The sequence below is a fragment of the Puma concolor genome, chromosome B3, assembly GCF_028749965.1.
Source record: "Puma concolor isolate L17-30 chromosome B3, mPumCon1.1.hap2, whole genome shotgun sequence".
NCBI lineage: Eukaryota > Metazoa > Chordata > Mammalia > Carnivora > Felidae > Puma > Puma concolor.
Genome location: NC_141672.1, coordinates 87,180,716 through 87,451,759, shown reverse-complemented (window position 1 = coordinate 87,451,759; position 271,044 = coordinate 87,180,716). Strand labels below are relative to the sequence as shown.

Sequence of the window (271,044 nt, the reverse complement as noted above, 5' to 3'; positions counted from 1 at the left end):
CGGTCCGGGAGTTCGAGCCCCGCGTCAGGCTCTGGGCTGATGGCTCAGAGCCTGGAGCCTGTTTCCGATTCTGTGTCTCCCTCTCTCTCTGCCCCTCCCCCGTTCATGCTCTGTCTCTCTCTGTCCCAAAAATAAATAAATGTTGAAAAAAAAAAATTTTTAAAACATATATCTTCAAAAAAAGTGTTGTGTAAGAATTTTTATGCCAACTTTATTCAAAATAACCAAAAAGTAGAAATATCTAATGTCCATCAATAGAAAAATGGATAAACATTGATTAACAGTGAGCTATTACTCAACAATAAAAAAAAATGAACTACTGATATATGTAACAACATGGAGGAATCTCAAAACACACGCTGAACAAAAGCCAGAACTATAATAATACACACTATATGATTCCATTTATGTGACATTCCAGAACCAACAAAACTAATCTATGATATACTGGAAAAAGATGACCCAACTTCTTTGCCACTGTCCTCACTGAAAAGTGGGATTTATTTTTCCACCCCTTTGAATTTGGGCTGGATTTTTGACTGCTTCCACCTATAGAATACAGCAGAAGTGATGCTGTACCAATTTGGGGTTTAAGTCTTTAAAAGGACTAGCAGCTTAGGGGCGCCTAGCTGTCTCACACAACTCTTGATATTGGGGTTGTGAGTTCGAGTCCCATCTTGGTGGAGCATAGTTAAAAAAATTTTTTTTTAAGTTTTTAAAACAGTGGGCACCTGGGTGGCTCAGTTGGTTGAGTGTCTGACTTCAGCTCGGGTCATGATGTCACAGTCTGTGAGTTCGAGCCCCGCGTCGGGCTCTGTGCTGACAGCTCAGAGCCCAGGGCCTGTTTCAGATTCTGTGTCTCCCTCTCTCTCTGACCCTCCCCCGTTCATGCTCTGTCTCTCTCTGTCTCAAAAATAAACAAACGTTAAAAAAAAATTAAAAAAAAAAAAAGCGGGCACCTGGGTGGCTCAGTGTGCTGTGTCCAATTTCGGCTCAGGTCACGATCTCCCAGTTTGTGGGTACGGGCCCCACATAGAGCCCGCTTCAGATCCTCTATCTCCCTCTCTCTCTGCCCCTCCCCTGCTTGCACTCTCTTTCTCCCTCTCTCAAAAATAAACATTAAATAATAATAATGACGACAATAGATAAATAAATAAATAAATAAATAAATAAATAAATAAATAAATAAGGGGTTCCTGGGTGGCTCAGTTGGTTAAGCATCTGACTCTTGATACTCAGCTTAGGTCATGATCTCATGGTTTGTGAGTTCAAACCCTGCATTGGGTTCTGTGCTGATGGCACTTAGGCTGCTTGGGATTCTGTCTCTCCTTCTCTCTGCCCCTCCCCCATTTGTGTGTGCATGGGGGGGGGGGCACAAGTGCACACTCTTTCTCTCGCTCAAAATAAATAAATAAACATTAAAAAATTATTTAAAAAATTAAAAATATTTTTTTTTTTTTTTTTAAGGACTAGCACCTTCTAGTTCCTCCTTCTTGGAACCCATACTATGAGGAAGTTCAAACAGCTGTGTGGAAGAAAAACAAAGTCCCTTATTGGCAGTCTTAGCTGCATTCCCAGCCAAGAGCCAATCCCAACTTGCCAGTCATGTGAGTCATCTTGGAAGTGGATTCTCCAACCTTAGTCAAGGCTCTCTTGGCTGATGTCACAGAAAGCAGAGACACAATGATTCCACTAAACCCTAACTAAGTTACAATATTTTGAGCCAATAAATGATTTTTATTGTTTTAAGTCACTAGGTTTTGGGGTGTTTTCCATATCAATGAATAACCAAAACATATGGTAATATAAAAATCATATCACTAGTTGCCTTGGGAAAGAAGTGGGATCAGTTGCAAAACACAAAAGGGGATTTTCAGGAATGATGGAAATGTTCTATATCTTGATTGGAGTAGCAGTTATAAGGATATATATATATATATATATATATATATATATATATATATATATAAACTGTTGAATCATAGACTTGAAATCTATATATTATAATGTATATAAATTACACCTAATGAAGTTGTTGTAAACAAAAATAATAACTTTGATGATTCTCTATTAACTAGAATATAAAGACTAAGATCCTCACTTGCTGAGGCACTCTTCACAAAGTAGCCCCAGCCTGAATTCCCAGGATATTCCCTTCCCAACCTTTACACTAAAGCTAAACAAAATGATTTGCAGTTCCACACGGGCCCAGGCTTATTGATGTTGTTCTATCCTCCCGGAATGTCATTCCCGATCTCAGGCTCCTCAAGTCCTAGTTATCCTGTGACACCCACCTTTCCCTATCCCTGTGCTGAGACTGTCTTAGTCACCACCTGCTCTTGCTCAAAGAACACTTTGTGAGAACTTTTATTATAATACTTATCACATTATAGTGTAAGTTTTTGTTTACATGTTTCTCTACTAGACTCTGACTTTCTTCAGGAAAGAGAAAACTTTTTTTTTCTTTTTAGTGTTTATTTTTGAGAGAAAGGGAGGGACACAGAGTGTGAGCAGGGGAGGGGCAGAGAGAGAGGGAGACACAGAGTTCAAAGCAGGCTGCAGGCTCTGAGCTGTCAACACAGAGCCCTATGTGGGGCTCCAACCCACAAACCGTGAGATCATGACCTGAGCCAAAGTCAGACGCTCAACTGACTGAGCCACCCAGGCACCCCAGGAAAGAGAAAACTTCTGATTCATTTTTGTGTCACCATAATCTAAGTACTGGGCAGGTAATAGATGCTCAGTAAATGATTAATGAATTACTATACATTAGCCAGGGGCTCCTTTCATTATTTTACTGGTGTTTCCCAGCCTTCTGTGGTGTAGGTGTCTCTTGAGTCTCCATCCACTGCCATCCTCCATTATCTGCTTTTCCCTCCCTCTCTTTCTCTTTCTCACCTTTTGGCAGTCTCTAAAGGCTCACCCAACATCATGGCTGCAACCATTTTCTTCATTACAGATATCCCAAAAATCTGATATTAACAAATGTTTACTGAGCATTAAGAACACTATACCAAAGGCTGGAATACAAGGACTTATAAAAGAATCCAGAGTAAGTGAGGATTTGAAGGGCCCTAAATGTTGGAGACAAGAGAGCAAAAGGAACTGAATATCTGCAAGAAACTGAGTCTGTGTGCCCTAGAGAATAAGGAAACATTAAAAATTTTTTTTTTTATGTTTTTTATTTATTTATTTATTTATTTTTAATTTTTTTTTCAACGTTTTTATTTATTTTTTTTTGGGACAGAGAGAGACAGAGCATGAACGGGGGAGGGGCAGAGAGAGAGGGAGACACAGAATCGGAAGCAGGCTCCAGGCTCTGAGCCATCAGCCCAGAGCCTGACGCGGGGCTCGAACTCACGGACCGCGAGATCGTGACCTGGCTGAAGTCGGACGCTTAACCGACTGCGCCACCCAGGCGCCCCATTTTTTATTTATTTTTTGAGAGAGAGAGAGTGAGCAGGGGAAGGGACAGAGACAGAGGAGGACAGATATCTGAAGCAGGCTCCGTGTTGACAGGCTGACAGCAGCAAGCCCAATGTGGGGTTTAAACCCACAAACTGTGAGATCACAACCTGAGCTGAAGTTGGATGCTTAACCGACTGAGCCACCCAGGTGCTCCAAGGAAGCATTCTTAAATGGGTAAGTATGAAGGAGAAATTGGTTTGGGGAGAAAAATAATGAATTTTGTCTTAGCCACATTGGGTGTCATACTATTACATTAGAGTGAAACAGTGTTATAAACAGAGATACAGAATTGTATTCATTTTTCAATGCCACTCCCCCCCAAAATATATACATATAGTTTTTGCCTTCATGAGACTTATTGAGGTGACAGATACAAATCAAAGGATTCTTTAAATAAATATAAAATTGCAATTTATAATGAATACTGCAAAGAGGAACATACTCCTATGAAATATATATAGCAGGTAGAATTGACCTGCTCAAGGCAGTTGGCAATGATTGTTCAAGGAAGAGAAGAAGTTGACTGTGGGAGGGAGGGAAAGGGTTCTAAGCAAAGGAATAGCATATATAAAAGACTATAGCATAGAAATAGAAAGTAGCCTGGGTGGCTTAATCGGTTAAGCGTCCAACTCTTGGTTTCAGTTCCGGTCATGATCTCACAGTTCATTGAGTTTGAGCCCCCAGTTGGGCTCTGCGCTGACACATGGAGCCTGCTTCCAATTCTCTGTCTACCTCTCTCTCTACCCTTCCCCAACTCTCTCTCAAAAATAAATAAGCATTAAACTAGGAGAGCCCTGAGCCTGTTTGAGAATGAGAAAAGGGAGTGAGGAAAAAGGAATCCATTTAACATGTGAGGGAGAAAAGAATTCATCCAACCAGTTCCCTTGAGGAGATAGGAAACAATGGAATCCAGACACAGGTGGAGAGCACAGACTTAGACAATAAGCTAGTCTTGTCCTCTGAGGTAAGGAGAAGGAGGTGGTGATGGATAGTGACAGTGATTTTTTAGGGGGAGAGGAGTTTGGATGGAGTTCATGGTATTGACCTTTGTCTTCTCAGTAATACTAAGAGCTAACATTTACTAAGCATTCACCATGGCGCTGGCCTAAAAATTTTTATGCATTAACTCATTTAATCCCCACAGCGACCTCATAAGGTGGGTTCTGTTGTTATCTCCATTAACAATTAAAGAAAGAGTCCCTGAGAAGTGAGGTAACTTTAACAATATGAAAAAGGTAATAAATGGCAGAGCTCATTTTTCTCCCCACGAGGTGTGAAGGGAGGAAGGCAATTTGGCAAGATTAAAAGAGGAAGTGGTGAGAAAGGAAGGAAAAAGGGAAACTGGGACTTGAAGAATATAAGAAAGTTTAGAATAGCCAGAGTGAAAAATATGCTACTGAGGAGGGCACTGTTAAATCAGACCTCTCCCAGAGTAGCAGGCGCTTATGTTCTCCTGCGAGAACTCCTCCACTTGAAGAATCCACATCTGAGATTTGGATAATTGCTCACTAAGTTTTAGGTGATTCGGCCTTTCTTTTCAGGTTCCTGGGTTCTGGGTCTACCCATTGGACAGGAGTCTCCTAGTAAAGCTGAAACTGGCAGGGAATTGTCCTATCAGAGCTGGGCCTGAAGCCACCCGCACACCTGGGTAATTTTACTGAACCTCGTAAAGAGCATGTTTTATATTGCCATTAGAATTGGGGTCTCAGGGGGCGCCTGGGTGGCTCAGTCGGCTCAGTCGGCTCAAGAGCATCTGACTCTTGGTTTAGGCTCAGATCATGAGCTCATGGTTTGTGAGATTGAGCCCTGAGTCAGACTCTGTGCTGACAGCGTGGAGCCTGCTTGGGATTCTCTCTCTTCCCCTCCCCTGCTCTTGCTCTCTCTCTTTCTTAAAATAAACATACATTAATAAAAATAATAAAGTGAGTTTAAGAGGAAAAGATAATTTCTTGCTGAGCTCATTCCTGCAGCCCTTATCACAGGTAACAAACCTGCTTTTTCTTTTTTTTTTAATATATTTTATTTATTTTTGATAGAGACAGAGCACAAGTGGGGGAGGGGCAGAGAGAGAAGGAGACAGAATCCGAAGCAGGCTCCAAGCTGTTAGCACAGAGCCCAATGCGGGGCTCGAACTCACAAACTGCCAGATCATGACCTGAGCTGAAGTCAGACGCTCAACCGACTGAGCCACCCAGGCTCCCCGGCACCTGCTTTTTCAAAACCAAATTTGAATTTGCTGAAAACTTTTTATATGTTCCATAATTATTTACATCACCAAGGAAACTGAAAAATTTACAAGAAGCCAAACTGTCTCTATTCTCTTCCTCAAATGTCAGTGGTGTGTTGGCAAAGATTCCTAGAGGAGTGAGAACAGAAAAGCAGCAACACTAAAAAGCCAAAAACCTCCTCATATAGAGACATCAATCAAAAAATGCCAAAACCCAAATTGTACTTCACAGAAAGGCAAATTGGTTTCAGAACAGTTTCCAGGCAAATTTGCATCATTGCTATTACTTCCTCCAGCAATATTTTTTCACACGAAAACATTGTGAAGAATAGCAACTTCTTAATGATAAATAATTCTTTTGAAGTACGGACATACACAATTCAGTATTCCGGTTCACATGGACATACACACAATTCAATATTCCAGTTCACATGCACAGGTAAAGCTAGTTTGATGAGGTTTCATGACTCACAAGCATAAATACTGGCATAAATACATTACAAACCGGGAAGCCTAGAATTCAGCTATACAACCAATTGGGAATCAAACTCAGATACAAAGATGTACAGATCCATTGTTCCTGAGATGCGAACAAGGAGCAAACACAGCACAGAATGGAATTGGGTGTAAGAATGTGTCATGTGAATCCGCCCACGGACAACTCTGGGAGCTGTTCCGGAAATGGGAGGAGGCTGTCATCACCTCTCCCTCAGTAGCACCATGTGCTTCAGAAATCATTTTTGTTCTGGAAGTGCATTTTGATATGCCTGCTCCCTTCCCCCATTTCCTTCCTCCTCACTCTGGAAAACAAACTTGAGGCTCACTAACCTCTGCATTTGCTGTCCGAGAAAGGAACCAGGGGGAAGTTTTGCAAACCCAGGGAAGCAAGGCTGCCCCGGGCATCGCCCAGGCGGGCAGGCTCTCTGACTCCTCCTGGTGGACACGGAGGGAAGGCTAGTTCCTTACAATGAGGTGGAGAGAACGAACTGTGGCCATTTGAGAGACCTCCAGCAGAGGCCAGTTCAAAGGGACTGATGGGTAGGTAAGTTTTGACCTACTTCTTTGTTCCTTGTGGACAGACACAAGAGGAGTGATGAATGGCAACATCTAGTCCTTTACTGGAAAAGGAAGCCTACAGTTTCTCTAACCGTACTTTACAAAGGTTCGGTAAAGATAAGCATTGCCTGACACTAAAGCAGACCAGTTGAGAAGGTCAAAACCATTACATTAACAACTTACCACTGCTATCAAGCCGCAGTCCTTGGGGCTTCTCACGTGTCAGCAAATACTTTTTGAAACAGAAGAAGGCAGTGTTCTAATTACTGTTTCTAATCAGAGACAGCTGTTGTGCATCCACACGAGCAAATAAATCACAGATTGAGGATGACTTGCGATTGTGCCATTTAACCTGAAGCTCTCTTCATGTCTTTTCAGTAATCATCTATGTTGCCCTGAAGACCCACCAAATGTCTGCCTCTCCTAGCAGAAGAAGATACCTACAGACTATGAAAGGCTGTCTTTCCCCTGTTACTTCTGCTCCTGGACAGGCTAAAACCCTCTGCCTGAGTGTTTACGTCGTATTTCATTCCCTCTTAGTCACTGCGTAGCTACATAGATTTTGGTCTTTACAGTTCTACCAGAGATCAGCTCTTCTTTTCTCAGTCATTTGTTCTACTCTCCTGTTGTTACAGTCATCTCACCAGAATCATACAGAAAGCCCTCCTTCCTACTCTATTATTTATTTCTGTACAAATTTCATGTTAATGCCCCTAACACACATATATACTCACTCGGTATTTATATGGGGTCCAGATGTTCTGGGCCAACTAGACTTATTCTAAATGGATTTGCAGAGCCTGAATCCATAGCTCTTGGGGAATTTGGCCCTAGAATACTTGCTTAACTAAATGAAGGGAGAGCAAGGCTATGAGTTGTGAACATGCAAGGTGGACCATTGTCCAGAGAGCCAAAAACAAGACCAACTGAGAGGACAAACTTCATGTCAACCCCAGTGAACAGGTCATTGTTTTCCAAGTTCTTATTAATATTTCCGACTGGCTTAGGAGATCGAGAAATTCTGAAAACATACCAGTAGCACCCTTTCTGACAGTCAGACTGAGGGATTGCCAGCTTGTATGTTGAGGAAGCAATTTTGTCCTAGGTTACAGCCATCACAATGATCACCTTTGTTGTAATTTGCAATATGCAAAGCATTTTATGAGAGTGGATCCAATCTTTGCAGCACTCTAGTGAAAAGGCCCGAGAAAGTGTTCTCGAGTCAAGAGGGTCCACAAAAGAGGACACAAAGCAGAATGAGGGAAAAGTCAAGAAAGAAAGAGACAAAGTGAACTGTTTTCAGAGAGCTGTTGGTATCTCAACCCTTGTGATATGGGACCCTCTGCTTGCATGGGGGTGCAGGAGTGCAGCAAAGCCACTTGGCTTTGCTAGTCTCCCCAGTTCTGAACTGCCAAGGGTGTTGCAGCGGAAACCCGGGAAGTTAGCCCATAGATCTTCCCAGGGATGGGGACCATGGAAACACTAGGCTTTACCATTAATTAAAACTGCAAGCTTCCTTCCTTATTTTCTCACACAGATTTCATGGGTCACTGTAAAATGTTACCCAGGAATTTGGGTTAATATTGTTATGAGCAGAACCCTGCCTTTCTGCCTTTCCCTCCCGCCCTCACATTCCTATTTTTTTTCTGCTCCTGCTGTTGCTGCTGTTGCTGTTTGCCTTTTTCTCCTCCCTCAGCATCACTCACTTCCTCTCCCTCTTCTGCATGAGTCTTTCTCTCCCCACTCCTCCTCCTCACTGTTTTCTTTCTGTGCTCCTGCAGGAACCAAACAGTTCCACTGTAAGGACTCTGAAACACAAGGAACAGGCTGTGGTTGACCTTGTTGGTGAGTGGAAGACACCACAGGATACCACACTGGTGTCCCAGGGCCAGTCAACCTGGGCTGGGCTGGAGTTTCCCTGCTGGCCTATTGGCAGCAACTCAAGGGAGTCCAGATGATCCTAGAAAAATCTCTGGCCCAACGATAGACAGGCAGAATTGATTTTAAGCCCCTAGAAATGTTGAATTGGAATCAGGTTGAATCTGGGACCCCTTATAGCTAACATAGAACATAACCTAAACCTACAAAGAGTCCAATGTGGCCTCCCTCGAGGGCCATTAAACCCTGAGCATAGTCAGGAGCTCCCTGGGACGGTGCTGGTGAGAGGGATGTCGGTGCTGGGATTGCAGACTGGCAGGCACACAGGCTACTTCTTGACGGTAGCAATGGGAAAAGCCCAGAAACTTCCTGCTGGAAAGGAATATGGTTCAAGAGAAGCTACTGTACTCCCAAGGATCTCAGGAAGGGACAGTGCTGGGCTGAACACATCATCTGCAAACTTCTACTCCTGCGTGGTGCCAAAATGCTGTCTTGAGACCACTGCAACAGTGGTGGGTACATGCACATACCTTCTCCTTGTGGAGAAAGATGCCCTTTCTGGTGCTGGGAGCTGATTACATTCTGGTTTAACATTTGTTTTAAAATATTATAGAAGGGGCACCTGGAGGCTCAGTCGGTTAAGCGTCTGACTTCAGCTCAGGTCACAAGCTCACGGTTCGTTCGTGGGCTCGAGCCCCGCGTCAGGCTCTGTGATGACAACTCAGAGCCTGAAGCCTGCTTCAGATTCTGTGTCTCCCTCTCTCTCTGCTCCTCCCCCGCTCGCACTCTACCTCTCGAAAATAAATAAATGTTGGGGCGCCTGGGTGGCTCAATTGGTTAGGCGTCGACTTCAGCTCAGGTCATGATCTCACGATTTGTGGGTTCGAGCCCCACGTCAGGCTCTGTGCTGACAGCTCAGAGCCTGGAGCCTGCTTCTGATTCTGTCTCCCTCTCTCTCTGCGCCTCCCCTACTTGTACTCTCTGTAAAATAAATAAACATTTAAAAAAATTTTTAATAAATAAATATTAAAAACATTTTTTTTAAAGAATGTCTTCAAGAATGTTTCAAAAAATATGCATTATAAAAAGTAACATTGTGGCCTTATGGAGTCCATTTTTCACTTCCTCACTCCAGCTGAGTGGATGTCTGCAGCTAAGAAAAGGAGTTGCACCAGTGAATGGGCAGGACTAAGGACCCTGAGCTAGACCTGAGCTGTGTGAATCACCATCCTTGGGGTTGGAACAAAGGAACTGCCAGAGCAGCTAAGAGAAGATAATCTAAAAGACAAATCTAAAAGGTAAGAAGGTTTTTTGTTTTTTGTTTGTTACCCAATTAATAATGATAGTAGAAGTATTTGGGATCCCTAAAGACAAACTGTATGGTCCAGACATGGGCAAAATGGCAATTATCCTGACAGCAGTAACTTCTAGAGAAAATAAGCTGCAGACTGAGTGAGAATAATGTAGTGGAGAGATATGACTTCTTCATCCAAAAAATTAAGAATTTGACTTGAAAACATGGTAGAGACAGAAGAATCCCAGAATCACAGAGCTAAGAAGGAACCTGAAGATTATCTACAGTCCTTTTTGTTTACAAGACTAGGATGTACTGGGGTAGAAGGACTATAGACAGGGTATTTCAAGTCAGAGAGGTAACAGGGGTCAGTAAAGGAAGTCCTGATCCTGGCAACCCCAGCAAAGGGCCAAGGAAGCTTCTGGTTTTTGCAAGATAAGCCTGAAGCCAAGGCGATCCATTTACTAAAGACCCAGATAAGACATAGCACAATGAAATTCCAGACTCTGGGACACAAAACCCTGCCCGAAGCAAAACAGGAATGACTGGGTACCAAGCAAGACAAGAGGGTTCTCTAGCATTCAGGTGGAAAACTAGCTAACAGATCCTGGTCTTCCCAGGATCTGAGGTGACACAGAAAGGAACAGAAGGTAAGAAACTCACAGCTGGGTTCAGTCTTCCTGGGGCTTTTGTGTGCTCTGGGAAAGATCCGGCCATGGAAAAAGTCAACAGCTTGAACATAGTCATAGGATAAGAGTTAGAACAAGCTCTAAATGAGAATGAGGTCTTTGTTTCTTTTTTTGAGATTTTTTTTAATTCAGAAGAATTCTCTGTGCATATCCCTATGTGTCTACTTCTCCCTTCTGCCCATATAGCATTTGCTTTAAGACAGTGATTCTTGGGGCACCTGGGTGGCTCAGTCAGTTAAGCATCTGACTTCGGCTCAGGTCATGATCTCTCAGCTCTTGGGCTCAAGCCCGCATCGGGCTCTGTGCTGACAGCTCAGAGCCTGGAACCTGCTTCGGATTTTGTGTCTCCTCTCTCTGTTCCTCCCCTGCTTGCGCTCTGTCTCTCTCTCTCTCAAAAATAAATAAAGATTAAAAAATTAAAAAAAAATAAGATGATTCTCATAGGGGTGGAGGGTGAGGAGAACGAAGGGAAGATTCCTTGGGGAGGCAAGAAAGAAGGGGGTAGTAGGTATTTATAGTTTGTAAGATTACCCAGCTGTTGTTCCCTCCACCTCTTTGAGAACCCCTGCCCAAGAAGTCACCCAGAGGGAAGAAGAAAGCAAGCTGCTTTGTGGGGGTCAGCATGCCTTCTGTTGGCCCACCAAGCAAAGGGAATATGGTTTAAATTATTACCATGTTGGGGCACCTGGGTGGCTCAGTCAGTTAAGGATCTGACTCGGTTTTGGCTCAAGTCATGATCTCGCGGTTTTGTGAGTTTAAGTCCAGTGTGAGGCTCTGTGCTGGCAGCCAGGAGCCTGCTTAAGATTCTCTTTCTCCCTCTCTCTCTGCCTCTCCCTCACTCACACTGTCTCTTTCTCAAAATAAATAAACTTAAAAAAAATAAAACAAATCATTACTATATTAATGGTGCATCCAATCGGGAATTACCCCAAACGCCTTTTTAATCCATTCGTGCTGCTATAACAGAGTATCATAGACTGGGTCCATCATAAGAAACAGAAATTGGTTTGTTTGTTTGTTTTTCCATTGGTTATCAAGTGATCTTTTGTTGAAATATTTTCTTTTGTAGCCCTTAACTAGCTGGGCATTCCACTGCACTGCTATTGCTGTCATCTATGATTTCATGAGGGTGGTGGCCATCAACACTGCAGCCCACAGACTGGGCAGTTCCTAGGATCTCTTTGATGGTTCCAGAGAGTTCTCCAGCTAAAGGTCAGTGCCATATCTTTCGGGCAATGTTGACAATCTCATCAAAAGTGATATTTCCACTGTGCTTCTTTTTCTGCCTCTTTCTGTCTCTTGGCAGTTCCTTGAGGGCTTTGACAATCAGGCCAGAGGCAGAAAGCACTATTTCAGTCTGGGCCTGTCTGTGCTACATGGTCAGTTCCACTATAATCCTTAGACCCTTCTAATCACCGGCTGCCTTGGCAATGTCATTACCAACGCTTTCTGAAGACAGTCCCAGCGGGCTGATCTTCAGGGCCAGGGAAGACATGGCACGGACTTCGCCACTGGTGTGCCTCAGGTATAACGACTTTGATTTCATTGGGGTCAATGCTTAGGCATTGGGGTCAATTGGCTTAGGCAGCATGGTGGAGGCGGCTGGTGTCAGATGCACCTGGATTCGGGACAACCAAAGACAGTTTTACCTTTGCCTCCTCCAAGCCAAAAGCCAAAAGAGAAATTTATCTCTCACAGTTCTGGAGGCTGGGGGTCCAAGGTTAAGGCACCAGCAGACTTAGTGTCTGGTGAGGGCTCACTTCCTGGTTCAGAGACAGCCATCTCCTTGCTGTGTCCTTATATGCTGGAAGGATCAAGGTTGCTCTCTGGAATCCCTTTTATAAGTGCACTGATTCCATTCATAAGGGTTCCACCCTCATGACCAAATCACTTCCTAAAGGCCTCACCTCCAAATACTCTGACATTGAGAATGAGGCTTCAACATAGGAATTTTGGGGGAATACGAACACTTACTCTTCAACCAACCTCAAAATCACTTTAGCACCACCCCAAGAAGTCCATGTTATTTAAGATATGGGTAGCTTACAGGGAGAGGGCATGATCCAAACTAAATTTTCTCTCTTCTAAAATTAGGATTATTATAAGAAAAAGGTAGTAGAGTTGTCCTTGATTCATTAATTCAGGTAGTCAACAAGCAGTTATTCAAGACTCTACTTGTTTTCTATTTCTGCTACAACAAATTACTAGGAATATATAGTGTTTTAGGGGCGCCTGGGTGGCACAGTCGGTTAAGCGGCCGACTTCAGCCAGGTCACGATCTCGCGGTCCGTGAGTTCGAGCCCCGCGTCGGGCTCTGGGCTGATGGCTCAGAGCCTGGAGCCTGTTTCTGATTCTGTGTCTCCCTCTCTCTCTGCCCCTCCCCCGTTCATGCTCTGTCTCTCTCTGTCCCAAAAAAATAAATAAACGTTAAAAAAAAAAAATTTTTAAATAACACACTTCTGGGGCACCTGGCTGGCTGAGTGGGTGGAGTGCACAACTCTTGATCTTGGGGTTGTGAGTTTGAGCCCCATGTTGGGTGTAGAGATTACTTCAAAATCAATCAATCAATCAATCAATCAATCTTAAAAAAAAAAATTAATGTTTATTTTCAAGAGAGAGAGACAGAACGTGAGCAAGGGAGGGAAAGCAGAGAAAGAGAGGGAGATACAGAATCCAAAACAGGCTCCAGGCTCTGCACTGTCAGCACAGATGCAGGGCTCAAATTCACGAACCACGAGATCATGACCTGAGCTGAAGTCGGAGGCTTAACCGACTGAGTCACCTAGGCACCCCAATAAATCTTTAAAATAAAACAAAATAGGGGCACCTGGGTGGCTCAGTCGGTTACGCCTCTGACTTCAGCTCAGGCCATGATCTCCCTGTTTGTGAGTTCGAGCCCCGTATCAGGCTCTGTGTTGACAGCTCAGAGCTGGAGCCTGCTCCGGATTCTGTGTCTTCCTCTCTCTGTGCCCCTCCCCTGCTTCTGCTCTGTCTCTCAAAAATGAATAAATGTTAAAAAAATTTTTTTTAATTTGTTATAAAATAAAATAAAACAACACTTATTATCTACAGTTTGGGAGGAAAGAGGAACAGAGTGGGTCTCACTGGGTCAAAGTCAAGGTGTTGGCAGGGCTGCTTTCCTAGAGGCTCCAGGGGGGAATCTGATTCCTGGTTTTTTCCAGTTTCTGGAGACTGCCCACACTCCTTTGCTCATGGCCCCTTCCATCTTCAAAGGCATGTCCAGCAAAGTCATCTCACACAGTCTGATTTTTCCCTCTTCTGCCTCCCTTTTCTATGCACATAGACTCTCTTGATTACATTGGGCCCACTAGACGATCCAGAATAATATGCTCATCTCCAGGGTAGTTGATTAGCAAACTTAATTCCATCTTCAACCTTAATTCCCCTTTGTCATGCCACCTAACATAGTCACAGGTTCCCGAGATTAACAAGTAGACATTTTTGGAGACGTTACAGTCTGGGTAATATTCCAGGGACTGTTCCAGAGAACAGAAGGAGGACTAGTAAATGGCAAAGTGCTCAGTTTGTTATTGTATGTAAATTATACCTTGACAAAGCTTTAAAAAAGTTAATAGCATAATATTCAAGACCCTTCATAATGCTTATAATAGTTATGAGTACTACTTACTAAGAGTTTACTATGTCTTGGGGCACCTGGGTGGCTCAATCAGTTGAGTGTCCAACTCTTGATTTCTGCTCAGGTCACGGTCTCACAATTCATGAGTTCAGGCCCTGCTTGGGATTCTCTCTCCCTCCCTCCCTCTCTCTCTCTCTCAAAATAAATAAGCTTTAAAAAAAAAGAGTTTACTGTGTCTTTATATACATCACCAACAGTTACACTCCTTATAACCCTTTGAGGCAGGGGATATTCTATTCCCTTTCTATAGATGAAACTAAGGTTCAGAAAGATGAAGTGCATCTTCTGAGGTATGTCCAGGCTCATACCTCTAGTTAGTGGCGGAGGCGGGACTGGAACTTAGTCTGTGTGAACTCCACAGTCTGTGCTCAAACCTCCAGCCTCTTCCTTCAATACATCCTCCACACTCCACCAAGGCAGCCTGTGCTCCAGTTTCACAGATGGTGTCCCCAAACTGCCACATCCACTCCCACAACCATATCTCTAAATGAGCTGTTCTGAAGCTACTACCTGTGAGGAGCCCTCCTCGGCCCCCTCACAAGTCTTCCTGGGATCTGCCAGCTCCACTAACCACTTCTCATAGAGAAGTTTTCAGTCTGTTTTATGGTGGCATGTTACGGGTCACCTTCTTTCACTAGATTCTTCCTCTCTCTGAGACTGAGAGCCTTTCTTACTCATTTTTGTATCCCCATAGTGGCTCATCAGTTCATCGTGCACTGTGCATTCAAATGTTTTTTGAGATACTTTGAGTCAAGATGGCTCTGTGAGTTCGCTCTCTTGGCACTCCCTCTGCTGTAAACACATAGCAGGGATAGATAAAACACAAAAAAGAAAACAACAAAATGATAGTGCTGAGCTCAAAAACAAGATTGTAATCTCTGTGGCCCTGAACTAAATAGAAACCTAAAGTCGTGAGTAGGACTGAAGCCTCAGGGCTATGAGGATCCTAGTAGAGATGCAGGGGAGGCAGCCAGGCACTTAGGGGACAAAAAGTACTTCAGTCTAGGTCAGGAACTAGAGTCAGGCTCAGTGCTTAGAGCAGGGGTTGGGGCAGTTTCTCCACCCAAGGGAAAAGACTGACAGACATAGCTGCTAAAAGAGTTCAGAGATGTAGGGACGCCTGGGTGACTCAGTTAAGCTTCGGATTCTTGGTTTCAGCTCAGGTCATGATCTCGAGGTTCATGAGTTCGAGCCTCACTTCAGGCTCTGAGCTGACAGCATGGGACCTGCTTAGAATTCTGTCCCCCCCCCTCCCCTCCCCCACTTGCTCTCTGTCTCTCACAAAAAATAAAAAATTAATAAACTTAAAAAAAAAGAGTTCAGAGGTGTAGTTTATTTGGGTTATAAAGAAAATTTGGGTAAATAATTAAAGATTTAGGGTTGGATGACAATAAGTGTAATATATGGCAAAATTAGTAGTGAGGGAAGACGACCATGGCAGCAAAATGCAACTGGGAGAGCCAACCAAAAATCCACGGATAACATCTCCATAAACAAGGCATTCTTCTGAATCCACAATTCAAGCTGGCAAGAATAAACCCTGTTAGCTACAAGACTTGTGTGGGATCAGAATCCGTGCAGAGGGAGGCAAAGGGAAGGAATTCGGCTTTCGGCAACCCTGAAAGCAGGCAAACCCCCAATCGACAACTCTCAGTGGAAGCAGGGAGGGGATCCTGCAGAGTCCAGCTCGCTGATGAGGACCATGAAGATGCAATAAAGGTCTCATAGTGACGGGGCAGACTGGGTCCTACAAGCTCTCAGAATTACAAACAAAGCTTCCAAGGCAAAGCTCTTTAGGTCCTCAATAAGGAGAAGCTGCTGGGAATGAAATCCCAGGGACAGGGACAAACACGAAGTGGGTCCAAATAAAAGTAAGGGAGGGAAGCAAGAGAGGCAAATCTCATAAAATATAAGGTTATTTATTTACTGATTTGATTTATTTTAAAGCCACTCTATGAATACAACCAGAAAAGGAGCTCTATTCTAGAACTTGGAACTCTATTGAAAGAACATGCCATGTATCTGGGTAAATGGATCCAGAATGACCAATAAAAAGACATGGTCTATTGAAACTATTGTACTTGAAAGGAAAATAAATGGTTATTGGCATCCAGGCAAAAAAAGGCCAAGAGGAAAAAATTACATTATACTTTTTTGCTAGTTAACACTTTATCCGGAAAGTAATACAGTAACATGTTTAAGACAATGACAGAAAATGTGAACCACAGACTCAGTAGCCAGCCAAACTGATCTTCAAGTATCAAGGCTAGAGAGAAACTGTTGAGAGTACTGCCAAAACTCAGAGACTGCTGTTCTCATGAGTTCTTTTTGAGAAATCAACCAAAGGAAGACCAGAGCGACATAAAGACTGGCAACTAGATTGCAGTTCCAGGAGTAACCCAGCTCTGACCACACATAAGAGGTCAACACCTCACACCTTAGGAATATGTGGAGGAACAAGATGGAAGGGACCTGGGTCCCTGAATAAGCATCTGGAACAAAGCTGCCTATAAGCCTTAGACTACTATTCACCTCCAGATGGCTGGGTGAGAGTGAAAGAAATTCCTATTTTGTTTGAGCCATTGTATTCTGTAGTCTCTTTGTTATATCAATGTACCATATAATTTAATAATGTAGAAACTGGTACATGGAAATGAGGTTGCCGCCATAACAATAATCTAAAACGTAGGGTTTTGACTTATTGGAAAGGTAGCTTGTGACAAAGAACCAGATTTTGAAAGCTGGATATTTGGTGACATATCAGATTTTGGAAAAAATCTTCCCTGTAAAAATGTGGAAGACAGAGACCTATGGAGCTTTTAGCTCTAGGGAAAATGGGTGGAAAAAGCCATGTGAGTCAATACTGCCCTTAGACCTGCCAAGCAGGCTCCCTGCCACAGACATTAGCCTGCCTCAGGGAGTCCACACTTTGATGTGCCTTCCCTTGGGTAGTTGGGAATGGCTGGAGCCAGAAATGCCAATTGGGTGGGAAATCCCAATTTGGAACCAGGTCCCACAGCAGTCTAGGTGATCAGAAATGCCTTCCTCAGAATTTTCTAAGCCCATCTCTGATGCCAGGACACAACAACATCACCTAGGTAGAGACCCTGAGCCCAGACTGGACCTGGGTGGGCCCTAGGAACCATTTCTTCCCTTCAGAGCTCTCTTCAAATCTCTACACCCACCCATCCGTACCCAGGCTATAGTTTGTCTTTTTTTTCTGAATTGAATTGTTCTTGTCTAGTCAGTACATGGTGCTGGGATTAAACATGCATAAGAAAAACAATTAAATTACCTTATACCATACACAAATATAAAGACTTTGATTTGAAAAGAAAATCTTTAAAACTTTTAAAACAATATATAGGAGACAAGCTATATGACCTTGGGGGTAGGAAATAATTTATTTTATTATTTATTTCTTTATAAATAAAAATTTTACTTATTTATTTAATAAATGGAGGGGGGGGAGAGAGAGAATCCCAAGCTTCTGACAGTGCAGAGCCGAATGCAGGGCTCGAACTCACAAACCATGAGATCATGACCTCAGCCAAAGTCAGATGCTTAACCAACTGAACCACCTAGATGCCCATATTTTTTTATTTTTTAATTTATTTTTTAAAAATATTAATGTTTATTTTTGTGAGAGAGACACAGAGCACCAGTGGAGGAGGGGCAGAGAGAGAGAGGGAGACACACAGTCTGAAACAGGCACCAGGCTCTGAGCTGTCAGCACACAGTGTGACCCGGGGCTCGAATTCATGACCTGAGCCAAAGTCAGATGTTTAACCGACTGAGTCACTCAGGCACCCCTCCTATTTTTTACTTTTTATTATGTATTTATTTATTTATTTTAATTTTTTTTTTTTACATTTATTTTTGATAGAGAGAAACAGAGCCCAAGTGGGGAAGGGGCAGAGAGAGACAGAGACACAGAATCTGAAGCAGGCGCCAGGCTCCGAGCTGTCACCACAGAGCCCGATGCGGGGCTTGAACTCACAAACTGCGAGATCATGACCTGAGCCAAAGTTGAACGCTCAACCGACTGAGCCACCCAGGTGCCCCGACTTTTTAAATATTTTATTTTTTAGTAATTTCTACACCCAATGTGGAGCTTGAACTCACAACCATGAGATCAAGAGTTGCATGCTCCAAGGGCTCCGGGGTGGCTCAGCTGGTTAAGCACCAACTTCGGCTCAGGTCACAGTCTCATGGTTCATGGAGTATGAGCCCCGAGCTGGGCTCTGTGCTGACAGCTCAGAGCCTGGAGCCTGCTCTGTCTCTCTTACTCTGCCCTCTTCAGCTTGTACTGTTTCTATCTCTCTTAAAAATAAAAATAAACATAAAAAAAAAAAAAAAAAAAAAGAGTTGCATGCTCCACTGACTGAGCCAGCCAGGTGCCCTGGAAATAATTGCTTAAGTCACAAAAAGCTATTAAGTAAAATATGCAATACATTTGACTACATTAACGTTTACATTTCTGTACAAAAAGAAAAAAAAAAGTGAAAAGTTGCAACCAAGAGAAGGTTTTTGCCTCATATATAGCTGATATGCGATTGGTCCAGAATACATAAAGGATTTCTATCATTAGTAAGTAAATAAAAATGAGCAAAGACAAATCAAAGAAAGAAAAATCCAGTGTCCCATAAACATTCGAAAAGATGCTCAGACTCGCTAGTAATTCAGGAAATAGAAATTAAGACAGAAATGGATTATCATTTCACATCCATTAGGTTGTTAAAAATTAAAATATCTGACAATACTAAGTACTACTGAGATTGTGGACCAAAAGGAACTCTCAGTTACTGCTGGTGAAAATGTTACTTTTATAGCCACTGTGAGAGCCTGGCAATATCTAGCAGAATTGGAGATGTGAATTCCTAAAAACCAGCCTGAAACTCTCTTGTGTATATAAGACCTAAGCAAAAATATGCAATGCAGCATTGTTCAAATTACAAAAAGTAGAAACCAAATGTCCATCAATAGGAGAATGAAATGATTGTGTTGTGATCATACAATGGAGAAGTAACAGTTTAAGTGAATGAACTAGACCTACATATCAAAGTGGATAAGTCTTAAAAATAAATTGATGTATCTTTATTTCATATATGGGTATATGAATGTAGTGAAAAGAATAAAACATGCAGGGGAAGATAGATACCAATTTCAAATAATGCATGTCTGGGGAGAGAAAGGAGAAATGGGAATGAAATAAGGGAGTAGTTCCTGGGAGGCTTCCACCGTATCTACAATGTTTTATTTCTTTCCAAAATATCAAAATCAAATATGGAAAAAGACTGAGATTTGTATTTGTCTCAAAACTTTTCCGAGCATTCAAAATATTTTATTTAATGTTTATTCATTTTTTGAGAGACAGAGAGACAGAGTGCAAGTGGGGGAGGGGCAGAGAGACACAGAGACACAGAATCTGAAGCAGGCGCCAGCTGTCAGCACAGATCCCATGGCGGGGCTCGAACCCACGAACCGCAAGATCATGACCTGAGCCGAAGTCAGTCACTTAACCAACTAAGCCACACAGGCGGCCCCAAAATATTTTCTAATTGAAAAAATATTGAGGGTTTGGGAGCTCCTGGCTGGCTCAGTTGGTAGAGGATGTGCCTCTTGATCTCTGGGTTGTAAATCTGAGCCCCACGGTGGGTGTAGAGATTACTTAAAAAAAAAAATCTTGGGGCCTCTGGGTGGCTCAGCCAGTTAAGCATCTGACTTTGGCTCAGGTCATGATCTCATGGTTTGTGGGTACAAGCACTGCATCACGCTCTACACCCACAGTGTAGAGCCTGCTTGGGATTCTCTCTGCCCCTCCCTCACTCAAGTTCGCTCTCTCTCAAAATAAATGGATAAACTTAAAAAAAAAAAACTTTAAAAAAAGGATTAGTGTCCACCCTATATAATTGTTAAGATTAAATATGTTAATATTATAAGGTTATTTTGAAAAACCCCACAAAATGGAGGCACCTGAGTGGTGCAGTCGGTTAAGTGACTCTTGAGCTCAGCTCAGGTCATGATCTCACGGTTTGTGAGTTGGAGTCCCATATCAGGATCTGCGCTGAGAGCCCGAAGCCTGCTTGGGATTCTGTCTCTTCCTCTCTCTGCCCCTCCCCAACTTGTGCTCCCTCTCAAAATAAATAAACAACAACAACAAAAAACACAAAGTAAAGTTATGTTCACTACCTAAGCTAAAACATACTATGGTTGAGAATTAAAAATAATGAGGTTTACAAAGGTACAGGAAGAGTAGCTGGTAGGCAGTATGTGCTTGAACAGAGACTGTTAGGAACAATGATTATAGTGTCAAATAGTTTCTAGGTATCAAAAAAGGGGCATGACCTGATTAAAAGAAAAATAGTAGGTTTGGAAGAAAGCTGCCCAGTTCCAACAATATTCACTGTATTTCTAGAAGACCGCTACTGGTGCACTGTGAAAGTCTATTTCCACGAGGTTTGACACTTTTCTCATCCCAAGTTTGCAACTCAGGGTAATGTGAGATAGTGCTGGTAGAAATACATGCTCCATGTTAGGATGGAAGTTTCAGCAACTAAGAAATGATTCTGGCTATCCTTTTTTTTTTTTTTTTTCATTCGTTTTTTTCTCGGTAGCCCCACGAAGGTCCCTCAAGGTCACAAAAAAGAAAGCATTTCCTAACAAACAATGAAGACTTACATGTTTTGAGGACCAATATATTTTCAACCATTTTATATATTGATGTTATACATATTTCATTTTAATAAAAGATTTCTGCTACCAAACTTAAAAAATATGAAGAATTGTTTGTTGAAGTGGATTATGGGTTTGTTTGCTTGCTTGCTTCAGCAATTTCCTCGGACTCTTCACCTACAGTTTGGTCAGTAAGCATCTGCAGACCCTGTTTCCGTGTGGCATCCCCACGGCTCCAGCCACCGGGCTAGGTTTTCCGGCCTCCGCTCTGCCCAGATGGCTCCAGCCACCCCCCGCCAGCTCTCTCCTCCTCTTCCCTCCCAGGGCGCCTACTGTCCACATGCTCCTTAGCTCTTTCAGGATAAACTCAGGGACGCTTTCCTCGTTTCCCAAAACCTAAGCTCCTAGGGCGGAAAAACTGGAGCTCACAGTTCCTTTATATTCCTCGCGGCCAAGTCAATCCTTCAATGAAATTTTACTCCCAGAAGAGAAAAACCTTGGACCGCTTTTAACAAAGAAGCGCCGGCATCAGCGCTGGTGCCCTGTTCTGAGTGGCGGGAGGCCCCACCCAGCTGACCTGGAACTGCCTGGCTCCCCCCCCCTCTGAGTCTCTGGGCGCCCCCTCTGGGGAAGCGCTCCCTAGGCCGCCGCAGCCCGGTGCCCGCCGGCCAACCGCGCTCCGCCGCGGACCTGCAGCTGGGTCCCCTCCACGCCGCGGACAAAGGGGCCTGTGTCCCGCCGCTCCCCCCCCCCCCCCCGCAGCCCCCCGGCCGAGCCTTTCCCAGCCGGCCGCCGAGCGGCCTCCGCAAAGGCCGGAGCAGAGCGAGCCCGCGCGTGATCCTTCGCGTGGCCCCGCGTGTGGTCCGGTCCCCAGTGGGCCCGCCAAGCCGTTGGGTAGGCCGCGCTAGGCCCCGGCCCCAGTCTCCGCCCCAGGCTTCCCTTGTCAGAAACTCGGGTAGAAGAGCCCCCACCCGACATATCTGGAGCCCTTGAGCAAAGTTCAGGCAAGGCCATCTGACTTGGGCCTTTTGGGTTCTCAAGGGTCAAGACGTAAAATTCCTTTCTCCCTTTTAATGATTCAGGGTCTTTCTCCACTTGTCTGTGTCTTGGGGAGGGGGTGGTGGGGGAAGGGATAGCTTCTCCTTTATGCTTTACCCCAGGGAAAAACAGTAATTTGAGGGAAAGGTGAGAAATTGTGCCTATTTACTGAACCACGGGTACGTGCCAGGCCCTCCTCTAGGCACAGATCCTTTGTCTTAATCATCAAAAGGATTTGTAAAATAAATATTATTTTCCCATTCTACCTTTCCATTTTTAGAAAACTGAGGTTAGGATTTGGGGCTAAGATGCTGGGGATACTGCAATGAATAAAACAAGATGCTGTGCTCACTCAACTTACATGGGGAGAGGGTGGATAATCACAACTAATTAATTACAAAAGGGGAATGAGAGCCCCGAAGACAAATTCCCCAGGTGCTGAGGGATGGGACTTTATAACAGGCAGAGTCACTGGTCTGGGTTGAGAGAGGTCAGGAAGCTTCCAGAACTGTTGCAGCAGTCTGGGGAACAGGGGAGAGAGATCTGAGGATGCTGATGGCAGGAAGAACCCATTCAAAAGAAATTGGGAGAATGGACTCAATAGGACTTAGAAAACTGTTAGTTGTGGAGGGTGACTAAAAAGTCAATCCAGTCTTTCTACCACCTCTACCCTCTAAGTCTGGGGCATTGGAAAGAGGAACTAGGTAAATCCCTGGGTTCTTATCCTGACTGTCCCTTCTTGCTGGATGACATCATAGACAAATCACTCTGTAAAGCCTTGGGAGACCTGCAGTCCTTCAGTAGACTGCAGGCATGCTATCCCCTATGAGCTATCCCCATATGCTAACACCTATGATGCTGTTCCTTAAACCTTGAGGAACATTGCAAAAAAATATAAGAGGAGCACATAGGAAAACTACACAATACATCTACAGTAGTCGTGCTGGCACATGGAAATAGAATATAGAGTCTAGAAATTAACCCAAATACATATGTGAACATAGTATATAACAAAAGAAGTATATAAATACATAGAGATGGATTATTAAAGAAGTGTGCAGAAAATATAGATCATTCAGTATACAGTGTTGGGACAATGGATAGCCATCTGGAAAAAAATAAATTTGGATCCATATCTCACTTCTTATTCCAAAATACATTTTAGATGACTCAAAATGAAACAGTGAAAAATAAACTTTAGAAGCACTAGAAGAAAATGCAGGTTTTTAAAAATAATCTTCTTGCATGGGGCACCTGGCTGGCTTAGTTGGTAAAGCATCCGACTATTGATATCAGGGTTGTGAGTTCAAGCCCCATGCTGGGCGTGAAGCCTACTTGAAAAAAATAATAATAATCTTGCAGTGGGAAGTCCTTTCTAAGTATGACACAAAACCCAGAACCTATACACATACACACTCAAATAACCACAGCAAAAACATCATCTACACCATGTACCACAAAAGAATAATTTCCTTTATATAAAATGAACACTTACAAATTAGTAACAAGGGACCAACAACTTAGTAAAAAAGTCTATGACAAACGGTTCACAGTAAAGATCAAAATGGCTAAGAGCATACGAAAAGGTGCATCGCTTATAATAAGAGAAGTGCAAACTGAAATTACAATGAAATACTGCTCTCACTTACCAGATGGACAGAACTCACCTTGGATTCTTGGGTTCTTGGCAGTATCAACCACAATTTAAAATGCAAATTCCTTCAGCAATTTTTCTTTTAGGAATTCTTCTATAGATACATCCCTACAAGTATGCAATGATATGCCTAAAAAGTTCATTGCAGCACTATTTATAATAGCAAAATATTGGAAACAACCTAAATGTTCAATGTTAAGGAGCAGAGATGCATACGTACAGCTAGGGAAAAGCTTCATAATAGAGGCTCTGGAGGGTATACTAGATTTGAATTACATCCATAAAATGGAAACAGTAATTGTTATCTACTGCACAAGGTTGTTGTGAAGATTACAGTTAAAATACCGAAAGCACTTAGAACAATATCCAGAGTATATACCATTAGCTATTTACTTACACATATTGTTAATAAAAAGAGTAAAGGGGCAAAACAACATGTACAATAACCCACCACTTGTGCAAAACAAAAATATAAGTGTATAGCTTATTGAAAATTTCACAAAAAATCAGTAACAGTGGTTGCCTCTGGGAATAGAAACTTAAGAGCTAAGCACAAGGCAACTTATTTTCATTGTCTGCCTTTCTACATGTATTTTTTTAGTATTTATTTTTGAAAGAGCAAGTGAGCAGGAGAGCGGCAGAGAGAGGGGGACAGAGGACCTGAAGTGGGCTCCAAGTGGGCACCTGGGTGGTTCTGTTGGGCATCCCACTTCGGCTCAGGTCATGATCTCTTGGTTCATGGGTTTGAGCCCAGTATTGGGCTCTGTGCTGACAGTTCAGAGCCTGGAGCCTGTGTCAGATTCTCTGTCTCCCTCTCTCTCTTTGCCCCTCCCCTGTTCACACTCTGTCTGTCTCTCTCAAAAATAAATAAACATTACAAAAAAAAAAGTTATTGAAGTGGGTTCCACGCTGACAGCAGAGCCCGATGCAAGGCTGGAACTCACAAACTGTGAGATTATGACCTCAGCCGGAGTCAGTCAGACACTTAACCAACTGAGCCACCCAGCTGCCCCTACCGTTCTATACTTTAAAAATTGTTTACCATGGGTATTTGACATCTATTTGAAAAAATAATATTTTAAAGTAGAAAGATATCAATCAGAAACACATAAAAAGTAATTAAATTTTATAAGATGTAGAAATTAAATTATGCTCCGATCTTTTCCATTAGTGTTATTCTGTTAGAATGATTCTATGTTGCAGTCACTGAATGAGTTTGCAAATACTTGCTGCACCCTTTCAAATTATTGATGGAGAATAGTGCTTGCACATCAAAGTGTGGATCAGAAGCATCAGCATCACCTTAGAGCTAGTTAGAAATGCAGAATCTCAGGCCCCACCCCAGACCTACTGAATCAGAGTCTACATTTTAATAAGAGTCCCAGGTGATCTGTCTGGGGATCTTGTTTGAAGTATGAGAGGCACTGAGCTAGGTACATTGATAAAAAACAAAAATATAAAACAGAACAAAACGACTGTTCTACTCTTGTCTCTTCTTTTTGACCACCACTTCTCAAAATTGCTGTGGTTAGATGATTCTGGAAAACACACTGCAGAGTACAAGAAAGCGCACACAAAATAATCCAACCTGTATGACTCTACATGAACTTTAAAAAGGAGTACTTTAATCCATGATGTTAAAAATCTGGATAGAGGTTACCTTTGGGGAGGGGGGAGGAGGCAGAGGCTGGTGCAGGGCCTAAAAAGTTGCTTCTGGAGTGCTGGTAATGTTGTCTCTTGATCTGGTTGCTGGTTATTTGGATCTGTTTGTGAAAAATTCTTAAGGATTGTGCACTTCTGATTGGCATATTTTGGGGGGATAAATCCTATACTTCAAAAAAAAGGTTTTTATTTATTCTTTCAATGTTTATTTATTTAGAGAGAGCAAGAGAGAGCAGGAGGAGGGGTGGGAGAGGGATAGAGAACCCCAATCAGGGCCCACACTCATTGTGGAGCCCAACACAGGGCTTGATCCCATGACAATGAGATCATGATCTGAGCCAAAGTCAAGAGTCAGACGCTTAACCAACTGAGCTACCCACATGCCCCCCGAAAAAGGTTTTTAAAAACTCCACTATCATGGGGTGTCTGGGTGGCTCAGCTGGTTAAGCTTCTGACTTTGGCTCAGGTCATGATCTTGTGGTTCGTGGGTTCGAGCCCCGCATCGGTCTCTGTGCTGACAGCTCAGAGCCTGGAGCTTGTTTCATTTTCTGTGTCTCCCGCTCTCTCTACCCCTCCCCATTCTCTCTCTTCTCTCAGAAGTAATTATTAACATTTTAAAAATTTTAAATAAAAAAGCCTTGTTGGTTAAGCAACCGGCTCTTGATTTTGGCTCAGGTCATGATCTCATGGTTTGTGAAAAGGAGCCCTATGTCAGCCATTGACAGTGTGGAGCCTGCCTGGGATTTTTTCTCTCTCTCTCTCTCTCTCTCTCTCTCTCTCTCTCTCTCTTTCACTTTACCCCTCACCACCCCCCCGCCTCAGTCAAAATAAATAAACATTAAAAAAAAAATGCCATTATTATCACCTACCTCCAACCCCTTGATCATGGGGGGCCAAGACACTTGGGGAAGAGAGACTGAGCTGAGAAAATTATTTACACAGATTTAATTACTGGTAGATGACTCTCACTTTGTCACACACACACATACTCTTATCATAACCCTTGTACACTTTATTTTTTATTTAAAAAAAATTTTTTTTTTTCAACGTTTATTTATTTTTGGGACAGAGAGAGACAGAGCATGAACGGGGGAGGGGCAGAGAGAGAGGGAGACACAGAATCAGAAACAGGCTCCAGGCTCTGAGCCATCAGCCCAGAGCCCGACGCGGGGCTCGAACTCACGGACCGCGAGATCGTGACCTGGCTGAAGTCGGACGCTTAACCGACTGCGCCACCCAGGCGCCCCAACCCTTGTATACTTTAAAAGGTACCTAGTACTGACCTGCATTCACCCAAAAGATTATGACAGAACTGTTTAAGGTGCTCTCTGGAATGGTAGGGAGGGAAAAAGCAGTCTTTAGGGGACTCTGATTTAGTGGGTTTCAAGCCTGAATTGATTGACCATTCATTAACTACATAACCTTGGACAAGTTACTTATCCTGCATTTCTATCCTATTGGAGGATGATAATTCCCATCTTACAGGAATGCTCTCTGTATTAAATGAGATAATACAGACGAAGTGCTTGGCACAGTGCCTAGCACATAACAGGAGCCCATTAATGGTAAATAATGATTTGAGAGTAAAGGTCTCCTCAATCAAGAATTCTCAAACATTACCACACAGATAATCATTACAGGCAGTTAAAGCCAATCACAGCAGGAAACATTCTGAAAGCCATTTCCCTGGAAGTGAATTCAGGTCTTATGATCCACGTGGGAACCAGAATCTGGGATGCCAGCAACAGGTTTTTCAGGATATTTGCTTTCAGAAGCACCCGCCTCATTCCACTGCTCTCAGCCAGCAGGGCAATACCTGTGTCCCTCCCTGTCTTCCCACACCCCTCCACACAGAGAGGGGCCCAGTTCTCACGCCTCCTGCTACATATTCTCATGAGTTTGCTCTGAAAGCTTCTAACCTAAAATTTTCCAGTGGAAATACTTGGAAGCAAACTTTATGCTCTTATTTCTAATGCTTAAGAGGCATGCCATTCTCTTAGCCCATTTCTTCCCCTGAGTTTCCCCTGGCTCCCAGCAACAATGTAAAGGTGAGAACAAAGGCTCCACACCCAATGATAGAAGGAAAGTCTGACAGAGGGGTAGGAGACAGCCAAAGTAGTCTTTGTCCTTGTTCCAAGAAAAAGAACCTTTCCATAACATTTACATTTTAAAAGATCAAGGGTGGTTATCTCTAGGTGGTAGGATGATTTTCTACATTTTCCTAATTTTCTACAATGACTATGTATTATCTTTACTTATTCTTCAGAAAGAGGGTGTGAGCAGGGGAGGGGCACAGGGAGAGGGAGACAGAGAATCCGAAGCAGGCTCCAAGCTCTCAGCAGAGCCCAACGCGGGGCTTGAACTCACAAACCGCAAGATCATGACCTATGCTAAAGTCGGACGCTCAACCAACTGAGCCACCCAGGCACCCTATGTATTATCTTTAACGTGATAATATTCTTTGGCTCTTCTCTAATTACAAAAGCTTTTTTTTAAAGTTTATTTTTGAGAGGAGAGTGACAGAGAAAGAGAAAGAGCACAAGTGGGGTAGGGGCAAAGAGAGAGTGGAGAGAGAATCCCGAGCAGGCTGTGCACTGTCAGCACGGAGCCCAATGTGGGGCTCAAACTCACAAACTACCTACATCATGACTTGCATCAAAACCAAGAGTCGGACATTTAACCAACTGAGCCACCCATGCGCCCCTAATTACAAGAGCATTTTGTGCTCAATGCAAAAAACTTGGAAGGCACAAAGGAAAACAAGTCCCCTTAACTCACATCATGTAAAGATAACAGCTGTTAACATTTTGGCATATGTCTTTCCAGACTTTTCTCTATGTAGAGATGCTTCATTTTTGTGATCTGGAAAAAAGTAAACAGTTAAGAGACAAAGCCTTGAGTCTTTAGTTCTCAATTTTATTTCTGTTTTTAAACAGCTTCTAACGGCTTGGAAATATCCCTAACAGCAAGGGCCTTGCCCCATGCAATCCAGGGGGCTCCCCTAGCAAGGCTGGGGTCCAGGCTCCAGTAACTCCCCCTCACCCACGTCAGCCATCAGGCCTATTTTCTCTCTTTCTCTGGAGACTTGGGACAGAAGAGGGTCTCCAGAGAGGGAAAATTGGGACTAAGGGATGGATGCTGCGTGGAAGGACTGAGCTCAGACACAGCTGCTTCTGTTAGTCTTAGGATATTTTGGGATTTGGTAGCATGCTCAGACAGACTGTGGGAGGGCGTAAAGAGGGGCTCCTGGACTCCTCTCTGGCCCCACGCATTTCTGGGCAGGGCCTACAGCACCCCTTCCTCTTGCCAGGCTTAGTGCACTGCCCTTATGGGCTGGACAAATGGTAGCCTGCAGTAATCCAGCATGCCTTGCTGTGACCTGGTCAGTAAAGCTGCACTTTACTCCTGGCCTAGGCAGGGTAGGTGGGTCATCAGGAAGGGGATAACGATTCAGACCTGAGAATGCCCCACTGTCTCCTACCATAGGGCTTGGGACCCGCCTGTATCAACCCCTTACCAACTCTCACCTAAAGGGAATAATACAAGGGCATCTCTTTGTGAGGAGGAGCAAACCTGGGCATTTAAACCCCAAGCATGTGCAGAGCTGGCCCCTGGTCAGAGACACCTCAATGCATGCACTAAAGCAGCAGGGGCAGCTCAGCCAGAGAGTAGGGGCCCACAGGGCTAGATCTACCCTGCCCCAAATCCTCTCCACACCCATGGTAACCATGGAAACATAACCTCCCCCCTCCTGCCAGCTGCCTGGGTTTAGACAACCAGGCCTGGCCCACCTCCACCCAGCCAAGGCCTGAACTGACACCAGGCAGGCCAGAGTGGCCGCAGGAAGAACTGGGATTGGGCGATTTGGTGAGTCCAGGCTTCCAGCGCAGCTTGGGAGGACTACCACAGGAGCCTCCATGCCTTGCTGCCTGGGCTGGGGTCAGAAAGGGCTTCCTCAGCCAGCGGCGGGCCAGCAGAGCCAGCAGCATGGCTCGGGACGCCCTCTTCCTGTGGGCTAACAGCTACTGTGGGGCAGTAGCCCTTGCTGCAGAAGCAGCAGCCTCTGGCCCTCACTGACGGGGCTTTCTGGCTGCTGCTCCTCCTGCGCAGGCTGCTCAGCTAGCCCCCCAGGGCTGAGGATGTACCGATAGTCACTGGGGGTGCCCCCCATCGCCCCCACACCACTGCCATCCCCAGCCCCGCCGCTGGCCTGGTCCCTGCCAGGCAGCTCCAGGCGGCCTCCCTCCTCAGGCTCCTCGGCTCTCTCAAGGTTGATGTACAAGGGGTCCTGGCTGGTGGACAGCACTGACAGGTGGCCCAGGATGCTCTCCAGCTCCATTCGTAAGCATGTGAAGCTCGGGCGCTGCTTGGGGTCAGCGCTCCAGCACTGGTACATGAGCTCATACCTAGGCAGACAGAAGGGTATGGGGAGACAGTGAGGAGCCCAAAGGGGAAGCTGAGGCCCCTTAAACATACAGAACCAGGAGTTTGAAAACTTTTCTTTAACACACCCATATAAAGCACTTACTATGTATCAGGCACTCTTCTAAGTATTTTACATGTATTATTTAATTCGCACAAATAAATGTGCGAAATAAATGATCCCGATTTCACCAATGTGGAAACTGAGGCCGAGAGAGGTTAAAAACCTTGACTAAGGTCACACATGTAGAAGCAGGCAGAAAGTGAGGCTCCAAGAGTCCCTCCTATGTTATATTGGGAGGGGGCACTAGGAGTGTTTTGTCTTGCAGAACACAGCTTGGAGTCACTGTTATTTTAACGGGAAGGATTTGAATAGCCGCCCTTTGTCCTGAATCCTCACCCACTCAGGCAGACTTAAATCTTCATTGTTCACGGACACCTTTGAACCTAGAAAAGCTTCCAGCCCTCTCCCCCCGGGCAGGAACACTTTTTACATACACATTCAGGAGCCTTACAGATTCCCTGAGGTCTTATCCCTGTTCCTGGGGAATGCCTCAGGCTTAAGGAAGAGAAAAAAAAAAAAAGAACTAACTGAAAGAGGCTGAGACCAGATCCAGGCAGCGCAAATGCCTGACTCCCTTGTGCCCACAACAGAAGCCCTAAATGCTCCCCACACACTAGCCTTCCTGACAAGGGCCCCCAATGATGGGAGGAATGGTGCCAGACATCGAGGAGGCCATGGAAATGGTCGGGGCCATGAGTACGTGGCCAGGCTGGGATACATTGTCAAGGCTGTGCTAGGAGCCAACTGGCGCCTGTCCACCAGGCTGCCTGGTAGGAAGCCAGCGCCCGCCCTATTGACAACAGTAGCTCCAGCCTGGGAGGCAACTAAGTCGGGCCTGGTCCCCACTGCTCAGCAAAGCCTCTACAGCTCCAGATCTTCCTTGTGGCTACAGCCACAAGGAGACCTCGGAACCTGCCATGTCCTGAGCTGTGCTGAATAAGTAGGTGTAAGGCCTGGCTAGTGCGCTCAGATTTCCCTCTGACACACAGTCCAGGCTCAGGGCACTTCAAGCTCACTGCCCTAGAGAAACAGGACTCCACCATTCGGGCTATGACTTCTTCTACCTGTCCATGTTTCTTGGACCTCTGGTGGTCCAACCCCACAGCAAGAAATAGGGAGCAGATTTCTTTACTGGATCAATGTGGATGCCCTCCCCCGGGTACTAGTGAAAAGGTCCTCCAGGGCGCCAGGGAAACTCTGGCTTGCACAGTGTGGGAAATAACACTAGAACAAATTCCATTTGGTGCCATGGTTAAAAGGCACATATTCCAAAATCACAGGGATCTAGGTTCATATCCCAACTCATCTACTTAATAGCTGTATGACCTTGGCCATGTTACTTAACCACTTTAATCTCAGTTCCTCATCTACAAAACGGTGATAATGACAGACTTTTCCTAACAGGGTTAGAGGGGGATTACCTGAAAGAATGCCTGTAAAGTACCCAGCTAATGCTGGTAACACTGTCTTCCAGTCACGAGGGGCTCACAACACTCCCCTATTCAGTGGGTGTATCCCTATCCTGCCCTACTCCCAAAGGCTCCAGGCTCCCAAAAAGGAAAGAAGGCAGTTCCCTTCTCCCCAGGATCTTAGGTCTCTCCACTCCCTCAAGAGGAGGCCAACCTCCCGCCCCCAGCACCCCCTCCTTGTCTAGCAAGAATGTGATAGAGCAGCAGTTTTTTCTTGCCCTGATGCAGCCCTCTCTGAGGGGGAGGGAGGGCTCAGCCTAGGAGGTTTTCTTAGACTAGCTGGGGACTGAGAAGTAGCGGGGGTGGGAAGAAGGTGACAGAAACTTGCACTGTTGCTCAACCCTGTACCTTCTGCCCTCAGGGTTCCTGGTTCCTTCTGAAAACTGGAGAAAACATGTAAGAAAAGGTAGAACAAGAAACACAGGATGGGAAAGGGAGAGAGAAAGAAAACAGGAGGTGGCAGATAAAGAGGCAGTTTGGGGTCCCTCTAATGACAAGGACCAAAAAACAAAAGGTCCAACTGAGGTTCTGAGCTCCCAATGGACCAGCAGCTGTGCTGGCAGCCAGCACCTGAACCCCCAAATTCCTATTTCCTCCCAGAATCCCCTTCCCAGGGCACTCACACATCCTCTATACACTCTGGAGGCTGTTTCAGGCGGTTCCCGCCGATGAGGTAGTTGTAAATCTCAGCGTTCTCAATGCCAGCATACGGCGTCTGCCCACGCGTCATGATCTCCCACATGGTCACCCCGAAGGCCCACTGGGAAAGAAGCGAGGTTGGAGGGGAGGTGTCGTTAGGCTCCCTGAGCTGGGCAGAACCCTAAGACAAGCACATCTTAGAGCATAGAGGTGTTATAAGGGGGCAGCCAAAGCCCAGAGACCTGGCTAGGTCCCTGAGGATTCTAAAGGTCCACCCACGGTCCCTGAGGATTCCAAAGGTCCACCCACACACTGGGCCACACTGCTTATGTTACCACCAGGCCTCACTGTGCTCCCCGGCTCACCACGTCACTGTGCACAGTATATAGGTTGTCAGCCAGGCTCTCCAGGGCCAGCCACTTGACGGGTAATTTGGAGGCACAGCCCTGGCGATAGTAGTCCCCGCTATAGATCTTCCGGGAGAGCCCAAAGTCAGCCACACACACCGTCATGTCTTCTGCCAGCCTGTGAGGGGTGTTGGAGGGTGGAGTCAGCCTTCCCCCATGCTGGCAGCCGTACTAAAATCAGAGTATCTTTGCTCCCCAGCTGTCCCCACGCATAGCAGATACAGTCCCAGGTGAGAAGTGACCATTAGTCTTCCTGTCATTAGCTGCTCGTTCCCACCCAAGCCCTCCGGAATTCACATACATGCAATTCCGAGCAGCCAGGTCTCGGTGGATAAAGTTCCGGGAGCTCAGGTACTCCATGCCACAGGCAATGTCCACCATGAACCGGACCAGGGTCTGCAGGGGCAGGTTCTGGTGGGGCAGACAGAGCAAACTCAGGCTGGATCTGCCCACCCAGCCAGGGCAAGATGAATGGGGTTCCCTGGCCAGAAAGCCTAATGACTGTCCTTGGAATTAATGAAAGGAGGGGGATGGAGGGACTTCCCAAGACAAAGAAGCTTTGGCAGACCTGAGAGAGAGACAGCACCCAAGAGTCAAGGCACTCCTCGTGTGGGATTCCACAGATCTCTTCTCTCAGAAAGGGCCCTTGCCCGTACTAAAATGCCCAGCAGGGCTCTGAGGGAGAAGGAAGCCTTCTAGCATAAAAAGGGTAAAACCCAGCCTGCCTCTTTCCAGCCAGCTTGATCAGCCCTGCTCACCAAGCCAAATTCTCTCCCAGGGTCTTTGTCCCTTTCCAACTCCTGGCCATTCCACCCCAGGCACTCACAAAGGGATTCTCCCCAATCCGGGAGGCGAGCAGGAAGGCGTGCAGGTCCCCATGCTTCATGAAGGGCAAGATGACCATGGGGATAGGGAGACGGCCTTTGGCTCTGCTTCGGAGGCTCACCCCTGGGGACAAGGGAGAGTCAGAAGCAGGGCACATAAACGTCAAGAGACAGCTTAGGGGTCTGCGTGAGCCTCCCAACTGCTAGGTCCTACCTCTAGCCCTGGCTCTGTTCCTTCTCCATAAGTCCACAGTGGCCTGGTGACTACTCAAGATTTGTCTGCCCCTAGATCTCTGGAGCATCTTCTTGTCCCCTCCTCCTCTGCCTCTGTTCAAATGGTCAGTCTTCATGTGCAGACCTTTGGTACAGGGCCTGCACACTAAATTCCTTACCTGAGTCTGATCAGATTTCAGCCAGGACTCTCCTTGCTATTTTGCTATCTGCTTATTCACCACGTAAGTCCAAACTTCTCTCCCACAGGCTGCCCTCCCACCTTGGCGGAACACAGTTTTAGCTCTATTGTATTTCTGCCTCCCCTAAGAAGGAGCTCACCAACAAGCTTGGCCACATGTGGGTGGTCAAATTCCTTCATGCAAGCCGCTTCCCTGAGGAATTCTTCAATGTCGCTGGAAGCAATGATGTCAGCTGGAAAAAAAGATAGGAGAGAGGGAATGAGGGAGATGTGCCCACAATTCTGATCCAAGACTCCTAGGCCTTGTCCTTCCTGGGCTTCCCAGGGAGTTCAGGAAACAGACTGGCATGAGCAGGAGAAACCCCCATGGAGTGGGGCTATCCAACAACCTCTCTGCTTGCTAATGGTCTTCCCTTTGGTTTAGATAGTCCAGAAGCTCAAGCAACCACAGCTTTAATCACCCTGAATGAGCTCAGAGGAGTCACTGCTGATGGCAGAGAGCAAAGGCTAGGGCACAAACTTGTGTGGGTTTATGCCTTTGAATTATTCACAGGGCACAGGCAGCATCCTACTTAGTGATGAGTAACTCTTCTTGGAAAGTCTAAGGACCCAGCAGAGCCTGCTTCTGTATCAGTCACCCCTTCCACTCCTCACTCCATGTCTACTACTCTTCACTCACCTTTCAGCATCTTGACAGCCACTTTCACAAAGGAGCCATCCTCTTGCTTCAGCTGGGCCTCCCGCACTGAACCAAACTCTCCTAGGAACCGACCCAAATGACGGTGAGGCCACCTTGCCCTACTGCCTCCCACCCCCTTTCCTCCCAGGTGACCCTCCACAGGGACACAAATCACTAGACCCTGGGGACATTGCAGGAGGCTCCTCTGTCTGCAGCCAAAGGGAGTATGCTGGGAGTGCTCCTCAGTCCTCCTCATCCCCAGCCACCATTCCTCCAAACATCCCAAACTCAGGCATTTACAAATAGATCCTGTTTATAGGAGCTGCCCTAAATCTACACCCCCAAAGTGACAGGAGCAACCAAACACACCCAGATATGGCAAACTCCACTCCTGCCAATCACTGTGCAGCCCCACACACCTTTGCCCAACATCCGGCCTAGGGTGAACTGCTGCTCTGGGATGAGCACATCCTCCAGTTTGTCCTTGAGTTCATCACTGATGCCCAAGCTGTCCACTGTGGGGAGAGGGGTGGTAAGAAAGGAGAGGGGCCTCTCCTGCTCCTGACTCGTACCCCAGGCTCCACCCTCAGTGCAGACATGAGCTTAGTTTAGCTCTCCCATAGCTGGGGTAGAGACATCCATGAGGGTAGATCTCTGTGTCTTTTCTACTACCGTGTGCTCAGGACTCATCAATGTTCAGGCACACTGGTCAAATAAATGAGCTAGCAAAAAGAATGTAGTTAGGGGCTCTCTCCCTCTCTCTCTCAAAAATAAACAAATAAACATCAAAAAACAGGGTGGCTCAGTCGGTTAAGCCTGTGACTCTTGATTACAGCTCAGGTCATGATCTTACGGTGGGGGGATCAAGCCCCTCATAGATAGAACCCTTTGTCAGGCTCAGGGCTGGGTGTGGAGACTGCCTGGGATTCTTTCTGTTCCTCCTCAGCTCAGGTGAACTCTCTCCCTCTCTCTCAAAAATAAATAAATAAACATTAAAAAAGAAAGAAAGGAAGAAAAAAAGACAGTCCATTTTTCCTCCTATGATTCCCCACACTCACGTGTGGCTTCGATGCGCTCAGGCCTTTCCCGATTGAAGGACCGGGCTGCCCGGAAGTGAACGGCTGGCTCCCCCCGGGCCATGACACTGTCAAAGGCTTGCCTAAGAAGAAACCCAGGACTTGGAATCAGCTCCAAGATCTACAGTCACCACTTGCCTCTCCCTCCACATCCTTACCCCCTTACCCGAACCGTGTCTCCTTCCGCCTCTTTCGAAGCAGGATGAGGGCCAAGGCAGCAGCCGTCACTAGGGCTGTCAGCACACCCAGGACTACAGGCACCCAGGATGTACGGCTATGGGGAGGGCCCTGCTGGCCTGTGGGAGACAGGGGGAGTGGCATGAGCTAGGCTGACATAAAAGAGTCCCTTTAGAATTTTCCAATGATGGCCATCTGGTCTGGTCAAGAGGTTCTCTTAAGTCAATAAAAGTCCCAAGTGGAAAGCAGCTCCGAAGGAAGACCCAAGAGTTCCTACCTGTCAGTGATTGGCCCTGGCTATTGGGACTTACAACTCGACCAGAGATTCCTATGCTAGTCCTGTGGCAGGGGGAGGAGAATGACTTTTAGTTTAAATACCAACCCTGGCCTCAACTGCTGAGTCTTTGGGTCTATTAGCAGGAAAGGTACTGCCAGCCTCCTTCCACCAGTCTAGGTTGCCCTTGAAAGCCTTGCTCCCCTGTGCCCTTCCCCTGCAGGCCTTACCTGCATGGTCATGAGAAGAGACCACCAGTGGCTGACTCCAAGGCCCACAGCCAACTGCATTGGAGACGCACACACGCACAGTCAGGTCCTTCTGGGGATCCCAGCCTGTCAAGTTGGCCCTGGTCCCCTCCACTGTCAGCTCACCCTGCAGCCAGGAAAATCCCCCATCCCATACTTGAGTCTGAGGAAAAGGCCTCCAGCTGGGGCCTGAAAGTCAGAAAAAGGTCTAGCTAGGAACTCAGGAGGCAAGGGACACTGTGGGTTCAGGGGCTTCAGGAACACAACATGCTGGGAGTCATCACATTCCTGCTACAGGCTGCAGAGGCCTCTCCTGAACACAAACAAGGCTCAGTCCTGGCTGGCAGAGGTGGGGGATGGGAGGGAACTAGGCTTGGGATAAGATGGTCTTATCTGCAACCTCCCCTCCCCAATTGGTGCAGGAATGTGCTTCCTGCTTTACAAACAAAGCAGCCACCCACCGGATGCAATCCTAACTGGAGACACCATCCAATAAGGAGGGAAGAAGCCTGCAGGGGGAGGTGGGGAAAAGTGGACTCCCTCTCCCTCGGGTGGTGGGAGGCTGAGCCCACCAAAGTCCCCAGGCCCACCAAGGACGGCCATTCAGAAGCTCTAAAGGCCTTAGAGCCCTGAGAGCTGACTCTGGTACACCTGAAGAATGGAAGCTTGTCTCCCCTTACCTGGGTGCCCCTTACCTGGGTTCCGTTGTCTTGAACCCAGGACAGTTTATAGGGTCCCAGGGGGCCTTCCAAAGGGCCCTCAGGGATCACTTCTTCCCACTCCAGGATGAGGCCTGAGTCTGTGCGGATGGCATGGAGGTTCTGAGGAGTGCTGGCTGGGGCTGTACCCGAAGAGAGAAGGCTACTAAGAGCCCTGCCCTTCCCACTATCACTATCCCATGCTGGCCTTTGGAACCAACTCCCAAGAACTACACAGCTCAGAGAGCTACAGGTGGGGTTTAAAGCTTGCCTCCCAGTCCTGACTGCTCTCACTTTTAATCCTGTGGAGGACCAGTGAGTAAAGGCAGGACCCACAGCACCCTGCTAGGTACAGTGCTGCTCTTGGTTACTGCCTCAGGAGCATCCTTTACCACTTCTCCCTCAAAGCCCCACCAGCCTCTTTGCAATTGCTAAGAGAAATACAGGCAAGTTCCTATCGTAGGATCTTTGCACTTGCTAAGCCCTCTTCTGCATTGATTTTCCCCCAGTGTGGCTCCTTCCTTATCACTCAAACCTCAGTCTCTTTACAGGGGGTATGCCTGGACCACCCTGGGGCACTCTTCATCAATCTTTTCTGGTATTATCTGATCTTTTCTAATCTGCTTGTCTGTTCCACCCCCCTAGAACTAAAGCTGCATGGGAAGGGAGCTGGGTTTATCTAGTTCATAGGTATGCAGCAGACACTCAGTGTTTGCTGGATGAGGCAGGAACCTCTTTTTCGGGTAGCTTCTCTCTCAAGCAACCTCATTCAGAACTGGAGCCAACATCACCTCTTCCCCACTGGAGCCCTGCCCAGCCACTTTGCTAAGTCCCTTACCTAGACCCTTTGTCCGGAAGGGCACCCAGTCAGCATATGGAGAAGGCCCCAAGGCGTTGGCACAGCGCACCCTGAGACTGTAGTTGGTGGCAGGTGCCAGGTCCCGGAGCAGGCAGGTAAAAGGTGGCACAGGGACCACAACAGCCAGGACTTCCCAGTCTCCTGGTGCCTGTGTCACCTACAGAAAAGCAGCAAAGTAATGAGGGAGAGAGCGGAGATAGAAAATGGGATTGTGGCATAGGCACGGGGGGTGGGGGATCTTGAGTTAATGACTCCTCTAAGCCTATCAGCAAACACTTGCAACCCACCCCCTCCCACCGCCCACCACTCCAATAACACACCAGGTTCCACATCTCCATGCATTTGCAAATGCTGTTCCTTTGCTTGAAATGATCTTGCTTGCTCTTCATAGGAAAGTCCAACTCATCTTTTAAGATTGAGTGCAAATACCACTTTTTCTGTCAAAGACTTTCTCATCTACTCCAGAAAACTCATGCCCTTTTATGCTCGGTTCATAATTGGGTTATAGAGTTACCATGCATTGTAACCAGTGCAAAGTCTCAGTTTCTCAAGGGCAGAGTAACTGAGAGCCTAGGGGCACCATGAACCAAGACTTCACCTTACATTTTGGGGGCCCAGGGCAAGAGTACAAATGGAGACCCATGTACCATGGGGCTAAATATTTAAATGTTATAAATCAGCTAACAAATTATTAAATAAAATATTCCCTGTCTTCGTATATTGACAAATAAAGCTTCCAAACAACCTGGAAGGTCAGGTTTGCATTTATAAACCTCTGATTCCTTGAATTCCCAAGCCAGAATGTGGTAGCACAAGAAGACGAAGCCTCCGAGCCAAGGGTCTGTACCGAGAGGAACATCAGATGCCCGGGTGTGGACAATGTTGCCTGCATACCCATCCCCCACAATGGCTGCCCTTTGGACTTAGAGGTGCACAAACCAAAGATGGGCCAGGCCCTGGAAGCAGACTGGGGACCATAAGGCAAGACATCCCTAGTATCTAGAATATGGTGTAGTGTGGCAGTTGGGGAAAGGGAAGAGGGTGTCCTCATGATCTAGATAGGCATATCCCCTTGGCTCTACAGACTCCTTGCCCAGGGGCAAGGGGTGCAGCCAAAGAAGGGCCACAGTGGCATCCTCTAAATGGTATAGACCAGAGTAGCAGGGACCTCTCCTGCCAGGGGCAGGGGACTGCCTAGAACAGTTTCAAAGTGTTCATTAAATACCTTTGAGTAAACAGATGAAAATAAGGCTTCATGCATTGCTTCTTGTTTTTGTTATTACCTTACCCAGATTTTCCACTCTCTGGTGTTTAGAACCCCTCGGATCCCCTTGTTCTCTTTGGCATGAGTCAGGGGGTGGGGCATAAGGGTACAGGTATCAGCTAAATCAAAGGTTTGGGTTTTTGCCGACATTAAGAAAAATCCTTCCAGGCATCCCAAATCTGCTCTAGTGATCTGCTTTCCAGCCTGAAGAATGTACGGGTTAGAGCCAACTTGCCAAGTCACTTGGTTGCCAGAGTACCCTATAATAAGGGACAGTGGGTTGAGTTCTTCCTGGTAAGACAGCAACACCTGAACAGGGCTAGAAACCAAGTCCTATGGGCAAATGTAGGTAAAAGTGATACCACCGTGAACAAAGTGCCAACAAGGCAGCCACAGAACGAACATGGCCAGGAGAGTCTGTCCTCGCTCTCAGCCTACCTGGACTGTACATGATTGGAGCAGGGCCAGGCCATCAGCACCTGGTGTCCAGGCCACACTAGCATTGCTGCTGGAGAGCTTTGTCACTGTGATGTTGAAGGGGGCTGCGGGCAGTGCTGTGGACAGGGAGTGAGAGTCAGTGCCCTGGAGTTCAGTGCCCAGCAAGGATATGAGGAAGCAGAAGGCATGGGAGTCCTTTGCTTTGAGTCCCTCCCTAAGGTCTGGAGTTTCCCCCAACCTAACGATGGCTACTCAGCACTCCCAGGACCACAGTAATATACAAGCCAAGCAACCAGTAAGGGACAGCTGCTCATACCCAGGAGGGTGCGTTGGCTGGGGACAGAGGTCGCCTCTCTATGAATCAGGGGACCTGTCTGACCAAGGAATAGGGTAAGACAGTGGGTGCATGTGGGGACAGCACCTTGGCCTTGAGAGATACAAATGAGAAGCTGTCCCTGCAACCATAAGCCATTCCTCCACACACTGGCTCTCTCCCTCCCTTTTCCCTCCCTTTGTGCATACCAGCCCTTTGGATCTCCTCTATCAACCTGCTAGGCTGTTTTCCCCAGCCCCATTCCCTCCACAGGGGCTGCCAGAAGCAAGGTTGGGCATGAGCCTTGACCATCTCCTGCTCGCTCCCTCTCTCCCTCCCTCGCAAGGACTCTGCTTCGTGATGGGAAATCTGCTGTGACGTCAGGTTTCTATTCTCATCTCAGCCACGGCAGGGTCTCAGGTGCCCTCACTAGGGATGGAGCTCTGCCAATTAACCCCTCATCCCTCAAATCCCAGCAGGGCTGCGGGAAGCTAGAACACCAAATGACTGCAACTTCATCAGCTGGCTGAGAACGCCCCTGACTCGCCCACTCTCCTTCCCTCCCTCCCTCCCCCCCACCAGTCCTCCTGCCAGTCTTCCTACCTTGAAGGCGAACAGTGGCTGGGCGAGAAGAGGCCAGGCCTTTAAGGTTGTGAGCTTCACAGGAGAACACTGTGCTCTGGGTCACCCCTGAGGCCAGAAAACCTCAGTCAGCGCCCCCCAAGCAGCAACTTGCATTTATTCTGGGACCACCAGGGAAGGGGGATATGTAGGCTCTGGATCTGAGTATCCTAGAAGTCCCTCAAGCCGGAAGGAAGGGCTAAACAATGGGATATGTTGGAAACAACAGGGACTTTGGAGTCTAATGCGCCTGGATATAAACCCCAAGGCTGGGGCTCTGTCTTCTCATCTCCCAAATGGGAGAATTGTGAGAACCAAATGACGTAACACACATAAATTGCATGGCACAGTGAACACTTGAGGAATGTTCTACTACTTCCCCCCTACCTCAATCCACCTCCTGAAGATAGCACAAAGCTCCCTCCCTTTTCTGTTCACTCCTTTATTGCACATTCCAGAGCCCTTCTTTATTTGCTCTATGCCGTATCATTGTTACATTTGCAGATTCTTTGCCTTGCAATAGTTCTCAGTTCTTTATGCATGTGTCTTGTCTCCCCAATTATACTAATTCCTTGGGGGCTGGACTGATGGCTTCTATTTCTTTTGTATTCCCTAGATCCCCCGTGGTGCCTAGCACAGTGTGATGTGTGGAGTAGGAGTTCAGTGAGTGCTTATTATCAGGCTGGCTGTCTGAGGTCCCAACCACGTACATCTGGAAAAAACTGAACCCAAACTTCCCTCTAATCTGCTCTAGCCCAGCACCTCCTGATCAGGTCCCACAGCCCACCTCTTCTCAAGATTCATATTGCTAGGGCACTTGGCACAACAGAACCTGTCCCTCCCACCTTCCAGTATGTGAGACCAAGCTCAGATTCCCAACTTTTTTGGTCAGTTCAAGTCTCGACCAGGAACTTTAGCTTTATTTCACAGATAAGTGAACCTCATGAGCCTCAGTATGTGTGTGAGGATCTTGGGGTCCAGGTGGGTGTGCATTACTGCTTTGGGTGTATCTGCGTGGAGGTATGGATAAATATAGTTATTTGAGAAAATGTCTAGAAATTTCTGGAAAGGGCCATTAGGAGAGGCGGCTCCTGTATCTTTGTGCTGCCACCCCCCACCTTTCCTTCTCCCTGCCATTCCCCACTCTGCAGCCCTAGACTCTTGTCTTCTAGGCAAGTCTGCCAGACACTCCTCCTAGTTCTGCGTGGGCTGGTTCCTGGCTCCTTCCCTTGGGAGGGGTGGGGGGAATGGGTGCCCCTGGTTCCACACGATTCCATCTCCCAGGGCCAGCTGTGCATGGCCTGGACTACTGTGAAGGACAGGGAGAGGCTCCAGCACCCTCCAAACACACCCAGCAGGATCACCACTAATCGGCCTATCTGCCAGCCTAGCACACCTGACTCAATGAGCTTAGTAATGGTGCAGGTCAGGTACCCAGGCACTGGGGTGTTTTCTGGACACTCACAATACCATACCTGGTGATTTACACAGATTTGAACTCTGCCAGCCTCACCACCCCTGCTCAAAGCCCCTCCTGATGCTGCTCACCTGTTACATTTAAAACAGAAGGAGAGGGAGCAGGTCCCCCAACCTTTGTGCCTCCTCTCCACCAGACAATGGTAACAGGTTCAGGGGGACCCACGGCCTCACAAGACAGCTGGAAAGGGGCATTGGGTGGCACTGCCAGATCTTTTGGCTCCACAGTGAAAAATGGCACACCTAAGGAGAAAGGGGGGGGGTGGGGAATGAGCCTTGCCACCTCTCAGTTTTCAACCACCCCAAACCACAAGTTTGCTACCATTTGTAGCCCTCTATGCAGAAGGTCCCACAGGCCCTCATGATTGGGTCAACTGCAGAACAGGCCATCTAGCTGGAGAGGGAGCTTCTCTTCTTTGGGCACCTTAGGAATATACTTTATGCTCTCCTCTTGGGCATGGGAGCTTCTCTCTTCCCAGACCTGCTCTGACAGCCCTTCTCAGAGCAAGGGAGGAGGCAGAGGGTGGGGAGTGGGGGAGGGCCAGAAAGGGAGGGGGAGTGGGCGGAAGCTTTAGCAGAGTTCTGCTGGCAGGCCCCAGATCCCGTTCAGGGCCCTTTGTTACTTTCTTAGTCACTTTGTTTTCCTGGGCTGAACAGCTCTGAGCTCCCGCAGCTGCAGATCCTTCCTCCCCTCCCCCATCCCTCCTGGCCTGGCCACTTGGCAAAACAGGGTCCAGGCCCAAATGGGTGGTTGAGGCTTGTTGCTCAGACAACTGAAACTGACTGCACCCCATAGGTTGTAAGTCCTAGTTGCCCCCTTGGCTCTGAAATACCCAGATTCCAATGGGTATGGTGTTCCAATGTCTGGGGAAGGCCTGGAGCCTGGTCAGTCAGGCCCCAGAGGGAGTTGGGCAGCTCAGCTTCCACCAAGCTTTCTTCTGCAGAGGTGTGGTCACTAGCAGACAGCACCTGCTCCAGGCCAACATGCCCACCTGTGTCCCTGCCTCCTCACCTTCTACCGTGAGCCACACTGGCTGGGAGGTCTCGGTTTCTCCCCCATCCTCCACCTGGCACCAGTACCGGCCTGCATCAGAGCGCTCCACTGACTTCAGGCTGTGGAAACAGGACACCAGGCTCGCCTCCCAGGGTCAAGAGGGGAAGCTGTGCTGAGCAGACTCAGTGGTTCAGCCTGCCCCCACTTCTGGATGTTTCCAAACAATGCCGAGAAAAACAAAAACAAAAACAACCCAGACCTCTGGACAGCAGCAATGCCCCAGTTCCCAAGCCCCCCCATAAAGCATAACCTGCCCCCAGGCTGGCATGCCACACCTTCCCCCACAGTCCTGCACCTGAGGAAGCCAATCCAGTGCTGCTCACTGACTGGGATGTACACCTGATCCACACTCTGGACCACAGCCCCGTCCTTCACCCACTGTATCTCAGGCTCCTCCATTCCCTCCACACTGCAGTTGAGCTTCACCGGCTGCCCCTGAGATACTGTCAGCTTCACCGGGGCTCCCATGAGCTTCAGGCCTGAGAGGTGGGAAGGAGAAGGTGTCAGTATGCTTGAGAGGGCCCCTGTCTCTGGAAATATCACCTATTCTCTTCCAGAACGTAATTTCTGGGTCGGAGGGCTCATTCTCAGCTAATGGTCAAGAAAGATGTTGGACAGGGTGGGAAGGAAGGTGGCCTGGGCCTTGTCTGGGGAGAGGAACATGACAAGCTCTCCAGAAACCATTTCTGCCACTGCCAAGTTCCCCCCAGCTCTAAGATAGTTACCTCTTCCGCATACTTCGCTACTGGGCAATGTTAAGTTCAAGCCCAACCACCAGAAGGAAGACAAGGCAGGCTGAAAAGGTGGGGCATTCTTATACACCTGGGGCAGGGTACTGCCCTGAGAATGACTGCTGCACCCATCTAGTGCAACAGGCGGCCAGCTCTCTGCCCAAGGTCTCAGGCCAGAACTCACACTGCTGCTGGCACCCCCCTACCTCACCCCGCATCCCACCTTGGCAAATGAAAGGAGGCTGAGGAAGAGAAGGAGGGGGTGCTCCCCTGAAGTGGAGAACATATGGCTACAGAACCACGTCAGATCAAACACATGGCAGCCTTCCTGGCAGCCACCCGCTCTATTAATACCTGAATGTGTGCAGGGGCGGGTGCTAGGGAGGTAGGAGGTAGAAGGGAGGGGAGGGGCCCTGAACAGGGAGTCCAAGACCCCTGAGCTACTGTCACACCAACAGGAGCCACCCTGTGGAGCACTACCTTCTGCAGGCATCCACACACACAAGCGCGTGCACGCGAAAACACACACACACACACACACACACACACACACACACACACACACACACACACACCCCTTCTGGTCTTCTGGTATGTTTTTAAGCAGAGAGGGGCAGGTGAACTATCCACATAGCTGAATCCGGTCCTGCTTCTTCCTACCCTTTGCTGCGCAACTCCAGGCAAATTCCTGGGCTCCCTAATTCTGAGATCTACCCTTTCAGCTTGTAAATACTTGTCACTCTTCCCCTTCCCTTCTCAGAGAATCTGATATACCAGGGAGTGCTGTCTCAAAACAAGGTGCCAGCTCCATGGCTGCTACTTTAGCCTGTGTCACAGGGCCAGTCACAGGGCAAGGAGGGATAACCTCACACCCCATACACACCCAACAGTCCCAGAGGGGTGTAGTGTGAACTTGGAGATGCAGAGTGCTGTGAGGAGCACTCCCACAACCGGCAAATGCCTCAGTGGCCATGTGGGAACAGGAGGCTAACCCCCACAAAGACCAGCAACCTTCCTCCAACCTATCCTCTCCAACAATCCCCGCTTCAGGAAGCTTTGAGTGGGTACAGGACCTAGAGTATGTACAGATGTTTTCTGTGACCGGGCACCCTCACAGCCCCTGCACCCTCAATGGTGCAGGTGTGCCTCCTGGCTGTTCAGTCCAGCTCCAGTGGTTTCAGAGTGGGACCTTCGTGTGTAGGGTGGACAGAATTGGGGTCTCCAGGACTGGGAGCGGAGAGTAAACATCTAGGTACGTCGAGGCGGGAAAATCCAGTCCCGAACACCCCCCTCTGACCACTCAGCCCACAGCCCCACTCCTTTCCCTTCCACCCGAAGAGCCCCGGACGCCAGAAAGTTGGGGGTGGGGCCCCGGCCAGAGAGCCGGCAGCGGACCCCGCGCAGAGCCGACCCCCCCACCCCGCGTTGGCCCCAATCTCGGCCTTCCAGCTCCGGTCCCCCCATCCAACTCTCCGGCCCGCCCAGGCCCGGGGCTCGCTCGGCTGCGGTTCCTCGGCGCCCACCCGGCCGCGCCCCTCCGCAGCCCCCAGCGTTCCGCCGCTCCCGACCAACCCCTACCTGCGGCCGCGGGCTCAGCGAGCAGCAGAGCGGCCAGACTCGCCAGCAGCAGCAGCGGCGGCGGCGGCGGCGGCGGCAGCGGCGGGAGCCCGAGCCGCCCCATGCTCCGCCTCAGCGCCATCGGCGGCGACGCCGCACCATGCCGGGCCCGGCCCGCGAGCGACAAGGGAGGAGAGAGGAGGGAGGAGGCACGGAGGAGGAGGGACGAGAGAGGAGGGCCGCGGGAGGGGCGGGGGCCGGTCCGGGGGCGGCGCTGGGGCCCGCGCCTCCGAGACCCGCGCGCGCAGCGAGTCTCGGCGGCCGCCGTCAGCAGCGCGGGGTCCCCGGGGCCGCTGATGGGCCACCGCGCTCCTTCCACAGCCGTCGCCGCCGTCGCCGCCGCCGCTGATTCATGTTCTCCGAGCCGCCGCCTCCTCCCCAACCAGCCCGCCCGCAAGCCTGAGCTCGTACCGCCCCCCCGCGGAGCCTCGGGCGGCTCGCTCCGAGCGCCCACCCTGCTGCCGCCTTCCCGGCCCGCGGCCCGCCCGCGGGCCTCCCCTACCGCGGCGGCACCCCGGGCCAGCTTGCCCAGTGCCGACCCGAGGATCTGCTGGTGCCCGGGTGGCGCAGCCAGCCACGCCCCTCCTTTCCCTAAACACACTCCAGCATCGTTTCAAACCTAGCACTCCTGATCCTGCCGTCAAACCTCGCTCGAGCCTCTACCGCACCCCAATTTTTTGTCCAGGCTCTGATGCCAGAACCTCGTCCCCCCTCTCAGGACATAAAGCATCTCAGTCCCCTAGATTCCCAACCATCAGAGCCCCGAAATCGTGACTCAAGGCTTCCCCCACTGGACTAACACCCCTTCGTGCTTCTTTCTTGAGGCTTTCACCCAAATTTCCCTTTTCCGTGCGCCATTTCCCACCCCTTTATCTCCAAGATCTTGAGCCTTGGGTCTCGAGTTTTCCAAGATCTTTTTGGTAATCCTCAGGTTTCATCTGACATCCCCATTGCTACTCTACATAGGCCAAAGCCCAATGGCCCATATCTTTTAGGGCTGTCATTCTTCCTAGTTGCTTCCTCTGCTTCTATCCCCCATTCCCTAGGACATGGTGTGGAAGTTGGCTACGTCCTCACAGAATCCAATAAAACATTAGCTATTATTAGTAGACCACCTTGCACACAATAGGCATTCCATAAAGAAACAGACAGATGTCTGTTAAATTAATTCATAATTGCCTCAGAGCTTGGCCTGCCCCACAACCAGTTATCACGGGGGGATGGCTGTGCTCAAAGACATCCTGTCAGGAAGATACACAGCTGATTCCAAATGCAGCCTACCAAGAGTTTCCCTCCCCTTGCCCTTGCCTCTACCTGTCCCCTGGAGATTACTCCAGAGGGCCCTTCCAGAAGTGCTGGGTAAAGAGGAAGGACAAACCACTTAGCCTCCTGTTTCCCATAGCCACACTGGATCTTATCAGGGATTCTCCTGAGCAGCAGGGGCCTGCCTCTTCCTCCACTTGGCCCCATCAGTGCTTGCTTATTAATTATACTAATGACAACAACAACAGCAGTGCGGGTGGCAGCCTCAGACCCAGCTGGGGGCGCCCCCAGGTGGCAACACAGGGAGAGATTCCAGAAGGGCTGTCAGACTTGGTAGGGGCCTCAAGTCTGGTTTAGCTGAGCACTCTGCCAAATTTCTTGCGTACTGTGGGTGGGCTTCAGGACCTTTCTTAAAGGAAAAGACTTGCTCCATTCCAGAATCCACAGCTTCTGAGTTTGGGCTGAGTTGGATCAGGGTAGGCAGACAACAGTCTGGAGCTGAAGCCAGGTTCGCCAGGGCCATGCGACTGTGGCAAAGTGGCTGCAAGACTGCAGTACAGTGGCTGCTGCAGCTCTACGCTTAAGCACTTGTCACTGCTTGAGGCCATCTCCCCCACCTCTCCTCTCTCCAGGGGATTTCAAGTTTCCCGTGAAAGGCAGCCTCCTCCTATTGACTCTGTTTGACATTGGAAATACCTCTCCTAGAGGATGTTGAACCTAGAGCCCAAACCCAAACTTCCACTTTCTTTTCTCCCCTCATTTCCTCCCCATCATTTCCTGAACTCTGACAGGGAATCCCAGCCTAAGGACCATCCTTTCCCATCAGTCAAAATAGGCTTCCTGGATATGTCATGGATGCCACTGCATTCTGTACTCACAGCCTTCACAAACTTCCTAACTCAGCTGTAGGCCTCAGGCACATCTCTGTCACCCTGGGGCAGCATACTTTCCATGTGGGGCCAGGAGCCCTGAGTCCCTGCTTCCTCTATACCCGCTTTTGAATCCTTATCAATTCTTAGTATTTCTATTTACAAGGTAGGGGGTACTGTGGGGTCTTGGTCTTCTGACTTGCCAGCTCCCACATAGAGTGCTTGCTTTCATGAGCCCTCGAAACCCATTCTTCTTACCTATCTACCCCATCTCTCTCTCTCTATGTATCTCTGTCTCTCTCTCTTTCTGGCATGGAACATGCTTAAAGGGTATGTGAGCAGGTGTGATTTTGTGGAAGAAGTGTGTAGGTGGGTAAGAGGGTGTGCATTGTGATGTACGAGGGAGGGTGTACATTTGTGCAAACTCTAAATGTGACTGACACTTTGTGGGTGGATGGGGAGAAAATGTGTGTGTGTGTGTGTGTGTGTGTGTGTGTGTGTGTGTGTGTGTGTGTCTGAAGGAGGTTGGCTGCCTGTGCAAATTCATGCCTGCAAAATCTCCCTTCCTTTCATAAATGCATTGCTTCGAATGAAACTAATCAAATCAACAGGAAATGTATTTGACATAATGCAGGAGCAGCTGTCCCAAGAGTTCCTGTCCTCAGAACAGTACCAAAGCCAGCTCTGATCTATCCCAGGGGAGTAAGAAGGGGATATAGGGAGAGGAAAGGCCAGCAGCAACCCATTATTATGGATGGAGCTAGGTTGGGCCATGGCATCTCCCTACTTGGGTGAAGTAAGTATCTGCCCACTCTGCCTTTTATGATCCAGGACTGCTCAAGGAGGCCAGGGATAGATAGAGAGGACACAGACAAACCTGGAAATAAAAATAAAAACCATCTGCCCATAGTAGCAGAACTCCCTGATGGCAATTTCCAGCAGTTTCAGGAAGCACCTGCTTCAGCTTCTTTTTCAGAGTTAGGACCTTCCTGTCCTCCCTACTCAGGCAAGAGTGGGTGGACCAAGAAGTAACCAAGGTGAGCGATGGGGTCAAGGTAGTCTCACTGCCCTGTGACCAAGAGCCCATTATTTCCCAGCTACTAAGAAAGAATGGATCCTTGGGACCCATTGAGAGTTGGGAAATTCCACTTAGGGAATGGGAAGGTCGAAGACTGTGCTCTCCATCACCTTAGAGAAGGCAGGAAAGGAATCCACTCCAGGGCTTGGAGGAAAACTGCCTGCAGGTGTGAAGCCAGTTGCGCCTGCAAAACACCCCTTGCCTGAAGCTCCTGAGTCAGAAACAGTGCCCATTCCTTGCCCAGCTGAAGATGAAACAGAAAGGTAAATCCCTAGGAGAGACCGAACTTGGATGTAGAGTCACAGAGGGACTTTCAAATGGTCAGAGTTTTTCCCCAAAAGCAAACTTAGGAGGTAGGAGAGAGCAATAAGTTTGAGGTTTCTGAAACAGCAGGTGGGTCTAAACGTGTGGAAGAAAAAATTTGTCCTCTTCAAAATTTCATCTAGGGAATGGGGTGCCTGGGTGGCTCAGTTGGTTAAGCGTCTGACTTCGGCTCCGGTCATGATCTCAGGGTCCGTGAGTTCGAGCCCCACATCGGGCTCTGTGCTGACAGCTCAGAGCCTGGAGCCTGCTTCAGATGCTGTGTCTCCCTCTCTCTCTGACCCTCCCCCATTCATGCTCTGTCTCTCTCTGTCTCAAAAATAAATAAACATTAAAAAAAAATTTCATCTAGGGAATGGCCCTGAAAGGAAGAGTTCCATGTGTAAGGGCCTTTGTCAACTGACAAAGGAAATATATGTGTGAGCGTGAGTATATTTGTTTGAATGCCCTATATCTAGCTGTCTGTATTTCTCTTTTTGATCCTCTTTAACTACAGCCTGGACAGTGACTTTTTTTTTTTACTTTTTATTATGAAATATTTTAAATATATATATATGAGTAGAGACCAAAGTACAGTATAATCCCCAATGTAATTATCACTCCACTTCACTGATTATCTTAGATAATCAGTGTTCTGTTTTCCCATTTTTTGTTGTTTTCCTGGAGTTCTTAAAAGCAAATCTTAGCCATATTATTATTTCAGCTATAAATATTACACTGTAGCAGACTTAACAAATAAAAACCTCATCCATATATAAATTCAGTTGCTTATGTATAGAAACATTTATAGATATGCGCATATAACAATATATAGATATATTTCCTTTGTCAGTTGAGAAGGGCCTAAAAGTAAGACACCCCAGTAGCAATCAACATACCTAGCACCCAAATTTTGATTTCTAATCCCACTTCCCAATAAAAGGAACTAAGGACTTTTGGAGAAATGGCTGATTCCAGGATTGGGCACAAAATATACAAAATGATCTTGGAGCATCTTACAGGGCCAAAAAGAACTGCTCAAAAACCCAAACCCAAACCTTCCCCTATCCTCCCCACACACAATGATGGGGTCTATCAAAGGGTCAAATATTTTGAATAAATAAGTTAATGGGGAGCATAGACAAATCTCTCATGCAGAGGAATTACAAATAACTTAGGTAGACACTCCACCCTTAAGGAGAGGAAGCAAGCCTCCACATTCAAGTGTGGGCCACGCAGAGTGATTTCCTTCCAAAGAGGATGGGATTGGAAGCAGGGGTGGTACAGTACAAAGATCTGAAATTTCCTCAGCCAGGCAATTAGGTGATTAAGGTTAACATCAACAGTCGTAGGTCATATTGATAGTAGGTGCCTTGACACAATGTGATAAAAATAGCATTTCATCCCTGTGTTGTTCTTCCCCAAAACCTATAACCCCAGTATTATCATGAGAAAAACATCAGACAAAACCCAACTGAAAGACATTCTATACATTCTACCAGTACTATTCTGTCCAACTCATCAAAAACAAACAAACAAAAAGTCTACAAAACTGTCAACACCAGGAGGAGCCTAAGGAGACATGACAACTAAATGTTCTTATGGAACAGAGAAAAGACATTAGGGTAAAGCTGAGGAAATATGAATAAAATATGGACTTTAGTTGGTAATAATGTATCAGTATTGGTTCATTGGTTCTAACAAATGTACCATTGAATGTTAGGTGTTAAAAACGGGAAACTGGAGCACCTGACTGGCTCAGTGAGTAGAACACGTGACTCTTGATCCTGGGGTCCTGAGTTCAAGCCCCAAATTGGGAGTAGACTTTACTTTAAAAAACTGGGTGGCTCACTTGGTTGAGCAACTGACTCTTGACTTCGTCTCAGAGTGGAAGGATCCTAGAATTGTGGGATGGAGCCCAGCATTAGGCTCTGTGATAAGTGTGGAGCCTGCTGAAGATTCTCTCTCTCTCTCTCTCTCTCTCTCTCTCTTCCTTTGCCCCTCTCCCTATCCTTCTCTCTCTAGAATAAATAATGAAGTAAAAAATAAAAAATGGGGGGCATGCCTGGCTGGCTCAATTGGAAGAGCATGTGACTCTTGATCTCAGGGTTGTGGGTTTGAGCCCCATGCTGGTTGTAGAGATTACTTAAAAAAAAAAAAAAATCTTAAAAAAATGGAGAAACTATGTTTTAGGTAAATGGAAACTCTTTGCAATTTTTCTGTAAATCTAAAACTAGTCTAAAATAAAGTTTATTTTTCAAAAAAACACATCCATACCCAATAATTTTTTTAAAAATCCTTAATATCATATAAAACCCAGTTTGTGTTTAATTTTCCCCAACAATCTCAAAAAATGTCTTTTTATATTAGGTTTGTTTGAATCAGGATCCAAAGAAGGAACATATATTTCATTGATAATCTCTTATGTATTTGTAAATATATAAGAGAAGAATCTATTATAGAAGAAACTGGGTCATTTGTAGAATTTTCCACAATTTGGGTTTTGTTAATCGTATCCTCATGTTATCATTTAACATGTTCCTCTAACACCCATATTTCCTGTAGATTAGTAGTTAGATCTAGATGCTTCACTAGATTTGGTTCCAATTTTTTGGCATGAAACTTTCTTGGGAAATGTTTTTTACTTCTAATTGTATCACATTGGGGACACGTTATGTCCAGTGGTCTCACTTTTAGTGATGTTAAGGTTTGTTGTTCATAAATTGGCAACCTGATCCATCATACATAAAATCCTAATCAACCTTTCACTTAACAGTTTTGCTTTTTTAATTTATTTATTTATTTTGAGAGACAGAGAGTGCAAGCAGGGGAGAAGGGCAGAGAGAGAGGGAGAGAGAATCCCATGCAGGCTTTGCACTGTCAGTACAGAGTTCGATGTGGGGCTTAATCCCATGACCCTGGGATCATGACCTGAGCTGGAGTCAAGAATCAGACGCTCAGGGGCGCCTGGGTGGCGCAGTCGTTAAGCCTCCGACTTTAGCCAGGTCACGATCTCGCGGTCCGTGAGTTCGAGCCCCGCGTCGGGCTCTGGGCTGATGGCTCAGAGCCTGGAGCCTGCTTCCCATTCTGTGTCTCCCTCTCTCTCTGCCCCTTCCCCGTTCATGCTCTGTCTCTCTCTGTCCCCAAAATAAATAAACGTTGAAAAAAAAAATTTAAAAAAAAAAAAAAAAAAAAGAATCAGACGCTCAACCAACTGAACCACCCAGGCACACACACCCCCCCCCAATAGTTTAGCAGTCATTAATGATAGTTGCCTGGAGCGATTATTTCATTAGTGGTTGCAAACAATGATTTTCTACTATCAGTCTTCCAGCATTTCTGGTTCCAGTTCTCCTCCCTCACTCCCCATAACTTCTGACCAGGCCCAGGACTATTTTGGACCCCAAAGATGGCTAAATACTAGTAGCTGAAATTTACTGCTGCAGTTGAGACCGAGAGAACTAAAGAATGATTCTATAGAATACTTAGAAATTTGTTAAAAATGCAAATTTGTTTGGGTCCTATCCAAGACCTACTGATTCAGAAACTCTTGAGGGTGAGGCCCAGTAATCTGTTTTAACAAGCCCTCAAAGTGATTTTGATGCCTGCTAAAGTTTAAGAATGAATGGACTAACACTGGCTTCCCTAACATAGTCTTCAATCAAGCAGTGGTTTACTAAGGTCCTATTTTCATGGCAATATGCTGGGTGCTGAGCACTATGGATGCAACAAAGAGGGCCTGGTGCCCCCAAGGAACTCAGTCTATTCAAGAGAATAGCATACATGCTTGTGAAAAGGTGGCCAGTAATAGTTGATAATTGGCAGTGCATTCCCAACAAGCCACACAAGTGGTGCAGGTGTAAGATTTCAAGGAAAGTTCAGTGAATAGACCTGGTTGGCAGGGGTTTTAGAGTTCACTTCAGCTTGGCCTTAAAGGGAGAGAAAGACTTTGGGGGTAGGGTGTGGGAGAGAAGAAAGAGACGATTTCCAAGAAGAGACACTGCAGTGAACAGAGGCAGGATGCTCAGGAAGGGGATCAGGAGACTGTTTTCTTCTCTCTCCTCACCACCATCACTCCTACAGTGTTTCTTTCCTTAAGCCTTGCCTTTCCTTTTACATGCTTACCTTCTTGGTCACCCATAAATGCACTGGGGAGGTCACCTTGGTGTTTGTAGGTTGCTGGGTGTTGCCCACAAACTTGGGTGCTGGGTTTACGATGTGATTATCCAGGCTGGTGAGTGCAGAAGGATCGTCTGAAGTACACTTTGCCTTCTGTCACGGGTGTCGTGTGTGTAGAAGGGCCTGTGTCTGCTGCACATCCGAAGGATGAGTGTTCTCAGTGTTGGCATAGAGTTTACCTGGTGGGGTAGTGCAGGGCAGGGCAAGCCGTGCATCTTCCCCCTCATGGGTCCCGAGCGCAGGGGCGTCTTGGCTTGGCTCAGCCGGAAAAGCATGCGACTCTTGACCTCTGGGTTGTGAGCCCAGGCTCCAAGTTGGGTGGAGAGATTACTTAAATAAACTTAAAAAAAAAGGGGGGGTGTCTTGGGCGCCCCGAATGCAATCCCAGAAAGGGTGGAGCCAGGCCCTGGAAAGGCGGGGCTGGGCTGCGGGGCGGATGTTCAAACCTGGTGGCGGCGGAAGCGTGGCACTTGCGGGGCAAGATGGCGGCGCCCAGGCGATCCTAGAGGAAGTAAGGGGCTGCGCTAGAGGGACGGATTTCAGGGTTCCCCGGGGGAGGACTCTGGGGTAGGGTATCCAGCTTCCTTGTTGGAGCCTCCCTGAATGTATCTGCTCTGCACTGGAGTGGCCGCGGCCTCTTCGGTGTGGAGATCCCGGCCGCGGCCCACCATCAGCGGGCTGCATAGGCTGGGATCCGGTGATTTCTTTGCTGACTCGAGTGGTCCGGGAGTGTCAGCGACCGCAGAGCCGTAGGGGCAGTTGTGAGGCCTGACAGTGTACAAGTCTTGTACTTCTTTGGTGAAATTTATTCCTAAGAGTTTTTGTTCTTTCTGATGCGATTGTCAGTGACATTGTTTTCTTAATTTCGTTTCCTGATTGTTCTTTTTGCTGGTATATAAAAATACAGATGATTTTTATATGTTGTTTTTTATAGCCCAAGGTTTTGTTGTTGTTGTTGTTGTTTTTGCTTAATAATTTGAACACCTTTAGGCCAGACATGTTCTCGCCAGTTTGATACAGAATCATTACTCCTTGGTATGACATTTATCTGCCTGTCTCCTGATGGCATTTTTCTTAGGTTCCCTACAGCTGTTCCTGAAAATGATTATCATCCACAGATTGTAAACAACCTTAAGTCGGCAATAAACTTTGTTGTTAGGCTGGTGACATCAGGGAGGGCTATATAGGGAGGGAATGGCAGTAAGGTATGAATGAGAAGAAATGAGTTGATGTGAACCCAAGAAAAGAGTTGTCTCTGATACACAATAAAGAAAATCAGGATTCGCTTGCAGAGGGCTATCAACTTTATTGCTTGTAGGTGTGAATGAGAGAGAATCACCACACCAAAGCAGTGCTGGAAACAGTTGCTCTAGAGAGGCAGCTGGAGTGTCAACATGCTGTCCAGACCAAAGCCAGGGGAGTCAGAGGTGGACCTGCTGCGTTTCCAGAGTCAGTTTCTTGCAGCTGGTGCGGCTCCAGCAGTACAACTGGTGAAGAAAGGAAGTAGGAGAGGTGGCGACACTAACCTGGACCATCCTGTGCTACAAGATCATCGGGATGTGGTGACGCTGGACAGTGAGTGGTTGTGGGTGTCAGGCTGAGGAACGAGAGAGGATATGACCTGAACGTCCTCTCCCTCTTCCTGATGTGGTTGGATTTTTCCCCATCATTATTTCAGACACTGCATAATCTCTGTTGCTGCAGCCCCATTTTACACATGCAGAAACTAAGGTTCACAGAGCTTAAATACCTTGCCCAAGGTGACACAGCTTGAGCCGGCCCCACAGCAACTGCCTTTCTTTCTTTGGCTTCCTCCTGCCCTCAGTCTCTCCCCTGAAAGGTGTGGGTATCCTCACATCTGAGGTTTTTTTTCTTTCCCAGATCTCCCAGATTTGCCCCCAGCTTTGGTTCCTGCTCCCCCAAAGAGAGCCAGACCCAGCCCTGGCCGTCCCCCACCTGAACATGAGGATCCTGAAGAGAGGCTGAACAGGCACGATCAGCACATCACTGCTGTCTTGACTAAGATCGTTGTGCGTCTCACCCTTGTTTAGTAGGACAAGTTTTCCTAGGACAGCAAGGATATTTGGGTAGGGGTGGTGAGCCTTAGGAGTAGAGGGTGATTCAGAAAGGTGGGACTTTATTCCCCCTGCAGTCAGTTTGGGGTCTGCTTTAGAAACACTGTCCCCTAAGAAGAAAAGTGGGTCCATTTCTCCCTAGAGAGAGACTCTAGTCATACAGAATTGGGGCTAGGGGGATAGTGTCCAGTCTGGGGAAAGTTTGGTATCTTCACTACTTTGTGTTTTGTTGCTGCAGGAACGAGATACAAGTTCAGTGGCTGTGAATCTGCCTGTGCCCAGTGGTGTTGCTTTCCCTCCTGTGTTCCATCGCTCACAGGAGAGACAGGTAGGCACGGTGCTTAGATGGTGCTTAGGGGACATTCAGATGAGCCTCTTCGTTTTTTTTTTGTTTTTTTAATGTTTATTTTTTTGAGATAGAGACAGAGAATGTGAGCCAAGGAGGGGCAGAGAGAAAGGGAGAGAGAGAATCTTAAGCAGACTCCGTGCTATCAACACAGAGCCTGATAGGGGCTTGTGGGGCTGAGACTCACAAAATGTGAGTGAGATCATGACCTGAGCTGAAAGCAAGAGTCCGGCACTTAACCAACTGAGCTACCCAGATGCCCCATAGTGCACCTTCCTCAGGCAGAGAATCTGAATAATGATAAGCAACCCTCTTGTTAAAGCAGCACCATGCTAAGCACTTTACACGCGTTACTTAGTCCTCATAACAGCCATGTAAGGTAGGTATCATTATCCCCATTTCCAGGTGAGGAAACTGAGACCCTGAAAAGATAAATAACTTGTCCAACACCACACATCTAATAGATACAGGAGCCAGAAATCCAACCCAGATTTGTCAGACTTCAAGACCTGTCCTATAGAGCACTGCTTTTTCTGAGAACTAGGGTTGTGACCCTTGGAGATTAAGCAAGACCCTTTTATCCCTTTGTTCCAGTGGCCTTAGTGTAAAGAGTTTGAGAAGAGGACGGGGTAAGGAGCATCAGTCACCTGGGTTTTCTTTTTGCCCATAGGGGAAGTCAGCAACATCTGGTAAGAGAAGCATCTTTGCCCAAGAAGTTGCAGCAAAGAGAGTGTCTGAAGCTAGGGTCCCACCAGTTAGAGAAGTTGTGTCTACCCTGGATCCACTAGAGGGTAAGCTGAGGTTGAGGAGGCTTGGGCTCGGCCTTTTTCTAATACACAATCACAGAGTCACCTTTGGGTATGTGCCTTCTCCCCCTCAAATATGAAGGCATATTTATTTATTTTGTGGGGGGAGGGAGAGGGAGAGAGAGAGAATCTTAAGTAGTCTCCACCCAGTGCAGAGCCCAACATGGGGCTCAATCTCAGGACCGTGAGATCATGATCTGAGCTGAAATCAAGAGTCAGACACTTAACCAACTGAGCCACCCAGGCGACCCAGGAAGGCACATTTAAGTGGCATTTGAGCCATCTGAAGAGGAAGCTGTCCCTTATCCCTACATACAATATTGGGTATGGATGGCTTGGGTCCACATCTGAGTCTTAGGTGCAGGGAGAGTGCAGGCCATTATTCGGCTCTAGGAAAAAGGAAGGAGTCAGAGATATCTGGCAGGGACTATAAAACAAAGGTAAAGGCCAAGATTCCTTTAATGATGCACATTATTAACAGAAGAGCCGGAGGCAGGCTTCTGGAGGCAGATGACTGGACATCTAAGAGAAGAGTCATAACGTAGGATATTTCTTAGGGAAACATCCCTCAGAAAGGGGAAAAATGAGTGGAGAGGTCACCACCCAGCCCAGCCTATGTTTGTGTTGTGGGGGTGTGGGCTGTGGGGAGGGCCCTCCACTCTTTGCCTGGGAAATCTCTGGGGCCTCCCTCTGTCTCCAGGACTAACGGGATTAGGCTTGGGTGAGGCAGTGAAACTAATCATACACTTCTTCCAGGTGCTGCATCCTGTGAGGCACTCACACCTAGGGAGCAGGGCTACCAGCTTCCATGGGGCAGCCACAGCTTCCAGGGACCCAATCTAGTCACAGGGAAGGGGCTCAGGAGCCAGGATGCTGAGCAGGAAGCCCAGACCATCCATGAAGAGAACATAGCAAAACTACAAGCCATGGCTCCTGAAGAGATCCTGCAGGAACAGCAGCGGCTGCTAGCTCAGCTCGGTATGGCATATCAGTCTTTGCAGCCGAGGCCAGGCTAGGAAGGGACTGCCACTTATTAATGAAGGCTTACTGTGTATGCCAGGCTTTTTGCTGAGTACTTGAATGCATTATTTCATTCTGTCCTCGAATGGTTCCTGTAAGTACTAATTTCATTTACTTATGAAAAGAAACTGAGTCTCATAACTTGAAGAAATTCTCCCCCAGGTCATATGGCTGGTAAAGAACATGGATGAGATGTAAACCTAGGTCTGTGAGGTCTGACAGTCCCTGCTCTTAACCACTATACTGTGTATCCTGTACTACTCTAGTGTAACGTACTCTAATGTACCGTAGTTATGCTCTATCTAGTACAGCTATGACATGTTCTATTATATGACACTCAACTCTGCTATACCTCCCTCCTAGTTTCTATTTACCAAAACAGTAGCACCAAGTCAGTCCTGTTCCAAAGTGTGTATCTAGCACCTTAATAGAGCATACATAGATTAGGTTTCAGTAAATATTTGTGTGTAAATAAATTAGCTAAAAGAGAGAAGAACTGTTCCCCTAAATGCCTTCTCTTTGGCCCTAGTCAACATTCATTCATTTATTCCACAGCCACTTACTTTGGGCCTCTGATCTGGAGCCAAGCACTGGGATAGGTGGAAACCTGGACCAGGGGACTGTGAAAGATGGAGAGAAGGGTGGGTGGGCAGGTCCTAGGGACAGGTGTGGGTCATTGAAGCCCCAAGAGAGCCCAGGGGGTTCAGGCCAGGAGGAGGAAATGGCTTGTCCTGGCCTTGGCACTCATAGGCAGGCAACATTCAGCAGGTGTCAGGTCTGTACAAGGCTGGGGAGGATCCACCAACACCCACTGTCCCTTCCATCCTCTTCCCTAGATCCCAACTTGGTTGCCTTCTTGAGGTCCCACAGCCATGTCCATGAGCAAGCAGGAGAGAAAGCCACAGAGGAGCAGAGACCAGGAGGACCCTCTGTTGAGTTCACTGGAGAGGAACCCATTGTGCCAACTTCTCCAAGTGAGCCCAGGCAGGAAGATGAGCTGAAGCCAGAAGCCCCAGGTTTGGAAAAAGGGGTACATCTTTTGGGGAATAAAAGTAGAGGGAAGTATCCCTTCTAGGCTTGGCAGATGGGAAAAGAAGAGAATCTTCTCTGTCCTTGACATCTAACATTAATCTTCCATTATCATCTGGAAATCAGTCTTCATTTGCTGATGCATATATTCTTCCTGCATATGCTTCCTGTTTTCTTGCTTTGTTGCCACTCCTTCTCGCTCTTCCCTGGTAAGCAGCAGCAGGGCATGATGGCTGAATGGCCCCTCCCCCTGCAGATCATCTCCAGCCTGCCTTTGCAAGAGTTGCCCCAGCTCTGGCTCTAGCCACCCTACAGTTTTCTGCCTCTGCTGTCAGTGTTACGAGCAAGATGGCAGGGCCAGGGTGATGATGGGAGAAGAGTCTGACACAGGCCTTACGAACATGCCAGACCCAAAGCAGAGAGGCCAGTGGGAGCACTCATTTCCCAGGACCTGGATTATTTTATTAGTGATTAACAAATGAAGAAATCGAATTATGGAAGCCAGGAGCCTCCTGCCCCTCCATGAGCTCCAGGCCAGCTGAGCAGGTCGGGTGGGGGGGAGGGTGGAAGCAGGGGGGTGTCCTGGGTGTGTGTTTCTGTATCTTGCCCTGCAGAAGCAGGATAGCTGTCCCTCATTGCCCCACTCCCCTGCTGCTTGAGAAGGTCGGTACTAGACAGTTGAGAGCTATGTTGTCCCTGATGTATGTGGTCTTCCCTTCTTCCTCTGCTCCCTCTCTTTCCTCTTCCTTACCTCCTCCACTTTCTCTTGCCCCTCCCAGCAAATCCTTGGGATGAGCAAGGGGCTAGAGCCCTGGACTAGGTGTGTTCTGCCATATCTGAGACATTTGTCCAGTTCCCAGGGGTTCTAGCTGCTGGGCCATGCTACTTAACTATAGCTGAAGGCAGAGGCTGCCAGACCCTTGGGCAGAGATGCATGTGGCAACCGCTGGGTGATGGCCAGGACCCCAGTAGACCACCGAGCTGAGCCCCTTAGGGTTTACTACTCTGCTTCCATCTTCCTAGCTCTGGCACCACCTGTGACGCCCCACAAAGAATGGCTGCACATGGACACTGTGGAGCTGGAGAAGCTCCAGTGGACCCAGGACTTGCCCCCACTCCGGCGGCAGCAGACGCAGGAGGTGAGGAGGGCCAGCTGACCTACAGGGGGTGGAGTGGGCCGGAAATGGGGCTGGGGCTCTTGCACCCAGGACTCAGGCCATTTTCTTCCCCGGAGCTGGAGAAGCATTTCTCCTTTGCGCTCCTCCTCCTCTCCCACCACCCTGCCTGGCCCCTGGGGCCAAAGAAGTTCCATTTCCACTCAGGCATAGAGTCAGGACAGAGGCCCGGGAGATGGGTGAGGAGTGGGTATGGGTAAGTTGCTGCATCCCCAGCCTATAGTCTTCTTTCTCTTCCCATTAGAGGATGCAGGCCCGATTTAGTCTTCAGGGAGAGCTTCTGGCCCCTGATGTGGACCTGCCCACCCATCTGGGCCTGCACCACCATGGAGAAGAGGCAGAGGTGAGGCATGGGGCCCAGGGAGGACTGGGCAGCTCTTGGCAAGTGGAAAAGGACCTCTGGTCAGTTGCCTTGGACCTTCTGTGTACTCTATTCCAGTTCTCAGCCTTGGTGTCCATAGGTTATTGGGCTCAAAATGTTTCTCCTCATTCCTTCACATTCCAGTCAGTTGCCTGAACTTGCCAGTTCTATGTCGCCTCGTCTGAGGCTTTCTAAAGGAGAGCCTTGCTCCCTCTTACCTGCTCAGTCATCATGTCTTCCACTCTCTCAGCCATGCCATCCGTCCCTCATGGGACTGCCATACTGATTCCCTCTGGCCCCGCTCAGGCTGTGCCGTGCCTCGGAAAGTTTCCTGGCTCTCTTCTGCTCACAGAATAGTCTTGGCTCTTTAGCCTGGCAAGACAGTCCTCCGACCCTGTATCCCCGCTGCCCCTGTAGCTCTGCCTTCCTCACTCCTGCGCCATTCTGGAGCCCACTTGCCATGTACGCCGTGTGCTCAAGGACCTCCAGGGCTTTTTCTTCAGGCCATCAAAGCTCTACCCACCCACTGAGACCTCATCACTTTTCCAGGTCCCCCTTCTCTCTCTCTCTCTCTCTCTCTCTCTCTCTCTCTCTCTCCCTCCCTCCCTCTCTCCTCTTCTCTTGTAAATTAAACACTGATTACTGAATTCTTCCCTATCTGCCTTATGGCATGGTTACTCGTGTGCAAGTCCCATCTTCTTTATCAGTTTGAGGATCCATGGAGAGCAGAGGCAAGAGATATCACTTACTTATCTTAGCCTTCCCCTGGACAACTAAGTCAGTGCCTGGAATGGAGGCATTTCTATGTATTGGTTGGGGTGCTGCCCTGTGTCCTGGCTGCTGATTTCTTGTCCCTGCCCCAGAGAGCGGGATACTCCCTGCAGGAGCTGTTCCACCTCACGCGCAGCCAGGTGTCCCAGCAGAGAGCACTAGCGCTGCATGTGTTGGCCCAGGTCATCAGCAGGGTGAGTGGACTGCTGGCCGGTCCTGCCTGTCCCCACGCCTCCTCCCCCAACCATAGACTTCCCCCACCTCCTGCCCTTTTCATTCTGGCCCCATAGCCCATACACCAACTCTCTCTGGGGCAGACTGGGAATGGGATAAACCCAGGGTCGTAGGTGGGCAAGTGAAGGGTTTAGGACAAAGACTCTAACTTCTACATCTTCAGCAAAGTTTTATCCTATCCCCAAGGCCCAGGCTGGTGAGTTTAGGGACCGGCTAGTGGGCAGTGTCTTGCGCCTCCTCTTGGATGCTGGTTTCCTCTTCTTGCTGCGCTTCTCCCTGGATGACAGAGTGGACGCAGTCATTGCAGCTGCCGTCCGGGCTCTTCGGGCTCTGCTGGTGGCTCCTGGAGATGAGGTACAACACAGATAGGAGTAGGGCTTTGAGGCATCAGCGTTCCTACTCCTGTTGCTGGACATGCCCTCACTGCCAAGGCTTTGCCAGGCGGAGCAGAGAATGGGATGGCAGCACCACTGCCTTCTTCTACGGGCCCCAAAGCCCAGCAGCCTTGCCTTTCTGTTCTGGGTGGGTGGCTGCTGCTGCTGCTTTTTCTGGGCCTGACTCCTTCCTCTTCTTCCCACACCCTTCTCTCTCCTATGTCAGGAGCTCCTCGATAGCTCCTTCTCCTGGTACCATGGAGCTTTGACGTTTCCTCTGATGCCCAGCCAGGAGGACAGGGAGGACGATGAGGATGAAGATGAAGAGGCCCCAGCAGAAAAAGCAAAAAGAAAGAGCCCTGAGGAAGGAAACCGGCCTCCATCTGACCTGGCCCGACATGACATCATCAAGGTAAAATGCTGGGGCAGCTGCACCTGTCGCATGACCTTGAAGTGAGCACATCTTAGGCAAGAGGGGTCATTAAGGCCTGGGGCTCAGTTGCTTTTGGCACTGGGTTTATCTCTCTGATCACCAGGGGCTTCTGGCTACCAACCTGCTGCCACGGCTGCGCTACGTGCTAGAGGTGACCTGCCCAGCCCCTTCTGTGGTCCTTGATATCCTGGCTGTGCTCATCCGTCTGGCCCGGCATTCCCTGGAGTCAGCCACAAGGGTAAGAATGAGAAGGAGACAAGGAATGCACAAAGAGCCTAGCTGACCCCATTGCTGACCCTCAGCCTCCCTACTTCCCTACTTCCCTTTTCTTCCTGACCCCCACAGGTCGTGGAGTGCCCTCGACTAATAGAGACCGTGGTTCGAGAGTTCCTGCCCACCAGCTGGTCCCCCATGGGGGTGGGGCCTGTCCTCAGTCTACACAAAGTGCCCTGTGCCACTGCCATGAAACTACTTCGTGTCCTGGCCTCGGCTGGTAGGAATATTGCTGCCCGGCTGGTGAGCAGGACAAAGGTCGAGGGATGAGGGGCTTAAGACAGGGCTGGGTTGGGGGCTAAGCATGGCCTCTGGACTCTGGGTAACTCGCTCATGCCATCTTCCTTTTCTGATCTCTGATCCAGTTGCTTAGAAATGCATTAGGAACCACCAGCCAGAAACCTAGTCATCTAGATTATAGTGTATCCTATAGGCCTACTTGTGCTTTCGTTAACTGATGGGCCCAGACCAGAAGAGCCACTTACATATGGGCGGCCATCACCCATAGCCAAGTAGCCCTAGAAAAGGGGCCCAGCAGGTGCTTGCTAAAATGAAGGGGGGGAGGGGCAGAGAGGGAAGGAAGGTGGAGTGGGAGGGAGGGATGGATGAGATAGTTTCATCCTGGTCCAGAGTTAAGACCCTGTAGCACAAGAGTGGCCTGGAACAGGGTTGAGTTGAGCCAGTCTCCATATAAGAGAACCTGAGGCTAGTTGGGCTCCCTGCTGATTGTGATGTTCAGACTCTCTGCCCTCTCACCCTCAGCTGAGCAGCTTTGATCTCCGGAGCCGCCTGTGCCGCTTTATAGCAGAGGCTCCCCAGGAAATGGCCTTGCCTCCAGAGGAAGCTGAGATGCTGAGCACTGAGGCCTTCCGTTTGTGGGCTGTGGCTGCCTCCTATGGCCAAGGCAGTGACCTTTACAGGTGAGGAGAGACAAGAGTAGGCTCTCTTACAGACCTCTCCGGTTCTGCACTCTGGCCTAATCTGATGACTCAGCCTTGCTCAGGGTTTCAAGCTCAGAGGGAGGCTGAGGATGAGGAAGAGGGGATTCTGGGAGGAATGAAGAAGGCTTGGGGGCCAGGACTAGCCAGAGGACAGTAGAAAAAAGCCGAGTTAACCACATTCTGTGCACAACAGCCTTAGTAGCTTGGTGAAATCAGATTTAAATCCCTTGTTGGAAGGAAGCCTGGAAGGTCTACCCTCGTTCCCTTCAGCCTCCAGCCTTCCTTCCCTCTGAAGCCTTCCAAGAGTGCCCAGCCCTGGGGCCTCTTTCTCCCGAGCCTCTTTAACCAAACTGCAGGTCCTTGGGGCAGTGCCTTGCTTTGTGTCATGTGTCTCCACGTCCGGTGTCTTTGGACACTGAAAGGCAATAATCATTCTCCCCCAGGGAGCTATACCCAGTGCTGATGCGGGCCCTGCAGGCTGTGCCAGAGGAGCTCAGCACCCAGCCCCCTCAGCCCCTGTCTGTGCAGCGGATAGCCTCCTTGCTCACTCTGCTCACCCAGCTGACCCTGGCAGCCAGTAGCACTGTCCCTGAGTCCAGCAGGTACGTTATAGCTCTGAGCTTCAGGACAGGTGGGAGCACTCCTCCAGAGTGAGAGGGTGGGTAGACCTTATGGAGGAGTCAAGGCAGCCAGACCTTGACTGTGACCCCTTTGGCACTCCTGTAGTGACTCTGCTGAGGCCAGTCTGTCGGCCACCCCTTCCTTGATCACTTGGACACAGGTGTCCGGGCTCCAACCCCTTGTGGAGCCCTTTCTAAGACAGACCTTGAAGTTGCTGCCCAGATCTGAGAATTGGCATGCTCTAGGCCCGGTGCCCACTGCCTGCCTACTCTTCCTGGATGCATACTACCAGGCCTGGAGCCAGCAGGTGAGTGTTGCCTGCCTACTTCCTCCATATCCTGGGCGCCTGTGCCCATCTTAACACACCACCCTGTGTCTCCCTCTGTCTCGACCTCTCCACTCCTACCTCCCCATTCCACTTTTTCCTATTCTCCGCCTTTTCCCTCCCACCTTCCTCTTTCTGCTTCCATATCCATTGGAGCTGTCAGGGAGCTGTGTTGGTGGGGACCAGAGAACCCCAAGCAGCAGCTCTGTCTCCCTGGAGACTTCATGCTCTGAGGACAGAGGGTGTTGGGGCAACCTCAGGGTCTTTTCCCTCTCCAGAAGGGTCAGAAGGCAGAAGCCTACAAACACTGACTCTTGGGCTCTTGGAAGTTATGGGCTTGGCCTGGGTACACAGGGTCTAGGAGAATGCATCTTCTTTTGCTGTCAGCTCATTGAGCCCCTTGGTCTTCTAGCCAAGCCTGTGCCCAGGGGATTGGCTTCAGGATATGGAGCGCCTGTCAGAGGGGCTGCTGCTACCCTTACTGCACCCACCCACTCTGGGCAGCCTGTGGGATTCTCTTGGGTATGTAGTGTGTGTGTGTGTGGTTGGGAGGTGGGGGCAGTAGGGAGGAGGCCGTTTGACTCCCTGTGGGACTCCTAGATCTAGCTCCCTGGTCCATCCTAAGTAGAACTTCTCAGCCTGAAGGAAACCTGAGTCCCTAGCAAGCAGCACTTGAGGGCTCTGAGGAATGTGGGTACTGGTCCATATAGCCAGGTTCCTGTGGGCCTTGGTCGCAGACCAAGCAGCTCTTTTCTAGCCTGGTGTACATCAGGCCAGAGCCCCCCTCAGCTTCTTCATTCTGCCTCCAGGTGCTGCTCCCCTCTCTGCAACCCGCAGTTCTGTGTTCCGGCCCCTGAAGCTCTCCCCAGCCTGGTGTCACTGGGCTGCACAGGAGGACGCCCCTCTCTCAGTCTGGCTGGCTCAGCCTCACCCTTCCCGTTCCTCACTGCCCTCCTGTCTCTCTTCAACACCTTGGCCCGGATCCACAAGGGGCTTTGTGGCCAGGTGAGACATAGGCACCTGGTTAGGGGTTGGAGGCTGGGGTGGAGGGGCAAGATAGGAGTCAGAACAAAAGGGTGAGGGTATCACTTGAGGCAGAAAGGTCTCTCTTGCCAGCACCCATTTCTCTGAGTTTGGCTGGGGAGGGGGCAGCCACCTGGGGAACTTCAGGAGAGAGATCAAAGTCACTTTAGATCTGAATAAGTTTGCTTTCCTCCAGCTGGCTGCCATATTGGCTGCCCCAGGACTCCAGAACTACTTCCTCCAGTGTGTGGCTCCTATGGCTGCCCCACAACTCACTCCCTTCTCTGCGTGGGCCTTGCGCCATGAGTACCACCTACAGTACCTGGCACTCACCCTGGCCCAGAGAGCGGTGGGTATGCCCCAGCCCCCTCTCCACCTCTGTCCACAACCCTCCCATAATCCCCACCCCTGCAGTTCGTCCCATCTAGATGTGCCCAGGATCTGTACCCTTCAGTATATATCCTCTTTGCATGGACTCTCACTTCCCCTTGCTCTGTCCCCTCTCACATCCCACCCACCCTCCTACCCCTTGCTCTTCTGTTCATAGGCAACAGTCCAGCCAGTTCTGGCCGTCAATGCCGCTCTCCATCATAGTATGGTGTTGGCCCTGCTGAGCCGACTGCTACCTGGAAGTGAGTACCTCGCCCATGAGCTACTGCTGAGCTGTGTATTCCGTCTGGAGTTCCTCCCGTAAGTCCAGGGTTGGTGACATCAACTCAGCCCTTTGAGAGGCTGTTGTGGCTATTGACAGAGCAGCCCTGAGTTTGGAGCTAGAACACCTGGGTTTAATCCTCTTTCTTGCATGGATTGTACTTCACCTATTGGAGCTTCCATTTTCTCATCAGTAAAGTGAGGATGAAGATATCCACGTTAGAGAATTATAATGTGATTTCAGTGTGACTGTATGGCTAAAAACAGGTGCATAAACTAGCTATACTTGAGTAATAGCTAACAGTTACTGAGTGCTAACTTTGCGTCTGGCATCTCCTTAAGTATCTGTATTTTAAGTGTTTCACTTGTACTATGAGATAAGTATTGTTATCATCCCCATTTTCCTATGAGGAAACTGAGGCACAGAGAAGTTCCGTAAACCTGCCCCTAAGCAGCTGACTTTAGTATCCATTCTCTTAATCTACACACACAACATAGAAAGTGATTAGGGGAACAGGGAGGAGCAGGATTGGACCTAGGAACCTCTGGGAAGCCCTGGAGAGCTGGCATGGTGTTCAGAGTGCCGTGGTTCAAACCCTCATTTTTGGCTTTTGGGTTCTATTGCAGGGAAAGAGCATCAGGTGGTCCAGAGGCAGCTGACTTCTCCGATCGGCTGTCCTTAGGGAGTGGCAGGGACTCTGCGTGTGGGCGAGGGGCTCTGCTGGTTCAGGCCTGCCAGGACCTCCCCAGCATCCGCAGCTGCTACCTGACCCACTGCTCACTGGCCCGAGCCAGCCTACTAGCGTCTCAGGCCTTGTACCGAGGGGAGCTACGGCAAATCCCAGCCCTGCTGCTCCCTGTGCCTAAGGAGCCACTTCTGCCCACCGACTGGCCTTTCCTGCCATTGATCCACCTCTACCACCAGGCCTCAGACACGCCCTCAGGACTTCCTCCTGCTGACACAGTAGGCACAGCTATGCGGGCTCTGCAGTGGGTGCTCGTCTTGGAAACCTGGCGCCCCCAGGCCCTCTGGGCTGTGCCACCTGCTGCCCGCCTGGCACGGCTCATGTGTATGTTCCTGGTAGACAGTGAGCTGTTCCGGGAAACCCCAATACAACGTCTGGTGGCAGCTCTCCTTGCCCGGCTCTGCCAGCCTAAAGTCCTGCCAGACCTCAAGCTGGATTGTCCGCTTCCTGGCCTGACATCTTTCCCTGACCTCTATGCCAACTTCCTGGAGCATTTTGAGGCTGTCTCTTTTGGGGACCATCTCTTTGGAGCTCTGGTTCTCCTTCCCCTGCAGCGTCGGTTCAGTGTCACTTTGCGCCTCACCCTCTTTGGGGAGCATGTGGGAGCCTTGCGAGCTCTGGGCCTGCCACTGACCCAGGTACTTTCTCAGCCCAGCACAGCCTGTACTGTACTGGCCTTCCTGTACTGGGCCTTGGGGGTGGTCCTGAGCAGTGGGGAGCTTTGGTGGCCCTCAGGTTCCTTATCAAACTTCTTGGGGATTCTGAGGAGATTAAAAGACTCCACGAAAGGGGTTTAACAGAGTATCTGGCATACAGTACATATTGGATATTATTAACAAGCTACAGCTCGTTGTACATGTTGCTACAACCTAGATAAGAGACGTGCTACAAACTAACGTAGTTCAAAGTTATTCAGATTTTAGATGTTAGGATTCAGAAAAGGGAAATATCAAAGTGGGCTTCCCATAAGCAGAAGGCTTTGGGGAAGAGTGAAGACTGACCTGGGCACTGAAGGTTGGATAGAATTTGGATTGTTGAGGATGAAGGACAGAATGTACCTAGTGGAGGGGCGCCTGGGTGACTCATTCGGTTAAGTGCCTCTTGATTTCAGCTCAGGTCATGATCTCACAGTTGTGAGATCTAGCCCTCTGTTGAGTGTGGAGTCTGCTTGGGGTTTTCTCTCTCTCTCTCTCTCTCTTTCTCTCCCAACTCACAAGGTCTCTCTCAAAAAGTAAAAGAATGTACGTAGTGGAATAGCATCAGCAAAAGCTAAGAGGCAGGAAGGAGTAGAATAGGGTAGGAAGAGGGAGGAGTCTAGAACAGATTTTAGTTTAAAATCTTGGAAACAAGGCTAATAAAATCTTAGAGGGCCTCAAAAATCAGGCTAAGGGTTAAACTTATAAGCTGTAGAGAGTTACTATTTTTTTAAGGTTTGAGTTTTTATTTTCATTATATCTTATTCTGGTAAACTTTTTGTTTAATTTTTTCTTTTTTTTTTTTTTATTTTTAAAAAATTTTTTTTTCAATGTTTTATTTATTTTTGAGACAGAGAGAGACAGAGCATGAATGGGGGAGGGGCAGAGAGAGAGGGAGACACAGAATCGGAAACAGGCTCCAGGCTCCGAGCCATCAGCCCAGAGCCTGACGCGGGGCTCGAACTCACGGACCGCGAGATCGTGACCCGGCTGAAGTCGGACGCTTAACCGACTGCGCCACCCAGGCGCCCCATGTTTAATTTTTTCTAATGTTTGTTTATTCTTGAGAGAGAGAGAGACAGAGCACAGGTGGGGGAGGGGCAGAGAGAGAGGGAGACACAGAAAATGAAGCAGGCTCCAGGCTCTGAGCTGTCAACACAGAGCCTGATTCGGGGCTCGAATTCACAGACTGCGATATCATGACCTGAGCTGAAGTTGGATGCTTAACTAACTGGGCCATCCAGGCACCCCTAAACTTTTTTTTTAAAGTTTATTTATTTTGAGAGAGAGTGAGAGAGTGAGCAGGCAAAGGTCAGAGAGAGATGGAAAGAGAGGGAATCCCAAGCAGGCTCCACACCATCAGCAGAGACCCCGATGTGGGGCTCGAACTCATGAACCAAGAGATCATAACCTGAGCCAAAATCAAGATTTGGGCAGTTAACCGACTGAACTAACCAGGTGCCCTATTCTGGTAAACTTTAAATATTTTAATAAATACATTTACCATGTATATATAATATAAGTATTTTATATAAAAAAACAAAAAAATTACATTTTTAAGGATTAGTCTTTTTATGTACATATATATTTTTATAAAATTGGGATCCCTGCATAATGTTTTCTTCATTTAATTTTCTTCATTTAAGTTAATATTACATAGTAAGCATTTCCCAATCATTAAATATTCTAAGAAATCAACATTTTTTACTATGTAATAATTCATTGTGTAGGTACATCTGTTTATTTTATCAACCCCTTGGTGGGCATGAAAATTGTTTCTAATTTTCTGCTATTTGAAGTAACACTATGACAAATACCACTGGAGGTAAACCTTATCTCTTTCTTTCATAATCATTTTTTTACGTTTATTAATTTTTTTAATTTAATTTTTTTATTTTTTAAAATTTACATCCAAATTAGTTAGCATATAGTGCAACAATGATTTCAGGAGTAGATTCTTTAGTACCCCTTACCCATTTAGCCCATCCCCCCTCCCTCAACCCCTCCAGCAACCCTCAGTTTGTTCTCCATATTTATGAGTCTCTTCTGTATCATCCCCCTCCCTGTTTTTATATTATTTTTATTTCCCTTCCCTTATGTTCATCTGTTTTGTCTTTTAAAGTCCTCATGAGTGAAGTCATGATTTTTGTCTTTCTCTGACTGACTGATTTCACTTAGCATAATACCCTCCAGTTCCATCCACATAGTTGCAAATGGCAAGATTTCATTCTTTTTGATTGCCAAGTAATACTCCATTGTATACATATACCACATTTTATCCACTCATCCATTGATGCACATTTGGGCTCTTTCCATACTTTGGCTATTATTGATAGTGCTACTGTCAACATGGGGGTGCATGTGTCCCTTCGAAACAGCACACCTGGGGCGCCTGGGTGGCGCAGTCGGTTGGGCGGCCGACTTCAGCCAGGTCACGATCTCGCGGTCCATGAGTTCGAGCCCCGCGTCAGGCTCTGTGCTGATGGCTCGGAGCCTGTTTCCGATTCTGTGTCTCCCTCTCTCTTTGCGCCTCCCCCGTTCATGCTCTGTCTCTCTCTGTCCAAAAAATAAATAAACGTTGAAAAAAAAAATTAAAAAAAAAAAAAAAAAGAAACAGCACACCTATATCCCGTGGGTAAATGCCTAGTAGTGCAATTGCTGGGTCGTAGGGTAGTTCTATTTTTAGTTTTTTGAGGAACCTCCATACTGTTTTCCAGAGTGGCTACACCAGCTTGCATTCCCATATGTTTGTTTATTTTTGAGAGAGAGTGCAAGCAGGGGGAGGGGCAGAAAGAGAGGGAGACACAGAATCCAAAGCAGGCTCCAGGCTCTGAGCTGTTAGTACAAAGCCTGACATGGCACTTGAATTCAAGAACCGCGAGATCATAAACTGAACCAAAGTCGGATGCTTAACCGACTGGGCCACCCAGGTGCCCTAATCATTTCTTTTTTTTTATGTTTTTATTTTTTTAAGTAATCTCTACACCCAATGTTGGGCCCAAACTCACAATCCCAAGGTCAAGAGTCGTATGTTCCACTGACTGAGCCAGCCAGGTGCCCCTCTCATAATCCTTTCTGCATGGAAGTAAGAGTGATTTTTTAGAGAGTTACTGGTCCTAAGAAAAGGAACTTTTGAGAGGTTTCATAATATAATCAAGCAGGTGAATGTGACATTTTGAAAGTTTTAGGTACATTAAAGTAGTGGTAGGCAGTAGAAATTCAGTACTGCTTCTTAGTTTCCCAGTTTTCCCTGCTTCTCAGCTCTTTAGTCTTTAACCTTGATCCTTGTGATAGACAGGAATGGATGTCTGTCCAGGACCTGATCTCTGCCCTCATGATTTGGTCCATGTGACCACCAGCCATCCACCCTGTTGTGCAGTGATAGACATTCCACCCTCACCCTCAGCATGTCTCATTCCCCCTGTCACAGTTGCCTGTGTCCTTGGAGTACTATACAGAGCCTCCTGAAGACAACCTGGCCCTCCTTCAGCTCTACTTCCGTGTCCTGGTTACTGGTGCACTCTGTGCACGCTGGTGCCCTGTACTCTATGCTGTGGCTGTGGCTCATGTCAACAGCTTCATCTTCTCCCAGGACCCAAAGAGTTCAGTAAGTTATACTGAAGGGAGGAAGGGAGACTGTGATTGAGCTGCCTTTGGGTCATCTGGGGAGGAGATGAGGGCCAGACAAGGCCAGTGATGGGTACAGCCCTTGGCCCAGTGTCCCCTGTCCCTGTTCTGCCTCTAGGACGAGGTAAAGGCTGCCCGCAGGAGCATGTTGCAGAAGACTTGGATGCTGACGAATGAGGTAGGATGGGGCACATCCTGGAGGGTGGGAAGAGAAGAGGTCTTGGGGCACAGAAATCTCAATAGGATCTCACTACCTACTTCATAAAGTTTCTGCCCCTTTTGCAGGGTCTCCGGCAGCACCTTCTCCACTATAAGCTCCCTAATCCTGCCCTCCCAGAAGGCTTTGAGCTGTATCTCCAGCTGCCCTCTCTGCGTCAGCAGTACCTCCAGAGACTGACCTCAGGGATGCTCCAAAATGGGGAATCAGAGACCTAGTATGGCTGCTACAGATGAAGAGATGGATACGTTCTGGAGTTCACCAACACGGGCCTGGCCAGACAGAGGGTTTTGTGGCTTAAGCGTGGGCAGGAGACAAGGGAGAAGGCTTGCTTTCCTGGGAGCAGGCTGTGTGAGCTTTTTTGGAGCAGAGTGAGCCCTCCCATTATATCCTGATGTCTGAAACTCAGGATCTGGTCTGTATGGAAGTGAAGGGTAACTTGCCCCTCTCTTGGAGACCAGACAAACTATGTACATGTCTCCTCCTTCCCCTGCCCCAGACCAGATACATAAATCCTGTAGATGTGTACTGAAATAAAAATTTTTTGTATCTCCTGGGAATCTGATTTGGACTGATTTCAGATGTTAGTTCAGGATTGGTATGGAGGGATGGGCTATCCTAGGGGAGAAGCTGGGCTCCTGTGAGAGATGGGAGAGCTGAAAACAGAGCCTACGTCTGGGAAAACAAAAATGTGGGTCCTGGTTCTGCAGTAGAGCTGGGCCAGAGTAATGCTCTTGGGAAGGGGTACTTCTGGAAGGACTCTGGGCAGTCCACTTGATGTATAAGTATCCTTAATGAGGTCGGCATCTTGTCTCCTTATGGTCTGTTACCTGCTATCTGAGATATGAAGAAACCCGAAATCAGACTGTGCACTAGCTGTCTCTTCATCTATTTGGGCTGCTGTAACAATACCAAAGACTGAGTGCCTTATACACAACAGAAATTCATTTCTGTTCTTGGGGTTGGGAAGTTGGTCAAGATGCTGGCACAGTTGGTCTCTAGTGAGAGCCCACTTCCTGGTTTGTAGACAGCCTTCACATGGTGGAAGGGAAATGAGGGTGGAACCCTCATGACCTAATCACTTTCCAGAGGCCTTGCCTCCAAATACCCTCACATTGGGTATTAGGGTTCAACCTAGGAATGAGGCAGGGATGGAGGGCACAAATATTCAGTCTATTAGCGTTGTCACACAACACCCCTTCCATTGTGGACTTGAGTGGTAGTAGGTAAGGGCTGGGAAGGAGTGGATCAAACCATGAATTCTGATTCATTGGTTCATCTCTTGATAGAGTTTTTAGGTTCTTTCATCTGAATTCTAGCACTCAAGCTTTCTTAGAGTGTCATTTTCTGTGTGGAATTGCCTATAGTGTGTTTACAGGTCATCAGAGTGAGTGCAGTGTGCCCTATCAGCAGGCAGAGAGAACCCATTTCCCATAAATGGAGCTGCTGCACACAGAATTCTCCAGTAGGTTTATTAAGCAACTACTGCATCTGCAAACAGCAATAGTTCCAAACTGTCTTCAGGTGTGTTAAATCAATTGCTAGGCAGTACACCAGTGTTCCTGATTGAGTAGACCTAGGGTGAAACCCAAGAATTTGCATCTCTAACAAGTTCCCAGGTGGTGCTGACGCTGCTATCCAAACCCAAACACACACTTGGAGAACCACTGGCTTACCGGAACCTTACCAAAGAAATTTTGTGACCTCATAATAGGATAACAGAGCTAAATAGGGTCTGAGGACTAGAGTGTTTAGAAAATCACTGTAGGGGCGCCTGGGTGGCGCAGTCGGTTAAGCGTCCGACTTCAGCCAGGTCACGATCTCGCGGTCCGTGAGTTCGAGCCCCGCGTCAGGCTCTGGGCTGATGGCTCAGAGCCTGGAGCCTGTTTCCGATTCTGTGTCTCCCTCTCTCTCTGCCCCTCCCCCGTTCATGCTCTGTCTCTCTCTGTCCCAAAAATAAATAAACGTTGAAAAAAAAAAAATTAAAAAAAAAAAACAAAATCACTGTCGTGTCTTTATCTAGCACTATATACTCAGAGGCTTCACCAACTAGCTAACTACTGTCACTTCTTTTTTTTCCCCAGTGCTTTACATTACACACAGGCCTCAGCCTTTAAAATTAGTATTTTGGGGGGCACCTGGGCAGCTCAGTTAAGCGTCAGACTCTTGATTTCAGCTCAGGTCATGATCTCATGGTCCAGGAGTTCGAGCCCCACATTGGGCTCTGTGCTGACAGTGCAGAGCCTGCTTGAGATTCTCTCTCTCTCTCTCTCTCTCTCTCAAAAATAAATAAAGAAAACTTTTTAAAAAATTAATATTTTGGAAAAAGAATAAAGAAGACACAAAACCACCTGACAGCTAAGTAACCTTCACAGTTACACGGTTTCTTGTGGTTTACAGAGCAATCCCCCCTCATATGATTTTATAGGTGGTGGGGAAACCGCCTCAGAACAGTGTGACTGGAACAGCGTCACCCATTGACTAGAAATGCTAGTACTAGCACTTAGATCGTTGACATCAGGATTCAGGCTTTCACCCCATCACAGTAAGAAATTGTACAGAGTTAACACAGGCAATCAATTGTATGAGGTGAACCCAGAGGCACATGTTTCTGAGAGTATCTGGAGAGTCGGCCTTTCAGTCACAAAGGCACTGAAAAGACACAAGTAATGACAAGTAATGCTGCCTAACTTGGGGCTGTTTAAAGAGCACTTCCTATGTGTTTTACACACACACACACACCCCCCACCACCAATGAAGCAGTCACCGCACTGCTCCCGATGTGAGAGTTAGAAAGACCTAGAAGCTTGGGCAAGGTATCTAGGGTGTGGCTTGCCATTTTTTTCAGGCTCCAGCCTCAAAAGGGTGGGGGGCACTTTCTCCCCTACCTTGCACTCACCCCATTCTCTGAGACAGCCAGCAGCCAACCCAGTGGATCCAGACACAGAGCCCTTGGATGTGTGCTCCCAAACCTCTTCCTGAAAGCGTGGGGACCTCCCTGCCCACCTGCCCCACCCTCCCCTCCTTCAGCATGGGAGTGGCCAGGGTCTTAGGTGGGAGTGGCCAGGCAGGCTTTAGGACCATCAGTGTCTAGCAAGTAGCTGGAGGCTCCTATAAGGGGAAGACAGGCAAAGTGGCAAGGTCTGAGCCTACAACCCTCAGTGCAGCAGGCTGAACAAGCCATGGGCTGCTTGAGCTGGCTGCTGCTATGGATTGGAGCCATGCGTAAGTACCTTCTGTCTGTCAAGGAATCACCTGGCTAGAGGCATCTTCCTAGGCTTTGCAAAAGCAGTGAAGGCAGACAGGTCCTGTGGCTCCCACAGAGGCCTGGAACCCTCAAGGCCAACACTTCTGAGTCAGTTGCTCCAGGAGTGGGCCCAGAAGCAAGGTGCATACCTCAATCCAAGGTTCCCCATCTCTCAGCTTGGGAAGGAGGGACAGGCCCTGGGGTCTCAGCACCGCCTGGGGGTGAGACTACCTAGCTAAGTCAAGGAAAGGGTGGGGGGCCTGCAGGAACAATCTCAGGGCAGCCCCCAAGTCATTCACAAGGACTCCCCAGGGGAGAAACTTGCAGAGGTATCAGCCAGCACCCCATGGAGCTTCAGCAACTGCAGTTGGTGGGGGCCTGCTTCCAGTGGTGATAGGAGCATGGCTGCGAGAGGCAAGTGTCTGCATTTGTCTATCTTTATCTTCTGTCTCCCATTTAACATCCTGCCCCCTCTCCCAACCCCGCTATCTCACTGTCACCTTTCAGGAGCCAGTCTCTGCTCCAGTCACGGTCCCAGGCACCTTTTCCATCATCCTTGCCCCTGTGGCTGCCAGCTCCAAGCCCCCAAGACGGAATATCACCACCCCACCTAGTGGCTTGGAGCCAGCTTCTCCCCTAATTCCCCCAGGTAAGCTCCAAGCTCCTTCCTCCCTTCTCCTCTGCTCATCTTACCAGTCTAGGGCAGGTGCTTATATGACCTTTTCCTCCTTCCCTGCTTCCAGGCACTGAAGGGCCTTGGTTATTCTTCTGCGGGACAGCGGCTGTGGAGGACCCACACAAACTGTGACAAGTGGTACACAGGCAGCAGCCTGGTGGCGACAGTGAGGGTCCGAAAGACTCTGAAAGGCGTACATTTGTGGTGGGACAGGGCACTGACAGGTACCTGTAAGTGCAGAGCAGGGAGAGGTGGGTGGTGACCTTCCAGTCTGAGGTTCTAAAGTCAGGGGACCAACGGCCTCATGCACACCACGTTGTCTTAGAGTATTCTACAACCATGTGCGCCCTGGAGACTTTGTCCCTTCTTCCAGCAGAACCGGGGGAGGGTGGCAATAGTCTCCACGGAGTGAGCCAGTATCTAGGAGCCTGTTCCCACCAAATGGATTGCCCCTAACCACCCGCGGCGCCAACGGGTGCCTTGAGCCTCCCCTCATTTCCATTACGCCTGCTAAAGTAAGTGTAAAATCTAATTTTCTGGTGTGTAACCCTGGGTCTCCCCAACCCTTCAAAATCGACTACAGCCTAAGTCCCTGAGATAAATTCTGGAGCCGCTTCTGTTTCCGACCTCTGCCCCAGACGGGTAGCCCGACGATCAAAGATGCAGGGGCTGGGGACTGAGCGCCTGCTCTCCGCAGGACCTCAGCTTACGGAGCCGCGGGGAGCAAAGGCGCCAAGAACCACCCGTGGCGGGCGCAGGGCGTCTTCGTCTCCTCCCTCTTCTCCCTTGGTCGCAGGGAGCCGCTTTACATCCTAGTGGGGCAGCGGGGAGAGGATGCCTGTTCCCGAGTAAGCGGGGCCCGTGGGAAACGGCGGCTCAAGCTCCGCAGGAGTAGGGCTAGGGCCGGGCACTCCGCGGTGTTGAGACAGCCGCACCGCGAAAGGAGCATGGGGCCCCGCTGCATCCGGCGCCCCATGTCCCCAGGGGAGCCGGCAGAGCCAGCGCGTCTGTCTCGGAGAGACTCGGACCGCTGAGGAGCACGCGGCGACGGAGGGGGCCGAAGGGGTCCCGGGGTCGCGGCGCTGGGCGGGAGGCGGCGGGGCGCCACCTACATCTTTCGGGTACGTGTTTGCCTCGGCGCGCTCAGCACCCGCCCTCAGCGCTCCGCGTTGGGGTCCCAAATCTCCTCCTGCGAACGCGCGCACACACGCTCTGCGTCCCGGACTTGGGGTCCCCAGTCCCTGAGCCCTTACTCGGGTGCCAGGTGCACGGGTCCTCCCTCGACGGCTGGAGGGCGCGCCCCTCAACGCGCCGCCGTCCCCATAGCTGCGTGTCGGCGAGCTGGAGCCACTGCTGGTGGCGGCCGGAGGAGGTGGGCGGGCCTACCTGAGGCGCCAGGACCGAGGCTGCCCCTGAGAAACTGGAGAGCCGCTCAGCGACGCCCGGAAGCAGCGGGGGAAGCTGGGCCGTGGGGAGAGGCGGGCGTGCCCCCCATCTTCGCTGCCAGTCATCTTGCTGTCGCCCCGCAGGTGGAGGGGGCGGCTGGACGTCGCGGGCAGGGCCCCCTCTTCGCAGGCCGGCCGTCCACTGCTGGAGGGGGCGGGGGGCGGCCAGGGCTGCGCAGAGGCCTGGGCTACACTTGGCCCGAGGCTTCGGGGGCGGCGGCGGGGCCTGTACTGCGGGGTGGAGGCGGCGGCGGCGGCTACCCCGGCAGGTGCACTCTTAGGGAAGGCAGCTGGGCAGCTCCCAGGGTTAAGTGAAGTGAGAACCTTAGAGTAAGCCCTCTAAAGGACAGGTGGGAAAGGGCTTGAGCCCTGTCCTGGGCCAGAGCAATAAAAGTAATAGCTCTTAGAAAAAAGAGATCAAATAAGTTGCAAGCAGACAGAACTCATACAAGCAGACAGGACTCCCTAGATTTTCATTTAAATCCAGGACTTTTTTCATCACAACAGGTCTCCTGGTTCTACAGCAGCCGCAAGAGCTTAGAGCTGGCTGAGTTAGCAAGCCGAGCAGAGAGGCAGGAAGTCAGGGATAATTTAAATCAGCAGTTCTCAAAGTGTGGTTTCCGAACTAGTAGCATTAGCACCACCTAGGAAGTTACAAATGCGAATTCTCAGCCCCTCTCCAACCTACTGAATCAGATACTCTAGGGAAGACTCCTAGCCATCTGTGTTTTAATCAATCCTCTGGGTGATTTTAATACACTCCAGAGTTTGGAAATCACTGGTGTAAAGAGACAGAGCTTTGGGGTCTGAGCCATACTGTTCATGAGTACTTTATACACATCTCCATTATCACAAAAATGGAACATGTGGTTTGGGCCTCTTCCATTTTATATCTGAGGACATAAAATCAGAGGGTTTTAGGTGGACCAGGAGGTTGCCCCTGCTCAGGTTGTCCCTGAGCAAGGCCTTCAGGTTCCAGCTGATTATGCCCATCCCACCTCCCTGGCTCCTGGCTCCTGGCTCCCACTTCTGAGCCGGCAGCACCAGTATTGTAATGCTAGTGTAGAGAGGGCCACAGGGGATTCTCGCTAGGGAGACAACAGCTTCCCTACTGTTCCCAAGCCAGTTTCCCATCTGTATGCCCCTGCCCCCCTCCCTCCCTCATTTTGTAGCCAAACACTCTTAACACTTTCAGTTTCCAGGCCTCGGAGACTGACATCCTCTGGGTTGATGGAGAAGATGGGGTATCCTTCATACACCCCTGCAGCGAACGCTTTCTGCAGCCTCTGGCAGGTATTGGCCCCTACCTCCACCCCCCAGCTTTCAGCTGGGTCTAGCCTTCTTCCTCAATCTCTGAGCCCACTCCCATCTGAGCCACCAACTCTGCTCTGAACCACCTGTTTCTTGGACAGCACGGGAGTTGTCAAGAACTGGGTGGTCAATTGTGATGCCAGTATGAGGCCTTCTGGGGTGCTTGTCAAATATCTCCTACTATGAATTCTTTTTTTTTTTTTTTTAATGTTTATTTATTTATTTTGAGAGAGAGTGTGAGCAGGGAAAGAGCAGAGAGAGAGAATCCCAAGCAGGCTCCATATTGTCAGCACAGAGCCTGGTGTGCCCCTCCTGCTATGAATTCTTAAACTCAATCCTCAATCCTCCAAGCTCCAGGATCCCAGAAGAGGGAGTATATGGACTTGACAGAGTCCTGCAAGCCCTTCCCCTACCCCTTCAATGCCTCTGGTGTTGCTCATTGTTCAAAGTCCAGGGCTAGAGTTAACCACATAGCTGGAAAAAGTATGTCTGTCCCCCACCTTCACCTTGCAGTATCCGTTGTTTTACTCATAGTCATGGAGAGCCACAGAGAGGTAGAGATCTGACTGCTCCTCAACTGTAGTCATTGCCATTGCCAGTGGCAGGCAGAGCTCTGGTTAGCCAAATGCATGTGCCCAGGGGGTATGGAGCTAGCTGCAGGTAACATTACATGCATGGTACAGGTAAGTCCTGCCTTTGTCCAAGGTCTGGACTCCTGGGGCCACGGGCTGGGAGGAGCAGTAGGCTGCTGGGAAAGATGACTGGTATGTGCCAGGCACCATTCTAGGTGCTGGGCAGGAGGCTGGATATGCATCAGTGCATGCTCTGCCCTCAAGGAGCATGTAGTCTAGTGGTCTAGTTTGGGAGGGGTGATATCTACCTATCCACCTATGTACCTACCTATTTCTCTATCTAGATCTAGATTTAGATATCTATTAAAGTGACGATTGCCATGGGAGGTTTAAAATGTTTTAGGAGTTCTCAGAAAGGAAAGATTGCTTTTGTCTAGGATAAATAGGGAAAGCATCATGGAGAAGTTAACAGTTTGGCTGAGTCTTGAGGTCTGGGTAAAATTTGGGTAGGGGGACAGAGAAAAGCTTCCCACTGAAGGCATCTCTCTTTCTCCCTAGACCTGCCCACCTCACCAGGCCCTCTGGTTCTGTTGGTGACTGTTGTGACCTCTACATTGAGCCTCCTTATGGTGTGTGGGGTTCTTATTCTGGGTAAGCAACATCCAACAGGTATGGCTACCCACCATGTCACTGAGCTGCGCGGGGTCCCAGGGACAGACGAGGCTGATTTCAAAACCCTTGCTTCTGGGGCACCTGGGTGGCTCAGTTAGTTAAATGTCTGACTTTGGCTCAGGTCGCGATCTCACTGTTTATGAGTTCAAGCCCTGCGTTGGGCTCTCTGCTGTCAGCGTGGAACCCCGCTTCAGATCCTCTATGCTCCCTCTCTTTCTGCCCCTCCTCCACTAGCACTCATGTGCCCACTCTCTCAAAACAAAACAAAACAAAACAAAAACCCTGCTTCCAGCAGAGCAGTGGTGGACTCCTCTAGGGTTCTAAGAGTAGAAGTAGCTGTGGAGGCCCAGGGAAAACATTTGCCTTAATGGACATCTGGAGAGATGTCCTGGGCAGAAGGGTAGCAAATAGTGTGGGTATCTTCTTGCCATCTTCTTCAGTGAACCATAAGAAGTGGCAGGGCCTGTGGTAGATGAGGCTGCACGACCCTGAGCTCAAGCTGAGCTACCTTCAAACCTCCACCACCAGGACACCTCAACCTCTACTACTGCCAGGTGGGGTTTGGCCCCGCCCAGCCCTGGCCTCTGCCCCCAGGACTTACAGAGGTTTCCCCAGCCAATGTCACTCTGCTCAGGTGAGTTCTCCCCCTCCTTCTGAGAACCTATGCACTCTGAATCCCTCCCTCCTCCACCCCATTCCCTGCTGTGCTGAATTATGGTTCCCAGAGAGAATCTGGCCTCAACCCCTCTGTGGAGGAGACAGAGGCCAGAGAATTTCTAAAAGGCACAGTGACCTGTATAGGTCAGTTGTCATCCCCAGTCCTGGGATAGTAGGGACCCCATGATTTCTTTGGAGCAAGTATCTGCAAGGACATAAGGAAAACCTCATCACAGACTCCCACCCTCACCCTAAGCCCATACCTGCTCTCTCTTCTCCCCTAACTCTGTGCCAGTCAGCATTGCCTCTGCAGGGCTTGTACTTGGGGAGATGCCATGATGCAGAAAAGCCTCAGAGTCCTCAGATAGGGCCACCTGGGTGTATAGGGAGTGGCAAGAGAGGTAAAGGAGGCACTAGACCCTCCAGGACCCTTCCCCAGGCCCAGTCACCCTCTCCCTTCCAACCTGTCTTCCTGCAGAGCACTGGGCCATGGCGCCTTGGGAGAAGTCTATTGAAGGACTGGTAATTGGCCTTCCTGGGGACCCCAACCCCCCGCAGGTGGCTGTCAAGGTGAGAGGGGTGGAACTCCTGGCTCAGGGTAGAGCAGGGCTCCATGGGGGGAGGAACAGTTGCTAAAGCTAGGATCAACTGGCCTCCTGAAATGTCTCAGGAGCCCTTTTCCTCCCCAGACCCTGCCAGAACTCTGCTCTAGTCAGGATGAGCTGGATTTCTCACCGCATCAGGTGCACCTGGGCCCAGGGGCAGGGGTGGAAGGTGGGCACTGAACTGCCTGCTGAGACAGCTTCTCTTCACCCTGGAGCTGAGAGGTAGCAGTTCTAGGGATACAGAGCCTGTCTCCACTTTTGTGGAGCCTAGAGCCTGGTTTCCTTCCCTGTCAGTGACTGGGGTATGTGCACCTCCCACACAGCACATTCAGCCATCAGAACATTGTGCACTGCGTGGGGCTCAGACTCTGGACTGCCCCTCGCCTAATTCTGCTGGAGTTGAGGTCTGGAGGGGACATGAACAGTTTCCTGAGGAACAACCGGCCACACTTGGTAAGACCCTTCTCCCAGCCCTCTTGGCCCATCTAAAGACCCTGTCCATGTGTCCCAAAACAAGCATGGACTAACACACCCTCTGCCCTACCCAGGGCCAGCCATCACCTCTGGCCATGTGGGACCTGCTCCAGCTGGCTCAGGACATAACCCAGGGCTGCCACTACCTGAAGGAAAATCCACAGGTTGGGAGTGATCCTGGCTCAGAGCGGGTAGGGGAGCAGCCCAATCTCTAATCCCCAAGGAATAGCTTTTCCACATAACTTTTATAGAAATAGTTCAGGGTCAGAGCTTCTGAGTTCTGGCAGTGATTTTTTTTTTTTTTTTTTTTTTTTTTTTTTTTTGCCTGCAGGGACATTGCTGCCAGGAACTGCCTGCTGGGCTGCACTGGACTCAGCCCAGTGGTTGGTACTGGGGACTTCAGGATGGCAAAATATGATATTACAGGTGTGGGGTCTGGGGACTCGGGGAAGGCTGCTGCTGCTTCAAGAGATTTACCAGCACTCTGGTGGCATTTGAGCAGTGTCTCACTCCCCTCCTCCCTCCTGTAGAACCAGTTATTAGGGGTGGGGGTGGGGGGGTAGGCTCTGCTGCCAGTCAAGTAGATGCCTGAAGAGGCCTTTCTGGAGGGCATTCATTTTCATATCCAAGACAGACTCCTGGTGATAACATGCCTGCCCCCTTCCCTGGCCTTGGGCCACCTTACATGAGGGAAAGGGAAGGCTGTGTCTGATGGGCTTCATTGAGCTTCCCCCACTCATGCTGCAGGTCTTTCGGGGTCCTGTTCTGGGAAATCTTCTTATTAGGCTACATGCCGTACCCTGGGTGCACCAACCAGGACATACTGTACTTTGTCACTGGAGGGGGACAGATGGGCCCTCCCAGGGGCTGCCCAGGCCTGTGTGAGTATGGAGTGTTGTCCAGGGACGGAGGTCCTTCATAGCCATGGGTGGGCACAAAATCCTATCTTTCTCCCAGGTACTGTACCATGACACGGTGTTGGCGGCACCAACCTCAGCTGTGCCCCTGTTTTGCCAGCATCTTGGAGCATCTTCAGTACTGCATTCAGGTGTGCCCCCTCACCTGCCTTGACCATCTTGATCTCGAGAGTCAGGAAGGAAGCCATAAAACAAAGCTGCTCCCCTGCCCTTCTATTACAGGACCCGGATGTGCTGAATTTATTCCTGCCAATGGAGCTACTGCCCACTCTGGATGAGGAAAAGGCCTCTGGGCTGGGGAGCAGGTCTTTGGAGGGCCTAAGATTCCCCACGGGCCCAGGAACTGAATCTGGAGAGCTTAAAGAGCTGGATAGGGGGCCTCCTTGGCCCCTGACTGCCCTCTAGTCCCAAGACCCCAAATCCAGGACCTCCAACCTCGGAAACTTTGGAATCCCCCCTATGACTCTTGGGCCCCAAGGGGCCCTGAAGGTGAGGACTCAGGCAGTGCAATGGTTCCTCCCTGCACTCTTCCTCAGGCTTCTAGGTAGCTTGTTATTCCAGTAGCCTCTGTCCCCTGCAGTCTGTACTGCGTGTCTGGGCCTGTCTCAGAGCTGGCCAGGCACCAGTGGACTCCCCATCCTGGAAACCAGCCCAGGCTTCCTGGAGAAGAGCTTGGACACTCCCAGCCTTTGATCTTTGGGACGAGAGGTTGAAATCGCCTCCCTCAGGAAGCCTTCTCTGGATTACCCTTCCCTCCCCCACCCATAAGTGTCTTTCGTCTGGGCAGCCCTCAACCCTACAAATGCCTCTAATAAAGAGTTCTTCTCATACCCTCCAGTGATCTGCCTAGACATGAAGGATGCTAGGGAAGTAAGAAAGGGACCAGAGGAGGGAGGGGATGAGGCCTGAGTCACCAAAGCTGGTGTCTTTGAGTTTTATTGGCAAAGGCTGTCCATTGTAGTGTGGGAGGTTAGACCAATAGATCTAGTGTCTGCAAAATAAAATTCATTATCTGGCCTCTCTAGAGAGATGCAGCCCCCTCAAGAGAGCTGGGCTGAGGAAGGAGGCCATTGTCCCAGCCAGCCTCCCTACCCCCCTCCCTGGGTTAATTAGTGCCATCAGTTGGAGACAGCCCCCTGCTCGTGCAGTGCGTCCCATGGTGGTTGGCGCTTGGCCTTCAGAACCGTGTGAACCTCCCGGCACCGCAGGGTTTCAGTCTCTGGCTGCATGCATGGTGTGGACACGGCCGCGGGTCCATCTGTCAGAACCAGGGCCCAGCCTCATCTCTCAGCCAGGCTGGCCAGGATGCTAATGAGATTGTCCAGCCCCAGCAAATAGCCGTCCTCGCGGTTGCCCTCCTCCCAGGGCCGCCGGTGGTCCAGGGTCTGGCCGTCGGGGAGGGGCGTGGTCTTGCCGAAGTCAATGAGCCACACACCGGCGCGATGGCAGTGATCGTGCACGAAGAGCAGCGAACTGCCGATCACCTGTCGAGCCCCACATGGTCAGGCCACGGCCCTTTCCTGGAGAAGCCCCCCATCCTAATCCTGCTGTAGCCCTCACAGACCACAGTTCCCGCACCTGAGCCTACCCCTCTTACCTCGTGCCTCCTAAAGAACTCAGAGACCTCCAGGGTGTCCCGGATCTGCTGCAGGCGGTTCAGATACCTCCTCTGGAGAGAACAGGGTAGGAGAGGAAGGCAAATTAATTAAACACTAATTGAGCCTCTGCTAAAATTAGGGGCCACGAAGCATACTTGGCTTGGCAAATACCGTGGTGAGGAAGACACAGGCCCCCAGGTGGGATAAATGCTACGATGTGGGGGGGGGGGGGGGAACGGGTCACGGCAAGGGAGCTAAACCGGATGACCTAGGGGCACCCCTCGTTTTCAGGTTTCCCCAACACCCCAGGGTTCTAGGATCCGGCGCTCACCAACACTTCCGCATCCCCTTGCACAAACTCCTCGAAGACACGAATCACCTGCTCCCGGCTTCGCGTCGTCTTGAAGTCGGTGCTGCAGGAGCCATCAGCTTTCTGAAGGAGATGGGACAGGAAGGGTCAGGGTCCCCGTGTCTCTCCTCAGCTCAAGGGGAGAGGATCAGACTAGAGCAGCAATACCTCCCAGGACGTTAGTTGCAGGGACGGCAGAAAGGCCGCCAGAGGGTGCCTCGTGGTGGGGGTCAACAACAGGGCAGATACCGCACGGCGGGGTTAGGGCTGAGGGAGGGACAGGGCTCTGCAAAGCGAAGCGGGACTGGCCCACCTTGATGCCTTCGATGCGGAAGCCCAGTGTGGTGCTGGAACTGATGCCTTCTCGCCACTGCATGTAGCGTGGCTTGGTGACCGCGCGCTGCGCGTGCTCCTCCTCGGTAGGAGCCGCCGGGTCTACCGCCAGCATCTTCTTGTACATGTCCTTCCGCAGCTTAGGCCGCTCGCGGGCTTTGGTCAGCTCCTCTTCCAGGTAAGTCCTGCGGAGGCGCGGGCAGCGGCGGGGCGTAAGACGGCGCACACCTGGAACCGGTCCAGCGCGGCTTTGGGCACCCGGTAGAGCGCTCATCCCCTCCCTGTGTGCGCGCCCAGCCAGGCATGACACGTGTACCTGACGCCCATCTTGCAGTCAAGTACGCAGGGCCCATCGAAGCCGTCGAGCAGGTCCTGTAACTGCAAGTAGCTCTCGCCGTCGCGCTCCACCACGCCGTGGAAGGCGGGCACGCAGCCGCGCAGCGCGTCCGCCATGAGCCGCGCCAGGCAGTAGCGCTCCGGCTCTGAGCTGCGCTTCAGGATCAGCCCGCTGGTGCCAGCCGCCTTGAAACTCCCTGCAGACTGGCACCAGTTAGCGCTGCCTGGTCCCTTCCTACTCCAGACACCCACCCACCTCACCGGCGCCTGCCCTGTGCTCACCCGTGTGCCCAGCCAGCTGCACCCAGGCATAGCGCCTCTTGAAAGGGCTCATGACGGGCAGATTCACCATGGTCCGAATCTTCTGCCAGTGGCTTTTCTGAAAGCGACACGGTCCAGTGTGCACGTTGGCGTCTCAGCAGTGCTTAAGCCCGCCCTCCTTTGGAATAGGGTCTCCTGCCCCAACCCACCGCAAGTAGCTAGGGCCCCACGGTTCACTCACTCACTCACTCACTCACTCACTCAAGGAAAGTTTATTGTGAGCCTATGTGGAGGACACTGAGATGGGCACAGGGTGATGGCAGATATCCAGCTTATGGACTGTGCTGAAAACAGCCTTGAATTTAATGCCAAAGGGCTCAGGTTTGCACCCCACTCCTGCTGCTCTGAGCTGAGTGGGCAGGTTACTAAAGTGCTCTGTCAAGGATTTAGAACTTTCCTGAGCTTGAACATCACCTGATGGTCACCCCGGTTAAAAAATGCAGCCGCTCAGGTCTGCCCCAGGGGGAAATTCTAAGTAGGTCTGGGTGGAGCCAAAAATTTGCATTTCTAACATTGCCTCAGGAGATTCTGGGGCCTGAGAAACAGGCCTCTGAGTGTCAGTTTCTTCATCTGTAAAATGGGGAAATAATCACTCTCCCTGGGTTGTTATGAGTAGTAAATGAGGCTTGAGTGTGACAGGCTCCATCCTCCCCAAACCCCATTCCTTGGCATGAAGCAGAAACTGGACAAATTTGGATTCTTGTTTCGTTCACTTTGGACCATTGGCTACTCTCATTTAGGGAGACAAACATGGAAACAAACTTTTGCAAAGGCCCAGGACAGAGAGGCTAGCCTGGCAGGGCCTGGGAAAAGAATGGCTTAGGGCTCCCTGAGACCCTCTTGCTATTCCTGATGCCTTTTCACTCCTCACCAGTTGGCAAGGCTCGGGGCATCCTTGGTCTTGATCTAGACCCAGAAACCTGAGCCTTGAAAATGGGATGCAGAGCTGAGAGCCTATCATTTTAGATGAAACCGGGAAGGAAATGTAGATTTTGGTGTGCTTCTTGCCTCATGACCATGGCTTCTGGCCTCCACCCAATTCAGAGAGCAGCTCATACTCTGGACCTTTCCTTTTCCCACCCAAAACTCATCAGCCCTGTGTTCACCCTCTAAAGTACACAGGTTTGCTCATCCAAACTGTGTGTCTGCTGCCTCCTCGTAGGGGTACTTGCCTCAGAGGAGTTGCATATGTGTTGCAGGAGTTATAGGGCTGGAACACAGAAATACAGCCTCCCTGATCAGAGAGAGTTCCAAGAGGGAGAGGGAGAACTTGGCCTAAACAGGGGAAGTCTGCTGCTTTCCCATGGGGAGGAGATAGGGGTTAGTGACAGGGCACTGGAATCATGTGTTCTGTCACTTTTTAGCTGAGTGAACCAAAGTGAGGATTTCATCTGTGTGAGCCTGTTTCCTCTGGGAGGATAGAGCTGCTGCCATAACATGAGCCACCATTTACTGACCGCCTACTGCCTGCCAGGCGCTTCTCATCTTCCATCAGAAAGCACTGCTCCTACTTTCCTACTGAAGTCCCTACATGGCACACTAGGGTGTGATCACGTGTCCAACCCCCAGGGATCTGGGGGTGTAGCCAGAAGCAGCCCACTAGAAACATGACATCTCTTTCAAAACTCCTTTTTTTACTCTTTAAATACATGCAAGGTTTGCATTCTGCTGCATAATAAATCCAAGTTTTATTATAAAACTCTCCCACCTCCAAATCTTCAAGTAAAATTCCAGGAAGATGTATGCGCCATGTGTATTCAGTGGCACCGTCCTATACCCCCTTCTCCCACTCATGATTTTCAAATCATTCACATGCAAAGCAAGAGCATGGGGTGGTAGCATTATTGCCATTTTACAGAAGGAAATCAAGGCTCAGAGGAGTTAACATCCCCTCACTCCCTGCCTCCAGCCTCCTGGCTTCTGGCTGAAGTTCTCTACCAGCCCAACCTCCTCCCCCACGTCCCAATTACCCCATCAGTTTCCAAAATCCATTCTACCACCCCAATTCCCTTTGGGGGTCAAATGGGACCCTGCATGAGAAAGAGCTTTGTGTAAGATGAAGCAATCTGCAGCCACAAGGTGGGCTGTCTGCTCTCTGGGGAAACACTGAGATCTGCCTGCAAACTCCTCTCTGTTGGCTGGACATCTCTGTCTTCATCCAAAGGAATGGGTTTAATGGTATGGTTTCAGGCAGCTTTAGGAGCCTACTGACAGAAGCTTGGGGACAGTGGGGCCAGAATGGACTTGGAGGGTATATCTAGTTCTGTAGCCACCCCAGGGGAAGAGGGAGCCAGCCCTGGGTTAAGTGAGATGGGAGAACCACACCATCCCTTCTTCTGGGATTTTGTGGGAGCAGTGAGTGGGGATGGAAGGTGGGAGGTGGGCCCAGTAGAAGAAGATTTAGTGCCTGCAGTCCTGGGCTACTGTCACTTGATTGATGCATGATAACACAGCACTGATTTGCTTCCAAGCTGAGGTAAAATGGGGTCATCACCTCTTCTCCTCCAATTTTGTGAGGATCATATCAGCCAAGAGTAGCAGCAACTAAGGCTGGTTCCAGCCATGCAGGTTACAAGGGGGTTGCATCTGAACCCTCCCAGCCACTTCCTGGGGTTGGTAGGACAGAATTTAGCTCCCCTGCCAGTGAGGGATATGGTCAAACACGGAACGAGTCTATGCAAGTATCAATGAACTCACCACCATCCATCTTAGGGAGCTGCCTCCTCCAGGGAACATAACGCAGATAAAAATGCATGTATTCAAAAAGGCTCCTGAAGAGTCATTCTTTAGTGGGTGGGCGGGAATTTTGGCACATGAACAACAGCAAGGAAGATATTTTTGAGCAGGTAAGGCTTTTATTATATGGATATCAAAAAGCAGATTTGTTATTTCTAGCTGGAAACAGGGCCAAAGCCCCAACCTTGGGCCCAGCCTACCCTCCATAGAAGTCTGGGAAACCAACTCACACCCATAGGCTGCCTGGGCATCTTGGGGCAAAAAAACCCAGGAGAGCTGATTATGTGAAAGAGTCTTTGAGGAAGTCACAGGGGCACCTTCTGATCCTCACCCCTGGGGCTAGACAGGGACCGTCTCTCTCTGGGAAGGGTTTGGCTGGACATTAGCCTCAGACCTTCCTTTGTCCAAGCTCCATTTGGAAGCCCTGAGGACTCCTGCTTCTTACAGCACACCAGATACTCATCCCCATTCTTCCTGACTCTGGCTCTGGCTCCCTACCTCCAGCCATTCAGTCTTGGGCTGAAGCACTCTGCCAGCCCAACCCCCTCCTCATGTTCCCATTGCCCTATCAAACCAGCACTCCCTGTGGTGGTGGTGGTGGTGGTGGTGGTGGTGGTGGTGGTGGTGGTGGTGGTAGCAATCAGTTTAAATTTATAAAATGATTTGCACTAAGGTATAAGTGACCCACGACTTCACCCTCCCAGGGGCATTTGCTTTTTAAAAAGGAAGTCTGTTAACCTAAATTCTGCTCTATAATTAGTGAAAAGTGAAGTGTGGGAGTTCTGGGTCCAGGACAGGATGGCATCAAGGTCTCTTTACCATCCTAGAGCACTGAAAGAGGAGAACCAAATGAACAGGAGCCAGATACCCTCCCTACAGCAACACCCCAAAACTGTTTTAAGAGGCAGGCAAGGCCTAAGAGGACAGTCATGCTGGCTGCTCTTGGGGATAGGCCCCCAACTCCTCTCCTGATCTGTCTGGGTTTCTCTGCCTGTGACTTTTCCCTCTTCCAGAAGAAAGGCCCCAGGAAGGAGGCAGGCTGCCCAGTCCCAGGATAGTACCCTGCTGGGAGCCCAGCTCCAGGCTCTGGGCAGGCTGTGTGGTGCTCCTAGGAGCTGGGGAAAGATGTGTCAGGCAGAGGCAAAGTGGAGACTTTCAGGGCCGCCTCTTGCTTCCAGCTATACCATTATCTACCCATGCCCTAGTGTCAGGGCCTGGCAAGCTGGGAGCTCCCGAGCTCTGCTGCAGGACCCTTCTCCCGGCGCATCCTTCACCGTCAGCCAACCGATGGCCTCAGCTTCCTGACCGGGGAAGCCCTGAAGGCAGCCTAGGCGGGCACTCTGTGCCGCTCCCCGACCGGCCGTGAGGCAAAGTCCGCGCCTGGCCCTTCCACGCGGGCGCAGGCAGCCTCTGTCAACACCTACTGGCTTATCTGCCGCCGCCGTGGCTGTTTGCCTTCGGGGAGGCCCCGGCGGGCTGGGGGTTGGGAAGGCCTGGGAGACGCAGCCTTGGAGCTGTAAGGGCCCGCAGCGGCCATCTGCTCCAGCTCCTGGCTGCGCCGATAGAAGGCGAAGCTTGGCGAGGGAGAGGCCGGCCGAAGACGCCTAGGGCACAGCTGCAGCTGGTCTTCGGAGTCTTGACCCCAGGCGGCGTGCCTATGTTGCAGGCAGGATTGGGCCCCGGGCCCTCCTCCGACTGTAGGCGGAAGAGGGAAACGGGGGCGGAGGGCGGGGGGGGGGGGGGGGGGCTTCCCTCCTGGCGTCCTTTCTCCTGATCCCGCCTCTCAGCTGTCAGAGATCTGACCCGGGGAACGGTGCACCCAGAACTACTGCTCCGGATTTCGGAGGAGGTGGGAAAGGAGTCCTCTCACTGCCCCACATTCCACGGCTTTGGAGATTCCTCGATGGCACCCGCATCCCTCTGTGAGCCAGGGTTGTACTAGGAATGATCACGGATCAGGGAGGGGTATCCTTTTCATCCGCGGAGGAGAGAGGGACTCCCCGCACCCTACACCTGACTGCGGCGGGGTGTGTGCGTGTGTGTGCGCGTTTGTGTGTTCCTGCTCTATGAGACTTTTCCCTCTTGTACCTTACAAACCACGCTGCCTTCTGGAGAATGTACGTCTCAGCGGGTAACTGATTCACAGATCCACTGCAAGTCGTTACAGGGTCTCCTCCGCCTCATCCAGTCCGAACGAGCGGCGAAGCCCGGGTTCAGCAGGCAGAGGCCGCGCCTCAGGGCTCTCCCCACCGCGCCCAGTGTCCGCCGCTCTCACCGCCCTTCTGGGCAGGCTCGGAACCACCAGAGCCTGCGGGACGCCCTTCGCCTCTCCCTCCACTCCAGGGACACTTGCATAACGGGGATCTAGAGCAACTCCTTCGCGTTGACCGCGGGTAGTTATTTAAAGTATTTGGCCTTGGTTAAAACGAGGGGGTCAAGATGGCTATCCCGGGCGCCGCACACCCCTGAGGGGCAGGCATGGGAATGACTTCGCTGCACCCTGGCCGGGGTTATCTGAGGGTCAAACCTGGCACCGGAACAGCCAGGTTACCGGAGTAGGGACTAGCAGGCGGATCCCGCTTTTCAGCCTCAGTTTACCTCCTCCCGGCTTTCCTTAGGAGCAGGAAACCCGGGGAGGGCTGCGTCCCACTCCCTACCGGAGCCCCCAGCCCCAAGCCCCTCCCTTTTCTGCGTCCACATCTTGTGCGGGCGCCGGGAGCAGACGGCGGCGGTTCCCGAGCAGAGCCTGGAGCGCCTCTCCACTCCCACTCAGGAGAGGGAAACCGTGGCAACGGCGGCGGGTGGGGCCGCCGCGCGGGAGAGGGGGTGGGGAGAGAGGGAGACTCCTTCACCCCTCTCTCTTCGAGAGTTCGCGGGGCAAGACCAAGCCCCTCCGATCCCTCAGCCCCACTTCGCAGCCAGCAAGTCACGATCTCCACCTCCGCCCTACCCGGTGCTCGCGACCGGTCGCAGACTCCTCCTCCCTCTCTTTCTTAGACGCCCCAGGGCCCGGGCAGCGACCCGCAGGTGGAAGCCGGGTGAAAACTGCCAAGGAGGGAGGTCAGCCCAGCGCGTCCTTGAGAACCCCATGCTCCTGCTAAGCAGGACCCCAGGCGGAGGGAGCTTAGCGCAGAAGTCGGCGCTCAGCCAGCTCAGAGCTGGGTCCGCCGCACGCAGCCCCCGCGCCCCGCGCTGGCCCCGCCCCCGCGGCCCATACCTGACCCACGTCCTCGCTGGCTTCCAGCTGCACGTTGCCGCGGCTCCGGCTTTCGCTGTCGCTCAGCAGATCGTCCTCTGAGTCCTCGGGCAGCGACGAGGAGCCAGTAGAGGAGAGCGACGAGGTGGAGAGGCGGCGCGGCTGCTGCAGGTGTGAGGAGCCCACGGCCGGGAGCCAGCCACCCTCCGGCTCCGGTGGCCCCGGGCTGGTCGGGGGTACGTCCGGCTCCTCAGCTGTCACAGTCAGCTGCGGGATCACCGGGGCAGGGGGAGCCCGCGGAAGCCCGTTCGGGACCTGTCCCCCACGCCTTTTGGCCCCGCGGGCCCGGGGCTCCCCTGCGGCGGCGGCGGCAGCGACCGCCGCGCAGCGCGCCTCGAAGAGCAGGCACAGCTCCCCGACACTCCGGCGCGGGGCCCGCTCCAACCCCGGGCTGCAGGGCCCCGCGCCCCCCGGCCGCGCCATGCTCGTCGGGCCCCCGGGCAGGGTCATTTCCCCGCACGCGAGCCTCAGCGAAGCCCACCAGCCCGCGGCGCAGCGAGGACTGGAGACGCTCAGCGCCCCCGGCGCGAGACTGCCCCGAGGCGGAGCCTGCGCGGCTGCCCGCCTGGGCCCCGCCTCGGCCGCGCCCCCCGCCCACTCCTTTCACTTTCAGAGAAAGCGCGGGCCTCCAAGGGCTCCCTGTTGCTCCTCCAGGTGACCGGGAAGCTCAGACCTCGTGGACACAAAGTCAGGGCCTGGCCTTCGCAACCTCTCTGTCCCCGTTCTCGAAGAGACCGGAGGGGTCGCTCCGCCCCCGGGCCCTACTGCCTTGGAGCTGGTCCTGCTCTCGCTCTCCTACCCAGTCCCTCCGGCTCCTTTCCACGATCCATCCTGGGCCAAGGATTCCTGGTCTCCGGGCTTTCCTTCAGCATGGAATGCAAGGCCATCAGCTTCCTGGGGAAGCCTCACCCCAGGGCGTGCGCCCAAGTGGGGACTCTGTCCTGGGCAAGACCTGAGGCTTCTTCCCCCCAAGCTCCCCACTTCTCAGCTGGCAGAGAACAAGGTCAGGGGGGCGGGGCCTGAATCTCGCGGCGAGTCCTGGCGCAGTCCTGGGCAGCATCCCTTGGCTACTGGCTGGCAGGGGCTGTGCCCTTCTGACTCCTTTTTCTGTGGAATTCGGAGCGTGGAGTCTGCTGTGTGATCCTAAGCAAGTCATTTCACCTCCTTGAACTGTTGATTCTTTTTTTTTTTTTTAATTTTTTTTTTCAACGTTTATTTATTTTTGGGACAGAGAGAGACAGAGCATGAACGGGGGAGGGGCAGAGAGAGAGGGAGACACAGAATCGGAAACAGGCTCCAGGCTCTGAGCCATCAGCCCAGAGCCCGATGCGGGGCTCGAACTCACGGACCGCGAGATCGTGACCTGGCTGAAGTCGGACGCTTAACCGACTGCGCCACCCAGGCGCCCCTGAACTGTTGATTCTTTTCCGCAGGGTTGTCGTCTACCTCACAGAATTGCTAGGAGAATAAAATAATATGAAAGATGTAAAATCTATACAATATGAGAATAGTTTTAGTGTGGGTGGTAGGAAGAGCCAGTCTCAGGTTCATCACACTCTAGATGTGATCTTTGACGTCTCTTCCCTTTGTAAATTTAGGGAAACCTCACCTGACCCAGAGTTGTGGCTGTGACAGGGTAAGAGAGCCACGACGCTGGCTCATCCGTGGCATCGTGGTGCAGTATTTGGCCACTTCACAAGTTAGTGGTCGGCTGAACTGCAGGGCTGCTGTAAGTAGAGTTTGTATTTCACAGCATTTCTTGTCTTCCCCCAAAATGCCACTGGGGAGGATCCCTCCTCAGGTGCCTCGTGCCTCAGGATTGTTGGGGACCCTGTGGGGCAGGATGCCCCAGAAGGATTGCCTCTGATGCTGACGAAGGCCAAAAGAAGCTCTCCTTCCCCTCATCTCTCTTCAGCTAGATTCAAGGATGGCCCAGGAGGAGACAAAAGGAGGGTTCAGAGAGAGAAAATGGGAAGCTTCAGCAGAGCAAAAAGGAGAAGGTCCTGGGGGAATTGATGAAGAAAGTAAAAGTGTGGAAGGATGAGTGGAGGGGAAGGAGAGAAAGAAGGAAATACAGGAGTTTGACTATTCAGAGAACCTGGGAAATCACATGGCTACTTTCTGTGGGCACAGAGATCTAGAGGAGCCTGGGTGTGTGTGAAGGGTGTACTCTAGAGCTTGATGGCTCAAAAGCCATGTCTCCTGCACTCACTTCCCTCTTTTGGGGCTACCCTGGTCTCTGGTGGGACTGGTACTGCCCTCAGGGTAGGGGCAGGCTGGGGGCAAACCCGGGATGGGGAGAGTCAACAAGGACTCGCCAGAACTGAAAAGGTGGGAGGGAAATGAGAGGAGGGAACATGCACTGTGCACCTGTTAATGTTTGTGAGATATATATATATATATATATATATATATATATATATATATATATATATATATATATATATAAACGACAATGTTGGAAGCACAAGCAAGCCGGGAGCTGGCTGCCAAGAGAAAACTCAAGGGCAATTCTTTTTCTTCTTCTATTAGGCACTTGTCCTAAGCCCAGAAAGCAAAGAAGAGCTCTTTGCCATATTTTCCAAGTATCCCTCAGTGGAAAGGTAAGGACAAACTTGGGAATGGGTATTGAAATGAGAGCTAATTTGGGGCGCCTGGGTGGCGCAGTCGGTTAAGCGTCCGACTTCAACCAGGTCACGATCTCGCGGTCCGTGAGTTCGAGCCCTGCGTCAGGCTCTGGGCTGATGGCTCAGAGCCTGGAGCCTGTTTCCGATTCTGTGTCTCCCTCTCTCTCTGCCCCTCCCCCGTTCATGCTCTGTCTCTCTCTGTCCCAAAAATAAATAAACGTTGAAATGAGAGCTAATTTCATAGACTTTTTAGAAAATGTTTATTTATTTAGAGAGAGGAGGGAGCAGAGAGAGAGGAAGAGAGAGAATCCCAAGCAGGCTTCCTGCTGTTAGCACGAAGCCCAATGCAGGGCTTGACCTCACAAACAATGAGATCATGACCGAGAGTCAGCAGCTGCTTAACCAACTGAGCCACTCAGGGGCCCCAATTTCATAGACTTTTAGAGTGGGAAGGACCTTTAGGTGCATCCTGTTCTCCTCAAAACACAGGAGAAGTAACAAAGGAGTTAAATGGCTCAACCCAGGAGGTTACAGTCTTTGCACAAGGCCACACAGCTAGTTGGTGGAAAAGCCAGAGAGTCTTGGCTAGATCCACTGACTTCTATTCCTGTGCCGTGCATACTTTCTTTTATTAGCATCTTATAGTTCAGTCTCTAGTTCCTTATCCGAGGAAGGCAGAGTCTGCCTCCACCTACTACAGGCAGAAGGCATAGGGGCACATACTGGGGCAGAGCCGGGGGTCCCGATATAGCAGTGGGACAAGGTCAGGGGGCTCTCATGTTGTCTTAGTTGAGCCAGGAATGACCTTTCACATCCTGGAATCATGTTGTTTGTGCCTCAGTTTCCACAGTTCTTGAAGCTGTGAGTAGATGGCTACCCGTAGAGTGCTGTGGAGAAAATCAGACTACTATATAGATGGAGGAAAGGCCTCTTGTGTGTTGGAAAAATGGGAAACGGGGGCATAGAGGAATGTTGCAAGGTTTTGATGGACATGAGGTGGCTAATCTGAGATAGGCCATGTGCGTCTCTCTGCCTTATTCACAAGGCCAGCTATGTGTCTGATGAGAAAACTGATCTCTCTTCTTCTGTGGCATCTCAGTTCAGGGATCCTCCTGTACCCTTGAGGCCTTCTCTCTAGAGTGTCTGAGTCTTCACTCCTCTCCATGGCTTTCGGGATTTATCAGGCCTGGGAGCTACATCCCTCCTAGGCAGTAAAGACAGTGGGCACAAAGCTGGGAAAGGGGGAGGCCTGGAAAATAGGGTGTGTGAGGTGAGGGTTTTCTGGAGGCTTGGTTTCATTCCCCAACCTGCCTTATTTAGCTCTGCCCCTCTCTCCCCACCCTGAGGGGCAGGAGTAAAGTCACTGCTCGCCATTCCCTGCCAGGCACAGGACTAATTTCTTCTTCCCAAGAGCCACAGGCAGGCCCTTTCACCTGAGGGAGAAAGGACAGAGCACTGCCTTTGCTTTGAGGGACCTTGAAAGCTTCCCCGGAGAAAGCAGAGCCTCTATAGTGTGTGCATGTGTGTGTCTGTGTGTTGGGCGCAGGGTGGTGGCAAATCTTCCTCTGCACCAAGTGATACAGGTTCTTATTCTGGTCAACAACTCCTAGATGTGCTCTGTGAGACCTGGTGTCCTCCAAGGGACTTCCTGACCCCAAGATTCCAATATTTTGTGACAATACCTGTGATCCATTCATTGATTCACAGAGAAAACAAACTTCCCTTGAGCAGTTTCCTCAAACCAGGCACTGTGCTAGGTGAAAAGGATACAAGGAGTGGTTCCTATAATGACCTCCCTTCATTATATGGAATGGTGGTGTATCATTTTACATTGTCTTCTGGAGAAAGGAAACCAGAAAGGACCCATCAGAAAACAGGCCCCAGGGTGCTACATGGCTCTTTTTCCAAGGGGCTGTCACTAAGGCCTTGCCCTTTCAGGGGCTCCATGCATCCCAACCATTCCCCATCCTGGTCAGTCTGGGGCCCATCTCTGCCCAGAACAAACTAGAGAGGGCGCTGGAGGGCTGGCCAAAGCCAGGGCCAATGGCAACTTGAGGGTGGGGTTAGAATTGGAGGTCTCCTTCCTCCTGGGAAGAGGAGTGAATGGCTGTTTTCACCTGACAGCCCCAGACCCTTTTCTTTGAGAAGGTTTCTCTTCCTTCCCCATGCAATCTCTGACCTCATTATGGATAGACCTGATGGGAATATTCTGGGATTTCGAGCTAGGCTAGTTTAGCAGGGCTGGGGATCCAGCAGCCTTTGCTGACCCTTCACCATCTGAATCACTCTGGTTTAAAACAAACAAAATGTGTCACCGCGCCTGTGTATGCGCAATAAGAACATTTTCTCTCCTGACACACTTCAGAAACAAGGTTTCCCATCCCTCCCAGGAGCCTGTGTTCCTGTGGTTCTCCCTCCTCCCTCTCTTCATAACTCAGAACCCGCAGGATCTCTCCCGCGGCCTAGCGGAGGCAGAGGGGACCGAGAGCATATGAGGTCAGGGATGCGGCTGCCGGTCGGTCCAAGGAACTGCTCTGAGAATGCTGTGGGTGCCTGTCGGTAGGCCTCTGTCCCTGAGGTCCCCCCCAGGACACCTCCCTGAATCTTCTGCCCGAGGGCGTGGGTGCCTCCCCTAATTCCATTGGTGACCTCTCTGCAGCCTGACTTCCACCCCTGGTGCTAGGCGGTCGACTCCATAAGGCATCCGGTGGCCGGACAAAAAGAGCCACCGGGAAGTCGCGCGCAGGCCCCAAGACGCGGGTGTTGAAAGCCGAGGCCCCGCTCCCAAATCCGGGATGTCGCCGGGAAGCGCATCCTGCTGGCGTCCACGGCTGGAGGTGCGCGCGCACGTGCGGGCAGCCGGCCCCAGTGGGCGAGCCCAAGTCAAGGGTGTTGGCTCGTCCGGGCTGGGCGGCACACTAGCCCTGGGGTGAACGGGCCTACCTGCCGCAGCCGCGTTTCTCGCTGCCTTTGGTCGACCCCAAAGGACTGGGCGCTGCGGTCCGGGGACAGGATGGGAGGGACAGGTGGGACCGAATGCCCCAGAACGCGTCGGCTCCGCTGTACATCCGCTTGCCCCCCTTCCCTCCACCACATTTACTGGGCGTTACCTCAGTGCCAGGTGGCGCTGGGTGCTGCGGATATGCGGCAGACCCAAGTAGCTAACAGGCTCAGGGTGGGGACTCATAAATTATTACCTGGTGAGTGCTGCTCTAGGGAGAGCCAGTAGAAGGTGCTCCCAAACCAGATTGGGAGGGGAGATCAAGGAAGGCTTCCAGGAGGAGGTGACCTTTCGGCTGAGCTCTGTAGGGTGAGGAGGTGTTCTCCAAGGAAAATCAGTGGAGATAGACCAGTGCATTCCAGGTGAGAGGTGAATGTGTCTGCGGCTGAGCAAGACCTGGTCTCCGCCTACACTTTTTTTTTTTCTTTTTTAATGGTTTATTGTCAAGTTAACTAACATACAGTGTATACAGTGTAGTCTTGACTTCGGGAATAGATTCCTGTGATTCATCGCTTACATACAACACCCAGTGCTCATCCCAACAAGTGCCCTCCTCAATGCCCATCACCCATTTTCCTAGCCTCCCCCCAACCTCTTCCACCCATCAACCCTCAGTTTATTCTCTGTATTTAAGAGCATCTTATGGTTTGCCTCCCTCTCTGTTAACTTATTTTTCCTTCCCTTCCCCTATGGTCTTCAGTTAAGTTTCTCAAATTCCACATATGAGTGGAAACATGTATCTGTCTTTCTCTGACTTACTTCACTTAACAAAATACACTTCAGTTCTATCCACATTGTTGCAAATGGCAAGATCTCATTCTTTTTCATCAGGGGTAGTATTCCATTGTGTGTATGTATGTATATATACATACCACATCTTCTTTATCCATTCATCAGTTGATGGACATTTGGGCTCTTTCCATAATGTGGCTATTGTTGATAGCGCTGCTATAAACTTTGGGATACTTGTGCCCATATGAATCAGCACTCTTGTATCCTTTGGATAAATTTCTAGTAGTGCTATTGCTGGGCCGTAGCGTAGTTCTATTTTTAATTTTTTTTTTTTTTTTTTTTTTTTTGAGGAACCTCTACACTGTTTTCCAGAGGGGCTGCACCAGTTTGCATTCCCACCAAAGTGCAAGAGGGTTCCCCTTTCTCCACACCCTTGCCAACATCTGTTGCTTCCTGAGTTGTTAATTTTAGCCACTAGGACCAGTGTGAGGTATCTCAATGTGACTTTGATTTGTATTTCTCTGATGATGCGATGAGCAATGTTGAGCATCTTTTCATGTGTCTGTTCTGCATGCACTTTTCAAACCAGGGTCACTGACAGCTGAAAAAGAAAAAAAATTCCTTTGATATTTTAAAGAAGGTATCGAGATAGTCCTTGTGGGAAAGATCAGAACATTTTCTTAGTCATCTTTACACATATTTTCCAGTTTGGTACTGCTTGTATGTTTTAATTACTCTTGGTGGTGGTGAGTAGGTCAAGCCTCACAATCTTTGAGATTGCTGGGGTGGTGGTGAGGTGGGAGTCTTCTGAGCCACTTTCAGACTGTCCATTCTGGAGAGAACATAAGCAGCAAGGGCAGGCCAAAAAGCAGCTCTGCTTCCCTGGACTTTCCCCAGACCAGCTCCAGTGCCCACGCTCGTAATCTCAACCTGAAAACAGAATTTCTTGACCCTGGAGGTGGTTGCTGCCAGGAGTTCCTGAACTAAGTGCTTCAGCTTCTGGAGGCTCCGCTGCCTGGTTTCCTACAGCTTCCACCTTGTCCCTCAACTCACTGCCCACTCTATCCCAACCCCCCACCCCCGCCACTCTGCCCCTGAAGTCTCTCCTCCCAAGAACAGTGGCCTCTGCTCTAACAACAGCATTATTGAACCCCTTCTGGGGAAAGGTACACTTAATCTTTAAGACCACTCTGACAGATCTTACGTTGTAAAGATGGGAGATTTGTGGCTCAGAGGAGTTAACTAGCTCAGGCCTAGGTAGTAAGTGGCAGAGCAGAGATATGAACCCTGTACTGAGCCTGCAGTGTCCTGTGGCTCCTGGCTCTCCTTTGGGTCCAGAGCACCATCTGGAATCCCTAGATGTGCCTATGCTGTGGTAGCTGAGCCCCCACGCAGAGTCAAGAAACTCCAGCTACAGGTTCTGCTCAGCCAGGACTGGGGCTGGCCTGGGGAACCCTGCAGAGAAGGCAGGCTACCCCTTGGCCCTCTTTTAGTGCTGTTCCCTCCAGCTCCCCAACACTTTCCTCCTCAAGGGAGCTCAGAGGACCTCAGTGGTCAGTGAAGTCAAGCAAAAACTCCATGCTGGGGGTTGATGGTTTCCTAGTTCCCAAGAGGTGCTGGACACTGCCACCCAGGATTACCCAAGGAAAGCTGCCCACACCAAGGCCAGAAGATGAAGTTGACTGACCCTGCACCTCTTTCCCTTCCACATCTCTCTGCCTTTGGCAGCTTCCTTTCTGCCCTCAGGTATGCGTGCCCCAAGGCACTGCATCCTGGGAGACGCAGATAGGGCTGTTTTCTGCTCAGAATCCCTGCTCTCTAGGGCCTAGCCAGCCCACTGCTGCCAGCACACAGGTGGTGGGAGTGTTGATGAGTTGGGAGAAAACCTCATTGGGCACAGCTGCTGGGCAAGCCCTAGGGACCAACCTCTCCGAGTACCAGAGGCAGGCTTGGACTGGGATCCTACCATTGTCACCTCACACCTTCCCATCTATAAAGGGAAATAGATGATCCAGGATTTTGCTTCCTAAAGCATGGCCAGAAAGTTTTGAGGCACATCCTCAGCGAATGAGGGAGTGCAGGCGTTCCAGATCTCCCTAGCTTGGGGGATCGATGAAAGGCTATCAGTATTTTCTCCATGGTCACCAGTCCCTGGGTTCCCTCTGCACACTCATGATAGGCAGGAGACAGCGTAGCAAAGGCCAACTGAAAGCTTGGAAGCACCAGCCTCTCACTAGGGCTAGGCAGTGTTATCAGGGCCCTACCTAGTTCTGTTAAAGGTTGCTGGTATCTTCCAAGATAGGAAGTAAACCAGGCCAAGTGGAGGGCTCCCTGGCTGTAGACAACTACCATACTAGAGAAGCTTCTGGGTAACCAGGTTGCTAAAGAGTTGAAAGCAGTCACTTTCACTTTTGGGGGGTGTTAGGCTAAGAGAAGTGGAAGGAGGGAAACCAAGCAAAAGAGAGGCTTTCTTGGACTTTGAAAACATGACTTTGAGAGTTGCCACTGAGGATGCAATCCTTGGATTAATTCCGATCCCCTTGTTAAAACAGGGTGTAAAGTTTATTTACAATTATCTGTACAGTTTGAGTGACAGCTCGGGACTTCACAGAAACAGAACAAAAGCATTCTTTCTGAAGGGAAGTTGCAGGCAGACTTTCCCTGCACCTGTCAGAAGCAAGACAGACAAACAGACCTATACATCATGAGCCAGGCATATGGACATTGGCCTTTTTGCCTCTTGGAAGGAAGTGAAAAATGTGTTAAACAGCCTTAGGTGCCGCACCCTTCAACACTGAAACCACATGGAGTGGGGGAGGTGTGGAGTAGGGAGCCATGGCAGCAACTCCCCAGCGTAAGAAATACCTCAAGTGAACAGCCAAGAAGCCCAGCTGGGGGTGGGGGTGTGGGGGCTGTGGAAGAGGGGTGTGTGATAAAGCCAACATTTTCTGCCTGGTCAAGATCTTGGTTCAGAGGCCCTGCCTCAGTGGAGATTGGAGACAAATTCTCAGTCCTGATTCCAATCACCAAGGAGACGACTCAGGTGATAAATTGGTTGGCTTCTCTCCTCGCTGTGTTTTGGCATCTCAGAACGAAACTTTTGGCAGCTGTGTGTGGGGAGGTAGTGGCAAAGTGGCTACAGTGTGATGCAGTTTTAATAAAAATTTTATTACACAGCCATAATGTAATCGACACTTCTCCAAATCCAAATGATACTAAATACAGATCTACATGGTGGATCAGAATGACTCCAGCAAATTATACGGATTCTATAATTTCATGTCTTTTAAAACCAGAAAAAAAAAAAACAGTCCAGGTTTGTCATGATAGGAGAGGTCCCAGCAGCTTCCAGGGCTCTGCCGGAGTCTGGGCAATGTTTAGCAGTCTGTGATTCCACATTTACACAACAGTCTATAAAGGGTTTCGGTCAATGGACTATTCAAGTATATATGATTTTAATGAGTCCATTGCCCACCTTAGCCCAACCGAACTGCGTCACAGCTACCACAGAGCTATGTTACAGTCACAGTTTACCAATTTTACAGTCACAATACTTTTAAAAAACCATCCATTGCTGTTTTTTTAAAATAAAAAAAGTGTAAACTAAGTTAAAGCAACACCGAGGCTCTACTAAACCCAGAAGAGTCACCAAGTTCATTTTGTATGTTTAAATACAACGTAAGTCCATGATTTCCCATCATCCCACTTCCTTACAGAAAAGTAGGGTGATGAAGTACAAAGCAGAGCTTCTAAATTCCTCTCCCTCTTGTGGGACTCAGCAGCTCTCAGCTGTTTCTTTAGCTTAGTTCTTGGTATATATAGTCAGCTGTACTTTGTTCTGAAAAGATTTGTTAAATGCCACTTTTATTTACACTTGGAGCTTTACACCTGAGAATGATTATCAAGCAGTCAGCTTATCTCTTTTCAAACATTTCATAAAGACATACACACTTCTTTGCTGGCCTCACCCTAGCTGCACAACAATATATATGCTTACCATATATATATGTATACACACACACAAAACTGCACATGCTTGTAACATTTGCAACCTAAATCTTTTTGTGTTCGTTCTCTCCACATTCACGTTGAATACTTTCTCTTAAAAAACAAAACATTATTCTTTCCGAAAGAGCAAAACAGAATCACTAGGAAGAGACAAGAACATGGGGTGGGAAAAAGACACTCTATGTTCAGCCGAGAAGCTGTAGGCTGTACCCATGGGTTGAGCAAGACACCTGCACTGCCTTCTCTGCTACCTGGCCGTGGGCTTCCCTCCCACCTGCCAGGACACAGCCTACAGGGCAGGGGGCAAACTGGGGTGTTTTCTCTGAGGTGGGGGAGGGAGGATGGGGGGGAGAGGATGTGGGGGAGGGTATGTTACACAGCTACAGCAGTCAGGCCTGTTTAGTAAGAAGAATCACATTTAATGAGTTTCTTTCTTGCAGTTTCAGATGCTCATGTACAGCTGAAAAAAATCTGAAACAGCTATAGACCCATGACAGACCGATACAAAGAGTACTGCATTTTAAAAAAATGATAAAAAAATCCACGCACTTACAGACACACACAAACACACACGTACGTACGTACACACACACACACACACACACTCTCTCTCTCTCTCTCAAACATCCCCCCCTCCCTCCCCACAAATGTACACTTTTTGGAAACTAAATTGGATTTGAAAACCTCTCTTCTGCAGAGATGGGAAGAAGAGAAAGATGAGGAGAGAGGGAGGAGGGCTGCAGGTGCCCAGTCCCCACTCCCTCCACAAGTGTCCGGTGCCAAATGTTCAATGGTTGGGTCCAAGGCAGCCCGCGGAGGAGGCCGCCCAGTGCTGCTGCTGTCGCCCCCAGGGGCTACAGCAAGAATCCCAGCTCCACGCTAATACTGAATGTGTGCAGAGTGGCCAATGAACTGTGCTGGTTTTTTTTTTAAAAAAAAAAAAAAAAAAAAAAAAAAGGCAAACACAAATCTAAAGACATGGATAAAACCCAAGAGAGCCCAGGCCCACACTGGGTGAGAGGCCTGGGGGGTTGGTGGGAGATGGTGCAGACAAGGGAGGTCTATACAGCAAATGGTTTATATTACAGATGACTGGCAGTTTAGAGTCTCTTCCCAGTTCTACTGCTGCTCCAGCCCAAAGAGGGCAAATCAAAGGAAAAGAGGAAAGGTGGGACACTGTGATGGGGCATGCAGGGTCAGAAGCAGCAGGCTGGGTGCGCTCAAATAAGCCCTCGCCGTTTTTTGTAGTCTTCCAAGTTTAGAGATCTCCTTGGAGCCCCATCTTTGGCTGGTGGAGCCTTGGAGGTGATGGCCAAAGCCTTTGACTCTGTGGGAAAGAAGAGCAAATTGGCATCTGAGGCGCCTACGAAGTCTTTTGAGTCTCCTGCTTCACTCCTTCCAGTCGGGTTGACTGTCCCTGCTCCCTCTCAAAACATGCCCACAGCCCCGCTTACTCTGGCCTCTATAAATAATGATGAGCAGACACCTGCACTTCTTCCCTAAAATCAGGCCTCCCCACTGACGGAGAGAGCCATGTTGCCATCTGGTCCTCAGCCATCACCACTCCCCCCACCTGTACCTACCTGAGCTGGGAACTTGTAAATCAATCTTCACATCGAAATCATGTACTTTGAACAAATCTTCTGAGAGGTCACTGGCTGACTTAGAATTCAAATCTTTATCCTTTCCCTGACCCTGCAATGTGAAGAGAAAAACTAACTATAAAAGCATAAATACAAGAGACTTCAAGAAGCAGCGGTCACTAATAGTAAAAAAAAAAAAAAAAAAGCTAAGGCCCTTTTCTGATTCCTTCCCTCAGAGGGAGGACAGGAGAGGCCATTAAGGTGGTTTCTTTTCTGAAGCCTGAAAGAGGAGAGGGAAGGCTCATATCTGTGGTGTGGGGCAGAAAGGGTGGGCTTAAGACAATAAGTTACTTTCTGACCCAAGGTTTCAGGAATTCCTGGGACAGTGTGGACTCCATAGGAAAAGACCTAACTTAGGCAAAAATCTGCTTCTAAATTGGCAGTTTCTCTACTTAACATTCTAGTTTTCTTTTTTTAAAAATTTCTTTAAAGTTTATTTATTTTGAGAGAGCGAGCCAGTGTGAGAGGGGCAGAGAGAGAGAGGGAGAGAAAGAATCCCAAGCAGGCTCCACACTATGAGCCTGGAGCCCAACTCAGGGCTTGAACTCATGAACCATTACATTATGATCTGAGCCGAAACCAAGACTTGGACGCTTAACCAACTGAGCCATCCAGGTGCCCCTGACATTCAGTTTTCAAAGAGCTTTCACCTTTACAACGGTCTGATGCTTATGTGTCATCAGTTCCTCCTAGTACCCTGCGGAGCAGCAGGATATAGAGTATTATCCCCATTTTACATAGGAGAAAATGTGGCTCAGAGGGCTAGATGTCAGTTGCCTAAAGCTGTAATCAAGGCTTTAGTTAAGTAGTGGTGTTGGGTTTAGCACTTAGGTTGTCTGGCTAAAATTCAGTAGCTGTTTATTACATTTGTAAACAATCAGGACGGGGAAAGGGCTGCAAGTGAAAGGCTATGTTCCTCCAGGTGGGAGAGATCAGGCCCCAAAGAAGCCAAGCATCTAGGCCACAGGACAGTGCTGCACTTGCCTTGCTCATTTCCTTTGGAGCATCTGGTAACACTCCAGAACCGTATTTTGCATTCAGCTGGGCCAATATGGCAGCTTGAACAGCCGGGTCTCTGGACTGAGAGAGAAAATCAAGTTATTTTAGAGATTTAACGCTCACACAGTCCTACCCACCGACCACCACTAACATCACAAGCACCACAGTGGACCCATCAGCAGCTCAGTGGGGTTTTCCTCAAGGCAGCAAAAAAGAGGCAATTAAAAGCTTTGAAGCCCAGCCCAGGCCAGCCTGGCCCTAGGTGGCCCAGCCCACACATTCCTAACGTCTGCCACATTGGTAAACCCACCCTGCCAAAGGAGGGGTTAGTCCAGACGTTTCTACAAATCCATGCCAGGTTTTCACTACCTATATGTCCTATAGCAAGATAAAAAAAAAAAAAAAAAAAAGAGAGATAGCCAGACCTAAGAGTTTGAGGCAAGCAAATCCCACTAAGACAACATTATTTTTAACTTCCTTATTAATCTCCTAATGGAATTCATTTTATGTCCTAGAATCTAGGTCCTGACTAAAAACGTCCTCTTTAGGCACTCACATTAGAAACGATGGTAGGTTTGCACTGCCGCCTGGTAAAGGGATCCATCTGTTGGTTTTTCATGTTGTGACTTTCAGCCTGAAACAGAGAGCATGCGTTACAGAACTGCGTCTCTTTCCCCGCCTTCACTTATCCTAGCTTACACATACGTAACAGTCTTTGCAAGAGCTTAAAAGAGTCAAAGTCATGTATCATCCTCTTCTCTTCAAGAACACCAGACCAGATATGCGAGCAACAACAAAAGAACAAAACTGGAAACCGAGAAAGACGAACACCTGTGGAGCAGAATCTATGGGATGGGGAGGGATAAGAAGGGCAGAAGACTGCTGCTTTTCACTATAAATCAATACGTCTTATGGGTCTATGTGTGCACACAAACACGTGGATGTGAAGAGTACATGCTACTTCAATAATTAAAAAAATTAACTGGAGCAAGATGTATAGAAGATTTCTTATCATTTTATTAATTAAAATGGTCTTCAGTGATCCAAATAAAGTTGTTTACTCACCACAAGGGCCTTCTCAGACTCTACGATGTTCCACTCCCGGTTCCGCTGGTTGATGTAACTGTGGGTGAGTAAAAGGGTGAGTCAGTCGGTTGGGGAAGGAGGGAGGGAACCACTGAGCCCTGACCCCTGACCCCGGAGCCTCATCCAGCCAGTGCAAGCACAGCATGTGCAAGGCCACGGGCTCACCTGATAACTGTGGCAAGGTCTGTGGGTCCGGGATAGGAGCCCAACCAAAACAGATCTGTAACACACCTGATGGCAGATATGTTCTTGGTCCGCTGGCGGTCCAGGGCCTCTGCCCGTTCCTCTAGCTCATTCAGCTGGTCTTGGATTTGTTTGGCCTTGTCCTGATCCCCCAGGTCCTCAGCCATGGCCTGCACAAGAGAGAAGTGTGAGTTTTTGGCTATGACTGGCTCTGTAACAAGTATCCCCTTACTTTCAGCACAGGCAAGACATCTCACGCAGTGAACAAATGACAGGAGATATGAAAGAACGCTGAAAACAAACTTTACAAATGCAAGGTATAATTCTTATTACAGTAGTAACACCTTGTCATATAGCTATCTGGCTCTGGGCCCCCGGTTGCAGCAATATCTAACATTAACCTTGGAACCCAGGCCCCATGGGGCTGACTCACCCTAACAAGGCTCACCCCATCGTGATGTGAAGAATGGAAAGCCACCCACCTCAGCTGGGTTTGGCAGTATCATTTGTTCAGACCCAGTGCTGATATTACCCTGGGTTCTGTCTTATTACACACGAAACTAAAGGGACTTTCTAGAAAGTAAGGGGAACAGAACAGACACAATCAATTTCAATTTATAGAAAGGAAAATGGCCAAGGGATGCTGCCTCACTGCCTGGAAAGCCCTGTGTTGCTTATGCTGGAGCCCAGCATTTCCCCCCAATCCTGCCACCACTAACTTAGCAGAGGATGAACAAGTCTGATTTCTACACCTTTCAGGATAAGGAAAGAGGTTCAAATGCAAGTCCTCACCTTTTCCTTTAGCAGCTGAGTCTTCTTCATAGCATAGTTGGGTGGAGCTTTCCTGAACCTTTCTTTCTCTTTTACAATCTGTACCAGAGAGGAGATACCAGCAGTGAGGTATTCCTAAACTAGTTTTGTAGACAGGCTAAATGAGCCCATTTTGGAGGCAAGCAGCTAGTTAAGAGGGGGCTGCTCTTCCTACAGCAGTGTCATGCCCCAGAGAGAGAAAGCGAGTTCATTCCAAGGGATACTATGCTGCTTCCAGGGTCACGGAGATTCTTCTGGGACAGTCTGAAGGAACATGCACCAATAAACAGCAGCAGCCCAGGGACCTGGTACTGTAAGGCTAGCCACTGTCCAAGAGAACAGAGATCAAAGAATTTTACCAAAATGTTTTGGAGAAAGGAAACTCATGAAGGACCAAGCCTAGCAGAATACAGATCCTTGAACTCTAAATACACGTCTTTACTCTAGGATTTCAAATGAGAGCGTATAGAGAAAATCTTAATGAATTATAAATAAAGTAGTAATATCAATATTCTCTCATCCTTATGCAATCCTTATGCAGAGTTAAACATATCAAGATATAGGGAAAGAAAAGAAAGTCATGATCTTCTCTAACACTGGTTCTTACTGAACCTCCAATCTCTGGGGTACCAGGTTTCTTACCTCTTCAATGTCCTGATCATTGAATTTATAATTAAGAGCTTCTTTAATAGACAATTCCTTCTTATTGATTTCATCTAGAGTGGGCAACTGCATGCCAGCAGAGAACATCTAGACCAAAACACGATAAAAGCTTATTAAGGGATTTTAGAGACTTTCTCAGGGTCTTCATGAACAATTGGTAGGTGCTATCTATCCACTTACCGCCTCTTTCCACTTCATGAATTCACTTTCAGTGAATTCCTGGTTTGAGACAAACTCTAGGCGGAACACTCGTTGGTCATTGCCATGCCTACATAAAAAAGAGAAAGCATCTCCAAGAATGGGTATGTTAACTGCAGTACCAGCAAAACAACCCTACCAGACTGTGAACCACCTATCTCTGTGGTTCTCAATCCTATCTGCCCTTTAGAATCATCTAGGAAGATCTAGAAATTCCAATCATCTAATCATCTAGGAAGACCTAAAAACTCTAATGCCAAAGCATCACTCTAGCTCAACTGAATCAGAATCTCTGGGAGTAGGAACCAGGCAATGAAATTAAACAAACAATACCTCCCAGGCTGTTTAATGGGCAGCCAGGATAAAGAATCACAGCTACCACTGGAAAAAAAAAACAACAACAAAACGACTTGTTTTTTTTAAAATGTTACAATCAACTGGCAGCGAGAATATGAAATACTATGTAGATATTTGAATGACAAGGAAATTCCATTCCTTAGAAAGAAACTGCTTTAAAAAAATTTTTTTTTTAATGTTTACTTATTTTTTTTTTGAGAGAGAGAGAGACAGAGTGAGAGTGGGGGAGTGGCAGAGAGAGAGGGAGACACAGAATCTGAAGTAGGCTCCAGGCTCTGAGCTGACAGCACAGAGACCGACACGGGGCTCGAACTCACAAACTCTAAGATCATGACCTCAGCTGAAGTCCGATACTTAACCGACTGAGCTGCTCAGGTGCCCCCCAACTGGCCCTTTTCAAGAAGACCAAGAAAGATGACAGTGCCAGGAGAAGAGAATGGAGACCACAGAGACCAAATTAGGCCATGCTACAGCTGGGTCTATTATCTGTTATTTTCAGTGATCCTGGCAAACTACTTCTATTCCTTTTCATATAGGAAATATTAGAGCCTAGAATTTTCAGGCTCTAAGAGGGCAGGGATTTTCATGTTTCTACTTTGTTTCTGCCTCTATCCTGATGCCCAGAACAGTGGCGGATAGCAAGCACTCAGTAAATATGTTACTGAAGAGAAACGAAGTCCTGAAAGGTGGCTTGACCTGTCAGATGATGAGGTTAGTGACAGCCAGAAATAGAAGCAAGCCTCCTGACCACGGTCACCAAGGAAATGCCTGCAGGGCTCTGGGATGAGGGGAGCTTGACATTTTCCTTCTCTATGTCCCACCACGTCTTGTCCCGGATCTCCCCTGTGAGAGGGAGACACCCTACCTTTCCCTACGGGCAAAGGCAGAATATAAGTTTCCCCTCTAAGTCCCCACTGGGCACAACAGAAATTTACTGTAACAAGAAACGTCACACTGGGAGAGAACAACAGCTCCAACAGGCAGTGCCTGTGCTGAGGCTGCCGCCGCCGCACCTCCCCTACCGTAGCTGTAGCCCTTTGTTTGTTCTGGTGCCACCAAGCTGGTAGACCTTGGCGGTTTCCACAACACCCGTGATCTCAGCCACCTAAGTGAAAGGACAGAGACACCAGTTAAAAACAGACTCTTTCAGAGCTCTCCACATCACTCTCTCTGGCTCTCCTGACCTAACTACAAAGAGTGACCCTGCACTAAGAGGAGCCCACAGCTGCCAGGCGTTCTGGGCACCATCCTCAGGTTTACAACCCAGATGGCCAAGCACCAGGCGCCCCACGCACAGAGTGAGTGAGCGCCAGGAGAGGAGGTGGTTAGCCTGGCAGGGCCCATTAGGAGCTTCCCCTCTGACCCAGTCCTCCCTTACTAAGGGGATACACTTGGGATTTCAGAGGTCAGTGTTATCAATCAAACATGAAGACCATGGAGGTCAGTTTCTGTTTGTCAAGCTTTCCGGGATGTGGCATGGCTGCTGGTCCTCACAGAAGGAGGTAAACACATATTAAAACCATACAACCCAGGATAAAACAAACAAAAACAAAAAGAAAAAACATCAAACAGCTATGTTCCAGCCATCCAGATCACAGAAGCAGTGCCAGAACTCACAAAACCACCTCTATTAGGTCAGAGGGTGGTTTTTTTGTGTTTTTGTTTTTAAACCTCAATATAATTCTGTTTCAGAAGTCTCTTGGTATGTAACATGGAAATTTTTCATTTATTTATTTTTCAAATGAACAAAGCTTCCAGATTATGTAACAACCAATGAATACTCCCTTCTTGCTGTTTCCCTTCTTGCTTTTATATGGAAGGGAAATAAAATTATTCTAAATCCAAACCCCCCCACCTTTGGGCTCCAAAGACCGTCTATAGTTCATGCAGGATCTCTGGTCACCTCAGACTGTCATTATTCTATGGGCGTCTCAATTAGAGTCTATTTTCCCATTAAATGGTGGCAGAAAAGTGACAGATCTGTGTCATTCAGCAGCTCCTATTCCAGTTGAGAATCATTATATTTAAAACACGGACAATTGTCCAGGAAAGAAACACCAACCCGGTAAACTGGTTTGCTGTTGTGGTTTCCAATGCCAATCCGTACAAAACATCCTGTGACAGTTTTAGCAAAGAAGGGCATGTGACACCAACGTTCCAGCTTATGCCGTGATAATCGAACCCGATTCAATTCCTCGGGTAAGGAGACGGGTTGTGATTTGGGAGGGATCTCTTCTTTCCTGTGAGGAATAAAGGACACTGAGAAAAGTGTTCCTCATAAAAACAGATCAAGATACATAAATACTACCGTTTCTTAAGACTTGACTTGACCAAAGTACATGTGATTAACCACCGAAGCAACAGGAAAGAGTGGTAATAGAATCCTGTTCCTAATGGTACTGTGAACTGTCTTCAATGACGTGGTCATCCCAGATAACCTATCAGAGTAAGAAAACAAATGGAAGCTCCAAGACGGTCTGAGGATGACATGAAGTCAGTTCCTACCTGCCAGGCCCAGACAAAATGTCCAGGGGTGCAGTTAGCTAAGAGCCAAAGGCAGGAGCATATTTTTTGGGGAACTCAGCTCTGCAATTGAAGGTGCTAAACCAAATCAAAGTTCACCATCCAAACAAGACGATTTTGGAAACTACACTAAGCTTCTTCCCAAAGAACCCACCTAATCCTGACTACTAGACCAAAATATACACAGCTTACTCCTCTTCTTCATCAGATGACGATGTTCTGGATGAGCGGTCTGACTTTTCACTGGACTTGTCATCCTCTTCCTCTTCCTCATCATCAGAGTACACCTCACTGGTTTTTAATGGCTGTTTTTTAGCGAGGAGCTCGGCTAAAATCAAAGGGGAAATGTTTACCCATGTTCTCTCAATAAGAAACTGAAACATCTTTCATACCTGAAAAAGAACTGGGACATGGAGCCCTGTCCTCTGTGGATTGCACTGTGATTACTTGGGTTATATACAGAGGCGAGTTAAACGAGAGTTAAATCATTCAGGCACAAGCCTCAACAGACAAAAAAAGGGGCTGGATGCTTGTTGCTAAGTGGGCAGAAAGCGTCACCAACTCTATGCACAGGTGTCTGTTATTACACTCAAGACACCTAAAGATGGGCAAGAAAGATGGGGAAAAATTTTATGATGTCTTTAGAGGGTCTTGGAGAAAAACTTTACTTTCAATTTAAAGTGGTCTTTTGTAACAACCCAAATGTCTGCACAGGGGAATGGCTGAATCACCTCTAGTACAGCCACCCAAATGGACCACTATGCAGCTATAAAAAAGGAACAAGCCATCACACTAAATCCTGAGTCAGAAAATATTTTTTGGAGGGGCAGACAGTAGATACTTTAGGTTTGTGCTTCATGTGGTCACTATTTCAACTACTCAACTTTGCAGCTGTAGATAAAAACCAGCTATAGACGGAGTGCCTGGGTGGTTCAGTCAGTTGAGCACCAACTTCAGCTCAGGTTGTGATCTCATGGTTTGAGTTACAGCCCTGCAATGGGCTCACTGTTGTCAGCCCAGAGCCTGCTTCAAGTCTTCTTTCTATCTCCTTCTCTCTCTGCCCCTCCCTCGTTTGCACACTCTCTCTCAAAAATAAACGAACATTAAAAAAAAAAAAAAAAAAAAGCAGCTACAAACAATTATGAAACAAATGGGCACTGCTGCTTTCCAATAAAATTCTATTTATAAAAATAGGTAGTCTAGGGGTGCCTGGCTGGCTCAGTCAGAGGAGCGTGAGACTCTTGTTCTCAGGGTCATTAGTTTGAGCCCCATGTTGGGTGCAGAGATTACTGAAATAAAACTTGAAAAAAGCAAAACAGGGCACCCGGGTGGCTCAGTTGGTTGAGTATCTGACTTCAGTTCAGGTCACGATCTCACATTTTGTGAGTTCGAGCCCCAAGTTGGGCTCTGGGCCTGCTGAGGATGCTCTGTCCTCCTCTCTCGCCCTCTCTCTGCCCCTCCCCCGCTTGTACTCACTCTCTCAAAAAATCATTAAAACATGAAAAAAAGAAAAGTGACCTGAAACAGAAGGAAAAGAACTTTCAAAAACAAAACAAAACAAAACAGGTAGTCTACCAAACACACGTGTGACATAAAAACTAAGGAATAGTTAGGAATGTATGGTGAGCTACCATTAACTTAAGATGGAAGGTGAATCTGTGTTCTTTTATTTAAAAATAAAAAAGGAAGAATATAAAAAAAAATTTTTAAGTGGTTGCCTGTTACAGAAGGGAGGCCAAGGGTGAAACAGAAAGGTATAGATATTAAACTTCTTTGAATAATACCTTGTTTAGTAGCTTTGAGGCTTTGATTTGGAACCCTGTATTTCTTTCCTTCTTTCAAAATTTTTTTAGAGAGATAGCATGCACGTGAATGGGAAGTGGGACAGAGGGAGAGAGAGAGAATCTTAAGCAGGCTCCATACTTAGTGTGGAGTCCGAAGTGGGACTCAATCCCATGACCCTGGGATCATGACCTGAGGAGAAATCAAGAGAAGGACGCTCAACCAACTGAGCCACCCAGGCACCTCCCACTTTTTTTTTTTTTTTTAAAGTAAGCTCTACACCCAACATGGAGCATGAACTCACAACCCTGAGATCAAGAGCCATGCTCTACTGACTGAGCCAGATAGATGCCCCTAGAACCTTGTATTTCATGTAATCATGGAACAAAATAATAATAAAAAGTTACCTCTACATATCACGAGCAAAATGAAATACAGTATTCAACTGAGAGCACAATCACACAAATATGGAACTGTAACAGGTAACTTTAAAATGCATTCAAAAGACAGACATATAGATCAATGAAATAGCCCAGAAAGAAAACCTTGCATATATGGTCAAGTGATTTACGACAAGGGTGTCAAAACCACTGAATGGGGTTGATACTTTTTGAAAAGTGGTGCTGGGAAAATTGGATATACCGTGTGCAAAAAAACCAAAAAACCAAAAAAACAAAACAAAAAAAACAAAACAGAAAGAAAAGAAAATGAAGTTAGATCCTTACTTTACACCATATGTGAATCAAAGGTAAATGTAAGAACTAAAACTATAAAACTTAGAAGAAAGCATAGGGGAAAGCTTCATGACTTTGGATTTGGCAATGATTTCTTAGATATGACACCAAAAACACAAGCAACAAAAGAAAAAAATTTAAGATAAATTATACTTCATCAAAATTAAAAACTGTATCCACTTAAGGATACCATCAAGAATAAAAAGAAACCGGGGCGCCTGGGTGGCTCAGTCGGTTAAGTGTCCAACTTTGGCTCAGGTCATGATCTCATGGTCCTTGAGTTCGAGCCCCGTGTCGGGCTCTGTGCTGACAGCTCAGAGCCTGGAGCCTGCTTCGGATTCTGTGTCTCCCTCTCTCTCTGACCCTCCCCCATTCATGCTCTGTCTCTGTCTCAAAAATAAATAAACATTAAAAAAATTTTTTTTAAAAAAAGAGTGAAAAGAAACCTAAAGAATGGAAGAAAATATTTGCAAATCATACATCTGATAAGGGATTAATATTCAAAACATTTGAAAAACTTACAACAAAAAACTAAGAACTTGATTAAAAAACTTTGCCCATTAAAAAATGGGCAAAAAGGGTGCCTGGGTGGCTCAGTGGGTTAAGCATCTAACTCTTGTTTTTGGCTCAGGTCATGATCTCACAGGTTGTGAGATGGAGCCCTGGGCAGGGACCCTGCTTGGGATTCTCTTTGCCTCTCCCCCATGACCATGCTCTAAACAAATTGAAACAAAAAATGGATAAAGGACTTGAACAGACACTTTATCAAAAAAAGATACCCTGGGGCGCCTGGGTGGCGCAGTCGGTTGAGCGTCCGACTTCAGCCAGGTCACGATCTCGCGGTCCGTGAGTTCGAGCCCCGCGTCGGGCTCTGGGCTGATGGCTCAGAGCCTGGAGCCTGTTTCCGATTCTGTGTCTCCCTCTCTCTCTGCCCCTCCCCGTTCATGCCCTGTCTCTCTCTGTCCCAAAAAATAAACGTTGAAAAAAAAAAAAAAAAAAAAAAAAGATACCCTAATGGTCAATAAGTGCATGAAAAGATGCTCAAAAGCACTAATCATTACGAAAATGCAAATCAAAACCACATGAAACACCACTTTGTTTTTTATTTTTATTAAAAAAATTAAAAAAAAATTTTGTTTTATTTATTTTTGAGAGACAGAGAGACTAAATGCGAGTGGGGAAGGGGCAGAGAGAGAGGGAGACACAGAATCCGAAGCAGGCTCCATGCCTGACACGGGGCTTGAACTCACAAGTTGTGAGATCATGACCTGAGCCAAAGTCAGATGCTCAACCAACTGAGCCACACAGGCACCCCCAAGAAATTTTTTTTTTTAAAAATTTTTTTTTTTTTTTTCAACGTTTATTTATTTTAGGGACAGAGAGAGACAGAGCATGAACGGGGGAGGGGCAGAGAGAGAGGGAGACACAGAATCGGAAACAGGCTCCAGGCTCTGAGCCATCAGCCCAGAGCCCGACGCGGGGCTCGAACTCACGGACCGCGAGATCGTGACCTGGCTGAAGTCGGACGCTTAACCGACTGCGCCACCCAGGCGCCCCAAGAAATTTTTTTAATGTTTATTTATTTTTGAGTGGAAGAGAGAGAGAGCGAGCTGGGACGGGGCAGTGAGAGAGGGAGACACAGAATTCAAAGCAGGCTCCAGGCTATGAGCTGTCAGCACAGAGCCTGACGTGGAGCTCGAACTCACAAACATCGACATTATGACCGGAGCTGAAATCAGACGCTTAGCTGACTGAACCACCCAGGTGCCCCTGAAGTACCACTTTATACCCACTAAGATGGCTTATATTCAGAAAGACAATCAAGTCCTGGTAAAGATGTGGAAAAAGTAGAACCTTTATACATTGCTGGTGGGAATGCAAAATGGTGAAGCCTCTTTGGAAAAGAGTCTGGCAGTTTCTCAAACACAGAGCTACCATATGCTTCAACAATTCTACTCGTAAGTAAATACCCAAGAGAAATGAAAACATATGTCTACCCAATGACTTATACTCAAGTGCTTACAGAAGCATTATCCTTAATAGTCAAAAAGTGGAAAGAACCCAAATGTTCATCAACAGGTGAATGGATAAACAAAACGCATATATTCATTAATGAATCAATGTATATTACCACATGAATAAATCTGGAAAAAATTATGCCAAGTGAAAAAAGCCAGACACAAAAGACTGTATGTCATAGGATTCTAATTATATGAAATGTCCACAATAGGCAACTCTACAGAGACAGAAAGCCAATTAGAGGTTGACTAAGACTGGGGAGTGATAGGTCTGGGGGGTGGTGATGGCTAAAGGATAGGAGGTCTCTTTTTGGGGTAATGAAACATTGTAAAGTTTATGGAGTTTTATTGCACAGCTCTGTGAATATACTAAAAGCCACTGCCTGGTACACTTTAAATGAGTAAACAGTATACCACCTTTGTTATATCTCAATAACACAGTTATAAACAAAACAAAACAAAACAAAACAAAACAAAACAAACTTCTGCTTTCTGATTCTGAAATGGACTTATCAGTATGAAGCTCACAAGGATAAAATTTATCTTTGAAAAAAGATCCAACCTCTGTGTACTGAAAAGGCTTAGAAATCACCACCAATCCAGTAGCATGAGCACTCAAGAGGAGCATGAGTGGGGGAGAGGAGGGAGAGGAGGAGGGAGAGGGAGGGAGAGAGAGACAGAGAGAGAATCTTATGCTGAGCATGGAGCCCGACGGGGGGCTTGATTCCACAACCCTGGGATCATGATCTTAGCTGAAATCAAGAGTCGGACGCTCAGCCTACTGAGCCACCCAGATGCCCCTAAGATGGGACAATTTGAGAATACATAATAATTGCAATGGATTAAAATACACAAAAGTATGTTTAAATCCATTAGTTCACAAGGATATTCAAAATAAGCAAACAAACCTCGTTGGTCACCTCTGGAAGTTGCTGAGGTACTATCTCAATCTGTTGAAAACTAGTAAATAAAGGGGGAGAAAAATCAACCATTTATTCTGCCTTTCCTACACAAAATGTTCCTGATGATAACTAAAGAGCTGATGAGAAGTTTACAGAGGTAAGTGAAGAAAGAAGACAATAAATGAAGAAAGAATAACAGATTAGAATATCATCATTTTGTAACTCATAATGTATTAAAACAGCTAGGTAATGATTATCAGTGGCTGTGGGGAAAGAATGTACGACTATTTCCAATTCTTCACCCTTCTCTGTACCCATGCCCTTTGCCATATGTCTTGATAGTCCTCCCAGCCATTAATGATGGGCCTGGTCATGTGACATGCTTTGGCCAATAAAACATGCACACACCTGACACTGTGCCTGCCAATTCCAAGTCTAAGGTCTTAAGTAGCATCTCATGTTTCTGCCTGCCCCTATTACACTTCTGCCATCACCATGAGAAGAATGTGCCCTAGGTATCATCATCATGAGAAAAATGTGCCCGAGGTCAGAGGAAAAACAGATAGGTATAACAGACCTGGTCCCAACCTGCAGCCTGGAGACAATCCAGGCTAACTTGTACATCAGGCAACCCTCTGATGAACTGCAGATGCATGAGCAGGAGCAAATGAGTACTTACGAGTTTGGAATAGTCTTTCATTTCACATTATTGTGGTAAAAGGTAAGTGATAGAGCTGGTAATATCATAAAATGAGAGACAATCAGATATTATGTGTCTCCTGATGGAAGAATGTAGCACCACCTAAAACTTAGCCTTCCCCCAAAAAACAAAAACAGAAACAGAACAAGTCTGAATTTGTCCAGTTTTCTAACTAGAAATTACAGGAAATTCAAGAGATTAGAGCAATGCATTTAATACCACCGATGGGATGCACCCAGCATCTGAGAAACTATAGAACAAATGACCTAGTTTCTTCAAAATAGGCTGCAAGGGGGAAAAAAAGAGATGTATAGGAAAATCTATACAGATTAAGTGACTTCAGGGACATATTCACAAATCACAATGTGTGGATTTTGTTTAAGATCCTGATTCAAACAACCAAATTCGTATTAATGATACAACAACTGAGAAATTTGAACACTGACTAGATAATTGAGAATACTGAGAGTCACTGTTACTATTTTTTACATGTGATAAGGATATTGTAGTATGCTTAAAACAAGAGTCTTTATCTTTTAAAGCCACATATGGAAATATTTATGGGTGAAATACAATGATGCTGTGATTTACTTCAAAATAACCCAATAAAAGAGGGGAGTATAGATTTAACAAGATTGGTGATGAGTTGATTGTTGAAGCTGGATGATGGGTTCATGGAGGTTCATTATACTATTCTCTGTATGTGTTCAGCATTTTCCATAATAAAAAGCTAAAATGGGGGGCGCCTGGGTGGCTCAGTCGGTTAAGTGTCTGACTCCCGCTCAGGTCCTGACTTCATGGTTTGTGAATTCGAGCCCAGCATTGAGCTCTCTGTTGTCAGTGGGATTCTGCTTGGGATCTTCTGTCCTCCTCTATCCCTCCCCCCCTGGTTCTCTCTTTCTTTCTCTCTCTCTCAAATTAAAAAAAAAAAAAAAAAAAAAAAGCTAAAAAGGGGGGGTGTCCTAAAAGGGGGAGACATAAAAATGGGCACCAAAAAGTCAAATCATACAATGAGAGACACAGAGTAGCCATTACAACATTTTCCCCACTGACCTGTTCTGTTCTTTCGTTTTTCTCGCTCTGCTTTTAGCTCTTCCATGGCTTGAGATTTCTTATCTAGTTTCTCATCCCGTTTGGAACGCCGTTCCTTGTTGTGGGATGTTACCTGGGAAGGGAAAAATATGTAGGATGGCTCTTTTTATTAAGAGCTAATGACAACATTCTCTATACCTAACGATTAATCATTCCATTTTCCAATGTGAATCTATACTGGCTCTAGAAACTGAAGCTTGTTTAAGGGGAGAGAGCATCCCCTAGTGGAAAAAGAGAATAGAGCAGTAAAATCAGCCCCCGTCTTACCTGCCCGACAATCAGAAAACCTAAGAATTATAGGAATAAACACTTTCTGGAAGGACGCCCTAGATCACAGCTAATATTTTTTTTTGACACTGTCAACAAAGCTTTTTGTGATGAATGTAGAGACGACTAATTTTCACAGCTACATTTATTACCAAGTCCAGGATGACATATACCTGAGTGAACATCATAACCAATCTGGCTACCTGGGACAGGACGTTTATCAACTTTCCCTTAAGGGATGCCCACCCAGCAGTGAGTTCCTTTTTTAAACGCAGACTTGAGTAAACAATTCCTGAGGAATTGAACAGCACAGCTAATGGTGAAATGGTATGTCCAGAGATTAATGAACCTATAAGATGAAGACAAGTCTTGCACTAATTGAACTAGGCTGATTTATATAAAACCATTAAAAAAAATAAAACCATCTTTTACATACACACACACTCAAAGCAGAGGTTTATTTTTTTGGGTAAGCAAGAACCACTGAATTTCCTACCTGAGATTCTTGAATCTGTGTCAGCTTTTTCTTTTCCTGCTCCTCTTCTTGTTTTTTCTTTTTTTCTTTCTTTTCTTTCTTTTTGGCTGTTTTTAGTTTTTTCCTGATTTCAAATCTGGTTAAAAGGTATTTGGTTTTTAGATGGCAATGAAATATTTACAAAAACTGATTTCTATTAGATACGAGAAAGGAACTACCTAGGGGGAAGGAGTTAAACTTTTGGTTTCCTGCAAGAAAACTCCAATGTTCCTCATAAGTACATTAAAAATATTGAACCTAAGTACACCAAACATAGTTGAAAGCATTAAGTTGGAATAGACTTAAAATCAGAGAAAATATTTAGGATACTGTTGTATCCTGTTGGTAACACATAGCTCTTCTTCAACCTTCACATAACAGTTGATTTCTGGATAAGTGTAATGATGTCCTATTGGAAACAGAATGAAACCACAGAGAGCCACTGTCAAATTTTAAAGGTGTTCAGGAAAAGGCTGTATCTTAAAAACACCATTCTTGGGATGCCTGGCTGGCCCAGTCAGTAGAGTGTGAGACTCTTGATCTCCGGGTTGTAAGTTCAAGCCCTATGTTGAGTATGGAGATTACTTAAAAATAAAATCTTTAAACAAAAACAAAAGCAAGGGGTGCTTAGGTGGCTCATTTGGTTGAGTGTCCGCCCCCTTATTTTGGCTCAGGTCTGGTTGTCACAGTTCGTGAGTTCGAGGCTCCACATTGCGTTCTGTGCTGACAGTGCAGAACGCTGCTTGGGATTGTCTCTGTCTGTCTCTCTCTCTCAAAAATAAATAAACCTTAAAAAAGGGGGGCGCAAAAAAACCCCACCACTCTCCATCTTTCATTAGGAAAAATGCCACACCGCCACCTCCACACCAGCAAACATAATGAATAAACATACTATTGTCTTTAACAAATGGTAATCTAGGCTCCTTTCCTATAACAAAAATCAGGCTTTTATAAAACAAAACTATTTTTTTGTACGTAAATATAAGGAACATTATGGAAGGAATAAAGGAATATAAGAAACACTAAACTCTTTCCATACCCTTTAAAATAACCCCGTCAATTTTTTAACTTAATTTTTAACACAGTACACAAATTTCTTTTGTTATGTCCTTTTCATTCATAATTAAGGCTGTTAATGTACTTTTATAAGGCAATATAAAAGAGATCTGTTAATGAATTTACTGCTTAAGATTCTCTTTCTCTCTCCCTCTGCCCCTCCTCCACTCATACACTCTCAGGTGTGTGTACGCATGCTCTCTCTCAAAAAAATAAATAAAAAATAAAAATAATAATAAAAAAAAATAAGATGGTGGCCGGCTGGCTCAATTGGTAGAGCACATGACTCCTGACCTCAGGGTTGTGAGTCCAAGCCCCATGTTGGGTATAGAGCTTACTTGAAGAGGAAGAAGAGGAGGAGGAGAAAGAGGAGGAGGAGGAGGAGGAGGAGGAGGAGGAGGAGAACGAGGAGGAGGAGAACGAGGAGGAGGAGGAGGAGGAGAACGAGGAGGAGGAGGAGGAGGAGGAGGAGAACGAGGAGGAGGAGAACGAGGAGGAGGAGAACGAGGAGGAGGAGGAGGAGGAGGAGGAGGAGGAGGAGGAGGAGGAGAAAGATTTCAAATCAGTAACTTAACCTGTACCTTAACAGAGTGGAAAAAGAAGAGCAAACTAAATGTAAACCAGGCAGAAAAAAAGAATTAATAAAGATTATGGCAGGAATTAATGAAACATGGAATTGGAGTACAATAGAGATAATCAATGAAACCAGAAGTTGGCTATTTGAAAAGATCAACAAAACTGATAAACTTTTATCTAAATTGGCTCAGATAAAACGACAGAAGATTCAAATTACTAAAATCAGGTACGAAACAAGAGACAACACCATCAACCATACAGAAATAAAAAAGATACCATAAGGGAACACTATGAACAACTGTATGGCAACAGTAGGTAATTTGGATGGAATAGGAAAAATCTCTAGAAAGCCAAAAACCATCAAAACTGATTCAAGAAAAAAACAGAAAAATCTAGACTGATCTGTAAGAAGAGATTGAAATAGTAATTTTAAAACTTCCCACAAAGAAAAGCTTATGCCCACATGGTTTCCCTGAAGAATCCTCCTAAACATTTAAAAAAGAATTAACACCAATTCTTCACAAACTCTTTCAAAAAAAAAAAAGAAGAGGAAACACTTCTCAAATCATTCTGTGAGGCCAGTATTACCCTGACACCAAAACGAGACAATGACATTAAAAGAAAAGTATAGCTTAATATCTCTTATGAATACTGACATAAAACTCAACAAAACAGCAGAAAATGAAACCCAGCAACTTATAAAAAGGATGATATACCATGACCAAGTGGGATTTATCCCAGATATGCAAGGTTGATTCAACATAAGAAAATCAATCATTGTAATATATCGATTATTAATAAAGCACAAAAATCTCGCAACTATCTCAACAGACCCAGAAAAAATTTTTGACAAAATCCAACAACCTGTCTTGATAAAAACTCTCAGCAAACTAGGAATAGAAGGGAATTTCTTCAAATGGACAAAAGCCATCTATGAGAAACCCACAGGTAATATAACACTTAATGATGAAACACTGAACGCTTTCCACCATAGATCAGGAATAAGACAAGGATGCTCTCACTCTTCCTCCTCAACATGATACAGGAGGACAAGAAAAATAAAAGGAATTCATATTAGAAAGGAAGAAATAAAATTTATTTTTAAAAATTAATTTTAATGTCTTAATATTTATTTTTGAGAGAGAGAGAGGTAGAGAGGGAGAGAGAGGGAGAAAGTGTGAGCAGGGGAGGGGCAGAGAGACAGAGAAACAGAGAATCCAAAGCAGGTTCCAGGCTCGCAGCTGTCAGCACAGAGCCTGACTCAGGGCTGAAACTCACAAACTGTGAGATCATGACCTAAGCTGAAATTGGACCGTTAACCAACTGAGCCACCCAGAAGCCCCCAAATTTATCTTTTTTTGCAGATTACATGATCTTATGTATAGAAAACCTAAAGGAATCTACTAAAAACTAATAAATGATCTCAGCAAGTTTGGAAGGGAAAGATCAATATACAATAATTAACTGTATTTCTATATATTACAAGGAGCAATCTGAAAATGAAACAAAGAAAACAATTCAATTTATAATAGCATCCAAAAGAATACAACATTTAGGAATAAACTTAACAAGTGCTAGCCTTCTACACCAAAAACTGTAAAACAGTGTTTAAAGAAATTAAAGAATACCTAAATAAGTAGAAAGATACCAGGTTCATGGAAAGAGTTAATATTGTTAGGATGGCAACATTTCCAAATTTGATATATATACAGATTCAACACAATTTCCCAACTGTAAAAAATCCCAACTGCTTTTTTCACTTTTGCAGAAATGGACAAGCTGATATTACATATTTCATATGGAAATGCAAAGGGCCCCACAGAGCCAAAACAATTTTGAAAAAGAAAAGCAAAGTTGTAGGACTCACACTTCCCAAGTTAAAAATGGACCACACGGCTATGGCTACAGTAAACAAAACCATATAAGACAGACATACAGATAAAAAGAATAGAACTGAGAGGTAACAAATAAACCTATATATGTAAGGACTGATTTTTGAAAAGTGTGTCAAGACTGTGGAAAGGAAGAGTCTCTTCAAGTGGCATTGAGACTAACTGGATGCCTAGAGGCCAAAGAATAAAACTGGATGCCTACCTCACAACACATAAAAAAATGATCTAAAAACGGATCAATGATCTAAAACTCTAAGACTCTTGGGGCGCCTGGGTGGCTCAGTCTGTTGAGCGTCCGAGTTTGGCTTGGGTCATTGTCTCACAGTTTATGAGTTCAAGCCCCACACTCGGGCTCCCTGCTGTCAGCACAGAGCCTTTTATGCTACCTACACACCCTTAAACAAAAAAAATTTTTTTTTTTCAACGTTTATTTTTGGGACAGAGAGAGACAGAGCATGAACGGGGGAGGGGCAGAGAGAGAGGGAGACACAGAATCGGAAACAGGCTCCAGGCTCTGAGCCATCAGCCCAGAGCCCGACGCGGGGCTCGAACTCACGGACCGCGAGATCGTGACCTGGCTGAAGTCGGACGCTTAACCGACTGCGCCACCCCCAAAAAAATTTTTAAAAGAGGCAGCCCTACAATAGTTGAAGAACCTAACAAGGATCTCATTACTGAACATAGGATCTCACTACTGGTGCTGTTGGTTATAAAATGGGATGCTAATGGTGTTTACATATAAAGATCGTTATTAAGATTAAATGAGATCCACATAAAGCCTTATTAAGTGAAAAGGAGAAAGTTACTGAGTTACACCACTGCACTGTCATATAGCTGAACAAATGAACTACAAAAAAAAAAATCTCAATTTTCTGTGTATGGCTCTGAGCTTCCATCTTATTTATCATTTCTGTAAACATTTCCTCTAGTCACTAAAAAAAGGCACTGACTCAGTCAATTGCCTCATTCATATAAGGTGAAAAATATAAAAACCAAGTGGAGATAAGCCACCCCTTACTCTCGAGTTACTTTGTGATTTTAATATAGGGCTTTGATGGCCTTATAGAAGACCCTCTGCTCTCTACAGTAAAGAAATACAAACTTTAAGTCATCCCTAACCATCTGGGCAATTCCAGCAGTTTCTTCTGTCCTGTTTGTTCCCAAACAGGTAACCTCAGAAGCATTTAAACTCAAAACAAATGTCTATTACTTGCAGCTGACTGAAAGCCAAACATTCTTGCTTAGGATAACTTACTATACTTAATATGGTCTCCACAAGGGAACCCAGGCTCCCAGATGAAATGGAACTAACTGCTATCAGAACAAATTCTGTTTTTCTTTCATGACATTAAGTAGGCAGAAAAGGTTCCTACTTCTGAGGACAATTTTATCTCTAGAGACAAAAAGCACGTTTATTTATTTATTTAAAAAAATTTTTTTAAGTAATCTCTACACCCAACATGGGGCTTGAACTCACAACCCCGAGATCAAGAGTCACATGCTCCACTGACTGAGACAGCCAGGCGCCCCAAAGCATGTTTATTTTTACCGTGAGATTCTGTTATGAGATAAGGAAGAACTTTTACCATTTAAATAAGGCAAAAGTAATTCAGAAAACAACGAAGCAGCTTTTGACTATCAAAAAGCAATTTAATGTTTGAGACTTTAAAAAAAAATACATAAACCATGCTGAAAAGATGGTCAGATATGTAACTCAGAAATCATAAGAAGTTCTAAGTCTTGAATCCTGGGATGATGGGCTGCAAATGTGAATTTTGGAGAATTATTTTATCATTAAGAAGTCACAACCTTACCTTTTTTTCAACACCTCCCTCTTCTCTATGCGGTTGAACAGTTCTTGCTCTCGCTCCTTCTCTGTCATCTGCTCCAGACGGGCCCTGTCTTCCTCATCACCCATGAGGTCTTCTCCATAGCCATCATGGAACTCTTCATCTTCTGAAGAAGAGTCTGAATCTGAACTGGAGGAGGAGCTGTTGCTATCAGAGTCTGACACTTCACCTACAAGGCCGAAACGCAAGATTAAGTTATGCTACAGAAGACTAGGGCCACACAGAGGACCTGCCCCACCCCGCAACCCAGTGTTGATAATCACTATCACCCCGCTTTCTTTTTTTTTTTAATAAAATTTTTTTTAACGTTTATTTTTATTTTTGAGACAGAGAGAGACAGAGCATGAACAGGGGAGGGTCAGAGAGAGAGGGAGACACAGAATCTGAAACAGGCTCCAGGCTCTGAGCTGTCAGCACAGAGCCCGACGCGGGGCTCGAACTCACGGACCGCGAGATCATGACCCGAGCTGAAGTCGGACGTTTAACCAACTGAGCCACCCAGGCGCCCCATCACCCCCCCCCCCCCTTTCAATAAAGTGAGCTCTACACTCAATGTGGAGCTTGAACTCATGACCCCAAGATCAAGACTCACATGCTCTACCAACTGAGCCAGACAGGTGCCTCATATGCCATTGCATTTTTGAAGAGTATAAGCCTGAACTATCTAAGAAAATTTTGTGAGGTAATAACGAAAATACTGTCTATCTGAACAGAAGCCACGTGTGGCTACTGAGCAACTGAAATATGGCTAGTACAACTAATTGAAAAACTCAATTTTAAATTTTATTTAATTTTTAACTAATTCAAATTTAAATGGATTCTGTTGTCAAATGTTCTCCAACTTGGGCTGGCTGGTTTCAACAACAAACTATTCAGGTTACAAATTTTTGGCAATAATCCATAAGTGATTTTTAAAGTATCTTTTTAAAATATTTCATCAGGAAGCACCTGACATATGTTTGTTCTATTAGTAGTGGTAGTAATTTGGATTACTTGGTTAGGTAGTATCCCCCAGATTTTTTCCTTTGTAAAGGCACCCTTTTCTCCTTTGAAGTTAAGAAGATACCTTGAGACTGTGTAAACAGCTTGTTCTCCAACAAACTTTCATCCAGTGGTTTTAATACTCACAATTCTTAAGTAAAGCAATTGTTACCATGATAGTTGAAACACAGTGATCTTCTATCATTTCTTCTACATCTATTAGTTAGCATTAAAAAAATTCAGTGTTTTAATGAGTCATGACACTGACTGGTGAATTCCCAATGAAACTGGATCTTGACAGGATAAGCGGCGATGGAAAAAGGCAGTATACGTTACAAATGAGTATAAAGTTAAACCAGCAATTTAATAAGAACTCTGCTTGACTCAATTTGAGCAAACCTTCACAGGCATGTGCTTAAAGCCAGGTTGGACTAATTCTATACAAGCCAGTTTGTACATACATGTTATTTCTTAAAAGAAATGTAAAGTTTATCATTCTAGTCTTGGAACAAGTTCACTTTCATTCTAGTATTAGCAAAAATTCTGGACTTGATTTCAAAATAAGAACATTAAAAAAATTTTTTTTTAATCTTTATTTATTTTTTAGAGAAAAAGAGAGAGAAAGCAGGGGAGGGGCAGAGAGAGAGGGAGACAGAATCTGAAGCAGGCTCCAGGCTCTAAGCTATCAGCACAGAACCCGACACAGGGCTTGAACTCATGGACTGTGAGATCATGACCTGAGCTGAAGTAGGACGCTCAACCAACTGAGCCACCCAGGTGCCTCAAGAACATTTTTTTTTTTTCAAACGGAGTTTGTATCTGGTTCAGGGATTTTCCTCCCTGGCCAGACTATGCATGTGTAAAGGAAAAGAAATGAAAGGGGCGCCTGGGAGGCTCAGTCGGTTGTGTCTGACTTCAGCTCAGGCCATGATCTCGCTGTCTGTGGATTCAAGCCCCGCATTGGGCTCTGTGCAGACAGCTCAGAGCCTGGAGCCTGCTTCAGATTCTGTGTCTCCCATTCCTTCTGCCCTCTCCCGCTCTGCTCTGTCTCTGTCTCTCAAAAATAAAAAAACATTAGAAAGGGGAATACACTCAGGGTAAAGTGGGTTGAGACTCTAATGCAGGAAGTCCTCATAGGTTTCCTGGATGGGCTTCAGAGGTCTCACTAACCCTTTGGAATTGTATCTGTTTTCCTTGCTTCATTCAGATTCTCAAAGGATCCATGACCACTGAAAAGGTTATGGACCACTGCAATAAAGACAGGGGCGATGAGGGGCGCCTGGGTGGCTCAGTCGGTTAAGCATCTGACTTTGGCTCAGGTCATGATCTTGCGGTCTGGGAGTTTGAGCCCTGCGTCGGGCTCTGTGCTGACAGCTCAGAGCCTGGAGCCTGCTTCGGATTCTGTGTCTCCCTCTCTCTCTGACCCTTCCCCATTCATGCTCTGTCTCTGTCTCAAAAATAAATAAACGTTTAAAAAAAAAAAAAAAAAGGCAGGGGCGATGCTGTAATGCAGGCCCCTTTCCCCCATTTCTGACTCTGTAGCTTCAACCTGGCAAGAGTGGGGGTTCACCCCTAGGTCTGGGCTGCTTGGCTCACCTTCCTCAGGGGCTGAGCTCTCAGCAGAACTGTCTTTATCCGAACTGCCTGAGGAAGCAGTTTTGTTGGCTTGTTTCTTCATGGTTCCTTTCTTCTCTATTTTTCTGGCCTTTCCTTTCTTCTTATTTTTATTGCTCCCAAATGTCCACTACAAGCAGAAAAGAAAAAGGAAAACTGAAACAGGCACTTTATTGGGAAAAGCTAGAAAAGTCAAGAGTTGAGTCTCTGATATTCATCAAAATGATTACAAGAGTCTCTACTATTTTTGACCCAAAACAAATATACTTTACATGAAGAACGGTATGGATTTTTGAAACCCTGGTTTTAAAACTTCAGAACTCCCAATTTGTAATTTCTGAGAGATAGTAGATAATGGATATAATCAACATAAAATTTAAGTAATGTTATTTTTTTAAAATCACAACAGAAATACGAAGATGTGAAACTTATGGCAAATCAACTGAACTAACTAAGTTGGTACAAAATACAGCTTCTAATGCTTCCTGTGGCAGAGAGGCAAGTAATTGCTAGGGGTTGGTATGTGCAGGTTTTATACACAGGATGGTTTAATTCTGGAATGGGTCAATTAAAAAAATTAAAAAAAAATTAATTCTGGAATGGGTCCCAGGAAGGCAGGGAATAAAGCTTGTTAGCAGGAGAAAACTGTACAAAGCACAGAAAGGATAAGGGCCGATCCCTAGCATGGATGGGAGCACAGGTACCAACTGCAAGGAGGCAGAGAGGAGACTGTTAAATATATATACATGTGTTTATTTTTCTTTTTTCAACCTCAATATATAACACTACAACATGATGTTTAAATTGTATCATCAACAGGAGATGTTACGTCTAAATAGAAGGATCTTGAAATTTGTGTTATCAAGTAACAGGCAGGTAATACACAACTACCTCAAGGCCAATAAAATTGCCTTCATCAAGCACTTTAATTATAAAAAGACTATGTGATTACTTTAAAAATTCACAAATACTATTTGGTTAGATTAAACCATACCTCTTTACTTTATGTACTACAAAAAATAATCCTTGTCTTTCCAGCATCACATTGAATAGATCTGGCATTAATATAAAATGTCTACATTTACTATTTAACAAAGTCTTTGCTTCTTCTATAATGTAATCATAAATGAATTTCCTACCTCACAACAGTTAAGATCAGAAGTAAATTTATTTTGGAGGTGTATTTTGGGGGCAGGGGGAGGGGTAGTTCTGATGGTGTTTCCATCTTAGAAATATTGCTGTGGGTGCCTGGGTGGCTCAGCTGGTTAAGCACTGGACTCCTGATTTCAGCTCAGGACATGATCTCATGGTTTGTGAGACAGAAACCAGCACTGGGCTTTGAGCTGAAAGCGCATGTGCTTGCTCTCGCTCTCAAGAAAGGAAGGAAGGAAGGAAGGAAGGAAGGAAGGAAGGAAGGAAGGAAGGAAGAAAGAAAGACGTTCCTTCTGAGCTATTCTTTTTTTTTTTTTAATATTTATTTATTTTTGGGAGAGTGCAAGTGGGGGAGGGGCAGAGAGAAAGGGATAGAGGATCAGAAGCGAGCTCTGTACTGACAGGGTGACAGCAGTGAGCCGGGTGTGAGCCTCGAACTCATGAACTGTGAATCATGACCTGAGCTGAAGTCGGATGCTCAAATGACTAAGCCACCCAGGTGCCCCCTTTATGAGCTATCCTTAAGAACCCACACACTGCCAGATTAAAATATTGCGAAGGGGATTTTAATCTTTTGATTTTTTATTTTAATTTAGTCTTAGTTATTTTAATTGCTACTTATTTTTGTACTTAAGAGTTAGGAAGAAGGGAAAAGTGGGGGAAAAAACCCAGCCACATGTTCTAGAATGATATATTAAATGAATGGACAGCAACTCTCCTTTAGAAGTGAATTTATCTCTCAAGCTTTAACATCTCAACACCTACATCACTATTTAGAAAGAAATCCCAATGCTTCTCTTCTGAAGCCTACTTTTCAACCATTTCACATTGTAATCACTCAAGGAAGATAATTTTTAGGTCAGTGTGAAAGAATCCAAAAGAGGCCAAAGGGTTCAATTTCTTAGTTAACTGAGTTAAAATGTATCAACTTCCTATGCTGACAATATGTATCTTTCTACAGGCAATAATGCATAAAACACCTTTTGTACTGTCTTTGGTAATAAGAAATAGCACAACAACAAACGTAACAGGTAGTCAATATTTATTGGTTGGTTATGAAACCTCTTCCAGTGTCTTGGCCCTTTGTACTTCTACCACTGAGAATAGGATGAGGCTGAGAGGGTAAAGGTTAGCTACCAACATCACACATGTGTTAAGGGTGGCTAGGTCTTGGGGCACCTGGGTGGCTCAATCAGTTAAGTAACCAACTCTTGATTTCAGCTCAGGTCATGATGTCGTGGTTCATGAGAGCAAACCCCCTATTGGGCTCTGCACTGACACCGTGTAGCCTTCTTGGGATTCTCTCTCCCCCCTCCTCACTCTACCCCTCCCTGGCTTGAGCACACGTGCACATTCTCTCAAAAATAAAACAGTAAATATTACAAAAAAAAAAAAAAAAATAGAAGAAAATAAAATGTTTTCACTTAAAAAGGGCTTTCCTGACCTGGCTAAACCTGAGCAAGCAAAGGGAACCTCGTTTTTTTCCTTCCTACAATTTTTTTTTTTTTTTTAAATTTATTTTTGGGACAGAGAGAGACAGAGCATGAACGGGGGAGGGGCAGAGAGAGGGAGACACAGAATTGGAAACAGGCTCCAGGCTCTGAGCCATCAGCCCAGAGCCCGACGCGGGCTCGAACTCACGGACCGCGAGATCGTGACCTGGCTGAAGTCGGACGCTCAACCGACTGCGCCACCCAGGCGCCCCTTTCCTACAATTTCAAAAGAAGTGAGACAATAAAGCGACCTCATCTCCCATGACGCTGACTCAACAGGGTCTGTCATGCCACTGGTGAACAACCAAGTTCATTTATATGTGACAGGGTTTTAGGGGAATTGTAATACCGTAGGTGACTTTACTTTAAAAGATACAAATTCTAGGGGCGCCTGAGTGGCTCAGCTGGTTAAGATCTGACTCTTGATTTCAGCTCAGGTCATGATCTCACAGTCAGGAGATTAAGCCTGTCAGGCTCCGTGCTGATAGCATGAAGCCTGCTTAAGATTCTCTCTCTCCCTTTCCCTATGCTCCTCCCCTGCCGGTGTGTGTGCAAGCTCTCTCTCAAAAAAAAAAAAGAGAGAATTTTTTTTTTTTCAAAGAACACAAATTCTTACAAATGTGCCTTTCAGGACTGAGAGGCTGGACTAAGGTGTTTGTATATTTACTTTCTAAAAAAGTATCCAATTTTCGGTAAATCTTTAAAATCGAATTTTAGGGGCGCCTGGGTGGCTTAGTCGGTTAAGCATCCGACTTCAGCTCAGGTCATGATCTCACGGTTCATGGGTTCGAGCCCCGCGTCGGGCTCTGTGCTGACAGCTCAGAGTCTGGAGCCTGTTTCAGATTCTGTGTTTCCCTCTCTCTCTGCCCCTCCCCCGCTTGCACTCTGTCTCTCTCTGTCTCAAAAATAAATAAACATTTAAAAAAAAGAATTTAAATTAAAAAAAAAAAAAAAATCGAATTTTATTTTGGGGCACCTGGGTGGCTCAGTCAGTTGTGTCTGACTTCAGCTCAGGTCATGATGTCACGGTTTGTGAGTTTGAGCCCTGCATCAGGTTCTGTGCTGACAGCTCAGAGCCTGAAGCCTACTTCGGATTCTGTGTCTCCCTCTCTCTCTGCCCCTGCCCTGTTCATGCTCTGTCTCTCAAAAATAAATAAAGATTAATAAGAAAAAAAATTTTAAACCTATTTATTTTATTTGAGAGAGAGAGACAGTGCGAGTGGGGAAAAGGCGGAGGTGGGGGGGAGGAGAGAGAGGGAGAATCCTAAGCAGGCTCCATGCCACCTGGTCAGCACAGAGCCTGACTGGGGCTCAAACCCAAAAAACCACAAGATCATGACCTGAGCTGAAACCAAGAGTCCAACCCTCAACTGACTGAGCCACTTAGGAACCCCAAAATCTAATTTTAAAAACAATATATGTTCATTACATGAACCTTTGAATACATAGGAAAGCATTTTTAAAGTTAAAAAAAAAAAAAACAACAACAACAAAAAACACTTGTAGTTCACCACCCAAACATAAACAATCACTTAAAATCTGGGGGCCAGTCTCATTATTACTCATGTATTATTATTTCATAGAGAAAGACTTCAAATGAGTTCCAATAATCTTCCAAAGATTTTTTTTTTCTGGAGAACAGATCACATTTATTTTTGTTATTTTATTTTGATTCCAGTATAGTTAACATACAGTGGTATATTAGTTTCAGATCACATTTGTCACATTTTACATTTACTCTCATAAACCACAGGTTCCTGAATGTTTCTGGTCTAAGCACCTATTTAAAATATTTACTCAGCATCTCTTCTCCCAAGATCACAGTCTCTGATAAACCATAAAGGACAGTGTCAAGGCTTATGGCAAGCGACATCAATACAGAAATATCTTAATCCAGTTATATTGCCCAGAGGTTGCTCCCCGTCCCTGCAAAAGCCTTACTCTGTTGACTCTAAGACAGAAGGAATATTCTTTTACTGTCAGAGTGTGGTAGGTAGTAAATGGAAGTTTAAAGAGTAAAGGACAGGATTAAAAGGGATACTCTTAGGCTTTCCCCATCCAGCAGAGAGTACAGGAAATGATGAGGCATTTTAAAATTTGTTTTGGGAACTGTGACTCTACTGAAAGGCAGGCTCTGCTCTGACCCTGAAAATGCCCTAAAATGCACCACACAGAAGGCAAGAATGAGAAGATGAATTCCTGCTGATGGGCATCTGAGTACAAAGGCCAGGGCACCCCCCAGTGATAGGTGCTCAGAAACAATCTGGGAAAGGGCAAGGATATGTTACCAGTCAGGACTGTCATACACATGATTTCCTGTTCTCTCAGGCATTCTACATGGAGGTGGGCTGACACACACCACCAAGAAAGCATCATGTATGCAGGCAGTCAAGAAAACCTAAAACAGAGACTGGAATGAAGGTGTTTTCTTAACTACTAAAAGAGATTAGCACTTTGACTCTCACTGATGTAATAACTACTATAATGGCAGCATTATCTAATGATATAAGGGAGATTAGTACTACAACCCTGTGCCAGCCTGAGTATGTGAGGGTGGTATAAGCAGGTCCTACTCTGAGAAGCAGCTGACCTCACTGGCACCCAGCTGACAGACAGGAAAGAACATGGGATGGCAAGTGGTTGCTTTGGACTTGGATAGATGGAGATGCTGAGGACTTTGAACATCCTGAGGCAGAAAAGCAAAGAAACTTCAAGATTTCAGAGAGGCTGGGTACCTGGATGGCTCAGTTGGTTAAGCATTTGACTCTTGATTTTGGCTCAGGTCATGATCTCGTGGTTCGTGAGCTCGAGCCCTGCATCAGGCTCTGCACTGACGGTGCAGAGCCTGCTTGGGATTTTCTCTCTCCCTCTCTCTGCCCCTCCCCTGCTCCCGTTCTCTCAAATTAAATAAATTAACTAAATAAACTTAAAAAATAAATATATTTCAGAGAGGTTATCTCTAACGGGCAAGGAAGATCATATTCTAGGTCTCAGAATCCAGAGTAGAAACCACTGCAGGCCAGTTACTCTGAAATGAATTTACAAGTAAAATGAAATACACTGAGGTGAGTAGTATTCAAGAACAGTTGGGCTAGTGATAAACCACACTGGAATTGGGGGTAAATGGAATTCAGCCCTAACCCTCAACCTGAGACTACTTATCTCTAAAGTAGAAATAATAATACTGCCTTGACCACCTATCAGGGTGGTTTGAGACTCAAAGGAGACAGAATAAGAGAAGTACACAGCACACTCCAGAATCCAGGAAGTTCTATATTAAGGTAGGATACTACTATTTTATGATGGGAAAAGGAAATCAGAACTTCTGTTAGCCTGTTTTCACAAGTGAAATAGGGGAATCCAGATGATCTCTATGACTGCGTGGGTTTTTAAAGGTGTAGGATTCTTCATAAACTGAGCATTATACTAAGTCAAAGCAACTATCTAAAGGATTCTGTAATCATTATTCTAGACCTTGACAGTGGCCAGCAAAGAGGTATATGGGGAGGACATGGTTCCTGATTTATGTTTTTTTTTCCCCCTGAAGGTAGATAAGGGTCAGAAGAGTTGAAAAGTAAATGCAATGTAATAGAATATTAAAGAGTATGAAAGATATAAAGAATATGAAGGATAGCTCGGCTTTCTTTTTCCTTCTACTGTGTAATTAATCTGACAAAGTACAAAAGATACTACTGTATTCTGTAATCAGGCATCACATGTATTTAACTGGAAAACAGAGAATCCCTAAACGCAGTCACAAAAACTTACAGTCTGGTATAGAGACAAAAACAAAAGTGAAACAGAAGTCATTAAAAAAAAATGTGAAAGATAATCAGTACCTCCATTCTACTGTTTGGTGGAAGTGTCAGAATGTAAACAAGTCTGAGCAAGTGGTCCATGAAAAGCACTTCATTTTTCCAAATTCTAATGATGAGATTTTATGGTGTGTAGATAAAAGAGGTGCTATTGCCTGGTTATCTACATAGCCAAGAACCAAGAAGTACGTTTAAGGGAGAGAAAAAAAAAAAAAAAAGAAGGCTGTAAGCAATCCAAATAGCTGTTGCTAAATTCAAACACTAAAGCAGAGTTTTCCAACCTAAACTCTAGAGGGTCACCTGGTCTCCTGACCCCAGAGCAGATCAGATGCAGGAAGATGGGAGCAGAGAGATTACCAAGAGGGGAGAACGATGGCCACTTCTTACCTACGTTAACAGAGGAGAAAGAAAAGGCATAAAATGCATAAACTACACAGCTCAGTTATTTTCGAAGTCCATATTTCACAATACAACTGCCATTCATAATAGTTGACTAAATCAGCAAGAAAAACTATATATACTAATACCTATCAAAAATTTCTTCCTGATCATGGTATCTCCCCTGCCAGGTAAGTATTCAAAAATTTCTTCAAGTATAGTGATTTTATATTTTAAATTTTCAAAGATTTAGTTTCAGTACTGGGGTAATTCGTCTATGTGGAGCATCTTGTTCCAGAGATATGCTGTGTACAAAAACTTCAATAAACCAGTATACACACAGGGAAATATCAGCTTAGCAGTGAAGGCCTTTCTTGAGAGCATGTGCTAATTAGGTATTACCTGTATGGTAAAGCGATCACAAAATGCTCTTGGATAGCTAAGTCAACTTCCTAGAGAAGCTGTTACTAAATTTATTTAAAAGTAAATAGTTCATCATATAGGTAAAAGAACATCATGGGATGCTTGGGTGGCTCAGCTGGTTAAGCATGTGACTCTTGGTTTCGGCTCAAGCCATGATCTTGTAGTTTTGTGAGTTTGAGCCCCGAGTCAGGATCTGTGCTGGCGGCGTGGAGCCTGCATGGGATTCTCTCTCCCCTACTCACATGGTCTCTGTCTCCCTCAAAATAAATAAATAACAATTAAAAAAAAAAGTAAAAGAACATCAAACTGTTATAATATACAAATACTGGAGGGGCACCTGGGTAGCTCAGTCAGTTAAGCGTCCAACTCTTGATTTAGGGTCAGGTCGGAGCTTGCGGGTCATGGGATCGAGCCCCATATCAGGATCTAGGCTGAGAACACTCTCCCTCGCTCTCTGCCCCATCCTGTGCACATGCTTTCTCTCTCTCAAAATACATAAACTTAAAAAAAAAAAAAAAATACTGGAGGAGCACCTGGGTGGCTAAGGAGGTTGAATGTCCGACTCTCAATTGTGGCTCAGGTCATGATTTCATGGTTTGTGGGATCAAGCCCCACATCAGGCTCTGGGCTGACAGCTCAGAGCCTGCTTGGGATTCTCTCTCTTCCCCTCTCTCATGCGTGTGTGCGCTCATGTGTGCTCTCTCAAAATAAACAAGCATTAAAAAAAAAAAAAAATACTGGAACCAGCCAAGAGATAACAGAGTGGGGAAAAAGAGCAAAACTAAATCCAAAGGAAAGAACCTGAAAGATCAGATAAGAAAAAAAGAGAAGGAAGAAGCTTCAGAAAGAAATACAGTAGAGCAAAATGAAATGGGAGAAAAGCAAGAAGAGCAAAGTCTTCGAAAAGGCAAGTGGGGGCATAACCACCAGCAGGAAGATGGACAGAAGTTCTGGGGAATAAAAAACAGGTGTGACAAGTACTGAACTACAGGGCTGAGCCAAATGCTTTTATTTCTCAAAAATGTTGAAAACAAGACTATACATGAAACTTTTAAAAATAATTCTTGCTTAGGCAGAGGGTATTAGAAGATAATTCAGCTATCTCCTTACTTTGACTAATGTAGTTTTATTCAACTCTGAATAAAAAAGGATTTTCTTGGTTTTTGATGTGATTTTTACAAGCAAGAAAATTGAAGCTTCCTTATCTAGTTTCAGCTGTTTCTAGGAGATCCAGTGTGCTTTTTTAAGATTTTTAAGTAATCTCTACATCCAATATGGGGCTTGAACTTACAACCTCAAGATGAAGAATCACATGCTCCACCAACTGAGCCAGCCAGGCGCCCCAAGATCCACTATGTTTTTAAAAAGGATTCTGAACTACTTGATTTAGGACTCAGTTCCTCCTAACAAATGGACTTTTTTGTTTGGGCCTTTTTTTTTTTTTTAAACCTCATCTTGTCAATGAGCAATTGCTAGCTCTCTCCTCCTGACCTTGTTATTTTTCCTCTCTGCCACTCCTGTTTGCACCCTTACTGGCTCTTTCCCTATCAAATGCTTTCAGGGACAGGAAATGACAGCACCCAAACATCACACTATAGCACTGTGACCTACCTACCACTGAGCTGTGCGTTCCAATTTCCCAGCTTGGTCAATATAAACCTTACAGAAAGAGTCCTGCTTCTTATTTTTACATGTGCCCCCAAGATATCACTGAGAATAATCTCTTCACCAAAAAATAATACACAAGCATATTCTCTTTCATTAAATTTAGGTTTTCCTCCCTGCAAAGATACTATATGCGAAACATCTACTACGCCCTCCCTACTTGCACCTTACACTTAATGTGTAACGTGCCCACTATTTTCTGCATAGGAAATGTCCATAACTTCTCTTTATCCCCCCTGCCCCCACACCTTCCCCTGCCCCAGGTCAATTAGCTAGGTACTTTCAGGCTCTAAAGTCAGGGCATGTCTCTTCTTATAACAAACCACCCATTAACCTTCTAACTCAGTTGTTCTTGACCGGTTTTCTGTCCTAGCAAATCTGAGGAGACCGACATACTTCTATCTGTATTCATGGCTTACTAATGACAATAAATAATAAAAGAGATGGAAGGGGAGAAACGATGGGAGATGTATTTAAAAAAAAAAACTCCAGAGTAGCCTCTGGTACAGAGTTCAGATCATAGGCTCCCCACCTGAGAAATGCCACTCTAACAATCAAATTTCAAAAAGGCTAGGTCATAAGGATGTAAGTGCCATAGCAGAAATCAGAAGACATAGTAAATTAGTTTAGTATGTGAAGTAATACAAAGATGTATAAATATTTATTGTGAGAGAGGGAAAAATAAGAGGCTCCATCTCAAACTTCACATTCTAAGGATCTCTCAGAAGTCCCCTACCAACCTTAGAATATCTTTAAGGCAGCCATAAATCTGAGTTCACAGTAATACCACTGAGTTTTCCAGTAGTTGTCAGGATTTTTAAAATATATATTTTAATCTTTTTGGACAGTCTGCTTAACTGTCCAAAATAACGAAATACTCACCCTAACTTTGAGGTGATCTGTGCTAAGCTATTAGCTTGGGTGAAAGACTGATGATAATGCAAAGCAAAGTGGCACCTTTCAGAATGACTATGTTATAGAGGCTGCTATTCCCAGTGGGGTGGGGGAGAAAGTGAATGGAGTAGAGTTGCCAGCAGCAGGTGGGCCTGGGACCCGGAGGCAACAGCAAGAATTAAGAACTTTGTGAGGGAAAGTCACTCAAAGTTTCATTCCCCACTGAGCAGGGGGCAGCTTGTGTCTCGGCTTTTTCTCTAATAAGTGCATAAATTGTTGGGTAGCATTCTAAGGTGAGGACATTCAGACTTGGTTAAGGAGCTGTGAATGACAAAGGGAACCATAAGCTGTAAAGGTTTTTATAGACGCTGGATGACTCTAGTAAACGTTTTGGACTCCTCTAATGCAGTGGGGTTGACACAGACTCTACCCTCCCGGTAGAAGCAGTTAAAAAGGATAAGGGGACTCCCTACAATAAGTGCATACCTGGGACTCTGATCTAAGACAGGAATATGGAGAACCAAATACCTCAAAGGATAGTTATTGCTTGTATCTTAAGAAAATGCAAAGACCAAAAACATATTACAGGGTATTCCAGACTCAACACGAATTCAAACTTCACAGGATATTGTCAGGGGGGTGGGGAGTGGAGGTGGGGGACAGACTCACAGAAGCTGACTTTTGAAACAGGAAAAATAAAACTAGTTGATGTAGGAAGAGTGGGAAAAGGAATTATTTCAGGATTTTCCTGTACTGTCTAAATATTTTTTAAGAAAAATGAAAAAGCAAAAACTTATTTCAAAGAGCCCACTGCTTTTCTAACAGATTTATTTTACCAATTTGAGAGGAATTATAGTTCCACCATTAAAAATAAACAGAAAAAACTCACACTCACTACCTCTTGCTGTGGAAAACAATTTTAGGTCTATTAAATTATTTAAGATTAAGAGAACTTAACTACAGTTGACCAGAATGCAATCATTCCTAATTTAACATAGTTATGGCACTGGTAAACACTGTTCTGTTAATTAAACTTCATTATAATAAAAACATGTTTTACTTTAGTGGAACTTTAAAACAAAGTAAGTACTCCATTAAAAATATTTCCTAGCAGAAAGCAGGAAAAAACCTCTCTGACCTCAGCCGCAGCAATTTCTTACTTGACACATCTCCAAAGGCAATGGAATTAAAAGCAAAAATGAACTATGGGGACCTCATGAAGATAAAAAAGCTTCTGCACTGCAAAGGAAACAATAAAAACTAAAAGGCAACCGACAGAATGGGAAAAGATATGTGCAAATGACATATCAGACACAGGGCTAGTATCCAAAATCTATAAAGAGCTCACCAAACTCCACACCCGAAAAACAAATAATCCAGTGAAGAAATGGGCAGAAAACATGAATAGACACTTCTCTAAAGAAGACAACCAGATGGCCAACAGGCACATGAAGAGATGCTCAATGTCGCTCCTCATCAGGGAAATACAAATCAAAACCACACTGAGATATCACCTCACGCCAGTCAGAGTGGCTAAAATGAACAAATCAGGAGACTACAGATGCTGGAGAGGATGTGGACAAATGGGAACCCTCTTGCACTGTTGGTGGGAATGCAAACTAGTGCAGCCGCTCTGGAACACAGTGTGGAGGTTCCTCAAAAAATGAAAAATAGAACTACCCTATGACCCAGCAATAGCAGTGCTAGGAATTTACCCAAGGGATAAGGGATACAGGAGTACTGATGCATAGGGGCACTTGTACCCCAATGTTTATAGCAGCACTCTCAACAATAGCCAAATTATGGAAAGAGCCTAAATGTCCATCAACTGATGAATGGATAAAGAAATTGTGGTTTATATATACAATGGAATACTACTTGGCAATGAGAAAGAATGAAATCTGGCCTTTTGTAGCAACGTGGATGGAACTGGACAGTGTTAGGCTAAGTGAAATAAGTCATACAGAGAAAGACAGATACCATATGTTTTCACTCCTATGTGGATCCTGAGAAACTTAACAGAAGACCATGGGGAAGGGGAAAAAGAAAAGTTAGAGAAGGGGGGAGCCAAATCATAAGAGACTCTTTTTTTTTTTTTAATTTTTTTTTTAACGTTTATTTACTTTTGAGACAGAGAGAGACAGAGCATGAATGGGGGGAGGGTCAGAGAGAGAGGGAAACACAGAATCAGAAGCAGGCTCCAGGCTCCGAGCTGTCAGCACAGAGCCCGACATGGGGCTTGAACTAGTGAACCACGAGATCATGACCTGAGCCGAAGTCGGACACTTAACCGACTGAGCCACCCAGGCGCCCCCATAAGAGACTCTTAAAAACTGAGAATAAACTGAGGGCTGATGGTGGGTGGGAGGGAGGGTAAAGTGGGTGATGGGCATTGAGGAGGACACCTGTTGGGATGAGCACTGGGTGTTGCATGGAAACCAATGTGACAATAAATTTCATATTAAAAAAAAAATATTTCCTGGGGTGCCTGGTGGTTCAGTCCGTTAAGCGTCTGACTCTTGATTTCAGCTTAGGTTATGATCTCATGGTTCAGCAGATTAAGCCCTGAGTCTGCCTCTGCGCTGAAAGTATGCAGCCTGCTTGGGATTCTCTCCCTCCCTCTCTCTCTGCCCCTCCCTTGTGCTCTCTCTAGTTCTCGCTCTCTCCCAAAATAAATAAGTAAACTTAAAAAATATATACATTTTCCTAGACTGCAGGGTTTGAGATTCAACAGAAAGGGGGTATCTGGCCTCTCTCCAGGAAATTACTAAAAGGAACAAAGTACTTACTTACTTTATTTATTTATTATGATAGAGACAGAGCGTGCACATGCGAGTAGGGGAGAGGAGCAGAGGGACAGAGAATCTTAAGCAGGCTCCACACTCATCATGGAACCAGATGCAGGGCTCAATCCCACGACTCTGGGATCATGACCTGAGTCACACTCAAGAGATGGGACACTCAACCAAATGACATACCCAAGGACGCCTGAAAAAAAATATTTTAAATCAAAAGAGGAACATGTAGGAGGGCTTCAAAGAACTTTCCCCTTGTCTCTCTCTTCCATTAAAGTTCTAGATCTTTAGGGGCGCCTGGGTGGCGCAGTTGGTTAAGTGTCCGACTTCAGCCAGGTCACGATCTCGCGGTCTGTGAGTTCGAGCCCCGCGTCGGGCTCTGGGCTGATGGCTCAGAGCCTGGAGCCTGTTTCCGATTCTGTGTCTCCCTCTCTCTCTGCTCCTCCCCCGTTCATGCTCTGTCTCTCTCTGTCCCAAAAATAAATAAACGTTGAAAAAAAAAATTTTTTTTAATAAAAAAAAAAAGTTCTAGATCTTTTAGGGCTTTTTTTGGTGGTAGACAGTTTGGGAAAGTCACCTTGGTTTAAACAATGAACAGCTGGATTTTCTTCCTTAAAAGTTACAACCACTACTCTGAGGGCATCAATTCAATCCATCCAAAGAAAACTTATCTTGCTAAAGTATTTCCCACTAACATATGGCATTCTTTTTTTTCTTTTTTTTAGTAGGCTCCACACCCAACGTGAGGCTCAAACTCACAACCCTAGGATTAAGAGTTGCATGCTCTGCCAACTGAGCAAGCCAGGTGCTCCTAACATATGGCATTCTTGACAGAATTTCTCTTCCAGGGGGGCTCAGTCAGTTAAACGTCCAACTCTCGATTTTGGTTCAGGTCATGATCCCACAGTTAGTGAGAGTGAGCCTTACACTGGGTTCTGAGAGCACAGAGCCTGCTTGGGATTCTCCATCTCTCTCTGCCCCTCCCCTGCCTGCAAGCAGGCGCATGTGTGCATTCTCTCTCTCTCAAAATAAATGAATATCTAAAAAAAAAAATAATGTCTTTTCTAACACGAACATGGAAAGAAAAAGTTGAAATAAATAAATATAAATAATAAAATAATAAATAAAATAAAATAAAATAAAATAAAATAAAATAAAATAAAATAAAACAAAACAAAGAGATGAACACTAACAGGCTGTGCCTCTTCTTTTGCAACAGGGCTAGAAATAAGCAAGTAAACAATGGCCACATGTGCTCTGTAGAGGGGCCCACTAGGTAAATGACAGTACAAATCAGGACCCTCAAATACCACTCAGTCTCTGGGGCCAAGCCCCTGCACACCCACCTCATCATCGCTGTTGGACGTCTCAGAGTCTGAGGAGGCTGCAGGCTGACTCACAGGTGGCTCTTTCTCCTCGGAATCACTGCGCTTCCGCTTTGCCAGGGACAAAAGCTCCTAACAGGGCAGAAGTAGACACATGAATTTTGTTCAACAGAGAAAAACATTCAAGGACAAGAAATGCCCACCTTCCCTAGATCTCTTCTACCTCTTTGTGCTTTCCATCGAAAAATGTCACCATGGGAACTTTTACCACACAAACAGACTAAGTGCCAGTATTCCTAAGCATTAAAGAAATGTTTTCAAAAATCTGCCCCTTTCTTCTCAATGGGAAATGTATGTCTGAAATGGAAAAGTGACTAGAAAACTGAACTGGAGGGTACCCCCAAATTGCAACCTGCTACATAAGCACCAATTCTGAGGAACTGATAGAAGAACCATGTTTTCAAAGGTAATCTGCTCATTGATCTTACTGGTATAGCTAACTAATACTCAAAGCATCCTCTTACTGTAATTCATGGGAAAATTAGCATTTGTGGGCTGTTCTGAATAAGCTGACAAACTCCAAGGTTCTAAGATCATTTCTTATTTTGAATGCTTGAATCAGAAAAAACGAGGTATATTTTTGGTGTTTAATCCCAAGTCTGATAACAAGCAGTAAGTGTGCTGGCTTCTACATGAGAATCCTAATTTGATAACCCAAATGTTTCCATTCACCACCTCTGCCTTGTCCTGGTCATTGTGACAGATTAGAAGGGGAAGGATGTGCCAATAAGTGTGATGGCTACAACCAGAATTTGCTCTCTTACATGGTTCCTTTCTCCAGTTACTTCTTGCCAACTCAGACCAGTCACCCAAAAATGCCACAAAAGGAAATTTCTGTTTCTTGATCTCTGTAATATCAGTACCAGTCCAATGTTATACTGTACTTACTTGGCGTCAGGTGCTTTTCTAAGTATCTAACATTTAATACGACAACCTTGAGGTAAGTTCTTTTATCATTCCCATTTGAAGATAAAGAAACCAAGCAACAGCAAGGGTTAAGTAACTTACCCAGGTAACACAGCTAGTACATGAGAGAGCCAGGATTCAAACTAGTGGAAGATAGAATCCTAGCTCCTAATTCAGTCAAGGTCTACCAGTCTAAAACATTTTTTCCCTTCTGCCAAAAAAAGAGAAAAATACAACTAATAAATATTAGCAGTATTATTTCCTGATGATGATGGTGCTATACAATTATACGTCAAGTGCAAAGATGGATATTAAAATAATAGACTGCTACAAAGTATCTATTTTCTTCTTCCAGTCTCTTTCTATTTTAGGAGTATACTCTCCTTGGCCAGAATGAGAAAATGACCTTCTCAGATTAACAGCTGACCCGCTCTCTTCTTCATATGCAGTCATGAAATGTTACTCTTCTCATTTCATTAACGAGAGCTAGCATACCAACTTTATGAAAAGACTGAAGATCGTAAGAACATTCTACTTATTCACTCCAAAATAGTAACTTCTATTTACCAAATGCAAATTACAGAAATATGTGTATGTGTTTATGGTCTTTTAAAAAACTTGAGGGGGTGCCTGGCTGGCTCAGTCAGTGGAGCAAGTGACTCTTGATCTCGGGGTTGTGAGTTCGAGCTCCACACTGGGTGGAGAGATTACTTAAAAATAAAATCTTTAAAAAAATTAAAAACTTGAGATATAATTTACATAAAGTACACTTTATCCTTTCTTAGGTATACTATGAATTTTGACAAATACTTACAGTTTAACCACTCCCACAATCAAGATATAGGGCAGTTCCATCATTCTCACAAATATGGCTGTGATTTGCATTTGGTCAATTGGAGTTACAGTTTTGGTGTTAAAAAAAAAAAAAGACTGGGGCGCCTGGGTGGCGCAGTCGGTTAAGCGTCCGACTTCAGCCAGGTCATGATCTCGCGGTCCGTGAGTTCGAGCCCCGCGTCAGGCTCTGGGCTGATGGCTCAGAGCCTGGAGCCTGTTTCCGATTCTGTGTCTCCCTCTCTCTCTGCCCCTCCCCCGTTCATGCTCTGTTTCTCTCTGTCCCAAAAATAAATAAACGTTGAAAAAAAAATTAAAAAAAAAAAAAGACTGTTCTTTCAGGAAATTAATGCTCTTTTCAGGAAATTACTGCTCTTTATATCCTTTCCTCCATCCCACAACAACCACAGACCTGTTTTCTGACCCTACAGACAGATCTACCCATTGTAGAATATCATATAAATAGAATCATATAGTATATAGCCTTTTGAGTCTGGCTTCTTTACTTAGCAAAATACATTTGATATTCACCCGCGTGGCGGTATATATCAATAGTTTATTTCTTTTTATTGTTAAGGAGTATTCCATCATTGTGGGTGTACCACAGTTTATTTACCAGCTGAAAAACATTTGGGTTGTTTCCATTTTGGTGTAATTCATGTTCATATACAGGTTTTTGTGTAAATGTAAGTTTTTATTTTACTTGGGTATATACCTAGAAGGGGGATTTCTGAGTTACATGGTAATTGGCAGATGGCCTCTACTATTATCTCCCTTGCCACATTACCTTAATGCAAATTTATAAAATTCAGAAAGATTTCTGATAAGTTATCTCTTTCCTGAGGTTCACAAATGCACTAGAAATCTGTTTTAACACCAACTCACTATAACAGGGATTTGGATACCTAGCAATCAAATCCTACCTTGAAACATTAACTATTACAAGCGGCAGGCATCCATTAAAAGTTACTGTAACTAAAGTGTTAAAATGTTAATACTGCCTTCCTGTTAAAGAAGTTCCACTCTAGAGGCGCCTGGGTGGCTCAGTAGGTTGGGCGGCTGACTCTTGGTTTTGACTTGGGTCATGATCTCATGGTTCGTGAGTTCAAGCCTGGCATCAGGCTCTGTGCTGTCAGTGTGGAGCCTGCTTGGGATTTCTCTCTCTCCCTCACTCTCTGCCACTCCCATGGTAGAGTTTATGCTCTTTCATCAACAAACAATTGCATCTGATAGACACAGTCCCTCTTCTCCTAAGACATTCAATACCATATTAACAATAGTATGGGGACAGCAAAGACCTTCCTGACAGTGTGAAAGACACCCTTTCCACAAGTTAAGAACTGCACAAGAAGTTAATGGGGGAGCACATGTCAAGGCTACTCTACAATTAAGTCCCTTAGTCTACTGAGGGCTTGTCAAGTACAGCTCAACAGACCAAGGTGCAACAGAAAGTCTTTCCAACGTGCATACGTGAAGAGACCATCATCAGATTTACTACTTGTAGGGGATGATGGATCCAACACATGGACTTGAAAAAGCCAATCTAAAACTGATTCATGCACATGCATGGGTCCAGCTGCAGCTCTCTCTTGCCAGCCCGATTCAACTGTACCACGCTGGTTGAGATGTTTCTGTGTGTCCAGTGGTTCTTTTTCACCACTGCCCCTGTGTTTCATCTCATCCAGTGAAAACCTTCCGACTTATCACAGTATTTGTCTAAGGGGATGGCAGTCAGGGGTGCTAGCATGTAATATCAAGTTTAAGATGAACTAAAGATCTGCTTAAATTAAGGCCAATGCCCAACATAGTATACGTATGGCTGTGCAGGATACCACATCTGGCCTCCAGAGCAGTTTCCTCAACTTGCTTAAAAGCGATATTTAACATTAAATCAGATTGCCAAAACCAAGACACTAAAATAAAGTAAGTCTAACTGCACTAACGTAATGTTTATTAAAATAGCACCATTCCGGTTAAGATTAGAATTCTAATCCATCAATACATGAAGGCTCGTAAACCTTAAGATTTCATTCCCCAACTCCATCACTCACACTGCACTTTTTGTGATGTTATGCTGGGATCGATCAGTAATAAAGCAACTTAGCTCTCTCTTACTTACTTAAAGGAAATTAAATCTCCTCTCTTTAATCAAATCTCCCATGATCACATGAAAGTGGGATACATAGTCTGCACCCCACAAGTGAGAATAAAAGCCTACAGGGATAAGCCTCAGAGGTTTTTATGGCTAATTAGCATGCTGAACTCTTTCTCACTTATTCATTCCACAAATATAACTACTGTAAATAATTACTACCGGCTAGTGTGACCAAACATCTTGGTTTGCTCAGGACTGTCGTGGTTTTAGCACTGCAAATCCTGAAAACTCTAGGAAATTCCTCAGTTCCAGGCAAACAGGGACAAATGATCACCCTATTACGAGTACCTATTATGTACCACCAAGCCCTGTAGACAGTCATCAAAAAAGACGGGGCACCTGGATGGCTCAGTCGGTTAAGCGTCCAACTCTGGCTCAAGTCATGATCTCATGGTTCCTGAGTCCGAGTCCTACATCGGGCTCTCTGTTGTCAGCACAGAGCCTATTTCAGATCTTCTGTCCCCTTCTCTGCACCTCCCCTGCTCTCTCTCTCGCTCTTGCTCTCTCTCAAAAATAAGTAAACATGAGGGGCGCCTGGGTGGCGCAGTCGGTTAAGCGGCCGACTTCAGCCAGGTCACGATCTCGCGGTCCGTGAGTTTGAGCCCCGCATCGGGCTCTGGGCTGATGGCTCAGAGCCTGGAGCCTGTTTCCGATTCTGTGTCTCCCTCTCTCTCTGCCCCTCCCCCGTTCATGCTCTGTCTCTCTCTGTCCCAAAAATAAATAAATGTTGAAAAAAAAAATTTAAAAAAAAAAAAAAAAAAATAAGTAAACATGAAAAAAAATTTTTTTTTTAAGATATATAGTCCTTGACCTCGTGGAATTTAAAATTGAGTGAGGGAGACAGACAATAAACAAGAAACAATTCACTATATCTTATGATAAGTGCTAAGAAGAAAGTGAATCAAGTGAATGGGGAATGTATCAAGATACGGTGATCTGTGGAGGCTTCTCTGAGGCAATGGCATTTAGGCTGAGACTAGAAACTCTGAAAGAGGAAAGAGAGGGGCAGTTTTCTGGACAGAGATCTCCAGATGGAATAGCTAAGGCCCTGAAGCTGGCAACAGCTTGGTGTATTTGAAGAACTGAAAGAGAACCAGTGTGACTGGAGCTTAGCAGGCAACGGGGAGAATGGAGTAGGGCTGGTGAGAGGTAAAAAGAAACCAGATCATTTCAAGGTTTATAAAGCAGTATCAGGAGCATGCATCTTATCTGAAGGCAATGGGGAGCCATCAAATTGTTTCAGGGGGAGTAACCATCTTCAGACGGTTTTTAAAAGAGCACTCTAAATGACAGAGGAACAGACCAGAGGGGCCAGGGTGGAAGTGCAGGAAGGAGTCAGAAGGAATCCAGAGCAGTGTCATCAGAGTGGATGGTGACCTGGATAAGGACAGGGAGAAGAGGGAGGACTAGAAAGATACTGAGGGAAGAGTGGTAATTCACACAGGTTTAAATTTGCAATGCTAATTCTTATTCTTTCTTTCCTATCAAAACTGTAGGTAGAATAAGATTCCAATGGTGGACACTGGTTTACTTTTCAGGAGTAAGAAATGGAGCCATTGTGTGTATGTATGTTTTTGAGACAGGGAGGTATTTCTGGTTTGTTGGAAGTGTTTCAACAAGCATCTACCATTTTTTTTTTTAAGGATCTACTATTTTTATTGAAAGAAAACAAATCAAAACAACGAACATATACACCAAAACCCTTCTGAAGTAATTCCAAAGTGGTAGTATAACAATCCTTTATGTTTCTCATGATTGGCACTAAATGTGGCAACGTATCCTTCATATTTCCAGCCAAGTAATTATAACTGTAGATAAAATACTGAGTTCCATATATGTCCACAATGTTATAAAACTGACAAAATCACTTTTCAGCCTGTTCAAAATGTACATTAAAAAAATTCTATTGTCACTTGTTCTTATCTAGTTCCCTCTTCTAATATACTTTCTAAGTAATGCACATTTCTTCTACCCCTTAAAGGGATATTAGTATTAAATCAGAGGGGTTGGAGCAAGAACTCCCAAACTGACACTATCTCCGGTCTCTAACTCTTCTGTAACCAGAAAAGTCAAAAAACTTTCCGCCATGGATATGCCAAGAAGCATTTGCATATTTAACAAAGGTTTATTAAGTGCCTACTCTGTGTCAGGCAGGCATTAATATTATTATTTTTAAAAATCTTCTCTTTAGTGGCACCTGGGTGGCACAGTTGGTTGAGCGTCTGACTCTTGATTTCAGCTCAGGTCATGATATCTCAGTTTGTGGGTTCGAGCTCCACATCAGGCTCTGTGCTGACAGTGCAGAGTCTGCTTGGGATTCTCTCTCTCCCCCTCCCTGCCAGCCCGTGTACATGCTCTCTCTCTCAAAACAAATAAACTAAAAAAACAAAAACAAAAACAAAAACAAAACAAAAACCCAAAAACCTGGAGAGACAGGAATATAGAGAAGATTTTTTAAAATGTTTATTTATTTATTATGAGAGTGGGGGAGGGGCAGAAAGAGAGGGAGAGACAATCCCAAGCAGGCCCCACGCTGTCAGCACAGAGCCCAACGCAGAGCTGGAACCCATGAACCTCAAGATCATGACCTGAGCTGAAGTTGGATGCTTAACTGACTGAGCCACCCAGGGGCCCCTCCAGCTTTTTTTTTTTAACGTAGGCTCCATGTCCAACATGGGGTGCAAACTCATCACCCCAAGATCAAGAGTCATCACCCCAAGATCAAGAGTCGCGTGCTCTACCGACTGAGCCAGTCAGGCCCCAAGCACACATTATTTTCAACTACCCACTTGACATTTCCACTTAAATATCTCACAGACAACTTTAATCTCTACATCCAAGAATGAATCCATTTCTTCACCTTTTTTTTTTTTTAACGTTTATTTATTTTGAGAGAAATAGAGAGAGAAAGAGTGTGCCCACGCAAGTTGGGGGAGGGGCAGAGAAGGGGAGAGGATCCAAAGTGGGCTCTGCACTGACAGCAGAGCGTCCCATGCGGGGCTCGAACTCACAAACTGTGAGATCATGACCTGAGCCAAAGATGGACGCTTAACCAACTGAGCCACCCAGGCACCCCCCATGCTCGCTATCTTTAAACCTGCTCTTTCCCAAGGTTCCCCATCTCAGGCCAGAACCTCCTCTTCCTCACCTTCAACATTCAATCATCAAGTCCTCTCATTTTATCCTTAATATTACGTCCAATCAAATCTCCTTTCTGCTGTCTCTGTAAGTACCATACCAGTACAAGTCAAGCATTCATTTAACAAACATCGACAGGGTATCTGCTGCATACCAGGCACTGTCTTAGGTGCAGGAATACTACAGTGAACAAATCACCTTGCCTACCTGGAACTTCCATTCTAATTGAACTTCTGCTCTACACCGTCTCTCACCTGAACTCCTCTCTCTACCACCTAACTGGTGTCCCTTCTCTAGGTTACTCTCCACATAACAGCCTGGGGAAACTTTTTAAAAGACGAATCTGAACACCTCTTCTGGCTTAAAATCCTTCAGTGATTTCTCATTACCCTCAGAAGCAAGTCCAAAGTCCTTAAAGTTGCCAACATGGCCCTACCAACAACTTTAAAACTTTTTAACCTCAGCCCACTGTAAGATCAATGATACCTCATGAGCCAGTATATACAAGAAACATAGGTTTCAGAAAACAATACTCCTTTTTACTAAGTCTGACACATGGTGCTTTCTTTTTTAAAAAATTTTAGTTTTTAAAAGTTAGTATCTATACCCAACATAGGGCTCAAACTCACAACCCAAGATCAAGAGTCATGTGCTCTACTGACTGAGACAGCTAGGTAACCCTGATGTTTTCTATTTGATTCAATTTCATTTTCATTTTTAATGCTGGTTGTGATTCATTAAACTGACTTTTCCATCTTCAAAGGGTCCAAATAGAGACTACTGCGGCTTCATTTGTACCTTCTCTCTCCAACTTGTTATATTCCAGTCACTGTGTGTTTCTTTCAGTTTCATTAGGGTGCTAGGTCCTTCCTGCCCCAGTGCTTCTGTGCATGCTGGTCCCTCAACCATGAACACTCAACATGTCTCTGTGCTCTTTGGTCTCCTAATCTTTTCCTTAACACATATTCCAGGTCTCAATTTAACTGTTACTCCCTCCAGGGTCACACTCTCACAATATCCTTGCTCTTCCCTCATAGCCTCTAGCAAAACTGAGGAAGTGACTCTCTGAGTGAGCAGTGTTTGCCCTGCCACAGGCTCAGCCCTGCCCTCCCCTCTCCTCTCCTCTCCTCTCCACTCCTCCCATACCCCCACCCCTCCCACCCCCCACCTTTCTCTAAACTCCCTGAAGGTGGAAACTGTTTCCGTTTTGTTCACCCAGTAATTGCTCTGGTGCCTAGCACTGTCTAGCACATTTATTGAAAGATAAACAATCTCTGCCCTTGAGGAACTTACAGTCTAGGAAGGGAGCAATATGTAGTACGCCAACAGATTTGGGGGTGAAAGATCTGTTTTGAATTTTTCTTAAAAGCCTCTCTGTTAAAGCTCCCATGGGACTCTACCTTCTCTGCACACAAAAGGTGAGTGAAATTAGCAAAGGAGTTACATCAAGCTGAATGCAACACTATGACACAAATTAAAAAACTTCAGTAGTCAACAGTGACACTTCTCACAAGTTCTTCATCCTAGACTTCTACCAAATTCTGCTCTAATATAAAGAAGACTATATGAGAGGCACAACTTTTAAAGTTCCCAACTTTTATGGGGAAGGTTTACGGAAGGATACTTTATAACAATGGTATTTTTTTACATATGTCTAAAGATAACTCCTTAGAAAATACTTAGGGGCCTATTCTTTCAAAGACAAACTTAATTATTGCTACTTCAAGTATCATGAGCAGAGAAAAAGAGGACATGACAACATAATCACCATTTGAAACAAGAAAGGAAATTATGAAATAAAGCGTTCTAGTATGCATGTAGCTCAATTTTTTTTTTTCTTGAGAAAGGCAGAGTAAAGTTTTTATAAATACTGAGTTGTATTGATCTGAATAAAGAACTCTTATTACTTTATTACCTTTGGATACTTTCCATTTTCTAAGACCCACTGCATAAATATTATTCCATTTAGAGTGACACACATTATTTCCATGGAAGTACATGATGGGGTAAACAAACAAACTAGGTTTGTCTCAAACTCTTTTCCAAGAGGTGCCAAAACCAAGTATCTTCAGGATTTGCAATTCTAAAATGCTGAAGAAAGGGTGTGCCCAACATAAAAAAATAAGGTCACTAACAGGTCATATGTTAAAAGAAATCCTTCAAATTCTCAAAGGTCTGAGTTTTTAAAATCTTTTAAAGTTAAAACAATTTTAAACTACTTCGATTCAGTTACTACACACCTTCCTTCCCATCTGAAGAAAGGAAAAAGAAACAGGCCTCAACAAAAAGTATCCCAACAATTCAAATAGCTTCAGAGATTTAGAAAAGCCAACAGCTTTGCCATCTCAAACATCACTGTTGAGTTTCTTCGGTTCTGCACACAGTATGGCCGGGACAGGAAGCTATTTTTCTCCCAAACAAACTACTTAGAGTGTCTTATTAAAAAGATTTACTTGCACGCAGACAGCGGTCTCAATCATTCACAAAAATAAGTACCTGGGCTGTTCCTAGTAAAAATGCAGAGTCAAGGGCTCTATCCAAAGAGGGTCTGATGGGAGCCCCTGCAAAGTACATTTTAAATAAGTAACTCCGGCAGCTTCTGACACAGGTGGTCCTCCTCCCAGAACCAGAAAGAACCTGTATAGAAGGCTCATCTGCCTCACTTGCAGCAAGGACTAAGACGGATGGAATATTTCTAACATAATGGCTTAGGTTCCCACCGGGAAAACCCAGGGACAAAGGACCTCCTTTCTAACTGTGCTTCACTCACACTAGACCTCAGATTTGTAACAGTATGGTCTTTTCCACAAGAACCTTACACTAGACAGCAAACATGATGTTACACCTCCAATGAAGACTCAGAACCAGATGGAGCACCCCAAGGTTATCTTGGTTATAAAGGCCCAGGATGCATTTTGTTCTGAGGATTCCAAAGACCCCCAAACCAGCCTGACTTGGAACTTCTGCTAAAGGTCTCTGGTGATAACTTATAGAAGGCAGAGATCTTTGTTTTTGATTCCTCTGACAGTCTGACACAGCACTGAATAGATAGATACAAGGCACTGGTGCCTCTGTTAGGATGTGCAGGGAAAGGGAATTTTGATCTGGTTCCCATCTGATAAAAGAATGCCAATGAGAGTGGTTGCAGAGGAAAAAGTTGAAATTGCTGTTAAATTGTATTAGGTATTACTTAGAAATTTTATGCTAATTTCTTTTTATAAATAGATAAAGCTGGATTTAAAGTTGCAATCCCTTCCAGTGTCCACTACGGTAGGCTCTTTGTGGATCAGGTAGAACCTCTCTATCAGAAAAGGAAACTCTCAATTCATTTCATTTGTTAGAATTCTGTGGAAAATCACTACGGACAGAGTAATTTGCAGCTTAGTTCATTCATCATCAGTCTCAGAGTGCTTTACTAAGGAAGCGCCCAAATAATCTTTTTTTTTTTAATTTTTTTTTTTAACGTTTATTTATTTTTGAGACAGAGAGAGACAGAGCATGAATGGGGGAGGGTCAGAGAGAGGGAGACACAGAATCCGAAACAGGCTCCAGGCTCTGAGCTGTCAGCACAGAGCCCGACGCGGGGCTCGAACTCACGGATGGTGAGATCATGACCTGAGCCGAAGTCAGCCACTTAACCGACTGAGCCACCCAGGCGCCCCCCAAATAATCTTTTTAAGTGATGTAACAATATCCTCCAAACTATTCAATGGACTTTGCAAACATGGATTCTAGCAACATGGAAAATGACCATGAAACATCATTCTCATTTTGCACTATAAAAAATGAAAAGACTAACAGATTAAGTTGGTATAGTGAAGAGTATGGGCTTTGCAGTCGTGCAGATATGGAGTTCAAATTTCAACTACACCACTGGCAAGTTGTGTGAATCTAGGTAAGTTACTTCTTCAATCTCCATTTTCCTCATATGTAAAATTGAAAACATGGTACCAACTTCACCATCATTTGAAAACGTGACAATGTAAATAAACTACTCAATTGAGGTTGACTAGTTCACCCCAAACACTATGTAAATGGTAGCTGATGTTATTATTAGAAATACCTACATTTCTAGATCAGAAAAAAAAAGTTCTAATCCTAAGTGCCAGTCTAAAATTATCAACCAAACTTTTCCAAACCAAGAATATATTTTTTTCCAAGAATATATTTTTTATATTTTTGTAAATTTCAGGAGCCTTTCAGTTCCTACCCCCAAACAGGTTTTCCTCCTTTGATAAAGCCCCACTACTTTCCCACCTCCTTACCACCATTTTCAAAACAGTCCTCTTTTCAATACATTTTCAGTCCCCCCCCAAAAGTCCACCCCTTTCATGCCTTAATACTTCAGTCCTGAGACCTGTGGCCTAATACAAACCCCCCAACAAGCCATTTATACAAAAGCCTTAGTTTGCAAGTGCTTGTACCAATATTAATTCTTACAAATACTTGATCCTTGTAATAGCCCAATTAGATACTCAAGGTTAATGTTGTATCTAGATTTTACAGTTACAGCCAAAAGATACATAGCTAAAAAATAGCATGGCCAGCCTGGAACTCAAAATTTCAGATTCTAAATTCACTACTCTCTCTACTCAACTTATAAAGCTACTACTTCTTGAATATTCTTTCTTCATACCATTTGTTCACAAAACATGGCAAGAATCCTCTTTGAATCTTCTAGTATCACTAGAGCACTGCTATAAAGGACAGCTCCTCCCTACAGTATTTTCTAGGATATAAAAACAATTCAACCTTAAGACAGTGAGACCAAAAGTTACTTTCAATGGTCCTGCACAATCTTCAAATAAGAAAGAATTCTGGGATGTTGCATGAAAAGAGCCCAGAGGCCTCAGCCATAGTCCTTCCATATCCTTCTATATATTTGTCCACTTATGCCCACTTTCCTCCTCCCAAGAGTTTTCTTCGGTCTGACATCTCAACAAGGACCCTTCTTAACCACAAACGACCCTAGTTGCCAAACAGATTTGTGCCTACAGCTAAGTCTTTCTCGTCAAGCACGGCAGAGGTTCCCCGGAAGGTTTAAGAGTGTCTCCACTCTCGGTCTACACCCCTTGTCTGAAAAACTTCATCTTCCAGAGCCCACACCTTCTCGCCCTCCACCCCCACCACCCCACACTCACCCTTGCACCTCCTCCCAAATCTCCCAGGCTCCTGGGTTGGCGGGCAATACTTCCTATCTCTCCGGGCTCGGATCGCCCGGCCTGCAGCCCGCCGCCCGCCGCTCCGATCTGGCCCCAGCAGATCACGGACCGGTCTGGTTCCCCAAGCCAGAGGCCCACCAGCCTGGTCCCTGCCCCGCCTCCCGGCCCAAGGCGCCAAGTCCTCGGGGCTCCTTCTCCAGGCCCCGGCCGGACTCCGAGGGCCCCGGGCGCTGCGGGGAACACAAGAAGGAGGTGGCAGCGGAGGTCAGGGCACGGGGCGGGCCAGGAGCTCGGGCCGGGAGGCCCCAGGCCCGGCCAGCTCCCGGCTCCCGTGGCCCGGACTCAGCCCTCCCGCTCCGCCGGCCCGCGCCTCCGCGGCCTGCCCTCACCTGATCGAGGTTCTCATCGCTGCCGCTGTCCTCCGTGTCCGAGTCGATCACAACGCGGCCTTTCCGCTTCTTTACCATGGTGGTCCCCCGGCTCCCACGCCGGACGCCGCCCGGACTCCCCTCTTGCCCGCCTGCCAGTGGGACCGCCACTGCCGCCGCCGCCGCCGCCGCTCGACCCACACAAAGGCGACCGCGCATGCGCGCTCCGCTCCGCCCCTGGCCCCGCCCCCCGCTCGTCGCACGCCGTTCGCCGGCGCCCGGCACCCCGCCCTACCCCACCCCCGACGCAGCGTGGGAGGCGGAGCCCCGTACAGGGCTGGGTTCCGGGCAGTGGACAGTTGTCCCATACCCTGCGTGGGCGCCGGGAAACCTTGGGTGTGTCTCTTCTACTGGCCCGAAGATTGGTGTGCTACGTATCTATCGTGGACGGGGCCTGCGAGCATCTGGGTCCTCTCTGACAAGTCTTTCAACTGGCCCACACTGATTGAACGTCAGGGCGATGTCAGGGACCTCCCGCCTGGAATACACACGTTGGCTGGACCATCTTGAAGGCATCCGTCGGGGATTAAGCCTGCCTACCTGGGTTGTGCAAGTGACACCTGTGCTGGAACCTGGAGGATGCATCCGAGTTACCCAAAAGAAGACTAGAAGGAAAGATGTTCCAAGCAGAGAACCGCGTGGACAAAGGCCCGTAGATAATTGAAAAAAAATTGGGTTCAGGGACAAAGTTCATTATGGAACACAGAATATGATGTATGTGGAGGAACGCAGCGGCCACATTATTCAGTGCCTAATAAGCTATAATCAGAATCCTGAACTTCAGTATTGAAAATTTTTAAACTGAAGGATGACGTTATTAGATTTGTGTTTTAAAAAGATTACTCTGAACGCAGTTTGATGAATGAATTAGAAGAGAGGGAGCCTAAGGGCTAGGAGACCACTTAGGCTGTTGGAGTCATTATGGCAAGAGATGATGGTGCCCCAAAGTAAGGAAGAGGCAGTGGAAATGGAGAGAAGTGGATGGATTCTGGATAATTTGGAAGACAGAATTCCCAGGAATTGAATATTAGTTGGAAGAGGGGTAAGACGAAGTCCAAAACACAAATAATGCTTAGAATTTGGCTTAGGAATCTAATCTTCGTGATGGTGAGTGGGTGCTTCATCAAGATAAGGAACTTAAGTGTAAAGGAGGTTTGGGAGACTGGTGTATGCAGGAAATAAGTTCAGTTTTTTACCTGTTGAGGTTAGCTGATTAAAAGGACAACTTCAGAGACACCTGGCTAGGTCAGTAGATAGAGCATGCGACTCTTGATCTTGGGGTTATAAGTTTGAGCCCCATGTTGGGCAGAGAGATCACTTAACAGAAAAGGGCAATTTCAGAAGTGATTTCTTTGTGGGATTTTGAATATAGGGTAGAGAGCATAAGCAATAAGAATTTGAAAATGTTCTCAAAACTTTTTGGGAGACCATTAATTCTTTATTCTGGTAGTGAATTTAGGAGGTAGACCCCAGTCTTCTCTAGGCATTACTGGGCACAGGCAAGTTGATGAATCCTTGCTCTCTGGCTCCCTTTTTCTTTTCCCTTATACTGTATAAATTTTATTTTCTCCCATAAGTTACAATACATGTCACAAACATGCATGCTGTAAAGTGATAGTAAAAGAAAATATACCAGACTTAGAGGAATCCCTGGAAGTAAACACATACCTAGATGTCCAATTTGCTTCCAGTTAGCTTGAAAATGTGCTCAGGATTAAGGTAGAGAAAACAACCTAAGGCCCAATTACCTCTTTACTCCAAAAGATTTTTAATAAGATATAACCCCTAGACCACTCTCCTCCAACATATCCTTGGAACTGAGCCCATGACCAGAATGACTCGAAATGACCAGGCTAGTTTCTAGCCACCCTGAATTTCGGCGGCTTTCTGTGAGGACCCTCTTTAAATGTGTTAATAGAAGAAGACCAGGAGCGCCTGGGTGGCTCAGTTGGTTAAGTATCCAGACTTCTGCTCAAGTCATGATCTCACGGTTCATGACTTTGAGCCCCACACATAGGGCTCCATACTGACAGTGGGGACCCTGCTTGGGATTCTTTCTCTGCCCCCCTCTCTTTCTCTCTCTCAAAAAAATAAACTTAAAAAAAAAAGTCAACGTCCCTTGACTGCAATTAACAAACATATGTTCTAGGGCACCTGGCTGGCTTAGTTGGGATAACCTGTGGCTCCAATCTTGAGTTCATGAGTTCAGGCCCCATGTTGAGTGTAGAGATTACTTAAAAACTCAAGAAAAAAGGGTATGTTCTTTCTTTGAGTGAAATCTGTTGATTTGAATCTTTCTGTGAGGGATCTTCTTTTTTTTCTTTTAATTTTTTTAATGCTTATTTATTTTAGAGAGGGAGGAGAGGGGCAGAGAAAGAGGGAGGCAGAGAATCCGAAGCAGGCTCGGTGCTGACAGCAGAGGCTCAGCGGGACTCAAACTCAGGAACTGTGAGATCACAACCTGAGCTAAAGTTGGATGCTTAACCAACTAAACCACCCAGGTAGCCCTTCTAATAATTCATGGGCTGGAGTTGGTCCATATTGAGCCTAGACGGTGTCTAAATTGAATGAATAAATATGCTGTGCTCTAAACTTCCTCTTCATTTGGTTCCTGGAGAACCCAACCTGTGAAAGTTTTCCCTCAGTAAATGAGAATAATGATAATACCTGCCTCTTTGGGTTGTAATAAGGTTTAGATTAGTTAACATATGTAAAAAAGTGCTGAGAATACTTCTTTGCATCAAGTAGGCCCTGGCATAGAGTAAGCCCTCAATAAATGTCAGCTAGAATATTTTTTCCTGATTGTAAAAATTATTCCTACTGGGACACCTGGCTGGCTCAGTCCATAGAGCATGCAGATCTTGATCTCGGGGTCATGATTTCAAGCCCCACGTTGCGTGTAGAGATTACTTTTTAAAAAAGTATTCCTACTGGGGTGCCTCGGTGGCTCAGTTAAGCATCCTGAACTCCGCTCAGGTTATAATCGTACAGTTGGTGAGGTCAAACTCCACATCAGGCTCTCTGCTGTCAGAGCAGCACATCAGCTTGCTTTGAATCTTGTGCTCCCCGTGCTTGCTGCCCCTTCCCACTCATTCCTTCTCTCTCTGCCTCCCTCAGATAAATAGATTAAAAAAAAAAAAAAAAACTTAGGGGCACCTGGGTGGCTCAGTCGGTTAAGCAACCAACTTTGGCTCAGGTCATGGTCTCGTGGTTTGTGTATTCAAGCCTCACACTGGGCTCTGTGCTGACAGCTTGGAGCCTCAGGCCTGCTTCAGACTCTGTGTCTCCCTCTCTCTCTGCTCCTAATCTGCTTGTGCTCTCTCTCTCTCTGTCTCTCTCTCTCTCTCTCAAAAATAAGTAAACATTAAGAAAAAATTTTAATAAAATAAAAAAAATTTTAACTTAAAATATTCCTATTTATTGTAAATAAATTGAAGGACAGAAAAGTATAAAGGAGGGGTGCCTGGATGGTTCAGTCAGTTAAGAGTCCGACTTGGGCTCAGGTCATGATCTCATGGTTCATGAGTTCGAGTCCTGCATCTGTGCTGACAGCTCAGAGCCTGGAGCCTACTTTGAATTTGAATTCTGTCTCTGTCTCTCTGCCCCTCCACTGTTTGTGCCCTCTCTCTCTCTCTCTCTCTCTCTCTCTCTCTCTCTCTCTCTCTCCCTCCCTCCCTATATATATATATATATATATATATACACACACATATGTATATAAATCTCAAAAATAAACATTTAAAGAAAAATTTTAAATAAAAGTTAAAGAAAAGTATAAAGGAAAAAGAACTATGTAAAATTCTACCATCCCAAGATATCCGCCCACTCTACCAAAACAACTGTTTGCATGTGCATATATTTATTCAACACATACTTACCAATTACCTACTATATGCCTGACCTCAGGCACTGAGCTAGATACTGAACAAGATGAATAAGTGATCAAGACAAGATCCTTGCTCTCAAGAGCTTACCTTTATACACACGCACACACATTACAAAAGGCATGCACTTAAAAAAATATTTTTTTAATGTTTAGTTATTTTTGAGAGACAGAGACAGAGCATGAGCGAGGAAGGGGCAGAGAGAGAGAGAGACAGAATCCGAAGTAGGCTCCAGGCTCTGAGCTCTCAGCACAGAGCCTGACACAGGGCTCAAACTCAAAAACCATGAGATCATGACCTGAGCTGAAGCTGGACACTTAGGGGCGCCTGGGTGGCTCAGTCGGTTAAGTGTTCAACGTTGGCTCAGGTCATGATCTTGCAGTCCTGTGAGTTCGAGCCCCGTGTCGGGCTCTGTGCTGACAGCTCAGAGCCTGGAGCCTGCTTCGGATTCTGTGTCTCCCTCTCTCTCTCTGCCCCTCCCCAGCTCACGCTGTCTCTTTCTCAAAAATAAACATTAGAAAACAAACAAAAAAGAATACTGAAGTTGGGCACTTAACTGACAGAGCAACCCAGGCGTCCCAGGCATGCACTTTTAAAATGCTCTGAGGGGGCGCCTGGGTGGCTCAGTCGGTTAAGCGTCCGGCTTCAGCCAGGTCACGATCTCGCGGTCCGTGAGTTTGAGCCCCGCGTCGGGCTCTGGGCTGATGGCTCGGAGCCTGGAGCCTGTTTCCGATTCTGTGTCTCCCTCTCTCTCTGCCCCTCCCCCGTTCATGCTCTGTCTCTCTCTGTCCCAAAAATAAATAAAAACGTTGAAAAAAAAAATTTAAAAAAAATAAAATGCTCTGAGAACCTCCCTTTTTATGGAGACCACATCAGAGCACAAAAGACATTTTTAACATCTGTTGTTTAAGAAAATGCACAATGACAAAAACTATGGATTCAGTAACAGTTTTAAATGAACTTGTATTCTGTTCCTTACAACCATATCTAAAAATATACTTGAAAATGGTGATACATAGGGTGCTTGGTTGGCAAAGTCAGTGTGACCCTTGATCTTAGGGTTGTGGGTTCGAATCCCACATTGGTTGTAGAGATTACTTAAAAATAAAATCTTTAAGGGGTACCTGGGTGGCTCAGTCGGTTAAGCGTCCGACTTGGGCTAAGGTCATGATCTCACAGTTCATGGACTCAAACCCCGTGTCAGACTCTATGCTGACAGCTTAAAGCCTGCTAGAGATTCTCTTCTTCTCTCTCTCTCCCTATTCCCTGCTCTCTCTCTCTCTCTGTCTCTCTCTCAAAATAAATAAATAAATAATAAATAAAATCTTTTTAAAGAAAAGAAAGAAAGAAAATGGCCATGTATGTATGTGAACGTTGAGAGAAGGATGGGGGAAACCATTACTGGATGTGTTTGCTATGGTGTTGCAAGGTCCTCCTTTTGGTTACCTGACCATTATGTTCAGGGTCTGAAAACTGGCTCAGATCCAAAGATGGGCAGGAGTGTCACTTTTCATTGGAGCAACTGCCCTCAGCCTCTGATCACCCAATCTTGATTTCTTCTGATTGAAAATTGAGGAGTACCCCTGATAGTCCTTGCAGATGCTGTATTCTGTTAACCATCTCCATGGTTCTTTGAGGCTCAGGACTCCCTGGCTGCACTGCACCCTTTCTGCTTATTATAACAATTGCATCTGCCTGGTTTCTGGTAGTTAAGTGCTGCCATATGCCCTCTTGTTTCAAGTTCCTATCACCCCATTGCTGTTAGTGAGCTTAGTTTTCTAACAGTCTCTTCTACTGTCAGTCCTGGCCTGCATTTTTAGTATGCGCTGAACTTTCAGTGATGCCCGTCCACCTTTTTACCATCCATTCCCTATGGCCTTGGTAAGTGGAGTATCCTCTTAATCTTCCCATGGAACGTCATCATTCAGTGGGATTTCCAATCTTCTCCAGTACATCTACTTCACTGTTGTTCTCTGAGTTCTTAAATCCCTTTCTACACTATCTTGTTTTGGCAATTTTTTTTTTTTTTTTTACTTCGTGTGGACTGTAGTTTTCCATGTTTCTATAGAGTCATTCTCGTAGCACATTTGCACCATTTCCTGGGTCCTTGGCAGAGTGATAAATGCTGTAACTCAGGAGAATGCTCCCTAATCAATAAACTCTCCCTAATCCAATTTTATGATCTGGTCCTCATGATCAAGCACCTGCAGAATCCAGTCCCTTGCTACCCTCCTAGCTCCTGCCATTACATGCTTGGCTAGTTCTTGCAACTTCTTTGGGGGATAGTGCCTTAATGTGTTCCTCCCTTATGAGGTCCAATATGTCCCCCACTGGGTTATATAGTGTTTAACCCTGGTTATCTACCTAGTATCCCTGAGGGAGGTGAGAGCAGATTTTTGAGAAGGGTACATGCAGTCTTACAGGGTATAGTCTTCTGCATTGTCTACAAACAAGAGGGGAGTGCTGGGTGATGGACTATTTTTGCATGTTCAGAGGGTTCAGGAGAATCTAGGAATTCAAGATCTTCAGGGGCACCAATCAGATATCTCCATCCCATATATCATGTCCCATTATTTCCCATCGTGGGTCTTTAGCCAAATTACCTTACTTGGGAGTTTAACATTATTGGATCTTAGACTATTTTGATGATTATTCTGGGCCTCAGCTTTCCCTGCCCTCCCACTATAGGTGTTGAAGCCCTCTTCATACGCCATTAAAGAGGCCCTCTGGCTTTCACACTTGGCTTTCCATAACAGTGACCCAATCTCACTATTCTTATAGTTAGTATGGCCCCCATATTTTATCTGATACATCAAACCAGCTAGCACATTCCCTTCTGCAAGCATAGTATCCCTATTCAACAATGATAAAATATTTAACAATTGGACCACCAGATGTTCACTTCCAGCTGTGTGGTAAGTGACCCTGTTTCTAAACATTTTATTGCCTGCTTTCTCACATCACTCCTACCAATCATTGTAAGTTGGGTTCTCCAAAAAGCAGACTCTGAGATGGAGTTTAGTGTGCGGAATATTTATGAGGGAGTGTACCTAGGACTGACAACCATAGAAGGAGGGAAAAGTGGGAGAAGTATAGCTGCAGTGTGTACCTGACAAGTGTCAACCAATCACATGGGCAATCCGAAGCCAAAACAGATGGTCACTTGTCCCACACTGGGTTGAAATGGCCAGAACTTTATAGCCCTGCCTTAGTCATTCATTAGATGTAGGCCATGTGGAAAGGCTGTGACCTTGAATACAGGGTCTTTCTGCAGCATAGCCAAATGCTGAAGTATCTGAAAGCTACAGGCCATTTTTGGGCCAGCAAGTCCCTCCTTACTGGATATCAAATCTCTGTGTCCTTCCAGAAACTGAGGCATGGAGAGAAACCCAAAGCCACACAGTTAGTAATGGAACAAGTCTGACTCTAGGATGGTGCTCTTAAAATTTTTTTTAACATTTTTATTCATTTTTGAGATACACTAAGCGCCAGCTGGGGAGGGGCAGAGAGAGAGGGAGACATAGAATCTGGCTCTAGGTTCCAGGCTCTGAGCTGTTAGCACAGAGCCGGACGTGGGGCTCGAACCCACAAATCATGAGATCATGACCTGAGCCAAAGTCAGACGCTTAACCAACTGAGCCACCCAGGCACCGCACTAGGATGGTGCTCTTAATGACCGTCAGCAGTTCTGTGCCTCTCCCTGGTCGGGTAGACAAGCAACTACAGCCTGCTTACCTAAGGCAATCAGAACCAGCACAGTGGAAATAACTTTAGTGTAAAACAGGTGGAGGAGCGAGATCATACATGTGGTCAAGACGGGATAGGGAGGTATAAACATAGTAGCCAAAAGTGGGTCTAGGGATGGGAGAGTTTTCTAATGCCTTTCCAGGGCTGCAGGAGAGGGGCCCTGAGCCCCTAGTCACATTCTCCTGCAAGCCCACGAGTGACATTCTAGACTTTCATAGTTTGGAGAAAATGCCACTTCACAGCCTCCAAATCCATCTGCATCGAAGCCCCTGTTCTCTAAGCAGCCCCCTAATCCAAGAAGGCTTTCCCTCATGGGGATTGACTGTATTGCTTGGCAGACAGACATACTGCTCATGGTAAATTGTTAGTCAATATTATAAATCATTCTGTCTTTGGTTAGTAGGACTGGTTTACCAGAGCCTGATCACTTTTCAGTGATAAAATGAGCAGGCAGACTTTGAGGAGAGGTGGCCATCTGGGGAGACTCTGAGCTCAGTGTTCCCTTCAGCATAATGCCATGCTTTTCTCTCATGGCTCCTTCCTCTTTCTCCCCTCTTACTTCTCTGCCTTGGACTGGATGACTGTCTTTTTCAACCTGAAATCATCCTCCAATACCCCATTGTGTGAATTAAATCATATTTTCCTACCCACTCCTCATGTACTTCTGTGTTTCTGTATTACTCCAGGAATGTGGCATGGTAAAACTCCTTTGCTGCACTGTGGATTGATTGATTGATTTAGAAGAAGAAGAAGAAGAAGAAGAAGAAGAAGAAGAAGAAGAAGAAGAAGAAGAAGGGCCTAAAAGAGGAGAGAGAAAAGAGGAAAAGATGAAATCAAAAGGGAAGGAAGAAGGTAAATTCCTGCTGTATTGAGGGCAGAGCTTAAGGCCAAGGTTTCTTTCAGTGTCTCCTCTAAGCTCCTTCTTTATTCATTCAACAAGTGTGTTTTATGGATGCCAGGAAGTGCTACATCTGTTTCTAGGTTTTGTTCCCTTGAGTAAAATATAATTTGGAGAGTTGCGGGAGAATGTGAGCCTGTTTCAACCACTCCCAGGCTGTTTTAAATTTTTTTTTTATTAAAAATTTTTTTAATGTTTACTTTTGAGAGAGAGAAACAGAGAGACAGAGCATGACCAAGGGAGGGGAGGGCAGAGAGAGAGAGACAGACAGACAGACAGACAGAATCTGAAACAGGCTCCAGACTCTGCACTGTCAACACAGAGCCCAATGCAGGGCTTGAACTCAACAAACCGTGATATCATGACGTGAGCCGGAGTCGGATGCTCAACCAACTGAGCCACCCCAGCACCCCTAAATTTATTTTTTGAAATAAAAAATTAATGTATATCGATTATAAATAAGAAATATAAACACAGAAGTTTATAAAGTAAAAAAGAAGCTCTCATCCTCATTCCCCTTCTCTTCCAATCTCATTCCCCAAGAATAACTCCTAGGACCAGTTTGGTATATATTGTTCCAGGCCTTTTAGGACACATGTGTAAGCACATCCAAAAACAGGATCATGCAACATGTACTATCCTATAATGTAACCTCTCCCAGCAGTGTTAGTCTGGCCTGACAGCCAGGCCAAGGGGGCATAAAGGAGTCAGAAAACACTATGTGAGACTACAAGTTAACGTCTACCTCCATCAGCCTGAGCACATGACTAAGTTGTACATATCCAATGAACCTGGGGCTTCCTTGCATGTAAGTGTTCCCTCTGGTGAGTGAGAACTGATTTTAAGATGTTATGAGTTCAGCCCTCTCTCTGGCCTCTCTCAGTATAGCTGCATGATTAATAACCTTTGGTTCCTACCTTAGCACACATAACAGATGTGTATATTTGATATGTACATACCCTGATGGGTCCTTTGTACTCAAAACCCCCCCACAAAACCCTCTAGAAGGCATGTCAGAATGCCAGGAAGTGAACAGTATGTTTCCATAAGGATAACCTTATATCTTTAAATTTTTTTAAATGTTTATTTATTTTTGAGAGAGAGAGAAAGAGACAGCACGAGTGGGGGAGGGGCAGAGACAGAGAGATACAGAATCTGAAACAGGCTCCAGGCCTGTCAGCTGTCAGCACAGAGCCTGACATGAGGCTCGAACTTGGGAAGAGTGAGATCATGACCTGAGCCGAAGGGGGATGCTCAACTGACTGAGCCACCTGGGTGCCCAAACCTTGTATCTTTAAAATTATTTTTATAGGGGTACCTGGATAGCTCAGTTGGTTGAGCATCTGACTCTTGATTTCAGCTCAGGTCATGATCCCAGGGTCGTGGGATCAATCCCTGCATCAGGCTCATGCTGAACATGGAGCTTGCTTAAGATATTCTCTCTCTCTCTGCAGCTGGGTGGCTCAGTCAGTTAAGCATCAAACTCTTGATTTCAGCTCAGGTCATGATTTTGTGGTTCCTGACATGGAGCCCCATGTCAGGCTCTGTGTGACAGCATGGAGTCTGCTTGGGATTCTCACTATCCCTCTTTCTCTGTCCCTCCCCTCCATGCACATGTACTCTCTCTCTCTCTCTCTCTCTCAAAATAAATAAATAAACTTTAAAAAAAAAAAGATTCTGTCTCTCCCTCTGCCCCTCTCCCCCATTTGTGCTCTCTCTAAAAAATTTAAAAAATAAAATTATTTTTGTAATTATTTGCCAACTTTTTTAGTATGATTATTCTTGAGACCTATATCATAAGTGTAATTCAGAAACACTAATACAAATGAATTCCATACTTTAAATTCTTTATCAAAAGCCAAACTTGTGGCTTATTTAGCAACAACCAGGATTCCCTGACTTATTACATTCTGGTGTCAAACATTCAATTGAGCACCTGCTCTGTGCCAAGCACTGAACTGGGTGCCAAGGAAACAAAGACGAACAACACATCATCCCCATTTACGATCTAATAGAGTGGTTACTGAACTTTACTGAGAAGCACAGCCAAGCTTACTTTCACTCGTGGAAAGTCTGCTGTGGATCTCAGAGACGCTCTGGGGCAACTGTCCTCTTCTTGTTGGATTAGTGATGTGGGTTGTTTCAATGCTATGGTGCATCCATCTCAGTATACACTTTCACAGTAACTGCAGCAGGGGAAGAGAACGTTGGATGGTCTTAAAACTGAAATGAAACACTGGCCTGAAATTGATAAATGTCATGTCTGTTCACAATCCACTGGCTAGAACTACTTGTATAGTATGGCTGCCTAATTGTAAGGAGGCTGACAGGTATAATCCTCCAATATGCCTGGAGGGGTGGAAAACTTGGATGGAAAACCCTGGAAAATTCTACCTTATTAATATATGTGTATACACTTGCTCATAACAAATTTCATTTCTTTTTTTTTTTTAAGTTTTAAAATTTATTTATTTATTTTGAGAGAGACAGAGACAACACTAGTGGGGAGGGGCCAAGAGAGAGGGATACAGAGAATCTCAAGCAAGCTCTGTGCTACCGGCACAGAACCTGATGTTGGGCTTGAACTCATGAAACCGCGAGATCATGACCTGAGCCGAAACCCAGTGTTGGACACTTAACTGACAGAGCCACCCAGGCGCCCCGACAAATTTCATTTCTTACTGTGGGTCACAGTAAAAAAAATCTTTGAGAAACTACTTTACTGCTTCCTTCCCTCTGCAGGGTCCTCACCACACCCTGCAATCCAAAGAAGTGCATAGAGTTGCCAAACCTGCATTCAGAGGCCAGTTCTACCACCTCTCTGCTTCCGTGGACTTAGTCGGGTCACCTAACTTCTCTGAGCTTCATTCCCCTCAGAGGTAAAAAAGTATCTGCCTTACAATATTGTGGTAAGGCCTAAAAGACATGATATAGTAAATATCTGGGTCTAGGCTTGACTGTGGGTGTTAATTTAGTCAATAGAAATTGTCACCGTTCTGCCAAGCAGAATTCTTATATTTCTCCAGATATAATGTCTGTTGCATAATGCCATGCCTTTGCGCATGTGTGCTTCCTTCTCTGGGTTGATTTTCCTCCTCTCTGCCTGTTATATGCTTTATCATTCAACACTCATCATGTCCTTCCCCTCAGAACTGTCCCTTAAGGTGAGCAAATAAGCAGATGTGATACAAAGTAGTGGATAATGAGCATGTACCCTGGAGATAACTGGCAGTCATGGTGTGAATCCCAGCTCCACCATTTCTTTTAAAAAAATTTTTTTTTTTCAACGTTTATTTATTTTTGGGACAGAGAGAGACAGAGCATGAACGGGCGAGGGGCAGAGAGAGAGGGAGACACAGAATCGGAAACAGGCTCCAGGCTCCGAGCCATCAGCCCAGAGCCCGACGCGGGGCTCGAACTCCCGGACCGCGAGATCGTGACCTGGCTGAAGTCGGACGCTTAACCGACTGCGCCACCCAGGCGCCCCCCAGCTCCACCATTTCACCAGCTATGACAGGCCTGCGACCAGCAAGTTACTTAACATCTTTAAGACTCAGTTTACTCACCTGTGAAGCAGGTTTAATATTAGTACCTACTTCGCAGGACCACCGTGAGGATTAAGAGGGAAAATGCCCCCAAAATGTTAAGTTCAATGTCTGGCCCTTAAGTGTTCATTACACTCTTCATGACCCCGTCCCTGTATCTGGTACCTGCCTCTGCTAAAATTCCTCTCAAACTGTGCTGCTATTATTCATTTGGTGCCATGCCCTATACTAGACTATGTCTTGCTGAGACTGTCCCAGAGTTCAACAATAATAGCTAGGGTTTTTTTTTTTTTTGAACACTAATAAAAAATCCTAAGAAATATGCTAAACACTTTACATATATTATGTCAATTCATGTTAATTGGAAAGTATATCAAGGTCCTCCTACCTACTAAGGTTGGCCAGGACCGGACAACACTTTTGCCTCTTTTCTCTCTGCAACATAGGTAACTGCAGGGCTTTACTCATTCATGTCCTGATGCACAGCAGCTACAATGTCCTCTGGTTCCACGTCTCCAGATGATACTTTTAAGGTCCATCTCACTTTGAGTGAGAAGGTCTCTCTTTGCAATGGCTGTTCTTGGTCTGCTTCGCTGTGTTTCTTTTGTCATGTTATCATTTCAAGGCATTTGGCTACCTTATGTCTATAAAAAGACCGTCCTCTGTTGGCTCCATTTCTAATTTGGATGGGTTTTAGTTTTGTTATGAACAAAGCTACAGTTAAGTTCTGGCAAAGCCCACTCCCTGGGAGCTCCTGGGAGGCTAAGAAAGAAGGCAGCGCAGACCTGGCTGGATTAACCAAAATAATAATTTCTCTCAACCCTTTGTCTTTATTCTCTCCCATAATGCCTCCACCCTCTCTTTTGCCTGCCATTCTCACATCCTTCCTTCTTGATTTGATCAATTTCCCTCCCTTCAGCCTCCCTTTCCCCACTGCTAAGGAATACCCATGGGGTTTCATACACTTAAACAGTTAATGAATAGGGAAATGCAAATCAGAACCACCATGAGATATCACTGCACTTACTTTAGGATGGCTCTTCTAAAAAAAGAAACACAAACAGAAAATAACAAGTGTTGCTGAAGAGGTAGAGAAAATGATTCTTGTGCATTGCTGGTGGAAATGTAAGATGGTGATTTCTCAAAAAATTTTTAAGTAGGCACCATGCCCAGTGTGTGGCTTGAACTCATGACCCTGAGATCAAGAGCCTCATGCTCTACTCACTTAGCCAGCCAGATGCCCCGATTCCTCACATCTTAAACATTAGAATTACCATATGGGTTTAATAACCAAAAGAGTGAAAGCAGAGGCTTGAACAGATATTTGTACACGTATGTTCACAGTAACATTGTTCACAATGCGCAAAAGGTGGAAATAAGCCAAGTTGCCATCAATAATGAATGGAAAAACAAAATGTGGTAAGTACATGCAATGGAGTATTATTCACCCTTAAAAAGGAAGAGAATTCTGGCACATGCTACAGTACGATTGAACCTTGAATATATTATACCAAATGAAGTAAGTCAGACACAGAAGAGCAAATATTGTATGACAAGGCACCCTGTCATATACTTTAAAATATAGATCTTTGGGGCCCTTGGATGGCTCAGTCTGTTATGTATCCAACTCTTGATTTTGGCTCAGGTCATGATCTAATAGTTCATGAGATTGAGCCCTGTGTCTGGCTCTGCGTGGACAGCACAGAGCCTGCTTGGGATACTCTCTGCTCCTCTTTCTCTCCCTCTCCCTCTCCCTCTCTCTCAAATAAATTTTATAAAAATATAAATAAAAAATAAAAAAGCTCTTAACAAAAAGAGGTTGGAAATGTATTCTGGGATTTAGGGAAGATGAAATTGTACATAACTCATATCTGAAACTAAAAAGAGTCAGTGGTGGAGGCAGCTGTGGAAGGTTCAAGGCGGTAGGATAACCAGGCAAGTGTCAGTCTAGAAAAGTCAAAAGCAGAATTTCAAGAAGTAAGAGGTGGTGGAATGGAAACAAGTGGTGGGGGAAACTTGGAAAAGCCAATTAATTGTATTCGGTGAGGCCTTTTGGAAACTTGGAAAAGACTGGAATTAATTGCCGGGGGTTACAATTCATTCGAATACTTGCTAAGAGCTTAATTCCTGCTAGCACAGTGCTAATTGCTGAGGACAGAAGAACAGCATAGTTCTGGACCCAAGAAGCTCACAGAGTGGCAGAGGAAGTGAGAAGTGAATACTTAAGACACAATGTTGAAAGTGCTTAAACAGCGGTGTGCAATGGATACAGAAGTTCTGGAGAGTGGGCGGCCCCATTGGGGAGGATTTGGGTAGGACTGGTAGGACGGTTTGCTGTCCAGGTGCGTGGTGGGTCTCCAAAGATTCCGGGGGAGGGGCGATTCCAAGGAGATCCAGTCCTCTGAGGCCATGGGCAGCTTTTAGGTGCTTGCGGGGAGAGGCGGCAAGAGGGGACTCTGGCGCCCGGGGACGAAAGGACGTTAGCAGTATTTGGGTCCTGTTTGAAAGATGAGAGGTGGAATTTGCAGCCTGAAGCAGGGATGCAGAAAGGGAAGGAGAAAAGCGTCTCTAAACTCTCCGCCACTTTCTCACACAAGGCAGAAGAGATCAGGAGGGGGTAAACGGAGCCCTTTGGGAGGCTGTTCGACCAAAAGCCTGAATTCGCCGGGCTCCGGAAATCTTGTTTCTCTTCTTCGGACTGCGCCTCGGCCGGAACTCTAGTGCCCTAAGGTCTGGTTTGGCGCCGGACTGGAAAAGCAGACGGACGCACACGAAGAAAGTGGAGTACCCGGTCGCGAAAAGCGGAGATCCGGGTGGAAGTCACTCGCGCGCTCCGGCGGGGAGGCCAGCAAGCACCGGCAGGCTGTTAGCACGTCCGGGACGTGGGAGGGCCACACAGCCCCAGCAGGTGAGGCCTGACAGGGCTGCCTCTCCGTGGCACGGTCCCGACCGTTCCCCCGAATCAGATCCGGAGTTAAAACACAGGGGTCGAGGGTTAGTTTTGCCACTTACTAGCTGTATGACCTCGGTTAATTTATTCTTGGAACCTCCGTTTCCTCGTCTTTGTAATGGGAACAGTTATAGCACTTCTCTCAGGGTTGTTGTGAGGAGTCAATGAAATATACTTAGAACAGTTTCTGGCACATGGTAAGCCCTGGGTATATAATCTTTACTAAGACTACTCTCTTTTAGCTCAGTGGGTTCCGTTGCCGTCAAAATTCATCAACTTCGGCACCGGATCATCCATTTGATGGGTTTTACTTTATGTTTATTGGTAAAAATACAAAGCAAAATTTTATAATTAAATTTATGTTATTAGAGAAGTAACAGCACTATTAAGAATGTGGAAAATAGGGTGAATAATGTTACTCATAATCCCATCCTATATACAGCTTTAAGCCTTTTTTCACCACCCAAAACTTTTTTGTCTCTGCATTTTTATGCTTGCAATATTTGTATATATGCAGTTTGGATTCCTCCTTATTTGCTACTTAGTAGTGTAGCCTATGGTTGGGGTTCTCGAGAATCTTTTATGATTGTACAAATTCCATTTTGTAGGATTATCATTTGTTTCCCAAATTCCTTAATATATAGAGATAAAATTATTTAAGCACAATCAGTGAGGGAAATTGAAATATTACCTTTGATTCCAGGACCTCAGATCAACTGTTTTTAATTTCCTGGTTCCCTTCTTTTTTTAGTCCATGTGAAAATATACTGTTTGCATGGTTTTCATTTATTCAGCAAACATCATTGGGCATCAGTTATGTTTAAGCCATGGTCCTTATGATTAAGGAGGTCACACTAGTGAGGTAGACAGATAAAAGTGATATTCTAACATTATGTAAGGGCGAAAGAGGGGTATGCACGGATTGTCAGGAGAGTATGGAGGAAGAGTAATGTCATTGCCCCCTGGTGGAAGGCAACCAGGAACATGACTATAGTTGAACATGAGCTTATTACTTCTTACAGTGAGAAAAAACACATACCATAGGAAACCATGTAACATCTAAGTAAGAGAGTGTTAAAAGGGATTTATTATTGGATTTAGGTTTGTGTTAAGTGATTTGGGGGAAAGTAGTCTGGAAGTGGAGGTAATTCTATGACTGGGAATGTGAAGTCTTATCTATCTAGTGTTAGGCTAATGCCATGATTGGTCAACATATACCAGTCATTCAGGGCACCTGGGTGGCTCTCGGTTAAGTGTCCAGACTCTTTGGCTCAGGTCATGATCTGTTTGTGGGATCGAACCCTGCATCAGGCTCTGCACTGACAGGAGCCTGCTTGGGATTGTCTCATTTCTTGCTCTCTGCCCTGCCCCCCTCACTCACAGACTCTCTCTCAAAATAAATAAACTTAAAAAAGATATGTTAGTCATTCATATTAGCGAAGATAGTAGAATATTTGGTCATTTTTGTGGTTTCAACAGTGGGTTTTTTTTTTTTTTTTGGTATGTGTTCAGACAGGATTACAGTTGGTCTTTTTTAAAAATTATTATTATTTTTTTAATTTTAGAGAGACCGTGCACAAGCGGGGGAGAGGGGCACAGGGAGGGAAACTGAGAATCTTAAGCAGACCCCACACTCAACACAGAACCTCACAAGGGGCTTGATCCCATGACCTGAGCCGAAATCAAGAGCTGGACGCTCAGCTGACTGAGCCACCTAGGTGCCCCTACAGTTGGTCTTGATGGAGCTGAGGTTATTGCCCATGGATATGAGGCAATAGATCGGGACTTGGGCACATTTTGGAGGGCCTTGTGTTTGAATTTCTGGGGAGGAATTGCTGACTTATTATAAGGGGAGTGCAGTCAGATTTAGACAAATCCCTTTTGTTGCCTGTCAAAGGATAGATCGGGAGAAGTAGAGGAGATCAGAGTCAAGGAGATGTGTTCGAATTTTGCTACTTAAAGAGTATCCTATGGACCAATGACAAGGGCATCGTTTGGGGGCTTGTTAGAAATACAGAATCTCAGGCCTTATCCTATACCTACTAAATCAGAATCTGCATTTTAAAGTGATTTAAGAAAAAATTTTTAATGCTTATTTTTGAGAGAGAGAGAGACAGAGCACAAGTGGGGGAGAGGCAGAGAGAGAGAGAGAGACAGACAGACAGACAGACAGACAGAATCCGAAGCAGGCTCCAGGCTTTTAGCTGTCAGCACAGATTCTGATGCGGGGCTCAAACTAATGAATCGCAAGATCGTGACCTGAGCCAAAGTCAAAAGCTGGATGCTTAACCCACTGAGCTACAGAGATGCCCCAATTCATAGGCACTTAAAGTTTGAGAAGCCCTTTGTTGGGAAGTTACAGTAGTCCTGGTAAGAAGCAATAAGACCCTGAACCAAGACACTGGTTGAGGAAGTGGGGAATTGTGGAGGTATTATTTAACATATATTACAAGTCTCCTGCATGCCTGGCACCATCCTGGGAGCTGGAAGTACCACAGTGAGGATGGTCTCCCTCGCCAGACTGGAGTGTCTTGATGGAAGAGACTAATGAAGAAATTGCAGTAAACTAGTAGGGAAAGTGTAAGCCCAGGATGCAGTAAGATTACATTAGAGGGATGCAGGTGCTGGTGAAGTTGAATCGTCAAGGAAGGGTTCTTGGAGGGGTAAGGGATGTTGAAGCTGAGTTCCAAAGGATAAGGTAGCTAGGCAAAATCTGTGGAGGGCATTCCTGGCCTAGGAACAGCAATCAGCCAAAGACTGAAGCCCAGAGAAGGGAGTACTGGTTGGCACTTGGTGGACCACAGGTGTTTAGCCAGGATTGGAGTAGAGAGTGGGATGTGACTAGAGGTGAGGTTGGGGAGATGAATGGAGGCCAGATGTGGAGTCTTTAGACCCTGTGGAGAAAGTTGGCCTTTATTCTGAAGACCATGAGGGAGTCCCACATGTGTTTTAATCAGAGAAGATAAGTGATCAGTTTTATGTTTTAGGCCCTTCTAGATGCTGAGAGGTGGGATGAGGTAGAGGTGGTGGCAGCAAGCCTGGAGGCAGGGAGCAGAGTGCAGTGTTCTAGAAGAAAGAAAGTGGTGATTCCCCTGATGTGAGGAGTGAGGGAGGAGGGGCACTCTAGAAGATTGACCACTCCTTGGTTGTAGTTAGGGTGGTCTGGGCACCATTTAGTTGTAGACTACTAGGCAGTTGAAGCAGGTGAGCCAGATTGTTGGATTTTGGCATTTTTGAGGCTTTTTTTTTTCTTTTAAGTTTTTAGTGTTCTGTTTATTTCCTCATTCAGCATCATGTTCTGACTAGTGGATGAATTTTTGTTTTTGTTTTTCCTTTCTCCTGGTCTTTGGGCCAAGATAGGAGAAAGACAAAGAAATTGGCATTGCATCTTTTATTTCCTCTTAGGGGTAGCTGGAGTAAGTAGGAGAGAGAACTGTTTAGCCAAAGTTGTTATTTTACTAGAGCAATAGAACTTGTGTTGCTGATGTTTTTACTAGAAGCAGCAGCATTTAGTGGAAGGACTCAAGGCTAGGGTTCTAATTCTAGCTTCCATGCTGATTAGAAGTGTGAGCTTAGGCAAATCATTTCACCTGTTGGTGTCTATTTCCTAGAGAAAGGAAATATCTTCCTGGCTTGTCTTACAGGAGCCTTGTGTGCCTTAAATGAGATAATATATGCCAGGTGGTTTGAAAACCTTACTGGATCAGAGAATGCTCTTGTAGCCTTCTTTCCATCTGATCTTCAGAAGAATACCTTATGGTAAGTAGAGGAGGTGTTAACACAGCCTTACCCCTGAGGAAATGGAGGCTTCAAAAGATTAATAGCTTTACCAGAGGATAAAGAGCTTTATTAGGTTTAGCCATATGAAATTGCCAATAGTCACAATGTTCATAACCTAATAAGTGGGCATGTTTTCTGACTCCACATACAATGTACCCTGTAGTCCCTGTTTGTATAGATGAAGTGCTAAAATGTTGTCAGTTATCCTAGGTCTTGGAGTGAATTAGTTGAGTATTTTATTTTAGGTATCAATGATTTCTTTAAAAATCCAGCATAAGAGCACCTGGGTGGTTCAGTCGGTTAAGCGTCCGACGTGGGCTCAGGTTGTGATCTCAGGTTTGTGAGTTTGAGCCCCACGTCGGGCTTTGTGGTGACAGCTCAGAGCCTGGAGCCTGCTTTGGATTCTGTATCTCCCTGTCTTTCTGCCCCTCCCCCACTCATGCTCTGTCTCTCAAAAAGTAAATAATCTTTAAAAAATTAAAAAAATAAAAAAATAAGAATCAGCATAAAAATTTGGTTTAAGGTCAATACAGCCTTTTGAAGTACATACTTGAATTATTTTGAGGTAATAATTAACTCCATGAAGGGGGCCTGTGTTTCTCTTCCTCTTCTCATTTTTTCACGAGGCAGGGGGATACTTTCTTTATATACTGCGTAAACAGGCTTATGTTCATAGTAGGCCCTGGGGAAGTGTTTATAGAATTAGAAAATAAGCTCATGAATTTCACAACACATGTCTTTGTTGAATTTGAAATTGTGATGCAGTCATTGCTACCCTGGTAACTCTTCAATGTCTTTTCCTTTCTAGGTGGAATTGAGCTATTTGCTGAAGCTTCTTTCCTTTGTAGCCCAGGGAGAAATTTACATTTTATCTTACTATGGCTTTGGTTCACAAGTTTCTGAGTAGCGCTTATATTTTCAGAAAATGCCTGAAGCCAAGTGTTTCCTCATGTCCATTTTTGGGTAATCGCTTTGCAGACTATTGTTCTAGTAGTCTTCAGAAACCTGTGGCTGCTCCTGGCAAAACCTCCTCTCAAAGGAATACTGAAGGGGATTTGCAAGGACATCACCAGAGAGAAGTTGCTTTGGATATAACCTCTCCAGAGGAAAAGCCGGAAGTTAGTTTTGATAAGGCAATTAAAGATGAAATAAAGAACCACTGTAGGCGTTTGAAGGATGATATTGTGAATTATTGGATCGGCCCTGAAGGCCGCCCTCTGCATGAGGTCTTGCTGGAACAAGCCAAGGTTGTTTGGCAATTCCGTGGAAAAGAGGACTTAGATAAGTGGATGGTGACTTCTGATAAGACAATTGGAGGCAGAAGTGAAGTGTTCCTGAAAATGGGCAAGAATAATCAGAGTGCACTGCTGTATGGAACTCTGAGCTCTGAGGCGCCTAAAGATGGGGAAAGTGGCCGCAGTGGGTACTGTGCAATGGTATCCAGGATTCCAAGGGTAAGTGAAGTCCCAGAGCCTCAGTTTTCCAGTGAACGGGGGTGAATTTCATTGTAGTATGAACTGTAGCAGATAGCTTTTTTTGTTTTTTATTTATTTATTTTTTCTTTTTAATTTTTTTTTTCAACGTTTATTTATTTTTGGGACAGAGAGAGACAGAGCATGAACGAGGGAGGGGCAGAGAGAGAGGGAGACACAGAATCGGAAACAGGCTCCAGGCTCCGAGCCATCAGCCCAGAGCCTGACGCGGGGCTCGAACTCACAGACTGTGAGATCGTGACCTGGCTGAAGTCGGACGCTTAACCGACTGCGCCACCCAGGCGCCCCTTTTTTTGTTTTTTAAACAAAATACTTTTTTTTGAGGTTTATTTATTTTGAGAGACTGAGAATTCGAGTGGGGAAGGGACAGAAAGAAAGGGAGGGAAAGAGAATCCTATTGCGCCACTCGAACTCAGGAGCTGTGAGACCATGAACTGAGCCGAAATCAAGAGTTGGATGCTTAACTGAGTCACTCAGTTGCCCCTACAGATAGCTTTTGTTTCTATGAGTGAAAACACCTGGTAGGTCATCTGTGTCAGTGGGGTTAAGTAACTACGGGGCACAGGTGTAAAGCAAAAGCATAAGGGGGAAGCGGTTCCTGAGGAGGGGGCACTTGTTTCTGGGCATCACTTTGGGTCAGGGTGGGACATTCTTATGTTTGAGGAGCTCTGAGAAGTCAGACATTTGAACAATGATCTCGGGAGATATGCGTCTTCTCTAATAGACCACAGTCCCTGTGATGGCCAGAGATTCATTAGGGTGGATGTAGGGTCAGCATGTAGTTTTTATTTGTTTTTTTAAGTAAACTTTTTTATTTTAGAAAAGTTTTAGTTTTACTGAAAAATTGTGCAGATAGTACAGAAGGCTCCATATGCCCCTCACCCACCTTCTCCAATTGTTGCTATCTTACATTGCTTTCGTACATTTGTCACAATTAGGAAACCAACATTGGTACATTACTATTAACTAATTCCAGACACTATTTGTATTCCAGTAGTTTTTCCACTTGTACTTTTTCTGTCCCGGGATCCCAGCCGGGACACCACATTATATCTAGTTGTCATGTCTCCTTAGGCTCCTCTACCATGTAATAGTTTCTTAGTCTTTCCTTATTTTTCCTGAGGATTTGAGAAATCCTGGTCAGGTAGTTTGTGGAATAATCCTCAATTTGGGATTTTCAGATGTTTTTTTCTCCTTGTAAGACTGGGTTTTTGGTTTTTTAGGAAGAATACCACAGAGCTGAAGTACTGTTTTCATCACATCATATCAGGAGTACATGCTAGCAATGTGACTTATCATTGATGTGTTAACCTTGATCCCCTGGTCAGGATAGGGTTTGCCAGATTACTCTGTTGTTACTATTTGTTTTTCTTCTTTCCATACTCTTCTTTGGAAGCAAGTCACTAAGAGCATCCTACATTCAAGGCATGGGAGCAGGGCATGGGGTTAAGTTCTGTCTCCTTAAAGGGATGGTATTTTCATATATTATTGGGTATTCTTCAGAGAAGAAGTTTTGTTTTTCTCCGACTTTATTTAGTCAGCCAGTCATTTTGTATGGACTCGTACTTCGGGTTATAATCCAGTGCTATGTTATTTATTTTGTTGCTCAAATTGTTCCAGCTTTGGCCATTGGAAGCTCTTTCAAGTTGGTTTTTATCCTTTTGACATGCCTCCATTTTTTTGTTTTTTAGAACTTTCTGGCACTATAAGATGTCCTAAGCACATTTTGTATTTTCTCTGTCCCAGACCTAGAACTGGCCATTTCCCAAAAGAGCCCTGATGCCTTTTTTTGGAGAACGGTATTAGAAACCCAGATCTGGGTGCTGAGTATGCTTGTTGCTACTGGGTTGACAGTACTTCCAGGACCTCTCAATGGACACAGCAGGAAATACAGGGATGTATACCAATCGTGGAAACACGTCTGTAACTATTTCTGTACAAGCCAAATAGGAGTTCATACCGTGCTGACTCTAATATAGTACCATGTGGTTCATTTTCAGCTTCTCCCTCTTACCTATAACTTCGTACTGTAATAATGTGAGAAACCTGTCTCCCATTAGTTACCATCAACTTAACCTGTTAATTCAACCCCAGTGTACATGCAAAACAGTTTCAGAACTTTTAAGTTTTTTTAATTAAAAAAATTTTTTTAACTTATTTATTTTTAATATTTGTTTATTTTTGACAGAGAAAGAGAGTGTGAACAGGGGAGGGGCAGAGAGGGAAGGAGACAACAGAATCTGAAGCAGGCTCCAGGCTCTGAGCTGTCAGCACAGAGTCTGATGCAGGGCTCAGAATCACAAACTATGGGATCATGACCTGAGTCAAAATTGGATGCTTAACCAACTGAGCCACCCAGGCGCCCCAGCAGTTTCAGAACTTTTAACCCATAACCCTGTGAGAAACAACTTTACCGACTAGAGTACACTGGGTATACATAGTTTCCTTTGTCTTTAGTTTTACAGTTTCCCATCAGAGCATTATTTTCTAGAGTTACTTAGGTTAGCTCCTTTGTCTCACAACCAGTCTATGGCTTTTTGCAAATTTGCTGACTGGGTGTTGTTTCAGGGCTACCTGGACAGGCTCTCATGCCTGGCCTTGGCCATAGCCTCTGGATGTTTGCTTGGCTATTGTACTCTAAGGAGAAAGGCAAATGTTAGTTACCAGGGTCCCTCTCTCCAGATAATGATGAGAAAGAAAGGTATGTGTTCTTTCAGAGACAAGTATGCATATAAAGATTTTTTTTCTTTCCAGTGCCTGAAATCCACAGAATGGATTTGGTCATTCCACAGTAGAAAATAATTCTATGGCTGGATAAACACTGGGGAGTAATGAAAATAGGCGATACAATTTATTAAGTGTGCCTTGCCAGTCCTCTTGCTACTTTGTGTGTGTGTGTGTGTATATATATATGTATATATATATATATACACACACACGTACATATACATATATACACATATATACATATATATGTATGTACACATATATATATGTACATACACATATATACATATATCCCTTTAATTCCTCACAACAATCCTGTAAAGTGTGGTCATCCTAATTATATAGATGAGGAAACTGAGGCTTTGGGAGAGTTAACAACTTGTCTAAAGTTACACAGCTAGTAAGTAAGATAGTTCATATCTGAGCACTGCTATTCTCGAAATCAGATTACCTTTGAGAATGCTGTAAATAAACACCTTTTTAAATTAACACTAAATTCCATTTTCCATGAGAGACAGTATAGGTAGTTGTTAAGAATACAGATTTTGGAGGGGCACCTGAGTGGCTCAGTTGGTTGAGTGACTGCAGCCCGGGTCATGATCTTACAATTCGTGAATTCGAGCCCTGCATTGGGCTGTTTGCTGCCTGCTTCAGATTCTGTGTCTTCCTCTCTCTCTCTCAAAAATAAATAAACATTAAAAATTTTTTTTTCTTTTTAAATATAGATTTTGGAATTAAATGGCACTGGATCTACCATTTCCTAGTTGAGTGCTCAGTTTCTTCATTTGTAAGCTGGAACACAATGATAGTACCTATCTCAGAGGGCTGTGAGGATGAAATTATGCATTCACAGTGTTTATGTAGGTTTTCAGTGGGTGGTAGCTATTGTTATAAAAGAGCGATTTTAAAACTCGAGCTCTTTCATAGTTTTCTGATTTATAGGAAGGCAGCTGTCACTGCCCACTCAGAATCCATTACTTGATAGGACCAGGGGAAAAAAAGGTACATACAGCAATTCATTTCCATTCATTGATACATATGAGTGCCTACCACATATCAACACTGTCCTGGGCCAATCATGTCCTGAACATTACCTTTGAAGCATAAATACGGGGCACCTGGGGGGTGCATTTGGTTAAGCGTCTGACTCTTGATCTCGGCTCAGGTTAAGAGTTTGAGCCCTGCGTTGGGCTTTGTGCTGTGTGGAACCTACTTGGGATTCTCTCTCTTTCTGCCTGTCCCCCAATTGTGCACGCATACATGCTTTCTATCTCAAAATAAGTGACCATTAAAAAAAAGAGAAACATAAATACTATGTCAGTATTTTATGCTAAAAAAATAATCCCCAGATTTATCTGCCTCCTTATGGTAGAAGGGCAAACTAGGTAGAAAAATGCCAGTGGATCCTTTCGATACTTCAAAAGATGACTAATTTTGCTAGTGGTGGAAAATGAGATGAACTTAATTTTCCTTTCTGCACCTTAGGGCCCTTTCGAGAGAAAGAGGTCTTATGATTGGTCCCAGTTCAACACTCTGTATCTCCGTGTACGTGGAGATGGTCGGCCTTGGATGGTGAATATTAGACAGGACACGGATATAATCCAGAGGAAGAATCAAATGTACAGTTACTTCATGTTCACCCGTGGGGGGCCCTACTGGCAGGAGGTCAAGGTAACAGCATAAGTCTTTATTGTGTATGAAAATGAAGTCTTTTGAAATCATGGCTATCCTGTAGTTTTTTGTGTGTTTTTTTTTTCCTTATTAATCCCTTTTGGAAGGTGTGGAAAGAGAAAGAAGGAAGATGTTCTAGGGGTGAGATTTATATAAGTGATTTTTTCTTTAATTAATATAAATGTTAGTTTCCTAACCAGTAAATATTTCTCATAAGGATATGGCCAGGTCCAGGGTAAATCATGGGTACATCTCTGCTCTGTGCCCAAGTAGATGTTTCTTCTTAAGTTTCCACCACATCCCCTCTAACAGGCAACTCTATTAAGCTAGTATCCCTAGCTTAGGAGAAAGTCTTCTTAGGAGCAATACATACTTCATATTTTACAATCAAAATTTTTATTCATTTTTTGGTAATATAAGGCACTGTTACTTTGTGAGAGTAAGCTTTAAGAAGGTAAAAATGTTCACCTAGAGGAAAAGAGGTAGAAATTAAGGGAATGAATTTCAATTTCACATTCTTTTCTTCTGTCTACTGAAGGTTTTTAATACATAAACTCCAAAGAAAGTCCCTGTTTTGCTTATACTTAAACCTAAGGGTCATTCTAGATTGCTTTCTCCCTTACCCCACATATAGTCTGTTTAGCACATTCTGTCACCTGTACTGTACCTAGAGTCTGACCATTCTAGCCATCTCTCCCACTCACCCTAGTCCAGGCCTTTGGATTTACTACAGCATCCTCTTCATGGTTTTGCCCCCTAAAATTCACTTTCCACTCAGCTGCCAGAGTGATCTAACACATAGTGCAGACTACATCAGTCACATGCTTAAAACCCTCCAGTGGCTTCTCATTGCAATTAGAATAAAGCCCAAACTCCTTAACATGGTCTACTGGGCCTACAGTATCAGACCCGTCTTTATCCTCAGTCTCCCTGCCTACCTTCTTCCTCCATACTGGCCCCTTTTCTGTGTATCACACCCAACAAGCTCACCTCCATCTCAGAGCCTGTGTACTTCATGTTGTATCTGCTTGGTAGGCTTTTCACCTTCTTGTTCTTCCTTGTCATTCACCTCTCAGCTCAAAAGGCCTCAGAGATGCCTGACCCCTGTAGCTAGAGTTGTATCCTCTAACCCAGTCACTAACACTACCCTGTTTACTTTTTTCATAGAACTTATCACTAAGTAAAATTATTTTGTTCATTCACTTGTCTCTTTATTATCACTTTCTACCCTGCACCCCTGGAACATAAATTCTGTAAATTCTGTGAGCAGGAACCTTGTCTGTATTGTCTCCCTTGCTGTCTCCCCTGCACCTGAGCAGTGCCTAGCATATAACAGACACTTGATGCATATTTCTGCATTAATATAGTTACATAAGCAAAAAATTACTACATATGTAACACTTGTATACAAATAGTATATATAACAAATTATTATTACTTTAAAATGTTTAGTTTTGAGAGAGAGAAAGAACACGTGAGCAGGAAAGAGACAGAGAGAGAGGGTGACAGGATCTGAAGCAGGCTCTGAGCTGTTAGCCCAGAGCCCAAATAAGGGGTCAAATCCACGAACCATAAGATCATGACCTGAGCCAAAGTTGGATGCTTAACTGACTGAGCCACACAGGCGCTCCAGTATAATGAATTATTAAACTAGGATTTCATACAGAAAATTTGGAAAATCCCGAAAAGGAAAAAAAATTAACCACCACCCAAAGGTAAAATACTTTTGGTGTGTACCTTCCAGATCTTTCTTTCTTTCTTTCTTTCTTTCTTTCTTTCTTTCTTTCTTTCTTTCTTTCTTTCTCTCTCTCTCTCTCTCTCTCTCTTTCTTTCATTCATTCATTCATATCCAAGTTAGTTAGCATATAGTGCAACAATAATTTCAGGAGTAGATTCCTTAATTCCCCTTACCCTTTTAGCCCATCCCCCCCCTCCCATAACCCCTCCAGCAACCCTCTGTTTGTTCTCTATATTCAAGAGTCTCTTATGTTTTGACCCCCTCCCTGTTTTTATGTGATTTTTTTTTTAACGTTTATTTATTTTTGAGAAGAGAGAGAGCATGAGTGGGGGAGGAGAGAGAAAGAGGGAGACACAGAATCTGAAACAGGCTCCAGGCTCTGAGCTGGAGCCCCCCGACACAGAGCTCCAACTCATGGACTGTGAGATCATGACCTGAGCCGAAGTCTGACGCTTAACCGACTGAGCCACCCAGGCGCCCCTGTTTTTATATGATTTTTGTTTCCCTTTCCTTGTGTTCATCTGTTAAATTCCTCATATGAGTGAAGTCATATGATATTTGTCTTTCTCTGACTAATTTCGCATAATACCCTCTAGTTCCATCCATTTAGTTACAGATGGCAAGATTTCATTCATTTTGATTGCCAAGTAATACTCCATTTTGTGTGTGTGTGTGTTTGTGTGTGTGTATGTAGACACATACACACACACGCATGCGCATACACATATATTACCGCTTCTTCTTTATCCATTCACTCATTGATGGATATTTGAGCTCTTTCCATGCTTTGGCTATTGTCAATAGCCAGTGTTTACTGCTGTAAACATTGGGGCGAATGTGCCCCTTCAAATCAGCATATCTGTATCCCTTGGGTAAATACCTAGTAGTGTAATTGCTGGGTCATAGGGTAGTTCTATTTTAATTTTTGAGGAACCTCCATACTGTTTTCCAGAGTGGCTGGACCAGTTTGCATTCCCACGAGCAGTGCAAAAGAGATCCTCTTTCTCTACATCCTCGCCAACATCTGTTGTTGCCTGAGTTGTTAATGTTAGCCATTCTGACAGGTGTGAGGTGGTATCTCATTGTGGTTTTGAGTTGTATTTCCCTGATGATGAGTGATGTTGAGCATTTTTTCATGTGTCAGTTGGCCATCTAGATGTCTTCTGTAGAGAAGTTTGTCTTTTGCCCATGTCTTCACTGGATGATTTGGTTTTTGGTTGTTGAGTTTGATAAGTGCTTTATAGATTTTGGATACTAACCCTTTATTTGATATGTCATTTGCAAATATCTTCTCCCATTGCATTGGTTGCCTTTTAGTTTTGCTGATTGTTTCCTTCCCTGTGTGGAAGCTTTTTATCTTGATGAGATCCCAATAGTTCATTTTTGCTTTTGTTTCCCTTGCCTCTGGAGACATACTGAGTATGAAGTTGCTGTGGCCGAGATCCAAGAGGTTTTTCCTTGCTTTCCCCTCTATGATTTTGATGGTTTCCTGTCTTACATTTAGGTCTTTCATCCATTTTGAGTTTGTTTTTGTGTATGGTGTATGACAGTGGTCCAGGTTCATTTTTCTGTATGTCACTGTCCAGTTTCCCAGCACCATTTGCTAAAGAGACTATTCCATTGGATATTCTTTCCTGCTTTGTCAAAGATTAGTTGACCATACTTTTGTGGGTCCATTTCTGGGTTCTCTATTCTATTGCATTGATCTGTTTTTGTGCTAGTATCATACTGTCTTGATGATTACAGCTTTGTAATATGTCTTGAAGTCTGGAATTATGATGCCTCCAGCTTCAGTTTTATTTTTCAAGATTGCTTTGGCTATTCGGGGTCTTTTCTGGTTCCATACAAATTTTAGGATCATTTGTTCTAGCTCTGTGAAAAATGCTGGTATTATTTTGATAGGTATTGCATTGAATATGTAGATTGCTTTGGGTAGTATTGACATTTTAACAATGTTTGTTCTTCCAATCCAGGAGCATGGAATGTTTTTCCATTTTTTTGTGTGTTCCTCAATTTCTTTCATAGGCTTTCTATAGTTTTCAGTGTATAGATTTTTCACCTCTTTGGTTAGATTTATTCCTAGGTATTTTATGATTTTTGGTGCAATTGTAAATGGGATTGATTCCATGATTTCTCTTTCTGTTGCTTCATTATTGGTGTATAGGAATGCAAGTGATTTCTGTGCATTGATTTTATATCCTGCGACTTTGCTGAATTCATGGATCAGTTCCAGCAGTTTTTTGGTGGAATCTTTTGGGTTTTCCAAATAGAGTATCATGTCATCTGTGAAGAGTGAAAGTTTGACCTTCTCCTGGCTGATTTGGATGCATTTTATTTCTTTGTGCTGTCTGATTGCTGAGGCTAAGACTTCCAATACTATGTTGAATAACAGTGGTGAGAGTGAACATCCCTGTCTTGTTGCTGACCTTAGGGGAAAAGCTCCCAGTTTTTCCCATTGGAGGATGATATTAGCATTGGGTCTTTCATATACGGCTTTTATGATCTCAAGGTATGCTTCTATCCCTACTTTCTTGAGGGTTTTTATCAAGAAAGGATGCTGTATTTTGTCAAATGCTTTCTCTGCATCTATTGAGAGGATCATGTGGTTCTTGTCCTTTCTTTTATTGATGTGATGTATCACATTGATTATTTTACAGATCTTGAACCAGCTCTGCATCCCAGGTATAAATCCCACTTGGTTGTGGTGAATAATTCTTTACTGTATTGTTGGATCCAGTTGGCTAGTGTCTTGTTGAGAATTTTTGATCCATGTTCATCAGGGAAATTTGTCTATAGTTCTCCTTTTTAGTGAAGTCTTTGTCTGGTTTTGGAATCAAGGTAATGCTGGCTTCATAGAACGAGTTTGGAAGTTTTCCTTCCATTTCTATTTTTTGGAACAGCTTCAAGAGAATAGGTGTTAACTCTTTAAATGTTTGGTAGAATTCCCCTGGAAAGCCATCTGGCCCTGGACTGTTGTTTTTTGGGAGATTTTTGATTACTAATTCTATTTCTTTGGTGGTTATGGGTTGGTTCAGATTTTCTATTTCTGCCTGTTTCAGTTTTGGTAGTTTATATGTTTCTAGGAATTTGTCCATTTCTTCCAGATTGCCCATCTTATTGGCATATAATTGCTCATAATATTCTCGTATTAATGTTTGCATTTCTGCAGTGTTGGTTGTGAACTCTCCCCTTTCATTCTTGATTTTATTTATTTGGGTCCTTTCCTTTTTCTTTTTGATCAAACTGGCTAGGGGTTTATCAATTTTGTTAATTCTTTCAAAGAACCAGCTACTGGCTACATTGATCTGTTCTACTGTTTTTTGGGGGAGTTCGATAGCATTTCCTGTCTTGTGTTGGGTTTGGGTTTTATTTGCTGTTCTTTTTCCAGCTCTTTGAGGTGTAAGGTTAGGTTGTGTATCTGAGACCTTTCTTCCTTCCTTAGGAAGGCGTGGATGCTATATTCTTCCCTCTTATGACTATCTTTGCTGCATCCCACAGGTTTTGGGCTGTGGTGTTATCATTTTCATTGGCTTCCATGTCCTTTTTAATTTCTATTTTAACTTCTTGCTTAGCCCATTCATTCTTTAGTAGGATGTTCTTTAGTCTCCAAGTATTTGTTATCTTTCCAAATTTTTTCTTGTGGTTGATTTCAAATTTCATAGCATTGTGGTGTGAAAATATGCATGGTATGATCTCAGCTCTTTTTGTACTTGTTGAGGATGATCTATTCTGTGAGGGTGATCTATTCTGGAGAATGTTCCATGTGCACTTCAGAAAAATGTGTATTCTGCTTTAGGGTGAAATATTCTGAATATATCTGTTAAGTCCATCCAGTCTAGTGTGTCATTCAAAGCCATTGTTTCCTTGTTGATTTTCTGTTTAAATTATCTGTCCATTGCTGTAAGTGGGGTGTTGAAGTCCCCTGCTATTATGGCAATGACTTTGTGATTAATTGATTTATATATTTGGGTGCTCACACGTTTGGAACATAAATGTTTACAATTGTTAGGTCTTCTTGGTGGATAGACCCCTTAATTATGATATAATGATTTTCTTCATTTCTTATTACAGTCTTTATTTTAAAATCTAGATTGTCTGTTATAATTATGGCTACTCTACCTTTCTTTTGGTGACCATTAGCATGATAGATGGTTCTCCATCCCCTTATTTTCAATCTGTCTAAAATGGGTCTCTTGTAAACAGCACATAGATGGATCTTGTCTTCTTATCCATTCTGTTGCCCTGTGTCTTTTGATTGGAGCATTTAGACCATTGATGTTTAGAGTGAGTAGTGAAAGATATGAATTTATTGCCATTATGTTGCCTGTAGAGTTGGAGTTTCTGGTGGTATTCTCTGGTCCTTTCTAGTCTTTGTTGCTTTTGGTCGTTTTTTGTTTTGTTCTGTTTTGTTTTGTTTCATCTTTCCTCCCATCAGAGAGTCCCCCTTAAAATTTCTTGCTGGGCTGGTTTAGTAGTTGAACTCCTTTAATTTTTGTTTGCCTGGGAAACTTTTTATCTCTCCTTCTATTTTGAATGACAGCCTTGCTGGATAAAGAATTCTTGGCTGCCACTCTTTTCTGGCCTGCCAAGTTTCTGTGGATAGGCCTGCTGTGAACCTGATCTGTCTTCCCTTGTAGGTTAAGGACTTCTTTTTCCCTTGCTGCTTTCATGATTGTTTCCTTGCCTGAGTATTTTGTGAATTTGATAGGCCTTGTTGGTGGTCAGTTTTTGTTGAATCTAATGGGAGTTCTTTGTGCTTCCTGGATTTTGATGTCTGTGTCTTTCCCCCAGGTTAGGAAAGTTTTCCGCTATGATTTGCTCACATAAATTTCCCTTTTTCTCTCTGTTTGTCTTTTAGGACCCCTAGGATTCTGATGTTACTCCTTTTTTTTTTTTTTTTTTTAATGTTTATTTTTGAGAGAGAGAGACAGAGAGAGCGTGAGAGCATGAGCGGGGGAGGGGCAGAGAGAGAGGGAGACACAGAATCCAAAGCAGCCTCTAGATTCTGAGCTGTCAGCACAAAGCCTGATGTGGGGCTTGAACTCATGAATTGTGAGGTCATGACCTGAGTGGAAGTCAGATGCTTAACCTTAACACTGAGGTACCCAGGTGCTCCTGATGTTATACCTTTTTAATGAGTCACTGAATTCTGTAATTCTTATTTTGTCCTCTTTTGCCTTAGCTGCCTCCTTTTTTTCTACGTCATTATTCTCCATAAGTTTGTTCTCTTTATCACTGATTCGCTGCTCTGCCTCATGCGTCCTTGCCACCATGCCATCCATTCACGATTGCAGCTCAGTTATAGCATTTTTTTATTAGATCCTGACTAGCTTTTACTTCTTTTATCTCCGCAGAAAAGGATTATAATCTATTTTCAACTCCAGCTAGTATTCTTATTTTTGTGATTCTAAATTCTGGTTCAAACATCTTGCTTGTATCTGTGTTGATTAAGTCCCTGGCTCTCATTTCTTCCTGTTCTTTCTTTTGGAGTTTTGTCATTTTGAAGGAAGAAAAGGAATTAATAAAGTAAAAAAAAGAAAAAAATTTAAAAACAACACAAAGAAATCAAATAAAGGATAGTAGATCTTAGGTGTGTTTTTGTTTGGTTGTTGAAAGAGCTTGATAGAGAAAAAAGGGAAGGATAAGAAAAAAATGGGAAAGAAAAAAGGAAAACGTTTGAAAATTTGAAAAAATGAATACAATAAAATAGAATAAAATGAAATAATTTTAAAAATTTACAAAAAAGAAAAAAATACCATAGAAAAAATTAAAAATATTTTTTAATAAGTGCTTTTTTTTTTTTTTTTCCAACGTTTATTTATTTTTGGGACAGAGAGAGACAGAGCATGAACGGGGGAGGGGCAGAGAGAGAGGGAGACACAGAATCAGAAACAGGCTCCAGGCTCCGAGCCATCAGCCCAGAGCCCGACGCGGGGCTCGAACTCACGGACCGCGAGATCGTGACCTGGCTGAAGTCGGACGCTTAACCGACTGCGCCACCCAGGCGCCCCTAAAATTAAAAATATTTTTAATAAAAATGGAAAATAAGTTCTTTCTCTTGTATTCAAGAAAAGAAAAAAAATTGAATAAAAGGGCCAGCGAACAGAATAAAATACTGTTGAAATTACATCTGGTTTCCTGTAGAAATCAAACGATGAAGCACTTTATAATCTGTAAACTAAGCTGGTGGAGAGACTTGTGTTCCTGAAGAGCACGGTTGGCCTAGTTAGGTGAGGCTTAGTGAATGACTCTGTTCTCCACTAGATGGCGCTGCTTGCCTTACTGGGGTGGATTGTTGTGGTGTGTGCAGGCGTGTGGGGTGAAAATGGCATCACCCATTTCTCCCCAACTAGCAATCAAGCATCCCTCCTTTGACTAGGGATTCTGTCCACTCCCCACTTCTACACTGTCCATGACCAAGCCGTCAGGCTGCTAGGTGGCACCTCCCTCCTGAGTTTTATCTCAGATGGGGCTGTGTTTCCCAACACCTCACTTCTAAGGGACTGCAGCTTTGACCTGCTCAGACCCTCTGGGGGAGGGTCTCGCTGAGCAATGCCTGGGTTCCAGCCTGCTCCTAGGAATGTTCTACAGACTGTGCTGCTGTCGATGCCCAGAGACTGCAGCTGGGTGCCAGCCCATCCCAGAAGGTTTGCGTGATTGTGTAGCAGCAGTGTTTTAGGGATTATGGTAAATAACAACACACATCTGGCACCAGGCTTCATCCTTAATGACCTTGTTCCAGCACCAGGGAATGTGGTTATTCTCTGGGGTCCTTTGGGACCTTTGCCTGTGGGGAGGCTGCACAGCCTCTACCAAATGTCCTCCCAGAAGGGGAACCACCTCTCCTCGTGTGGCCTGAGGACCCCTTGGACCTCACTCTGCTCCTGGGGATTCACTCTTCCCACCAGAGCTCCACCAGGTATCCAGCTATGAAGTTTCAGACTCTGCACTCCTGCTGTTTAGAGTCTTAATGGAATTTAAGCCCTCTCCTTTCTCCCTTTTTTGTTTAGACCCTTGTGGCTGTTTCCACTCTTCCTTTTTCTCTGCAGCTGCTTTTGGAAGGGGGTGCTTTTCCTATACTCTCCCCCTGTCTTTGTGCTCTCTCTGCCAGCAAAAACAGCTCCCTGCCCTTGGTGGTTTCTCTCTCCTCCATTTTACCTGTCCGCACTGCATACCTTGCAGTTCTGTGGTTCAGGTTGTGCAGATTGTTGTGTTAATCCTCAAATCAGTTTTCTAGGTGTGCAAGATGGTTAATGGTTGATTTGGCTGCATTTCAGGGATGAGAGATGCAAAAAAACTCCCATGCTTTTCTGCCATCTTGGCCCCTCCCCCCAGATTTTTGTGATTCTGCCTCAAAAAAATTTTTTTAACAAAAATGTTATTGTGTCAGTGCTGTTTTATAACATATATTGTTCACTGAATTTCATATACAACTTCCTGCTGAGATACATTTTTATATCATTTTAAATTTCTTTATGATATTTTACTATATAAATAGAAGACAGTTTAGTTAGTTGTTCCTCTATTACTGGACATTTCGATTGTTTTCAGAGATTTTCACTGTTGTGCCAAACTCTGAAGTAAATATCCTTAATTATTTTCTTGGGATATATTCTCAGAAATAACATACCTAGAATAAATGGTATGTACATTTTTTAGGGCTTGCACACTGACAAATTATTCTCTGGTATCATTGCTATTTAATTGTTAACAATTACTTTCTTCCCTGAAAATACATGTAGTCCTAACTTTGGCCAGAAAGAATAGTTGTTTGCAACAGCTCTCTTTAAATTATTAAGGGAAAGTGTTGGGGAAGAGATTTTTTTTTAATCGAAGTGTTATTGACCTACAATGTTAAATTAGTTTCAGGTATACAACATAGTGATTCACCATTTATATACATTACTCAGTGCTCATTACAATAGGTGTAGTCACAAGAGGTTTTTAATTAAATGTTACTAATTGCTGTTAACTTCTGCATTAATAATTCTCCTTTAGTAAACAGAAGTGAGATGCTTAAGTATTTACTCTGATTACAGGGAGAAAACAGAGGAAAATGATGGAAAAACTATAAAATTTAGCTTACTGTCCCTTGGAAAGAGAGAACAACTGTTCATCCTTTTCTTTTTATGCAAGCTTTTAATGCAAGATTTAATGTTTCTTCTTAGCTTTTTTATCCAGCTAAAAAAAATCCAGTTCCTTTGATGTAGACAGTGTTCTTAGAGAATTGTTGTCAAAAAGATAGATTAGTTTGAGGGGACAGTAGGGTGGATGACACATGTTCCTTGAATGGCAACCAGGTAGCCTTGATTCCATTTCCAAAATATATTTTGAATAATGAGGTAGATGAAGTGTGAAACTAGGGTGCAAAATGAAAAATTGATGGGGGGGTCCCCCCCAGGTTTGTCTGACAGGAATGAAGAGAGCAGGTGAAATAGGGTGTGACTGCATTTAAATCTGCTATGTGAGCAGTGTGATCTACTGCAGTGGTGGGTTGGAATCTGAGCTTTGAATTGAGACTTTTATGTCCACAAGTGTTTTTGGTGATAAGTAATCTGAACAGCACATTAATTTTTTGGTTCACAAGTCAAAAATCTAAAATGATGTACAGTGAGAAGCCTCACTCCCACTCATGTCCCTGTTGACTCTTCCTGCTCACCCGCTCTAGGAAGCCGCTCTGTAGTTTCTTGTGTAGTTGGCAGTTTTGTTATGCAAATATAAGCAAATGTGAATACATGTTCTTATTTTGTCTAATTATACTCAAAAGTATAAATAACAAACTTTGTACATCTTTAGTGGTTTGTTTGTTTTTTTTTTTTAATTTAAATCCTAGAGAGCTTCCCTGTCGCTTTGTGGAGTTATTTTTCATTATTGTTATTTTGTTTGGCATTAAAAAAATTTATTTTTTAACGTTTATTTATTTTTGAAAGAGAGAGAGAGTTGGAGGGAGCATGAGCAGGGGAGGGGCAGAGAGAGAGGGAGACAGAATCTGAAGGAGGCTCCAGGCTCTGAGCTGTTAGCACAGAGCCCAGTGCAGGGCTCGAACCCACAAACTGTGGGATCATGACCTGAACCAAATTTGGACTCTTAACCGACTGAACCACCCAGGCACCCCTGGCATTTTCTGTTAAATGGAATTCCCATAGTTGATTCCTGTATTAATAGACACTGGGTTGTTCCCAGTTGCTGTGGTAAATTGTTTTGTTTTAAGTTTATTTTGAAAGGGAGACAAACATGAGTGGGCAAGGGGCAGAAAGAGAGGGGGAGAGAGAGAATCCCAAGAGGGCTCCACACTCTCCACACAGAGCCTGATGTGGGGCTTGAATCCGTAAGCCATGAGATCATTACTTGAGCTGAAATCAAGAGTCGGTTGCTCAACCTACTGAGCCATCCAGGAACTCTCCAATTGCTCTAGCAAATTTTTTATTATTATGTTTTTGAGGCTTTTAAAAAATTTATTTTTATACTGTGTATTCTGTCTAGATTTTTCTTAATTAAAAACATTTTTTTAAACATTTATTATTGAGAGACAGAGACAGAGCATGAGCATGGGAGGGGCAGAGAGAGCGGGAGACACAGAATCTGAACTAGGCTCCAGGCCCTGAGCTATCAGCACAGAGCCTGATGTGGGGCAAAGTCACACACCGCGAGATCATGACCTGAGCCTAATTTGGATGCTTAACCGACTGAGTCAGCCATGCGCCCCTTAATTTTTTTTTAATGTTTTTATTTTTGAGAGAGAGAGAGAGAGACAGACAGAGACAGAGCACAAGTGGGGGAGGGGCAAAGGGAGAGGGAGAGACAGACTCTGAAGCAGGCTCCAGGCTCTGAACTGTCGCACAGAGACCGACGTGGGGCTTGAACTCACAAACTATGAGATAATGACCTGAGCCGAAGTCAGACCCCCAACCGACTGAGCCACCCAGGCGCCCTAGATTTTTTTTCCTAATACATTGTAGAGGTCTGCCATTGCATCCTGTGTAGAACTACATGAAAAGAAGCAGCTGTACAGTATTGAATTGTGTGGATGCAATGTAATCTTTTAACCATTCCCCTATTTTTCCTTTTTTTTTAATTAGAAAAAGCTGTACCATTACATATTTGTCAGAGTCTATCTGTAACATAAATTCCTAAGAGTGAAGTTGGTAGGTCAAAGTTACAGCATTTCAAATTTCGCTAAATATTGCTGTTTTCTATTGCTGTGAGCGATTACCGTAAACTTAGCAGCTTCAAAAGACCCACATTAGCTTACTTGGTATGGCTGAGTTCAATGCTCAGGGCCTTAGAAGGCTAAAATTAAGGTGTCTCCTGGGCTATATTCCTTTCTGGAGGCTCTGGGGAAAAATCCACTTACAAGCTCATTAAGGTTATTGGCCAAATTCAGTTCCTGTGATTGTAGGACTAATGTCCTGGTTTCTTGACTGGTTGTCAGCTGAGGACCACTCTCAGCTCCAAGGAGCTGCCTGCATTCCTTGCCATTTCGTTTCCTCCACCTTTAGAAGAAAAAGTGGAGGATCTCCCCCACTGAATCGCTGATGCTTTTAGCTCTTTCACCAGTCCCTCCTATAGGCTCAAGTGATTAAATCGGGCCTACAGTGGATAATCTTCCCTACATTAAGGTCTGCTGCTTTAGGACCTTACTTGTGCACACTCCCTTCTCAGCAACAGAGGTTAGCATGAATACCTGGAAGAGGGTGTGTGTATACAGAAGGGGGCTTCTCGGAATCCTCCTAGACTCTTGCCTCCCAGTTGCCGGCCACTCTAAGAGTTGTACCAATCTGCACACCTACCCGCTGTATACAAGTGGGCCCATTTTCCCTCTTCCCCGTGTTTCTATTGGTTATTAAACTTTAGTTATTTGTGAAAGTTTTGTGTTTAAGATATTAGAATTTTGTTCATAAACGTTACACATATTTATCCTTTGTCTTTGCTGTCAGAAGGTTAAATTGTACTCTACTGTATCATTTTTCCTTTGGGATTTCTGGCTTAGAAAGGTTTTTATCTGTTTTCTTCTAATACTTCATTTTTTAAAAAAATGTTGGTTTATTCTTAAGAGAGAGACAGAGACACAGAGCCTGAGAGGGGGAGGGGCAGAGAGAGGAGGAGATATAGAATCTGAAGGAGGTTCCAGGCTCTGAGCTGTCAGCACAGAGCCCAATCCGGGGCTCGAACCCCCACCAACTGTGAGATCATGACCTGAGATGAACCGATGGAACCATCCAGGAGCCATCTAAAGTTTTTAAAAAATTTTTTAAAGATTTATTTTTGAGACAGAGACAGAGTGCAAGTGGGGGAGGGGCAAAGAGAGGGAGACAATTCAAAGCAGGCTCCCAGGCTGTGAGCTGTCAGCACAGAGCCTGATGTGGGGCTCAAATTCACGAACCGTGAGATCATGACCTGAGCCCAAAGTCAGATACTTAACTGACTGAGCCACCCAGGCGCCTAACTAATACTTCATTTTTAAAAAATGTATATCGATGATCAAAATGACTAGCCACTTGTCATAACTGCATGTATTAGAATTATAACGTTAGAATTAAATAACATTAGCATTAAACTATTATCGTTGCAATTCCATACAACTGCCTCACTTGCTGACATTTGAGATGTTAAGTATGTGGTTTCTTTTTCAGATTCCTTTCTCCAAATTTTTCTTCTCTAATCAAGGAAGAATCCGGGATGCCCAGTACCAGCTTCTGCTTGATAAGGTAACATTTTCCTGTACTTTCACTCAGAACTGTTCCCTTTAGTGAAACAGAACTCCTGTGAGGATCATTTCAGTTCATTTTTGAGGGCTGGCAAATGAAAGCTAAAAATTCTTGAGGCCATCCCTGTTACTCCCATATGGAGGTTGACTCAGACATATCTTGTGAGCCAAACCTCCATCCTGCAGGAATTTCCTATGGTCGTCATCATTTCAGCCTGCTCACATTTTATTTTAGCTCCAAAATAGTGAAAAGTATTGAAGTTTAGGAGGGCTACAAGGAACCTCCATTAGACATACATGCTGACCTTACCAGTCTGAAGTGGACACTTTGGAGAGGGAAGAGAAAGTAGAAGGTAGAAAATCAGCCCTGCACTTAGGATTTGCTACAGCATTTGAGAACTCTGGTGTACTTGCTAAGGGCTGATAGTGTCAAGACCCAGCTATGTTAAATTCTTTTTTTTTAAACGTTTTTGAGAGTGGAGAGTGAGCCCTGCGCATCCATGTTAGCAGAGAGAGAGGGAGCCGTAGAATCTAAAGCAGGCTACAGGCTCTGGGCTGTTAGCACAGGGCCCCATGTGGGGCTTGAACCCCTGAACTGAGAGATCATGACCTGAGCCAAAATCGGACGCTTAACTGACTGAGCCACCCAGGTGCCCCAAGACCTAGTTATATTAATCACCTCAGGAACTTCAAAACTCCAGGAATGGTATCAGTATATGAGATTTTGATCAATTTCTGTATTTCAATGTAGATCTCTTCTGTTGGATTCACCCTGGCTGATAAAGTAGATGGTCCATTCTTCCTGGAAATAGATTTTATTGGAGTTTTTGCTGATCCAGCCCATACAGAAGAATTTGCTTATGAAAATTCTCCAGAGCTTAACCCAAGACTTTTTAAGTAGTAGAGATGGTATGGTAATTTTGTACTACCAAACTGCATAGTATCATCCATGATGACAGAGACAAAATATTTAACAGCTTCCCATTAACGGCTGGTATGTATTCCCTGAGACAAAGCTAAATGCTGTTGCCAAGAAAGGCCCCATAGTGGGAGACACAGCATGAAACCAGGTTCTAAGCTGCACTTCAGCTTAAAGAATGCAAGTCCTGATGTGGAGATAATAGGTAAAGAACTTAACTGTTTTGGATTAGAATGATTCCTGTTAGGAACTATTCCTGCCCAAGTTGGTATTGTCAAAGCAGGGTGTCTCTAAGATGATTGTTGATGTCTTTGTCTCTCTCTGTTCCTCATAGGTTTCTTTTGTTTTCTAATCCATCATTTGAGGAAAGGAGACTGTTAAAGATTGCTATACAATTCAGTGATTTTTTAGTATATTCACAGAATTGTCAATCCTTACCATAAGCTAATTTTAGAAAATTCTATCAAGCCTAAAAAGAAACTGTAATTGAGTGCCCTTTGCAGGCACTCATTCTCCCAGCCCCAGTATCTATGGATCTACTTTCTTCATGGGTTTATCTTCTCTGGATATGTCTCCTACAAATAGAATCCAATAATATGTGATCTTTTATGTCTGGTGGTTTTTCATTTAGCATAAATGTCTTTGAGATTTATCCATGTTATATCATGTTATGGTGTACTAAAAAAGAATGAGGTACTAATAATTTTTAATCCATTCATCCATTAATGGACAGCTGCATTTTCTCTACTTTTTGGCTACAATGAATAATACTGGTGTAAATAGTGCATACAAGTTCTTGTCTGGACATGTGATTCTGCTTCTCCTGGGTATATATATAAACCTAGGAAAATTGCTGGCTCATATGGTAGACACATATTTAACATCATACCAGTCTGTTTTCCAATGATCTCTACCTTACTAGCAGTATCTGAATATATTCAGCACCCAGGAATATATCAGTGTTCTCTGGGCTCACATATCTAACGGTAAGTATAACAGAATTGGTATGTGCTGTGAAAAAATACAGAAGGAAGACATGATCATTTCTTAGGGTGGTAAGAGGTGGTCAGGAAAGAATGCACAAGGAGTACAAGTAGACACCTGTTAACATCTTAGCTGGTCAACTCAATCTTGGAAGCCAATTTATTTACAAACAATCCATCTACCACCATGAGAAAACTATGAAAATCTTAATTAGTACAAAGCTCAGAAGCTCCACTTAGGTTCAACAAGCATGGCTATGGTGCTAAGCAAGTCGTCTTTTTCCATAAAGTGAGTAAAAGGTCAGTTTCACAGAGCATAATGATCCTTGAAGCAGCAATCCTCAGATTTCAGTATGGCCCTGTATGTTTTTAAATAAGCAAGGCTAGAATGAGCAATAGTTTTTAAGAGTACGTTGAGTGACAGATGCCAATTATGTTGATCTGAACTAATGTGCATAGGTAACCAGATACTTCACATAGGTAGAATATTAATGCCATAACAAACCCAAACGGCCCCCAGTTTGATCAAGACTACTAGATTCTCTAGAGGAGCAAGAAGTGAACTTTCTCAACTTACCCTATTCATAACTTTTTATTGGTGCAATTTCTACTAAAGCTTGTGGTAGAACTACCTACCATCAGGGTAAATGCTGTTGCCTAGAACAGGATTACAATTAATATTAGAATCAGCACACGGAACTTGACATGAAAAATCTAGGTCAAGAATCTATAGGATGAGTCTCAGTTCAAAAGTGAATTGTACAGAGACTTAAGTAAAAACCACGTCAAAGAATATGTGAGCCTTAAAGTTAATAACGTCTTCGGAGATGTAGCATGTTAAGAATGCACCGACACTACATAAATAGTGAACAAAGAACAGAAAAAGGTTTTTTGACTAAAGCGGGGAAGACAGTAGAAAAATATTTACAGAAAGTGTTCACAATAAGGTAATATTTACAAGACATCAAAAAATTAATCTTCAGCCATAATGAGGCCTCTTCGAGCTCCCAAAACCTTTGCTTTCTTCTCCTTTCGTTTTTGCTCATGTTGCTTCCGTTGTTCTTCCCTAAAGAGGGACAGGTACACATTAGGCTCTAGTGAAGCTCAAGAATCCACCTGTTGTCACACTCCTGTCCAAGCTTACACTGACCTCCTGCACACTTGCACAGAACACACTCTCATCGGACACTGTCCTCTATCTAGTGGCTTGTCTGATAGAAGCCATATCTGTAAGTCATTTGTGTTAAAGGGCTACAAACTGGTATTTTTCCTTTTATGTTAATGCGGCACCCTACAATTAAGCATGAAACTGGGACAGAAGGCACCTTGGTGCCTTAATTTGTTTTAAATGAGAAATCTCTACTTTTGGAAGTTAGAGGTCAGGCTCAAAATCATATAGTGTGGTGAAAAATACTTGAACTAGAACCATAGTCTACTGAATTAAGCCACTGTACTTTTCTGTAAGGAACTGGGGATTCAGACAGGGGGAGTCAGGATTAATGATTTTTTTTTTTTTTAAGTTTTATTAAAGTAATCTGTACACCCAATGTGGGGCTTGAACTCACAACCTGGACATCAAGAGTTGCATGCTCTTCTGACTGAGCCAGCCAGGTGTTCCTATGTTAACAATCTTAACAGCAAAGTTAGTAAAGGTCTTGGTGGCAGCTGGCTATAGGCAACTCAGATGATGGGCAACCCTGAATCAGTAGAGTTTTATTTGGGGAAATGACTCCACCAGCACCTGCCGCAGCCCACTGCAAGCTCTGGCTTTAACTTGGTTTTCAAGCAGAAGGAAGCCGCTTACGATCATCCTGGGATCTCCCCTAGTGTAGCCTAGTAACCCAGGTTTCCCTGGGAGTGAAGAATTACATCTATCTGTATACTTAGGTGCTCTGGGCACTTGGATTAGGGGCTGGAGGGTTGTCCAGGTGTCCTGTTGGGGCCAATAGGTCATGTGAGAGAACAGTGTCCCCTTCTGTATCACCTACAGAGCTTTGTAAACAGTGCAGTTACTTGGGCCCCACCTCCCACTTACTAAATTAGAAACCATGGTGGTGGGGCTTAGGCACCCATACTGTTAGGCAGTTCTGTATGTGATTCTACTCCTACTCTTCCTAAATACCACTATTATCAAAACTTTCCCTCAGAGGCTTTCTTTTTATCTATAGTCTTCCAACATTAAAAACTATAGACCTGCATAATTATGTACTCACCTAGTCTGGAGAGGAGGTTGTTTGTAAGTTTTCTTGTGGAAGCTAACTCTGTTTACATGCTCCTTCAGAGAATTCTTTTCTTTAGATTGTCCCCATGGTTTCAGTTTTCCTAGTTTAGGAAAGACAAAGAGGAAGATTCTTGTATTTATAGTCCCAATTTTATTCTCTATCTGGGACTACTCCTTTTCAGTATTTACACTTTGTTTTTATAGATATTTGCCAGCATAGTTCTATTAGCTTTAATTTCATATTCCACAGATCCAATTTGCATTTTTTTCTCCTAAAAATAAAAGTATGTCCTACTTTTTAATCCTTGGAAAGTCACAGATAGTCCTCATACTACAAAAAAAAAAAAATCTTAATACTAAATCCAATTACATAGCACATTAAAAAAAGCCATCACAGGGGCGCCTGGGTGGCGCAGTCGGTTAAGCGTCCGACTTCAGCCAGGTCACCATCTCGCGGTCCGTGAGTTCGAGCCCCGCATCAGGCTCTGGGCTGATGGCTCAGAGCCTGGAGCCTGCTTCCGATTCTGTGTCTCCCTCTCTCTCTGCCCCTCCCCCGTTCATGCTCTGTCTCTCTCTGTCCCAAAAATAAATAAACGTTGGAAAAAAAATTAAAAAAAAAAAAAAAAAGCCATCACAACCAAGTAGTTTATCCCAAGGTTAAACATATTTAATATTATAAAGTATTTCATCTAGGAAATACAAATCAAAACCACACTGAGATACCACCTCATAATGGTCAGAGTGGCTAAAATTAACACATCAGGAGACTATAGATGCTGAAGAGGATGTGGAGAAACGGGAACCCTCTTGCACTGTTGGTGGGAATGCAAACTGGTGCAGCCACTGTGGCAAACAGTGTGGAGGTTCCTCAAAAAATTAAAAGTAGAACTACCCTATGACCCAGCAATAGCATTGCTAGGAATTTATCCAAGGGATACAGGAGTACTGAGGCATGGGGGCTCTTGTACCCCAATGTTTATAGCAGCACTTTCAACAATAGCCAAATTATGGAAAGAGCCTAAATGTCCATCAGCTGACGAATGGATAAAGAAGATGTGGTTTTTATATACAGTGGAATACTACTTGGCAATGAGAAAGAATGAAATCTGGCTATTTGCAGCAACATGGATGGAACTGGAGGGTATTACACTAAGTGAAAGAAGTCAGTCAGAGAAAGATACCTTATGTTTTCACTCATATGTGGATCCTGAGAAACTTAACAGAAGACCATGGGGGAAGGGAAGAGGAAAAAAAAAGTTACAGAGAGGGAGGGAAGCAAACCATAAGAGACTCTTGGATACTGAGAACAAACTGAGGGCTGATGGGAGTTGGGGGAGAAGGGAAAGTGGGTGATGGGCACTGAGGAGGCCACTTGTTGGGATGAGCACTGGGTGTTGTATGGAAACCAATTTGACAATAAATTTTAAATAATCCTTGTTCTTTCGGGCTTACTTTTCAGTGGTAGAGGTGGATTATAGTCAGGTAACATGTATCAGGTGAAAGTAACATGCTATGAAGAAACAGAAAACAGCAGTGTGTGAGGCAGGGAAGGGAGGAAAGCCCTCTGAGTTGGGGACAGTTGAGTGAATGCTGCATTAAAACAAGGGAGGGAGCTGTGCAAAGGGGTGTGGGACTAGTATTCTAGGTGGACCAGAGGGATAACAAGTTCAAAGACCTGGAGGTGGGAATGAGCTCAGTCTGTTTGAGGGGGTGAAACACCAGTGTTATCGGCACAACGTCAAGGGAGGAGGTGATGAAATCAACTTGGGGGAGAGATGAGAACTCTTAGGAGGTTCTGAGCAAATCAGTGACGTGCTCTGATCTGTTTTTCAGGTTGGAGTGGGGCCTAGAGGCTATTCCAAAAGTCTAGGAGAGATGATGATGACCTGGATGAAAGGGAGTTGCAGTGGAGGGTGAAAATAGTTGGGGTCAAAGATCTATATCAAAGGTAGAGCTCAAAGGACCAGCTGATGCACTAGGTATGGGGTCTAAGAGAGCAAGGAGCCAGAGGACTCCTAGGTTTCTCCCTGACAACTCAGTGAATAGAGGTGCCAGGGCCACATATGGGAAAAAGAGGGGAGGGCTGCGGGGTGAGAGGAAAGTAGTTGTTTTGCTTTTGGACTACAAATGACTTACCTCTAAATAAGATTTGTTTACTAATTTAAAGATAAACACTATTGGACATGATTTGTGGGAAGTCTTCATGTTTAAAGTAATTTTAGAATCACTGCAAGATACAGATACTTTAACATATGCCCAATTTATATGGGCATTTATTTGGCCAATAAAGGTCCCAGGTTGTTGGACTGGCAGATTCCAGCCTGGAATCACTTGAAAGTTGTAAAAAAAAACATTCATTTACCCAAAGGCCAATTTCCAAGTTTCTTGATTTTGCCTGAAATTTTCTTTGCCTTAACACTGATTAGAAGTTATGTCTTTGGATTAACAAAAATGTAGGTGAATCAATTATTTAGTATTTGCTTAGTGGACAGTCTTTTAATCATGGGTCATGTGGGCCCAAGGGGAAGGAATTCTAGGGGGTCAAGTGTGAGAATCTTTCACATCCTCAGATCTGCAGAACTATTTAATCTTAAGTCTATTGCATGTCTTCTATCTCAGAACATTCCCACATACCTTTGTGTGGCTCGTAGTTGAGGGGACGAGACAGACTTGCTTTGAGATCAAATATTGGTTTCTTGTTGGAGACTGGAGTCTGTGCTGCTTCAGTTGTCAACTTGAATGGGGTAACAACTACAAAACCAAAGAACAACCCCCCAGGGCTTAATTAGAAAAAAGATCTATAAAGTTCTTTATTGAAGTACCACTTCTCAATATTAGGAATATCATCTATAGATCATCAGTTTGGTTAAAAAGGAAAAGGGGGAAAAAAGAATAACCAAGGAAAGCTAACCACTGAGATTTGCTTGTGACCAGCTCCCCAAATAGTCTCAATATTATGGTATTTCCTAGGGTCAGCTGGGTGTTGAAAATCCTGTTTAAAGAAGTGGGTAAATTTTCAACCTGTGTCCCTGATATTATTTATCCTTTAAAAATATTATACATTAGGGGTGCCTGGGTGGCTCAGTCGATTGAGCGTCCGACTTCGGTCGTGAGCTCGAGGTCTGTGAGTTTGAGCCCTGTGTCGGGCTCTGTGCTGATAGCTCAGAGCCTGGAGCCTGCTTTGGATTCTGTGTCTCGCTCTCTCTCTCTGCCCCTCCCCTGCTCATGCTCTGTCTCTGTCTCAAAAATAAAACATGAAAAAAAAAATTAAAAATATTATACATTAGTAGTAACATTTTCTTTCACACAAATAGATATAAAGCCTGCAAGGAACCTTATCACATATAGATGAAAAGATCCGTGGCTCGGGTTGTTATTTAATAAAACTTATTAAAAGAAGTGAATTCTTTAAAAAAAAATTTTTTTTCTTTAACATTTATTTTTGAGATAGACAGAACGTGAGTGGGGGAGGGGCAGAGAGAGAGGGAGACACCGAATCCGAAGCAGGCTCCAGGCTCTGAGCTGTCAGCACAGAGCTGGACGCGGGGCTTGAACTCAGGAACTCTGAGATCATGACCTGAGTCAAAGTCAGACGCTCAACTGACTGAGCCACCCAGGCGCCTCAAAAATGTGAATTCTTGTACCATAAAGTTAATACACAAAGATGGTAGGACTCAGCCCAATTTGTACTAGAGTTGGGCACATTTTATAATTCTTTTCCATCACAGGCTGCACTTGGCTATTGTCCTATGTTAGCACTTGCGTGTATACATGAATAAGCCACCAGTGTCTAGGACCACTCAGTGAAATCCAAAAATCACAAAACCCCTGTGCTTAAGAGATCTCATTGTGTCACTATCAGGTGCCAGTGGTGGTGGGAAACACTGGGGCTGCCCACAATGCTGACGAGAGTTTAAATGGGTACAATTCAACCTGTACAGTGGCCATCTGCAACCCTGCTAACCAGCAGTCCATCCTAGGTCTACAGAAGCTCTTATATGTGTATGGGAGACACGGTTAATAAGAATGGTCCTAACGCTATACATAATAACAAAAGTTGGAAATATCCACATGTCCATGAGGAGTAAAACAGATACATTGAAATACATCCGTACCAGTGACGATGAATAAACTTTAGCTCATTTATCAATACGGATGGTTCTTGAACATTATGCTGAGTGAAAGAAGCAAATCACAGGGAAAAGAAATCATACAATTTTATTTCCTTTACATAAAACTCCTATCTGTTAGGGAAAAACTATCCCATCCTAACTGGGCACACCCCTGAATTACCATGAGGAGAAAGTTCTGAATATAGTAAACATTTAGTTTCTGCCTCATGTCCTTATCTGTGACCATTTCTGAGTCCTTTCTCATTACGAGGTAAGGGCTGCTACTCTGTGACCCCAGCTCTCTGTAAAATAACACAGTCGTATCTTAGCCAAGTCCACTCCATTTTTAGTACTGCCCTCTGCCCAGTCCCCTTTCTCCCATACTGTAAGATTTAGAATGTTATATGGACTGGTGCCTAGATGGCTCAGTCAGTTGAGCATCTGACTTCGGCTCAGGTCATGATTTTGTGGTTCGTGAGCTCGAGCCCCACATCCGGCTTGCTGCTGGCAGCACAAAACTTGCTTTGGATCCTCTGTCCCCCTTTCTCTGCCCCTCCCCCTATTGTGTGCTACCAAAAATAAACATTTAACAACAACAACAAAATATAATGTTATATGGAATGTCTACTTGCTGTAAATTAAAGGTTAGAATGGGAATTAGCTCATTTAAGGAGGAATCATAAACTTACTGTTCCCACCATTTTGGACCCTTTTATTTTAAATTTTTTTTTTTTTTTTTCAACGTTTATTTATTTTTGGGACAGAGAGAGACAGAGCATGAACGGGGGAGGGGCAGAGAGAGAGGGAGACACAGAATCGGAAACAAGCTCCAGGCTCTGAGCCATCAGCCCAGAGCCCGACGCGGGGCTCGAACCCACGGACCGCGAGATCGTGACCTGGCTGAAGTCGGACGCTCAACCGACTGCGCCACCCAGGCGCCCCTTGGACCCTTTTAAAATATAGTCGTCAGTCTCATTATTCTATCTTTAAGGTATGACGAAATTCTCAACAGTCTCCACAATGATTATTATCGACACTGTACTCTCCTTTGGTCTGAAGCTCCAGCTGGATTGCTCTAGTCTTGGGCAAGCTGGCAACCCTTTCTATGTGATCAAGACTCTCCTGACACATTCAGTAGGACTCTCCGGAGAATCTTGACATACTTAATTCTAATACAAGCCTCAATCTGCTGGTGGGACTTTTTTAAACTTCATACCACTATTGCAGTATTCTTTTGAAAACCAACTGGTCAATGTAGGTACTAATTAAGTAGACTTTGTGTAGAAGAGTATCCATATGGCTTATTCTGGCTTACACAATCTACTGGTCCATAGTGCGGCATTTATTCCATGAACTCTGGAATCCTATTTCAGAGTCCCAGAGGACCAAAAGAGGCTGTAATGCATACTCTGATCCTCCTTCTCATCCCTGAGTTCGAGAAGGAGCTGAATGCTCTTCAGGGAGGGTTACCATCTTAGGACTCCTCCCAGACAGGATGGAGTCCTCAGGCAGTAATCACTTTTTTTGTTTGTTTATGTGTCTGGCATTTTCCTCACCAATATAAAATGAAGAATATGCTATGGTCAAATTTTTGCTTTTGATTTTATGGATATGGAGTAGCTTTAAGTAAACAGATATAATACTTAATTTCAGGAAGTTACATGCTTAAAGATGAACCAGAGTTTTTGTTCTGTTTTACCAGAAGCAGAATTCCCCTTTGTGGTCTTCAGCTTGCATGTCTGAAGCACAGCCTGGCCTTTTGGGGTACTCCCAGACATAGTCACATGCGGAGACTTCCTGGCTGGAGTCTTGGTCAGTGACCGTTTATGCTCATTATCTTTGGTAGCAGCTGAAAACCTAAACAGGACAGTGGGGTACAAGACATTAGTGCTTATGTCAAGAGTAACTTGTATCAAACACACACCTGTCACCAAGTAGCAAAAGGACTCAATAAATATTTATGTGAATGAACCTCTTTTGCAGAGTAAACATTTTAAAACACTGATACTAAAGCAAATCATTTATCAACTTTTCTGGTAAAATATGGTTTTGTATTCTCTGCTCTCCTTGCCTTGACCAATACAGGACAAGGCAAAGCTCAAAGGAGCTGCCGGGGAGTTCAAGTTACAGTTTAGGAAGTACTTTCTCCTCCTGATGATGTCAAGTCAGAGGGAACAGGAGACTGCTATGCCAAATAAGTAACGGGAACAGATCTTACATCTTCCTAGAAGAATGCCATTTATTTGAAATGTACATAAGCCCATTGTCTACTCTTGGCAAATTGCCATAAAGACATTTCACTGTTTCTATGATGCAGTTTTTCTACATTTTAATGTCTGAACTTGGGATGTGTTTAATAATTTGTAACACATCATAGCTGGCAGTGATTTTTTCTTTTTTTTAACGTTTGAGAGGAAGAGAGCACAAGATGGGGAGAGGAAGAGAGAGAGGGTGATAGAGAATATCAAGCAAGCTCCGCACCATCAGCACCGAGACCATTGTGGGGCTTGAACTCACAACCGTGAGATCACAACCTGAGCTAAGAACAAGAGTTGGACACTCAACCAACTGAGCCACCCAGGTGCCCTGGCAGTGATTTTTTTTAGTGGTCCCTATGATAATGGTGAATCTCTGGTTGATGGGGTCCTTAGATTCAGTGAAATTCAGAAAGGACAGATATTAATATACATGGTGGTGATGGTAGAATTAACAGATGAGAACTTCTGGACTTCTACTAAAGATGTAGCGGTAATCCTGAATCAACCCTCAAAATTATTACAAAACATTTTACAACACAGTTAAGAAAACTTAATGTTAGGAGAAGTGCCGTGAAATCCAGGCTGCTCTGTATACTGCAGTGTAGCAACAATTTACCCCTGACCATGGTGTCCTTAAGTAGTATTAAATACAATCCAAACTGCCAACTATAGCTACCTCATATTCCAAGCTAACTCAATAAATAGAATTCTAAATATCAGGGCATTTTTAAACTCTAAAAACTACGCCAGGGGTGCCTGGGTGGCTCAGTCAGTTAAGCGTCCGACTTCGGCTTGGGTCATGATCTCACTGTTCATGGGTTCAAGCCCCGCGTCGGGCTCTGTGCTGACAGCTCAGAGCCTAGAACCTGCTTTGGATTCTGTGTCTCCCTCTCTCTCTGTTCCCCCCCTGCTCTCACTCTGTCTCTCTCTCTCAAAAATAAATATTTTTAAAAAATTAAAAACTATGTCAAATAATTGCATGTGTTGGGGGAAGTGTTACCAGGCACCACCTCTATTAGATGCTGCAAATGCCCTTGAAAAAGGAGAGAACCAGGGATACGTGGCTGACTCAGTTGGTAGAGCGTGCAACTCTCAATCTCAGGGTGTGGGTTTGAGGTCCACATTGGGTGCGGAGATTAAGAATTAAAAAAAAAAAAAAAAAAAAAGAAAAACAACAACCTAGGAATAAATTTAACCAAAGAGGTGAAATATCTATACAATGAAAACTATAGAAAGCTTATGAAAGAAACTGAAGAAGACACAAAAAAACGGAAAAAGATTCAATGCTCCTGGGTAAGACGAACAAATATTGTTAAAATGTCAATACTACCCAAAGCAATCTACATATTCAATGCAATACCTATCAAAATGACACCAGCATTCTTCACAGAGCTAGAACAAACAACCCTAAAAATTTGTATCGAACCAGGTAAGACCCCAAATAGCCAAAGCAATCTTGAAAAAGAAAACCGAAGCTGGAGGCATCATAATCCCGCACCTAAGATGTACTACAAAACTGTAATCATTAAGACAGTATGGTACTGGCACAAAAACAGACATTCAGATCAATGGAATAGAATAGAGAACCCAGAAATGGACCCACAAATGTATGGCCAACTATCTTTGTCAAAGCAGGAAAGAATATCCAATGGAATAAAGAGAGTACCTTCAGCAAGTGGTGCTGGAAAAACTGGACAGCAACTAGCAGAAAAATGAACCTGGACCACTTTCCTATACTATATGCAAAAATAAACTCAAAATGGATGAAAGACCTAAATGCAAGGCAGGAAGCCATCAAAATCCTCGAGGAGAAAGCAGGCAAAAAACTCTTTGACCTTGGCCACAGCAACTTCTTACTCAACACGCCTCCAGAGGCAAGAGAAACAAGAGCAAAAATGAACTATTGGTACCTCATCAAAATAAAAAGCTTCTGCACCACGAAGGAAACAATCAGCAAAACTAAAAGGCAACCGATGGAATGGGAGAAGATATTTGCAAACGACATACCAGGTAAAGGGTTATTATCCAAAATCCATAAAGAACTTGTCAAACTCAACACCCAAAAACCAAATTATCCAGTGAAGAAACAGGCAAAAGACATGAATAGACACTTCTCCACAGAAGACATCCAGATGGCCAACCGACACATGAAAAAATGCTCAACATCACTCATCATCAGGGAAACACAACTCAAAACCACAACGAGATACCACCTCAAACCTGTCAGAATGACTAACATTAACAACTCAGGCAACAACAGATGTTGGCGAGGATGAGAAGAGGATCTCTTTTGCACTGCTGGTGGGAATGCAAACTGGTGCAGCCACTCTGGAAAACAGTATGGAGGTTCCTCAAAAAATTAAAAATACAACTACCCTATGATCCAGCAATTGCAGTACTAGTTATTTACCCAAGGGATACAGATATGCTGTTTTGAAGGGGCATAAGCACCCCGATGTTTATAGCAGCACTACTGACAGTAGCCAAAATATGGAAAGAGCCCAAATGTCCATTGATGGATGGATAAAGAAGACGTGGTATATATATACATATATATGTATATAATGGAGTATTACTAGGCAACCAAAGAGAATGAAATCTTGCCATTTCCAACTATGTGGATGGAACTAGAGGGTAGTATGCTAAGCGAAATTAAAGAAAGACAAATATCATATGACTTCACTCATATGAGGACTTTAAGACATAGAACAGATGAACACAGGGGAAGGGAAGCAAAAATAATATAAAAACAGGGAGGGCGACAAACATAAGAGACTCTTAAATATGGAGAACAAACTGAGGGTTGCTGGAGGGGTTGTGGGAGGGGGGATGGGCTAAATGGGGAAGGGGCGTTAAGAAATCTACTCCTGAAATCATTGTTGCACCATGTGCTAACTAACTTGGATGTAAATTAAAGAAAAAAAAAAGTTTCAGTATTAAAGAAAAGGGGCCTGAACATCTTCATCTCTGTGATGCTTATACTTGATGGCTATCTTGCTATCAGGAAAGGCACAAGAAACAAGAGGGATCAATGAGGCATGATGGCCATGACACTAGTACCCAATGGGTTATAATATTTCTACTTTAGGACAAGTCAATTTAGTTCACTGCATTGAGAGATTTTCTGTAGGAATTTAGCTTCAACTTTACTTTTAAGTCAATGGAAAAATTTTATGTATCTTTGCAGGCATGCATTAAACTAATAAAATGAATATCCATATATATTTTCTATCTTATGAACCAAATATGAGCTTAGAGAAATTTGATAAAATAAGAAAACAGAACACAAATTTAAAGAAAGATTAGAACTGATAAAAACCATCTGTTGATCTTTCTGTTCTGATCCTCTTTGCCTTCTTTCTCACCAACATTGAAACACATTTGATGTCATCTACCTGAAATGTACAGGAAGCAGTAAAGCTTTGAGATCTCGTCCTCTGCTTACCTGACGTTCATTTTAGTTGCTGACAGAACAGGACGCTTGGTGGACCCCTTCCCGCACAAGGTGCTGCGGCCTGCGGCCCCCTGCGAGCGTTGCTGGCTGGTGGGAGTACAAGCCACAGGGAGTCTTCCCCTGAGAGGAACTGGGGTCGCCACTTTTCCCTTAGTGACAGGAGGCTTCTGAAGAAAGACACCCACAACCTTGTTCAAGTTTGGCTTCTTAGAGGATACTGTCTCCAGAGCACCCCCATTCATCCCCTTGTTCTATCCCAATTTTAACCCCACTTGTTATCTTTCCTTCTCACCACCTCATCCTATTCCTACCTGCCAGGTGGGCAGTGCCTTGCAACTTGCCTTAGTATGGTAAATGAGTTAGGAGTAACTTCTGGTTGTGCTGAGTCATGTGTGACAGAAAGCCTTTCCAAGCTGCCATGAACCCAGGTATTTTCTGACTAGAAGATGTGGCTAAACAATCCCCTGTGTCCAGAAAGGAGGATAAGTAGCTTCCCTTGGACATATGGTATCTTTGAGAAGGTGATACGCAGTTTATTAAATATAAACTTGAAGAACCACCTATTACATAATTAGCATGAGTAATCTACAAGTAACTCCACCCCTACCCCAATTATCCTCCAGTGGTTTCTTAAAAAGTTCTTTAAAGAACAAACAAAGAAACAAAAAAACTAAAACCAAATGAGGGAAGAGGGAAATGCTCCCTTTGAAATGACTGGGAAGAGTCCTCCTACCTTATCTTTTTTTGATACTGTCAAGGCACAAAGAATAACAATGTCTTCCTATCACTAGTTTAAACTCTGTTGCAAGCAGAAGAAATGCAACTTTGTTAAGGACAACAGTGGTGGGACTACTGAAATTTTAAGATAGAAAAATACTGATTATATATCCTAGGAAATAAAGCAGTAAGAGAATTATGTTAACTTCTCATCTCAACATACAAGCAGAAGAGATTCTTAAGTGAGACAAAGTTAAAACCAAAATATTTACTAAGTACACATCTGTACCATAAGCCAAGAGCCCAGTTTAGACGTAACAAGCATGCTCTTCTATTTAACCACACTTTTTATGTCTATCTTTCCCCGAAGATTCCCAGTTTCCATGCTGTGTCTCCTCACAGTTCACCTGGTGTCAGGACCATCAACTCTACACCTTTGTTTGAGCAACTTAAATTGTAGAAATGATCCTACTAGCCCTTATCAATCCTTCTGACTTTTTCTTCAGGTAGAATATTATACCATTGATTGTAGTAGTACTTTGGTAACAATGCATGTAATCAATTCCTCCCTTTCTTTTACCAATAAAAATCCTCTTCAGTCTTAACAAAGCAAAGAGCTCAATCATACGTCTACACAAAGATGTGGGTTAAGGATTAAATATAGGGGAAAATAATAAAAGCAGTAAAAATAAATAAGAGCTCTTTTTTATGATTTTTGGAATAGGAGGGACATAGCAAAAAAACTCAGACCCTTAAAAGGAAAAGGTGGGTAAATTTTAAAAAAAGCCTTTCACAAGATAAAAGACACCATTAATATAGTTTAAATATAAACCGTAGGAAAGTATTTGCAATATATTATAGCATTAATATAAATGGGTAATAAATGCATTAAAAATTGAGAAAAAAATTCACCAAAAAACCCTCAGCCAATTATAACATATAAACATATAATGATGAAAGAAATGCTAATTCAACTGGGATTTTTTTCACATCATATTAATAAAGATTTTAAGATTTCATCATTTCCACTGTTGGTAAAATAAACATGCATCTCGGGGCACAATGTTTCTGATGGTTGTAGAAAAAGCCTTTGGTGACTAAGTTAAATAGGTTTCCCTGCTCTAATTATCCAAGTCAAGATCCTGTCTAGGATCTCTTATTTATGATTATCTAACACTATCCAATGACCAATCCCAAAACATGTCAACTGTTAATAACAACTTCCTACCAGCTATAGTGAAGTCACTGTAATTATTTTTTATTTTCCAGTTTCCAAACAGATCATACCAAATAACCCATGATAGATCTATTCCTTGTACAGTGGGGAGTGGGCATGAGATTTTAGAAATAAACTCATTCAGATGGGGTATCAGTAAAAAATAATTTACTCATGTATTCAACACATCTTCAGGCCTACACACAAGTTTCTGATTGAGGTAGTTGTTCTGCCCTTAATTTTCACCTGGAAATTAATTCACCCCTATTACGTAGTATAGACAACTTGACTTTCAATCAAGTATTTAAGTAGACCTAGCTTCATGGTAAGGGAAACGACTAGCCCTGCTGCAGGCATATTTGCAGCTAGCTCATGCATATACAAAAAAAGGAACTACATGTCTACTTTCTGTAAAGCATCAGTATGGCCCTCCTGTCCAGGTATTCAACCCTTGCTAAAGTTTAAGAAAATGTGACTATGGGACACTGAGTATCTCTTGTCTGATTCTCCACCCAGGGTGTTAGACGGAAGCATTCAAATGCCATGGCTTGGCTTTGCCATTGTTAACTGGTTGATAAATGGTGTCTTCAACTATGTAACAGTGGTTTTATAAATAGTTTAAATGAATGTTTGTTACTGTAGATTCAGCTTCTCACTAAGAAGCTTATGGTTTATGTTTCTTTTTTTTTTTTTTTTTTTTTTTTTTTTTTTTTTTTTTTTTTTACTTTTTTAATGTTTATTTTTGAGAGAGAGACACAGAGTGTGAGCAGGGCAGGGGCAGGGAGAAAGGAGACCCAGAAATCAAAGTGGGCTCCAGGCTCTACAATGTTAGCACAGAGCCCGACATGGGCTTGAACTCACAAAATGAGATCATGACCTGAGCCATAGTCGGATGCTTAACCAACTGAGCCACCCAGGTGCCCCCTTAAAAAAATTTTTAAATTCACCCAGTGTGTTTCTCCATTGGCCTATGTATCAGAAAATACAAAACTCAACAGAGTGACTGATACAGCAGACACTGTCCCTGCTAACTGTTCATGTTCTGCCCCTTTTATTATTTTTTAAAAGATATTATCAGAGTTTGAATCTTTTAAGTTTATTTATTTATTTTGAGAGAGAGAGAGAGAGACAGAGACAGCATGAGTGGGGGAGGGGCAGAAAGAGAGAGAGAAAATCTCAGTGCAGAGCCCAATGTGGGGCTTGAACTCATGACCCATGCAATCATGACCTAATCCGAAATCAAGAGTCAGATGCCACTGAAGCACCCATCTTGTTCTGCCCCTTTTAAATCAATTTTATACTGTTTTGTGTTGTAACACCACAGACTGCCTCCAATTATTTTTAATAAGCAGGTTGTATGTATTATTAAATTCGAAAATAAATGTCTCCCAGCCCTCTGAGTGGCACCTCTTTAATACCAGATACCATGTAAGGCCATAACAGGATGTCATCAACTCACTGCTCTACTAACTCAGCCTTGAGGTTGAGTTCACCTTTTCTTACTTGAAGGGACCTTGAGTCCAGCAGGACCTGTAGAGGGGCCCCCAGGGAGCTCAGTTATCAGGAAGCCTCTAAGTTAGCCAGTAAAAGTGATTCACTTCCTTTTTTTTTTTTTTTTTTTTTTTAACATTTGTTTATTTTTGAGAGAGACAGAGCATGAGCCCAAGAGGGGCAGAGAGAGAGAGGGAGACACAGAATCCAAAGCAGGCTCCAGGCTCTGAGCTGTCAGCACAGAGCCCGATACACAACTCGGACTCACAAACTCGAGATCATGACCTGAGCCAAAGTCGGATGCTTAACCAACTGAGCCACCCAGGCACCCCTGGAATTCATTCTTTATAGTGAGGACTCCCTGTTTTATTTGGAGAGTTTTGAAAATTCTTATGGTGGGGGAAATCAATTTCAGATGATAAATATACATTAAACTCAAATCCATTCCAATGGTAGAGTAATAAAAAGCTGGCTGTATTAGCTAAGGTACCAAGATTAAAATCAAATGGTTCAGTACCATTAAGAACATAATTTTAGGGACACCAGGATGACTCAACTGGTAAAGCATACAACTCTTGATCTCGGGGTTGTGAGTTTGAGCCCCATGTTGGATAGAGATTAAAAATAACAACAAAAAGTAAAAAAGTATACGATTTTATCGGCATACCTTCAGTTCATTAAATGAATTGTGTTCTTCAAAATGTTTCTTTTTTCTCTCAATATATTGATCAATGGACTCCATTTCCTTAAAACGAGCCTCATGAAGCTTCTTAAAGTCTAGAATGTTCCCCAAAATATGAAAGTTAGTAACAAGACAATTCCATTTATTCATCTTCCCTTTGTCTTTCTGTTAATACTTATTCTCTTCTCTGCATCCCTGTCAACTTCAACATCATCTTTGCTAAAACTTTAATTTCAAATCTTTTAGTTCTTGGAAAGTCAGGAACAAATTAGATTCATCTCATAACCTATCAAACACTTACCATTTTTCTACTGTCCATTTTACTCCTGATATTTGGTTTAATCCAGAGAATAAGAGTAATAGGTTTGCCTCCCCCCTCACCAATTAATCAAATGGCTGCCTTTCCTTAGTCATAAATTTGACATTTTTATAATGCTTAGAAAGCTTGCTATCAAGGATTGACAAACCTTTTCTATAAAAGGTCAGACGGTAAATATTTTTGTCTTTGTATACATATGTATACGTGTGTGTGTGTGTGTGTGTGTGTGTATGTGTATGTGTGTGTATATATGGTAGAGATCATACCATATGTGGCCCCAAAGACAAAAATATTAACCGTCTGACCTTTTATAGAAAAGGTTTGCCAGGGGCGCCTGGGTGGCGCAGTCGGTTAAGCGTCCGACTTCAGCCAGGTCACAATCTCGCAGTCCGTGAGTTCGAGCCCCGCGTCGGGCTCTGGGCTGATGGCTCAGAGCCTGGAACCTGTTTCCGATTCTGTGTCTCCCTCTCTCTCTGCCCCTCCCCCGTTCATGCTCTGTCTCTCTCTGTCCCAAAAATAAATAAACGTTGAAAAAAAAATTAAAAAAAAAAAAAAAAAAAAAAAAAGAAAAGGTTTGCCAATCCTTGATCTCAAGCTTTCTAAGCATTATAAAATGTCAAATTTATGTGTATGTATGTATATATATATATATATATTTTTTTTTTTTATAACCCTTTAAACCCTTTATAATCCTTTAAAACCATAAAAACCATTCTCAGTTTAAGGGTTTTAAGGCAGGCCATAGTGGGCAGTACTTGGCTGATCCCTGCTTTGTGCTATTCTGATTAAGAATATCCTAGGGGCGCTGGTCAGTCTGAAATCTTGAGGTCATGTGTTCAAGCCCCAGGTTGGGTGTAGAGGTTACTAAAAAATAAACAGTAAAAATAATACACATAAAAATATCAACATTAAAAAAAACAAAACATAAACTTTCATTCTACCTAGATTTGCTGAAGGTCAAATAAGCTCATGTTATCTCTGTTCCAATTTGTTAACAAAAGGATTACTTAAAGTGATGGTTAATTTTGTCTGTCTCAAAGTTTCCATGGGTAATTGTTCAGATAGCTTTCAAAGTCTTTGGTAACCTAAAATGTTAAGGTTTTGCTTGCATGATAAATTCAGATTGAATTCATTGGATATCTAACCAGATAGAGGCTAAAACATGAATTACTAGATATAGGTTTGTACTTGACTTGTTGCAAAAAAACTAAGGATATTTGGAACTGTTGAAAAACATGCTTTGTGCTTAATGGATTCATAAGTTTGCCATCTAAAAAAAATTCTGATGTAACAGAGTTCACGATTGGTTACTACTTAGGTTTCACTGGAGACTAAGGTTTCTAAGAGTTAAAATTCTGCTAAATGTAGTTAAAGCTGATAAAAATAAGAAAAGCAACTCTGTGTGTAGATAAGTAGGAGATATGAAAGAAAAATATAAGAAATGTAAATGTATTTTTGTTGAAGGTAAAAGTAAGTAACTTTGTCCTATATGAGACTGGTTATTTGGAGCGAAAGGGCTTGGGACAAAATCTAAATGCAAAGAAAAGTTGTAGAAGGTTCGTGAAGGAAAATCTTTAAAAAGAAATTTTATGTGTGGTCAGGACAGAGTAAGGTTAAAATAAATGGATTTTAAAAGTACACAGGGCTAAGATTAAAATTCCTTCTTTGATCCAAAGGCTGGGAAAATAATGGCAATACTCTTGATGCCGGCCTCCAAATCCTCCACATTTGTGTTGTTCTTGTTTAGCAGAGGAACGGATGCCTCTGCCATATGAGGGATGGGTGATATATGAAGGGCTTTTACTAAGATACTAAACTTAACCCACTGTATGCCAAAAATGGATATCCACACGGCCGAAACATATTCATGTGGGCATTGTTGAAAAAGGCAGGGAATAGACCTTGACTTGGGCCTTTAACCCTTTCCCTCAATTCTCAATGATTAATATATGTTACTGTTGAGCCAAAATAAAATTAGTATATTCTATGATGACCAGGAAAGTCTTGCTTGGTCACAGTCAGACTTCGGCTCAGGTCATGATCTCATAGTTCCTGAACTCAAGCCCCGCGTCAAGCTCTGTGCTGACAGCTCAGAGCCTGGAGCCTGCTTTGGATTCTGTTTTGTTTTTACTAATTGGGTAAAGGCCTTCCCCTACAAGACAGAAAAGTCACAAAAGTAAGAAAAATTCTGCTTTATAAAATAATACCCAGGTTTGGCTTATCTAAAAATTTGCAAATTAATTATGGTAAATGGCTGCCTTCACTCTTTCTCTAGAACTCCTGGCTCTTAAAAAAGTTTTACACATTAAAATAAAGTAGACTGTCTGCTTATACTCAGCCAAAACTCTAAATTAAACACCTCACAGGCATCAGATGCTTTAAAAAAAAATTTTTTTTAATTAAGTTAGGGCCAAACTCTTGGAAATAGAGCCACCATTGATTACTTACTGCTCCTGCTTCTCTATCATTTGGGTTATGAGAGATTCCCTGACATACGTTGTTTACAAAGTCAGGGTCTCTCCTAGATTATTTGACAGGTTTGGAAACTGTAGACCTTATCTTAAGATGCCATCTTGCTGGTCAGTATCATCTTTACTTTGTGTTTTTCTCTTTGTGTCTGCTAATGTTTATGCTGCCTTCCTGTACAACTGTACTGTGGGCCACTCAACCAACCTTTGGGTAGACTCTAACTGCTGTACCCCAGTTAGAAGCCAGAATGTTCATTGTTCCTGTTACCTAACAGTAGTTACAGGCCCTACTCCAGGGGAGAAATAAATAGGAAAAGAGTTAATATTAGGCAGGGAGAGATAAGGGGTCTTCAGGGAAAAAGACTGTAGCTGCAAATCGGAGGCGTCCCCCCACCGCCCCATTATCAAGGGCATAAAGAGGGGATCTAAATGAGATAGACAATCTAATCCTAAGACAACAGATGCGGGCCCTTGGGTCTACCCTAACCACCTTACACCAGTGGGTCAGGGAACGAGTACCTATGAATCTGACCCCAGATGCTCACCCCTTTAAACCAGGAGATGCAATATGGATAAAGGAATGAACTGTTCAACCCCTAAAACCTCTCTGGAGGGGACCGTTCACTGTCATTTTGTCCACCCCTATTGCGGTAACGGTAGTAGAAGTGGGTCCCTGGATTCACTATAGCAGAGTGAAGCCAGCATCTCAAAACTGGGAGTGTATTCCTGATCCATCAATGCCATGCAAGCTGACCATATGGAAAAAGCAATCTGCAACTCTGGAGCCTCCAGGAGTTGACGGTCCAATGAAACAAAAGACTATCCTTACCTTCTCTATGTTTCCTTACTGTGATGCACTGTCACGCCTTGTTTCTCACTATTATTGTGATTTTTGTTCTACTGAGGCTGCCACAGCCAGCTAGAAATGTGGTGAGAAGTTTCTGTTAACACTCACCTTCCTTTTGTGGACAGGATACTTCGTTGGTACCAACATGGGGAAATGATGGCCGTAAGAGACTAAAAAAATTAGATCCCCACAAACCTTATAGTAAAACAAAATACCCCAGTCCTACTACCAGGGTTTGGCTTCTCAAAAGCCCAATTATTGGGAAAAACTGTCTTGCCTAGTGGAGAAAAAGTTCGTCATCTCTGTTAAAAACTTAACATGCCTAGGCCAAAGATTTTATAACTCAACTGCCAGAAAAACCCAATGGTGGGGGACCCCAGATCACCTTGAGCCAGATCCCCACCCCTTGTCTAACTTCTCTCATCTCCGACAGGCCTGGGACAATGTCATCACAGCTATCAAACGGCAGGCCCCAGGTGGACCATACTAGATATGTGGAAGGACAGCCTATATAAACCTCTAAACCAAGATGATGCTCTTTGACCCTAAATAGAGGGGTCCAAACATCGAAGTGGGGAATGTAGTAGGGTCCCCTCCCTAAGCAAAGAAAAAAAACCTCAAGGCAATCTGGCTATATGCCTACCTGACAATAGCCCTCACAACCTTGTAACGGGCAACCACTTAATAAGACTGCATGTTTGTGTGTTACCATATATGGGAAGCAAAGAAGTAAAAAATATATAAAAAACTATGCCACATGGCGTTCGGGGCTCAGTTCTTTGGGTATGAACCCAACTGAGAGGTGCCGGTAGGAATAAAGTTGCTTCCTGGAAAGAAAAGCCTCGGTATCACTACTCTGTGCAAGAATTCTGCTACAGTTACACTAATCAACAGATTTTCAATGTACACAAGACAGCCTTCTATTGGAAAATGTCATCTAGGACTTTCACAGCTAGACAGAAGTCAATGCTTGGCTTTAAAGCTTCAAAGGACAGGGGCACCTGGGTGGCTCAGTCAATTGAGTGTCCGACTTCGGCTCAGGTCATGATCTCATGGTCCGTGAGTTCAAGCCCTGCGTCAAGCTCTGTGCTGACAGCTCAGAGCCTGGAGCCTGTTTCACATTCCTTGTCTCCCTCTCTCTTTGCCCCTCCCCCACTCATGCTCTGTTTCTCTCTCTGACAAAAATAAACATTAAATAAATAAATAAAAATAAAGCTTCAAAGGACAGGTGGACTCTCTCATTAGAAGTTACTGCAGGACAATTGGGTGGCTCAGTCAGTTAAGCATCTGACTTTGACTCAGGTCATGATTTCATGGTTGGTGAATTTAAGCCCTACCATCGGGCTCTGTGCTAACGGCTCAGAGCCTGCTTCAGATCCTCTGTCTCCCCCCCACACTCTCTCTCTACCCCTACCCTACATACGCTCTGTCTCTTGGTGTCTCAAAAATAAAAATACATTAAAAAAAAAAGTTACTGTCTGGGGTGCCTGGGTGCTCAGTTGGTTAAGGGTCTGACTCTTAATTTCGGCTTAGGTCATGATCTCAGTTTTTGAGTTCGAGGCCCACATTGGACTCCATATTGACAGCACAGAGCATACTTGGGATTCTCTCTCTCCCTTTCTCTGCCCCTCCCCCACTTGTGCTTTCCCGCTTTCAAAATTAAAAAAAAAAAAAAAAAAAGTTACTCCAGCCGGTGACTTTAAGTTGAAGCCAATGCTTATTTCCCATGTGAAAATCCTAGGGCCGTTAAGAATTATATGGCACTTACTCTGCCTATGGTCTATAAATGGAACATAGCCTTGATGATAGCACATCTGTTTACAACATGATTTACTGAGTATTTTAAGCCTAGTATTGAGACCTACTGCTCAGAAAAAAAGATTTTTTTAAAAGAGTGACTGTTTATTGGCAATGTACCTGGTCACCCAAGATCTCTGTGGGAGATGTACAAGATTAATGGTAGCTTCTTTTTCTTTCTTTCTTTCCTTCTTTCTTTTCTTTCTTTCTTTCTCTTTTTAACATTTATTTTTGAGAGAGAGGCAGAGCGTGAGTGGGGGAGGGACAGACAGAGAGGGAGACACAGAATGTGAAGCAGGCTCCAGGTTCTGAGCTGTCAGCACAGGGCTCGAACTCACCAGCTGTGAGATTGTGACCTGAGCCCAAGCTGGCCACTTAACTGAGTCACCCAAGAGCTCCAGATTAATGGTATTTTAATGCCTGCTAACATAACATCCATTCTGTAGCCCATGGATCAAGGAGTCATTTAGACTTTCAAGTCCTATTTGAGAAATACATTGTGTAAGGTATAGCTGCCATAGACAGTAATTCCTCTGATGGACCTGGGCAAAACTGAAATCCTTCTGGAAAAGATGCACCATTCTAGATGCCATTAAGAACATCTGTCATTCGTCGCAAGTAATCAAAATATCAACACAACCAAGTTTGCAAGAAGCTGATTTCAACCCTCAAGGATGACTTTGAGGAAACTTCAGTGGAGGAAGTAACTGCAGATGTGGAAACAACAAGAGAACTAGAATAAGTGGAGGCTATATACATATAACTGAATGGCTGCAATCTCATGATAAAACTGTAATGGGTGAGGAGTTGCTTCTTATGGATAAGAAAGTGGCTTCTTGAGATGGAATCTACTCCCGGTGAAGATGCTGTGAAGATTGTTGAAATGACAACAAAGGACTTAGAATATTCCATAAACTTAGTTGATAAAGCAGCAACAGGGTTTGAGAAGATAGACTCCTCTGTTTTGAAAGAAGTCTATTGTGGGTAAAATGCTATCAAACAGCATTCATTGCTACTGAGAAATCATTCGTGAAAGGAAGTCAACTGATGAGGCAAACTTCACTGTTGTCTTATTTTTAGAAACTCCATAGCCACTCCAACTGCCATACCAAGCATTCAACAGTCATCAATACCGAGGCCAGACCCTCCACCAGGAAAGAGATTACTACTCGCTGAAAGCTCAGATGATAGTTAGCGCTTTTTAAGCAATAAAGTATTTTTAAATTAAAGATATGTGTATGTTTTTTTGAGACATAATGCTATCACACACCTGACAGACTACAGTACAGTGTCAACATAACCTTTACATGCACGGGGGAAACAAACTCATTTGATTCACTTTACTGCAATAATTGCTTTACTGCAGTGGTCTGGAACTGAAGCCACAGTATCAGATATGTCTGTATCAACCTGATGAAAAAGGTGGTATAACCCACTCCCACTGTAAGCTGAGGAAGTGAGTTTACTGAGGATAAGCTGCCCGTGGTCTCACAGTGAGAAAACTAGAGAATGAGAATGCAAGCCCCAGTTCCAGCATTCAAGGTTTCAGCTGTTCTGGTGCACCACCTATTTGGAATTAGCCTGAAGGGGTCAACTATTACTTTGTTTCTTTGTGTGCAAAACTTACTTGGAGTGGTGCTTACAGTTCTTTTATTTTTTCCAGGTTTGGAAAATCCATCTGTGTAGAGAGGCCTCTTTTTTTCCGAAGGAACCTTTGAATCTTCATTACCTGAATCCAAAGATACACAAATGATGAAAGATTCCAAAACAAGTTCTTCCAATTAAGAAATATCTAGAAGTTAACATGGGGCATTTTCATTTGACAGGGTCTGCCAAAGTGGTGGAAAAAATGAGCACAAAGAATGAGTTACAGCATCACTACAATTTTAGCTCATATGCTTCAAGTAGCCAAAAATTTTATGCTTACTGTACAGAGGTTATATAAATATATCAGAAATTTAAGAACACTTTTTCAAAATTTTGCTATGAACAGATTATTGTTATAACAAGAACGATACAATCACAAAATCCTGGGGCACCTGGCTGGCTCAGTTGGTGGAGTGTGCGACTCTTGATGTTGGGGTTACGTTCAAGCCCCACATTGGGGTGTAGAGATTACATAAAAACAAAATCTTGGGGTGCCTGGGTGGCTCAGTCGGTTAAGTGGCCGACTTCGGCTCAGGTCATGATTTCGCGGTCCGTGAGTTCAAGCCCCGTGTCGGGCTCTGTGCTGACAGCTCAGAGCCTGGAGCCTGTTTCAGATTCTGTGTCTCCCTCTCTCTGACCCTCCCCCGTTCATGCTCTGTCTCTCTCTGTCTCAAAAATAAATAAACGTTAAAAAAAACAAAAAACAAAATCTTAAAAAAAAAATTACACAGGGGCGCCTGGGTGGCTCAGTGGGTTAAGCGTCTGACTTCGGCTCAGGTCATGATCTTGCAGTGAGTTCGAGCCCCATGTCGGGCTCTGTGCTGACAGCTCAGAGCCTGGAGCCTGTTTCAGATTCTGTGTCTCCCTCTCTCTCTGACCCTCTCCCATTCATGCTCCGTCTCTGTCTCAAAAATAAATAAACGTTAAAAAAAAAAAAAATTACACAATCCCACCAACCGAATAAACACCATTAGCATTTTGACATATTTCCTCAGGTCCTCTGCTTCTATACTTGTTTTGTTTTTGTTCTTTAAATCCAGCTGAAATCATGGTGTATACATTTGTGACTTTCCCTCACTGACTTTCCCTCCTTCACCACTTTCCACATTCTGCCATCTTTTCAATTTGAGGCAATCTATTAAAAAATATCCAGGGGTGCCTATGTGGCTCAGTCAGTTAAGCGTCCACCTCTTGGTTTCAGATCAAGTCATGATTTCATGGTTAAGGAGTTCAAGTCCCAAATCTGGCTCAGGGCTGACAGCAGGGAAGCTGCTTGGGATTCTCTCTCTCCCTCTGCCCCTCCCTTGCTCTCTCTCAAAATAAATAAACATAAATAAATATCTCTATCTCTATCTCTATCTATCTATCCATCCATCCATCCAAGTGGATTTTCAATAAATGGTACTTATTTATAAATATGTCACTCATCCTGAAGGTGACCCAATACATCCATAAAATATACAAGAATGACTGGATAGAGCATGAAGGACTGCAGGGGCTTCTGCTTGGACCTTGGCTCTAAAACCAGAAAGGAAAAGTTCCATGAAATAGAGGATAGAGTCAGAATCACTCCTCACCAGATTATTATAAATAATAAAATATTATAAATAGAAAAATAGCAACTTCACAAGGAGCAACTTACCAGTGTGATAACCTGCTAACAAGCCACCACCTGTGCCTTCTACGGGTGCTGATGGGAGGACCACCCTGCGGGATTCCTACCCTAAGTGCATGATCCAAATCTAAACCTCAGCACACATTAGACAAACCAAGGCAGAGGACTTCCAAAACTGGCCTATGTTAAAAAATATACTCTTAAAAAACTATTAAAAAATTTAACTGTTTGGTTGACTAGGCAAAAGGTCTTTGTACCTGTGTCTGGAGTAGGCCAGAAGGAGTTGATGGACAAAATATGGACTCTCCTCATCAAGAAGCAATCAACTACCCTAAGCTTTCCAGCTACCACTCTTACTCTGGTTTTTCCACAATACGGAAGAGGTCTCAAAGGCTTAAACTTTTGTCTTCATTGTAGACACTTAGGAGTTTACAGTATGGTGTTATGGGTTGAACTGTGTTCCTCAAAAAGTTATGTTGAAGCCTTAACTTGTAGTAAACATGATGTGACCTCAAGAAAAAGGGTCTATTTTGTGGTACTTTGTTATGGCAGTCCTAGGAAATGAGCGCACATGGCTACCCCCCAGGAATTTCAGGGATTTTTTTGTTTGTTTTTTTTGGTTTTTTACTTATTTGACATACCATCTGTTCTACCTTTTCCTGAGGAAACTGCATTCTCCTCTCCTTGGCTCTCGTCTGGTGGTGAAGCAACTTCTCCAACCGTTCTGAGTTTCTGGTTTTCCTGCTTCTCTTGATTCTGGAATTCAATGGGATCACTTATCTTTATCTCTGAATGATCCTGGTACAATTTTAAAAGGGAATGAATTATTTAAATAAGAAGTCACCACTGCCTTCCAAAAATAGGCACCCAAATTGCAAAGAAGGAAGACAAGTAGGAGAATTAGGTTTCTGAGTGACAGATTGGCTCTTGAGAATGTGAATTTGGGAATAGGACATATGAGGGACCACTGAAAAGCATAAATGGCAAGATTAGATCTCTTAGGGATGAGAAATTAACAAATAATCTAAATGGATAGTCTAATGACTGAGGGAGTATACAGAGCTAGAAAATAAAAATTAGGACTGTGTCTTGTAAAGTTATATTTGCATAAGAAGATAAAAAAGAAGAATAAAATCAGAGTCCTCTCAAGGCAAGTGAAGCAAGTGAAGGAAGCCCCTGGCTAATCATATGACTATTCTGCTGAAAGATCAACCCAAGAGTGATCACTAGGTCTGAGGCCAGTTGAAAAGAAAAAAAAAACCCACCTTATTTGATGCTGGTTTTTCTTTCCTTCTTACTTACTACTCATCATTAAGTGAATACTTTCATATTTATTCAACAAATACTTAATTTGTGCTTAGTAAGTGCTTCCCAAGAGCCAGTACTCAGAGTGTGATGAGGACCAGCTGAGACTTGGGTCTGAGCTTTCAGGGACCTCACAGCATGCAGAATTTACAACCATCTGGTACCATAAAGGAATTCAGAGAAAGCTTCGTAAGAATACACCAATTTTGACACAGGCAGTGCCCAAAATGTTCACACTTCTATTCACCTGGGAGTCAGGGTTTCTGTGGACTGTCCTGCGCCTTCTCCTCATTTTGGTGACATGGTCAACTGGCAACCTCTCAGCTTGTTCCTGGCTGCTGATCTGCATCTCAGCCTCATCACAAGAGGATGCAGAAATTTGACTTCCATCCTGAAGAGAAAGACATTAATCTGCCATATCCTATTTTTAGAGTTATGATGTTCACGAAGAATCAGAATTTAAACTGAATAAAAAAACTATTTTACAAAAGGTAATTTTAATACTCTCTTGTACTGAATTATAGTCCAGGACAAGAATTTTAGAGTATTCCAAAAGAAATAATCACATTTAACAACCCCAGCTTGAAAAAAATAGTGTAAGAAAGCATTCAATGTTTTTTTAGTGTGAGTAATTAAGCCAATTAGCATTAATTTTTTGAGTATATGCTATTTGACAAGCAGTATGCTCTAACTAATAATTACAGCTAATATCACATCTTTACTGGGCTTAGTGTTTATACACGTTATCTCATTCATTCCTCAAAGCCTAGGACATAGGTAGTAACATTATCCCCAGTTTATAGATGGAAAAATTGAGGCTCGGATTCCAAAGTAACTTGTCAAGGCCAAAATAAGGGAGTAAGGTAAGAACATCACCTGTACAACCATAAACTAAAAGTACAGAGCTAAATTATCACAACAGTGTGATAAAGGTACCAAAAGATAACATACAAACTTGCTTATTTTATAAGAACTCATTGAGGGCCTGGGTGGCTCAGTCGATTAAGCATCTGACTCTTGATTTTGGCTCAGGCCATGATCTTGCTGTTTGGGAGTTCAAGCCCCATGTTGGGCTCTGCACTAACAGTGCAGGGCTTGCTTGAAATTCTCTGTCTCCCTCTCTCTCTGTGCCTGCCTCTCTCTCTGTCTCTCAATAAATAAACATTTAGGAAAAAAAAAAAGGCACAGTATAATATTTGCACTTATTAGTATTAATGGCGGAAGACTGGATTCATTATTCAACACATGATACAGAGACAACGATGCTTTTTATCTTTGTAGGAAGGGCAAGGAATCTTAGTTCTTTCACACCAAAAGGAAACGTGGATGGGTACAAGATTTAAATGTAGAAAGGAAACTATAAAAGCACTAGGAAATTGGGGTACGTGGGTGGCTCGGTTGGTTGAGCGTCTGATTTCAGCTCAGGTCAAGATCTCACAGCCCATGAGTTCGAGCCCCACATCTGGCTCTGTGCTGACACTTCAGAGCCTGGAGCCCTGCTTTGGATTCTGTGTCTCCCTCTCTCTCTGCCCCTCCCCTGCTCACTCTCTCTCTCTCTAAAATAAAATAAACGTTAAAAAAAATAATTAAAAAAAAAAAAAGCCCTAGGAAACAAAATAGGTGAATATATTATCATGAGTATGAGGAAGGCCTTCTTAAACATGTTCTCTTACCTGAAGACTATAAAGGATAGGCTTGATCTGTTCCTGGTGTTTTTGTTTTTAGAAAAATTCAAAGGTTTTTAAATAAACTAGTATTATACACATACGGCTTAAAAAAAAAAAATCCAGTACTGAAAAGATTATAATGGAAAGCAATTGTTTCTCTGCCCTACCCTTCCCATTTCTAGGGCTTAACTTCAGGTAGTCACTTGTGTATCACTCGTGATTTGCTAGTGGGATATTCATTTGTATTTTCAGTCGCTATGTTTAGTGCCTCTCATATACTGAAATCTAGCTCCTGCCCCACTCTCACCTCCCATCTTCTTCCTGACAGCACGCCACCACCTCAGTCATTCTACAAGTCACCTTTGCTGCTTTGAAGATTCTAAGCCTTTCAATCTTGGCTCACAACTACACAGTACATCCTGTAAATTCCAAGTGCCGCATCCTTATGCTTCCCTTCATTCTGTCCTCCTTTTCTCGCTCACTGTCGTCTATTTCTCTTTAAGTTGTGAACATTTATAGCTTGTTACATAACCTTAATTGAACCATCTGTTCCTTGTCTGTGTGCCTGGATTCCAAGAGCTAACAAATCATTAAGTTCTTAAAGCTTTTGTTGTTTTCTTGGTCATCTCAGTCTCCTTTAGGGTCTTTTTATTTATCTTAAGCTCTCTCACACTGGTGACTGGTGCTATCCTATTTCAAAACAAGGAAGACCTCATTAGAGGCTTGGATGTGTGGGAGGGCCTGTTACCTGGTGCAATCTGATGTACAAGGGTCCTTAGGTGGGGAAGAAGCTATTATGTAGAGGAATCCTTGAAAGCCAGAAGGCAGAGGACTTTGCTTAATAACATTGACTTTCCTTACTGAGAAACCTTCCAATATTACAAACTGTAGTTTGTAGTGACACCTGGTGCTCTGCTTGTGGAAGTGGTGGGGTGAATGTTTTATTTCCTGGTTTTTCAATCCATTTCACTATGGTGCCTGGACCCCATCCCCTGAGAGTTGATTTGGTTGGCCTGGGTTTGGTAAGCCTATGTATCAGCATATTTTATTTATTTTGAGAGAGAAAGAGTGTTAGTGGGGGAGGGGCAGAGAGGAGGAGAGAAGGGGAGAGAGGGAGAGAGAGAGAGAAAGAATCCCAGCAGGCTCCATGCTCAGTGCATAGCCCGATGCAAGGCTCAAGTGAACGACCCTGAGATCATGACCTGATAGGAAATCAAGAGTCAGACATTCAAATTACTGAGCCACCCAGGTGCCCCAATTTATCAGCATTTTTTAAAATCTCCCCAAATGATTCTCCCATACATCCTGCAATAAGAACCATAATATAAAACAAACTTATGGGGAGGCAAAGAATAAGAAGGTTTTGAGAATGCCAGGTTTTAGAGGTAAAACATTACAGAAGTAAAATAGTTCCAAGTCATAAAAGGTCCAGGATATGCCAAGGAAGAGGATGGCTGATGAAGAGTGGGAAGCAAAGTTACAGGAGTGAGGGAACAAGCAGGCAAGGACAGTAAAGAACATCCAGATGGACCTGTGAATTCATTCCAAAGAAAGTCAGGGCATGAGGGGATGAGGAAGACAGCAAGACACCAAATACCAGAAAGCAACCAGGGAGTCGGCAAGTGACAGCTGAAAACAGATAAGCATAAATTCAAAGAAACAAGGATACATGAGAATAGGAAGGTGCTATCTGTATCCCACCTCCCAACTCCCTGGATAGTCATGGGGAAGCAAAAGAAACTGCTTCCACTGTAAAAGTGTTGCCCTTGGGTTACCTGTATTGCTGGAATCTAAAGAGATACTTTTTTTAAGTTTACTTATTTGTGAGAGAGAGAGTGACCGAGTGAGAGAGCAGGAGAGGGGCAGAGAGAGATGGAAAGGGAGAAAATCCCAAGTAGGCTCTGCACTGTCGCACTGTCAGTGCAGAGCCCCACAGGCGTTTAACCGACTGAGCCACCCAGGGGCCCCAAGAGATGCTCTTAAAGTACTTATTTATCTCTCCCACAGGGACTCCCTTATTAACAGAGTGCAAGACAGGTCCCCTAATTGTCCTTTGTTTTTATGTTTGAATGTTTGTTTATTTTTGAGAGACAGAGAGGGAGGGAGGGAAGGGCACATAAGCATGGGGGGAGGGGCAGAGAGAGAGAGAGAGACAGACAGACAGACAGACAGAATCCAAAGCAGGCTCCCAGCTGTCAGCACAGAGTACCACAGGGCTTGAACTCACCAACCTCAAGATTATGCCCTGAGCCAAAGTTGGATGCTTAACCAACTGAACCACCCAGGCACCCCCTTAACTGTCCTATTTAGAAGCCTGTTAGCCCAACTCCCAGAGATTGCTTATTTTTCTTTAATGTTTATTTTTGAGACAGACAGAGATAGCACAAGCAGGGGTGGGGCAGACACAGAGAGGGAAATACAGAATCTGAAGCAGGCTCCAGGCTCTGAGCTGTCAGCGCAGATTTCAACATGGGTTTCGAACCCACAAACCATGAGATCATGACCTGAGCCAAAGTCAGAGGCTTAACTCACTGAGCCATCCAGGCACCCCTGAGATTGCTTGTTTTAATCCCATGCATTTTATGTTAGTCTGGGAGGCTGACAGTGATCAGGAAGGGTATGTTCATTCCTGAATGCACCATGATGTACCTATAATACACTTGTCTAAATCCAAGACTGATGAGGCACACCTGGTTTAGACAACGGAATCCTTGGCACACAGCCACACTAACCCACATACAGCACTTCCCCAACCCATATAGTTAAGGCTGACCTACAGTGTGAGAAAAAGGCTTCCAAAATGTGCCATGTCCCACTCACTCAGATGTGATCCACACCTGTGCACTCCCTAGGTGATGATTTGGGGGGGTCTGGAAGTTTGCACATCTGTCAATCCTTGGTAACATTAATGATCTCTTTGCCATGCATTTGGACTCTGTTGACTCTTTCTGTAGCCTTAGTAAATAAACTCTGTCTATAACAGGTCCTCCCATCAATCTAAGCTCACTATTGATATATTAAGAATTCTTGGGGCTCCTGGGTGGCTCAGTTGGTTGAGCGTCTGACTTCAGCTCAGGTCATGATCCCAGAATTCTCTCTCCCCACCCCACCCTTGCCCTTTCCTCTACTTCCTTGCGCTCTCACGATAAAGTAAAAAAAGAATTCTGACTTAGGAATTCTTTATCTGATTCATGCTTTTGTGAAATTTTTTCAAAATGAAATGGCCCAAAATGCAGAATTTGAAAATAGGATAATTTTAAATTTCGTCCATTAATTGTTATCCAAACTAAAATCTTGATTTCAAATGGCACTACAATCAAGTTTCCTATATACGGAAGCGAGGGAGGGAGGAAAGAGATGGAAAGGGAGGGGAGGGGCAAATGGGAAGATGGGGGTACAGGTGGGGGGGGGAAGAGGGGGCAAGAGGTGGGGACAGATTGAGAGTAATATGATGTAGAATCTTAAAGCTAGAATTCAAAATTAATCCTTTTTTTTCTGTTTTAAGTTAATTAAACCAGGAGCCAAAAGAATTTTAAAATTTTTTTTTTTTTTTTTCAACGTTTATTTATTTTTGGGACAGAGAGAGACAGAGCATGAACGGGGGAGGGGCAGAGAGAGGGAGACACAGAATCGGAAACAGGCTCCAGGCTCTGAGCCATCAGCCCAGAGCCTGACGCGGGGCTCGAACTCACGGACCGCGAGATCATGACCTGGCTGAAGTCGGACGCCTAACCGACTGCGCCACCCAGGCGCCCCGAGCCAAAAGAATTTTAAATAGTAATAGTTTTAAATGTTTATAACTTGGAATATAGTTATAGAGATGACAAATACAGAGAGGGGAAAAATTACATTTTCGGTTCATTTTTATATTTACCTTCATTTCCAGATAGATTATGGATGCTCTTCAAAGCCCGGGGCCTTAAGGCCTTTCCCTATTTTCGTCCATTTCAAGTTTAGAATCCTGGCTCTGTCAAAACCTTTGGTGTAGGTCTGAGACAGCCAGGACAGGCTCTCTCCCATTAGCTCTGGTTTACAGTTCACCACACAGGGCACTTTCACAAGCCCTACTCACAGACCCTTTGACTCTTAATATTCAATTCAGCCAAGCAGATGTTATTTCCATTTTAAAGAACAGAAAACTAAGAATCTAGTCATTTGAGTTTTCCAAGATGACACAAAAAGAAATGACAACTGCTATTTAACCTGGATTTTTCGGGTTTCAAATCCTGTTCCTTCCCTGCTCATACCAGGCTAGTTCTTGTAATGATTGCCAACTAATAATTAACCTTTGCATTTGTATGAGAACATCTTATTCAACAGATTACTTGCTATATGCAGTTTCTCTATAACAGTTATTATGAAAGGATTTATTATTACCAGTAATTATCTCTTTGGGGTAAATATCATGTCTTAACTCATCACTCTTTAACTAAATATAATTGTTTTAATATTTAATAGGTGATAAAAATATTACTTACCTGATTCTCATTTTCTTTTTTTGCTTCATGTTGAAGGTGGGCTTTCAAGGCTTTTAGTAATTTGCCTGCCTGCAGGAAGGTTAAAGACTTTATCAGTAGAGCCAAAAATCAAGTAAGCAAGAAAGATAATAACCTATCTTTCCCATTTTTGAGGACAATTATTCTCCTGGTCTTGTATTCCTCAAGGCAGCCTCTGGGCAGCCTCTGGGAACAGAAAGATGACCAACACAGAATTGGCCCCACATAGATTTCACACCAGAACGGGGAAGTGAGACAGGGAAAGAGGAAAGGACCACAGAGGCACGGGGCTGAGAACCAGCATGGGGAGGCCTAGGCTATTGTACAAAAACACAAATGGGCACAGTCACCAAGATCTGGACCACGAGTCAGGGTCAACTTCAGGAGGTAACCAGACACACCAGTTCTAAGACAAAGACATGATGTCTGTAGCTGCTGAGGTGTGAAGGATGAACAGGACAGCAGTGGCTACAAGGCAGAGGTAAAGAAATCATATGGGAAGGCAAGAATGAGGGTGGTTTGTGGAACTTGAATTCAAAGTGGCCAGAGCATGGAGCTGCTGGAGGGATGGTGAGAGAGGACCCTGGGAAAGTAAGCAAGGACCAATCCTGCCAGGCCTTATAAGCCTCTTGAAAATACAAACTTTACCCTTAGAGTAAAGGGTATTGTCTGAAGAGTCCGCAGCAGCACAGGTTTTTACCAATTTTGCTTTATTCAAACTTGTCCTACTCCGGTAGGACATTGTGCAGGATGCGCTTGATGGCAGGAAGACAAAGTCAGGAAAGCATCTGAAAAGCTGTTGTAGGAAACTAGAAAGGACTGTGGCCTGAACTAGAGCAGGGTTAAGGCAGTATGGACAGATTCAAAACCTTTTTAAGAAGTAAAATCAGTATGAACATAGGGGTTGAGGACTAGTGAAACTTTATTACACCTAGGTTTGTGGCTTGGGCAGCTCAAGGAACATGGTGGGGGTCTCTCAGATGAGGCATGCCAAATACAGGCAGGCTTAGAGAGGAGGATGGTTAAAGGGCTCCTGAGGAAAGGGACTCCTATTTTCTCTTTCCAGTCCAGGAAACCTCCCATTCTTGAAAGAGAAATATCAATCTGATTGGTTACGTTTTCTTGTGCTGTAAAAGATCAAGCATATTGGTTATGTTGTCTTTTCCTCCTCCTCCACTCAGCCAGGCAGTTGAAAATCAGAGATTTCCTTCTCAAGGTGGGCTCAGCCACCACTTCTCATACCATTTATCATTGGCCATGTGTCCAGGAGAGAACAGCAGAGATCCAGATTTGGTTTAGGCTTTAGGGGACAGGAGAGGCTGCGCTTAGCGTGTGAAGCCCATCCTCCAGCCTGGCTCACCAGTATGCCCTGTAAGTTATTAGTCACCATACTGGCTAGTAATAGAGTGGTACCTATTTTCTACTTGCTGTTGTTTCTTGAACCTAAGGGTCTTCTCTGTGAAGGGGATGATTGGCATGGCAAAATTGAGGCATTCTTGGTTCTTCTATCAAATTTTTGCCAACCACTTCATTGGGTTTTATCTTTTTTTTTTTTTTTTTTGGTGGTGAGAACACTTCACCTAAGATCTACCTTAGCAAAATAATAATAATAATAATAATTTAAGAGGCAAAGAGAATGTAAGTTGGGGGAGAGGGGCACCGGGAGAGAGAGAATCTTAAGCAGGCTCCACGCTCAGCACAGAGCCTGAAGCAGGGCTCCATCCCATGAGCGTGAAATCATTACCCGAGCCAAAATCAAGAATCGGACACTCAAACAACTGAGCCACCCAGGTGCCCCTAGCTTAGCAAATTTTTAAATATACAATATTGTCTGTCATAGGTTCGAAGTTGTACAGGTTTCCAGAACACTCCTTAAAATGCCACGAAAATACCAAGCTTGTGATAATGATGAAACGAGGTGCCTGTGGCAGAGCCAAGTCAGGGCATCTAGCTGACTGATGTTATGGGGTGATGCTCACAAGAACCAAGCAGGAAGTGCAGGTGTTAGTATACACATGCATTCCCTCAACAAGCACTTATGCTGCACACTGTCCCAGGCACTGGATAGAGAGTGGTAAATTGGACAGACAAGGTCCCCGCTCCCCAGGAACCTCTACTGATGGACCAGTGGGGAAACAGACTTTCTTAAAATTTCATTTAAAAAAAATTTTTCCCCCAACATTTATTTACTTTTGAGAGACAGAGTGTGAGTAAGGAAGGGGCAGAGAGAGAGGGAGACACAGAATGCAAAGCAGGCTCCAGGCTCTGAGCTGTCAGCACAGAGCCCAATGCAGAGCTCAAACTCATGAACTGAGATCATGACCTGAGCCCAAGTCGGACGCTTAACCGAATGAGCCACCCAGGCACCCCTAAAATTTCATTTCAAGAGAAAGAGAGCTCAAATGGGGAAGAAGGGCAGAAGACAAGAGAGAATTTCAAGGAGGCTCCATGCTCAGCACAGGGCCCCACATGGGGCTCGATCTCATGACCCTAGGATCATGACCTGAGCCAAAGAGTCAGACACTCAACTGACTCCTGAGCCACCCAGGTGCCCCAGCTGTTTTCTTTTTTAAACATTTCCCTCCAAATCAGGATCAAACCAAGTATGTCACCTTACATTTGCAGGAGTCTGGATTTTATTTTAGGTGTGAAGGAAGTCAATCACCTTGATTACCAAGTGAGTCAAGAGTACAGGTAGGAAAGCAGCAGGCTGAGGCAGTGGTCAAGGGAAGAGGGTGTGTGGCCCAGGTCTGCAGCACTGGAGATGGTGTCCAGATGTCAGATTTCAGGAATAATTGGGAGGAAGAGGCTACGAGGATGGATGTGGATCATGAAGAGAAGAATCAAGAGTGTTCTAATATGAGACCCCACTAAAAAGGAGAACTATAGATCCATTTCCCTGATGAACATGGATGCAAAATCCTCAACAAGATATTAGCCAACCAGATCCAACAATACATTAAAAAAATTATTCACAACGATCAAATGGGATTTATTCCTGGGATGCAGGGCTTGTTCAATATCCGCAAAACAATGTGATTCATCACATCAATAAAAGGACAAGAACCATATAATCCTCTCAATAGATGCAGAGAAAGCATTTGACAAAATACAGCATCCTTTCTTGATAAACACCCTCAAGAAAGTAGTGATAGAAGGATCATACCTTGAGATCATAAAAGCCATATATGAACGACCCAGAGCTAATATCATCCTCCATGGGGAAAAACTGAGAGCTTTCCCCCTAAGGTCAGGAACAAAACAGAGATGCCCACTCTCGCCACTGTTATTCAACATAGTATTGGAAGTCTTAGCCTCTGCAATCAGACATCACAAAGAAATAAAAAGCATCCAAATCAGCAAGGAGGAGGTCAAACTTTCACTCTTTGCAAATTACATGATACTCTATGGAAAACCCAAAAGATTCCACCAAAAAACAGCTAGAACTGATTCATGAATTTGGCAAAGTTGCAGGATATAAAATCAATGCACAGAAATCACTTGCATTCCTATACACCAACAATGAAGCAACAGAAAGGGAAATCAAGGAAATGATCCCATTTACAATTGCCCCCAAAACCATAAAATACCTAGGAATAAGTCTAACCAAACAGGTGAAAAATCTATACACTGAAAACTACAGAAGGTTTATGAAAGAAATTGAAGATGACACAAATAAATGGAAAAAGATTCCATGCTCCTGGATAGGAAGAACAAATATTGTTAAAATGTCAATACTACCCAAAGCAATCTACATATTCAGTGCAATCTCTATCAAAATAACACCATCATTCTTCACAGAGCTAGAACAAATGATCCTAAAATTTGTATGGAACCAGAAAAGACCCCAAATAGCCAAAGAAATCTTGAAAAAGAAAACCAAAGCAGGAGGCATCACAATCCCAGACTTCAAGCTATACTACAAAGCTGTAATCATCAAGACAGTATGATACTGGCACAAAAACAGACATTCAGATCGATGGAACAGAATAGAGAACCCAGAAATGGACCCACAAACGTATGGCCAACTCATCTTTGACAAAGCAGGTAAGAATATCCAATGGAATCAAGACAGTCTCTTCAGCAAGTGGTGCTGGGAAAACTGAACAGTGACATGCAGAAGAATGAACCTGGACCACTTTCTTACACCATACACAAAAATAAACTCAAAATGGATGAAAGACCTAAATGCAAGACAGGAAGCCTTCAAAATCCTTGAGGAGAAAGCAGGCAAAACCTCTCTGTCCTCAGCCGCAGCAATTTCTTACTTGACACATCTCCAAAGGCAAAGGAATTAAAAGCAAAAATGAACTGTTGGGACCTCATCAAAATAAAAAGCTTCTGCACATGGGGCGCCTGGGTGGCGCAGTCGGTTAAGCGTCCGACTTCAGCCAGGTCACGATCTGGGCTGATGGCTCAGAGCCTGGAGCCTGTTTCCGATTCTGTGTCTCCCTCTCTCTCTGCCCCTCCCCTGTTCATGCTCTGTCTCTCTCTGTCCCAAAAATAAAATAAAACGTTGAGAAAAAAAAAAATTAAAAAAAAAAAAAAAAAAAAGCTTCTGCACAGCAAAGGAAACAATCATCAAAACTAAAAGGCAACCAACAAAATGGGAGAAGATATTTGCAATATCAGATAAAGGGTTAGCATCCAAAATCTATCAAGAACTTACCAACTCAACACCCAAAAAACAAATAATCAAGTGAAGAAATGGGCAAAATACATGAATAGACACTTCTCCAAAGAAGACATCCAGATGGCCAACCGACACATGAAAAAATGCTCAACATCACTCATCATCAGGGAAATACAAATCAAAACCACAATGAGATACCACCTCACACCAGTCAGAATGGCTAGCATTAACAACTCAGGCAACAACACATGTTGGTGAGGATGAGGAGAAAGAGGATCTCTTTTGCACTGCTGGAGGGAATGCAAACTGGTGCAGCCACTCTGGAAAACAGTATGGAAGTTCCCCGAAAAATTAAAAATAGAACTACCCTATGACCCAGCAATTGTACTACTAAGTATTTATCCAAGGGATACAGGTATGCTGTTTCAAAGGGACACATGCACCCTAATGTTTATAGCAGCCCTATCGACAATAGCCAAAGTATGGAAAGAGCCCAAATGTTCATCGATGGATGAATGGATAAAGAAGATGTGGCATATATATATATAATATATAAATATATATAAAATATATAAATGTGTATATAAAAATTATATATATGTAATATTTATATATAAATGATTTGTATATATTTATATATATAAATTATTTATTTATATTATTTATATATAAAGTATATATATTTATATAAACATATGTAAATATATATCATACACACACACACAATGGAGTATTACTCGGCAACGAAAAGGAATGAAATCTTGCCATTTCCAACAACATGGATGGAACTGGAGGGTATTATGCTAAGCAAAATTAGTCAGAGAAAGACAAATATCATATGACTTCACTCCTATGAGGACTTTAAGATACAGAACAGATGAACATAAGGGAAGGGAAGCAAAATTAATATAAAAACAGGTAGGGGGACAAAACATAAAAGACTCTTAAATATGGAGGCAAACAGAGGGTTATTGGAAGGGTTGTGGGAGGAGGGATGGGCTAAAAGGGTAGGGGGCATTAGGGAATTACTCCTGAAATCATTGTTGCACTATATGCTAACTAATTTGGATGTGTATTAAAAGAGTGTTCTAATGTGGGTCTCAATCATCTACTGAGACTGGGAAGAGATCTTAATTGTTTTGAAGTGGCCATGCTGTTTAAGATGCACTTAAAGACAGGAGTCAGCACCTCAGGAGAGAGGTCCAACCAGAGATATGGAGTCATCAGTTCAATATGAATTTAAAGTTATGATAGTGGATAAGGTCACCTGGGGGAAAGCATAGTTAGAGAAAAGACACAACTCTGGGGCACTCTGCGTTTAGAAATTTAGCAGAGGAAGAAGCAAGAGAGAAGGCTAGAAGGAAGTGCTGGTAAGATAGGAAAAAACTTAACATCAAATAAGCCTACAAAAGAAGTGGTTTAAGGAAAAAGGAACATTAGATCCTGCCAAACAGCAGAGGAAGATAGAGATGAACTGTATGCTTGGTAAGGTGCAGAGCATGGTGGCCTTGGTAACAGCAATCACAGTGAAACAGAACAGAGAAATCAGGCAGCAAATGAAGGACAAGGGCTCATGAGAGAGCTTTGTTTTATTTTAAGATGGGGGATATTAAGACCTGATTGCATATATCATCGAAATGAGCAACCAGAGTGGGAGAAACTGATATAGGAGAGAGGAGCTAACTGCAGGCACATAGCCCTGGAAGAGGGAACAGGATCCACAGCACAAATGGCAAGGCTGCCCTCACACAAAGGCAGAGTTCTTGGGGATTGGGGACAGGCGCGGGATGGCTGGATAGTTTGATACTGGAAAGAGGAGGTAATTCTTAGCTGATTGTGTCTATTTTTCCATGACCTATGAGGAAAAGTCAAGTGAGGGAAGGGAGCCAATTTGAGGTGAGAGGATATGAAATAATGGTCCTCAAAAATAGAGAAGTTAATGACTACCAAGGGAGTATAGGGGAATCAAATGCTCATTTTATGATTTATGGTCATAAATTTAAGTTCAGTCAGCAAAGTCAGGGGATTTTCTCCAGGCAGGGTCGGCTGGTTAGGTACAAAGATTAAGCACCTAGCCAGGTTTAATCAGGCTTGGAATTTGGGCAGGAGATGAAGGGGAGCTGCAAGAGAATGCAGATGGCGCCAGTCTTTGTAATCTAGGCTTGTTTGTGAGCAGGAAAGCCAGGGCAGGAGTGAGAAGGACCAGTGGCCACACAGTAAATACCAGTAACTGACACCTTCATTGAGACACTACTCTCAATGGTAAACCACAAAAAAAGGGCTAAGATTTTTCCTTCTAAATTTATTTTGAATGTTACCATTCTGATGGAATTTATTTAAATCTTATTCTGTTTAGTGTTTTAAAATAATCAAAAAAGGGCTGCCTGGGTGACTCACTTGGGTAAGCATCTGACTCTTGATTTCAGCTCAGGTCATGATCTCAAGGTTCATGGGATCGAGCCCCTTGTCTGGCTCTGCGCTGACAGTGCAGAGCCTGCTTGGGATATTCATTCTCTCTCTCTCTCTCTCTCTCACTCCTCCCTTCCCCTGTTTGAACACACAGTCTCTTTCTAAATAAACATCAAAAAAGTTTTTTAAATCATCAAAATGATCATCTAATCTTGATCACTGCTTAGAGCAATTTGTTCATATTTTGCTTATATACTCTGAACTTAAAAAGCCAACTGATTTAACAAGCTCCTAAGCTGTACAAATTGTAAATAATTTAAAACATTTTAGTTATAAGAAGTTACAATCACATATAAAGTTGAGAGCATAGTCTAATGAACTCCCATGTATCTATCACCCAGTTTCAACAATTATCAACATTCTGTTGTTCTTACTTCATCTTATTACCCTCTCTTTGTCCTAGAATATTTATAGCAAATCCCAGGTGTCCTAACATTTCACCTGTAAGTACTTGGCATGTATTACAAGAGAGAAGGCCTTAAAAAAAAGGGGGGGGGGGGCGCCTGGGTGGCTCAGTCGGTTAAGCGGCCGACTTCGGCTCAGGTCATGACCTCGCGGTCCATGAGTTCGAGCCCCGCATCGGGCTCTGTGCTGACAGCTCAGAGCCTGGATCCTGTTTCAGATTCTGTGTCTCCCTCTCTGACCCTCCCCCGTTCATGCTCGGTCTCAAAAATAAATAAACGTTAAAAAAAAAAATTAAAAAAAAAAGAGGGGGGAACATAACAATACCATAATACTCCAAAAAATTAACAATATCTTAATACCTAGTCCAAGTTTAATTTTCGTCAGCTGTCTCAAAAGTCTCTTTTTATAGTTGGTTATAATCAAGTAGTGTGTGGTCAACTTTGGGGAAACAGTACCTCTCAAGAAATATTTATTGAGGGGTGCCTGGGTGGTTGGGTCAGTTGAACATCTGAATCTTGATTTCGGCTCAGGTCATGATCCCAGGGTCATGGGATAGAGCTCCACATCCAGCTCCGTGCTGACCATGGAGCCTGCTTAAGGTTCTTTCTCTGTCCCTCTGCCCCTCTCCCCTGCTTGCTGTCTAAAATAAAAAATAAATCAAAATTTTAGGGTGCCTGGTGGCTCAGTCGGTTGAGTGTCTGACTTTTGCTCAGGTTGTGATCTCACAGTTTGTGGGCTTGAGCCCCACATGTGGCTTTGTGCTGACAGTGCAGAGCCTGCTTGGGATTCTCTTTTCTCTCTCTGCCCCACCTCCCACCCCTGATCGTGCTCTCGCTCTCTCAAAAATAAACATTTTAAAAAATTTAAAAAATCTATTTATTGATACCTACTATGTGCCAGATACTGTGTGCTAGAAAGGCAATGGGGTCTGTGGTGGCCTGAAATACTTTACTATGCCACTCTATAAAAACAGGTGACTAATCAGCTAATGCAGATTAGGTGCCTCAAGAGACTACAGGTGAGGCTTTTAGGAATCTATCTCTCTTGGAATAGCTCTTTAGAGATCCAAATGGTTGTGGGGCCTTAATGCATCCAGAGCTCTGAACTCAGCAAGCCTCCACTGTAACTCTCTTGCCACCCTCTAGGGCATTAATCTAGCACTGCCAAGAAGTGATTGAAAATAATTATTCAGCATCTCCTATATAAAATGCACTGTGCTTAGTGTTGTAAGACTTCCAAGGAACATGGATGAGATTCTTGTTCAAGGAATTTAACTTTTAGTGAAGATAATTTAATACACAAATAACCAGAGGTGAAAGCCTAAAAGTGCTCAAAGAGAGTACTTGAAATTAAACTGCGTTAAAAGCACACAGAGTTCCTGGAATTACTGGGGTAGTGGACCTATGGCCAAGGAACTGAAGAAGAGGAGACGAAGTGCCAAGTCAGTGATATTTCTGATGGACTCTGAAGAGCATTTGAAAGTTATTAATGCAAATAAAGAAGAGGGAAAGACAAGGGGATATGGGGCCAAAGGATCAAAATTAGCAAAGACAGAAAGATGGACAAAGGTGTCAGGTGTTCAGAGACCAGTACAGTTTGGATGCTGTCTTGGATAAGATTCCAGCTAGAATGCAGAAAGCTGATGGGATTTAAGGTAAAGAATTAAGGCTTTATGAAATAGTATTGGGGAGCCATTAAAGACTAAAGCTCAGGGGCGCCTCGGTGGCGCAGTCGGTTAAGCGTCCGACTTCAGCCAGGTCACGATCTCGCGGTCCGTGAGTTCGAGCCCCGCGTCAGGCTCTGGGATGATGGCTCGGAGCCTGGAGCCTGTTTCCGATTCTGTGTCTCCCTCTCTCTCTGCCCCTCCCCCGTTCATGCTCTGTCTCGCTCTGTCCCAAAGAAAAAATTAAAAAAAAAAAAAAAGTTAAAAAAAAAAAAGACTAAAGCTCAGAAATATCTCCAAAGACACTCCTTTATTTAATTAAGCCCCAACAAGTACCTGGGCACTAATTATTTTGTTTTAATCACTTAAAAGCATTTGTAATACCTAATTTAGGCATTCACTCTGTAAATACCACACCCACACCCTGCAGAACAAATCTCGAGTACCCTAAGAATTTTGTGTGAAAACTCCACCGAAGAATATATAAACCCCACTCCCAAAATGAATCCGCACAGTTCCCCCTCAACATTTTACAGCCTCGGAGACAAAATTCCAGAGTACGTCCAATAAAACCAAAACAAACAAACGCTTGCGAAGTCAAGGCCTATGTGAGCCCCCAGAAAAGTCAGCCTCAAAATAAGGTGAATACTATGGCTCCCTCTCCGTTTGCCCAGCTGGAGGGACAGCTGCCTCATTCCCCGAGGTTCCCGTTCGGTCTGTTCCCACCACCTCTCCGAGAACGCTCAACCTGCCCCGCGGGTTACTTGCTACGTACCCTCAGGTTAGCCCGGAGGCCCAGACTCTTGGCCAAATTCTGCAGGTCGCTGTATTTGAAGGTGTCCAGCTCCTCAAAGGAGGGTACAGTCATGTCGAGCTGCATCCAAGCGACCTGGATAGCACGGACACTCTAAACTAAACAGCGCCGTTCAAAGCTCTGGCGCCACTTTGAGCGTTGACAAAACCGAACTTTATAGAGAGTTTAAATTGAAAATGCTGTACTTCTATTGGTTAAAAATGTCTTGAAGGCGGGGTCTCCTGGCGTTGACCAATAGAAACGAAGATTCCCCTCCCAGGAGGCCTGCGATTTTCCCCCACCCCTCATTACCACTTTGGCGCCGAAGGGCGTGTCCAGAAAGCGTGCGAAGGGCAAAGCCTCGGCTCACGGTGTCCAATGAGGATACAGGAACCGTGTGTGGGCGTGGTCAAGTGTCTGTTCGAAGCTGAGGCGGGGGCTGCAGAAAGATGGCCGTTCGGCCGAGGCGGCGTTGTTACTCACTTTATGCGATGCTGTCGCAGGGTAACGTTTGTGATGGCGCCAAGAATTCAACTGAGGAACTCTCTTGTACAACTTCTATGGAGTGGGACACGCAGGTGGTGAACGGGTCCTCGCCGCTTGGCCCCGCAGGCTTGGGGGCGGAGGAACAGCCATGCAGACCGCAGCTGCCGTCGTGGCTGCAGCCCGAGAGGTGCGCCGTGTTCCAGTGTGCACAGTGCCATGCAGTACTCGCTGACTCTGTGCACCTCGCCTGGGACCTGTCGCCGTCCCTCGGGACCGTGGTATTCTCCAGTGAGTGGGGACGGAGTCTGAAGAAGACAGGAGGAAGGCGGAGAGGGTGTACCCGCTTTGTCACGGGATGGTTGAGAGCAGGGTGGTGAAGAAAATGGGGTGAAGATTTCTAAGGAAATTAACGCCTTTGCCAAGAGTGGGGGGCAACTTTTCATGTTTTTTGTGGCCATGGTGAATCTGTTTGTAGCGGGTAGGTTTTCCTTTTCAAGGCTTCACAGGTATTCATTCTGACCTCTATTTATTTACCCAGGAGTCACAAACAACGTGGTTTTGGAAACTCCCTTCCTAGTTGGCATTGAAGGTTCGCTCAAAGGCAGGTATGTACTGAGAGTTCTCCTTTGGTTTCTAGCCCCTATATTAATAACACGGAGAAGCGGGGAACCGACGTGCACAAAGGAACAAGAAAAGTTTATTCTATCCATACAGTGTATTTGAGGGATGTTCCTTTTACCTGTTTGAGACTTGTAGGAACTTGTCAGTGAAATGGAAAAGTTGGTTGTAGTTGTGTGCACATTTTAACATCTTTCTGAGGGCCACATCTCCCTAGTGGTTTGTGCAAGGGAAGTGAGGCTAAGAAAGTAATGTCCAGTAGGGAAAAAGGGAGAAAAGTACCTTTTGGTGTGTAGCGAGAATCACTATAAACTACAATCCTTTGAGATAAGTAAAACTTTTAAATTTGTATTTTATCTGCAGTTCGTAATAAGCCATGGCAGGACTAATTCTTCTGTAACCTGGGAACCTGGGGAAAAACACAAGTTGAATGTTATGTACTTGAATACTGCAGGGTAAACTTTGCATCCAGTCTCTGCTGTGATCTACAAGTGAAAACAAAGTACTCAGATAATTTATTATTAGAAGGCTCCTCAATTTTGAATGTTGGCTTTAATGGCAAGACAGTTCATTCTGACCACAGTTTGGTTCAGTTTTTGGGTTAAAGTACGGGAATTGTTACTTTACCCAGTAATTGGAAAGAGCTTTGCAGCTCCCTTTTCCCAATTGAAAGATACTTACCAGAGTGTCCTCTTCCCACCTAAAGGGAACAGGTAGGAAAAGAGTGGTGGCTTGCTTGGAATTGGGTCATTTGGGGCCAGAAGCAGATGTTCTCCAAATATCTTCTTAAAGTAGGAGAAGGCATCTAGGCACATGGTATCCAGTACTGTGACCATTACAATGTGGCCATCCTGAATTGAGAAATGCTATGAGTGCATATATACACTAGATTTTGAAGACTTAATACAAAAAAATTAATAGTTTAAAAATATGACATGTTGAAATGATATTTTTGATATATTGGGTAGCGTAAAATGTATTAAGGCTAATTTCACCTGTTCCCCTGAATTTAACAAGACTAATAGAAAATTTTACATTACTTATGTGCCTCACATTATGTCCCTTTTGGGCAGTACTGATGTAGATGGTTTAGAAAACACTGGAGGGAAATTCCCATGTGTTTGTATACTTTCAGAATAAGGAGAGCCATGGGACTTGGTAGGAAGAGATTTATTATCAGGAAATGGTTCCTGTGATTATGGAGGGTGAGAATTCCCAAGAGCTGTAGTTGGCAGACTGGAGACACAGGAGAGCCAGTGGTTTAGATCTAGTCCAAGTCCACAAGCCTGAGAACCAGGAAAGCCAAAGGTGTAACTTCCAGTCCAAAAGCCAGAAGGGTCTAGACAGAAGAAGAGCCTACTTTTCAGTTCAAGTCCAAAGGCTAAGGAAAAAACCAATGTTCCAGCTTAAATCAGTCAGACAAGAGGAGTTTCCCCTTATTCCTGAAAGGGTTAGCCTTTTTGTTCTAATTCATCAGACCTTCAGCTGATGAGATGAGGGCCATCCCAAATCAGTCTACTGATTCAAATGTTAATCTCATTCAAAAACACTCTCACAAACACGTTCAGAGTATTTGACGTAACTGGGCACCATATGACCTGGTTAAGTGGACACATAAAATGTAACTATCACTTGTTAACTTGGCAGCCACACGCATTTCCTAAAACCATACGGGACTGCAAATAAAGACAATACCAAGGTCATAATTCTAACATGTTACAACTGTCCTGCATACAACTGAAAACATACTAATCCCTTCTCTGGAAGAGGAAATAAAGTCCTTGAGTGATGTTTACATTTCTCCTTGATATCTCATAATTTATACTGTAAAGTAAAATTAATAATAAATAGTTTGATATAGTATGATATAATAGTATGATCTTATGTTACACAGTAAGGGAATGAGAGAGAAGAAAAGAGATAAACATGCAAAAACACAGACATACTCATAACTAAGGAGGAAATACTCATGACAATCACAGTCCTCATTTCTGTAACTGGTTACTAGGTCATAGCTGATATTTATAACTAACTTCTTCCACTACCCATATATATCCCCTTGCCTTCAGCAAGCACTCAGGTGGTCATAGTTCTTTGGTGTGGTAATGCATACCTTCATTTTGAAGGACTTGAGCTATTAGCAGACTAATATTCAATGAAATATGTTATATTGCACACACAAGCATATTTTGGGAATTTTTTCACATTTTGCTCTGTTCCATATATTAGTTTCTCTGAGACATTTTTCTATAGGTACTGTGATTTGTCTGATACCATTAATTCCTGCATAGGAATTAATTTAAATTAATGCAACTTTCTTTCTTTTTTTTTTTTTTTAAGTTTATTTATTTATTTTTGAGAGAGAGGGAGAAAGTGGGAGAGGGACAGAGAGAATCCCAAGCAGACTCTGCACTGCCAGCGCAGAGCCCAATGTGGGGCTCAAACTCATGAACTGTGAGATCATGACCTGAGCTGAATATCAAGAGTTGGATGCTTCACCGACTGAGCCACCCATGTGCCCTGATGCAACTTTATTTCATGGCTTGCTTTTTGGTTACTATACTCACAAATATACAGTACTACATGTGTGGTATGGGACTTAATTTACCAATGAATTTGGGATATTACGTTTATTTTTTTTAGTGTCCGTTGACAGGAATTTTTTTTAGTCAAGTGATTTTTATACTCTATTAATGCAATTTTACTGCATAATATATTATGTTTACAAAAATAATTTTTTCCTGTATCAAGCTACTTTAAAATTATTTTCAAGGGGTGCCTGGCTGGCTCAGTTGGAAGAGCTTGTGACTCTTGCTCTTGGGGTGGTGAGTTCAAGCCCCATATTGGGGGTAGAGACTACTTAAATAAATCAATTTTAGACTGAGAGAGAAAACACACGCAGTAGAGGGAGAGGGAAAGAATCTTAAGCAGGCTCTGTGCCCAGTGTGGAGCCCAACATGAAACTCGAGCCCATGACCCTGAGATCATGACCTGAGCTGAAATCAAAAGTTGGACGCTTAACTGACTGAACCACCTAGGAACCCCAATAAGTAAAAAATTAAAAAAAAAATTGTTTTCAGTACATGCATGATGAAACACACTTAGTTTTTTCTTAAAACATTTCTTTGTATTATTTGAATATGTCTTACACACCAGCAAATATGGTTAATGACTTACCCAAGTGGTGTAACTGTTTCCTCATCCAGTAATCTTTCAGAGGATAAAAAAAAAGAAAAAAAAAATAGATGCCTTGGCTAGGGTAATAGGATTTCTCCCCCCCCCCCCCCCCCCCCCGCCCTATTGGCATTTTGTCTGGGTATTTTTAAGTTAATTTTTTGTTATATCTGCATAAGAAAATTCTTGATTTGAGTTCTATTAATTGTTTAGTAAGCCCCAATCAATTTAATTATTTTCCTTATACTGGAAATTGGTTTGATGGTAGCTAATTTGTATGGTTATGTGTAGTTTGTGGGGTTTTTTGTTTATTTATTTTTGAGAGAGAGAGAGAATCCCAATCAAGCTCTCCTCTGTCAGCACAGAGCCCGAGGCTCCTGAGATCCTATCATGACCTGAGCTGAAATCAAGAGTCAGAGGCTTAACCTACTGAGCTACTCAGGTGCCCCTGGTCATGTATAGTTTTATATGTTTAAATATTAATCTGATTAGTTAGCTCTTTTTCTGCTTTTCAAATGTAAATTATTCTATTGAACTGACAATTATATGTCCATAATTGCTTTTGTGGCCAGAATCCACAAGAGAATCTGTAATCTAGGATGTAATTTTATTAAAACCTGAGTTAACCTTTTGTGAATGTGACATTTCTTCAGGCTCGGTCCTATTATAGCATAGTTTTTAGGAGACATAGTTTCCAGAGACTGGTTATTTTATATTTCTTCTCTGATTTTTTTTCTTACCCATATTCCATTTTTTCCTCTAGCATTTACAACCTTTTATTCTGTACTTCCTGTGGGATTCCCATTGGTTTTCATTTGTATTCTACCCATGCTGCTCTGGCTGCCTTGAGAGGTCACTTCTGCCTTTCCAGTGACAAAATGATATGGTGAGTAGACTTAGATATTCTTTATCAAATACATGTTAAAAGAACTTCCTGAAAAAACAGAATGTGTGTACCAAAGAAAATGCTAAAGGGGCGCCTGGGTGGCGCAGTCGGTTAAGCGTCCGACTTCAGCCAGGTCACGATCTCGCGGTCCGTGAGTTCGAGCCCCGCGTCGGGCTCTGGGCTGACGGCTCAGAGCCTGGAGCCTGTTTCCGATTCTGTGTCTCCCTCTCTCTCTCTGCCCCTCCCCTGTTCATGCTCTGTCTCTCTCTGTCCCAAAAATAAATAAACGTTGAAAAAAAAAAATTAAAAAAAAAAGAAAATGCTAAAGCCAGGCATTGTCGTTTACACAAAAAGATGGGCAGTGGGACCAAAATAAAGTCTCATAATGTTATGCTCATTTTAGATGTCTTGTAATCATACCATGTCTTATTAATCATACCTTGGAATAAATGAGAGGATATTCCTTCATTATAGAAACTTCTGGAACGTAAGCTTTTGCAAAATAATGTTCTAATAGACACTGATTTGTGCCCAGCCTCTGTTTCTCTCCCCATAGAGTGGGACCTTGTATCCTTATTTTTATTGTGTGTGATAGATATCATTCCCAGGTGATGGGATCAAGAATGAATACCTCACCTAAGCTAAGCAAATTAGGCTTTCTACTCTAGGAATTTGAAATAAGGACCCAGAGACATTGGTCATTTGTAAATGGTACTGGTGCTGAATTTGGGAAATGAAAGCTCTAGGTTTAGGATAGCTATTTTCTATGTTGTACATGTAGATGCAGAGAAATCTTGTCTGGAGAAAAGAATGATGCAGATAGATACCCACAGGAAGGTAAAAAAAAAAAAATACTGACCATGTGGCCTCATAGAATCAGACAAAGTACACTACTTATTATTCCTTCTTATGTAGTACTTTGGATATTTCTTTATCTTCCTAATATTACTTTCACTTAAGCTTGCTTATTTATTTATTTATTTATTTATTTATTTATTTATTTAACATGTATTCATTTTTGAGAGACAGAGACAGAGCACAAGCGGGGGAGGGGCAGAGAGAGAGGGAGACACAGAATCCGAAGCAGGCTCCAGGCTCTGAGCTGTCAGCACAGAGCCCGACGCGGGGCTCGAACCCATGAGCTGTGAGATCATGACCTGAGCCGAAGTTGGACGCCCAACTGACTGACCCACCCAGGCACCCCTACTTTTTTTTTTTAAAGCTTACTTTTTTAATGTTTATTTTTTGAGAGAGTGCACACGTGTGCAAGCTCAGGGGAGGAGCAGAGAAAGGAAGACAGAAGATCAGAAGCAGGCTCTGTGCTATCAGCACAGAACCTGATGTGGGGCTCAAACTCACGAACCCCTGAGACCATGACCTGAGCTGAAGTCGGACACTTAACCAACTGAGCCACCCAGGTGCCCCTCACTTAAGCTTTTTCGTTTATTATAACAAATTGAAACATCTATTATAGTCTTTTCTTGATCATTTAAAAAAAAAGCGGGGGAGGGTTGCCTGGGTGGCTTAGTCGGCTGTGCGTCTGACTTTGATTTCAGCTCAGGTCATGTTCTCATGGTTCGTGATAGAGCCCCATGTCAGGCTAATGTGCTGACAGTGAGGAACCTGCTTGGGATTCTTTCTTTCCCTATCTCTGCCCCTCCCCTGTGTGTGCACGTTCTTTCTCTCTCTCAAAAATAAATAAACATTGGGGCTCATGGGTGGGTCAGTCAGTTGAGTGTCCGACTCTGTTTTGGCTCAGGTCATGATCTCACAGTTCGTGGGTTCGAGTCCCACATCGGACACTGTGCTGGCAGCAGGGAGCCTGCTTGGGTTTCTCTCTCTCTCTCTCTGTCATAAATAAACATTTAAATTAAGTAATTTAAAAAAATAGCCATTGATGACCTACTTTATGTGTTTATGCCAGATATTAAGCTTACCTCACTTGAGTTCTTAATACAAGAACACTAGGTCTCAGAGAGGGGAGCTGAGATTTTAATCTGTCTTAACACTAAAACTCATTTTCCTTTCATTAAACATGAAGTTTCCTTTTTCTCTTTTTATGTTTTTACTTATTTTTGAGTTAGAAACAGCATGAGTGGGAGAAGGCCAGAGAGGGAGAAAGAATCTGAAGCAGGCTCTGCACTGTCAGCATGGAGCCCATTGTGGCTCAAACTCACAAACTTCATGACCTGAGCCAAAATCGGACCCTTAACCAACTGAAGCACCCAGATGCCCATCCTTTTTCTCACTTAATGTGCTTAGATAGGTGTTTCTAGGTGAGTTTTGGGTGACTAAACAATAAAACTCATAAAGCCCATCTTTCATTCACAAGGTTGTTCAATGTGCATTAGGTATACTATTTGTTCCTCGGTGCAATTTTTTTTCTTTACTGCAAATTTTCAACAGAAAATATATACTTCAGATGGATTGATAACTTACTTTCATTTTCTAATTTCTTAAGTAATTTCTTTAAAAAAAATTTTTTTTTTTAATTTTTTTTTTTTTTCCAACGTTTATTTATTTTGGGGACAGAGAGAGACAGAGCATGAACGGGGGAGGGGCAGAGAGAGAGGGAGACACAGAATTGGAAACAGCCTCCAGGCTCCGAGCCATCAGCCCAGAGCCCGACGCGGGGCTCGAACTCACGGACCACGAGATCGTGACCTGGCTGAAGTCGGACGCTTAACCGACTGCGCCACCCAGGCGCCCCTAAAAAAATTTTTTTTAATGTTTATTTGTTTTTGAAAGAGCGAGAGAGAGACAGAACACAAGTTGGGGAGGGGCAGGGAGACAGGGAGACACGGAATCTGGAGCAGGCTCTAGGCTCTGAGCTGTCAGCACAGAGCCCAACACGGGACTTGAACCCCCCAGACCGCGAGATCATGACCTGAGCCAAAGTTAGACCCTTAACCTACTGAGCCACCCAGGCACCCCAAATAAGACCTAAGTTTAAAGAGGGTGAAAAGTTATTTCTAACTGTGTGCTATTAGTAACCTCAAGTCTTCTTCAGAAAGTTATAAGTAGTTGTTCCAGGTGAGCTGTAATTGAGTTTTTGCACAAGGAAGTTAAGTTTTTAGTAACAAAAATTTTTAATGTAAATTTTAAAAGTATAATAGGATTTTAAGTAATTTCTTTAAAATAAGGAGTTGGGACTCAAAGGTCAGTATATTCTTTCTGATTAAGTAGAAATTAGGAAAGTATAGGTAGCACAAGTCTGGAAAGATAATAAATCTATGTCTTTGTGTGTCAGAATGAATTTGGTTGCTAGGAAAAATTAAACCTGACTAATGGTGGCTTTAACAAGTAAGGGTGGGGGTGGTAGGCCACCCCAGGAGTCTTCTAGTGGCTTAGCCACAATAGAGCTCTGGGTGAGCATCTCTGGTTTTCTTCTTGTAGGCTGTGACAGTTATAAGCATTACATTCATAGACAATAGCATCCCCAACTGGAAGGAAAAGGATATGGGAAATGGGAACACAGTGAATGGTCTCTTTAGCAAAAATTTCCTTATTATTGGCCAAACTATGTCCCATGATTGCCTTAAGGCAGGAGAGCAAATATGTGACAGTGGAGAGTAAGATTGCACACTTGGCTCAGAGCAGTTATTATTCATCTCCTACTATTGGGCATACTCCTGCCCTAAATGAAATCTGGGTTCTGTTAGCCAAAAACAAGTTAGGAATGGCTACTGGATAGGCAACCAACAGTGTTGTCACAATATGATTACTTTTCTTCTAACTGCTACACGATCTACTGGTGGACTGTGAAGCTTATACTCATCAGAATTCCTCATAGGACCCTGGTTTTTGTCTTTAGTTTGTTGTGGCGTTATTTTGTCTCCTGGCTGGCAAGGGGTGAGATAAAACACACAATCTCTCTGATTTCTTAGTTGAGGATTTGTTTTTCCTAAAAGACACATTATGAATGCTGAAATGGAAATCTGTAAGAAGGCGGTCCTTGCCTGACATGTTATTTTAGAGGGCAAGTTTGGTTCACTAATAATCTTCTCTGTAGTATGATACTAATATTTTCTTTATATATTTTCTATCCAGCTATCTCTTAAAAACAAAGGCCATAGTAAATGCATCTGAGATGGATATTCACAACTTATCTCTACCAGAAAAGATTGCAGAGGTAAAATTTCATGATGGTTGTATATTGACTATAATACAGGCATACCTCAGAAATTTTGTGGGTTCAGTTCTAGACCACCAGAATAAAACAAATACCATAATACAAAGCAAGTCAGATTAATATTTTGGTTTTCCAGTGCATATAAAAGTTATGCTTATACCAAACTGTAGTTTACCTAAGTGTACAGTAGCATTTTCTAAAAAAAACAACATGCATACCTAAAAATTCTTTGGTAAAGGGACTAAATAGCAGAAGAAAAGAGAAAGAAGTAGAAAAAATGTCCCAGGAAATAGTTGAAAAATTCCCAAATTTGATGAAAAACATAAATTTCCATATCCAAGACCTCAATGAGCCCCAGGTAGGATAAACACAGAAGAGATTTATTTATACCCCAACATATCATAGTAAAAATGTGGACAAAAAAAAAAAATCTTGAAAGCAGCAATAGAGAAATGATTCACCAATCCAAGGGTATCCCCAAACAAAGGAGAGGCTCTAGAGTTACTTGTTTAAGTCATAGTTCCTGATGAATTTTGATTGTTTTTGTATCTTGGATGATAAAAATGAGATTTAGTGTATGGTGCAAATTATGTCAGAAATAAGACTTTTGCTAACCCAACTTCAATCCTCCGTAATTCTGTATTTCATATTTTATGCTGAATAATACCACTAAGTTTGGTTCTAGATATAGCTATTCATAGGTGAAAGAACTATTGAAAATTGTCTAATTACACCAAACATATGTTCTTAACAGGGCTACTTTTGAAGACCATTGGCAGAATATCAAACAAAAGCATTTGTTACCGGAAACAAAGGAAAAAAGTTAGATTCTTGCCACTAGGAAAGGAAAGGAAGACTAGTTTATGCTTCTCTCCGTAAGCTTTCTTACTCCACCTTATTCTTGTCTTCCTTTCCAGTATTTGGAGTTTAAACCTGGTGATAAGAGGTAGACAGGAGAGAGACTGAAGCAGTGACACTCAGCAATGGCTAGTCTTTTTTCACATGAACTTTGTATCTAAGGATCTCATTGTGCTCTGAGTTTGTACCATAAAGTTCTTTCAGACATAGAAGAAACATATTTATGAAATATGTTGAGACATTGCCAACTCCCAATCACTAGTTTAAATTTGAAATGGCTTTTAGAATCACCAAATTGAGTGTTAAGCTTAAGATGCCCTGATACCTATTTATTTTTTTTCCTAGCTGAAAGAGAAGATAATGTTAACTCATACTCACTTAAATTCACTGATGAAGATTCTGAAGGAAGTAACTCCTGACCAGCCCAAGCCAGAAAACTGATCCAGAATCGGAGTTTAAGTATTAGGGTCGGTAAATAAATAAATTAATAAATAAATATTTTTTTTTAAAGTATCAGGGTGAGTCCTTGTTGCTGTCTTCAACAACAGGTGCTGTTTGATCAATTCGCAAGAAAGATTGGCTTCAAGAATGGATGAGAAATGTGGTTTATTAGGATTTTGTCTAGGCCGATTGTCCAGATGATTCGTGAAGCCTGTTCTAGAAGATGAGAAACTAAAGAGCCTTCTGTCTAGCTTTTTTAATGTTTATATATTTTGAGTGAGCAAGCACGAGCGGGAGAGGAGCAGAGACAGAGAATCCCAAGCAGGTTCCACACTGTGCTGTCAACGCAGAGCCTGGCATGGGGCTGGCTCCCACAACTGTGATATCATGACCTGAGCCGAAATCAAGAGTCAGACACTTAACCAACTGAGTCTCCCTGGCCCACCCTGTCTAGGTTTTATAGCTATTTGTCTTAAGAACTTATTTTAGCTTGTAAATTTCATAAATGTTTATTTCTGAAACCCTCTTTTGCTGCAAATTTAGGTTGATGGGGAGACAATGTCCCGTGAATGCCCTGATATAAAGATGTGCAGTTGTTAGGTAAAGACTGAGAAGCCACTTTTTTTCTTATGTAAAATACAGGTACATACATATTTTATAGGTAATATTCAATAAGTTAACTGGAAAATATACAATTTATCTTTCTCTTTTCATTTGTAAACTGAGCTTAACCAGGTAATAAAGGAATGATAAACATCATTCACCAAAATGCTGTTTTTTCATATTTTGCTTTATGTAGCACATGGGCTCAGTAGCTTATCATATTATTCAATAAAGATATTATACTAGCTTCTGGGGATAACAGTTAAGCCAAAACAGCCACTCTCTACCTGCACAGAGCTTATTGTCTCAACAGAGATGGACATTCAAATAACCACATGAATACATGTGAAATTACTAGCGTAGTAAGGATTTTGAAGAAAAGGGACATAGAGCTACAAGCACATACAGCATGTAACGGACCTGGTCTGGGGGTCAAGAAAGACCTCCCTGAGGAAGTGACATTTCAGCAGTGGTCTTAGAGAGTAGGAGTTAATAAGGTAATGGAGGGAGAAACATGTGCAAAGGCCCTATAAGGTCCATAAAAGAAGGCCTGCAGGAGTTACACCAGTGGTCAGAAACCAGCGGTGCGAGGACTTACTCTCCTCCTGAAGGATGGTGGTTATCACAAGAACAGTGGAAGCCCTTGAAGAATTTTAGAGGAGGCCTGTGATAGGATTGGTTTTACTTTTGTAGAACCTTACTATGGTTGTCTTGTGGAGCATGGGTTATAGGCTCAGCAAGCAGACCACTGAGGGACTGGCAAGAGCACAATTGAGACATGATATAGCCAGGTTGACTTGGTTCAGCTGTAGCTAGCAGCATTTTTAAAAAAATTTTTTTCCATTTTATACTACATAAAGGACATTTCCCTTTAAAAAGTATTTTAAATTTGGGATGCCTGGGTGGCTCAGTTGGGTTGAGTGTCCAACTCTTGATTTCGGCTCAGGTCATGATCTAGAGCTGTGGGATCAAGCCCTGTATCTGGTTCCACACTAAGCATGGAGCCTGCTTAAAATTCTCTCTCTCTCTCTCTCTCTCTTCTGCCCCTGCCCTGTTTGCACCCTCTCGCTCTAAAAATTAAAAATTTTAAACAAAATTCTGACTTGCTTTATGCTTTTGAGTTGCAAAATCTGATTCCATAAACAAGGGTGAAACCTCTGGCAACAAATAGTACCAGAAAAACTCTTATTTTCTACTCAAGAATGAGACATAAGAAATTAATACTGTATTGAATTATCCTGTTGTGTGTGTGTGTGGGGGTATGTTCTTACGTAGCTATTTTCCATAACCTCTGGATTTGCTGATTTGGCAGACAAATAGAAATTTAAATGCTCGAACTTTACGTCAAATTAAACTGGCTGGTTTTAAATAGGTTTTTTTCCCCAAATACAAATTATGTGCTTATTCTAGAAAAAAGTTCAAACATAGATGTATGACAAAGAGTGAAAACTACACTTCCTTTCCACCTTTGAAAAGCATGGGATAGCAAGCTAGAAAGTGAGCATGCTCTGGAACCAAACTATTTGGATTCCTATCACAATAGGGTAGTGATACTTCTAGTGATATTTTGGATACTTCTAGCCATAAATGTAAAGAATTTACATAAGCTCTTCTTATAAAATAGGGATTAAAAACTAGGGCTGGTTTTTCCCTCTTCTGGAGATGGCATCATAGGCATTCACAATGGTCCAGCATTTGACATCCCATCTTATGCTGTCCTATAATACAGCCTCTAACAAAACTTAAGGTATCCCAAACCCCTGGAATAGAATAATTTACTGTTACACCAAAGAGATTGGGAAAGCATCAGAATCAGCGTGTGGTGTGTGTGCTCAGGCTGGCTTCAAGGAGTTCATGCTGTGAGACCTACAGTTCTTATGAGGTTGTCTACAAGGAGAAAACAGCAGGGCCTAGGGTCGTTCCACATGTGCTAAGTGTGTTTGTGATAGGATCAAGCATGCTTTCCTTATTAAAGAGCAGAAAATCATTGTGAAAGTGTTGAAGGCACAAGCACAGAGTCAGAAAGCTAAATGCAAAAATGAAGCTTTTTGGTCTGGGGTGTCTGGCTCTCAAGGTCATCATCTCATGGTTTGTGGGCTCAGGCCCCACATCGGGCTCTGTGCTGGCAGCATGCAGCCTGCTTGGGATTCTCTCTCTCCTGCTTCCTCCTCTTGCTTTGTCTTTCAATATAAACTTGAAAAAAATTATTTAAATCAAAAGGCTTGTTCTGTTAAAAAAAAAAAAACAAAAACTAGGGCTGGGGGCACTTGGGTGGCTCAGTTGCTTAAGCATCCTACTCTTTATTTCGGCTCAGGTCATGATCTCGGTTTGTGAGTTCAAGCTCTGCCTCAGGCTCTGCACTGACCATGCGGAGCCTGCTTGGGATTCTCTTTCTCTGCCCCTCCCTTGTGCTCTCTCTCAAAATAAATTAAAAAAACCAAGAAACTACGGTTGTAGTGAAGAGTAAATGAATTAATGAATACATCTAATGTAATTACAGCAGTGCTTAGCACATACTAAGTGTTCAATAATCTTTATGCATGTGGATATGCATATATAGACATAAAGGCAGTTATATCTTTCACATTATTCTACCATCTGCTTTTCTCAACTTTCCATACCAGCCCATATGCAAATTATTTAGTATCTGCATGATTCAATGATATGAATATATCAGAATTTAACCATTTCTTATATTGGATCCTTGTATATATCTTTGCATAGTTGTACTGGTATTTCTGTAGGAGTGATTACTAAAATGGGCCAAAGGGCATATGCATTTATAATTTTGATATTATGCCTTCCATACACTAGTTGATACTCCCAAATGGCTGAATTTTTAAACAACCCTTTTAAATGATATTTTTAGGTGGTATGAGTCCCTATGAAAGTCTAACAAACATCAGTGACTGATATTAACAGATTCTAAGGCTACTTTGCTACAGTTTGTTACTGAGCATTGTATATATATTGAATAAAAGTATTTTCAGAATTCCATATAGTCATGAGAATAAAACTACATACTAAAGTTCCTCCTGAGTTGTAAGCATTTAAGCTCCTGAGTTAACAGAAACTATTTCCATTTTTGTAATCCCAACATCTAGTACAGTACCTGGGAATGGAGTATATCACTATATATCAGTGTGTGTTAGTCAAAAATCAAAAGAATGATTACATTAAGTAATCGTACCTCAAAAGCCACATAGCTTTTGTTCCTCTCCATTTGACAAGAGCCAATCCCAAGGAAGTTTGTAACATCTACTTTTTAAATTTTTTAATGTTTTTTTTATTAATTTTTGAGAGAGACAGAATGCGAGTAGGGGAGGGGCAGAGAGAGAGGGAGACACAGAATCCGAAGCAGGCTCCAGGCTCTGAGCTGTCAGCACAGAGCCTGACATGATGCTTGAACTCACAAACTGTGAGATCATGACCCGAGCAAAAGTCTGAATCTTAACCAACCTAGCCACCCAGGAACCCCTACTTTCTTTAAACTTGAAAACACTTTCCCCTAAATTAAGAAGCATCTCTTCTTACAGTGTTAAGCCTCTTTAGTTAAGGTAGCTAATGTTTAAATACTCAATGTAAAAGCATTTTAAATGTGTTACGTATTTCAGATAGGAAGGATTCTCTGCAATAGTTTTATCATTATTGTACTTAGCTCAGTAATTCCTTACCAGAAACTAAACATTTGTTCATACCTAGCCCTAAAGGTGGGAATGACAAGAGTTTAAATGGGATGCCTCTTTGTTCAAATGGCTGCCAGTCCTCTTGGTCTACAGCAGAAACTGCTACAATAGGTTATCGACACCCAGGTCTTTTGTCTTTTCTGACATCTGGAGCCTACCTCAGCCTACGTCTCTGGTTTGGTTCCTCCCATTTTAGTAATCTGCATTATTAGAAATTACCTCTTCCAAGTAATGAGTGACACACAGTGAAGTTTCAGTGCATTCTCAGCCCATGCTGCTTTATTGCCAAAAAATATATATATACACACACACAGGTACAGAGTTTCCAACTCGTATAGCAGTTCCCTTTTACATCAAAGAATAACATTTCTTCTGAAATCCCAAGGATGCATAGATTAAAAAAAGCAAGCTGCCTTTTGTAATACTTTCAACATTCAATGAAATCCTTTTAACATTTTACCAATGGTGCAAGTGAAGAAAATGCAGAACAGCAAGTAAAAACAACTGTACTTGTAGGACAGTAAATAAAAATATGTGAATGATACCCTAATATGACTGTAAAGGATGGGTGGTTTTAAGGTAAGTGCCAAGACTATTACTGTTGTTGAAGGGCTGACGATAATGTATTGCCACAATACTGTTCTTATACCTGGGAGAAAAACTGATGGCATGGCATACTATCACCAAAGGAGAAAAAACCGTTTGAAAATTGCAACCTTAAGAGATCTACTTTGATTTTAAAGGAGGTTTAGGAGTTAAGAGTTCCTAGAGAAATCTGTGATGCTTGGTTTTCCAACTATTTTAATATGCTTTTGTGGAATAATGGGAACAAAGAGAAACTTTCTTCGTATCTTTACTGGTTTCATTGGTTGACAACATTATCAATAAGTGGCAAAGAGAAAATTTATATATGGGATATGACATCTCACTTCCTGTACTTAAGTGGAGACTAAACACTGCAATGACTATAAGTATAATTCAGTTCTGAACTACTAGAAAGTCACAATTTCCACTTAAGCATTCCTAAAAGTATTTAGACCAAAACCCCACAGCAAACAGGTTAAAATGACTTTAGAAAAATTATTTTTCAATCAAACATGAAACTTGGGAGAGGCCTAGTGAGAATCATCTATTCTAATTCTGAATTCTCTTCTGTTTAGGCCACTCAGATATGAATTCCATTTGTACATTATTTTTCACGATCATTTGCACTTATAATGGCTATTTCTAAGGAATATTCTCAAAAGTTTTAAGCTATCACAATAAACTGATCTATTTTCCACATCAAGTAAGAAAATGAATGGCAAGGATTTTTGTTGTTGTTTTTATGAGGAAACCTGTTCCTGTTCACCTGGGATCAAAAGCTTTAGGCAACAAATTATGCAGTCTAAGCAAAAGATCATGGATAAAGCCCTGGCTATAAATTTTAAAAACACAATACATTTATATAATATAGTAACAAAAGAGAACCCAAGTCACAGATTTGTCAACATTTTTAGCACTGTTTCTACAAAATCAAACAGTCTCCTTTGCGGGAACCTTTATGACTGGAAGAGTTGGCTGGTTACCTGAAAATGCTGGAATATCTGAAATAGGATACTGAATTCCAAGATTCTAGTTTTAAGAGATCCAAACTTAAGCCACATAAATTTCATCAGACAAATCCCCATACTTAACATTACTTTCTATAATCTACACTGGTATTCCCTACTTTCCTACGCTTTCTGAAACTCTGCACCTTTCTGATTACTAGAGCCATAGCAGCTTATTTATTTATTCCACATGCTTAGTTTGTGCCTTAGTTTTGTTTTTAAACATGCTTGGGGACTAAGGGAAGCAGGCAAGAGGTGAGAGGGTGAGCACTGTCATGCTCTCTATTCCTGACAGTTTGAATGTCTTGTGGTCGCCCCTGTTTATCTTCTAGCTCCCATTTTCAATGGAAGTTATGATAATCTTTAATTAGAAAATGAAAACGAATAATCCAAACAGTAAATTCAGGCTATTGGTTTAAGTCTCTATTGCTTCATTAATAAATGCATATATATATGTATCTACTAGTCACCATATAACACTGGACATTTTCAATCATGCATTAAAATATTAGTACTCTAAAATCAGAGTTACGGGCCTGCCACTCTTGGTTGCTTCCACTTTCATTCAGACCCAGTTTTAATAAACATGCAGAAAAGACCCCGTGATTCAGAGGAATTAGGAAAAATAACAAGCATGCATGCCAAATTTCAACTGAAAATGTGGGTTAATAAAGTGATTGCTTAGAAATGCAGGCAGGGCAGGTGCTCCACATCACAATGCTATCTCAATAGAGGTACAAAAGTCACACACAAAGAGGTTAAAATCAGGACCACTACTCAATTATAAAAGGCTTAATTGCAAATCCTGGCCCTTTTGGGTAAAGAATGATGTAAAAACTCGGGGAAAAGAAAGAGAATTGAGCAGTTAAGTTTTCTTGGCCATTTATTGACACCTATAGCATAGAAGAGCATAGGTGGTATAGTGATGAAGATGTTTTTAGGCAGAATGGTTTCTGATTCACATTAATGAGCTTTATCTGCACAACCCCCTGGGGAAAGAGAGTTTATGAACAGCAGAGCTAATAAAATGTAAACTCAAAATCAATGCCCTGAAATTTAGCATAGACTTCTGCTTTTGAAAACTGTTGACCAAGGGATCCTTCCAAATAGGGTATGGTTAATAGCCAAGCAATGTTCTGAATAAACTAGAAGCGATTTGCTTGCAACAGCAGCACCATGAGAATGTAAACTCCTGGAGGCCAAGGGTCTCTTCATATTTTGCATATCACAGGTACACAAAGAGTAAACATGAGACCACAACATTAAAAATAACTGCATACTCAGAGACTACAAAAACTTGTAACACATTTTAGCATTTACAACTATAACGTGGCTGTTAAGAGTAGTCTTTAATTGTTCTAAGTAACTAAGTTGACATCACTATAATACACAGCGGTGTCCTCATGATCGTGCAGATGAGTGAATATTGCTTGGTTATTCCAATGTCTTTAACACCAACTGCTGGCGTAAGACATTAAAAGAGGAGCTATAATCAATTTAATATAGCCTTCTCCCCATCCTTTGGAGTTGCCATATAAGAATTAAATATTCAAGAGGCACTATTTTCTTAAATCCACTCCACTTTTAGTTTTTTCCCTGGGAAAACAAGGGAACATAGACCCAATCTTTTCAAGGAACTTCAAGGTGCTAATGGCCAAAATGAACTATTCCACTATTATAGCCTGATGTGAGGTGTGTGATTCCCCAGATCAAGAAACTAGTTTGCTGGGCTCTTTATTAAATTAAAATAAACAGTCACAGGCCGAAGTCCTCAGCACAGCTACATCAGACAGGGTTTAAAAAACCAACATACTGTGTTTGGCTATTCCCTTCAATCCTTTGCTTTACATCTTTAAATTCTAACTCCCCTACCACTCCCTTACCACAGCCATAAGGAAAACCCAGCTATCCAAGTTCTTGGCTTGTTTTTAACCCAAACATACACACACAACAAACTTTTCATTTTTTAAAATGCACCCGGAAAACTAATGGAGAAAAGAAGAGGTGACAAACAACAAAGTCTGCTATTCTGTAGATGCCTGTTGCTGACAAGAACATCAAGCAAAGTCCCCACATGATGGCTTCAGTGGAGCTACATCAGTAGTACATTTGTTTCCAGGTTAACCACTAGAAAAATTTCATTCAATGGCTCTAACCCTCTGCTTTAGGAAACAAATAGGGTCTCTAACCTTTAAACTTACACAAAAGTTGCTAATTCTCACACAATGATATATTCATATACATTCAGTTTTATAAGTACCTTTTATATGTTCTTTGTCTAAAACATCTTTTTCCTTGTTGATCGCAGAGCTTCACAACCTCAAGTAATAATATTTATTCAACTGTACAACTTTGCTAATACAATTTACTATACATGCAAAACTGTTATTGCTACTAAAATTCTACCTCTTGAAAATCATTCATTTTATGGCTTTTATTTTTTATTTTTTGCAATAGGAAGTATCCTTTCCTATATACTGTGCTATTTTGATATTTTGCATTCATTACCTTTTCAGAGGTATTTTTAAAAATGTTTAAATGCTTTTCAGAAATGGATTCTCCCAGGTAATAAACTTCTTGAGCCAAGAGTACAACTACTTTAAATACACTATGAGAATCTAAACCTGGGTCCCTGGATATCTGCTGCTGCAAAGTCTATTTGTTTAAGCTTGCTTCTGTACAGGAGACATACCTCATTAGTTTTGCATTTCACATCATGGTAACTGTAGAACCTGTGTCAATAAATCCTGAACTCTCAGAATACTGAGTTTTAAAAATCACCTCAGAAAACTGCCCTTTCCAAGTTCTCAAGGCAGCTTTTAGAGGTAGGAATTTCTCTTCCACAGAAAGCTATCTTAGGCTTTCAGAACAAAACTTTTATTTCCACAAGGAAAAGGAGAAAAAAGTGAAAGCTGTCTGAGGTGGCTTACTCTATCTAACCAAGCAAAATAGATAGTTATTACAGGGCAACCTGGGTAAGCTCTATCTAGCTACATTCCAATTCTCATAAAAAGGTCTGGAATCCCATCAACACACAATTCAGATTCTGAAACAGGAAAAGCCCGTGACAAATTAATGAAGGACACTGAACTACTGACCAGTGTTCTTCGGTAACAAGTAGCATGCTGCAGACAGGAAATGTAAATTGTCTGCAGATTAGAAAAGCACTTGATTAACATAGCATCTGAGTAAGACATGCAAAATATAAAAGAATTTCTTGATGCAAAAGGAGTGGATTAAATAATAATAAACCTACGAGACACACAGTGTGAAAACAACCTAAGAACAGTTTCATCTCAAACAGAGCAAAAAAGCAGAATCATGAAATGGGGACTCATTTTGATTTGAGGCTTCTTAAGACACAAGGGCAGCTGGTTTCCAGCTACCTCAGAGAAAGCTTAAATAACCTCAAACATAGTATTTCACATTGTGATCCCACATTTCTATTCATAAATGAGTCTTTTTGGCCTTAATCGTCTTTCCCCAGAGAGAAGATCACGATTGAGATATTTATGAAAAAAGAAAAGGTCTCAATTTTCCACTCATTTTACACTATTGGTTATTATCAATAATTCATCCTGAAGTTTAAATTATTACTAGGCTCATGCACTAACCCCTAACATGGCACTACAATATGCTACCAAGCACTAATGCTTACAAAACTATACACATCTCAAAATGGAAGACATTGGTGATTTTGTTGTTCTTAAACAACTTGTAACATTTGTCCACAAGTATTAAAATATACATATATATATATATTTCTATTGCACATATCCCGTTTTTGTTGAACTTTTTAAAAAGAAAAACGGCCAGGTGACATGGATGAACAAAGGGAACGAAGTAGGCATATTCTCGCCTAAAATTACAGCCTTTGCCATCAAGAAGGGGACAAAATAGACCAGGGGAGGGGGGGAATGTAGGTGTATTTAGTAAACCCTGGGCTAGTACAATTGGCACGTACCATTTTGGTAGATGCCATCTGGTGACAACAATTAAAGATGCAAGAACAACTTGAACGAGATCATTCAGCAGTGGTTCTTTTAGGTATGAAATAAAAAATACAAAGCAAATGGAGAAGATGAGTCTGATACATAGTCAACAAGTGGGCCAAAGATGGTTTCACTGGTGCTGACCGTACAGAGTCCCTATCCCCTGGGCCAAATGACCCTACCCAAAACACTGCAAAAAGGACACAGGGCAGATGGATAACAGACAAGAGAAGATATAAATTCTCAACATACCAGTGAGATTCATGTATGTAGGTTCCATTCTGTCTTTAACAATTCCAAAATACTAAAGGAAAATATAAGTTGGCTAAGAAGTCAGAGAAAAATTTAAGTTACCTTTATCCGAAGTTACTTCTATGCTTTACCACTCAGTATTTATCTTCAAAGGAAATTATATCTTATCTATATTACGTGAGTATTTTACTAAAAAGCTTTCTTATGACAATTCAAATAGTTTGACCAATTTAGCTAATCATTAAGAGTGCTCAACATTTCCCATTTTTGGTCATTTCTATCACTGCTAAATTTTGGTAAATCTGCTCTAAGTTTTCAGCATCACAGCATGTATGGCCCTAGGCAAATTCCCTAAGTCACAGATAGGATCTAAGAAAATGTGTTCTTAATTGCATCTAAGAAGTTTTAAGTTCTCTCTCACAAAGACCCATACGGTTTTATTCTTTTTATGTAAAGACCTGACAATTCAGACACTGGTCCTCTGTTGATCTGGAAGCAAGAACAGCTTTCTTTACACAATAGTCTGTTCATCACATGGTGCAGGTTTTAAGAGAAAGAAGGAAGATCCGTATTTCTTACTGAACTATTTTTCTTGTTTGAGGTTTTTTCCAGACCCTGAACTTCTTCTAAATCAACCACAAGTTTGGGAACATTGCTTTTGAGGTCCATTCTCTGATGAGAAAGTTCAGTTCCAACTGCGTAAAGTTACCTGAGTCCCAGACCTGACAGCCTCACCTAGAAAAATAAACTAAACACTTGAGTACCCACCTTGGATCAAAGGAAAAAGGCTATTTAAATTTTTAGAAAAATCAAGCTACAGAATGTAAAATGCCATGAAGTCAGATGGAGCTGCATAAGGCATTTTTGCTTCTTTTTCTCAGGAGAAAGGAATCTTATGGAAACTCTTCTCATCCCCCTGCCCTCCATTCCTCCATGTCCAAAATTGAAGGCAGGTCATAATGTAGGATCCACCATATTTTCTGAACAGAAAAACCACTTAAGCCACTCTTCTTCCTGCCTTAGCAGTATGGAAAACCAAGTCTCAAGTGTTATGTAAGACTGCACAAAAAAGAATGAAGTAATTTGAAATATAACAGCCTCTCATCTGAGCTAGATGAACAGGGTTCCATCACTGGACTTGAAGTTGTTTTGTTTCCTTTTCCAACCTTTCAGTAAACTCAAGCATGGATTCACAGGGTTAACAAATGCATAATGTGGTCCAAAGACTTCTGAGACAGAAGCCAACAGCTTCCTTCTCTAAGAGAAAAATCCCTCTTCTCATCAAAATGTAGATTTACACATGTGAAAATGTGTAGTTTACAGAGACTCTGTTAACCCTGCAGTATCTTGTCTTTATGCTTCTTTATTACATCAAAGGTTTTATTGCAAAATTAGACCTTTGTTCTTTTCCAGCAAACATACTTCACAGGATGAATTTAGATATTTAATATGTTAATTTTTAAGCATCTCTTTCATTTCATATTAGAACACATATTTGGAATTTATTCTTGCAGATTCAACTGTGCTTATGACAGTGGCTGAAATTGGAAGACATTAAAAAAAAAAAAACCTTATGTCATCCATACTTGCTATTTATTTAGTCTTCTTGTTTGGAACAAAAGGTAAAGAATTTAAAAAATGCCAACATCTAAGCACCTGTTTGAAATTAAACATCAGCCCCAGCTTCCAAAATAATTTCTTTATAATTAAGCAAAAGCAGAACATGCATGTCAGTTGCTTCTTTCTTCCTGGAGCGCTCAGCAAGACGACTGCATCCTAGGAGCTTCTCTATGTTGAATCAGAGAAGTGGAACCAAAAGAAAAGCAGCTTTTTCCAATCCAAATCATGGAGGTAAAACATGTACAGAAGAGATATCCACATTTCAAGAATAGGGAAAGTGGCTGGGTAAAAGAAGAAGGACTACCTACTCCAGGAGAAACACAGAATACCTGGAAATACAAAATAAATTAAAAACAGGGAGGTTAAGACAGGTACTTCTGCATGAGCTTACTTTTAAAAATATTTAAAAACACATAGAAAATATATTTTAGATTACACACTGTCTAAAAGAAAATGTCCAACCATAACATCGAATTCAGTATTGTCATCAGAAAAGCAGAAGCATTAGTCAGAAAAAATATATAAGCACAACAGAAAAAAATTACATTTATATAAAAACTTGTATTATAAAACAAGACACACACATATCCATTTCCTATTATGCAAATGGAGTAAGGTGCCTCAAGTTTTTATAGCCCTGATTCTACACAGAACATGTGTGTTTAAAAGCAAATAAACCTTGGGGCGCCTGGGTGGCGCAGTCGGTTAGGCGTCCGACTTCAGCCAGGTCACGATCTCGCGGTCCATGAGTTCGAGCCCCACGTCGGGCTCTGGGCTGATGGCTCAGAGCCTGGAGCCTGTTTCCGATTCTGTGTCTCCCTCTCTCTCTGCCCCTCCCCCGTTCATGCTCTGTCTCTCTCTGTCCCAAAAATAAATAAATGTTGAAAAAAAAAAAAAAAAGCAAATAAACCTTAAAAAAATAATAAAGTAATAAGAGCAGCTGTACTCCCAATTTGATAGAACTACTTGTACTCAAAGCTGTATCATCTTATTTTGAAAGAAAATTTTTTTTAACGTTTATTTATTTTTGAGAGACAGAGACAGAGTACAAGTGACAGAGGGGCAGAGAGAAAGGGAGACACAGAATCCAAAGCAGGCTCCAGGCTCTGAGCTGTCAGCACAGAGCCCGACATGGTATGAACCTATGAACCGCTAGATCATGAGCTGAGCCAAAGTCAGACGCTTAACTGACTGAGCCACCCAGGCACCCCTGTATAATCTTTACTTTAAATTATCTTCAACAACTTAAGACTAACAGTGAACAATAAAAATTTTGTAAAATAGAGGCACCTGGATGGCTCAGTCTGTGGAGCATGTGACTCTTGATCTCAGAGTCGTGAGTTCTAGCACCACGTTGCCTGTAGAGATTACTTAAGTAAATAAAACGTAAACTCTTTTTTAAAAAAAATTTTTTTTAATGTTTATTTATTTCTGAGACAGAGCATGAATGGTAGAGGGACAGATAGGGAGACAGAATCCGAAGCAGGCTCCAGGCTCTGAGCTGTCAGCACAGAGCCCGATGCGGGGCTCGAACTCACAGACGGTGAGATCATGACCTGAGCCGAAGTCGGTCGCTCAACGGACTGTGCCACCCAGACGCCCCAAACTTAAACTCTTAAATACAAAGAAGAGGGGCACCTGTGAGTTTGAGCCCCGCGTCAGGCTCTGTGCTGACAGCTTGGAGCCTGCTTTGGATTCTGTGTCTCCTTCTCTCTCTGCCCCTCCCCCACTTCTACTCTGTCTCTATCAAAAATAAACAAATGTAAAAAAAAAAAAAATTTAGAAAAAGCACAGAGAAGAAACTGAGGGTTGATGGGGGGTGGGGTGGGAGAGGGGGAAATGGGTAATGGGCATTGAAGAGGGCACTTGTTGGGATGAGCACTGGGTTTTGTATGTAAGCAATGAATCACAGGAATCTACCCCAAAAACCAAGAGCATACTTTACATACTTTATATGTTAGCCAATTTGACAATAAATTAAATTTTAAAAAAAAGAAAAAAGACAGGGCGCCTGGGTGGCTCAGTTGGTTAGGCGTCTGACTTCGGCTTAGGTCACGTTCTCATGGTTCGTGGCTCAGGCCCCGCGTCGGGCTCTGTGCTGACATCTCAGAGCCTGGATCCTGCTTTGGATTCTGTGTCTCCCTCTCTCTGGCCCTCCCCAGCTCACGCTCTGTCTCACTCTCTCTTTCAAAAATAAATAAACATTAAAAAAAAAATTTTTTTTTTAGGGGCGCCTGGGTGGCTCATTCAGTTGAGTGTCCGACTTCAGCTCAGGTCATGATCTCACGGTTCGTGAGTTGGGCCCCGCATTGGGCTCTGTGTTGACAGCTCAGAGCCTGGAAACCTGCTTCCGATTCTGTGTCTCCCTCTCTCTGGCCCTCCCCAGCTCACGCTTTGTCTCACCCTCTCTCTCAAAAATAAACATTAAAAAAAATTTTTTTAATTAAAAAAAAAGAGAAAAGAAATGCAACTTATTAGATAAAATCAACTTGTATCAAGTTTGAGAATACTTTCATGGTACTGTTACTAGAGAGCAACAAAACTAACACTGTAATAAATGAGGTTTTGTGATTAAAAAAAAAAGAAAAATTACTTAATACACAGTGTTGCCAAGAATGCAATGAAACAAGAACTATCTTAGGCTGGGACAACCTATTAAAAACATTTTCTGTAATGTGTAGAAAAACATGCATAAGGTAGATCAGAATTGCACTGTTTGTAATTATAAATAACAGTAACATCCCAGATGACCTTCTAGTCAGAACTGGCTACATTAATTATGGTACTTGTAAGCAGTTGGATACTATACAGCAGTCAAAAAAGAATAAAAAAAGCTATGTATTACTATGAAAATTTGGTAAGAGAAGCAAAAAGAAAAATATGGATCAAAGTTTGTCATATTCTCCTTTTTGGATAAAAGGCAAGAAGTGGGAAATGTCTTTGTATTTTATTTTATTTTATTACTTTTTTTTTTTTTGTATTTGATTTTATATGTGGAAAGAAACTCTGGAAAGGTACATAAGAAATTAATAAAAATGGTTTTTTATTTAGTAGTAGCAGCTGCAGAAACTGAACCAAAAAAAATTAATAACAATAATAATAATAATAATACTTAAAAAAATGTTTTTGTAAAATATAACCACAAGTAAAACAATGTGTACTATACCATGGTCACCAAATAGAAGTATGTAAAAATATCATCAGTTCATTGCTAAATATAACACTTTTTAAACTGCAAATATGTGCAAAAGTAAATCAAACAAACAAGGACAATATTAATGTAATTCCATGTACATGAGGTACCTAAAACAAAGTAGAAGAGGTAACTAGGGACTGGGGGTAGTGGGGAAGGGAGTTAATTAATTTCTGCTTGGGATGATTAATAAATTCTGGAAACAGTGGTGGTGGTTATACAATATAAATATACATTTTTAAAAAATGTTTATTATAAATACACTTAATGCCACACAATTCTACATTTAAAAGTGGTTACAATGATATATCTTATGTATTATTTTACAATAAAAAACATGTAACAAATGCTTATGAAAAGCTGAAATAAATTAACTTACAAAAATGGCCAATAAGCAACTGGCTAACTCATCTTCCTGGGCCTCCATTTTTAATAAAAAAAATACCTCAACTCTAAACTGAATTTGAGTAACCCAGGTTGAAGACAAGACAAAGTCTTAAATCAAAAATCACAAAAGGAAAATTTAAACTAACTTTAACATGGGGTTCCTGGGTGGCTGAGTCGGTTAAGTGTCAGACTTTGACTCAGGTCATGATCTCATGGTTCTTGAGTTCGAGCCCTGCATCAGGCTCTCTGCTGTCAGTTCAGAGCCCACTTGGAATCCTCTGTCTCCCTTGTTCTCTGCCTGTCCCCCTGCTCGCATACACATGCTCTCTGGCTCTCTCAAAAGTACATAAACATTAAAAAAAAATTCTCTAAAATAAATTAATTAATTTTCACTATTTGTAGATGAACCAAATAGTGAGCACCAGGGTGGCTCAGTTGGTTGAGCAGACTTCAGCTCAGGTCATGATCTCAAGGTTTCTGAGTTCGGGACCCACATCAGGCTCTCTGCTGTGGGCGCGGTGCCCACTTCAGATCTTCTGTCTCCCACCCCTCCCCCTCCCCCTGCTTATTCTCTCAAAAATAAAATAAACATTAAAAAAAAATAATAAACACAAAACTACTTTTCGGGGGGGGAACCCTAAAGACTCCACCAAAGAATTACTAGAACGTTATGATGTATGAATTCAGTAAAGTCTCAAGATACAAAATCTGAGAATACAAAATCTGTTGCCTTTCTATATACTAATAATATATATAGTAATAATAATATATATAATATTTAGTAATAATGAAGCAGCAGAAAGTAATTAAGAAAACAATCCCATTCACAATTGCATCAAAAATAATCAAGTACCTAGGAATAAACTTAACCAAAGAGGTAAAAGACCTATACTCTGAAAACCACAGAACAGTGATGAAAGAAACTGAAGAAGACACAAAGAAATAAACATCCCATGCTCATGGACTGGAAGAACAAATAGTTTAAAAAAAAAATTTTTTTTTAATGCTTTTATTTTTGAGAGAGAGACAGAGCTCCAATGGGGGTGGGGCAGAGAAAGAGGGAGACACAGAATGTGAAGCAGGTTCCAAGCTCTGAGCTGTCAGCACAGAGCCCAATGCAGGGCCCAAACCCACAAACCTGTGAGATCGTGACATGAGGTGACATGAGCCGAAGTCAGACAACTGACTGAACCACCCAGGCACCCCTGGAAGAACAAATATCGTTACAATGTCTATACTACCCAAAGCAATCTACAGATTTAATGCAATCCCTATCAAAATACTGACAGCATTTTTCACAGAACTACAACAATCTTAAAATATATACAGAACATAAAGGACCCTGAATAGCCAAATCAATCTTGAAAAAGAAAAGCAGGGGCACCTGGGTGGCCCAGTCGGTTGAGTGTCTGACTCTTGATTTCATGGTTCATGAGATCGAGCCCCGTGTTAGCTTCTATGCTGACAGCGCAGCCTACTTGGGATTCTCTGTCCCTCTCTCTCTGTCCCTCCCCTGCTTGTGATCTGTTTCTCTCTCAAAATAAATAAATAAACTTGAAGAAGAAGAAGAAGGGAAGAAGAAGAAAAATAAAAGCAAAGTTTGAGGCATCACAATTCTAGACTTCAAGTTTTATTACAAAGCTGTAGTAATCAAAACGGCATGGTAGTGGCACACAAACAGATAAATAGATCAATGGAAGAGAAAAGAAAACTCAGAAATAAACCCACAATGATATGGTCAACTAGTCTTCAACAAAGAATATCCAATGGAAAAAGTCTCTTCAATAAATAATGTTGGGAAAACTGGACAGCTGCATACAAAAGAATGAAACTGGACCACTTTCTCATATATATATACATGTACACACACACACACACACACACACACACACACACACACAGGAGCACGAACATGCACAAGTTGGGGAGGGGCAGAGAAACAGGGAGAGAGGGAGAGGGAGAGGGAGAGAGGGTGAGAGAGAATGAGAAAGAATCCCTGGGCAGAGGCTGATGTAGGGCTCGAACTCATGAACCATGAGATCATGGCCTGGGCCAAAGTCAGACACTTAACCGTCTAAGCCACCCACATGCCCCTGGACCACTTTATTACACCATACATAAAAATAAACTCAAAATGGATTGAAGACCTACATGTGAGACTTGAAACCATAAAAATCCTTGAAGAGGTTAATAATTTCACTGACATCAACCACAGCAACATTTTCCTACATATGTCTCCTACAGCAAGGGAAATAAAAGCAAAAATAAACTACTGGGACTATACCCAAATTAAAAGCTTCTGCAGAGCAAAAGAAATAATAAACAAAACAAAAAGGCAAACTACTCAGTGAAAAAAATTTTTTGCAAATGACATATCTGATAAAGAGTGCCAAAATATATAAAGAATTGATACAACTCAAAATACCAAAGAAACAAATAATCCAATTAAAAAATGGGCAGAAGACATGACTAAACATTTCTCCAAAGAAGTCATGACACATGAAAAGATGCTCAACATTAGTCATCATCAGGGAAATGCAAATCAAACTACGATGTGGGGCACCTGTGTGTTGCTCAGTCAGTAGAACATCCAACTCTTGATCTCAGGGTCATGAGTTCAAGCCCCACATTAGGCATGGAGCCTACATTAAAAAAAAAAAAAATCTACAATGAGGTATCACCTCACACCTGTCAAAATGGCTAAAATCAAAAACACAAGAAACAACAAGTGTTGGCGAGGATGTGGAGAAAAAGGAATCCTCTTGCACTACTGGTGGGACTGCAAACTGGTGCAGCCAATGTGGAAAATAGTATGGAAGTTCCTCAAAAAGTTACAAATGGAACTACCTATGATCCAGTAAATGCACTACTCAGTATCCACCCAAAAAGTACAAACACACTAATTCAAAGGGATACAGGCACTGCTATGTTTATAGCAGCATTATTTACAATAGCCAAATTATGGAAGCAGCCGAAGTGTCCATCAACAGATGAATGGATAAAGAAGATATAGTGTATATATACAATGGAATATTACTCAGCTATAAGCTTAATGAAAGCCAAAAAGCTGAATAAGCCAAAAAGAATGAAATCTTGCCATTAGCAACAACATGGATAGAGCTAGAGAATATAATGCTAAGCAAAATAAATCAAAGCAAGACAAATACCTTGTGATTTCATTCCTATGTGGAATTTAAGAAACAAAACGAATTAGCAAAGGAAAAAAAGAGACAAACCAACAAAGACTCTTAACTATAAAGAACAAACTGATGGTTACCAGAAGGGAGATGGGTAGTGGGATGCGTGAAATAGGTGATGGGGATTAAGAAGTGCACGTGCCATGATGATCACTGGATGATGCAAGAAATTGCTGAGTCACTATATTGTACATCTGATCCAATTATTATATTGTACATCCAATATAACACTGGATATTAATTATACTGGAATTAAAATAAAGGCAAACATAAATTAATTCAGAATCAAATCAGGAGAAAGAGAATTACAGAATTTGCATTGATGCAAAAGTAGAAGTAAGAGTAAAAAATACAGAAGAACCACATAGGGCCTTTAGAACACCACAGGCAACAGAGCTGTTTCATTATATAAGCTTACTCAGGCTAATTCAAATTTTGCATCAGTCATTAGACTGTTCTGTAGTTCAATTATAATGACAAGATAACTAGTAGTAATGTTGACGAAGAAAGAAGATACAAGCTAGTTCTTTCCAGGAGTAAATATGCTAAAAGAATTCTACGCAAACCAAACACCAAAGAAGCCTTTAAAAAGAGCACCTTTTCTGGGAATGCAAACTGGTGCGGCCACTCTGGAAAACAGTACAGAAGTTCCTCAAAAAATTAAAAACAGAACTGCCCTACGAACCAGCAACTGCACTACTAGGTATTTATCCAAGGGATACAGGTATGCTGTTTCAAAGGGACACACGCACCCCAATGTTTATAGCAGCACTATCAACAATAGCCAAAGTATGAAAAGACCCCAAATGTCCACTGATGGATGAATGAATGAAATCTTGCCATTTGCAACTATGTGGATGGAACTAGAGGGTATTATGCTAAGTGAAATTAGTCAGAGAAAGACAAACATCATATGACTTCACTCATATGAGGCCTTTAAAATACAAAACAGAGGGGCGCCTGGGTGGCGCAGTCGGTTAAGCGTCCGACTTCAGCCAGGTCACGATCTCGCGGTCCGTGGGTTCGAGCCCCGCGTCAGGCTCTGGGCTGATGGCTCAGAGCCTGGAGCCTGTTTCCGATTCTGTGTCTCCCTCTCTCTCTGCCCCTCCCCCGTTCATGCTCTGTCTCTCTCTGTCCCAAAAATAAATAAACGTTGAAAAAAAAAAAAATTTTTAAAATACAAAACAGATAAACATAAGGGAAGGGAAGCAAAAATAATATAACAACAGGGTGGGGAACAAAACATAAGAGACGCAAATATAGAGAACAGAGGGTCACTGGAGAGGTTGTGGGAGGGGAGATGGGCTAAACGGGTAAGGGGCATTAAGGAATCTACTCCTGAAATCATTGTTTCACCATGTGCTAACTAACTTGGATGTAAATTATAAAATAAATAAATTATAGAAAGAAAAAAAAAAAAAGCGCAACTTTTCTTAATAGGGAACCTATATAGAGTGTCTTATAAACAAATTCCTTTAGGGGCACCTGGATGGCTCAGTTAGTTAAGTGACAGAGTGGATTTCAGCTCAGGTTGTGATCTCACAACTAGTGGGTTCAAGATCCATGGTGGGCTGTGCTGTTAGTGCAGAGCCTGCTTGGGATTCTCTCTCTACCTCCCCCCCCCCGCCCCTCTGACCCTCTACTACTCATGCTCTTTCTCTCAAAATAAAGAAAATTAAAAAAATTGCTTCAGCAATACCTTCTAATAAAAATGTATGGGGGCGCCTGGGTGACTCAGTCGGTTAAGTGCCTGACTCTTGGTTTCTATTGTGGTATAGTAGTTGGGTGTCAAAATAGTGACCAACTGAATGAGAAGGAAGTGACAGTGAGGGACTTCTGAGACAAGGTCATGGAGGGGGCTATGACTTTTACATTGTTCTCTTGGACTGCTTATTCTGGGAGAAGCCAGATGCCATGGACATTTAAACATCCTTAGAGAGGCTGACACTGGCAGGAATGGAGGCTTTCTACCACCAGTATGAATTTATCAGCCATGTGGAATGAGCCACCATGGAATTAGATAACTGTCACCCCAACCAATATCTTGACTGCAACATTAGAAAAGAACCCAAGCCAGAAAACCCCAGCTAAACTGCTCTGTAAGTCCTGACCCACATAAACTGTGAGAGATGATACATGTTTCCTGTTGTTTTTATCCATTGAGTTTTAGGTAATGTGTTATGCATCAATAAATAACTAATCCACTTTACTTCCTCTAAGGACAGGAAGAGTGATGTATTATGGGAGTTTAACACTCCTTTCTTACTTCGCTTATGTAAATTCAGAACACATTTAAAAAAATACAATGCATATCCTTATTGTTCCAGTTAAGTTTTGTGTTTTTTTTTTAATGTTTACTTTTGAGAGAGAGAGAGTGCAAGTGGGAGAGGGGCAGAGAGAGAAGGAGACACAGAATCCTTAGCAGGCTCCAAGCTCTGAGCTGTCAGCACAGAGCCTGATGTGGGGCTTGAAATCACATGCCATGAGATTATGACCTGAGCTGAAGTAGGATGCTTAACTGACTGAGCCACCCAGGAGCCCCAGTAGTGGAATTTTTACTTACCTTTTTTCAACTTCTTTTGGTGGTAAAATACACATAACATAAAATTTATCATCTTAACCCTTTTTAAGTGTTCAGTTCAGTGGTATTAAGTACATTCATATTGTTGTGCAAGTATCACCACCCCAACCGTCTTAACTTTTTTCATTTGCAAAACTGAAACTCTGTCCCCATTAAATTAAGAACTTCCAATTTCCCTTTCTGAAGTCCCTGGCAACCAACACCCTACTTTCTGTCTCTATGATTTTGACTACTCTTAAGTACCTTTTATAAGCAGTATATATTTTAATCCTTAAAGCAGCTGTACATTGAATGATTCCCATGTAATACAATCAAGGTATAGCACTAAGTAGATGTTCTGAGTTGAAATGTGTTCTCCCCAAATTCATAAATTGGAATCCTAATGCCCAGTCCCTCAAAATGTGACCTTATTTAGAAACAGAATCACTGCAGATATAATGAGTTAAAATGAGGTTGTATCGGGGGCAGCTAGGTGGCTCAGTTAGTTGAGCATCCAACTCTTGATCAGCTCAGGTCATGATCTCAGAGTCCTCAGATCAAGCTCTGCGTTGGGCTCTGCACTGAGCTTGGCACCTGCTTAGGATTCTCTCTCTGTCTCTCCTTGCTCCACATGCACATGCACTCTCTCTCTCAAAAAATAAACAAACATTAAAATGAAGTCATACTGGGGCACCCTAGTGGCTCAGTCAGTTAAGTGTCTGAGTTTGGCACAGGTCATGATCTTGCAGTTCCAGAGTTCGAGACCTGTGTTCAGATATGTGCTGACAGCTCAGAGGCTGGAGCCTGCTTCAGATTCTGTGTCTCCCTCTCTCTCTGCCCCTCCCCCACTCACACTCTGTCTCTCTCTCTTTCAAAAATAAACATTTAAAAAATAAAAATAAAATAAAATGAGGTCATACTGGAACAGAGTGGGCTCCTAATCTAACATGACTGGAATCCTCATAAAAGAGAGAACTTAGAACACAGACACACTCACAGGCAAAATGCCATGTGAAGACTGGAGTTATGCTGCCACGAGCCAAGGAACCACCAAAAATTAGAAGAAACACATCCTTCCCTAGTACCTTCAAAGGAAGTATGACCCTGGGGTGCCTGGGTAGCTCAGTTGGTTAAGTGTCTGACTCTAGATTTCAGCTCAGTCATGAGCTCATGGTTCTTGGGATCAATCCCCATGTAGGGCTCTGAGCTGACAACAAGGAGCCTACTTGGGATTCTCTCCCTCCCTCTCTTCCTGACCCCAATACCCCCACTTGCTCTCTCGTCTCTCTTGATATGAATAAACTTAAAAAAATTAAAAAGACAAGAAAAATAAATAAAAAATAAAGGTGTACTGAAAAGCTTTAGAAATTAAAAATTAGAATACCAATATTTATCTATAATTAAAACTTAAATAAATATATTCGAGGAACACCTGGGTGGCTTAGTCAGTTAAGCCTCCAACTTTGGCTCAGGTCATCTTACAGTTCATGAGTTGGAGCCCCTCACTGGGCTGTGCACTGACAGTGCAGAACCTGCTTGGGATTCCTTCTCTTCCTCTCTCTGCCCCTGTCCCACTCTCTCTCTCAAAATAAATAAATAAACTTAAAAAATATATATATACTCTAAAATCTGCCTAATAACATTTATATTTTATCAGTTAATCTTCAATCTAATTAAGTCTGTACCTTTTTTCCTTTATCCAATAAAAATTACTAGTTTGGGCAAATGATCATTTTTTTCTTTTTTTATACTTAATACCCTGATTTTGTTGAGAATATAAGATTTAACTTAAATGTATATAATTTCTAATCACTTGTGATGCTCATTTTCTGTTGAAGCTTATTGTTCCACTTCTATCTAGCTATGTTTTGAGCCGCTTAAACAGTATCTGAAAGCATTAGCCACTATTACTCACTTGCCAAATCCTGAGTTCAGATTTTTATTTTCTTCTCGAGAGGAATATAAAAGCACCTGGAAGCCAAAGAAAATGTTCTTCCTGTGATAAGGAAAAATAAAAAAGAGCATTACAGAAAGGATACAGCCCTCACTTGTGCTATATGCCTCTGGGGGCAAAACTATTCCAATGAACCAACGTATTTTAAAAAACATCACTATCAAAAACTACTCAAAAGGAATAGAAAGAAGTTACTCTCTATCTGCACTGGCCCTCATTTTATACAGATTTTATAATTTTAACTAATTTCAAAACTCTTGGATCAGTGGTTCTCAAGTTTTCAAGGAACACAGTTCCCACTGAGAATCTGATGATGCTATGGTGCTATGGTCCCTCTTCTCACAAAAGACCTGTGCTTTACTATAGATGACCACACCCCTGTTTTAATGCAGGAAGGAATAATGTTCTATTCCTTTCCTCTGCCCCATGTATCTTCTTTCTTCTTCTACATGAAATCGAAGGGAAAAACAAACAAACAAAAAACAAAAAAACAAAGACTCCTGAGAAAAGCAAGATAAAGGTCTTATTTAGCAGCCATTTCTTTACCTGATATTTCCAGCTTTGCTAAATCAAGAGTCAGCAAAGACCATACCAGAAACACTCATTCGTATTGTGACATGTCAGTCGAACCAACGTGCCAATTTTAAACAGGCTTCACCAATTCCGAAACCTACCTGTTCGGTAACTTTCGAAGAATTTAACTGAAAGACCGAAAGAGAGGTTATAAAAACCCAAATTACAAAGAGACCCCAGACACAAGAACCGAATACTGAGAGTATTACACTTCGCGACCCCACCACATCACACAAATTACGTTCTAGTAATATCTCCAAAACTCTCATTCTCTCTATAAAAGATAAATAAATAAAAATTGTACACCGACTTTTAGCTCTTGGAAACAAACAACGGTGAATTCTACCGAGACCTTGAGACAGCCGAGATTAATGCGCCATTAAGCCACTACCAGGTCATGCAAGGACAAAGGTGCTTACTCGCATCTTAAAGTTTGAGAGATGGGAGTGGGAACGAATGGACAGGTAACAAGAGAACGTGAATGACACACACAAATTAAATCCCGGGGTGGGGGAGCTTGTTACACCAAATCTCAAGGTCAACGGAGAAGGGACACTAATTATTCAAGGTTGCAACAAGCCTCGATAGATGTCGGAGACTCACGCAAAACAGCGGGCAGGAAGCCGTGAGGCGAGGGATATAGATAAATCAATAAAATAAACATATTCTTTAAAAGATAAAGCTTTGGACAACGCAGACGCTGGCAGATATACACCCGCGTGGGTGCAGTCAACGGGGAATAAGCCGAAAACACAAAGGCAGCCAAAAAGAACCGAGAAGGGCATCGGCGGGTCGAAGTGTCGGTGAGACACACCCCGGAAGGCTAGTACCACCGCCCTGAGACAGCGCAGAAGGAAATCCGTGTCAGGCCGAGGCCCGCGCCAGCCACAGGCAGGCTCTGCGCGCTCCCGTCCCCTATCGGACTGGACCGCGCCACCTCCTGCTAGTTCCCTCATCGCCGGCTTTCTCGGCTTACCTCGCACCAGTCAGCAGAAGCACTCGACCGTCCGGGGGCCTCTCCGCCCCCGGCCCAAAGGCCGGCTCCCGGCGGTGCGCCTCACTCCGCCATCTTCACTCCTTCCCAAATCCGCCAACCCTGCGGCAGCTGCTTCCACAAGCCCCGCCCCCGTCTCTGCCATTGAGTCCTCACTGGATAACGACTTGCGCAAGCGCCCTCTTTTTCCGCTGTAGGTTGGACGGACTGTACGTCAATCAATAACGCCGGCCCATCTCTTTTCCATCTCTCCTTTTGTCGGATTGGGTCCCAGGGTTGAGGTAATAGGAAAAGACGTTGTTGTAATTCACTTGTTAGGAATGTAAAATTATTTCCACGTAGAAGATGTGTCACTTCTTGGAAGGGTAGTCTGGTTAGGCCGTATGACTTTTTAAAGCCACTGTTAGGTTCAACTATACTGCTAATAATTTCATTCTCGGGCCGGGAGCTTTTAATCCTGCGCATGACACCACACCTAGGCAGACAATTTAATAGCTCCAGTTTCTATCTGACTGTCTGACCTGTTTCTACTCCTAAAGGGTCCAAACGTCAGACCGCTGTTTACAGCTCTGGTCAGTACACGAGAGTAGGGTCCTTCTGCCGAATGTCATACGTTATAACTGACAGTTTTGTTGCTTCCTACACTCAGCTGTAGGGCTCTTCAGATATTGTCTTCAAGGATTGTTCCGAGAGGCGGGTAGGGTAATTAGAAGTTACTCTTAGGCTGTGCGGCAGAGGGCTCCCGTGTAGGAGGTGTAGGTCCTCAAACACCAGTACGACTGTCAAACGGGCTGCTTTCCAGAAGAATGGATTCCTAAGGCTGCACCTCCCTGAGATACAATTTCCAAAGTCCTCGGATGGAGCCAAGGAGTCCTATTTTTACAGAAACTTATAAAGGGCAACTACGGGAAAACCTACTGTTAATATCATACCTAATGGTGAGACTTCATACTTCCCCTTTAAGATCAGAAACAAGGCAAGGAAGGACACAGGCTCCCTTCACCTCTATTCAACATGGTACGGGGAGGGTGTGTGTGGCCAGTGCAAAAAGGCAAGCAAACAAAAGGCATCCAGATTGGAAGAAACAAAACTATCTTTATTTGCAGGTGACGTGATCCTCTGTAGAAAATCATAAGGAGTACACACACAGAGGAAAAACAAAAACAAGACTAATGGAACTTATATGTTTAGTAAGATTGCAGGCTACAAGATCAGTATACAAAAATCAACTGTTATTTCTCTACATTAATAACAAAAAATGAAATTAACAACGCATTCACAATAGCATCAAAAAGAATAAAATACTTAGGAAAAAATTTAGTATAACATGTTGAAGATTTATACACCAAAAATATAAAACACACCGAGAGAAATTAAGATCTAAAAAAGTAAAGAGACTTTCCATGTTCATGGATTGTTAGACTCAATATTAAGATAACAGTTCTCAAATTGATTAGATTCAATGCAATACCTAACAAAATCCTAGCACTCTTTTTTTTTTGTAGAAACTAACAAGCTGATCGTGAAATGTATAATGAAATATAAATGTCCCAGAATAGCTAAGACAATTTTGAAAAAAAAAAAAGGTCAGAAATATACTACCAGTTTCAAAACTGACTACAAAGCTATAGTTATTGAGACAGTGTAATATTCATGAGGATAGGACTACAGAATCCATAGAATAGATTTGAGGATCCAGAAACAAACCCTTCGATTTATAGTCAAATTTGTAAAGTTTATTTTCTTTGAGAGAGAAAGTGTGAGTGGGGGAGGGGAGAGAGAGAGAGGAAAAGAGAATCCCAAGCAGGATCCTTACCGTCAGCGCAGAGCCTGATGTGGGGCAAGAACCTACGAACTGGGAGATCATGACCTGAGCTGAAGTTGGATGCTTAATTGACTGAGCCACCCAGGCACCCCTATAGTCTTTTTGACCAAGATGTCAAGATAGTTAATTGGGGAAAGAGTAGTCTCTTTATTTGTTTGTTTATTTTTTATGTTTATTTATTTTTGAGAGAGAAAGAGACAGAGCATGAGCAGGGGAAGGGCAGAGAGAGAGAGGGAGACACAATCCAAAGCAGGTTCCAGACTCTAAGCTGTCAGCAC

At 44.1% G+C, this 271,044-nt stretch overlaps 8 protein-coding genes, 2 long non-coding RNA genes and 2 pseudogenes across 21 annotated transcripts; 7 read left to right on the top strand and 5 right to left on the bottom strand.

Moving 5' to 3' along the window:
- Positions 1–11,535: 11,535 nt before the first annotated feature.
- On the bottom strand, positions 11,536–12,159 carry LOC112856239 (large ribosomal subunit protein uL11 pseudogene; annotated as a pseudogene).
- Positions 12,160–28,194: 16,035 nt separating this feature from the next.
- Positions 28,195–45,178, bottom strand: TYRO3 (TYRO3 protein tyrosine kinase). The gene is made up of 19 exons (XM_086710415.1): positions 45,023–45,178; positions 43,009–43,192; positions 42,672–42,772; positions 41,732–41,902; positions 40,166–40,252; positions 39,250–39,365; positions 37,527–37,704; positions 36,686–36,831; positions 35,973–36,117; positions 35,458–35,587; positions 35,274–35,374; positions 34,635–34,730; positions 34,216–34,296; positions 33,677–33,769; positions 33,127–33,248; positions 32,602–32,711; positions 32,259–32,418; positions 31,878–32,014; positions 28,195–29,705 (listed from the first exon to the last, which is right to left on the bottom strand). The coding sequence occupies exons 1-19, from the start codon at positions 45,141–45,143 to the stop codon at positions 29,315–29,317; spliced, it is 2,670 nt and encodes an 889-aa protein (XP_086566541.1). The 5' UTR covers positions 45,144–45,178; the 3' UTR covers positions 28,195–29,314.
- Positions 45,179–53,205: 8,027 nt separating this feature from the next.
- RPAP1 (RNA polymerase II associated protein 1) lies at positions 53,206–71,053 on the top strand. 3 transcript variants are annotated; one of them, XM_086710412.1, is made up of 25 exons: positions 53,206–53,261; positions 54,069–54,325; positions 54,632–54,780; positions 55,064–55,153; positions 55,842–55,962; positions 56,734–56,955; positions 57,834–58,013; positions 59,050–59,165; positions 59,446–59,544; positions 60,426–60,527; positions 60,754–60,921; positions 61,168–61,353; positions 61,478–61,612; positions 61,720–61,890; positions 62,410–62,567; positions 63,032–63,190; positions 63,315–63,516; positions 63,947–64,056; positions 64,344–64,539; positions 64,754–64,906; positions 65,105–65,247; positions 65,836–66,592; positions 70,080–70,256; positions 70,395–70,454; positions 70,562–71,053. In XM_086710412.1, the coding sequence occupies exons 2-25, from the start codon at positions 54,145–54,147 to the stop codon at positions 70,709–70,711; spliced, it is 4,185 nt and encodes a 1,394-aa protein (XP_086566538.1). In that variant the 5' UTR covers positions 53,206–53,261; positions 54,069–54,144; the 3' UTR covers positions 70,712–71,053. The 3 variants fall into 3 exon arrangements, with proteins under 3 accessions (XP_086566538.1, XP_086566540.1, XP_025775356.2); XM_086710414.1 differs by having other exon boundaries at positions 53,223–53,317; positions 65,836–66,172; XM_025919571.2 differs by having other exon boundaries at positions 53,223–53,317.
- A 2,648-nt stretch (positions 71,054–73,701) lies between these two features.
- On the top strand, positions 73,702–81,890 carry LTK (leukocyte receptor tyrosine kinase). The gene is given in 27 exon segments (XM_086708548.1): positions 73,702–73,718; positions 74,248–74,330; positions 74,333–74,389; positions 75,098–75,264; positions 75,401–75,512; positions 75,515–75,537; positions 75,743–75,807; positions 75,809–75,971; positions 75,974–76,059; positions 76,061–76,100; positions 76,102–76,130; positions 77,057–77,154; positions 77,707–77,859; positions 78,303–78,395; positions 78,857–78,957; positions 78,959–79,050; positions 79,552–79,585; positions 79,587–79,643; positions 79,763–79,816; positions 79,973–80,131; positions 80,227–80,343; positions 80,716–80,766; positions 80,768–80,793; positions 80,900–81,031; positions 81,110–81,200; positions 81,292–81,393; positions 81,395–81,890. Coding segments are annotated over 27 exon segments (2,271 nt in total). The 3' UTR covers positions 81,464–81,890.
- Positions 81,891–82,190: 300 nt separating this feature from the next.
- Positions 82,191–90,531, bottom strand: ITPKA (inositol-trisphosphate 3-kinase A). The gene is made up of 7 exons (XM_025919708.2): positions 89,960–90,531; positions 83,968–84,064; positions 83,666–83,882; positions 83,330–83,534; positions 82,999–83,100; positions 82,667–82,738; positions 82,191–82,553 (listed from the first exon to the last, which is right to left on the bottom strand). The coding sequence occupies exons 1-7, from the start codon at positions 90,446–90,448 to the stop codon at positions 82,350–82,352; spliced, it is 1,386 nt and encodes a 461-aa protein (XP_025775493.2). The 5' UTR covers positions 90,449–90,531; the 3' UTR covers positions 82,191–82,349.
- On the top strand, positions 88,503–103,999 carry LOC147580184 (uncharacterized). Of its 5 annotated transcripts, XR_015252597.1 has the most exons (6): positions 88,503–88,664; positions 88,901–89,135; positions 89,740–90,174; positions 90,653–91,001; positions 92,531–92,601; positions 103,775–103,999. It is a non-coding gene; the product is annotated as an uncharacterized LOC147580184 (long non-coding RNA). The 5 variants fall into 5 exon arrangements; XR_015252595.1 differs by having other exon boundaries at positions 88,503–89,135; XR_015252596.1 differs by having other exon boundaries at positions 88,503–89,135; positions 103,642–103,999.
- Positions 99,506–151,598, bottom strand: RTF1 (RTF1 homolog, Paf1/RNA polymerase II complex component). Its single transcript, XM_025919714.2, has 18 exons — positions 151,388–151,598; positions 138,768–138,878; positions 124,789–124,936; positions 122,176–122,380; positions 116,820–116,934; positions 116,018–116,129; positions 109,021–109,156; positions 108,368–108,545; positions 107,328–107,410; positions 105,931–106,018; positions 105,730–105,837; positions 105,070–105,147; positions 104,326–104,447; positions 104,074–104,131; positions 103,565–103,642; positions 102,994–103,089; positions 101,950–102,061; positions 99,506–101,693 (listed from the first exon to the last, which is right to left on the bottom strand). Exons 1-18 carry the CDS (start codon positions 151,583–151,585, stop codon positions 101,587–101,589), a joined length of 2,133 nt encoding a protein of 710 aa, XP_025775499.1. The 5' UTR covers positions 151,586–151,598; the 3' UTR covers positions 99,506–101,586.
- A 94-nt stretch (positions 151,599–151,692) lies between these two features.
- LOC147580183 (uncharacterized) lies at positions 151,693–163,184 on the top strand. Its single transcript, XR_015252594.1, has 3 exons — positions 151,693–152,468; positions 159,744–159,909; positions 162,698–163,184. It is a non-coding gene; the product is annotated as an uncharacterized LOC147580183 (long non-coding RNA).
- Positions 163,185–166,118: 2,934 nt separating this feature from the next.
- Positions 166,119–191,087, top strand: NDUFAF1 (NADH:ubiquinone oxidoreductase complex assembly factor 1). Of its 3 annotated transcripts, XM_086710410.1 has the most exons (6): positions 166,120–166,408; positions 170,095–170,209; positions 171,039–171,684; positions 175,936–176,121; positions 189,493–189,567; positions 190,318–191,087. In XM_086710410.1, the coding sequence occupies exons 3-6, from the start codon at positions 171,109–171,111 to the stop codon at positions 190,465–190,467; spliced, it is 987 nt and encodes a 328-aa protein (XP_086566536.1). In that variant the 5' UTR covers positions 166,120–166,408; positions 170,095–170,209; positions 171,039–171,108; the 3' UTR covers positions 190,468–191,087. The 3 variants fall into 3 exon arrangements, with proteins under 3 accessions (XP_086566537.1, XP_086566536.1, XP_086566535.1); XM_086710409.1 differs by lacking the exon at positions 170,095–170,209 and having other exon boundaries at positions 166,122–166,408; XM_086710411.1 differs by lacking the exons at positions 170,095–170,209; positions 175,936–176,121 and having other exon boundaries at positions 166,119–166,408.
- A 502-nt stretch (positions 191,088–191,589) lies between these two features.
- NUSAP1 (nucleolar and spindle associated protein 1) lies at positions 191,590–234,072 on the bottom strand. Of its 4 annotated transcripts, none has more exons than XM_086710404.1 (11): positions 233,726–234,072; positions 223,763–223,831; positions 217,865–218,008; positions 216,954–217,110; positions 214,678–214,779; positions 207,605–207,714; positions 203,505–203,680; positions 199,501–199,658; positions 196,324–196,440; positions 193,682–193,790; positions 191,590–192,534 (listed from the first exon to the last, which is right to left on the bottom strand). In XM_086710404.1, the coding sequence occupies exons 1-11, from the start codon at positions 233,828–233,830 to the stop codon at positions 192,441–192,443; spliced, it is 1,341 nt and encodes a 446-aa protein (XP_086566530.1). In that variant the 5' UTR covers positions 233,831–234,072; the 3' UTR covers positions 191,590–192,440. The 4 variants fall into 4 exon arrangements, with proteins under 4 accessions (XP_086566530.1, XP_086566531.1, XP_086566532.1 ...); XM_086710405.1 differs by having other exon boundaries at positions 216,966–217,110; XM_086710406.1 differs by having other exon boundaries at positions 216,954–217,068.
- A 120-nt stretch (positions 234,073–234,192) lies between these two features.
- On the top strand, positions 234,193–244,406 carry OIP5 (Opa interacting protein 5). The gene is made up of 5 exons (XM_025918788.2): positions 234,193–234,517; positions 234,768–234,834; positions 238,785–238,907; positions 242,958–243,039; positions 244,243–244,406. Exons 1-5 carry the CDS (start codon positions 234,193–234,195, stop codon positions 244,336–244,338), a joined length of 693 nt encoding a protein of 230 aa, XP_025774573.2. The 3' UTR covers positions 244,339–244,406.
- A 212-nt stretch (positions 244,407–244,618) lies between these two features.
- Positions 244,619–268,377, top strand: LOC147580182 (large ribosomal subunit protein eL34 pseudogene; annotated as a pseudogene).
- Positions 268,378–271,044: the final 2,667 nt, after the last annotated feature.

Excerpts from the sequence above, each read along its gene's own strand:
- TYRO3 (XM_086710415.1), bottom strand. The coding sequence starts at position 45,143 with ATGGCGCTGAGGCGGAGCATGGGGCGGCTCGGGCTCCCGCCGCTGCCG. Across the intron at positions 34,297-34,634 it reads AGGCCGGATGTTGGGCAAAG|GAGAGTTTGGTTCAGTGCGG; the intron begins GTGTGTGGGGCT and ends GTCGGTTCCTAG. Across the intron at positions 33,770-34,215 it reads GGCTGTCAAGATGCTGAAAG|CTGACATCATTGCTTCCAGC; the intron begins GTGAGTGAAGAG and ends CTTTTTTTCCAG.
- RPAP1 (XM_086710412.1), top strand. The coding sequence starts at position 54,145 with ATGCTGTCCAGACCAAAGCCAGGGGAGTCAGAGGTGGACCTGCTGCGT. Across the intron at positions 59,166-59,445 it reads GGCGGCAGCAGACGCAGGAG|AGGATGCAGGCCCGATTTAG; the intron begins GTGAGGAGGGCC and ends TCTTCCCATTAG. Across the intron at positions 63,191-63,314 it reads ACTGTCCCTGAGTCCAGCAG|TGACTCTGCTGAGGCCAGTC; the intron begins GTACGTTATAGC and ends GCACTCCTGTAG.
- ITPKA (XM_025919708.2), bottom strand. The coding sequence starts at position 90,448 with ATGACCCTGCCCGGGGGCCCGACGAGCATGGCGCGGCCGGGGGGCGCG. Across the intron at positions 83,883-83,967 it reads GCAGCTGGCTGGGCACACGG|GGAGTTTCAAGGCGGCTGGC; the intron begins GTGAGCACAGGG and ends GCCAGTCTGCAG. Across the intron at positions 82,739-82,998 it reads AAGGGGATGCGGAAGTGTTG|AGGAGGTATCTGAACCGCCT; the intron begins GTGAGCGCCGGA and ends TGTTCTCTCCAG.
- RTF1 (XM_025919714.2), bottom strand. The coding sequence starts at position 151,585 with ATGCGCGGTCGCCTTTGTGTGGGTCGAGCGGCGGCGGCGGCGGCGGCA. Across the intron at positions 107,411-108,367 it reads ACAGCAAACCAGTTTACCGG|GTGGCTGAGATCACGGGTGT; the intron begins GTTGGTGTTTCT and ends CCTTTCACTTAG. Across the intron at positions 105,838-105,930 it reads TCATGAAGTGGAAAGAGGCG|ATGTTCTCTGCTGGCATGCA; the intron begins GTAAGTGGATAG and ends GTTTTGGTCTAG.
- NDUFAF1 (XM_086710410.1), top strand. The coding sequence starts at position 171,109 with ATGGCTTTGGTTCACAAGTTTCTGAGTAGCGCTTATATTTTCAGAAAA. Across the intron at positions 176,122-189,492 it reads CCTACTGGCAGGAGGTCAAG|ATTCCTTTCTCCAAATTTTT; the intron begins GTAACAGCATAA and ends TTTCTTTTTCAG. Across the intron at positions 189,568-190,317 it reads ACCAGCTTCTGCTTGATAAG|ATCTCTTCTGTTGGATTCAC; the intron begins GTAACATTTTCC and ends ATTTCAATGTAG.
- NUSAP1 (XM_086710404.1), bottom strand. The coding sequence starts at position 233,830 with ATGCAGCTCGACATGACTGTACCCTCCTTTGAGGAGCTGGACACCTTC. Across the intron at positions 207,715-214,677 it reads AACTGTAAGCACCACTCCAA|ACTTTAAGAAGCTTCATGAG; the intron begins GTAAGTTTTGCA and ends GGAACATTCTAG. Across the intron at positions 199,659-203,504 it reads GCAACTAAAATGAACGTCAG|GTTTTCAGCTGCTACCAAAG; the intron begins GTAAGCAGAGGA and ends TGTCCTGTTTAG.
- OIP5 (XM_025918788.2), top strand. The coding sequence starts at position 234,193 with ATGGCCGTTCGGCCGAGGCGGCGTTGTTACTCACTTTATGCGATGCTG. Across the intron at positions 234,835-238,784 it reads GAAGGTTCGCTCAAAGGCAG|CATTTACAACCTTTTATTCT; the intron begins GTATGTACTGAG and ends TTTTTCCTCTAG. Across the intron at positions 243,040-244,242 it reads TACCAGAAAAGATTGCAGAG|CTGAAAGAGAAGATAATGTT; the intron begins GTAAAATTTCAT and ends TTTTTTTCCTAG.